Source organism: Haliotis asinina, chromosome 9 (genome assembly GCF_037392515.1).
Source record: "Haliotis asinina isolate JCU_RB_2024 chromosome 9, JCU_Hal_asi_v2, whole genome shotgun sequence".
NCBI classification, from domain to species: domain Eukaryota; kingdom Metazoa; phylum Mollusca; class Gastropoda; order Lepetellida; family Haliotidae; genus Haliotis; species Haliotis asinina.
Genome location: NC_090288.1, coordinates 13,818,844 through 14,107,201, shown reverse-complemented (window position 1 = coordinate 14,107,201; position 288,358 = coordinate 13,818,844). Strand labels below are relative to the sequence as shown.

Below are 288,358 nucleotides of genomic sequence, written 5' to 3'. Positions count from 1 at the left end.
TATTGCTTTTCCATCCAATCTAGTTTTTTTTTGTGGTGAATCATTACTAATGGCAACTGCTCTAACTAGAGAAATCAATTAATATTTGTGCAATTAAAGAAAAGTGCAAACTATTTAAAAGATCTTTTTCAGATTAGAAGGTAATTGATTGAGTAAAGATTGGGCGTTCATATGGCACCACTGAGGGTTGTTTGAAAGCTGAGTGTGGATATTCAAGAAGCATACAATTAAAACAGGATGTTCAAGAAGACTAAGTTTACTTACATTCAAGTAGATATTATTTATTCCAGTTTAAAGAAATACTCCAGTGCTATCACGAATCAGGACACATATAATGGACTTCACACATTGACCACTGTGGGGAATCGAACTTTCGGCTTGAAGCGTGTGAACACTTTCACCACGGAGCTACCACGTGTTCAAGTAGAACTACAAAGGTGTTGTAATGGTAGAGTTTGGGGTGTCCATGTGGCATTATTGGCATGTTATTGATCATAAAACACTGCACAGGTGTTCATGTGGATCTACATAGGTGTTTATTTAACAACTGGAACGTCCATGAAGAACGAAATCAGTATCCGGGTGTTCATGAAGCACTTTCTGGGTGTTTCTGCAGATATCCGGGTATTTTCTGAGTTAATTATACCTTATTTACGAAAATATACCTGACCATGCTAACGAACCAAAATATATGCATAGGAAGGTAATAATTTGTGCTTTGGTTTGTCGGGAGTACCTAATTGTATAAACAATAACATATAAAATTGAAAAACATTCAACAGATCTAGACTCGCATGAAAACAATGCTTTTTTCAGGTGTCCCCTGAGGTGATATTGCTTTATATGTAATATTGCCAAAAAGGGTTTGAGGAATATTCAATCACTCCATTTTGTAATTTACAATCCATGCTTCGGTTTTGTCTCTGTTCAAAATAATGTCGTTAAGAGGTTAGAGCACGGTGGTTCGATCCTCTGGCATCTCATACTAAAACATTGAACAGATAGTACTTGTTGCTAATCAGCCTTTCGCTCGACATAAGGCAAAACAAGGACTGGCCGGAGTGGATTCAGTTGTATGTGTCCTTCTGGACGATCCATGTTTATGGCGATCCATCATGCGGCAAGCACCACAATTCCGGTGTAAGTAATGTCATCCGCCCAACACACCTGCATGCACATCCCTTCCACTTCATTTTCACCCACATTCCGTCTTACTTACAACCTGACGTGTTGTTGAATTTTGCCTTCTGAGGATATATTAAATCTTGCCACCTCACGGGGTATGTAGACAGACTAGGCATACTATGTCTTGGTCTCATGTGTTTAAAGACAGATGGGGACATATTATGCTTCACTTACTCACGAGGTACAGAGATTGGACATACCGTATGTCGACATCTCATGTCTGACAGACAGATGAAGATCTGTTCTACCTTGTCACCTCACGAGGTGAAACCAAATGAAGGCATATTGTATTCACGCTGCACAGAATGCGGATAAAACCTGGTGGTTCGACCTTCTGGCATCTCACACTAAAATACTGAAAAGATGGTATATTTTGCTACTCAGCCTTTCGCTCGACATAAGGGGAAAACAAGGATTGGTCGGATTGGACCCAGTTGTAAAGTGATGTTTGCAGTGAAACTATAAAGTTAACCAAATACAATGAAGTTAAGATTGCCAATACAAACAAAAAATTGACTTGAAACAATGATCGTTTATTAAACAGCTTTTATCCTCAGTTGAAAAAATTATGAGGATTCACTATCTTAATTTCACATTATGCCATTTATATATTTGTTCAAAGTGAAACTCATCGGTACATTTTCCCTGCAAACAGACTATAGTGGCGATCTGTTGTCGTACGGCAAGCTCAAGAATACCAGCGTAAGACAGGACTAATATCATGTGACCAACACATTTCCATGCACATCACTTCCGATGGGTTCAAAGGTCGTTTCCACCCACATTCCGTGTCACCTGCAAAATGAGCCGTTGCTGAATTTTACTTTCTCTCTCATGTGTTACTTTAAAGACAGATGGGAACATATTATTTCGCTTCCTATAGGGGTACAGAGATAGGACTTGATACGTTGTTCACTGGTCCCTTCTGGCTCAGGGAACATAAACAAACATACCTCAACCTATGGCCACCGAGGGACAAGGGAACAACGTATATATCTTTCCAAAACTCTCAATGTTAATTTTGAACTGTTTGAAGCATGGGTATCGGATCACAAACTTCAGCTAACCTGTGTGAATCAAACGATTCGAATCTTGCGTCGTGCTGTTTTTTCCCAGAGGTACAGTCTTGGTAAAGTCCCCCGATGTAATTCCCCTTCTTGATATTCACACGGACATTTGAACGTTTTGTCAAAATTTATTCGTAGCCATCGCTAGATTTTGTGGTGGACATAAGAAAAACAGACGTAGAGTTATCTCCCTTCCATCGATTTCCATTCGCAACACATCAGTAATTTCTGTGCACCATGTGTCATTTAATGTTATTCGAGATAAAAAAAAGTAACTACCACGAAGAACCGAATGAGTTGCTATTGACAGCGGGGTGTATGGCAATAACCTCACTTGTACACGGGATGTATTGAAAATAATGGAAGAGAGCTCAATCAATCAGACAACGACATTTATGTGTGAGGTGAGATAAACTGTATTTCGACATCTCATGAGTTACAGACACATGAAGATCTGCTCTACCTTGGCACCTCAAGGGATGAAAACAAACGAAGGCATATTGTACATTGTACTCACGTTATACAGACAGATCAAGACATATTATATCTTATCAACTCAAGGACATACCGAGAACGTTAAACAAGGAAACGGGCCTCGTCTACATGATCTAGACAGCAGTTCAGGCAGAGCTTGAAGACGTCCCTTTGAAGTATTTTGTCCGTCTCCTTTTCATGACATACACTTGACTGGTTTCCGGAGACGTTCGGTGCTTTCTTTAAGTTGCATAACTGTCACAACATGAGTGTCAACGTGTCTATCTGTCTGTCTGTCTGTCGATCTATCTATCTATCTATATATATATCTATCTATCTGTCTATCTATGTATCTATTCCTCGTCTCTTCCTCCTCTCTACATTTACACTGACTCTGTCGTCCCCCACCAACCCACCCAAACACCCACCCCCAACTGCTTCACTCTCTCCCTCCCATCATCATCTCGATCTCTTTCTCTCCCTCCATGTCTCTCTCTCACACACCACTCATCACGCACATCCGAGCTGGTTTAAATGATACTTTTCAGTCGTTCAAATGCACTACTTTCCCCTTACACACGCGCTTCATCTATATTTAAGTCGAACACGTCAGATATGCCGAGATGTATCTGAACACATCGACATCAAAAGAAGTCTTTGTCTAACAAACCCCAAACACTTTACCAATCATTTCATGCCTTTTATTGATGAAGAGAGTTTACATGAATGTCAGTCTCCCTTTGATGTAAAACATGCGTTTTTGTAGATCTTGCCACTGTATCAGACGTTGTCTTATGGCATACAGAAAGTATTTGTGCAGGTCAAATTTAGACGGTATATTCTTTGAAGTCATGAAATAGAGGCGCACAGACCGATCACTTTACGAGGCAGCATTTTAAAGATAAATTATTCCAGAAATTACTTTGAACTGTTTGTCCTTTTGTGAATAAAATTTCGATAGTTGAGAAACTGTGCTGTCTTCGAAGTAGAGACAGAAGAAATGTCTCCAGTCTACACACTGTAAGTCATTAAACACAGTATTTTAAAACCAGAGTAAGTGAGTGAGTATGGTTTTATTCTGATTTTAGCAATATTCCAGCAATATCACGGCGGGGACACCAGAAATGGACTTCACTCATTGTACCCATATTTTCGGTATGACGAGGAAACGCCTTAACCACTAGGCTACTCCGAAGCCCCTTACCAACCAGAGACATTACGACAATGAGCATGACCTGTCGGTGTAGCCTGACCTCTACACCATTTATCCTTCTTGATCACTACTAATATGTGATGACCAGATTCTTTGGGGGAGTGAGTCAGAAGACAGTGGTGCTTCGTGTGCTTAGTGTACGCACATGTCCATATTCAGCTATAAATAAGACACCCATCACACACACACATACAGAGAGAGAGAGAGAGAGAGAGAGAGAGAGAGGGAGGGAGAGAGAGAGAGAACCCCAGGAAAATACGAAAGAGCCTATACGAAACAAATATCAATACAATAAAATACAAACCGAACAAAACAGCAACAAAGCAAATAGAAAAGTCGAAAAAACTACCCAACAAACAACCACGAATAAGATAAAATAAATAAAATAAAACATCATCAAAACAAAATTAATAAAACAAACGAAGAAAACAACAAACAACCAAAAATGGAATAAAACGAAGAAAAGAACCCAGAATATAATGGTACAATACAAGAAAAATAGGGTACTGCTTGTTTTGGGAATGTACTTCCAACGTCACGGAGGGGTCATCAAACAAGGTTCAACCACTTCAACAGCATCACCCCCATCACTATTCCCTACGTCGTCACATCCCCACATCACCGATACATCCTGTAACCTATGTTCTCATGTCATCGTTCACGTGACAACGCGATATGTCCATATTACGGTAAGATTCTCATGATGACAAGCTGAGATGTACATAACACATAAACCGTCAATCACTCTTATCATTTGTTATGGTTAATAAATTACCGTGACAAACAATGTAAGAAATCCCCTGTGAACCAGCAAAACAGAACAAAGACAAGTCTGAAACATTCAAATTCTGTATTATTATGCAAGGAGAGCAAGGTATACAAAGTCACAAGTCAATTTCACAATGCTGATTACAAATTCAATACAAGTGAGACAAAATCTAAGGCAGTGGGTGACAAAATATAATACAGTAAACTCACCAAAGTCTTAGTGCGAGAGGTAATCAACTATGCAGAATATAAACACAGCAATCGGTCTGACAGTGGTTAATGTAGGTCAGGTGTTGATGATTCCTGACAATGATGTAACTCCAATGAATGTGTGTCCCCTCCGCAACACGGCAACCAGCCTTTTTATATACATACTCAGTCATTTCCCGAAAGTTCGGGCACATCGTCAACACTATCCAATGGCCTCGAATAAGTGTCCCGGAAGTGAACACATAGAAATCTAAGAGCAGATACATTCCGGAAAAGCAGAATCATAAAAGTGCTGACCATCTATTAAACGAAATGTCACCCATCAAAAGTACTATTCAAAACACTAAATGTTGTGACCAAATAATAATTATTACTTATTTAATAACAGAATATACAGAAAATACACAGCCGTAACAAATTTCACCATACACACTTTCTTAATCTATTTCCAAGTCATTAATCCCCACCATTATTTCAATACAAACTTGTGAGTGAGTTTAGGTTTACGCAATATCACAATAGCAATATTACGGCAGTGGACACCAGAAATGGTCTTCACACATTGTCTCCATGTGGGGAATCCAATCTGGGTCTTCGGTCTGACGAGTGAACGCTTTAAGCATGCGCTCGCCTGGCACTGACCTAATCAGACACACATAGTTACTGTTCTGGTTTGAGGAATTGGGAATGTCAACTGAAAAATAAAAGCAAGGGTTTTCAAAACATCAGGGAGCCGATATTATATATTTTCGTCATGTGTGCGTGCGCCATGTGGCCTATGAGCATAGGGAATGGGGTGTGAGTGTGCGTGCGTGCGTGTGCGTATGTGTTTGTATGTATGCAGGAGGGGCTGTACTAGTGACGGACGCTGGGACGTTTGTTCAAGTTTAGAGAGGGCTTCTTTTGTATGCACATGATCGATCTATTATTTAGGAGTATAACCTATTTGCATGTTTTAGCGTTTTTTCAGCAAAAGGTCAAAATTATGTTTAAAAAAAATGTCTGTAAAGTCACTGTCGTTGTGGTAGCTTAGTTAGACTTAGTTAGTTTAGCCTACACCGAAATACACTCACTCATTTGAAGCCAGTCAGTGATTAAAGGCATTTGAATTTGATGGTCAGAGCCCACGAGGGTCGTTCAGTCCAATTGTCCGGTTTGACGGCGGAAGCATGTCCTTGATTCGATTCTAGTGTGTAAAGTACTGCCAAGATTTCCTTCGAATATAACTGACACAAGACTTTCTCTAAACCAATAGCCTATATTCCACATTAATCCTCTACCAGGAACTTCAAAGAGCAAAGGAAGACTCTCTGTCTGGCGCGGGGAGATTGCCCACCGTTCACTTCCGGGACATCGAGGCCAGTGGTTTAAAACCAGCGATAAACTGTCACGTGGATCTATTTACAGTCTCTTATTTACAGAGATGCCCTTGGTACTTCCGTATTTGGATCCAAAATTCGGGAAACGTTCGAAAATGACTCTCCGGAATTCTTTTAGTTGACACAAGGTAAGTGGAGGGCAGTCCAACAATACAGAAAAAGGAAGTAGATATAAGCACTCTAAAAAGTGGTGGATCATGAAAGCATCATGTTGAAACCAAGGTTTAGAACACAAATAGGCCACAAAGCACCTATGCACGAACGTTAATATCTGTAAAGCATGCATCAAAAACAGTTTTATGTCTATTGTAGCAATACATGGCGAGGGACACAGGAAATGGACTTCAATCTCATGTTGGGAATCGACCTCGGTTCTTCAGAGTGACTGGCGGACGTTTTAACCATTCCGCCACCAAAACACATTGAATGTTGTTGTAGCGCCACGCATGTGCGTAGAGTGACATTCAGGATTTTGACACTTTCAAGGATGTCGATTCATCTTCAATCGTTAGAAACCCATAGTAGATTTACAGTAAGCCTTGGTAGAACTGGAGTAAGTCTTGTAGACTTATAGTAACCCATACATGGTTTATATAGCATGGCATAATTTTAGTAACTCGACACGATATAAAACTATACACCGGTACAAGTAGGACAGCATCACTAGCAGACAAACTATCGAACGTCCCTACTCAACCTGACAGTAGCTGAATTCGGAGGAGTAACTGAGAATGGGTTTTCGCCGCTTTCAGCTATATTCCAACGACCATTATTTCTGTCAATCGATGTGGTTTACTTGATTTCATACATTAAAAATCATTGTATAATTTATGAACTAGCGAGTCATGTCGTATCCAGGTATCTTGGCTATTCCATGTTTCAAAGTCAATAAGTGAGTTCAATTTCACATCGCATTCAGCAATATTCAAGCTATATGGCAGCCCTCTGTAAGTACTCGAGGCTGAATCAGACAATCCAGTGATTAACAGCATGAGCATCAATCTATGCAAGTGGGATGCGAAGACATGTGTCAACAAAGTAACCACTGTAGCCTGACCACCGATATCGTGTGTCGCCTCTTATTGAAGATCAATTGTAACCCGGATCTTCACGGGTTTGACAGTCTGCGATTAGTTGACTATGACAAAACCGGATATACAGACGATAGATCCCTCTCACGTTTGGCCAAACAGTACAGGGTTGATTAATCTGAGATCATGATCTTCGAATTGGAGCTCAAACGGCGAATGAAATTGCTCCCAACTTTCATCCGGGTGCTTGACGAATTCAGAAGCAGGCGGCCTCGAATTGTGTACAAGCAGATCATCTATGCCATTCTCTCCATGGTCACCACTTAACAAATCGTTATCAGTGTATTCGTCGGTGGTCACGTGTCATGTCTTGGTACGAGTCCGGTTCAATCTGCACTTCCCTCACAGGCCTGGTAGTGACTGGCGACATCAACATGACCCTTCCTCCTAACGTCAACCTGAGCTCTGGAACAGACCTGTTGATTGATAGTGTGGGTTGGCGTCACCAGGACTGAGAGAACACCACTCTTTGTTGAGCAAACACGGGTAACTGGTGTAAAGAGAAACGGAGAAAGTTCACATCTTGAGTAGGAATGTCACACACTCATCACATCTACAACTGTCACACATCAGTCACGTCTACAGTTGCTACACACCCAACACGTCTACAGTTGCTACACACCCGTCACGTCTACAGTTGATACACGTCCGTCACGTCTACAGTTGATACACACCCATAACTCTACAATTGTCACTCGTTGGGGAGCCTGTTTGGCACACATGTCCACTCTTGGCACATACTAGCCACACGTTTATCACATATGCGACAGAATAATTTCCGTGATACCTTCGATCATTTGACCTTCAACTATCCTCAATAACAATAACCTATCAACTGTTTATCATTGTAACTCTGTATCAGGGTTTTCTATTTTATGAGGTCAAACCTCGTGAAAAGGAGTATACGGACGTTCTCACTACAAACCTTGGTTTTAAATCATATCTGGAAAACTAAACCACCACAGTCAATTATTTGCAATGTAGCCTAAAGAGTGTATTCAGAATGTTATTTGAGTTATTCAAACATTTAACAGCTGTCAGAAACAAACAATTATTCCGTCTGTTAAACATTCCCCCTAAATCAACTGTTTAAAAAAATGATGATGCTTACAGTGCACTTTGGATATAGTGCCATTTGCCAATATGGTTTTTAGAACAAAAAGTCATTTCCCCCTCGTTATAATGCCAATTACAGTGTCGCCATGTAGAATAAATATCTTAATTGGTTAATTGACATGACTCAATTTCATTGTATTTTGACGTACATTCAGTTAATGGCTCCCAAGGAATTGTTTATTTGTTATCATATTCAGCAATATTCCATCAATATGACGTCAGTCTAAAATGTAATTTGTCGGTGTTATCTTGTCACAGTGGTACATAATCCACCACCCTGTAAGTTGTTGGGTAGGGTCGTCGGGGATGTGGTTGGGGGATTCTAATGGGATTCTCATCACACAGAAAAACTGAGAATTCAGAAAGGGCTTACAAAGAAAGGTGCACATTTACATCAGTCTTTTACAATAAAGTCTTGTCTTTTCAGAGGAGCAAATGAAAAAAGTATATCATGAATAGTAATCGATAATTATTAAATGTAACCTTATTAAATACGTTTTATCCACCGACGGATCGTGACGTCACTGTATCATAGCATTATAGTTTCAGGTGACTGTAATAAACAATAACAGTATTTAAAACCTCGAGATAATCGTGTTCCTTCCAATAGGGCGACAATGCCTTCCGACATTTCTGTTCCAACTAATCGTTGTTGCTAAATAGGGAATGTCCTTATTCTTTGCTGGTTATAAACTGAATGTATCTTTGAACATGCGGTTTTTTCTGGCACTGTTCGATTAATTTTTTAACTAATTATTCCATTCTAAGCGCAAATTAAACACGAGTACTTTCAACCATCTATTAATATTTTCAAAATGGTATTAACAAGTTTTCTAGGGATTGTTTCCTTCTGAAAACATTATTGTTTGGGCATCTTCCATTGAAACAACGATGGTGATTAATTGACAATGATGACTGATGCCTGCTGACGGATGATTTTCGATGATGACGGTGATGATGATGATGTTGACGCCGACGATGTTGTTGCACAAATATATAAAATATTCTGATGAATGCAATGATTGATGACAATAGTCGAATATGATGACAGACGGGCGACAATTATCCCACTTACAATAACCTAATTAAGACAACTTCCCTTTTCAAGAACCAAATCCCGCTCACGACAAATAAACCCAAACGCATCTCCAAAGAAAACCCTGCTCGCCTCTGATCACACCTTACAATACCAGAACAGACGTCAATTGTCGACAAAGTTCATTTTCTCCACCACGCTAATCCTCTTTGGCAGATGTTATTAAGATACAACGAGTGCTGATAACTCACGTAAAAATGAAAATAATACACATTTTCGATGGAACTGAAAGACGTATTTTTCCACCTAGCCATCAAAGAGCGCCGGAACAATAAAAACATCATCTTCCGTAGAATCTCGTCGGACATTTGGCGAGTCACGGAAAGATTTAAACAGAAATACGATCATTACAAAGCTGATATAATCTCCGTACGTGCAATACAACTACGTTAAGAGGTCTTCCTTTCATTCGCTTGTATTGAAAAATGTAGTAATCACCAAATTGCTCACGAGATGCTGAAGAGGTATCACGCAAGCTTGTCCGAATCATTGATCATCTGGTGATGTACTTGAGAAATATCGGACCTGGCTATAGCAGTGTATAGTTTCCCATCTCGATCGTTATGCTAAGGTGAGGCGCAATTCATTTGGGCCATCTGATTTTTATTGCTTTTCCATAAAATCTAGTTTTTTGTGGTGAATCATTACTAATGGCAACTGCTCTAACTAGAGAAATCAATTAATATTTGTGCAATTAAAGAAAAGTGCAAACTATTTAAAATACATTTTTTTCAGATTAGAAGGTAATTGATTGAGCAAAGATTGGGCGTTCATATGGCACCACTGAGGGTTGTTTGAAAGCAGAGTGTGGATATCCACAAAACATAAAATTAAAACAGGGTGTTCAAGAAAACTAAGTTTACTTACACTCAAGAAGATATTATTGATTCCAGTTTAAAGAAATACTCCAGCACTATCACGGATCAGGACACATATAATGGACTTCACACATTGACCAATGTGGGGAATCGAACCTTCGGATTGAAGCGTGTGAACGCTTTCATCACGGAGCGCTACCACGTGTTCAAGTGGAACTACAAAGGTGTTGTAGTGGAAGAGTTTGGGGTGTCCATGTGGCATTATTGGCAAGTTATTGTTAATAAAACACTGCACAGGTGTTCAAGTTGAACTACATAGGTGTTTATTTAACAACTGGAGCGTCCATGAAGAACGAAATCAGTATTCGGGTCTTCATGAAGCACTATCTGGGTGTTTCTGCAGCTATCCGGGTATTTTCTGAGTTAATTATACCTTATTTATGAAAATATACCTGACCGTGTTAACGAACCAAACGATAATAATTTGTGCATTTGATTTGTCAGGAGTGCATAGTACCTAATTGTATTTTAAAAAAAGCATAAAAATAGAAAAACATTCAACAGACACGCATGAAAACAATGCTTTTTTCAGGTGTCCTCTGAGGTGATATTGCTTTATATGTGATATTGCCAAAAAGGGTTTGAGGAATATTTAGTCATTCCATTTTGTAATTTTGACGTTGCCGTAATACTGTCAAAAAGGGTTCGACCAATATTCACTCACTGCATTTTGTAATTTACAACCCATGCTTCCGTTTTCTCTCCGCTCAAAAGCGGTTAGAGCACACTGGTTCGATCCTCTGGCATCTCATACTAAAACATTGAACAGATAGTACTTGTTGCTACTATGCCTTTCGCTCGACATAAGGCAAAACAAGGACTGGCCGGAGTGGACTCAGTTGTATGTGTCCTTCTGGGCGATCCATCTTAATGGCGATCGATCATGCGGCAAGCACCACAATACCGGTGTAAGTAATACCATCTGTCCAACACAGCTGCATGCACATCACTTCCACTTCATTTTCACCCACATTCCGTCTTACTTACAACCTGACGTGTTGTTGAATTTTGCCTTCTGAGGATATATTAGGACCTATGTCTTGGTCTCATGTGTAGACAGATGGGGACATATTATGCTTCACTTCCTCACGAGGTACAGAGATTGGACATACCGTATTTCGACACCTCATGTCTGACAGACAGATGAAGATCTGTTCTACCTTGTCACCTCACGAGGTGAAACCAAATGAAAACATATTGTATTCACGCTGCACAGAGTGCGGATAAAGCCTGGTGGTTCGACCTTCTGGCATCTCATACTATAATACTGAAAAGATGGTATATTTTGCTACTCACCCTTTCTCTCGACATAAGGGGAAAACAAGGATTGGTCGGATTGGACCCAGTTGTAAAGTGATGTTTGCAGTGAAACTATAAAGTAAACCAAATACATTGAAGTTAAGATTGCAAATACAAACAAAAAATTGACTTGAAACAATGATCGTTTATTAAACAGCTTTTATCCTCAGTTGAAAAAATTATGAGGATTCACTATCTTAATTTCACTTTATGCCATTTATATATTTGTTCAAAGTGAAACTCATCGGTACATTTTCCCTGCAAACAGACTATAGTGGCGATCTGTCGTCGTACGGCAAGCTCAAGAATACCAGCGTAAGACAGAACTAATATCATGTGACCAACACATTTCCATGGACATCACTTCCGATGGGTTCAAAGGTCGTTTCCACCCACATTCCGTGTCACCTGCAACATGAGCCGTTGCTGAATTTTACCTTCTGTCTCATGTGTTACTTTAAAGACAGATGGGAACATATTATATTCTTAGTAAAGTCCCCCGATGTAATTCCCCTTCTTGATATTCATTCGCAAAACATCATTTTGTCCGTCTCCTTTTCATGACATACACTGGTCAACCTCTCCACTCAGAACGCCCTTTGCTCCATGTGAAATTGTTGCGGGCTATTCAATTAGACTTATCAGGGAGATTATTTTTAAACAGCGACTCCGGGAAGGGATTGTTTCCGTTCTTGACTGCAGCTGGTTTCCGGAGACGTTCGGTGCTTTCTTTAAGTTGCGTAACTGTCACAACATGAGTGTCAACGGATTGATGCGTGTGATGAGAGCGAACGGGCGATTGAGTGAGTGAGTTTGAGCAATGGCATCCATATAAGTCTATATCTGTTGTTTTTCCTCATCACATATACCCTCATTGTTTACATTGTTTACATTATTGGATCTGTCTCTGTGTGTGTATCTGTCTCTCTCTCTCGCTCTCTCATCTTTCATCGTTCCCTTCACCGTCTATCATTTTCACTGTTTCTTTCTCTTGGTTTTTCTCTCTTTCCTTCTTTGTTACTCTCGCCCCGTCTTCTCCCATTTCTCTCCCTTCTCTACTTCATCCCTTCTCTACTTCAACCCTTCTCTACTTCATCCCGTTTCTCAGTTTTCCTGTAAAATCCCACACCCTCCATGTCTTCCTCTTTCTCACCACCTTCTATATCTGCCTGTCTGTCAATCTCTCTCCTCCTCTCTGTCCCCTCTCTCTCACCCTCACCCTCCCTCTCTCTCCCTCTCTCCCTCTTTGCCTCTCGCTTCGTTTCCCCTTTCCCTCTTCTCCTCCCCTTCTCTGTGTCAACTTGTTTGTTTCTCTATTGATCTCTCTCTTACTTTCTTCCTCGTCTCCTCCTCTTTCTACATTCCCAATCTCACTGTTTTACGTTGTTTTTGTCCCCTCTTTCTCTCTGATACTGTTGATCCCCCACCCACCCATCCAAACACCCACCCCAACTGTTTCACTCTCTCTCTTCCATCCTCATCTCTATCTCTTTCTCTCCCTCCCTGTCTCTCTCTCACACACCACTCGACACGCACATCCGAGCTGGTTTAAATCATGCTGTTCAGTCGTTCAAATGCACGTTATTTCCCCTTACGCACGCGCTTCATCTATATTTACTAACGTAATACGAAAGAGCCCATACCAAACAAATAAAAATAAAATAAAATAAAAACCAAAGAAAACATCAACGCAAAAAGAAAAGTCGCAAAAAATACCCAGCAAACAACCACAAATAAGATAAGATAATTGTCTTTATGTCAACAATGAATGGAAAAAGCTACCAGCTGTGTCAATAACACGTGGACACGGGGTTCGTGGTGAGTTGAGTGGCTATTGTCTTTGATCCAGTTGTGTCAACATTATGTCAGTAAGGCACAAGAACAATGACAATGAACAAAGTCAATTCATAATAAGGTTCACATGTGTCAACACCATTGGCGTGGCATAGTTGTGAGGTGGGCATCATCGTTCTCATGCTGGCTCACGGATGATAGGGTATGTTTCTAAGTGAAAACTCATTTGTCCACATGTTTAACAATGGTGGGTGGGGTAAGGATATCGTGTTGCGAACACAATGAAGGACTTGCGACAGCGTTGGCAACTGATATAACAGATGTTATATTCAATCCATCTGTATTAACAAAGATGTGGGGCATCGACATGTGTTCCACCACTATGTAAGGTTTGTAAAGACATGCATTTGCCACACAGCCTACAACAGACACCTACCATCCACTCGTGGGAAGTCTCAATTTCTGAGCTAAAAAAAATGACACAGCCAGGACTGAAATGTCAAGTTTCTGAAGTGTCCATTCCTGGGAAGAAGTTTAAACATCTAGTTATAACTTTCACAAGAGAAGAACTGCTGAAGAAAGTGGACAAGGATGGGATACTCATCCCAGAAGACACCAATCGCTGCGAAGTCAGTGAATTGCCGCTGAGTATGTTAATGAGAATTGTTTCCCATCAGGAGGTGGAAATTAAGGACAACACGTTGTGGAAGGTGGTTCTCTTCGAAGCTGTGAAGAAGGATGATGCCCGATGCTTCGAAATCCTTCTGAATGACCAATACACAGATGCTCGGGACATATCCACTCATTTAATCTTCAGAGGACAGGCCAAATCGCAGAATAATAGAACATTCAACAAAATCCAGTTTTTCAACTGCACTGAAGATGGCACTAATGAGGAAGAAGAGGAAGGGGAAGGCGAGGAAGCGAGTACCCAATCCCAGGATGCAAACCAAGCAGTGAACCAGACATCATCGTAGGTGAGTGATATTTAATGCTATGAAAGGAACATATATTTTTCGTTTATAGACAGCCGAGAATATTATTAAAATGTCTAACCAATATGCTATTATGCTCAGAATAAATCAAAATCCACACGAGAGACCTGGCTCCGACTGTCTTAGAGGAGATACGATAAATAAATCATTTAAAAAGTGGACTCTGAACAACCCGACATCTGAATTATCTGACAATGTTTAATTTCCGAAACATTTTTAAACAGAGGGCAAGACATTGGATTATCCAACATTCTGTACAAACCTACTTTTTTCATTCGGCCCCATAACTGTCAGATTGTGTACCCAAAGCTAAAGTGTTAACTGAAACATATTTTGTGAGGCACATGTGGAAGAGCAGAATGTAGAGAACCTTGTAATATATCCCTTGTAGTGAAGTGAATAAGCACCCGATACCAGATAACTAAATTAGCTGTATACAACTACATACATGTGTATGTGGGTATCATCTGTAAGTTTGGATGAGTAAACAATTTTGTCTGATAAATGTCTTCTATTTGATCTTACGAACGAAGAACACTCTCTTTCATAATAACATTAAGGTTTTCCTGAGGTTTGCTTTCTACTTGAATAATCTACAGATCTTGATCTTGGATTATCATTATTATTTTTGGTTGATCTTATTAAATCTATTGATAATACTTCCTTGTCAAAGTTATGATTTCTTTGATGAAATGTTTGACAATATGGAAAACCAATGCACAACAGCTAGGTATATTCTATACTATATTGTGAAAAATATTTCGTTTCAGGTGTTGTGCAAGACAAGATCTCGACTCAGAAGCACCAATCAGCTGATACAGAAAAAAACAACTTTCATCAACATTCGCACCTATTATCAAGCTGTTACAAATAGAACATTATTACAAATGGAACATTATTACAATTATTGGTATTATTAATCTTTGCTCCTGTATTAACTATAATATTCTATTAAATATTCATTGCTACTCCAATACCTCATCTAACGATATGTATGCTTATCCCATGAGAACCAGTAGAGAATCACAAAGTGCGAATATCTGGATTGTCTAAACCCAAGAAAAATACTGTTTTAAGTGCTATTGAATGGAACCATCTCTCAGGTCAACACATTATGACAAGATGAACTTCATATGAACTCTGTGCTTCAACCACCATGTAATGCAAATGCAACGTGTATTACAAATGAAACAGTATTACTATTATTGTTATTATTAATCTATGTATCTACATTAACCAAGTGATTCTATTAAATATTCATTGCTACTCAGTCTTTGACTTTTTCTCATCAAACTATAATGCTCTTATCCCATATGTACCAGCACGGAATCACAAAGTGCTGATATTTGTGCCTTCACCCAAGGAAAAAAAGTGTTTCAAGTGCTGGTGAATGAATCAATCTCCTACGTCATCACACTTGTTTTGTCATGCTTCAACCACCCCACACACGTGTATTATTAAAAAAAATGAAACATTATCATTACCCATTAAATGACGCATTGGTGCTGTATATATTTCTGATATATTGCTGCTTCATAAACATATTGCCTAATGTGAATATTTTTGAGGAGTGAATATCAGTCGGAAATAAACAAAAAACAAAAAAAAAACCACATGCGATCGGCTGAGCAACGAGAAACGCAGAAATTATACATAATGCCCTAAAACAATCGACACAACATGTAGCGACCAAATGTCACACATGGGAGTTTATGGGAAGGCTGGGAAATGAGGACCTAAGCTCGTGTTATACGTGATAGGAAATCATTTAACACCTCAACATGAAACTATTACAGAATACACATAAGGTAACATCTTGCAACCTACCTTTACACATGTTCATACTCCCTCCGGAAATTAGTAATCACAAACAGTGTCTTCGCAGCTAAACACTTTTCACAAAGCATTTTTATGTCCTGCACAGAAAGAAGAAGAATGTCCTGGTTGACTGGTTTGAAACGGACAGAGTTCCATTAACCCTATCCAATGAAACAGTGTGTCGTCCACTGTTCTTTGCAGTGGACAACAATATGCTAAATCCTTGTGCGTCCGTTGATAGATTTTCAGTTCATCGAGATTAATTTATCAAAACGTCCGTCAAAGAAGAAGATTCAATTGTAATTCGCCTTGAAGTAAAATTTCAAAATTTCCTGTATTATCAGTGTACGTAATCTCTGCTACATTTGCCATTCTCCCTCGGCAACACTGCTTGAATTGAGAAATAAAACTTTGGGAAAGTACAATGTCCTTGTAGTGAATAACATATAGGACTAATGCAAATACATTTAAAACAGAAATACAGTGTTTGTTGCTTTCAGGACATGACCCCTCTCAAATGCCGTGCCAAACGCATACACACAGAGAAGGGACCTTGTTTTTGCTGCTTTCAGCTCGTTGACCCATTTCCGACCTCCAATCCAGGCTGCAAATGTCTCACATGTGGTGTTCAGGTTTTAGAAAGAAATATACTCTTCATATTTAAAAATGGTAACATCTATTCCATGTTTTCCATTGTGTGTGTGTGTGTGTCTGTCTGTCTGTATGTGTGTGTCTGTGTGTGTGCGTGTCTGTGTGTGTGTTTGTGTGTGTGTGTGTGTGTGTGTTTGTGTGTGTGTGTTTGTGTGTGTGTGTTTGTGTGTGTGTGTGTGTGTGTGTGTGTGTGTGTGTGTGTGTGTGTGTGTGTGTGTGTGTGTGTGTGCGCGCGTGTGTGTAGTGTAGCTGATGAGCCTTACTGGCCTGACTGTGCGAGGGTCACTCGAACCCTCTCTGCTGCATTTTACCATTTTTATCTGTAAAACAGAATAATAATAACAACAAAAACACAACATTAAGACCACGTCTCTATTTTTTAAAATAATAAAAGCAAATTCTAAAAAGGCTATGTGAAATGCTTGATTTGGATTGGTGAATCAGTAAATGAAATAATTGTAAACATATCATCAATTTCGATTGAAAATGCTTCTGTTAAATTATTATCTTCATGAATCTGAATTTCGAAATTTCCAGCTGGATGAAATGAGAAGTTTTGCTTTTCCAAAACAATGCACACGCGTACGCAAGAAATGATGCAGTCCAAGAAGTGAAATAAAACCTTGGGAGTGAAGCCTTTATGTAACACAAAACGTTTCTTAAAGTGAATAACATGTGTGAATACAGTGGGTGCAATGCAGCTGGACAGAAAGTCTTTGTTTTCCTGCTTTCAGTTTGCTGACCCCTTTTACACCTTCAACCAGTGTGCAAGTGTGTCTCTTGTGGTGTTCAGATAATGGAATAATATACTAATACGTACTTTACAATGAGCATGACCTGTCGGTGTAGCCTGACCTCTACACCATTTATCCTTCATGATCACTAGTAATGTGTGATGACCAGATTCCTAGGGGGAGTGAGTCAGAAGACGGTGGTGCTTCGCGTGGTTAGTGTACGCACATGTCGATGTTCAGCTATAAATAAGACAGCCACCATCTCATACACCCATCACAGGTAAATACGAAAGAGCCCATACCAAACAAATATAAATGAAATAAAATAAAAACCGAGCAAAACAACAACAAACCAGTAAGAAAAGTTGCAAAAAGTACCCAACAAACAACCACAAATAAGATAAGATAAAATAAATAAAATAAAAAAAACATCATCAAAACAAAAATAATAAAACAAACGAAGAAAACAACAAACAACCACAAATGGAATAAAATAAAGAAGAAACGAACCCAAAATATAATGGTACAATGCAAGAAAAATAGGGTACTGTTTGTTTTGGGAATGTACTTCACATGCAACTTCACAGCGGGGTCATCAGCATCACCTACGTCGTCACATCCCCACATCACCGATGCATCCTGTAACGTATGTTCTCATGTGACAGTTCACGTGACAACAAGGTGTGTCCATATTACGGTAAGGTTCTCGTTATGACAAGCTGAGATGTACATAATACATAAACCATCAATCACACTTATCATTTCACCATACACACTTTCATAATGTATTTCCAGTCATTAATCCCCACCGTTATTTAATACAAACATGTGAGTGAGTTTAGTTTTACGCCGCTGTTAGCAATATTCCAGCAATATCACAGCAGGGGACACCAGAAATGGTCATCACACATTGTGTCCATGAGGGGAATCCAAACTGAATCTTCGGCCTAACGAGTGAACGCTTGAACCACTAGGCTACCCCAACGCCCCACAAACGCGTTAGAAAGGGCACATAAGAAGGCAGCATGGAATATTAAGGTTTCAAACGCAGAAAGAGTCTTAAACCGTTTACATGTATAACACACCGAGTTAGGAAAATTAAATGGAGAGAGAGAAAAACACGAAAAAGCCAGAATCAAACGAATAGAAGCAAAATAAAACAAAACCGAGAGAGAGAAAGAGTCTTAAACCATTTATAACAAACTGAGATAACATAAATGGATGTCACAAATTGACCCCTATAATGAATATAGGTCACATATTGAACACTTATGAGAAATCGTACCTTTTTCCTCAGCATATCTAGCCACTGATGAAACCGTTCGACTGGCACTGACCTAATCAGAAATGCATGGTTACCGTTCTTGTTTGCGGATGTGGGTTTGTTAACTGAAAAATAGAAGCTGGGTGTTCAAAGAGTCAGGGAGCCGATATTGTATATTTTCGTCAAATGTGCATGTGCGTGTGCCGGTGGCCTGTGGGCATGGGGAATGAGGTGTGAGTGTTCGTATGTACGTGTGCGTTTACTTGTGCGTGTGCGCGTGTGTTCGTGTGCGTATGTGTTTGTGTGAGTGCGGGAGGGGATGTTTCTTCAAGTGTAGACAGGGCTTCATTTATGTGTACATCCAACGATTTAGTATTTACTAGTAGAAAGATTTTGCACATTTTCAATATTAACGGGTTTTTTTCAGCAAAATTCCAGACTTATATTTTAAAAAATCCCTGTAAAGTCAGGGTCGTTGCGTTAGTCCAGTGGTTCATGATCAAGCGTTCGCTCGTCACACTGAAGATCCGGGATCGATTTCCATTTCTGGTGTCCCATCCCTCTCCTGGTTCGACGGCGGCAGCATGTCCTTGATTCAATTCCAGTGTGCAAAGTACTGCCAAGATTTACTTCGTAACATAACTGACACAAGACTTTCTCTAAACCAAGAGCCTATATTCCACTTTAATCCTCTACCAGGAACTTCAAAGAGCAAAAGAAGACTCTCTGTCTGGCGCGGGGAGATTGCGCACCGGGGCCAGTGGTTTAAAACCAGTGATAAACTGTCACGTGGATCTATTTACAGTCTCTTATTTACAGAGATGCCCTTGGTACTTCCGTATTTGGATCCAAAATTCGGGAAACGTTCGAAAATGATTCTCCGGAATTCTTTTAGTTGGCACAAGATAATTGTGAGGACAGTAAAAGAAGATAAAAGAGAAATAAGGAGAGGATTCCAACAATGCAGAAAGAGGAAATAAATATAAGCACTCTAAAAAAGTGGGGGATCATGAAAGTATCATGTTGAAACCAAGGTTTAGAATACGTATAGGCGACAATGAGCCTATGGACGAACGTTTATATCTGTCAAACAGGATTCAAAAACACACCGAGTGAGTGATGTTTATGTCACTTGAAGCAGCATTCCAGCAATATCACGGCGAAGGAAACAAGAAATGGACTTCACTCTCATGTTGGGAATCGACCTCGGTTCTTCAGCGTGACGGGAGGACGTTTTAACCATTCCGCACTGAATGTTGTTGTAGCGCCACGCATGTGCGTAGAGTGACATTCAGGATTTTGACACTTTCATGGATGTCGGTTAATCAGCTGGGATACGAAGACATGTGTCAACCAAGTTGGCGAGCCTGACCACCCGATCCCGTTAGTTGCCTCTTACTGAAAATCAGTTTCAACCCGGATCTTCACGGGTTTCAGGATCAGGCGACTTCGAATTGTGTACACGCAGATCATCTGTGTGCTTCCCTCCATGGTCACCACTTACAGATCGTTATCGGTGTATTCGTCGCTGGTCACGTGTCACGTCTTGGTACGATTCCGGTTCATTCTGCACTTCCCTCATAGGCCTGGTAGTGACTGGCGATATCAAAATGACTGTCATGCTAACGTCAACCTGAGTTCTGAAACATATCTGTAGAGTGATAGTGTTTGTTGGCGTCATCAGGACTGAGAGAACACCACTCTGTGTTTAGCAAACACGGGTCGGTGGTGTAAAGAGAAACGGACAAAGTTCAAATCTTGAGGAGGAATTGAGGGACGGACTCACTTTTGTAATGTACCATAAACAATGTGTTCAGAATGCCAAATATTTATTCTGTCTGTATAAACATCTGCCACAAAACAAGTGTTTATAAAAAATAATGATGCGTTCAGTGCACCTTGGTTATAAAGCCTCGTTGGTTACTGTTCTAACCGGGATTGAAACATCAGGCCCATTGATTCCTCTCTGGAATATTCAAGTCGGTTTAGGTAAGCAATTTTCTAGATTTTAGAGTAAATGTAAATAATCGAAAGTTGTCTGGACACAATGACACATAATCCACCATCCTGTAAGTTGATGGATGAGGGGTGGCGGGATGTGGGTGGGGGATTCTAACGCGACTCTGATCATTCAGAGAAACTGGGAATTCCCAGGCTTGCAGAGAAAGGTGGAAATTTACAGCTATCTTCTACAATAAAGTCTAGCTTTTTAAGAGAACCAAATGCAAACAGTATATTAGGAACATCATTATAAATTTAGCCTTATTACTTATTCACCGACTGATCGTGACGTCACTGTATCATAGTATTATAGTTTCAAGTGTAATAAACAATAACAGTGTTTAAAACCTCGAGATGATGGTGTTCCTTCAAATATGGCGACAGCTAATCGTTGTCTATGAAATGAATGTATTTTTGACCACCCAGATTTTTCTTTCTGGCACTGGTCGATTTCCTTTTACTAATCATTCCATTCTAAGCGCATGTTAAACACGAGTACTTTCAAACATCCATTACAGTTTTCAAAACGGTATTAACAGTATCAACGAGTTTTTCTGCGTGGTATTTACTCCTGAAAACATTATTGTTTGGGCATCTTCCACTGAAACAACGATGGTGATTGATTGACAATGATGATTGATGCCTGCTGACGGATGATGATGATGATAATATATAATATATTATCATGAAAGCAGAGATTGACGAATAGAATATGATTACAGACGGGCGACAATTATCCCACTTACAATATAACTTAGTCAAGACACCTAATTGTTTTCCCTTTTCAAGAACCAAATCCCGCTCACGACAAATAAACCCAAACGCATCTCCAAAGAAAACCCTGCTCGCCTCTGATCACACCTTACAATACCAGAACAGACGTCAATTGTCGACAAAGTTCATTTTCTCGATCACGCTAATCCTCTTTGGCAGATGTTATTAAGATACAACGAGTGCTGATAAATCACGCAAAATGAAAATAATACACATTTTCGATGGAACTGAAAGAAGCCGTAATTTTCCACCTAGCCATCAAAGAGCGCTGGAACAATAAAAACATCATCTTCCGTAGAATCTCGTCGGACATTTGGCGAGTCACGGAAAGATTTAAACAGAAATACGATCATTACAAAGCTGATATAATCTCCGTACGTGCAATACAACTATGTTATGAGGTCTTCCTTTTATTGAAAATGTAGTAATCACCAAATTGCTCACGAGATGCTGAAGAGGTATCACGCAAGCTTGTCCGAATCATTGATCATCTGGTGATGTACTTGAGAAATATCGGACCTGGCTATAGCAGTGTATAGTTTCTCATGTCGATCGTTATGCTAAGGTGAGGCGCAATTCATCTGGGCCATCTGATTTTTGTTTCCATAAAATCTAGTTTTTTTCTGGTTAATCATTACTAATGGCAACTGCTCCAACTAGAGAAATCAATTAATATTTGTGCAATATTTTCTTTTAAAGCGGAGTTGGGATGTCTATGAAGCATAAAAAAGGACAAAGTTTAGTTATATTTTCAAAAATAATTTAGCCAAATTTCTGGCAATATTCCATCACTATCACGGCTGGTTACATATTACACGGACTTTGCACATTGACCCATGTGGGGAATCGAACCTTCGGCATGACGAGCGAAAGCTTTCACCACGAGGCTACCCCGTGTTCAAGTGGAACTACAAAGGTGTTATTATAGTAGAGGTGGGGTGACCATGTATCATGTAGAACTAACTTGGCGTTCATGAAACACTGCACAGGTGTTCAAGTGGAACTACAAAGGTGTTAAAATGGTAGATTTGGGGTGTCCATGTGTCATGTGGAGTTAACTTGGTGTTCATGAAACACTACACAGGTGTTCAAGTGGAACTGCAAAGGGGTTAAAATTGTAGAGTTGGGATGTGCATGTGTTGTGTGGAACTAACTTGGTGTTCATAGAATCCTATTTACGAAAATATACCTAACTGTGCAAACAAACCAAACGATTTGCATAGAAAGATGGCCATATGTACATTGGATTTGTCGAGTGAGCATAGTACATAAGCAATAACATATAAAATAGAACAGCATTCATAAGAGGATTACCAGGGCAATTGTCAACACTACAATTCCTGCACACATCCTTTGCTGTTTCCCTACTCGAGTTTCCGATGCCAACACATTTTCTTTCAGTCAAAATCAAGAATCTGTTTCCAAGTTTCCCAATAATGATGAGAATTTGCTATGTTCCCAGAATTTTCATTAACTTAGCATCTCCGCTGGTTTCGTGTGAAAAGCTGTGTTTTGTCACTGCTGTTAATCATTATCCAGGGTACCATTCTACAAAGTGATCTCAACGCTATGGCAAATGTTACGACCATATTGTAATTATGACATACGATCATCTTCGCGTTTTAAACAGTGACATGTAAACGTATACGTTTTTGGGATGTACTATTACTGTGTGTTATTAGCAACAACCAAACAAAACCGGATTGCACTTTTAGTCACCCTATGTTGTAATAACCACCATCCCGTTTGGGTCATGCAGGGCTGTGTTTTGTCGCCGCTGTTAATCATTATCCAGGGTACCATTCTACAAAGTGATCTCAACGCTATCGCAAATGTGACGACCGTATTTTAATTTTGACTTACGATCGTGTCCTCGTTAAGGTTGTTTTAAACAGTAACATTTACACGTGTGTGTACTATTGCTGAGTGTTGTTAACAACAAACAAACAAAAGCGGACGGCGCTGTTAGTCATCCTGTATTGTGATAACCGCCATGACAAGAAGAATACGTAGGACTGTGAAGAAACAAAACAAACCTCATATCCATCTGAAGTGGACAATTAAGATATATAATTGCTATAGAAAATATGAACATTGTCATCGCCATTGATAATAATGTCTTTCAAGGAATTAAAAGAACAACGCATAACAAGAAGAGGTCTGAAAGATTTTGCTTACTGCATCGTTTAAGGCAGCAAAAGCAAACATTACTGTGGTTAGAATCAACCAGTATTGCACTCACAGCTGAAAGAATTAATTACCAATCAGCAATAATGTATAATGTTATCAAACTCATGCATGTGATTTATAACTAGGATGAACAATTTTACTTATGGACTAGTTTAATTCGATGCTGAGTATCTATACAATTACAAAAAAAGTAGGAGATATTCCATCTAGGCGACCATGCCACAAGACAATGCCTGTGCATATGAGAAAAAGGAATATAATAATAATAACAATTCACTACTATAGCGCCTAGCATCCATCTGACTAGTTAGTTGCTCACTGGACGCTGTAATCAGAATCTGATTGTCATTACCCCGGATAACCCAAGCTGCTGATATATATCCATACAGATGAAACATTTCCAAAGGAATGGAATAAATTGTCACACTTACCCTTAAGTTCTATTCATCATCGGTTTCTGCCATGTTTTCATCATTTGCATTTTATCAGTCTTATCTTGTAAATCCAATATCCCCTACCGTTTTTTTTCATGGTTTGTAAACCAAAAGTCACTGTGTTCTGTAATCTGATTGGTTGGAAAACATGATCAAATGATATTTGATTCCCGAAATTGCAAGACTATTCTCTGCGCATTGACACATAGAAACATCGCAAACAATTGTTTTGTTGTGTCATCAACAATGGTGACGTCATTCAAATCATATTGTGACGTAAAGTTAAAATGGCAAATGAGCAGCTCTAGATGCTACCATGAGAACCAGCTGAAACGGTCAACTGATGACACTTCACTGCTGTACCTGTACTCGATGAAAACGAGTGCAGACAGTAGAACCCTTTGCTTTACACGATGTTTATCTCCTAAATACACGCATTATGTTGCAACAACACAAGGACTTTTTTAAACTATTATGTCAATGTTTCAATGTGCTGGTGTCTGCTTGTTATTCTTGAATGACAGAGGCATGCACGTTGAGTTTAAAAGTTTTATTGAGACCCTCCACAGCGGTTGGCGGATACCCTCAAAATGACGCATGAAAAGCACATGCACCATCACTTCCGTTAAAAAATAAAGGGAGTTAATTATGTTTTTGTGTTTTACATACCGCTAAAACAATAAATGTAAAAGCTAATAATGCGTACATACAATCCTTACAAAGGACTATAACTGCAGTTCACTCAACAAAATGAGTACTTGAAACGGAAAGGGCGAGACACTTTAACATTGCCGTGGTAGAAACCCATTAAGGTGGTTTTGTAAGCTCTCAAGAATACATTTCCAGCACACAGCACTTGGATGCGTCACTGATAAACAACGTTCTAAAAAGAGCGATTAAGCCTTATTTTACTCATTTTTGCACATTTGGCACATATTGTTTAGCTGCCCTTTTTGGCTGACAAGTGTCCCCAAAACAGTTCTTTATTTTTAACTTTAAAAAACCACAGAAAAAAGAGAATCAGTATTTGTTTGTGTGCTGGAATATTAGCTATAGTTCTTAGATGAAAAACAAGTTAACCTCAAATGACATTCCTACTCCACGCACGCAAGTTTATGTGCTTTTTAAATTTACGGTTTGACATTTCTATTAAATCAGAAGAAGGTTTCGATTTCAGTGGAGCAAACAAATCTGTGTTTAATTTCTACCCAGTGGAAGACAGCTATTCGCTTGCAGTCAATAGGGAGACTGCGAACGACAGCGCATGTATGGAGGTGGCACGGACTGCACGTGCACAATATCTCACGCCTGTGTAATTCAATGCTCAGCAGAAATGAACTCTTCCAATCCACATAGAAAGCATTCAGTGAGTGTTGACTTTGCTAATAAATTTCTGTCTGGATTTTTGTCAACCATGTTATTGCCTTCCTGTCGGTGTTCTTGTCGACCTTGTTATTGCCTTTTTGTCGGTGTTCTTGTCGACCTTGTTATTGCCTTTTTGTCGGTGTTCTTTTCGACCTTGTTATTAGCATTCTATCGGTGTTCTTGTCGACTTTGTTATTGCCTTTCTGTTGGTGTTCTTATCGACCTTGTTATTAGCATTCTATCGGTATTCTTGTCATTGCCTTTCTGTCGGTGTTCCTGTCGACTTTGCTAATTGCATTCTGTCGGTGTTCGTGCCGGCCCTGTTATTGCCTTTCCCTCGGTGTTCTTGCCTACCTTGTTATTGCCTTTCTCTCTGCGTTCTTGTCGACCTTGTTAAAGGTATTCTATCGGTGTTCTTTTCGACCTTGCTACTTCCACTCTGCAAGTGATCTTGTCAGCTTTGTTGTTGCCTTTCTATCTATGTTCTGTTGTGGGAATCCAACGACGTCAAGATTGAACATGTAAGCATGCCCTACAGCGTTGTTGTGTAGTTGCACAAAATATATTTTACAGACGCTTCGTCGTATGTCTACTCGCATTCTTCCTGATGAAGGTCCCAGAGCGGAGTCAAATTTGTTTAGTTGTTGTTTAACACAACACGCACCAATATTCCAGCTATATGGCAGTTGTCCAAAAGTAGTATAGGGAATGGGGGTTCTGGCTCACTTTCAAGAAATGTCTCTACAAAGCCTTATTTAGTAAATAAGGCTTTGGTTGGACCATTAGATCTTGCTACTATTACCCCTACTACAAAAAAGTTGGCGGTAATTACTGTGCCTTGGTAGGAGGTAATACTGTGCCGTACGGTACGATCAATAATTCTTCTCTTACAAAACCCCTACCCGGCCCATCCCTCAAGTAGTACAAGTTAGGTTCGTCGGCTTTCATATCCACTTTATCTATGTTGTAAGTTTTGACTGACCATATAGGATCGGTGGCTCGCTTACGGCTATCGCCCCCTATGTTATGTTTATATCGATGAAACAGTTTAACGTGAACCGCCTATGATCTCTTTGGTGTTCGTAATAAAGGCTTGTTGGGCTTTTTGTATCCCCTGTTCTATGTACTTTTTTTTCTCATCCTCGCTGATAGCAGACTTACGAGACTTGGACCGAATATCTTGTTTCATTCCGTTATATTTTGTGAGTTCAGATAGGATTGAACGAAACTCCTCTTCTGAGATCTTACTGTCAGAGAGTGCCGTGGAAATTCGCTCACTCACTGTGTTCAGTTTTGCTTCGGCCAGAACCCTGATCTCGTCGTGTTTCAATGCCTTACGATTAAGTCTGCGTGATACTAACTTAAGAGCCAACCCTACCAACCCTGTCACCCCAGCCGTTATTTCAATACCTAGCACTATAGGTGCAGCCACGATGGTGGTTAACAACCCAACGCCTGCCGCCCCTAGTCCCATGCTGGTTGCCATAAGGGTAGTGTCAGCCCCGTCCACGATATTGAAAGCTCTATTGTACTTTTTACATAGTGCTTTCCGCGTGTCACGGTCTTGTTCTAGTTGGCGTTTCACATCACATAACTGCCTCAAGCGGAACCCATCTACGGTTTCCAGTGTCTTCGCTACTTCCTCTACGACTGGGTACAGACCCATCCTATAATATATATTTTGAAAGATTTTTTAATTGGGTTTCAATTAAAAGTCTATCAATGAATTTGAAGTCTACAAGTTCTAGACTACTAGTCAGGGTAATAGGTGAGAGGTTAATAAAATTTCCTGTTGTAATAGAAACCCCACGGAGGCTTATTAAGTGGTTTATAGGACCCGTGGTACCCCATTGTATAACAATACGACAATATCGACCTAGGTGTTCTTCATACCAGTGAATTGACACCCCGGGTAAAATTTGGTGTACTCTTGAGGTGTTTTCATACCCTAAATAGGAAAAGAAGACTTCTATGATGAGGGTGGAAGGGGAAGATATTCTATCAAGATCACTGCTAAATATTAATTTATTGTCTGGACGAGCACTTAACCCCTTTTTCCCGTAGCCCAAAGATTCTGTGTGTGTTAATGGAATCTCTGGAATGAAATCCCCAGGCCAGATACCGTTGTTCCTAATCTTAGAGATCAATACATCTTCGCTTAATGTGATATAAGGTGAGGTGGGTATTAAGTTGATCAGCCATTTAGGTTTTTTAAAATCTGGTAACGGCACCCGTCTGTACACGTTGTCTTTGAAGTGTAGGATGTAGAATTCATCTTCCTCACCAGGCTGATCGAAGCCCTCCGTATCTCCAAGGTCGTTAAGTGTAGTGTTGGGATGATGACTGGTCATTATTATACTATTACGATATAATTTCCAACTGGTTTTCTGATAATAATTCAGGGGTTAACTTCATACCCATGAAGTGTATGTTGTCAGGCAGGAAGATATTGATTAGTGATATCTTATTTTCCACGATCACGTTGACCCCTTGCAGACTGGTCTTGGAGTCGACACCCACCCGCACGTAAACGTTGCAAACTTGAAACTGGTGTCGTTTCACCCACCCGAGTTTGATCCCCTTCACGATCTCGACATCATTCACCGATGGTTCCCCTAGGTAGACTTTGATGAACAGTGTTGAGTTTGCCGGCAGACTCTCTAGTATCTTGACCACGCCTTCGAATTCAGACACCAACTGCAATTTCACGTTTTGTATGGTTGGTTTACTCGATAGCATGTGGGCTGCTATAGTGTTGACTGGGCTGACGACTATGCTACGTCTCTGAGTTGGGACGTAAGCCACGAGCAGGGTTCCATTGTTCACGACTTTGTTTAGGTGGTTGTCTTTGTTATCAGTGAACACGTAGGGAGAGACGAGTCTAATATTGAGAAACCAGTTATTATCGGGTAACAACACCCACTTGTCATCTTCGGTGAAGACGAGCATATATGGTTTGTTTTTGACGACGGTAGTGCTCTCAACATCGTCTAAGTCGAACAGTTTACCTCCGAACGATGGGTATATTACCCAATTATTATCACCGGTGTTGACAATGGAGTACTTAGTGTTTACTGTTGCTCTTGTGGTATCTATCATATCACTTAGGGTTCCACCGGAGGGGATTTCAACGCGTTTGTAAATGTTGTTTTTCAGTTGCAAGGCATACGATTTACCATCTACTCCGGGAGCGTCGAAACCGCGTGTGTCTCCTAGGTCGGAGATCCCGATATTGACGCATTTTTTCACTCCGGGCCCTTGTGCGCTGGTCATGTTACATGAAGCGTTAAGCTGAGGTATCCTATATTTACAGGATTATGATTTATATCTAACACCGATATTGTCAGCTCAGGTATGTTGCCCTGGGTTAATTTCTTATACTGCCGTGGTGAAAACGACTCGGTTCTTCTGTCGTTGTATTTCTCAGTTTTCACCGGCACTGCTCTCAGTATAGTGGAAGGGTGACCTCCTTGAATGTTGTACGTTGTGCTCACCTGATCGAGATGAATGTACAGCTCTCGGTACGGTACTAGGTCGGGTAACTTCGTGCCTGTGACGGTTGTTGTTGGTTTTATCTCGTCAGGAGACATACCGAGCATCCTTGCTAATGGTCGGCCGAGCCTCAAAGGGTTTATTCCATTGTTGATTAACACCACTGTACCGTTTGAGTCGTTCATCTTGAGTTCGGCTCCCAGGGGTTTGAAGACCTCGTCGTTTAGAGAGCACACGCTGTAGTAGCCGTCAGTTATCTGGCTGCGAGTTCCACTGACGAACAGCTTATTGTTGCTGATATTAATGTTAGTCCATTGCGGTAGGTAGGTGATATCGCAGAGTGCGACTTCGAGTTGACCTGACGTGTTATCGATCGCGTGCGTCAGCTGAACGGCCTCACCGCTCGTTATTCCTGGAAGTGTTATGTACATATTACATATATATTTATTTATATAATAGTTTTAAAATGTATTCCCCTGGTGTGTTTTACCCTAAACTGGATGTAGATTTCTCCCCCATGAAGATCGTGGTTGCTCCTGAGTTGTATTTCAATGCCCAGCTTTTAGATGTGTTCGATAAGTATAAGCTTATGGTGACTAACATTGAGGCAGTCCACGCGTGGTTCAACAACCCTATGCAGTTCTGGCAGAATCAATTCAACTTTGCTGTGTGGTGCGCTACAACGGGGTGTGGTGTGGCATTGGCCGACTCTCAGCGTGGACCGCTGAGTCAGTCTGTGTTCAAGTTCCACGTGTACTACCAGGTCAGACGTATCCTTAAAGAGATCAGTGCCCCCCTCCCACAGGACAAAGCGTGGGACGCAACAAACAACCCATACGATAGACGGGCCTACGAACGTATTTGTAATGAATTCGAAATAAACCCGAAGACGGATTGGCGTTTGCCGGGGCCGAACCACGGGTTGGGTATTCCTTCTGATGGCGTGCGATCAGTGAAAGAACTCAGTGATCTTGTACTGAAACAAGGTAAACTACGCCCGGACTTTGCTTTGTCGAGTAATGAATGGAGGGATGATCGTATGAACTTTAAAGGTGGTGTTGCTTTCACAGTCCAGAAAGTGGAGCAGTCAACCGCAGACGGGTGGAAAATGTTCATGCTGGACACATCGAAAGGATTCACTCGTGCTGGTACAATACGCTTGAACGACTCGATTCGAACGTACGTGTGGTCGCTGTTGGGTGCGCAGTCGCAAACGCGTTCCAACATCATCGGTAAGGGAACTGCTTACGACGCTCAGAAACAGTTCGTTGCCAACGTTGAGGATGCTATTAATTCTCCAGTTGATCTCCCGCGGGCCATCGAACGCTACCAAAACGTGTTAGAATACGCCAGATCGAAAGTCAACTACGTGTTCGGCGTGGGGCTGTACATGTCTCCGAGTGATATGCAACTGAGAATAAAAAAAGTGGTGGGTTATAACAACGAAATAGTCATAGCCACGAAGGATCAAAAGTTGGGTATCAACCCCGATATTAACACCCCACATATCCCACACACCCAACCACGTGAAAAGGGTATAGTGGCGCCACCCCCGGAGCCTAAAGTTCATGTGCCCCCCACACACCCCCATATGCATGTGGGGGTACAGCAGCATATTGATAATAAAACGGCCCTAGTGGTTGGTGGGGTAACTTTGGGACTTATTTGGTTAAAGATTTCTTAGCCGCTACGTACACCAGACCCGCCACGGCGACGATGGCTGCCCACAGGTTTTGACTGAGCCACATGGCAGTTTTAGACAGAGCGCTCAACAACCACGAGACGATGCTACCCAGGATGCCGGGAAGGGCTTCGGCGGCTTTACCAGCCAGTTTAGCTAGGCCTTCCCCGAGTTTTTTAATCCAGTCTTTAACACCCCCACCGCCAGGGGGTGTGGGGGTAACTCCCCCACCGGCAGGCCCCACAGGGGTTCCCCCCGTCAGTGACACCACCAGGGTTGATATGATGAAACCCAATGCAGTCAGAATGCTGGCGATGGTGATCCCTTGCTCCCGGAACAATATCCGAATCCTGTCTGCTAACGTGGTGTCTCGGTAGAGGACTTGATTGATGGTTTCCCGTATACGGTTGACCTGGGATCGAAGCTTTTCTTTGAAGGAGGATGCTGTCTCCAACCAGGTCTGCCTTTCCTCTTCCAAATTACGTATTTGTTTCTCGATGTGGGCTTTCAGAGCCTCGTTATCAGTTTCACCGAGTTTTTTCTTTTCATAGGCGATGTTGTTGTCTAACTCACTTATTTTGGCCGTGCTTTTCGCGAGATGTCCGCGAATGGTTTGCATCGTCAGATCCAACCCCCGCAGTTCCCGAACGGTAAATTCGAGCCCCGGGAAGGGTTTGTTCTCGTAGTCGGCCAACACCTTTTTAATATCATAAGTCATGTTTTGATCTGATATGGCGTCCCTGATACTTTCCAGACCTTGAACTAACTTCGGAGGATACTGCTTAGGTCGCGCGCCACCGTAATCTGTGAAGCCTAGTTCATCTTGGACCAACTGACTTCCATGTTTACCGGCCAATGTTGATAAAGCAAGCGGTTCTCTAGTGCGTTTATTCATGAGATCGATCTCCGGGCGAGACTTCAAACGCAGCGTGCCATTGCTGAGGGTAAAATCGGAATAGTTCCTTCCCAACGGTTTGAGTTTGGATTTATTTTCAACTGCGTTGTAATAATCGTCGACGGCGCCCTTAAGGAGCTCGTCACTTTGCGAGAATGAGGTCTCCTGGTCATCATCGAATGCCTGGGCACTATCGTCCCACATATCATCCATAGGTATGTCTTCATCCATTAGTATTAAAAATATATTTCTTTTATATAACAATGTACGGCAGAAAATTAGATCCTTTCAGAAAATTGAGAGAGCCATTAGGCGCCAGAGCCGTGCGACAGTCGGTGACCATCACCAACAATCCCAGCAAGATAGACCAGAATCAAACTCTGCTGGTTAGATTTCCAAACCTTGGTGAGAATGACCTCATTGTACCAGGCACTGTTCGACTGGCGTTCAATATCACGTTGACCTCCGACAACGACAAACGCGAGCTAGTGCGGAACGTGGGTCGAGCTATCATCAAGAAAACGACCGTCAAGATCAGCGGTAACGAGGTGCTGAGCATCGACGACAGCGACGTGTTTCACTGCTACAAGGATCTCTGGAAAAGCGATGGAGAACGAGTCAATGATGTGTACCAGGGTATCAGCAAATCAACACGGGCGCGCATAGGGTATGTCTTCACGCAAGACCAACAAGACAAGCTATCGGCCGGTGAAAAGGCCATCGCTCTAGCATACGGGAATCGATTCTGCGTGCCGCTCGACTTCGAGTTGCTCACGGGACACGCGCCGTTTTACCAGGCCGCGCTGGGTGATAGGCTCGAATACGAGCTCACGTTTAACGACTATAGCAAAGTAGTGCGTACGCCGAACGGTGATGAGGCCAGTTATGCCATAGACAACATCTCTCTGGAGTTCGACATGGTCACTAGCCCGGAGCTGGCCAGGCAGGTTCGAAGTCAGTACTCTGGGAAGATGGCTATCCTATACGATCGCGTACTGAGACATAGATCAGTCGTGCGAGATAAGAGCGACACTGTGTGGAATATCAACCTGAACGTGCCGGCGAGATCGATGAAAGGTATCCTGGTCGTCCCCGTGGAGGATTACGAGCCATTCCAGAGGGACAGCGAGAAGTTTTTCAACCCCGAGATTGAAAAGGTGGAAGTGACCATCGAGGGCGTGCCCAACCAGCTGTTCAGTCATGGTATGAGACCACACCAGCAGTGGGATGAGATAAAAAAGCTACCAGTGGGGGATTACATAATAAAGGACCTGGACCTAAGCTCCGTGCAGATCAGTGAATACCTGACCACCAAGTACGCCCTATGGTTGGACATGCGATCCACGGATGATGATAAACTGCACGGTAGCGGGCGCCGTATAGATAACGGCAGCGAAGGGATAACCATCCAGATTACTAAGAAGGCTCAAACCGCTGGTAAGTTGAAATTATATCTGTACGTTATTATGGACGCGCAACTTAATATAGACAATGGGAGATTCGTGCAAGCCATCTACTAGTGGGGGAGACCCCCACACCCCCCAGGGGTACCCACAACTACCCACTGACCCACACTGCGCTATCATATGCGGGCAGACTGGCTGTGGGAAGACCGTTTTCGTGTTGGATATGTTGGAGGGTTACTACAAGGATGTGTTCGATAACATCGTTATCATGTGCCCTACTCTGGGCATGAATAAAACGTACGCGCGACCTTGGGTAATGACGGACCCTGACGTACACAAAATCGACCCTGGAAGACGCCTGCAGGACTGGTTGAAAGCTCTTCACGAGAAATTTAAAGGGGAACCGACGCTGTTTATACTGGACGACTGCAGCGCTAATCGCGAGATAACAAAAAAGAGAGACATGCTATCGTACCTGGCCTTCTCCGGCCGGCATGCAAATCACAGCGTCTGGGTGCTAACGCAGAAGTTCAACTCGGTGTTGAAAGACCTCAGGGAGCAGACGCGATGGGTGGCCTTATTTCACTGCAAGGATAGGGATTCGTTTGAGGAGTGTTTGAGAGAGAACGATGTGATGAGTAAATTAGAACGGGAACGGGTGAAGAAACAGCTCGCTGAAACTAAACACGCTAAGCTCGTTCTAAAGACCGACCAACCAGTAGCATATATAGTATGCTAAGCAAAGCTAAGCAAAGCTAAGCAAAGCTAAGCAAAGCTAAGCAAAGCTAAGCATATAGCTATGATATTTGAAGTATTTGTCGTGTGCAACTTAACTTTCATTTCTCTGTGTTTTGTCTGCATCGGGTATTATATAGTTAAAACTAAATCTTACTTGTTATATTATAAGATGGAGTGTGAGGAATTGCTCGAACAATTGTCGTTGGAGGGTTCCCCCACTGGGGGTGTGGGGGATTCCCCCAAGCGAGAGAAACTGGTGGCGTTGGCTGTTGGCGGCAAAGCCAAACATTACTTTGGAGACTACACTCCGGATAAAATTCATAAAATGTCAGCCGAAGAAATCGATAAGCTGTACGCTAGATACGAGTCCCGGCTCGGAGCAGAAATGACAAAGACAATAGGATCGGCTATGACCCAGATATACACCGGTATTGTGTCACATTTCCTTCCCATTCCACCAGAGCGCCGACTTTACCTGTGGGAGGACCTAGATAAAGACCCTTTTATCGAACACGCCGTGAGCTCTATCAGCTGCGGGCTGTACCACAAATATGGTATGTTGTTGGCTCCAGTGACGGCGGCGATTATCACGGCAAAACATTGTCAATTTGAGAGAAAGAATAATAATAATAGTATAGATGGATGCTGCACAGGAAACCCCAGTGAGTCCCGAGGTGACGGAACCAGTGAGTCCCGAGGTGACGGTGGAGACCACTTCAACAGTAACCAGACAGAAGAATCCTAAGAGAGTAGCTGCCGGTAAAAAACGGTGGTGTAACCAACATAAAGTGACCAACCCAACCCGACTGTTGTTGGCTGTAGGTGTAACTGCTGCCTTGGCTATCTCGTGGTTATATACACGTGAGGGAAACCCTCACCGTGAGGTGGTACCTGAGGTGGTAACCCCCACTGTTGGGGGTGTGGGGGGTACCCCCACCGTCGACCCGCATATCATGTTATAATTTTAATATTTTATATCATATACATAATGTCTGAGGGGAAAACGTTCGTCAACGACGCATACCACGCCACAGTGGTCGCTAGTCTAGCCGTAGGGTACGCTCGGTTGACTAAAATGGTGCTTAAACAACCAACTATCAAGCTAGATTTCAACCTGCAGGATATGGGTATGCTCATAATGAACCTTGGTATGGCGATGGCCACAAAAGACATCCTAGTAAAACAAGGAATAATACCTGATAATATAATGAAATAAATATAGGGATGGCCACGATAGCTATGATGGTCGGTGGGGCGTTAGTGAATGCCCTGGCATTTTCCGGGAGTAATTTCCTCTTCTCGAAACTACGAGATGATCACGCGGCTGAAATACAGGAAGAAAGGAAGCGACACGATCTCGCTACTGAGAAATTACAAAGAGCACAGGACGAGTACGTTAAAAAACGCCTCCAGAGGATCGATTTTATTAACGAACAACTCAAGCGTGAAAACCATGCCATTAAAACATTCTACGATGTCGATGAAGCAATGAAAGAATACTATCTACTAACTGGTAAACAATTGGAACCGCTCAATAAACCCACACTCGCTCAGTACTACACACCATCCAAGGGACAAATGAATCGTGAACTGGGCTTCATAGTGTTGGGTATAGCAGCTACTGCGTTGGTTGCTAAGCAATTAAACTAAAATACCTATATAAGTAAACATGAGACCCGCTCCATACCGATGCGAATATATACTTATGGGGAAGACCGAGGCCTGTGGTAGGAAATGTAGGAATCAGGGGTTCTGTTGTTTCCATATGGGAAGTCCTAACTACACGTGTTCTGTGTGTGGTATCGGGGTTAAAGGGCACTACTGTTTATGTAAAGCTCACGGAGCGAACGTAGTCAGACATCAACTCATATACGAGAATAAAAAAGGCTACATAAAAGAACGTAGGCGACTGCTCAAGATAGCCACTTAAGAGTTACCTCCCCTTACTGTGAACCAATTAGAGATTATACACACCTACGTATAGCTATGTCCGCGGAAAGTGTGATCGCATCTCTAGTTAAAAACATATTCAAATATGAACTGGCTTTATGGGGAAGCTTCAGATTTAAGATAATATTGGACGTGGTATGGATTAAAGAGGGTTTTAAGTATACTCACCCCTTCGAATGGGAGCGGGATATCGCGACTCAATACCATATAGAACGTTTTTCAAGTCTAAGTGAATACTATAACCAAGGCGAGTGCTGGATTGAAACAGCCACACTATATATTTTACCAGGTACGTGGGACGATTTGACAGAATTACTAGAATTGGACCCGGCTGCCCGAGTTTGGCCTCTTCTGGATTGAAATATTTTTTAATAAGGTTACTGTGAACCAATTAGACATTAGTTCTCTTAGGTGTAAACACGATGTCTACTGTAAGCGAGCTCAAGAGGGTCGCAAAACAGAGAGGTGTTATCGGGTATTCTAGAATGCGGAAGTCAGCATTGTTGAGATTACTAGGTTTAGAAGCCCCTCCTACGGTAAAACAATTAAAAGCTCAAGCGAAACAGCTTGGGCACACGGGTTATTCAAACCTGGGGAGAGCCGGGTTAACCGCATTGTTATCACATGCCCCCGTAGCAAAACCTCCCACTGTAAAACAACTGAAAGCCGAGGCACACGATTTGGGTTTAGGCGGGTATTCCCGTATGAGAAAACCACAGCTTGTAGAATTATTACGACAGAATAGAGCTATTGACCTACAGTTCGTGCGCACTGAGCGCGCTGTAGGTAACTATTTGAGAGGTTGGCGCATGCACGTTGATAGAAACATAGGCATTACAGATATCAAGCCTCTGATAGCTGATAAGGTCAACCAGGAACTAAATAACCTAGGAAGTATCAAGTTTCAGATCACAGTGAAAATGTCGCTCGATAAGCAGGTTGGGAGTACCACTGAGTATGTTCAGCCTTACTTCCGAGGTCAACAAGAGGTCGTCACACATGCAGAGACCATTGACGCATCAATCGATACAAGTTTTCAGCAGATACGAGAATACCTAGAACGCTACACACACTTGGGGTCCGGGTGGGCTGTAGATAAAATCGATAATGTCTATCTAGACATAGCTAACTACGTGCCGTTCAGAGGCGGGTCATACCTAGCCTTGCCTCCCTACTATAGGAACAAACATGCCATAGTAAACGTTAAGAATAGAGGAAACGATTGCCTTAGGTTAGCTATCAGGTCAGCCTTATTTCCAGCTGGCAAGAATTCAGATAGGCTTTCTAGCTATCCCCAAGATGATGGGCTTAATTGGGATGGTATAGATGAACCCACCCCAATATCCCAGATCACTAAAGTAGAAAAACAGAACAATCTGGCTATAAATGTCTTTGGGCACGAAGGCAACACAACAATAGTACACAGGGTCAGCCCGGTGAAGGATCGTCAAGTTATCAATATATTCATGATCCAGCGAGGTGAAAAGTATCACTACACATGGATAAAACATCTCAGCCGGTTGTTGCACGACCAATCGGCACACAGAGAAAAGACCCACTTCTGTGAACGATGCCTACACGGTTTCAGTCGAGCTGATTTATTAGAATCCCACCGGGATGATTGTCAAGGTGTGGGGCAGACGGCCATACGAGTCGACATGCCTAAGGAAGGTGAAAATATCCTAAAATTCAGTAACCACAAGAACCAAATGTCTGTACCTTATATTATATACGCCGACTTCGAAGCCTTAGTTGTGGGTGGGGATTCCCCCACACCCCCTAGTGGGGGTAGCTTCACCCACAAGACACAAGAGCATAAAGCCTGTTCGTTTGGATACATTGTCGTCCGTTGTGACGGGGAAACGAAAGCTCCGGTAGTGTATAGGGGGCCTGACGCGGCTGAAAGGTTTCTAAAGTGTTTGCAGGAGGAAGAAAAAATTATTAGGAATGCATTGTATAGAATCGCTCCCATGCGTATGACCCGAGCCGACAGGCTAGCTCACGCTAGTAGCACTAAATGTCACGTGTGTGAATCACCACTTAACGGTGATTCGGTGAGAGATCACTGTCACATAACTGGTAAGTATAGAGGCGCCGCTCACAACGCGTGCAACCTCAAGCTTAAAATCAACCCTAAGACAATAAACATCCCCGTTGTCTTTCACAACTTGAGAGGGTACGACTCACACTTGATCATGCAGGCCATCGCGAAAATCGATGGTAATATAACGTGCATCCCCAACAACATGGAGAGATACATCTCCTTCAGCTTAAACGGACTTAGGTTCATTGACTCGTTTCAGTTCCTCCTGTCGTCACTCGACAGTCTGGTCAAGGCCAACAATACCTTCCCTATCACCGATCGATACACAGACGCCGAGACTAGACCCCTGCTTATGAGGAAGGGTGTGTACCCCTATGAGTACATAGATAGTTGGGCCAAGTTCACCGAGACCAGACTACCCCCTATTGACTGCTTTTATAGCAAGCTGAATGAGGCGTCCGTCTCACGAGATGATTACTCGCACGCGACTAACGTATGGAATAAACTGGGTTGTAAGAACCTGGGTGATTATCACGACCTGTACTTGAGGACAGATGTACTGCTGTTAGCCGACGTGTTTGAAACGTTTCGGCGGACCTGTTTAAAGCAGTATAAACTCGACCCCGCATGGTATTACACCAGCCCAGGTCTGTCGTGGGACGCCTTGCTTAAAAAGACCGGAGTTAATTTGGAATTGCTTACAGATTACGACATGCACCTATTCATTGAGAAAGGCCTACGAGGTGGGATTTCCATGGCATCCAAACGATACGCGAAAGCAAATAATCAATACGTGAAAGGTTACGATCCTAACAAACCAACCAATCACATTCTCTACCTCGACGCAAACAACCTGTACGGCTGGGCCATGAGTCAGTATCTACCTACAGGGGGATTCGAATGGGTACCCCACGTTGATGTTATGGGGGTTGCACCAGATTCGAACAAAGGTTATATCCTCGAGGTTGACCTAGAGTATCCCAAGGAATTACACACATCGCACAACAGCTACCCCCTGGCCCCCGAACGTATGAGGGTTAACCCAGACTGGATGTCTGAGTACCAACATAACTTGTCAGGTGGGCGTGTGACAGACGTTGAAAAACTCGTGCCTAACTTAATGAATAAGACCAAGTACATCGTTCACTATCGCAACCTACAGCTGTACCTGTCGTTGGGTATGAGGCTGACCAAAATACACAGGGTGCTCATGTTCGACCAGAGTCCATGGATGGAGCCCTACATCAGAATGAACACAGACCTACGAAAAAAAGCCACCAGTGATTTTGAGAAAAATCTCTACAAGCTCATGAACAACTCGGTGTTTGGTAAGACTATGGAAAACCTGAGGAAACGCGTAACCGTGAAGCTGGTTAGATCTAGTGAGGAAGACAAGCTCAGGAAATTGATAGCCAGTCCGGCATTCAACCGTAATAAAATATTTACAGACAACCTGGTTGCCATACACATGAAGAAAAGCCACATAAAATTCAACCGGCCTGTTTACGTGGGGATGAGCATCCTCGATTTATCCAAACACCTGATGTACGACTTTTACTACAACGAGCTCAAGAAACAGTACGGCGACAGGTGTGAAGTGCTGTACACTGACACGGATTCCCTACTAATGGAGATTCGAACCGAGGACGTGTACGAGGACATGAAAAAACACCTCGATTTATACGACACCAGCGACTACCCTAAGACCCATGCCCTACACAGCACGGTAAATAAAAAGGTCCTAGGTAAGATGAAGGACGAGTGTGCTGGCACGCCCATAGCCGAGTACATAGGTTTGAGACCTAAGATGTACTCCATACTGAAAGCCGACAATAGTGAGATCCGGAAGGCTAAGGGGGTTAAGAAGTATGTGGTGAAACAACACATCAAACACGCCAGATTCAAGGAAGCCCTGTTCAAGACCCGTACCTTTAGACATAAAATGAACACACTTAGAAGTGATGGACATAAGATATACGGACTGACTATAAACAAGACGTCCCTGTCGCCTATGGACACGAAACGTTGGATAGCTATTGATGGTATAAACACATACGCGTATGGACATGAAAAAATTTGAGGCTATTTACTACAGCCCGCGTGGGTACTGGAAAGGAGCTAGCGCAGTAGATAAGCTAGCTAAACTAGCGCGAGTACCCCCGGAGGAAGCCAAAGCGTGGCTTGAAAAACAAGCCCTGTGGCAGATCTATTTGCCGGCACCACGCTACGTGCCTAGAAGGAGGTTCGGTATTAACATACCTAATAGCGTTCACCAGGCAGACCTACTGTTCCTACCCCACGACAAGAGGTACAAGTATGCCTTAACCGTAGTGGACGTAGCCAGTCGTTACAAGGAAGCCGAACCCTTGACCACGAAAGATTCGGCCCAGGTAGCCAGAGGATTCGAACGCATATACAAACGCAGTCCGCTGACGTGGCCAACAGAGCTGCAAGTTGACCCCGGACGGGAGTTCATGGGTGCCGTGTCACAACTGCTAGCCAAACACGATACAAAGGTCAGGCGTGGCACGGCCGGAGCCCATCGCAGCCAAGCCATAGTTGAGAGATTTAATAGGACTTTGGCTGAGCGCTTGTTCGGCTATCAGTATGCTAGGGAGATGGCCACCCCTGGAAAACGATCGACTGAATGGGTCACGAGGTTACCCAAGGTGGTGTCGGCAATCAACCATGAAGTCACCCGTCTCACCGGTAAGAAACCGGCAGACGCTATCAAACTAAAATCAATAGTTGCAGAGTCGGCCGCTCCATTGCGTGGGAAGGAGAAACAGATACCAGATAGGGCCTTAGTGAGGTATCTATACCAGCCGGGGGAACACGAGGGCGATAGCCGTAAGCGAGCCACCGATCCTATATGGTCAGTCAAAACTTACAACATAGATAAAGTGGATATGAAAGCCGACGAACCTAACTTGTACTACTTGAGGGATGGGCCGGGTAGGGGTTTTGTAAGAGAAGAATTATTGATCGTACCGTACGGCACAGTATTACCTCCTACCAAGGCACAGTAATTACCGCCAACTTTTTTGTAGTAGGGGTAATAGTAGCAAGATCTAATGGTCCAACCAAAGCCTTATTTACTAAATAAGGCTTTGTAGAGACATTTCTTGAAAGTGAGCCAGAACCCCCATTCCCTATACTACTCCAAAACATCAAGTGATCAACGGCATGAGCATCGATCTATGCAAATGGAATACAATGACATGTGTCAACCAAGGCAACAAGCCTGACTACCCGATTCTGTCAGCAAATCTGCCACTTTGCATGGCCCCAGGCTTGACATTGACGCTGTTATCATGTTACCCTCTGGGCACACGACAATACTGACAAACTTTACGCCTAACTTCAAATCAAACAAATAGGTCTCAATACATCATTTTCATTTACTTTTCTTCGAAAGTAATTAAATGTTGGCTTCGTCTCCCTGAAACCCCAAACCAGGTTCCACCTTGGATCGAATCGGAATATAGCCTGAACTACATAAGGCATTTATGTGTTATTTGAACAATAAGCTACAAAGACTATCATTTTTCATGGTAGCTTTAACACCATTTCTTTATCTGCAAGCCACAGCCATACTGTTTCTTTTCCCTCCTTCAGTACATTTTTCCTTTAAGCAAACCATATCCTGTGATTATGAATGCACAATGCCATTTACAAAGTGAGTGAGTGAGTTTTACGCTGCACTCAGCAATATTACAGCTATATGTCGGCTGAATGTAATTAATCGAGTCTGGACCAGACAATCTAGTGATGAACATCATAAGCATTAATCTAAGCAAATGGGTTACGATGACATGTGTCAACCAAGTGAGCGAGTCTGACCACCCGATCCCATTAGTCGCTTCTTACGACAGGCATGAGTTACTGAAAATAAAATCTTGAGTCTTCATGTGTCATTTACAAAGTGGTAAAATATTTTTTTACGGTTGATTATACTTTCTCAGCGAAGTTCAAATTCTAGTACTTTTATTATTCGGATTCGAATACCAAATCGGACGCAACGTCATAAAACTACTAGAATCCGGAGAAAATGTTATCCCAGATATAACATAGGTTGTAAACCCACGTGAGTGAGTGAGCGAGTATGGCTTTACGCGGCGGGAGCTTTTATATCCATGTGTAACTTTACTGAGAAAGTGTTATCGCAAATATAACATACCACATATTATATCCACTGATTATTTGTTATAGAAAAAATACTCCGAACATTTTATTTTTAGAACTATTTTCGAGAATGTTGTATTAACACAACAACATTCAGTGGAAGCCCTCTTGTCCTGCTTTGAACATATTCACATGAGCCAAACCACAGCCTCGGGTCGCCCCACCCACTGCGACTTATTGATGGGGAGACAGACAGTCCTTCAGTCAATGGCGCCCCTTGAAGCACTTCATCACAAGTTATCTGGGAAGGAGGTTACTCCACCACATGTTTCAGTGAGTTAAGTGCTTAAGCTGTTGTAATAGCCTCTTGAAATTGTTTCACAGGGTAGTGAGCTGCACGTGCATTACATGCAAAATGTCATTTTCGAAAAGCTGAGGAAATCGTGATAAACATCTGAGTAAACAAGCAAATCAGCGAAACAACAATACACATGAACGAATGCACAAGTACTCAGAGAGAGAGAGAGAGAAAGAGAAAGAGAGGAGAGAGAGAGAGAGAGACTGTGTCTGAGTATTCCATAAGAACAACTTCAATTCTTCAGTTTGCTTTTATTGTTTCCATGAATCTTTGAAATCTAATTAAATTCTTGTTTTTGTTGTTTGTCCACGCTTTGTAAACAGTAAAGTCGTGGGCTCTTCCGAGCACAAAACATCCTCAAAACCCAACAGTTACATAAATAAGGCTAAACCCTCGGGGAATTCCTCCTCTAGTTCCTCCATCGGTTCCTCTGGTCCCACTACTGGTTCCTCTTCTGGTTATTCTGGTTCTGTAGCTACCCCACAACCATGGGGCAGCATGAGTATCTATCTACGGAATTGGGATACGAGAGAGAGAGAGAAAGAGAGAGTATCAGAGAGAAAGAGTGGAAAAGAGAAAGCGAAACAGCGTGAACCGAAGGTAGACAGGAGGAAGAGACGAGGAGAGAGAGAAAGAGAAAGACAAAGGTCAAATTGAGAAGGGAGAAGAGGGAGAGAGAGAAGGGGAAGACGAAGCAACAATAATAGAGAGGTAGATAGATGGTAGGTGGAGAAAGACAATGAGAGGGAAGGGGGGAGGCGACGGGGGACATACAGAAAGTGTGTGTGTGTGTGTGAGAGAGAGAGACGGATAAATAGAGAGAGAAAGAGATAAACAGGGTGAAACAGAGAAGGGGAGAGAGAAAGACGACTGAGTGAGAGTATCAGAGAAAGGAAGAGTGAATAACACGCGAAATATACAGTGAAATGATTGAGAATGATGAGAGCGATTAAGAATGAGAGAGTCGAAAGGAGAGAGGCAGATCCTGGAATATTATACCAGGAAGGTGTGATCGGTGAGGATAAAGAAAGAGATATAGTTATGTGGATGCTACTGCTCAAACCGGGTTTGTCCAGTGTGTGCCCATCTCGCAATCGTTAAACGTTCACTTATATCATTTTCAACATCTGCAGTTTCGTCAGCCTCGTAACTGAAGAAGCATTATGTATTCAGTGATGACTCACGATTGTAGATTTTACGTCCGCTTTTGTTAATCCAACCTTTTAAGTATGACATGTTTTAATGCCAGAAAGTGGCCCTATGTTTGAGGACAGCCACCAAATAATTCACCTCTCTGTAAGAACGATTTGATGAAATACCACTTTTGGTGAAACCCAAGAGTACAGGTTTAATGGCGTGAAACCGAGAAACAGTCAGTAGAAATAAGCGCAGCATCAGTTGATTCTTGCTTACCCGAGTAGTAGTAGAAACATTCTTTTGTCACGCTAAACTTCAGTTTGATGTCCTAATATCGATCTCTCAAAGTCCCTGAACCACATTATTTTTCCTGCTTTTCGAGAAATGTATATAGTTAAAATTCTATGGAATGTCCTGTACTGAAACCATCTCAGTTTGGTTTCTTGTGTTGGTTTAAATGATTTTTCATCAATTACACTTCCAGTCAAGATGACATTGAAAATCCTCTTGCCACTTTAACTGTGCTCTTGGTGTCCTGTTTGAAGAACAAAGGATACAATAATAGGTTTTTGTGCCTTTATTAAGTGAACGTAACCGCCTAATAACTGGTGTATTTCCTGCACATTGTCCAATGTTTTCTTTCACAATTGATAAGCCAGCAAAATATTTTCTTATAGAGCTAATGACACCATAGTATTCTAAAAAGATACATTCATTTGATAGCTTCCATTAAAATTAACCAGAGACAGATAACTGCCATTTTCATCAAGAAGATCACAGATTTGAGAGCTACCTCTTTGAGACCACCCTTCATTAAAATAATTTTCTTGTCACTAATAATATTGCTGTAATGAAATATTTTATCAGACAAATTCTCTTCAGAATTATCAGGTTTAATAATGCTTGAAAAATCTGGTTAACAGAAGGTTGTGATCACATCCATCATCTGAAACTCACTATGGAAGAGGTAATTTTTGGTTGTAAGAAAAATGTTTTCATTGACTCTGTTTTTTACGTGTTCATATTATTGGGAAAGCATTACTTGTATAAATACAAGCTCAATTCTGCTGTACCAAATATTGCTCAGTTCAGAAGTGAGTTGAAATTGAGATATACTATTGAAAATGTAGCTTCTTTAACAAAAGCTGTAAAGCCGAATTTTATTCTAAATGGCTTTTACATCATAGCTTATTTACAGCTATGTAAAAATGTAAGTTACAAAGAAAGAATATTTTTTTATGTCAAGGCCTCTTTGCAACGTTAAAGCCTTAAATGAAGCAAGTCTAGATTTCGTCAGGTTCTCTGGTCTCCCTGGGGTTCCTTTTCAATATGTTTGTCCGTTGTGTATTGTCGATATAGCACAGCAGTACCCCCTCCCACCTTCCCCACCCCTAGATTGGTGTAAAATCATGACAAAATCTGAAAGGAATAATAACTGTTTAACAAACAGCATTAATGTGTTCAGGTACAGAGCGTAAGTGATAATTCAAGTTTCAGGTTAATTGTTGTGACAATTGAACACACTGTGAAAACATGGTTCGAATTTACACATACATCTTAAGATTAAATGTAAACATGCTTAGGAAAGTGTTTGAATCCGAAGGAGAATACAATCTAACAACGTATATTGTGCAAACAAGTGACAAAATAGTTGGTATGATTATATCTCGTAGTTACCAGATATGGTTTCAGTCGAGCCGAAAAACGGGATCGGGTGGTCAGACTCTCCGAAATGGTTGACACATGTCATCGGTTTCCAATTGCGCAAATCGATGCTCATGCTGTTGAACACTGGATTCTGTCGTCCAGACTCGATTATTTACAAACCACCGACATACAGCTGTAATATTGCTGAGAGCGGCGTAAAACTAGACTAACTCACTAACTGAGTCAAATTCAGTGTTCTCGTTCTCTTATGCTATTGTTTTATAAAAATTATCATCAGTCCTGTTTTAATATTTAGTATTGTTTTCCTTTGTTTTATTTTCCTTTTGTTGCCATATCGTGCCATTTAAGTGATATATGATTAGAGTCCATATATAATCAAAGTATTGAGAAACTACTCGAAATTTCAAGCTTTAGAAAAAAAAACTTAAAGGTCACATGCAATGTAAAATACAACTTTGCAGATTCTGATACCTTTCGGTATGCACTACCGATACTATATAGTTGGAAAAAAACTCGGTGAAAGAAAAGCCCGCAAAATCGGAGTTCAAACGATTCACTAAATTTCCCCCAGCGCTGGGGGAAAAAGTGGTTTCAGCAGCTGTGCTGCGCTGCGCCCATAACGCCTCCGCAGTGAATAGGTTCACAGAGCTTGAAACAATATGCCTGCCCGGAGTATGAGTTCGTGAGCAATAGTCTAGTCTTGGTTGTGTGCACAAACAAGTAAATAATCTACTCGTTACATAAAAATGAACTTGTTGATTGTGGTAAGCAGCCCCTGTCACAGAGAAAGTTCAATGTCTCGTTTATTGACACCTATATGTCTGCCTGCCTCTCTGCTAACGACAATATGCAATACACAGCTTCAATCATTGACCACACGCTATTTGAACTTAACAACTATTAGGCTATATGCCATGAACAAAAGAAACTTATTTATGACTTGTGCACCCGAGTCCTGTCTCTGCCACATTATATAATTGGACAGGTGTGATACTTGTACACATGACAGGCTTTATGTCTGTGGACTGCAAACAAACTACGTGTACATTCATTTTCTCGGAACACTGGATCTGACGGAAACTCTTGTCAGTTTCAAGTCCTGCTTTGTTCTTGGACGAATGACAGTTTCCAGCCGCGGAGTAGTTCATTATCTCTACAGAGATGATTTTTATTGAATCGAACGCAATTTCAGAGAACACGTATCTACAAAACTCAACATCTCTATATACATTCTTTATGGATAACAACTTCATCTAGTGTATATGATTGTGTTTGACAACAGTATATGAATCCATACTGAAACGACGCATCAAGTACAATAAAAGAAGTTGTTATCCATATAGAATGTTACTGTCTTGTGACTCGCCATACTTCTAAAATGCTCATCAAACACATAAGTTTTCTGTACACACAATGAGCCCTCAGCGTATCAGCAAATGGACCGGCCAATCGGAAGCCGTCGTTACAGTTGAGTGCACCTCCACCCGCTATGACTGGGTTCGGTTTCCCGAAGGCTTGTTTCTTGTAAACCCAAGTACAAAATATCGTACTTTTGAATCGCCATTGTATTCTTATAATTTTGTTGGGTTTTTTTTGGTTTTTTTACAAGCAGCAATGTATATTATATGTCGTGAATAATTGATAGTTGTGTTTTAATTATGTTTGATTTTTTTTGTATGTGGCCTTTAAAGAAAAGAGAAAATACTCGAACTACGTGGAAAATGATGGAAATTTCAAGTTTGAACGGAAACTAATCGAAGAAACATATCAAAGCAACGAGCAAGTAATCGAAGTATATGAGAAAATAATTTAAATAGCAAGAAAAAACTGAATCAACGAGAAATTTCGCTGAAAAAGATTTGTTATGACAATATAAGGCTACAGTTAAATATTTCCTATCTACCCGTTCGGTGAGTGAGTGAGTGAGTGCTTTGAAGTTAACTGAACCACGTGGGCAACAACAATCGCCATCTACAGGACGCGTGCAAACCACATTGAACATGATGCGTTTGTACGCCGTTTATCTTGATCCGGGAATTTTCCACGCTTGTCAATCAGAAAGTTCGGCTTCCCAAATCTACAAATTCTCTCGCGAATGAAACAGGATTTATTTTACAATTGTTTTTTGTTGATTAAACTTTATCGTTGTAATGCGGAATGTTAAGTAAGCACATGTCCTGTTGGGTGTTTTGCTGTGAAACGATAAACTGTTAACATTTAGCGACTCAAAGGAAGCATTGTGTTTCGAGGTTGCCAACATTCGAAACATGGAAATGTGTGATTTACGTCAAGCTGCCACATCCTGTCATCGACATAGCAGAAATATTTTTGCGTCTGTTGTGTTCTGATAACAGATAACAGTCCGGGAGTTTGCTTCACAGAGCGAAACTATGAGTTCCGTTCTCTATGCGATGTTCACTTCTATTGCCTCTTTACATCTGTTTGTCTCGTAGGTGGCACATGGTCTATTCTGGGGCCACGTTTGTCCATATGTAGAGATTATCCTGTCCATATTGCGCAGTCATACCTAGCTTGGTCTCAAGACAACGCCTTCCCATCCCTCGGGGTCTCACCTGTTCATTCAACAAGGGTAACATCTGTGTCAGGGTTACAACTGACCATCTAACAAGGGTTACAGCCTTTATCTAGGGTCACATCGGTCCATCTTTCAGGATCAGACCTGTCCATCTCTTAGGGTCACACTTCTCCATCTCTTATGACAACACCTGTCCACCTAACAAAGGTTACAGCTTTCATCTAAGAAGGGTAAGATCTGTCTGTCGTTCAAGGCCAAACCTGCCTACCTCCCAGACTCATATTTGTCCATTTCTCAAAGTGGTACCTGTCCATCTCTTATTTAGGGCATAGATATACATCTACCAGGGTCCCACCTGTCCTTCTGTCATGCTCACACCTGTCCACCTATTGCAATGACACCGTCCATCAACTAGCTCACGTCTACCCATCTCTCATGGTCACACCTGTTCATCTCTCGGGGTGACACCTGTACATCTTTTAGAGTCACTCTTGTCCATCTCTCATGGTCACAACTGTCCATCTCTAAGGGTGACACCTGTTCATGTCTCGGGGTCACACCTGTCCATCTTTCAGAGTCAAAGTGGCACTTCTCAGTTTCTTGGGTCACATCTGTCCATCACTCAGTATCACATCTGTCCTTCTGTCATGCCCACAACTGTCCTTCTGACATACGCACACCTGGCCATCTACAGGGGCTACTCCGTCCATCTTGTGGGTCACGTCCGTCCATCTATCAGTCATACATGCTCTTCTCTCAGGGTCATACCTGTACACCCCTGGAGTCACATCTGACCATATGTCAGGGCCACAACTGTCTATCTCCATGGGTCACACCTATCCATCTCCTAGGGCCACACCTGTCCATCTCTCATAGTCACACCTGTCTATCTAACAAGAATCACACCTGTCCATTATTTGGAGTTACACCTGCCCATCACACTTTTTCCATTTTTGATGATCAGCGGCCATTTATCAGGGTCACATCTGTCCATCTCAATACCACACCTGTCCATCTACCAAAGGTCACACTTGTCCATCATTTGAATATCTGCCAATTTCTCAGATCTGATCCTTTTCGTCTTTCTGAATCGGCTGCCACACTGGAAGACAGATTCACACATAAACACATTAGGTCTTCATCCACCTATTGATGTACAGTAATTATATACCTCATCCTCCGATGACGGTGATGATGCAGAAGGTAATAGGACCCGTCTCCGCTATTCAGTCTGTTCGCATATCTAAATGAGTTTGGCCGATAGGTAAAATCATAGGAGGATCAAGGAATTTTGAAAGGGACTGGTGGGGTGTTTTGTGTCGAATTCCCTGAACTCACCCACCCGCATCCCTACCCCCACCCCCCACCCCCCACCCCCCACCCCCCACCCCTTACCATCCTTGGATACACGAATCGGTGTATCAGTATTTGATGGAAAGGTACGAGAAATGAAGTAACCGGTATGGTACAAACAATGTGATATCAAGTTAACAATAAACAAGTCTCTCCTCAAGATAAGAAGTTCAACCCTTTGACCACAACAAACTTTTCAGAGTCTTTTCGCACGTATCGTTAAACAGAGCATACCCTCCCAAGTTCACCTCCCTCCCTGACTCAGGTAACACAGATAGCAACCCCTGGAGTGTGTCAGAGCTCCCATAGGCCCCGGGGGTCAAGTGGCACAGATAAGAGGGAGGGGCATCCAACGGCAGGGTCAAGCGGAGCTGATAAGAGTCCCCGAGGTACATAATTCGGCGTGGGGTAGGTCTAAAATATCTAGATACAATGCCTGGGCTGGTCACTCGCGGGAGGCCGGAGAGGAGGTTGAGGGGGGTAATGAATATAGCACGTTAAAAACTCGGGCTAAGCATTTAATTGGGTCACTGCTTCTTCTGAGATGTTTTGTTTGTTTGTTTGTTTGTTTGTTTTACACAGCCGGGGAAGAGTAACCCATAGGGGATAACTGTTATCAAACATATATGTAGGATTGAGTTCCAGGTCCACGATTGTCTGTGGTCACTTTATGACCAACTTGTTCAGAGATTATAATTTATAGATAAGTTGGTCGTGATCGGCCTAGCTCACCACCGTCTTTGTGGTTCTTTCTGGTTTAAGAGACAAATAAATCTTAGATTTTATCTAGTTTTAAGATCATTATCATTATCATCTGCATTTTGATAATATATAGGAATGACGGATATTTGCGGAGCTTCACACTAGCTTTGAGGTGGAATCAACAGGACGCACTGCGTCTCAAATGCCCGTTGTGCTATTATGCTAATATATATATTTTTAGGGGAAACAGTTTACTGTATGTGAATCCAACGTGCAAAACAGCAACGTTTCGAAACGACGATTTGGGAGATTATGGCGTTTAAAAGACAAGTGAGTAATCTCTATCTCACATATGACAAACTGGATAGTGGGATAGCCTAGTGGAAAAAGCGTTTGCTCGTCACACCGAACACCCGGGTTCGATTCCCCATATGGGTACAATGTGTGAAGACCATTTCTGGTATCCCCCCGTCATGTTGCTGGAATGTTGCTGAAAGCGGAGTAAAGTCATACTCACTCACAAATGTGGCGAACTCGACCAGGGGAAACAAATGTAAGGGTTGGTGTATATCAGTTTTAAAACAAGTCATCAAATAATTGATTTTAAATGTGTTAAACATATAATATATAAATGCGACATTTTTAAATGTGCATGTACAAAGATTACAAAGCATGATTAAGAGAGAGAGGCGTCGAATTCGCAGATTTCAACATGCACAGAATCCCCTCCACCTGATTCTCAACGTTCATCGAGATTTAAGTAAAGGTAAAATTATCACAACATGTTCAAATGAAATTAACTACTTTGTGATGTTATTATACGGTTCCTAAAACACGCATTAGTTTATTGTGGCGTTGCGTGCTTCGTTAACAACGTATCGAGCCGTAATGCATTAGTGCACAAATCATGGCGAGACTCAAGCACCATCGTCGTCAGATGAAACATCGATTATAATGAACGCATAGGTGTTACGAACACAGGTAGTACTTTCAAATTGCTACAGCTTTTGATAAACATGAGGTACTGAGTGAGTGATTGAGTGCGTGAGGATGGATATAAGCTGCCTATACCAAATCTCCATCAATATCACGGTGGGGTCACCAGAGTGAGTGAGTGAGTTAGTTTTACGCCGCAATTAGCAATATTCCAGTGATATCACGGCGGGGGACACCAGAAATGGGCTTCACTTATTGTTGTAGTCTTGCGGGGAATCGAACCTAGGTCCTCAACGTGACGACGAACTGTTTAACCACTAGGCTAATGGGTACGATGCGTGAAGCCCATTTCTGGTGACCTACTCCATGATATTACTTGAATATTTCGAAAAAAGCAGCGTAAAACTAAAACTCACTCAATCATGGGCAATTTTGAAAATTACAGCATTTTCACCAAAAAACAGTTGTACTGGCATTAGTTCAGTCAGTCACGGAGTCAAGAGTCCGGATCATCAGAAAAATAAACCCAGGGAGTTCAGACTTATCTACATGTATTATATCGCGAAACGACGGTTAACTGTGAACTGTGTCGCGAAACGACATACTGTGCAACTTGATAGACAGTCCCGACTGTTAACACCATGGTATGTCCGTTGCTCCTGACACGAGGAGAAGCGCGCTGTGACCTTGGGTTTATTTTTTTATATTTTTTTCCCCAATACACACAACTTTGAAAAGAAAACAAAAATGTTTGGATACAAATATGGTGTTGGCTGTTGCTGTCACAGAAACAAACGAGACGGCGACCAGTCTGCCCTGAAACTTATCGCTCATGCTACTGTTGGCTTTAAGCTTAGCTATTATTTTGAACGAGAGTTTAACGTGACCCAACACTAGTGACATAATACTGCTGATTTACCTTTTTGTATGTGAAATAATGAAAGATAAACCCGTCCATTAGACGCCTTCCATCAGACTCACCGACGTTGACATCTTTCGAACACGTGAATGAGTGGGTGGATGGGTGTGTGTTTGAGTGAGTTAGAGAGTGAGTGTGTGAGTGAGTTGCCTTTCAGCAGGGAAATATTTTGTAATGGGTACAGGATTAGAACCCATGATTAGAGGATCCTGTCACAAAAAGGGACACAATTTACTGTTTAGATGATATTCACATGCAGTTAACTTTTTATGTTGGTTACATTAAATAAACACCTGTTTTCTGTTACTTATGTTTTAAAGGTATCAATCAAAAAACCTATCGTAATCACTGCGAAATCAAATTAGTGTGGGTATTAGCGTAATTGCAAACCACTAATTGTGTCCACTGACACACACAAAATTATAAATGAGCAAGGCAAAAGATATTAGTACATATACCACTGAAAAGGGGATATTCCATTTGAAAGAATACCTCTAGCCAATGCCAGTGCATATGAGAAAAAGTAATATATCTCCATACAGGTGAAACATTTCAAAGGGATGGAATGAACTGTCATATTTCTCTCAATTTAATTTCATTATCTGTTTCCTCCTTGGTTTCAATACTTGCATTTTATATGTATCAAACTTGTACATCCAAGACCCCCTACCTTTTTAACTGTATATTAATATTCTCTATTTCTCTCTCAGAGGCTCAGTTTTTAATCTGTACAATACTAGCATACGGGCACATACTTCCTTACCGACATTTGCAGAAAACTGTTATTAATCACCAACATATCCCAGCATAAAGGCGATGGGGACAATAAATACCATAAAATGAGGCCTAAGGTCGACTTATCTTGGAGTGCAGCCAAACCAACATATTCTCACTTAACATAAGTACATGCTGGTATTTCTAGGTGAGTGAGGCGGACCCACCAGTAATCGGTCGGAACGCGAAGTTTCCGTAATAAGGAGGTCCTGGTTAACGAGAGTCTTCTGCAGTCATAACGCAATGAAATCTAAAGTTATCAGGTTGGCGGAGGAGTGACGTCAGAGCCTTGTAAGAGGGCGGATATTCAAAATTACAAGCTTCCTGTTCTTCGTAAACCTGTGTCGATCTGAGGGCGGGAGTTTCAGGCCCAAACGTTGCTAATTGCCGGACATGCTCGGCTAGAAGCTTCTACACCGCGCACGTGACGAGAGGAGGAACTACAGTCTCGTAAACATGTGTCTTCTCCGACGAAACTGTTAGCTTGAGCAAATCAAGCGCTTTGAATCCAGTTGGAGGCTCTCCAGTATTGTGATGAAGTGGCAGGATTGAATCCACAACTTTGAAATATGTGAGCATTGTTTTGAAATACCTGCTGGCGTGGTATCATAAATAACCCCATATTGAAGTTAACTCATGAGGATGTTTGGAATTCCTTGCCCACCTTGCTGCCGCCTGTTGGAATGACATGAGGCGACCAGGACCGCCTACAGTTCAGATAGCCTTCAGACGCGTCATATTGTTTTATGAGCACTAATTGTGCACGCCTGATGTAGATGACCCTCCCCCTCTTCCTCCACCCCTCCCACTGCTTCCTACACCCTCCCGGCAATCTCTGGACGAAGCAGAGGAATTTGGGCAGCTCCGGTAACACGACACTGTGCACCGTCGCCCTTTCGCTGTTGAGGATGACGACAATCTAGCAGATAACACGCCCGCTTAATGATCCTTTGTGTTCCTTGTGAGTGTCTTCTTGGGAACACCTTCGGGACGGACTGAGGCTGTTAAACATCCACTCAAACTTTTGCAATTCAAAATTATTTCGTTGGAACAGTTACCGGGTGGATCGTTGACGTTTCCCACCTGGATTCACGTCCCGAGCATCGTGTCCTTTGGAATTATTTGCGTCGTCTGCATGTGTCGTCTGCGAGACGCTATGAGGTCAACTGGTGTTCTGCTTATCGTTCTACAGATTGGTAAGTGTTAGGTTGCAAGAATTTCAATTGCTCTGAATACGTAAGACCGGTGTCAGGCTACAGTTATATATATACTGTGTATCACTTTACTTATATAACTCACGGTGCACAGTAATATACAGTTACGTCCGCAGCCATTAATACTTTCCTTTTCTTAACGGTTTCCGCTGAGCGGCTTAACGGGATTGGTGTCCAGCAACAGCTTCCCTCGTGTAGTGGAAACCGCGTGCTTGTCTTGTTGAATCTCGTTATAGGGTCTTCTCTCTGTTTGATTCTTACAGCAAATGTGTAGAAAAATTGATTCATATTAAACAGATAATTGCGTCAAATATTCGAAACCCTCGGTACGCTGCTTCGAAGATCGATTTCTGGTTTGCGTCAGTGTTTTGTGTTTTGCCTGTGATGTTCGTTTCATAGAGGCCTTTGAGTATGGACAACAGCTAAAGCAGCTTGATCACAATTCAAAAGGGTTGAAAATTATATAGGCATTGGTATATTCATGCGTCCGTCAATGGTAATGACACGATTTATGTTTGTTTGTTGTTTTACACCACACACAGCAATATTCCATAAAATAATCGCGACTGGAACAGACAATCCAATGATCAACACCTGGCGAATCGATCTACAGGGATACGATGACAAGTGTCAACCAAGTCAGCCAGCCTGACCTCCCAATCCAGTTAGTCGCTTCTTAAGACAAGCATGGGTTACTGAAGACCAGTTTTAACCTGGACTCCGTTACACAGAGCTGTTGTAGCGCTGCGACTGTCGTGTCTCCTATATTGTAACATAGATTTACGACAGTTGTAGCTCTACGATAGCTTTGTGAAAAGGGGCTCTGTATCTTAATGGCATAATGTCAGACTTTCTCATCTTTTTTTCTGTCAGTTTCACCAGGGACCATATACTATTATATGGTCTCTGGTTTCACCTGTTCGGTTGGAACACGTCTCAATCTGTAAAACAACATAATGTGTAAGACAGCGACATGGAGTGTGATACTGAATAGGAAACAGAGGCCTCCAGACAAATATCCCTGTTATTGCGATGACCAGCGTAGTGAACATATACCAGTATGAAACGTTGGGGATATTTCATCTTGTGAGCACACCACTAGCCAATGCCAATGCACATGAAAAAAGTAAGATATCTCCATACAGATAAAACATTTCCAAAGGAATGGTATAAATTGTCACATTTCCCCTTAATTTCTCTTCATCCTCTGTTTCCTCTTTCATCATTTGCATTTTATCAGTCTTGTAAATCCAATATCTCCTACATATTTTAACTGGTATATTTTACTGGTTATTCTCCTCTATGATTGATTTTATTCGGGTAATTCGAGTAACAAAAATCATGAAAATTTGTCAGTCGTCTCAATTCACCTTTTTAATGATGTTCGAATTCCTCGCTTTTATCTTAGAGTAGCCTATTTTCTATACTAACGTTTGGTCCCAGGAAATCTACAGAAATGGCTGGGCGGTGGATAGGAAAATATTGCGCTTTAGTGACTGAGAGACAGACTACCCCTTTTCCTGATTTTGTCATTGCATTGAAAATTGCATAATAATTTGCGGAGTGTGTTATTTCGGTGGGCGTTTTTGTGAAATGGCATCTACTGTGCAACCACGCGGTTCGTTAATTTCTAGACTTCATCATTTTCCTGTGGATATCCGTGAAATGGTCTTCAGTAAATGCTTGTTGCAAGAGGCAGCTCAAGGAACTGGGTGGCCAGAGCACTAGCTTGGTGCATGTTAATGCTGCTTTAATGAACATGTGAACATTCGGGTTTGGTTTGGTCTTCACCAGCCCATACTTTGTCATGAGAGGCTACTAACGTGATCGGGTGATCAGACACGCTGACTTGGTTGACACATGTCATCGGTTCCCAATTGCGCAGATCAATGCCCATGCTGTTGATCATTGAATTGCCTAGTCCAGACTCGATTATTTACATACCGCCGCCATTTTGTTGGAATATAAGGGGTCAGGCAAGGTTGACGCATGCCGCCATCCTTTTCCTTTTGAGTAAAGTGATCCTCATGAAATCAGTCACCTGATTATCTGGTCCAGATTCGAGTTTTTGCAAACCGCCGTCATTTAGCTGGAATACTACGGCATTAAGCAACAAACAAATATTGTTTACCCATAATGATGATCTACTCATACACAGGCAAGAATTATTCAAGGTGTTGGGCTGTTGTAGGGGTTTCATTTAAACTGATAAAGTATATTTCCCAGGGAAAGAAACATTTTCAACATGTTCCTCCACTCCTATGGAACTCTTTGCAACTCCACATTAAACTTTCTGAAACAAATTATTCTTCCAAGAAAAATCTTAAGACTCTTTTGTTCGGTAAAGCTTCCCATTGACTCGTTTTCCATTGAGTCTTCCATGTTTTTACAAATTAACAATAGTATGCAGTAGAGAGGGTTTGGGTGATCCTGGCAGTCAGGAGGGTAATACTCATCATCAGCTCAGAGTCCTTGCCCTCTCTCCACGCAACCCAGACAGCGAATGGGACTGCTCTCCTTTGTACAGATTAAAATGAAAATGCAGCAGAGAGGGTTCGGGTGCTCCTGGCACAGTCAGGCCTGTAAGGCTCATCATCAACTCAGGGACCATGCCCCTTCTACACGCAGCCTAGACAGTGACTGTGACTTCTCCCAGGAAACGCTGTCTAGACGAACCACCAAGAACTTTCCGCAGACACTGAACCTAAAGTGTCAGAAGGGATGTGCTCCCGGCTGAGAACCCGGGCACTCTCCTGATCTGCGCCAAGAGATTAGGAGGTACCAAACCAAGGGCACGGAGAACAATGGGGAGTCTGACAACAGTGTACTTGGGATGCAAGCGAGACATTTCAAAGGCAAGGTCGACATACTTAGAATGCTTTTCATGAATCTTGCCAATCACATTCCTGACAAGAGAGAGAGAAAATTCAATGATATAAATGAAATAATTGGCTTTATCCCAAAAAGGACAAGATCGGGTTTGTCGACTGGAATATTTCCGAGGCTGCAAATTTAAATTACCAATTACCAATTTAATTTAAATTTTCCATGACGCCCTGGCCATGTTCAGGGTCGTACCATGGGTGGACCTAAGAGCCAAAGCCACTAGTATGGTGAAGACAGTAGTAGAAGCCGAGATCCATGCCATCATGCCTTTTAAAATATGCTGCTTGTGCCAAGGGAGGGCATCCACCAACAAGATGGACAATCTGGTGGTGTGACTTTATTACACTGTATTTCATGTTAATATTTTCTTTAAAAATCAAATTTAGGTGATTGCGAGTGGAGCGCGGATGTTCCCTAGCAAAGAAAATCACGAGGTACCAAAGTTCTCAGTTTCACATTTGAGACCAGCCGACTTCGTCCAGGAGGTTGGATTGCTGTTCTGTTCCACACACTGCACGTACACACGATGCACTGACTTCTCAGAAAGCCTCTCCACAAATGACCGACTCTGAACAGACTTGGTGAATAACTGCACCTGGTTTATTATTATAATTACTAGTATTATTATATTTTCAGTCTCTGCATGAAGAAACCGTACTTTTTTCACTACACGTTTTTTTCACAATATCGCATATAGACAGGGAATAATTTCAGTTTTCCTGAAAACAGTATGCTTCCCAGTATTATTGGGAACAATTTACTTTTAAAAGGTCTCCACCCCATGAAATAAAACATCGTTCCTTGTGACGTTTAGTTTAAATATAGAAGTATAATCACGAGCATTTTCCAGCAGGAGTACATATTTGTATTAGTAGATTTGGGCGGGAAAGCATTGCAGACTTCATACGGATATATCAAGGAGTTCTGTTTGAAGCAGATCGGAGCATATCCTGATCTTGTGACCAACGTGATGTCCAAACGAAATATATTTGTAAACAGATCCGCCATCTGTTGACAATTTATGAGTCGCAGTACTGTCCTCAGATGCCGCTTTTTAAAAGAGTTTTCTTACCATTTAACCATTGCTTTCAGCATTAATTATTTGTTAGGTTAAATAGAAATACATGTAAAGTATCTTTGATATACCGTAACTTATGAATTCTTAAAATATTAATTCTTAGGAGTACGTGTTGACTTTTTATCCCCCGGGAATGTTATGCGGTTAATATAGTCGACGCCTCGTCCGTCCGTCCGTCCGTCCATAATCATTTTGTTTCCAGAGCATAACTCAGAATCCGTTCCATATTTTAATACTAAACTAACATAATAATCTCAACCTATAGTTGTGCCTTTTGCTATTTACACAGTTTTTATTTTTTTCCATGAAACATGTCGGTGTTAGTCTAATGGTGGGGCAGGCTTCGTTTCCGGAGCAGAATTCCAAAACCGTTCGATATTTTTCTGCAAAACTTAGTAGATATATCAATCAGAACTTAAAGTGGTGCCTTTTGCTATTTACAAGTTTTTGTGATTTACTATTTTCTCGGTTTCCATGGAAACGTTTCGGGCATAGTCTCAAAAGTGAGAGGTGTTTCGTTTCCGGTGCACATCTCAAAAACTTTGTAATATCTGTCAGTAAATGTTGGTAGATGTGTGTGGCAGACCCCAAAATGGTGCCTTTTGCTATGTACAGGTTTTTGTGATTTATCATTTTCTCTGTTTCCATCGAAATGTTTCGGACTTAGTCTCAAAATGGAGGGATGGGCTTCGTTTCCGGAACAGAACTCGAAAACCGTTCTTTATTTTTCTTCAAAACTTGGTAGATATGTGTAGCAGACCTCAAAGTGGTGCCTTTTGGTATTTACAGGGTTTTTGTGATTATTTATTTTGACGGTTTCAGTGGAAATGTTTCGGACCTAGTCTCAAATTTGATAGTCAAAATGGAGGGATGGGCTTCATTTCCGGAGCAGGACTGAAAACGCGTTCAATATTTTTCTGCAAAACTTGTTACATACATTAGTCATAACCTAAAGTGGCGCCTTTTAGTGCTTACAGGCTTTTGTGATACATTAATTACTCGGTTTGAATAGAAACGTTTCGGACTGTTTCTCAAAATGGAGGGAGGGGCTTCGTTTCCGGAACAGAACTCAAATTCCGTTCGTTATTTTTCTGCAAAAACTTGGTAGATATACCAATCAGAAGCTAAAATGGTGCCTTTTGCAAATTACAGGTTTTTGTGATTTCTTAGTTTCTCGGTTTCTATGGAAACGATTTTGACTTTGTCTCAAGAGTGAGAGGTGTGTTTCGTTTCCGTAGCACATCTCAAAAAATTCCTAATATCTAATATTTACATTCCTATAAACTTGGTAGATATATGTGTCAGACCCACAAAGTGGTGCCTTTTGCTATTTACAGATTTTTATGATTTATAATTTTCGGGGTTTCCATGGAAACGTTTCGGACTTTCAAAATGGAGGGATGGGCTTCGTTTCCGGAGCATAACTCAAAAACTTTTAAATATCCTTCTGCAAAACTTGGTAGATATGTAGGGGAGACCCTATAGTGGTGCCCTTAGCTATTTACAGAGTTTTGTGATTTTTCCCAGTTTCAATGGAAACGATTCTGACTCTGTCTCAAAACTGAGGGATGGGTTTTGTTTCCGGAGCACAACTCGAAAACTATTCAATATCTTACAGCAAAAGCAGACCACAAGGTGGTGCCATTTGCTATAATGTTTTGACATTTTTATAGTCTCAAAATGGAGGGATGGGCTTCGTTTCCAGAGTACAACTCGAAAACCATTTGATATCTTTCAACAGATCTTGGCAGATATATGAGACGGATCTTGAAGTGGTGTCTTTTGCTGTTTACAGATATATGGCATTTATATTTTTCGTGACTTCCATGGAAACGATTCAAACGTAATCTAAGAAAATATCAAGTAACTGTCAGATGATTTGTCCTTTCAAATATGTGGGGGCCGGGGGGTGGGGGGTGGGGGTATGTCATCTTCTGATGACTTGTTAAAAACACCATACCACACTCGAAGAATAAAATCATTACACACAGTTCTCATACGATATCTTGTAAGTCCATTATTATAGCAAAGGAGTCAAGGCGAGAATATCCGCCTGCAGTAGAAGTGTTGTTGCATTGCTATTCTAATCTTAGTCTCAATACAAGCCGTCTCCCCGCGTCGTCTCCGTTTTCAAAGCCTAACGATGATATTGTTGCTCAAATTAGAGCTAGCGGTCGACGTGGGAAGGGAAATAGGAGGTCTACAGTATGCAAGCTCGATCTGGGCGTGACCCGGAAGTGCGGCTTGTATGGCAGCAATAGATAGACTACGGAGGCGTGACGTCGAAATGCGTGTTTGCACGTGCAGTCCGTGCAAATTGTAATATTTAATTGTATATTATTAACTGGAAGATCCTTGGTATTCCGCAGTCATGGAAAGAAAGTATCGATGCACATGCAGTTTTACGCCGCTTTCAGCAAAATTCCAGCAATATCACGGCGGTGGACAGCAGACATCAGCTTCGCATACTGTTCCCAGGGGGAAAACTGAACTCGGGTCTTCGGCGTGACGAGCGAACACTTCAGCCATTTGGCTACCCCAACGCTCCGAATCGTCTTGAATAAACGTAGCGAACCAGCAACTGACAGAGCGATTCTACATCAGTCAGGGTGACCACCACTCGTTTCATTTATAATATTTATACAAATTCATGTGAATTAGAAAATATAAGTAATATCATGTTCTGACAGTGCTGTAGGCGTTGTTGATCACACTGTAAAAGAGGAAATTATGATCAACATGATAAGAATAAGGACCAAAGTCACAGACCACCTTCGACTTGACAGATGTTCGAGACATCCGGAATTACAAATTGAGCTTAGTGCCAGAACCTACTGTCTTCTTATATGATTCTTCAAAATAAAGGGTATTGATGTATCCATTTGAAAATCAAATAGTTATATTTTTATTTACTCACTGCGAAATTCCAGAAATTGTTCACAACCGCAGTCGGAAGATCCCGAAAACGCAATCATTTGATTTTCGCAAAACCGTTGTTCGAGTATAGTCAGCTACTTTTATAAAGAACACGTATATATCGAACCGACGGATATGATGAACTGGGGTCTTTTATCGATTCCGACCGTGTGCTGTATGCTTTAGTCGAAGTGAGTGTAGCGGACTAAGGCTGTAAGGAAGTACAGTAAGTGATCCATTTGAATTCGTTTAAACAGTTGTTTAATGTATTAGGAAAATAAACCCCCGAGTTCTGACATTAATGGGGCGGTGGGATAGCCTAGTTGTTAAAGCGTTCGCTCGTCAAGCTGAATACTCGGGTTCGATTCCCGACCTGATTACATGTGAAGACTATTCCTCGCCGTAATATTGATGGGATATTGCTAAAGCGACATAAGACCACACTTGACAGTACTGACATATTTCCAGTCATGGTTGTGGATCTGTGATTCATTAGTGCCCCAGATCACGTGGCTCTGATGTCATAACCGATGATGCCATATTTGACAGCTTGCTAGGGATGGTATTGTTTAAACGTCAACAGAGGTGGAATCGGGGAAAAACAAACATGTTCAGGTTGACCTCCTTTGACCTCTGACTCCACGTGTGGGAACCTCCTGTCTGTCAGAGTTGTTTCCAAACAATCCATTATAGTGGGAGCGGCTCTGTTTACTGTCGAGATAAGTGCACTCCAATTAACAAATTAAAGTGTATTGAAGTTCATAGTTTCAAGTGCCTTGGTATCAAAATAAATTGACCGTATTGGGAAATATGAAAGTATAACACGGACTCTACGAACTTTTTCTCTGCGACTTGTAGTCAAATGACGTATCACAAACTTCTGCCATAGGGAACTATGGTCAGTGAGCGTTTGAGTTCGTTGTATAATCCCCGGGAAGTTGAGATTGATAATACCATGTGCCGTAGTTTTATAACAAACTTCTGCCATAGCGAACTATGGTCAGTGAGCGCTTGAGTTCGTTGTATAATCCCCGGGAAGTTGAGATTGATAATACCATGTGCCGTAGTTTTATAACAAACTTCTGCCATCGCGAACTATGGTCAGTGAGCGTTTGAGTTCGTTGTATAATCCCCGGGAAGTTGAGATTGATAATACCATGTGCCGTAGTTTTATAACAAACTTCTGCCATCGCGAACTATGGTCAGTGAGCGTTTGAGTTCGTTGTATAATCCCCGGGAAGTTGAGATTGATAATACCATGTGCCGTAGTTTTATAACAAACTTCTGCCATCGCGAACTATGGTCAGTGAGCGTTTGAGTTCGTTGTATAATCCCCGGGATAATACCATGTGCCGTTTAAGTTTGACATCCAATGATCGAGGGAAAATCGAAGTGCCTGTCAGCAGTTGAGCTGAATATTGGCGCTATACAATTGTTAGGATAACAATAATCATAGTGTATTGTTTGTATTCAACGCTATATTTATGCAGTGCAATATTTATATTAGTGAGTAAGTAATATTTTACGCGGGGGACACTAGAAATAGGCTGAGGGGAATCAAACCCGGGTCTTCGGTTTGACAAGCGAACACTTTAATCACTAGGCTACAGAACTGCCCTGATACTTATATTGGTTAACATGACGCTTGCTTATCCACCTTGGGATCAGGCGATATGTTTCAGTAGGAATAGGTGAGTTTTACGCCTCATCGGATTTGGTTCAAGCCAGATAGCCACAAGAATTGGCTTACATGTATACAGTTTTGAAGTCAAGTTGTTGGTTTTTTAAAGGATATTTCTTATAAACATTTTCATATATACATTTTATTAATAATTTGTTACTGGTGGCTAATGGCTCTTGTTTAATACTTGTAAGTAGCATCGTTAATGTTAAAACGTCAACAAATTTGTGTATGCATGCAAACCAATTCATGTGGCTATCTGGCTTGACACAAGTGCGATGAGGCGTTACATTTTAATCCTAAATCATAACAAGGATGCACATGACGAAATTAAACAAAACATTGAAAGTTAAGGCGTCCACTGTTCTTGCTGAACTACAGCTTCCTTGTGATGACACTACATGAGCTTGAAACTACGCAATTGTTGATCTGCCAAACAGGGCGTTAATTCACACCACTGAAACTGTTGAGGAAATCAATGGTAACAGTAAACTTCCTCGGCAACACATCTGCGAAGATCCAGTCAGAACTGACCTTCACCAACCCATGCTTGTCGTAAGATGCGGCTAACGGGATCGGGTAGTCAGACTTGCTGACTTGGTTCACACACCGTGACCTTATTGTGTACATTCGGTGCCATCTTGTTGATCACTGGATTGTCTGGTCCAGAGTCGATTATTTACAGACCGGTGCCATATGTGTGCGGCGTTAAACAACTTGGACTGGCTAAAATGATCGATAATCTGAAATATCGAGATGAGAAAAATATTAATGATTACTGGTATGAAAAAGTTTTTAAATCGTACACACATTATGTTCAGGACGCCGTTGTGTTAGTAACTCATGCATATGCATGTCGCCACAAGCCACTGACGTGAAATATGTTAATTTCTTTCAATATCTTTTGGCATTTTCGCTTAAAGTTAGCTCTACTATATTTAGTTTTATATCGACATCCATCACAACGAACAAATAGCTTCAGTGCCGTCGTTACTGCCATATTTTACAGTCGCTTCATATTTGTTTCAGTGCATGGGGAACTTTTGGACACGACAACATTAAGCCCCTTTGACTCAACACAGTCAGGTCAGTCCATCATTGTGAGATGTATCTATATATACATGTACAGCCCATTAAAAGTTCAGACAAACCTAAAGCACTCGCTATATATTATGCAGGTATATATTGTTACATCGAAGATGAATTTCTCCACTAACTTGGGGGAACCAATTGCAAACTTCAGGCAGATGAATTGCACGAGGATCATGCATCGAATTGAAAAGCATGGGCAAATGTGACACATGTGAGCAGCTGCGTTCATCGTTTATTAAATTAATGACAATATATACATACAGATATTACAAAATGTATAAAATTAGAGATTTCTGTCACAGCTAAGGGACATAACTCTACATATCAAATAGCGATGCCTCACTCCACTGCCCTTCTTATTTGTGAACTGTCTATGTTGGTAGATCCCTGCTCATCCAGCCATGAGATTGCCTCAGCTGACAGAGTCGTCAGCAGCGACCTCACCACCGGCAGATGCGACGACAACCTCAACACCGGCTGGTATAAGTTCACCGTCAACAACGTGGCCGCCACGTTGCCCACTGTCTGCATCAGGGTGAGAAGATTTGCCCTTTATTTTTCATAACAGTTTCTGTTTTAAGAATCCATATATTCGTGCAAAACAGTCGGAATTTATCTTTTGATGGGTTTGTCTTATGATCCGTTCTACAGAGCGATGTAACACCTAAGCTTTAACATGCTCTTACGAGTGAGTGAGTGACTGAGTATGGTTTTACGCCGCTCTAAGCAATATTCCATCAAGATCGCAGCTATGAACACCAGAAATATACTTCACACATTGTAGCCATGTGGAGAATCGAACCCGGGTCTTTAACCGCTTTCACCACTACCCTGATGGACCACCCTACTATTAAGATTGTTGTTGCTCTTTCAATCGCTTTATGGAGCGTGACCTTTTGTTTGTGCTCTCGCTCAGCCATATCTCGCTTAAACATACATATGGAGAAAACAACAGGTAGTTTACTTGTCAAATCCTCAGACTTGGTTAAAGTTGGATTTTTTGAAGTTTCCTGTAGTAAGATCACCTTCTGCGCTATACCCGACATCGGAAGTGAAATTATTATTTGACAAAATTTGACATAAATGACTGTTTCAGCCTGGCGCCTGTGGAGGTGATGTGTCCTTGAGGATTGACCTTGGTGACCAGTCCCTCCCTGGTGTTGGGGAGGAAGTACAGGCGTGGTCCTGCGGGGCCTACGACGTCCTCGGCAAGTTCGACTGCTGCGTTCTCCGACAACCAGCGAGAATACGAAACTGTAGCAGCTTTTTGGCGTACCAGCTTCAGAAGCCAGATCGCTGTGACGTGGCCTACTGCGTTGAACGTAAGACAATAAGGTCACCGCTTCACAGCTACAATACTTGAAAACATGCACCCGTTAGAATTGGTCTTCAGCAACCGATGCTTGTCGTTAGGGACGACCTACGGAATGGGGTAGTCAGGCTCTTGACTGTTGATACTCGTCAGGACATCCCATTTGTGTAGATCGAACTTCATGCTGTTGATCACTTCATTGTCTGGTCCAGATCCAATTATTTACAGACCCCCTCCATTTAGCTGTTATATTGCTGATCCCGGCGTTGAACAACAAATAAACTTTAAAAGCATTACCTTGATGTCGAGTGATGACAAGTCCACAGTATATCTTAAAATCATCCATTTTCTATGGAAAACTCGAAAGCTCGGTATCTCTCGTGTGTTGAAGCTCTTTAATTCTTGTTTTGAAATTCCAAACCTCGAAAGGCGGGAAAGAAGCTCTCGTGTTGCATATTTTCTATTTCTGTTTTTCACAAAAGTTAAACAACTCCCCCATGCTCCTCCCATCGCTGCGAGTTCTAACACACGACACAATGTTTTTTTAAGTAACATACTGTTAATAGCGAAGGTGAAGGTCATCGATGTTGATCGTTTCAGATCCTGAAGAGAAAATTCCCTCGAATGTTCTCGTGAAGTATGGAGAAGACGTCTCCCCTCAAAGCACCACGTCATCGTCGTCGACGATGACTACTCAAGATTTCCATAACCGTGAGTCCCATGCTTCCCTTCTACAAGACGTGGTTTTAGTGCCTGTTACTTGTAATCAAACCATTCGAAATATCGAAATCCACGAGTTGGATATAGAAACATTGTTAACATGCTTGTAGAATCCTGAGCAATACACCAACTTCTTCTCTCGAGGATTCCAACCAGAAGCCTCACACATGGTACTGTCGAAATATACAGGATATTCGAATATTATGTTAAAAGAAAAAGTATTTTTAAAAACCGACCAACTATTTGACATGGTGGGGAGGAGAATAGGCAATACACTCCACACCCATCCAGTCCATCCCTGCAAAAAAGAAAATGAAAATAAACAAATAAAAATTAATAAAAGCCAAATCTTTAAATGATTTAATGAATAGGTAAAAAAAATAAATGAAATCAAAATAATACCATATATGTATATGAACATATAATTAAATTCACCCTACTTCAAATTCACCCCGATTCCTTTCCTCGCCTTCCCTACCAGAATATTTAATAGTTCGTCCCTAACGTTTATAAACATGTTTCATCTATTTTCTATTCTTTCCTGTTTCTCTTTTTCCTGTTCCTATATCCTTGACTGGTTAATGGCATATGTATTGTATAACTATATCTGTTCTGTAGCAATAGCCACAGAAGTCACGAACTTTGCTGTTATAGTTGTTCCTGCTATAAACTTCACTGTTTTCCCTGGGTTGTGCACCCCTGGAGTAGAATAGACAATTCACACATTACACGTCTTGGGAAAAGATTTTGCTCTGTTTGTTTTTTTGTGTTTTTTCTGTGTTTTTGTCCGCCGCAACGCGGAACAGATGGACTATGTATTCAGCAGTGTCCATCCACTCGATGTCTTCAGAGTCGGTTACAGACTACACACTGGGGGATTACGCAGACACTAGTTGATTTGGGTGGCCTTCACCTTATCTCTAAGGTCACCACGACTCTTTGACCACTTTTCAAACTCTTGTTAACGCGACATCTCATGGACTGTTTTATCTAATGTGTTCAAATTTGGTGACAGCAAACATTCGGGGATTATGCAGAGACGAGTAGATGTAGGCGACCTTGGCCTTATTTTCAAGGTCGCCACGACACTTTGACCGCTTTTCAAACTCTTCTTAACCTGACATCTCATGCACTTCTGTACCCAAGGTCTTCAAATTTGGTGAAAACCTACACTTGGGGATTACACAGACATCAGATGATTTGGGTGACCTTGACCTCAGTTTCAAGGTGAAAACGACACTAACCTTGACCACTTTCAAACTAATGTTGATGGTGATTTTGCAGACACCAGAAATTTTAGGCATCTTGTGTGTGGCCAAAATGTAAAAAGTAGTCAACTAGTATTATAATTTAAATCTTTTTATTTTTTTTATCCTGGAGTGTTGTTGGAAGGTGTTTTTTTCATTATTGTTTGGTGAAACGCCGCGCTCAGTAACACACATTAGTTACATTACACATAATGTAGTGACTGACATCAAGAGTCAGTACACAAATGACCTACACAAATGAGAGCCAAATCAACCCAGTAAAGTTTGTTGCCTTGTAGGTAAACATGGGTTGCTAAAGGACATTTTTTAACCCGTATCGTCACGGGTGAAAAGACGACGTAATAGATCGGAGCGTCAGGTTGGGCAACGTAGTTTATTGCGTCCTCGGCGGAGTATCTTTGCTCATAATATCAATCACTGGTTCATATTCGATCGTTAACAGACTGCCGTCAAATAGTTAAAATGCCTTGGAGTGGAGCGTGAAACAACAGACTAGCAGGCAGGCAACACAACGTTATCAACGTTGAAATATTAGAACACGATGTCAAGAATTACCGATCCCTATTTCAAGTAATTATTGCAGGAACTACGGTACGATAGGTGACACTTGCGATAGGTGTTAAATGTGATTCCGATGATCCGACTGAGGGAATTCCATAGAGTATGGAAAATCGAGGATGTGTTTAATGTGACTTGAGCTCACTCGTTCTAAACGCTGACGGGTTTGACTAATGCCAGGCGTTCTTGGGGTGTGTTTTTATGCAGTGAAGTTCTATTTACAGGCAAATGGTGCAATGAAGGCATGGTCTGGTGCACGAGGGGGGCGCCAAGGTGTATGTCCTACGAGGAATGTTTGGGTGAGGGTGACGTCATCCAAATACTAGTCTACTGCTTCGTCAAAAATTGGTTTTTGGTCTGCTGGGACGTTTTAGATGAGAAAACGCTCGTAAACGAAGACACAAAGTAGTACTCATACATATTAGTGGGTTATTTTTAATGAATAAGGACATTTAGAAAAGAATAAACGGAACATAGAAAAAAAACCTTTGGAATATCACAAAGCGTTTGCTCTGGCATCGATCCTATGAATGAACTTTTAGACATAACAGATGTTTCAAACGGGTATTTATACAATCCGGGTTGACAAACAATATGGCGTCAGGCATCGCGCTTCATTCTTTCGAAACAATTCTTTGATGGCTGCGGTTTCTCTCGCAGATTTTCTCTTGCAGATGGTATAAATAGAAACATAAACAAATATGGCCCTACTGTATATAGTTAAAGCTACTGTTCTGTTCGTACTTCAAAAACAAGAATTTTATGAGTGAAACGAAGTATGCGTGCGTGTTTGGCATCAACTGTTTCTCCGATAAAACTAGACACGGAGAGCTCTGCCGTGGTAAAGAATTAAATGGTTTCCTCGGAATAACCCTTACCATTTTGGTACATTCGTAATATCCTCTGTTTATAATCGTGTCACAGTTAGTCTTGTACCCCTCTTAACTCGATGTGGGACCGACCACTTCGAGGTAAGTAAAGCCTCATTTCCTTCTAGTGCACAAATTCCTCTCAGCCTAAGAAAACTTAGTGTATTTCGTTACACTCCACCGGTGAGTGTAACAAAATCTAGTAGAAGGTCGCGTCAGGTAACCTTTGAGCGACCAATGACCGTCCAATCAAACGCGAGATAGTTAAATAGAAATAATTTAACCAGTCAGACAACGGCTACTATTTAGGGATCAGAGGGACTTTCAAAATATTCACGTCACTGACACAGATCTCTCGACAAACAAAAATCCGCATATAACACGGTTATTTGACCTGCAGTATATAAGCTTTGGGGTTTCTGTTGACATGGTTACTATTAGCTAATATTTCCGCAAGATAGCATCCTTGAATATTGTCAAAAACAATATTTTCAACGACTGTTTACTCACCGTTGTCGTGGTTGCACGAACGCCGTGTGTAAATAGCATTCGGAATCGTTGGGGTACGAACCTTTTCGAGATAAAAAGTTCAAAAGGTATGTGCGAATGTGCACTTTCGCGATTTGGTAAGCTGGTTACCTGACGCGACATCCCATAAGGTTTTAAGTGTGTGTAACGAAAAGTACTGATGAAAAGTTTACTAAGACTGGAGTCCCTCTCTATTTGAGTATGCAATACTGTAAGTAAATCATGAATCTGTCCGTCTGCATCTCCATACGAGGGGAGGTCAAAGAGTTCCTAGAACTCACTACCTCAAGCTGTAAAACAGCAATCTCCCTTCCAGCATGTTACCTTACTAGAGGCATTGCTGTTTCACAATTTTAGGCAGAGAGGTCCGTGAACGTTTGGACCTCCCCTCGCACAGTCTCCGAATGTTATTGTTCTGACACTACAGTGGCACCTTGTTAAACCGGACCCTCTGACACTGATTCGGGGAATCTGAGATGGGTGCAAGGATGGGTGCAACTCTGAAGCCCCTTTTCAGGCACTCGTAGGTCGACTTTGTTCACTTCGTAATTGGGACAAGTTGAACAGGTCATCATTCCTGTTCACTTCGTAATTGGGACAAGTTGAACAGGTCATCATTCCTATCTCTATCTCCCTTTGGAACGCGTATCTTCATCAGTGAATGTGAGAAAGTACAGGCTTGATATTTGACCCTTTGCCCGAGGTAGGGTAGCCTCATGGTTAAAGCGATCGTTCGTCATGCCAAAGACCCAGGTTCGATTCTCTACATGGGTACAAGGTGTGAAGCCCATTGCTGGAATATTGCTAAAAGAAGTAAAACTAAACCGAAATACGATCGTCCCGAAATGATGGATGTTGCTGATACGGCGCAGAACAATACTCATTCATCCACAGCATGCTTATTGTCTTTGGATGGGCTTATATAAGTCTGATGTATAATCCTTGTATTGTTGGGATAATTTTTATTACTGACGGCATCAACGTTGTTAGGAGACCGAGATAATCACGGACTGTCTATATGTTTTCTGCACGGCATGGCCGAAACCACGCTTCGTAACTTTCTCAGTCCTGCGACCCACGAAGGTCCCAGTTAGAATGTATACCTTCAGTAACTCCATGCTTGTGGTAAGAGGCGACTAACGGGATCATGTGATCATGCTCGCTGACACATGTCATCGGTTCCCAATCGCGCAGATCGAAGCTTATGATGTTGATCACTTGATTGTCCGGTCCAGACTCGAATATTGTGGCGTAGCGTGTGGCGTAAATCTAAACTCTCACTCCTCAATCCCGCTGAATCTGACACAGATCGTCTGTTTTATAGAGGTGTCACTGTGGAGAGATGACCTTAGTCTGTACCTATATGTATTGTTGCTAAATTACTGAAGCATATGTTCTATCCTTTCTCATTGTATACTCATCCTCCTGTCTTGTACACTTACAAATATATTGCAATATTAACAGTATATTTCTCATATTAACGCCACCTATATTCTGTTAATAGCCATACCACACACGACCATCAGCACCAGCGACATAACGACGACGACAAGCCAGGGTAATTAGCTTCATATTCATTATACGTCAACCATCTTTTGTGAGATCCAGTCGCCAAGGCGACGTAATTCGCCGTGCAGATTTGCGTCCCTTGAGCGTGCGATGATCCTATGTTTACGGTTTGAATCTCGGGTTAGCATTATTGGTTTGTCATCACTGTACTCGTGTATTTAACCAGTGATGTAAACGTTCTTGATTACCTCTAAGTTTCTATTAGAGCCACGCAATGGTAAACGATTTATCTTCATTCCGGCTATATTTTTTTATTTTGTTTGTTTGTTTGTTTGTTTGTTTTTGTTTGTTTGTTTGTTTGTTCGTTCGTTCGTTTCTTTTCAATTCTTTTATCTGTATTACAGAGACAACAACACCAGCTGCAACAACAGAAACCACATCATCCAGTGACGTCACAAGTAGGTCTTCGTAAACGTGTTTTAAGAAATACTGAACAGCAAAAGAAACTCAAGTGTCGAAAAAAATGAAATCTCATAAAATAAGCGTTCGTGTTTATGTCCTCTATTTAAAAACTTGACAAGAGCGGTTGCGTTTCGTTTGCTGGTCAGTATATGTCCTCACAACCCACGTGCAAGTAATGATCACTCACCACACAAACGAGGACATGCTTAACATCAACTCTGGATATAGGTGAATTATATACACTGAAACCTTAATACGGACCCGATTGCCAAGAAACCTCTTTATCAGGATGAATGAATGTTTAAATGTTTATGACGGGTTTTAAGCTTTCACCACTTGTCTTTCCTAAGGATGTTTTTAACCCGAAGGAATTAACGTAATCGCCTTGACATAACCGGATTAACGGGGTTTCATTGCGCAGAAAATACATGCATTGTAAATTACGAATACTTTCAATTTGTCACGCTGATTGGCAATAAAATAAGAAATAGGTAAAGTTATATATGTGGTAAATAATGTATATTCTCATAATCATAATAATCATCATCATCATATCCAAAGTTCACTTGACTGTTTACTGACACCGCATTGTTTCACAAACACTGCCTTTGGTTTCGAGTCCTAAATTTATTCCGATTCGGATCATTGGTTTTACGCCATCAAAACCGTTTTCGTGCATAACCATGAAGGTAATATTTATTCACCAATTGGGAAATGTCCTCATTTTACGAGCGTGACAGTCACAATTATTAATTTTTATTCGACGTGGTACCAAACCTACCCATTCACTCACTCACTCACTCAATCAATCAATCAATCACTCAATCACCTCACTCAATCACCTCACTGTAATTTTTGAACACAGTTGGTTATAAACAATATGGCTGGTCCGGCCTCAGGCTGCGACCGTAAAGCGTTCACCTCGATGGGGGTCTACTATGCAAATTTAAACACTCTTTATTGCAGCTGGAAAAGCAACAATCGGCAGCGACGTCACAACAAGCCCCCATATAGGTATTTATTGTGTATTTTGTGAAATAATTTTTGTGTTACCACTAAGAAAATACGTAATACATGTACACAGAACGTCATCATTGGTTGTAGTCTTTACCAATACTCTAGCAAATTTGCACATTTGATGAATACCAATTCACTTCGAGATTTGGCTTGGGTGTATGCAATATCTTTACTGACTGGAATTCTTTAGGTTTGTGGTCAAGAATAAAAACATATGTCCAGTGAGCTTAGACATATAGTGTTTAATCTGTTATCTAAAACAATATTGCATTTCATCCGAAAGACACTGATCTGTATCTTTAGTCAGTTTGCGCGTACATAAGTATACTATATGGTGCTATAAGTATACTAAATGTAGATGAAAGCAAAGTTTGCTGGAATCTTTAACACCCGACTTATCTTTTTGCAGAAGATAAAACAACTTCTGACAATGGCGCTACGACATCCCCAAATATAGGTATATATGTATTATCACTATACAATAATTTCTTGCGAGTAACCCACAACTATTCGTGGAGCAAGTTCTTAATTTACCTTAATATACCTTGATATTTTCACCACCATTCCTTCGTGCCAACCTCCTTTTGGTACATCGGATGGCACATCCGGGTATTTTTAGTATTAGTATGCCAAACTGCAGTACGCTGGATGTCATTAAATGAAACGTTGAAATAGTACTAGTCTTTATGTCCTGTAAAGAGTGACAAGTAAAATAATGGCTTAACCTTAATATATTTGCATTATGTTCATGTGAAAATCCAAGTCAAGTATACTTGAACCAGCTGTGTACAACAATATGATTTACGGGTTCGTAAATGATCCCCTAAAATAACTAGATGGGATGCCGGATGCCCACAGTTGGGTTGAAATGTCAATGAACCAACACAGCCGTTGAGGTTCGACAAAGAAATCATTCGTCACCACTCGCATTCATTCGGCATTTCCTGGAATGATACAAGTGGTTACGTGTACGAACGAAGGGTTGGTGTATTGACCGTTACACTCAAGGAAGTTATAACCCATTTCCGGCGTCAAACATTTTAACCCTTACTTTAGTACCGATAACTCATCGCAAAGAGGTAAAAAATGAGTAAAGCGGATGTAAAATCCACCAAATAGTCCCCGCTTCTCCGCCGCCGGTACTGTTCCGTCTCTAGCCAATACCACATCGGCAGGAATTAGACTTGTGGAAGTCAAAAATGCAATAATTATAGTTAATTAATTACATGTTAATTTCTTTTTAAAATGATAAATAACAACAACACATTGTCCTTCTAACAGATTGACGTCGCTTATTTCAACTTGAATCTTGTAAGGATAGAATTACTACACATCCATGAGTCCAGCATGACTTAAACGCGGTTTTAGCATGCCAATATTTCAGCAATGTCACGAAAGGGACACAAGGAATGGGCTTCACGCCTTGTACCCATGTGGAGAATCGAACCTGGGTATTCAGCGTGAAGAGCGAACGCTTTAACTTTTAGGTTACTCCAGCGCCCCTACAGCTTTGGAGCAAGACTTACTTACTAACATACAAGTATACTGGTACTTATATGTACCAAAAATCGAATAAACGTCTTTGAATTGTACTGATTTTGAGAACGGTTCGATTTGGGTTCGAAAATCCGTATGTTCACTGTAAAGTGTAGGTATAATTTTTCAGGCTAACTTATAAATTCCTATCGCGTCGGCAGTATTTTAGTTTGTGAGACGAACAAGAGAACCTGTCAATACATCTATGGTTATAACAAAGTTACCAAAACAACCGGATGTGAATGATTCGAAGCCGGAAGTGGATTATATTAGAAAAGAAACACTGCATTCACCATTCTTTGTTTGGTATAAATAAAGCTTCACTTTCCCGTTCATTGTGGCATCAAATACATTATATCGAAAATCGAATACCGATAACCCCACCATCAAAGAAATTCGTTTTCTGCTATTTCTTCAGCCGAGGAAACAACGCTAGGAAGTGAGATCACAACAACTCCAAGCACAGGTATATTCAAATTGATATTTTTCCAAAATGTGCATAATTATTTATTGTTAAATATTAAAACGAAAGACATTTTATCAAAGTAATAGATCTACCTCGTTCAAATCTACCTTGACAGTGGGTTTTACTGGCCTTGGTTCTTGTGCATAAACAGATGTTCTTAACCCCAAATAATTTTATTTTCAGCTGAGAAAACAACATTTGATAGTGATGGCACAACAACACCACATATAGGTATAAAATATAACCCTTTAGAGAAAACTAATTATACCATTTCAAGTACTATTATCCAGACCGCTGATTAGCAGGTTTGAGCAGAAAGAGGAGATAGATATCTCTTAGAGGAAATAGAACGATGAATTTGAAATATATTTTCGTAACCTCACAACTCAGAAAGTCATTTACGGACCTTTATTTCTTCAAGGTTTTTTACTATACTGAGACTCTTAACCCCCAAGTAACCTATTTCAGCTGAGAAAACAACACTTGATAGTGATGGCACATCCCCGCCACATAAAGGTATGAAATGTACACTTTTCGAGAAAACTAATTATACCATATCAAGTACTATTATCCAGACCGCTGATTAGCAGGTTTGAGCAGAAAGAGGAGATAGATATCTCTTAGAGGAAATAGAACGATGAATTTGAAATATATTTTCGTAACCTCACAACTCAGAAAGTCATTTACGGACCTTTATTTCTTCAAGGTTTTTTACTATACTGAGACTCTTAACCCCCAAGTAACCTATTTCAGCTGAGAAAACAACACTTGATAGTGATGGCACATCCCCGCCACATAAAGGTATGAAATGTACACTTTTCGAGAAAACTAATTATACCATATCAAGTACTATTATCCGGATCACTGATGAACGAGTTTAAGCAGAAAGTGGAGATCTATATCTCTTAGATGAAATAGAACGATGAATTTCAAATATATTTCAACTCACAACTCAGAAAGACATTTACGGGCCTTTAATGATCCAAGATTCTAAATATACTGAGGTTCGTAACCCCAAAATAACCTATTTCTTTCAGCTGAGAAAACAACACTTGATAGTGATGGCACATCCCCGCCACATAAAGGTATAAAATGTACACTTTTCGAGAAAACTAATTATACCATTTTAAGTACAATTATCCAGATCCCTGATTAACAGGTTTAAGCAGAAAAGGGATTTAAATGAAGGATTAGCATCAAGTATAACTCAGAACTCAAAAAGAGTTTCAACACTTGCGTTCTTTTTTGTTTATATAGTGCTATACGTAAATCGTGTAATCGGTGTAATCGCTTAAAGACACTCGTCAATGCGTTGTAACGAAGCCACCTGTGTAACGATCTCCTTGCAGAGACAACGGTGCCTACAAGTGACCTTGCTTCAACCAGTCCAGGGACAGGTAACGGTTCTTGAGGTCGCATCCTCGAGAGCCAAGTGTATTATTTCCCATTCTGTTGGGATAAATACCATGGATGTAATGGCTATCACAAATTCGTTTTTAGCATTACGCGAAAGACACGTACCTAGAAATTTCATCCCAGTCATATTACTCGTGAGCGAGAGTAATCGTGTGAAAAACTCGAGACAAGTCTAAGTAAACTTAAACTCATTATTATTGGTATGCCCGTAACAATCGCTAAAGTATCCCTCGATGATGCATTAAAATACCGCCAAGTACTGCTGATAATGAATTATGCTGTTTTACTGATAAAATGTGAACATCTCCTTCCAGCAGGAGCAACGAATGGCTCTGGAATAACGGATACAGGTATTGCACTCATTGACCATCGGGTGTTTGGACCATCGGGATTCATGCATGGTTTGGTCACAGCACACCACGCACGCCACTGCATAAACACGAGCACATAGTGTCATGTGCACAGCTCTATATGACGGTTATATAGTAAAATTTAATTTTCAAATAATTTTCCAATTTGTGTTTGCTGAAGGAATTATTTGATAATTATTTGATAATTATTTGATAATTATTTGATAATTCGATGCTCTCTTATAGTCTTATAGTACCTTAGTACGTGTGTGTGGGAGAGAGGGAGAGAGAGAGAGAGAGAGAGAGTGTGTGTGTGTGTGTGTGTGTGTGTGATAATGTAGGCGTCATGTTTTGCAGTAACGTGACTCAGAGAGTAATTTAAGTCAACATGACAACATTTAAGACCATCAAAATACAATCACTATGTAAAATGAATGTGAAAAGGGACATAACTCTCCAGGATCGTGTAATTAAACGGATTAAGCCGTGTGTACATTTTAAACTACATTTTGAAATAAAATAAATAATCAAATACGTCATATAGTTACAGAAGCCGAGGAAACAACGACGTTGCAAACGACCGCGTTACGTTATCTTTTCCGGTTTACAGTCACGCCTTCCTCAAATGATGACTCGGTCAGTACAGAAGTGTCGACAAGTAGAGGTCACCCTTCTACGGTGTCATTGACGACAACTGGTGACTACTCTACGACCGGCAGCACTGGCACAATGCCAGGTCATCCCGATGGCGTCCCCGGGACAGATGCCATAAGCACTGAAGGAACCAGTACTGCCAAGACAACTGAAGCTGCTTTCGTTCAGACTACGGGTTCCTATTCGCCATCCTCTTCCATAACTACAGCTGTAGATGCAGGTGGTCACGTGGAAAGATCTACCAATAAGGACACGACTTCAAGCATCAGCACCACATCAGCTACTTCTTCACCTACGACCATGACGTCAACATCTGCGTCATCGTCACCCACAACGTCAGAAACCTTGCCCCCAGTTCATTCGACAGAAGATTCTTCCTCAAGATCTCCCGGGTCAACCACCGTATCCATTGACGTCACCACCGAAGCCGGATCTACCAAATCAACCAGCTCATCCCCTCGTGGGTCAGTGGATGGGCGGATTGTACTAGCGTATCCAACTGATGTAAGTAACATCGTCTTATATTTGGTCTTCCCTCACTGGGACAAAGTACTTAGAAAAAGGACACGTGAAGAGCTATGGATTGTCATACAAGGCGACTGACGTATAAGTATCAGGTAGTCATCCTCGCTGACTGGGTTGATACATGTCATCATATACGAGTTGTGCATATTGGTGCTCATGCTTTTGATCACTGGATTGTGAGGTCCAAACTCGATCACGTAAGGACCGCGGCCATATTATTGGAACATAGTTAAGTGTGGCGTTAAACAACAAACAAGCTTAGAACACGTCCAAGACACAATGCCCCTGTGGTAAGAGAGCACCTTAGGCCAGGATGCGACCAGGGCCAGACGTTTGGGTATGATTTCAGATGTTTCAAGAAACATTTTCATAGCAAAATTTGCATTAACTCACACACCTTTTTTTAGAGAGATCTCACCGGAACAGATATATAGACATTGTAGTCAGATGGTGAAATTTCACGTCATTTTGTGTAACAACAATCAATATACGTTAACATATACACATTACAGAAAAATACGCAACAACCAGTTTCTACAATGCTAGACATAGCTACACATCATTTCCTCTCAACAGAGATTGTTTAGGGTCTAGATATATCATTAACATATAAATCATCGAGAAAAACGATGTTGATTACCCGATGATCAAGATCCTCGTTGGGCGTCTTGGTCAAAATAGTTATAAATAACTGTGTGCTGTTTAACGCCGCTCTCGGCAATATTTCAGCTATATGGCGGCGATCTGTAAATAATAGAGTCTGGCACAGACAAACCAGTGATCAACATCATAAGGATAGAAATACACGATTGGGATGCGATGAGGTGTGTCAACCAAGTCACGAGCCTAATCACCTGATCCCGTTAGTCACAAGCATGGGTTACTGAAGGCCAGTTCTAACACGGATCTTCACGTGTGACATAAGAGCAATTTTGTTTAGAAATATCAGCTTGAATATTAAATATATCAAATAGGAAATTAAGGTTACTGCAATAGACATGTGAAGTCATAAAAATGGCAGACGTTGAATATATCTGAATGTATATTTACTCAACTTTGTTCCAGACATTCATTAATTATACCGCAAGTGTCAAGACATGCATGTCAAATCTCCTGAACATCTATGACGAGAAGGGACGTTCTTTCACACACACCTTCACCACCGACGATGTCAACGTCATGACTGTGGACACATCCTCGACAACAACGACCATAGTAATGAAAGTTGTGTACGATAAATCAGCGGGGAGAGGTGAGCATAGATTCTGAGATTTAAATATTCAATTGGCAAGGTAAAATTATGAGGATTCACTATCTTAAATTCTTCGGCACGTTTTCAATGCAAATATACTATAATTCCAATCATTTGACCTTCGGTCAGCATAAAAATATATATTACGACCAAAATATTGTCAGGGTGTATTGTTTCATGAACAACATTGATGCATTTTAAGACATAGCTGTCTACCAGAATCCTGTTTTTTTCTTTTGCCTCACTTTCTGGATCCGGAGCTGCATGTGCCATTTCTTACATTTTGGGAGAGGTTGGGAGGACGTTATTAGGGATTATTGCTTAGATTTGGTCCCAAGCAGTCATTTTGGTGCTTTACGGTGTTGCAGTTGTAATGGACGCTGAGCACCTGATCCACATGATGAAATATCTTCAGGAAAAGAATAAACTGAACAGTCAAGACTGCAGACGTAATGTAAGTTTACAGAATACGCCATTTCGCCTGTCTTTTATCTGTCTATCTATTGCGTACAATAGCCCACGGTTAAAACTCAGTGGACTACTAATTCTATTTCGATATAGCCATAGTTCGGTGTATACATTTCGACTAATACAGGCAAGTGACCGTTCGTTATGTCCGCCAGTTCCTTATTAGCTTGTTCGGAATACGCGGTGGGTAGCCTGGTGGTTAAAGCGTTCGCTCGTCACGCCGAAGTCCCAGGTTCGATTCCACTTATGGGAACAATGTGTGGCCCCCATTTCTGGTGTTCCCAGGCGTGACGTTGATAGAATATTTCTAAAGTGGCGTAAACTTACTCTCACTCACTTACTCTTTATACACATAATGCATTGTTATTTCATTTGCTGAGTATTACCTGATGACCGTTTTTGCAGTTGGGGGCGATACAGGACTTCTACAGATACGGAGAACAGCCCACAGAGCCACCTATGAAGTCTGGGAGCGGCTACTCCCTATTCTATGATAAGCTACCACTATTCATCGCCATCATTGTCATGGTAACGGTGTGCTTCCTCATCCTGATCTTCGGCATCGTTTACCTCCGCTGTTTCCACCACCAGAGGACATGGGACAGGACAAAGGACGTGGTGAGCTGTCTGTCTGTCTGTCTGTCCGTCCGTACACCTGACCCCCACCTCCTTGTCTCTCTAGGAAACCCGTGAGGTCCGGGTTAGAATATTCGCCTTCAGTAATCATGCATGTCGTAAGAGGCGACTAACGGGATCGGGTGGTCAGGCTCAATGACTTGGTTGACACATGTCATCGTATACCAACTGTGTAGATCGATGCTCATGATGTTGGTCGCTTGATTGTCTGGTCCAGACTCGGTTAATTACAGACTATCGACATACAGCTAATATGTTGCCGAGTGCAGCGTTAAACAACAAATAAAACAAAACACATATTGATTGAAGTATTTTAAACCATGTCTAACTGTAGAGTTATCTCCCCTAGGAGCGGGCCAAGTTGAAGGAGGCCAAAGAGCACAAGGGCCTGGAGAACCCAGTACCTGACTCCGAGATGATGAAAGACGAAGCGGTCGTTAGAGAGACTTCACTCACCGTCAACGGCTCCCATCCCCAGCATCCCACCCCCCTCGACGATGACAAGGGTTGGGTGATACCCATAGATCAAGCTCCAGAATCTCAGGGCCAGGTGGCACTAAAGTCAGAAGATACACAGTTATAGGAAATCGTTCCCGGGCCATAATGCCAATTTTCAGGACGAGAAAAAAGTTTATTTTCAATAGTCGTATCAAAATAACATGTTCTGCTCATATAAGATACTTTTGCGGAGACCTGAGTCAGACAGTCAGGGTCGACATTTCTAAAATTCTCCGAACGAATGAGAAGAACATTCAGCATCTCATCAGCTGAGATCATAATTTCCGAATCGAAATAGAAACGAAACGAAACCGGATCGTTTTAGAAAGACATCTGATTGGCTAACATCTGACCCATATATCCTTCTTTAGATTGGTCGATCAAAGTTCGTGTAAAGATGTCAGGCCATATGCTACAGAAGGATCGGAGTAAATGAAAATATTTTAATGAGATTATTGTCAATACTTGTTCACACATGTAGGTCAACACATTCCTCGTAGGATCAAAGAAAACAATATGTACATGTGTGTATCATGGAAGATTAAACCTTTCAGCTTCGAACTTGCTTAATAATAGTTGCCTCATTTATTCTACCTTCGACAGATAGACTGAAAGGTGTCATTTTTGGTTCCTAAATTTGGGACAATGAGAAATGACGTCGTTAGTCGCTTTGTATAAATTGTCGTGTCAGACTGAATCCTTTGAAGTGCACATTGTTTAAGCCAAACGTGTGAATTTTATAGGGTATTTTTTTCAGGTTATACCACTATCAATACTGTTTAAGTATCAAACAGAGGATAGTATTCTTGATTGTTTATGCTACCCTCCGATAATGTATTGAAATTTGTTCAAGTTCATTTTTCATGAAATCATTCGCAGACATGATGAATGAATATCTCTCCCAGATGACATTACCAAATAAACAACAACAAGGGTATTTGGAAATAGATAGTATTGATAATTTCCCGTTTTGTTAAAATATCATGTCGGTTGTTGAAGATGTATATTTTATAAATCATACATTCAGCGTTATTTCGTTATGTGGTGTGTGCCATTTTCCATATAAAAAGAATTATTTTTTTTAAATTATTAAACACGGGATAGTGTCGTCGGGATACGATAAACGTGATAAATATGCAAATGAGATCACTTTCAGGAACTTCCTCTAAGCTTCATACATCGATGCAATGCCTTCCGCTGAATGATAAGAAAGATATGACACCTAATGGAAGACCGCTTCTTCATTATATAATGATGTGACGTTACGGTATAGGGTCTTATACGGTTTTCAAGCAAGAGTGAAGTATTACAGCACAGAACAGATTTATATGCATCTAATTAAGATTAATTGAGAGAGCATGAGGGTATATATCAAAGGGGTTAACAACAACAGTGGACATTGTTAATAACTCCGAAACAACAGGAGAGACTCAGATGTACATGATGTTATTATTAAATATTATTAAAAATGTAATATGTACAAAGACGCGTGATATGTTTTGTTTTACTTTAAATGATTCTCACCAAACGGGAGTACACTCTTCTAATAAACACAACGGTGTAATATCATTAGGGATTCAAAATCTGACTTCAACATAATATTTATATTTTACAGATATCATGGGCAATAAATGCCGATCATCGCAGCATCATGTATATATTCACAATTCGTTTCATTTTAAATTATCATATATTAAATGCCTAGCGATGTTTGAAAGAATATGGACTGTTTTATAAATATATATATACATATATATAAACTTGATGGTATGCATGCTACAAATATAGATATCTTTGGTCATGGTGACTTTCAACATCATGTCATTTTAGTAAGCACTATATCATTAGTTAAAAATATAGCTATTTGTAACAGATTAGAGTTTATTTGGTTTGAAAATGTCACTCACTTGCTATCACATCTTCTGTAAATAAAGTAGTTTATTCCCTGGACCTCTTTTCTTAATGTATTTAGTTGTTTTGACGCCTCTCTAAGAAATATATCTGCAAGATGGCGACTGTTAGTGATCGATTCCAGTCGACGACAGTCCAGTGACTGACATCATGAGCATTGATGTACACAACGGGGACACGATGACATACGGTGTCCTCATTTGCATTGTACAGCATAGATGACTGAACAGTAGCAGTATTCCAGCAACATCAAGGCTGGGGGACACCGGAAATGGGCTTCACACATTGTACCCTAAGGGGAATCGAACCCGGGTCTTCCGCGTGACGAGCGAACGTTTTAACTATTTGGCTACCTCACCGCCCAATGACCATTCTGATAGTGGCAATGTTGCATGAATTGTTAAGGTGGGAAAATGGTTTCATACCCTATTTGTTGGTCTGTTGTTTAACACCGCAATCAGCTATATTCCAGTTATATGGCGGCGGTTTTCAAATATTCGAATCTGGACCAGTCAGTACAGTGACTGAGGGCGTCACACACCTCCTCTGACGTTTACCACGATAGACATGGGGCGTGTGCATCGGTTTGGGTTGTCTTAGTGCATTCCACCCAGATGTGATGTAACTGATTTAGTGCCGAAAACTGCGTTTACCTATTTCACACCTCAAAGATATCACTATCAATTACCCATGTTATTTGAATTATCAACTTAAAAAATAAATTTAATTAGATGTGCATACCTTATGTTTCGCTTGTTGTTTCTGAACTACGTCCCTTTTCGTGACAGGATACTCTAATCGTGGGTGTTTATCTTGTACTCATCACAAACATTTACTTGGTTACTACGCATAACCGACACCTAGCATCAGTTGTGTGTTATTTGGTCCTACTATTGATCTTTGTCGTCGAACTACTTCAACTGTATGTCCACCTATTGGAACACTTTAATGTACTGGAGCGGCGTTAATGTAAGCTTCTTGGTGTGTTCGCCTATCCAGATTTCAGAACATTTTGAAACAAAAATATGTTTAAACCAAAAGTTGTAAGCGTCAGCATTTCCCCTTTTGAAAACTCACTCACTCACTCACTCACTCACTCACTCACTCACTCACTCACTCACTCACTCACTCACTCACTCACTCACTCACTCACTCACTCACTCACTCACTCACTCAGTGGTGGGGCAGATCTGCTGAGTCCTTCCTGGGCTGTTGGCTTGTCAGTCAGGTTCAAAGTCCAATATGGTTAGTCTAGACATTTTCCATTACGTGATGGCTTCTATTCAGCGCTACTTAACCTAACATACAACCAAGAAATCAAAAATAATTAAACACAATTGTCACTTATTCATGACATATAATATACATTGCCGCTTGTAAAAAAATAAATAAACACATTTTTAGCGTACAATCGAGATTCAAAAGTGCAATATTTTGTACTTGGGCGTACTTCCCTCGAAACGAAGTCCTTGGGAGACCGAACCCAGTCATAGCGGGTGGTGAACTACTGCATGGCTGGAACCTGTCATCCGTCCAAGTACAAAGCAGGACCCGAAACTGACAAGAGTTTGCACCAGTTTCCGTCAGATCCAGTCATCCGAGGAAATTGGATGTAGTTTGTTTGCAACCCACAGACATAAAAGCATGCCCTGTGTACAAGTATCACACCTGCCTAATTACATAATGTGGCAGAGACAGGACACGAGTGCACAAGTCATAAATCAATTTATTTTGTTTATGGCGTATAGCCTGATAGGTGTAAGTTCAAACAGCATGTGGTCAATGTTTGAAGCTGTGTATTGCATACTGTTCTTAGCAGAGAGGCAGGCAGACATAGAGGTGTCAATAAACCAGACATTGAGCTTTCTCAGTGACAGTGGTTGCTTACCACAATCAACAACTATTTATGTAGATTATTTACTTGTTTGTGTACACAACCAAGATTAGACTACTGCTCACGACCTCATACTCTCGGCATGTATACTGTTTCAAGCTCTATTCCTATTCACCTATTCACTGCGCGTGCGTTATGGGCGCAGCGCAGCTGCTGTTGAAACCACGTTTTCCCACAACGCTGTGAGAATTTTAGTGAATCGTTTGAACTCCGATTTCGCGGGTCTTTTTTTAATCGCGTTTTTTTTTCAACTCTATAGGTTGAATTGGCATTTTTGATGATTTGTTTCGGTAAGTGCATAGCGAAAGGTACCAGAATCTGCAAAGTTGTGTTATACGTTGCATGTGATCTTTAAGTGTTCGGTTGTCAAGTGCTGGCTTCCATTTATTCAATGTTCTGTTTAGGGATTCAGACAAATCAAATGTTCGCTGCCTCATGCCATGATCCATCTGATGACGGATTAAAATTACACTCTGAATCATCATGTTCCGCATAATTAAGACCTTGACATCCATACAACCAGGGAGCCTATATGGTTGTAGAGTATCCCTGATACAACTCGCTCCACGGTAACACACTGGGGGCAGTATTTACCTGGAAGCACCAACCAATCCCGGTTATATTACCTGTATTCCCTCCCTTTCTATCGCAGTCATTTAAAGCAAGAATTTATAGATGTCAAGTTCTACTACAAGAGGCCATGGACATCCGGAGATCCCATCCAGCTATCTACCATGGCCACGGAAGCTCCTGAGATTTATTAATTTGATTACCTGTGCTGGCTTCCATGTCACCAATGCTTATCACCTTCAGGATGATTCATGACTGGATTAATTACTGGCTTCAATTTATCATTGCCATTATCAATCAGCTATATTAGCCACCGGCTTCCCTTGTTAAGAACCCTTTGTTGTTATCTCGTTGATGCCTGGATTAATCCGTGGCGTTTATCTGTCTATTGTCATCACCAATCAGTGCTCATTACCTTCTGATTTCCCTTGTCAAGTACTTACCATTGTCAAATCCCCACTATTATATTCCTTAAATATCCACCACTGTTACTTCCTTTTTAAATCATCACCATTGTTACTTCCCTTTAAAATCATCACCATTGTTACTTCGCTTTAAAATCATCACCATTCTTACTTCCCTTAAATCCCCACATTGTTACTTCCCTTGCTAAATCCCCACCATTGTTACTTCCCTTTAAAATCATCACCATTGTTACTTCCCTTTAAAATCATCACCATCGTTACTTCCCTTGCTAAATCCCCACCATTGTTACTTACCTTTCATATTCCCACCACTGTTACTTCCTTTTTAAATCATCAACATCGTTACTTACCTTTAAAATCATCACCATTGTTACTTCCCTTTAAAATCATCACCATCGTTACTCCCCTTTAAAATCATCACCATTGTTACTTCCCTTTAAAATCATCACCATCGTTACTTCACTTGCTAAATCCCCACCAATGTTACTTACCTTTAAAATCATCACCATCGTTACTTCCCTTTCAAATCATCACCATTGTTACTTCCCTTTAAAATCATCACCATCGTTACTTCACTTGCTAAATCCCCACCAATGTTACTTACCTTTAAAATCATCACCATCGTTACTTCCCTTTAAAATCATCACCATTGTTACTTCCCTTAAATACCCACCATCGTTACTTCCCTCTTTAATCCCCACCATTGTTACTTACCTTTCATATTCCCACCACTGTTACTTCCTTTTTAAATCATCACCATCGTTACTTCCCTTTAAAATCATCACCATCGTTACTTCCCTTGCTAAATCCCCACCATTGTTACTTCCCTCTTTAATCCCCACCATTGTTACTTACCTTTCATATTCCCACCACTGTTACTTCCTTTTTAAATCATCAACATCGTTACTTACCTTTAAAATCATCACCATTGTTACTTCCCTTTAAAATCATCACCATCGTTACTCCCCTTTAAAATCATCACCATTGTTACTTCCCTTTAAAATCATCACCATCGTTACTTCACTTGCTAAATCCCCACCAATGTTACTTACCTTTAAAATCATCACCATCGTTACTTCCCTTTAAAATCATCACCATTGTTACTTCCCTTAAATCCCCACCATCGTTACTTCCCTTCGAAATCATCACCATTGTTACTTCCCTTTAAAATCATCACCATCATTACTTCCCTTACTAAATCCAAACCATCGTTACTTCCCTTTAAAATCATCACCATCGTGACTTCCCTTGCTAAATCCCCACCATTGTTACTTCCCTCTTTAATCCCCACCATTGTTACTTACCTTTCATATTCCCACCACTGTTACTTCCTTTTTAAATCATCACCATCGTTACTTCCCTTTAAAATCATCACCATCGTTACTTCCCTTCGAAATCATCACCATTGTTACTTCCCTTTAAAATCATCACCATCATTACTTCCCTTACTAAATCCAAACCATCGTTACTTCCCTTTAAAATCATCACCATCGTGACTTCCCTTGCTAAATCCCCACCATTGTTACTTCCCTCTTTAATCCCCACCATTGTTACTTACCTTTCATATTCCCACCACTGTTACTTCCTTTTTAAATCATCACCATCGTTACTTCCCTTTAAAATCATCACCATCGTTACTTCCCTTTCAAATCATCACCATTGTTACTTCCCTTTAAAATCATCACCATCGTTACTTCACTTGCTAAATCCCCACCACTGTTACTTCCCTTTAAAATCATCACCATCGTTACTTCCCTTTAAAATCATCACCAATGTTACTTCCCTTAAATCCCCACATTGTTACTCCCCTTGCTAAATCCCCACCATTGTTACTTCCCTTTAAAATCATCACCATCGTTACTTCCCTTTAAAATCATCACCATTGTTACTTCCCTTAAATCCCCACATTGTTACTTCCCTTGCTAAATCCCCACCATTGTTACTTTGCTTTAAAATTCTACCATTGTTACTTCCCTTTAAAATTCCCACCATTAATACTCTTGTCAAACCCTCACCATTGTTAAATCCCTACAATTGTTTAATCCCCACCATAGTTACTTCCCTTCTTAAACCCTCACCATTGTTAAATCCCCACCACTGCTAGATTCTAGTTCCCTTATAAATCCCAACCATTGTTATTTCGATTGTTAAATCGAAATAACATGTGGTTACTTCTCTTGTTAAATCCTCACTGTTGTCACTTCTCTTGTTAAATCCTCAGTTGTTAAATCCCCTGCAATGTTACTTTCCTCGTTAAAACTCCACCATTGTTATCTTACGATATTTGTTCACTGCCATCACCAGTCAACTGTCTTCCCTTGTTATCTTCATACTTGTTTCACATGTTCTTTTATATCTATCTACTTTCCTATTGTTTTCCGTCCCCTAACAGAGCAGGAACGTACTCAAAAATGTCCTGCTCCTCAAAATAAAGATGCTGACATCCATACTTTCTCACCTTTATGAGCATCACTTTCCAATGCTTTACTTCTTACTTTTAAATGCTGTCCAAAGACTGAAAGGTGGCATTCATTCACAACTTCCCCTCATGTGAGTGGTTAGCTAGTGAGTGAGTTGGGTTTTATGCAACTATCACCAACATTCCAGCAACATCACAGCAGGGGACACAAGAAATGGACTCTACACATTGTACCCAGGCCTTCGGCATAATGTGTGAATGCTTTAACCACTAGGATACCAAACCTATTGTAAGTGGCCAAACCATGGCAAAACTCAACTATGAGAAACATTACCGACGAAAACAACCATCAGATACTCCTTGTTTATTTACAAGAATATGAAATACACTTCAGGGACAAATGATGTCACAATGTACAACATGACTAGATTTTGTTTCCACTGCAGATGTTCCATGTTTATCACTGAGGTAAACCCCAGTACACGTTCATAATGCCTAAAATCCAAGAATAAAAACATAACCAGAAAATTGGACCCATGATCTAGGACACCTAAGGGAGTTAACTCTGCATTTCAAATTGTCCTAAGATGATGGAGTTGGCAAACTTGTGTCATATGTAAAGACTGACAGATACATAATGTCATAAAACAAATATCAAAAGTCAATAAAATCACCAAACACAAGCAAAGGAAGTGAATTTATCAGAATTCCTTCATTCAAGTTCCACATAATAGCAACCAATGTTCACACTTTGAACATGTATGCTAAAAGTATTCACTTAAAAATATTTTAATGTTTCATTTCATAAAATAAAAGATTAAAAAAAGTAAAACAATTACGGGTTCCATCCCAATTTAAACTTTACTTGATTTTATATAATTTCTGAAATAAACAGATTTGGGTGATATAAGGTAACACTTCTCAAAACGTGGTCTGTTGGCATGTAAATCCACATAAAAGGTCACACAAAGACCTACTCCAACGTATATACAAATACACTTTGATAAAACACACAAGTTTTCATTAGGGTAAAAAAAAAATTTGCCTTGGTTGTGGTGTTGTGTTAAAAGAACAGACAATTCTATTTTGTACTCATGTCCACATTCATCTAAATGACACACGCTCACATACAGAGAAACATACAAAGATATCCTGAGCATTTATGCAACTTCAGGTTTGAGGAAATGAAGCCTGTTGGTATTCAATAATGGGGGAGTTCTATGGATACAGAACTTCTTTATTACTAATGTGAGCAATGTTATTCAAATTGTGTTGACGCTAACAGATTATCTCACACGTGTTATCAGCTACATAAAAACTTCGCTCACTTTAATAAATAACAAGTTGTATATCCATAGAACACTCCCTGTTGTTCATCACACCATCTTCCATGGGCCACTCAAAGAAGATACTTGCACTCGGTGAAACCTTGGCCAATAACCTTGTTGCACTAGACAAAAACATGTTGCACCTACTGATGAACATAAAATTTACATCTAATGCTCCAGTTTTGGTGTTATGATTTAGAACATCATCACAGAATTTCTCTGGGTCTGATAGCCCAGGTACTCATCCTTCCATTTTTCAGGTGAAGTCTGAGTTCTTGGAACTGAAAAATATTAATTTGAACAGGGTGCAAGCTGGTAAAAACTGGATGTTGTACAATGTCGCATCATGCTTCAGTTGTGGCAAGTATCATCAACATAAACTCTTTTGAAAGTTGTTTAGAAGTGATACACACCACAAGAAGAATACTTGCACCTAGTGCAATCTTAGGTAATAACATTGTTGCACTTGACAAACACTGGTACGAGTCATGACTCTCTTTGAAACACAAAGAGATATCCTTAGACTTGCATGTTGTGATATGATGCTTTGAGGGCAGTGTTATAACTGTATTACAGAAAACCGCATGAAATAATGAACTGACAAATTTTGCACCAGATAAAAACAGGTTTGACTCATGACTCTCCTTGGAAGATACAGAGATATCCTTGGACTGTTACTAGTACTTACACTAGCATGTGGTGATGTGATACGTTGAGGAGCAGTGTCATGACCCGTATTGCATACTTTCACAAACATCAAGCATCCATTTAAACATACTGAATGTTAACATACACATGTGCCTGTGCCAACTCACAATACATATCCACCTCGATTTCTTGAAACAAACTTAAGTGTGAGTTTTGACTTAAATCAACACATTTACTCAAATTTGTGAACATGCAGGAAAATGCATTTCATGGAATAAACTGAAATCAATATTTAACTCAAACGTAGCAGACAATTTAAGTTTGGTAGATAGGTTGCTTGAGTTATTTTGGCTTTTTGATTTAAGAAATGCAGTTGATTAGAAATTCAGCTGTTCGAAATTGTCAATCTCATTTTGAAATTTGAATAAAAACTTCAGTTTGTTTTGAGAAATCAGGGCGATACACACATGTGTTCAGACAAATGCTCAAGTAAACACACATACATATATCCTCTGAAATTCACACATGGAACTAATACTATTATATTGAATGATTTCTCTTGTCTTAAATTGAGTAAGCTAGGGTTTATGCTGCTTTTTTGCAATATCCCAGCAATGTCATGGTAAGGGACATGAGAAATAGGCTTGATGCTGTGTCCCATGTAGGGATTTGAACCCCTGTCTTTGGCACAAGGAGTGAACACTTTAACCACTAAGCTGTACCTCCTAAAAAGACTATGATTGGTTGGTTTATGGCCTAACACCACACACAGCAATGTTTCAGCTACATGGCAGCGGTCTGTAAATAACATTCTGGACCAGACAATCCAGTGATCAACAGCATGAGCATCGATCTACATAGTTAGTATACAATGACATATGTCAACCAATTCAGCGAGCCTGACCACATGATCCCGCTAGTCAGCTGTAACTACAAACATGGGTTATTGAAGATCACTTCTAACCCGGATCTTCGAGGGTTCCAGTATAGTTGATGAGGAGAGGAAGGGAGGAACTGTAGGGGTGACTGTTAATGAGATTGTAACATGTATCATCCATACCCTCAGTAACGACGACACAATTGCTCTGATCACCACCGGATTATAGTTGTTAATACCTAGTGTCAAGCCACAAGGATTATATTACAAAAGAGGATGATCTCAACACTCTAGAGGTTACCATAGCAACCCTGATGCCACCAAATGATATTTAGTTTTATCACTGCCATAACCAAAGGCTATCATCAGTGACCATATAACAGTTTTAACAATGTTTTGCATTGGCAGTTGGCGCTTGTACACATTTCAAGTTGTGTTATTTTGAGAAAATAGCAAAATATCTGAATTTAGAAAAATATATAATCTTTTGACAACATATATTTTGGCAAGCTATGCACTCTTATAAAAAATAAACAAAAAATCCCCAAAACACCAAACAATTTTGTTTTGGTATCTAGCAATGCTGAGACTTACTGGAAGGTTTCAATTATCTGTCTTCTCTTTTCGACATTTTACATAAAATTTAATGAACAACCTTGTAAAAAGTAAAAGTGTCATGGAGATTGCTCTTAGCACCTTCAACAGGTGAAACCTAGCTGGTTTTGTCGTTAACCTGGGACATAAGTGATGGGTGAGTTGCCTTGCGGTTTCACTCTGACAGGCAGTTCAACACAGGGTCTCTGAGCATGTTTAGCCTTCACTAACTCCTCCGCAATGTTGATGTCCATGTTTCCTGTCGTGTCATACAGATCCACGTGTAGACAGCCACTCCACGATCTGGAAGCAAAGGCAAAAGTAGAGCATGATAGTTTTGTGAGTGAGTATGGTTTTATGCCACTTTCCATCAATATGACAAGAAATAGGCTTCACACATTGTAATCTGGAAGGTATCTTTATTGTGCGTTACTGACAAAATTCAGGAATAGTACAAAGACTTACTTCATCCTGATCAGAGCTACCAATGTTTTCCCATCAACCAGCTCACGGAAAAAGGTCCTGTAATGTCAAAAAACACTTGATAACTGTCTGAAGCTATTACCGTATATACACCCATATAATGCAAGTTTTTCGTGCCTAGAATGAGGGGGTCAGGAAGTGGGGTCGCATTATAATTGGGGTATAAGATCTTATGTATTTCCCAGCTGTTTTGCTTTCAGTTTCCAATGACGATGTCAACCGGTGTTTGATAGCCATCCCAGCACTTCACAAGAAAATTTCATATTTAGTCCGAAATAACTGTTAATATTTGAAATAAAGACCATTTGTATCTTGTTTCCTTGTTTTTAATGCATATTCTCTGTAAATAAAGTTGAAATGACCATCGATCCACATATTTACAAGCCAGCTGACACGGTAAACAGACATGAGAATGAGAAACCACTAGTGTTGAGGGGGTTTTGTTGAAAAACGCAGGCTAGAAAATACAAATGTACCCAAGCTTAGCAATGTACAACACTGAAGAAAGGATGAGAGAGTTCTGCAATCGCTGAAGAAGGCTTCCAGGGTTCTGAACTCCTGAAGATTTCTGAAAATTGTGAATTACCAAGTATTTGGCTTGCTCAGAGTTAAATATGGGACACAGCAGTTTTCCAGCTATATGGCAATCTGACCAGACAATCCAGTGATCTCCATAATGGTCTTCAAGCTACACAATTGGAATACAATGATATGTGCTAACCAAGAAAGCCAGTCTGACAAGCCTGATCTCAATAATCATCTCTTGTGGCAAACATGGATTACTGAAAACCAATTCTTCTGGGGATCTCCATGGGTGATTATGAAATAGTCAAAATAGTTAATATCAAGCATTGCTTGCTTAAGCAGTTAGGTACATTTGTGCTGTCAGGTATTGCTAAGAGTGCATTCAGAATGCATTCAGAAAGGCAGCAGGGACACACGTCTGTTATAAATAATAGTACACCAACACATAAAGGGTCACCCTTGAAGATCCTGATAAGAATTTATCTTCAGTTGCCCATGTTGTCGTAAGAGGTGACAAACAGAATGAGACTGCCAGGCTCGTTTGGTTGACACGTCACCATATCAAACTGCGTAGATTGATGCTCATGATGTTGATCACCAGATTATCTAATCTGGACTAAATTATTTACAGACTTTTGCCATATAGCTACAATCTTGCTGAGTGAGGCATAAAACTAAACCCACTGACAAGCAGGGTCAGGAAGTGAGTGAATTTAGTTTTATGCCGGTTTTAGAAATATTCCAGCATATCATAATGGGCTTTACACATTGTACCAATGTGGGGAATCAAACCCAGGTCTTCGGCTTGACCATTGAATGTTCTAACAACAAGGCTACCCACTGTCCCCACAGAATCAGTGAAATGTTACAACGTGGTCCCGACTCACCTGGACTCCTCCGTCCACTGACCCTCCTGCCCCGCTGGGTCCGTGTCCATCAGGAAACACTCAATAGCCTGGGGGGTGAGGTGGAGGAACTGGTCTTCTAAGGTCTGGATGTCACGTTCACTCAACCACTCTGTGTGGCCGAAGTCAACGAAGAACACCTTCACAAATAACATCAAAGTTTCAAATATTGATACCAAATACCTGATCCTCATACATGAGGTGTTTGTGTGTTGTGGTGGGGATGAAAGGGGCAGTGGTGGGTCAAAGTAACATTCAAGATTATTCATGTGCATGTGCTTGTAGTGGTCGAGACAAACTGAGGTTGTACACTAAAATACAAACGGAGAGGCAGATCCACAAGGGGAGGGGTGCGCACCTCCACCCCTTCTTCCAATAATGGCACTTCCCCTCAGTCTTTGGACATGTTGATAGGTGTGCAGGCCAGCTTCTCCAAAATCCTGAATCTGCCCCTACACTGAGATACCATGCAGCAGTTTGACATGGATAACCCACTCAAACACTGAGTACCAAACTCTAAGCCAAATAATTCTTGTTTATCAACTCCCACCCCCATCCCGCCATTCCCACGGTGAGTACCAGGCGAGATAAACCCTGTAAGCAAATGTTCAGGCACAGTTAAACCCATTCTCTTCCCTCAGAGGTTACTTGTCATATTTCCTGTTCTAATATGCCTTAATGTCCTGGTTCTCATAAAATCCCCTTGTGGACAAGAAATCAGATCCAACTTGAATAATACAAGCAAATATGGGGTCACAAATATCCCTCCTTTGTCTGGGACTTGTGACACACTTGACAATTAAAATGGCTAGTTTGTCCGTTGTCAACAAAGGCAATGGAGACGACTGATCCACCATTAAAAGACTGGGTTCGGACTAGACAAAAATGTTTGCGCATTGCACCCTAGAAGAGGTTATAGTTTTCCTGAAGCTAAATCACTCCTGAAACATCACTGATTGCACGACTAAATCTGATTGTAACCAATCACGAATCCTGAACACTTGCACCATGAAAGGGCCTTATTAGAACACAGGTTTGTGAGTGAGTGAGTGAGTGAGTGAGTGAGTGAGTGAGTGAGTGAATGAGTGAGTTAATATTTAACGTCACATCGGCAATATTGCAGCCATATCGTGACGAGAACATACGTGAAATATATATGCATATTATGAAGAACCTGTCGATGAAGGACAGTATAACCACTAGATTATCACAGTTAGTATTTAAAACTAGCGTGGAAACTTAAAAAATAATAGTATCACTATTTGGACTGTACAATATAAAAACAGGTCATAGATCGCCACTGTAGATGGCAACTGTATGCAAAATTAGACACAATTTAAAATGACACGTATTCTACGACTAAAAACGTGGAAGATTAAATCTGACTTCAACTGTTTTGGGACTTACGTACCCTCTCAGGAGGACAATAATTTTACGGTACTTCAACCCCCTTCGAGGATACAGTAACTAACAATCTTAGTTGCCAATTCAACTTCCAATCATAAAATATTTATCTATTTAAAAGTCATGTAACAGGTCTAATTCTTTTAAAAACACAATGATTAAATTACTAAAAAGATCCTTCATAGTTCTTGATTTAAAAAAGTTATCCCTTGTGATGGAATATTCAACACAGTCAAGCAAAACATGCTTGACTGTGATTCTTTCATCACAAGGGATACAAAACGAAAGATCTTCACCTTTAAGCAAATATTCATGAGTATATTGTGTGGGGTCAATACAACATCGTCGCATGATGACCTTTTCAAATCTGGACTGACAACCCAAGTAGGTGTAACCAATGTAGGGTTTTATTTCATGTAATTTGTTGATACCTACTTGAGTGTCTCACCTCTTCTGCATCAGATCACAGATGTAAGACCTAATGATAGCTTTATAATCAGTGTATGCGTTTGCTTCTGCAGTAAAAAATAAAGCTGTTGTCTGGAATTCTAGAAGATATTGTTCTGGATCCAATGACAGTGGCACAAGCTACTGCACCACTGTCCTTGGATCCATCTGTAAATAAGGGTTTGTAATTGCTATATTTTCTTTTTAATTGATCATATTCTTGTTCATATTGTAATTCATTAGTTTCGGATTCTTTAAATGAAGTTAATGTTAGGTCGACTTGTGGTCTAACCAACTGCCAAGGAGGAGAAGAAAGAAGACAGGAAGGAGCTATGTTTTCCAGCGCAATGTCAGCCGAAGAAAGAAAGGGTTTAATTCTGTGCCCTAGAGGTGGAACAAGAGAAGACTTCTTGTCGTACAAATCCTCATAAAGTGGACTGAACACACATTTATAGGCAGGGTTAGATTCATTAGAGTATAATTTAGCAATATATTGTAAGGACAATTTTATACGGCGTTGTGTAAGAGATGGTTCATCAGCCTCAACGTATAGACTGTCAACAAGTGAGGTTCTGAAGGACCCAAGACAAAGTCTTAGACCTTGGTGATGGACAGAATCTAATAGTTTCAGGTTGCTTTTGCAGGCTCCACCATAGACGATGCAACCATAGTCAAGTTTTGAGCGGCCAAGTGATCTGTATAAGTGGAGGAGGGCAGCTTAATCCCCTCCCCACTTTGAATTAGAAACGACTTTTAATAAATCCGGTGCCTTCAGGCATTTATTTTTAGGGACTTGATATGGGGGAGAAAAGTTAAATGTGAGTCGAAAATTAGACTCAAGAACTTTGCCTCCTTAACAACTTTGATGGGACACAGGTTTGTAGAAAGATATGACAAGTAAATTGTGTGGGAAGAAAATGAGAACCACACATTGTCAAAGCTGAAACAAAGTTTGTACCGGAGTAAAACAAGGCTTCACACAACTGAAAAATGCTGACTAAGGAAGAACTGTGTATGGAGTCTTATTGATACACTATTGATACATCATACCGTCTCTCCTGGATTCTGCGGTTGCAGGAACAATCACGGAACTTACCTTTCCATGCAGAAAAACGTCTGGTCTGAGGTAAACGCATTTTCCTGCAGAATCCATGCAGAATCCATGCAGAATTTGCCACTTTTCTGTCACGTATTTTAAAATTTGTTTATTTTAAACACTGAGTGAAAACTGACTGACAGCCGAAATAAAAAGTACGGTTAATGTCAAAAGTAGGATCGGTTACACATAAAACGAACTGACAAATTGACTGTGACAACATTTTCAAAATAATCATGCTTAAAGATACTTTATTATTAAAGCATGTTTTAGGCATCTTTCAAATAATATTAGATGAATTTGACACTGTAATTACATTCTCAAAATCAATCATTTTTACATTATTATTTCATATTTCATTTAAATATAAAATTGTTATTTGCATGAAACTGGAAGTTGTTCGTCTGCATCAAAGTTACGAATGAGAGGAGGGAAATAACTTTCAGTAAATGTTTATTTCTCAAACACAGAAAAAGGTGTGGATGCTTTGTCATCAAACTTACTCAAGATGTGATGTGTACTGTCAAATTAACTTATATAAACTTATTATAAACTTATATCTGTGTTTGAGAATGAAACTCTTAGCTCTGTATAATGTTTTTGTTTTTGTTTCTAAATGTTTTAACTGCAGAATGTTTTGAAGAATATTGAAAAATAGGGTGCAGAATTGTGTGTTAACAAAATTGCTGCAAAATCCAGGGGGGACTGAACACAGTTCAGCAAAATGGCATTGTGAGTGTTCACTCTAATCACAAATTCAATATTCCCTCCTTGATAAATGTGTTTATGAGCATGCTGGTTTGAACCTACATGGGCAGGTAATTAATCATCACAGCATCAGCTGTTACTGTACTTTCGCTGTGTACATTGGAAGTGTTTCATGCAGCCTTTAATGACATGCCTGTATGATCAACGATGCTATGGTGCATAGAGAACACCAGGTTTATCTGAGTTCTTTACTGGACTCTGTCAGGTGACCTGTGGCGACAACACACACCTGGAAGTCCAGATAAACACAACACTGTAGATCACCTTTATAAGGATTTGACAGATTTCAGCAAAAAAGTAGCTTTTCATAACTGGTGTCATTAATCCTGAAACTATCATTTTTGCAAAATACTCTTTGGACTACAAACTAAAATTCAAATATTTATTAACCAAATATATACTGGTCACTTGGTGGTCAAACAGGTGAGTAACAGATGCATAACCTTCATTAACTGAGGCATACAATTATGACAAACTCAGAGACCGTTAATTTTATTTTGCTAGAACCAATGTTTGTTATTAGCATTCTGACAGCCATTTTTATACAATTATGAAATGATGACATGTGTCAACCAAGCTAACTCCAACTCTAATAGTAAACTCTTATGACAAGCAAGGGTTGCTGAAGACCAGGAAAATTTCAAACACCTCTCTAAATATACATAATGCATTTTTCTTAACAACACGATCAACCGTCAGGGAAACTACCGCATGATCTATTCATAAAAACATTATGTATTTAGACTGCAATATTGAACTAAAAGTTTGAATGAAGTAATGCAACACTGGATTAAATCGACTCTTGTGCCTTCAAGCTGCTGAAAATTATTTCAAGCGAACACAATAAAGTTATGTCCCTTGGAGTGGTTTTTATGAAAATTCAAAGCATAATTTGTGACGGAAACCGAAGACAACGCAGCATGCAACAGTTTTTTATGTACGGAGCAATCGTTTACATTCCATATATGGCAAGTGTTACCTGCTTGGGAAACGTTCTTCACAAAGTTTCAAATAATGGATTTTATTCATGTTGTAAGGGGTAATAAGCCTTTTATATATGCATCAACAGGTAGTCAAAGTGAGTGCATGTACCCTAAAACATACATGTATTTAACATAGGCCAAAATATTGTTGAAAATGTGTGACATTGTGCCTTTAACAGGTGTTTGTTGTGAATGTAGGGTACTCCCATCGAATATGCAAGGACATTCTGAACATGTCAAGGGACGTGTGCATAAATGATCAAGGATTATTTATTTTACATTCTCCTTGAGATCATCACCACAGTGCATAACGTGTTAACATTGACAAATTATGCCAAATCATCACAGGGCCACAAACCTCCACTTTTTCATCTTCCGGCGAAGTATCAGTGACCTTTGCTCTGTACCAGCCAACCACATCTCCATTGTTGAACTTGGCTGCAATCGCTTGGCCCGGTGCCAACAGCGTGATGTCTCGGTCACTGAATGATTTGTTCCTGTAGTTAGCACTGTGTGACAAGAAAAGATGATTTATGATGCAAACATGTACCTTCAAACAGTCATTAATGGATAATTCAAACATGACAGGGGCAGTGGGGCAGCCTTGAAACTGCCTACACTGGAACAAGGAAATGAATGATACTGATATATACCGTATTCAGAGAAATTTTCAAGGTATTAAAATTTTGGGGTTTGAGACCACCAGAGTTTTCTAAGTGACTTAAATTTCGAGGTTTGGGAATCAAAAATGTATAAATATATAAATATTTGAGATAATTTTAATTCTGTTGTTTGTTCATTCAGGCTGTTCAGGGTCACCAAACATTAAGATTAGTTGTAGACAGCCATTACAGAGTCAAAAGTGTACATGTTAGGAAGTCATTGGTTGCTAGCAGTTGAAATACTCATGGATGGAAAATCTAACCAAAATTCAGAAAAATTCATGGATACAATATTTTCGAGGTTGTGAAAAAAGTTAAAAAATAGATACCTAGAAAATTTGACAATATACAGCATACATATTTGGTGAGAAGGATCAGCAACTCACAAGACTTTTTTCTTGACAGCACGAAGTCGTGTTTCCATAGAAACAGCAAAAAACAACAAGAAGACAGTCATCAGTATCCCCCGCAATGTCATAATACTCCTTCTGAGTATGTCTACTAGTTATGATTATGTCAAATGTTGAGGTGAGTTTAGGTCAAACTTCAAGTTTTAAAGTTCTGCTCCGTAAAACAGCACATCCACCAAATTCAGTCAAATTCGAACACGTTGCCAAAGAAACACAAAAAGTATTTTAATCAGAAATCCAAATCTATAAAAAGGCACAAGGACACCATCAGATCTATCTTTGTGCCAAGTTTGGTGAAGAAATAGTGAACAGTTTTGAAGTTCTGGTCCTGAAAAGAGCGCACCAACCAGATTCAGTCAAAGTTGAACTTGTTGCCATAGATGGAACGCAAAAGATATTATATTCACAAAACTACAATGCCAAAAGGCACCAGTACACCATCAGATCTATCCATCTGCCAAGTTTGGCGAAGAAATAGGGAACAATTTTGAAGCTCTGGTCCAGAAGAGATGAATGTGCACTGATGGACAGAGCATATTAAAATACCCTCTGCAAAAGGAATAAAAAAAACCTTCAAATAGCAAATAACTTGTGTGTGAAGTTTGAACCCTGCATGTAAAGTGATAAAGTGATATGCTCTGGGATGTAAGAAAGTTTCAGGACGTAAGAAAGTTTAAGGACTATACTTCATAAGCAGGGTTATGAAAATATGATTCATAATGCACAAAACTATCCTAATGTATTGCATATTACTGTTGATAAGCCAAATTTTGTGGTCCAGAACAAGCCACCTCTATAAGTGTATCAACTTATCTACAACTTACGCTTTCGTCAAAACACTTTTTTTTTTGATGTCTTTTCGCTGCATTTAGAAATTGTTATGTATGACCGAGATATTTGACGGATTCATTATCTATAATCTATTCTTTTCCATACAACGTTTCAGGTTCACACAGATCCCCTCATCAGTTAAAGAAGATTAATCCATAAAATATCTTAGTTATTTAGAAAATGACATTGTATCATTCCCGTGAATAAATAAAAGAAAACGACTTTGTAAGTGAAGACATGAAATTTGCAAACGAACATCAGACAATTTAAGCTTTATTTTGCTGGGTATTGTCTATATGCAGGGATTTAAGATTACTGAGTGTACCTGTTTCATATACAGGGCCAGGAATAGTTGTGTACACTTTTCCCAATGATTTACCTGTGATTTAGATAAAACAATATAACGAGATGAATTCTGATGCACTGATCAGAAACAAATAGTGTCTGGAACCAGTTTTGACCAAGAGCAATAATGTACACTGTCTTATTTCCTCGCCTTTAAATTTTCGCGAGTGATGGTCACTAAACCTTTTCGCGCCTTCTTATTTTCGCGAGGTGATGTTGTTACAGGGGTGTCTCTGAATGTTTTTACACGACACGCAGGTGCATGACCATTGAGCTGTTATAAAATAAACAGATTTGCGAAGTGATCTAACAACAAATTAATGTAATTGATTTCAGAATTAATCCTTTTTAATTAGGTGTTACAGCAATGAAAATAGAACGTGACTGAGCCGTGTCAATCCAGATTAGCCCAGCGGTGACACGTGATTGACCAATGACACCTGTATTGTTTTTGTGTTGTTGACTTACCTGAATAGAGTGTATGATATACCTATATTATCGCGTGTTTTTATTCTCGCGTAGTGAAGTCTGACATGAAGTTCGCGAAAATTAAACGGTCACAAAAATTTGGCTGTTTACAGTATATATTCTAGCATTGTGTCGTTTTGATTGAAGGTTTTCCATATAAATTTAACATATTTAAAAAAATAACTTTGGTTATCCAACAGCATTTGTGTACTGCCAGATGGTTTTTATGCATGGAACAATCTGACATGTCTTTGATTTGGCTTTGCATGATTTCACTATTTCCACTGCAAAACCAGTTTGGTGACGTGCTCATCCAGCTACAACAAAATAAGATTTCTATCCAAAAAAAACAACTGCATACATAACTATTTTCTGTCAACTACACTTCATTTTGATTCACAAGTAAATGCTCTGTAACTGTAATTGCCGAATAATGTTGACCAGTTGGCAGTGTGTGAATTAGTTTGTGCTCCCTATGCCTGAAGCTTACTAGCCCACAATATGAATGTAGGAACTAAGCAAAAGATAACAAAAATTTAAAATACCACCACTTATCAGACCATAACCTTGCATTATTTTTACTAGCCACGAGCTTGAGGGCGAGTGGCTATTTCACCTTCACTAGTGACAATAGTGATAGTTGCTGTGACAAGGAAAACTGTTAGTTTCCAGGATGGACTTACTTCATGCTTCTGATGAGATCCTCCAAGGTTTCCTCATAGTCTACATCATCAACTGTCACAAGAAGGATATAGCAGATATAGAAAGTCATATTTGAATACATTTACAATGCAAAACACAGAATGTGGTTAAACTGACTACAAAAGATGTGTGATCTACGGATGCTTTACGCCGTAGAGATGAATTTACATACATGAAGCTTAAGGTGGGTTTGAGGTGAAATGGGGTTTAATGTTGTATTTAAGAACATTTCCCACATAAGACTCGGAGTCGACCAGTCCTTCTTGTATCCATTAATGTAAGTACCATATTTCAACACATTGACTGCACCATGAGTATACTCGTAGTATCAGTTCTGACAGAATTTGCCTCTATGAGTTATCTCTTAACGATATCAGTGGCATTTTAAAACAAGATTTACACACTGGAAAATAGGCACAAGAAACAAACATCTTCTGGTGCTAACAACGAACACTAGGGGAACATTTGTTTGCTTGTGCCTTTTCACTACTGAAGCAGATGGGTATCAAACATGCGATCTGCGGGCGGAGGCTCTAACTACTACACCACAGAGGCGGCTACATGAACCTTCAGGTTTCAAACCCTACACACAGCACTATTAAGACATAGATATATGACCCACAGTGGGTACATGAATACTGGTTTGTAAGCATTCAAAGGCAGTGCAAGGAACCATATGCATATCATGCACTTAAAAACTTTAATAAATATACCATTCATAACAATCACGTTTCCACGTGCTACAAGTCACGTGACCTATTGATACACGTGCAATTGATCTCATGGTAGCAGAGTAAAGTGTCATCTGAGAAAGACATGGTTTCATGGTTAATTATTCGTTAATTTGAAATGCCATGACTGTCAAACATTCAGCGTGAACGTGCATTGGCATGTTGAATACAGGAATGTTTGTCACTGATGTTGAGAGGGTTATGGGATGCAGTCGACAGACCATCCATAATCTAGGGACACGTGTCCATCAAACTGGCCCCACAGCTGACCGCCCTTGTCCTGGTCGACCATGTGTGATGTCACATGCAGAAGACCGACAGATTGTCTAACATCATTAATTGGTTTGTCACTGCCACATCCACTGGGAATGTATTGTTTAGAAGTTGAGTGACTGCCCAAAACCATTCAAAATTGCCTGTGGTCTGCTCGTCTTCATGCACATATCGTGGACCAATTCTAACCCGTTTCCATCGATGCCAACATCTTCTCTGGCCACGATGGCAGATGAGATGGACCCAGCGAGACTGGAATAGGATTGTCTTTAATGATGAATCAAGGTTCACATTAACCTTTGCTGATGGAAGGGTTAGAGTTTGGAGAAGACGAGGAGAACGCAATGCCCAGTAGTGCGTACAGGAAGTGGATTGATTTGGGGGTGGTAGTGTTATGGTTTGGGGTGCTATCAACGGTCATGCTCGATCCCAACTCATTGTCATACAGAGATCAGGTGCTCATTCCAGAGCTTTTGCCATTCATGGCAGCTCATGGCCCAGGTCTGACTTTCCAACAGGATAACGCCAGATATCATTCGGCCAATTTAACAACAAATTTCCTCAGGAACGCTGGCATCAAAAGGAGTGCCCTTCAAGATCTCCTGACCTCAACCCCATAGAGCATTTGAGGGATGTGTTAGGCAGGCGGGTCCGTCAAGTAAGGAACCCTCCACAGAACTTGCAGGAGCTTGGTGCCATGTTGGTACAAACATGGCAGTGCATTCCCCAAGCTGTGTTCAGACGCATCAACCAATCATTGAGGAGACGGTGTATCGCAGTTGTGAACGCCCATGGAGGACACACCCGATATTGACATGATTTCATTAAGTTGTGACTCACAGTTTTAGATCATGGATATTGTAGTCGCATTTCCGGTGGAACCGATTCCATGACAAACATGATCTGTATGCTACAGCATTTTAATTTAATAACAAGAGAATTGAATACAATCGTTATTTCAAACCCATTTTCCAAAATGTTCAAATTATTGACTCTAAAGTCTAAAAAAAGTCTAAAGTTTTTATTTTTGTTGAGTTTATTTGAAACCTTTTATCTCAACTGAATATGGATGTGGAATATGCACATTCTAAAAGGTTCTTTCTGGGTTTACTTTTCTGCCGCTTTTAGCAATATTCAAGCAAATATCATGGCAGATAACACCAGAAAATGCGCTCCACATATTGTTTATTTTGCATACTTTGCCTACCTCCTTTCTGATGGTCTTTGAGCTGTTCAATGGGTTTGCCACCAAAAGGAAGGGTGAGATAGAAGTGTCGTGGACTGAGGATGCTGGTGATCTCCACAGCAACCATGCATCCCTCGTCTGGCAGCAGCTCCGTCTGGTCCTCCTCCAGGGCAACAACAGCCTCCTGGTCCTGAGTGATGCCTGGAGCATAGAGAGGGTAGACTGTCTGGGTCAAGAAGTGTCGAAATGTTACCAAAGAAGTTAGTAAGGGAGTGATCCAAGGACACAATGATTCAAGGAATAAGTCTCAGGGACAGTGGTTTAAGGTGAAAATCATTCAAGGAGTGTATCAAGGAGAATGTTCTTCAAGGAGTCAAAGAGACAGTTATCTAAGGACAGTCAAGGTGGCTGATCAGAGAAGAGTGTAAAACGGGCCCTCAAAGAGTGAGTGAGTATGACTTTGTGGTGCTTTTAGCAATGTGCAAACAATCACGATTTAAGGAGATGAGGTCGAAGTTTATTATAGCGTTCAAGATTCTTTCAGTTAGCATGGAGCATGCCTACCTGTACTATTCTCAACAAATCCACTTTCAAAGTGACAGCCAACTAAAATATCGTGCCTCAGTATAACACTGATACCCACTCAACAGACACAATACAGAAACCTCGGCCAGTCTATCCTTGCTTTATTACCTGCCGAGCACATGGCTGGCAGTGTAGGAAATAACCCATGACCCAATGTCCCAGTCCAGAGTTTTTATTTTGTTTTTCTGTCAGGCAAGCAAATTTGTATACGACACTGTTCCAGAGGTTCAAACTTTTTTTCAAAAGCGGCTTGCCACAGGGCAAGTGACTTCAAGAAAGTAACTTGTCCTGACTATTTTGCCCATTGACACAATGTTTGATGTTAATGTTTACTGGACTCTTTATCAAAGAGTGATAAATTTAAAAGAACGATAGCTTTAAATTACTACTATTGCGAAATGTAATAGGTACATAATGAGCAGATGTGAAATGAAATCCAAGATTATTTGCAGTTTGAAACCATTAGTGGAAAATATCTTGTAGTCCATGGACAAGTAAGATATCATTATCTGATTGCCCAAAATTAAAACTGACTTGTCCCGGGCGTCGGGCGATGGGATTTTCGAACCCTTAAGTTGACTTATATATTTATATTAATTCGTACGGAAATTACAAAATATACCAACTGGTACAAGGTTCATCACATTTGGTTAAAAATAGGAAGGAAAATCTCACATCATGGATATAAAAGTTGACGAAAAAGATCTGTATTAACTGAAGACCAGACTGAGGATACATGAGAGAGGAATTACTAATCGTGCCACCAAACAGCAACTTGTTACATCTGCCACGAGTTGACTGTACAACTCACATCTACAATTAGTTTACATGTTTGTTTGTTGTTTACAGATGCACTCAGCGATACTCCAGCAATATTGCAGCAGTTTGTAGATAATCAAGTTAGGACCAGATAATCTAGTGATTGAAATCATGTGCATCAGTATATGCTAGGATATGATGACAATGTGTCAACCGAATTAACCACCCAAGATGCCATTTGTGCCCAGCATGGGTTGCTGAAGACACATTCTAATGTGGATCTTCACAGGTTGCTGAAGACACATTCTAATGTGGATCTTCACAGGTTGCTGAAGACACATTCTAATGTGGATCTTCACAGGTTGCTGAAGACACATTCTAATGTGGATCTTCACAGGTTGCTGAAGACACATTCTAATGTGGATCTCATTCTAATGTGGATCTTTACAGGTTGCTGAAGACACATTCTAATGTGGATCTTCACAGGTTGCTGAAGACACATTCTAATGTGGATCTTCACAGGTTGCTGAAGACACATTCTAATGTGGATCTTCACAGGTTGCTGAAGACACATTCTAATGTGGATCTTTACAGGTTGCTGAAGACACATTCTACCGTGGATCTTCATGGGTTCACCTCTACAAGACCATGAAATAAGGTATGTTTAAATTATATCCCCAGATATTGTGAAATTGTTCATTCGACATGAGCCATTTCACTGCCACAGTGTAGATATTGGGTTAAGTATATCTGCTAGATATGGACAAATCCCAGGAATATCATTGATTCTTGAACAGAAGAACCATTAGCAGAGAGCATTAGATGTAATCCATCGACTGACACACTTTTCAGACAGGTTAAATCTAACCAGTGTCCAATATTGGTTGCATCCATATCCGGGCATAGACTTGAATTTAGATTTTTCAGTGGGACTATCTGGTTACAAAATGCCAGAAAGAGGGTGAAATCAAGCTTAAACTGGCAAATAATTTGTCACAGATATTTCTATCAATGCATTTATGTCATCTTCCTGTCACTCAAGCCATTCCAGCTGTATAGTATATATTGCCTTTTACCAGTGGGATATTTGCTGTCAATCTTATAAAAATCAGACAGTATATCTCTCTATGTGATGATCTGGATCAGAACTTCAGCAACTTATTATATGTTTGTCATAAGACATGACTAATGGTATTGGGTTGTCAAGCTCACTGACTTGGTTGACACACGTCACCATATCCCAGTTGTGCAGAATGATGTTCATGATGTTGACCACTGGATTGTCTGGTCCAGACAGCTGCCATATAGCTGAAATATTGGTCTACATTCTGCATACACCTAGCAAGTGAGTGAGTGAGTTACAACATACTCATGACTTCTTACTGGCAGATGAAGATTAGATAAAACTATTAAAGAGTGTGTTTTAAGTTTTGAATGAAAATTATAGGAGGGTGATCATTAGCTAAAACTGTAGGAGGGTGATCACTAGCTAAAATTATAGGAGGGTGATCGTTAGCTAAAATTATAGGAAGGTGATCATTATCTGAAACTATTGGAGGGTGATCTTTAGCTAAAACTATTGGAGAGTGCACTTTCCTTGACAATTACTGGTGGGCTTCACGAACATGTGTATTCCGTCAAAATCATATAAATAACCAAAGTCAGGAACCAGCACACAAGTGACTAATAACATTAATGACTAAACTGCCTTTTTGTGAGAGACCACTGGCGTATGATCTTTCTGAGTGAAACTGTATGACTGAGTGAGTTCGGTCTTACTCCGGTTTTAGCAATATTCCTGGTTCAGCCATATCATGGCATGGGGCATTAAGAGAGTTTCACACAATGTAGGGAAACCTTCGGTGTGATGAGCGAACACTTCTGCAAGTGGTCTTACCTACCACCCCTAAACTGTAATAACATTCAAGCAATGTTTGGCCCTGTTTCTGAGATGGTTCACCCTTAAAAGAACTCACCCAAAGTGAATAAGAATTCTGAAAATTTGAATAATAGTCTTCAACGTCAATATACACTTTTTCATTAAGCTACATGTGTCCTCACATTTACAGCCATATAAGTACCAATTCTGAAACAAAATAATTTACCCAGAACAAAAAGCCTATTTAAAAAATAAGATGTGATGCTATGGTAAAATACTTGGGAAGACCAATCCTTATTTAGAGAAGGTTCAATTAGTAATTGATTTAGTGATATCATGATCACATGTATTGAAAATTAAAGGAATGTTGTTAAAGATATGATGGTACTACTTTTCAAGGCTAAAATACTATTCCCATCCTGCTTATGCAACACTATTAAACTATGGTTTCACGTGTCAGTAAATAGGAATTATGTTACCATATAACAGTCATTTCTGATTTTCACTTTTCAAAAGAAAGTAACTTGCTTGAGAAAAGCACAATGCCTGTTTTCCAAAGGTGCATACATCCTGTTTAAAGTAAAAGATAATTTCAACGATGGTTTTGTTTTTAAACCGAAAAGTACTTAACCTAATAATGATAATTGTTATTTTTCTGAAAGATTTTCTATCAGACAGCCTGTAGTGGCAAAAGATACTAGATGGCGCATAACTTTTTCTTCTAGTTCCACAAAACATTGTTGTATATCTCCTCATCTTGCCCAGAGGAACATCTTTCATAGTTACAACAAACAAATTCATAAAATCTCATCATAAGACGACAAAAGGCGAAGTTCCACCTCAGTAGGTCAAGCACTGGATGTCAAAATGGTCAACACGATAAACGTGACAGGACTGATTTAAAAATATATTGTTAATGAACGGGTGGCAATCACAAGTGTCAGTCATCTCAGATGAAATAGACAATCAATAAAAGATGACAATAAATCAAACAGATCATGTGTCAAACAGATAATGAGGTAAATTCATTGACTGCTGTAGGATGTAGTCGTCTGCCTCAACACAGATCAAGTCAATAGTCTGAATGTGCGTTTCTTTGTTTTGCTCACCAAGATGAGTTGCTACCGGGATATTTCTGAATGGGCATTCAGTAAACATATTTCCAATGTATGCAAAACAGTCAAGATATCGGTATAATGAGCATCAATCTACACGACTGAGATACAATGACACACATCAACCAAATCAGTGAGTCTGACCACTCAGTCCTTTAGATGCCTCTTAACACAGGTATGGGTTGCTGAAGATGAATTCTAACCCTGGTCTTCGCGATGTGCTAAGCAACTGCTACAACATTAAAGTGTTTCAATCATAAAAAAATACATCGGTAAAGTATGTTATACCTTGCAGTTATATTCCAGCAATATCACTGCACGCGACACTAGAAATGGGATACAAAGTTGTATCCATAATGGACTCAAACCCATGTGCTTGGTGTGACTGGCAAGAACTTTAACCACAAGGCTATCCATTATCCTGTCGACTACATAGTGACAGAATATGTAGTTACCTCCCTTGTAGCAACATTCCAGCAATATCATGGCAGGGGACACCAGAAATAGCTTCACACATTGTACCATGTGATAAACTGAACATTGGTCTCTGGCGTGACAATACACGTTGTTTTAACCCAACTGCCCTGTCTACTAAGATCACCCTCTCACCTGAAGTATGTTCAATATGTTTGTATGGACAATGTATTCCACGCCAACATTTGCCAGGAGTGTTGAAGTACCTGCAGATCCTCTTTTCATCCTTGGCCTCTGAAAACATATACAATCATCATCAGTGCACAAGTTCATAACTGTATGTTGTCAGGGAAAACGGTAAGTAAAATTATAAACAACACAAGAAAATTAACAACAGCAATCAAAGGTGGCAGACATAAAGATTTGACGTGACATGTGTCAATGAAGCAACTAAATAGTTGTAGTCTTATATTACATTCCATACTTGCCTATATTAATAAACAATCAACTTTCAGGACTTTCTAAAAAAGTGTGCACTATACATAAAGAAATATCAGAACTTAATAGTTTGAACTATACATTCAAGGTATGATTATACTGACAGACACAACAAGCAGGCTGATGGTACATAAAGCTTAGAGGTACTGAGTGTGTTTTAAAGGTATCAAGTGTGCTTAAAGGTACTAAGTGTGTTTACAGGTACTGAGAGTGTTGTTGGTACTGAGTGTGTTTAAAGACATTGTCTGAGGTAAGATACTGCTGTAAGACAAGGTTTTCTTGGTTAACAGAAACAGTCAAGAAGTCATAATCAAGCTGTGAAATGATGACGAAAAACTGTAAACTCCTGCCATCTGCTGCAGTTCATATAAAAGTCTGTTCCAACATAACACAGGAACTATACACACAGACACTATTGGACTTTCATTGACAGAGTACACACAAAGCGTCATAAATTATTCACAAGCCTACATGTTAGTAATCTTGTCTTCTCCAGTGTATAGTCATCCTCAATGATTGGCTGTTACCATGGTTACATCATAAACATTTGTTAGTATCACAATCCCAGCGTGACCACCAGACCATACACCTGTAATAACAATGTTGAATGATGTTGACTGGATGACTACAGAAAGCCTCCCAGACACAATCTAACATCACCTCCACGTTATGTATTGAGTAGAACATGACATGCACCACTTTGTAGCTCCGAGGTATGCTTACTGCAGCGTCACATCAGAATGATTTGTACGATTCTGTTTGTACGTGGGACTGACAATGTGACGTCCCAGAGAGATGGTATTGACTAACGGCAATGTATAATTAAGCTCTGTCATCTCAACCTGATGGAACCTTTGCAGGATGCTGCGTACTTCATATCTGATCATAATTGCATGTTTAATAAAGAGGTCAAATAAAATCAAGAAAATCTCAATGCATGTGGAGTTGGGCTCAACTGAAGTGTTTTTGCTGTGGTTAACTTAACAGCATATTTGATTTTGTCACGGCAGTGCTTGTCCAGACATTTGACTTGTTGAAGGTGCGGGCTAGAACAGGCCTTCAGCAACACATGCTTGCCACAAAATGCAACTCTGCTTGTCATAAGACGCGACTAACTGGATCGAGTGGTCTGGCTCACTGGGTCTGACACATGTTCATGGTTCCAAATAGCGCAAACTGATGATGATTGGGTGGTCAGACTTGCTGACTTCGTTGACACATGACATGGGTTGCCAATTTCGCAGATCGATGTTCATGCTGTTGATCACAGGATTGTATGGTTCAGACTCCATTATTTGCAGACTGCCGCCATATAGCTGGAATATTGCCGAGTGCGGGGGAAAACTAAAGTCACTCACTCACTCCAGACATGATTTTCATGACTTCATGTACTATAGTTTTTTTGCATTATATTTGAAAAACAAATTTCTCATGTTAAGATATATGGGAGCTAGACTTTAACTATGCAAGGCATTATGGTGCACCAGTACCTGGTCTCAGAGACCTTAAACTGAATTACCTATACAATATTTGTGTTGGAAACAAGTGCTTCGAGCACCTCTGCGATTGTAAACTTAAACAACTATTGCCTTTCAATAACTCACAAGGGAATTTGGTTTTGACTTATGATTTTTTTCCCCTCCTGCCTTTAGGTCTTTTGAGGACAATAATCCGTAAAACAAGAAATAAAATTGGTCTGGCCTTATATTATTTTTTGAGCATTGGGATAAACTAGTACTTAATCCAAGTTACGATAATTTCAATTATAATTATTATAAATTTTGAGGCAAACAGTCTCCGAAAATATAACACTTATGCAATGAACATGATTGCTCTGTGCTTTGAAAATTGTCGCATGTGGCATTGTTCAAACTGGCCTTAATCACAAGTTGTATTATAGGATAGCAGTAGAGGATTCCAAGGGACATAACTCTGTGGGGTTCGCTTAAAATAGTGTTCGGTCGGTAGAGGGCAGAAGAGTTGGTCCAGTGCAACCCTTCATTAATTCACACAAACGTTTCAATTTAATATTGTAATCTTGGATAATTTTTTTAAGGATTGACTGTGTGTTTCTTTCGTTGCATTGAGGTATGAACTAGAAACCAATGTGCAAACTGTATGAATCCGCTATGAAACTAGAAACCAATGTGCAAACTGTATGAATCCGCTATGAAACTAGAAACCAATGTGCAAACTGTATGAATACAGTTTGCACATTGGTTTCTAGTTTCATACCTCAATGCAACGAAAGAAACACACAGTCAATTCTTAATTCAACAACAAATACTATAGGCTTTCAACTATATTTCTTTGAACATAATCAAATTCATCAAAACAGGAATCTTTGTTACCTCCGATTAACAATTTCAGTGTAAGAATTCGGTAATGGCGTGACATGACTCAGGTGACTCATTTACATAAAATGACACGCCTACCAAATCATTAGCCAATCAGCATAGAGCACCCCCAAACAGCTGTCAATCAACCAAGCTAACATGCGGTGGCGAATCAGAACGGAACAACACGTGACGCTTCCCGGTAACAGCAAAGTTTCAAGTTCAAACATTTGAATTATTACCAGCGAACTGAAAGACTCAGTTTTGAAAAGTGAGAATTGGAAATAAAGCCCGATGACATGAAGTTAGTGGAACTGAGATAGTTAGTGGCAGCAGTATTTGTGCAAGTGGAAAGAGGCTGTGATCTGACTGGGATTGCGATGCCGTGAACGGATGTTCCATCATGCGCATGCTCTTGTCGAGGCGTTACAACGTTATTAACGTTCACGAATAATTTTGAGTTGTTTGTTTATGTTAACCACAATGTATCACTTCAATGTTTATCTAAAGTTCATTAGGGTGCCTGAGTGAAAGGGAATTCCCTCGCCGTGTGAATGTATTCCCCGACCTTCCTCAGGTCCGAAAGTTTGGTAGGCGTGGCTTAGCTTTTTAGATTCACTGGGAAATGAATCAAAAGAAATGTTCCCAGCTAACCAATCAGATTGTCAGAAGTTTAATGAACACAATAAAAATATAATTATTCAGGAATAAATTATATGGTACCATTGCTGAGAGGGTTAGTATTAATAAGAGAAATACAAAACTGATTTTTAGAGTAGTGTAATCAATTCACCTGATACACATAACAGGAAAATTCTGATTTCATGCAACAAATTCAAGCCAATAAAGCCTCTGCCATGTATATGAGGATTAAACTACTACCTACATTGAGTGCAGGGTGAAAGTACATAGTTGCTTGGCAACAGTACACGGATCTACACCAAAACAACACATCAAAACGAAAAATGAAGATGTCATCCAAACAGTATCTTGCCTATGAAATATTATGAAGAGATAAAACTTGTTATCAAGACCACGGCTTACATTCCTGGACAGCCTGTGTGCAAACTGAAAGAAGGTTCATCTGATTCAAATACATCAGGCAGAAACTGATTTTGCTTTCTTGATGAAAATCAATGTCTGGAGAAATGAGCATGGAGTAGTACAGACACTGGTGTATTTGAAAAGTACAGCATAATTATTATCATTATGTTTTACAGATTAAGACTGATATGCAACAGACAGGGTTCGGGTAGTCCTGGCACTGTCAGGCTGGTAAAGCTCATCATCAGCTCAGGGCCCTCGCCCACTCTACACAAAGCCCAGACAGCGAATGGGACTTCTCCCAGAAAACAAGGTCTAGTCGAACCCACCAAGAACTTTCTGGAGAATATGAAGGCTCCCCTACACTACAGCTTTCTGGATTTCCTAGAATGTCAGAAGGGATGTGCACCTGGTAGAGAACCTGCGCCAGGAGTTCAGGAGGTACCAAACCAAGGGCACTGAGAACAATGGGGAGCCTGATGACAGTGTACTTGGGATGCAAGGGAGACATTTCAAAGGCGAGGTCCGCATATTTATTTTGCTTTTCGTGAATCCTGCAATCACATTGCTGTCAAAAGGGACAGAAAATTCAATGATATAAATAATTTCATTGGTGTTATCAAAAAGGACAAGATCAGGTTTGTTGGCTGGAATTCGTCTCAGGCTGTATATTGGCCTATTCCAGAGAAGTTTGAAAGCATCATTTTCCAGGACACCCTGGACATGTTCAGGGTCGTACCATGGATGGAGCTCGGTGCCAAAGCCACAGGCATGGCAGAGACGATAGTAAAAGCAGCGAGCCATGCAATGATGTCTTTTAAAATATGCTGTTTGTGCCAAGGAAGGGCATCCACTGACAAGGTGTGGGACAATGTCTCTAAATTCATTGTACAGCTGACATTTCAAGTTAACATTTTGATTAAGAATCACATTCTGGCAATTGCGAGAGGGAAGTGACTCGTCCTGAGCAGCAAAAAGGAAGCCCTCAGTTTCAGTTTCACTTCATCAAGGCCAAGGAGTCGGTTGGATTGCTGTTCTGTTCCACACACTGCATGTACACATGATACAATAGCTTCTCAGACAGCTTTTCCACAAAGAACACTGGGCAGACTTGGTAAAGGACTTCACCTGGTATACTCCCATCACTGTACTGATCAACTTCAAATTTCAGACTGTGTCCAACAACCTTGGCACTCTTAAAATAGCTGTGGAATTCCTTGCTTTCATCATGAGTCTTCACATGCATCACCAGAGGATCATCTGATAAATAAATATGTCCAAAAGTACACAATAAAATTCTATCTTGAAGAGCTTCCTCATTAATCACTTAATAACTTCACCTGGTTTACTCCCTTTGCTGTACCATCCAGCAGTACATCGCCTTCAACAAAATCAACCTCAAATTTCAGATTGTGTCCAACAACCTTGGCAGGCTTAAAATAGCTGTGGAATTCCTTGCTTTCATCATGAGTTTTGAGATGCATCACCAGGGGATCATCAGATAAATATGTGCAAAAGTACACAATAAAATTCTATCATGAAGAGCCTCAACATTAATCAAACCCCGATCTCCTGAATTGATTGGCATATATAAACGATTAAAAGAGGAAGAAGGGCGGTGGGCTCTGTTATCAGACATGATCCTTCTGGTAAAGACTCTGGATGTCTTGTTTTGTCCAATCAATTACCACTCCAAAGGAATAGGAAAGGACTAGTACCGCAAAAGTATTGGTGGCTTTGACTTTGTTTCAAGCACTTGTAGTCTGTTTGGCTCAAAAGCGGACCCATGAATTGCAGTCTAGCTTGAAAACAAATAAACATAACATACTCAATGAAATGCTGATCATAATCAGAACATCATACCACCTCTGTGAGGTTTTTGCAAAATATTTTTCCTTAAAATAAAAAAAGTTCATTATAATATTGACATGTTTATTAGTCTCAGAGTTAGATTGCAATTCACCGGTCCACTTTGGAGCCAAATGGACTATGGATCTGAGCTCAAAATTTTATCCTCGGCCAAAAGTGAATCTGGGCATTCTGGAGCTTGTCTCAAACTTCCATTACAAGATAGGTGTAGGCCTGATATTCCACAAGATGCTCAATAACTCCTTCCCCTTGTAACTTGACCAACCCATCATTAGTTACCTTGCCACATTTCAGATGAAGAGTATTACATTTGTCGAGTCCTAAAGTCATGCCAATATCATCAGAAAAGCACTCAACAAGGAGAACTTGCGCTTTCAAATTGGTATTGTACTGATATCCTGCTCACCTACACAAAAGCCATTGTTTTTCCCTCGATCACTGGATGTCAGTCTCAATGGCACATGATACTAGTATTATCAGTCTCAACATCCTTGGCAGCATAAAACTCTTGCAGCCACAGTAATAACACATAATTATTGATTCTTTGCAATTATTGTTTTGGGAGTTGTGAGTGATAAGGATGACACAAGTTCTTTGTGTTTGGTGATAAGACAAGCTGTATGGTATAGAAAGCAAGTGTCAGTAGCATGTCATGTTGATTGAAAACTGTGTAAATGGCCTGTGACATGTGGAATATACAGGTGATTGATGTGAAATGAATCTGAATAGCAAATGAAGTTAAAAAAGTATGGATTATACTTATATCAATTTCTGATTGCATGTATTTCATGATTTTTTTGTTAATTAAGTAATATTCAATCAAATCCAATTCAGCAACTTTAGAAATGACACTATAGCAAGATTTTGTGTTTTCTACAATGCACTACAACACGGCGGGTTCAATGGCAATGTTAACACTCTGATGACTTCCATCAAAGAAATAAGACTTTGCATAAAACAGATCTTTTAGGTCAAATTGACCCTGAAACATTAGGTTGCTTTATTTAAATTTGAATTTTATCTTTTTATGGACTAATCAATTGTACGCAGGCACATCCTGAAATAACTGCACAGTTGCATTAACCTCAAGTCATTTTCTAGAAAAACATCAGATTAAATCAGGTGCCAGTTACGAACATATGTACGTACATTTCAACTGTACTAAAATATCCTGTTCAGAGCTTTATTTCTAGTTGGCAGAATCAGGAACACATCTCAAAACATCTGTTGGGTGTAATTCTACAAATATTACAAATCAATATCTATAACAAATCTGTATAATTATAATGGTGAGTTTTTCTTCATCCCAGCTAACATTAACGACCTCATAGTCTTCATTAGTTTCCAAACAATGCAGTAACCAAACCACAATTGATTATTGTTGCATTAAGCACAAGCAATGGCCTGCTTAACACCTAGAGGTCTTAAGATATATTTTGGTCACAGGAACCTTATCAAGAAAAACATTGATTCCTTGACAAAATCATCTTTCATGTTGCTCAGTAATATCATCTACAATCCATTATTTCTTATTCCTTAATGGAGTCATCACCGAATGTCAGTAATTAGATTTTATGGAATATTTCAAACATAATGCATTCCTAACAACTAGTTTTCTTGGTCATTAATGTAATGGACCACTGAATAAAGGATGGGCTTCAGATCAAACATAATACATGTATGGAGACTTCAAAATAAGAGCTGCTCCACTTGCTTGAGACAACTTAATTGTGTCAGTGTTAAGTGAAAGTCCTGTAATGTAGTACTCACTGAAAAGTAGTACCTGAGGGCTGTTATTCTGAATTAGACCTCAATGCTGAACGTTTGCAATAAACTGGAAATTAGTAATACTCAGAGTTTTACACAATATGCAAATATACATCCAGTCTAGTTGAAATTAAGTAATGTTGGGTTCAGAGAGTCCTTGGATGGGTGGCCGTATTTGACTCCTGAGAGTTTCTAGGACTTCAATCCTGCTCCATAACACAGCACATGTGATACATATGGCCTTATCTTAGGCAAGTTTGTTTGATCAATATTGCTTCTGTTCACCCAGCAGAAAATGAGTATCCGGTGGCATAAGTCATGTGACTATGACCCTCTAGTTCACACAGCTTCGATTATCCAGGCTAATGATAAGAAGATAATGTGCGCTTTGAGCATCCTTTGAGTGCTTTGAGCAGGATCATGAATCCTGGAGAGTCATGTTATAAATGTTCTTAAGTATTAATTACACATATACATTTGAAGCCCATTTACACAGACTCCGTATTTCCAAAAATCCCACTTTCTGGCCAAGGTAATGAAATGAAATTTGTTTTCTTTAAATGTACTCATATACAAAGATACTGCACTTCCGGATCCAGACAATGACTTTTCACTTCACTGAATTCCCCATTACTTCCACTGAGAGCTGACCCCATTAGCTGAAGTCTTACTTAACGACAGGAATGCGTTACTGGACAACTGAACATTGTGTTCAGTGCTATCTTTCAGTAGTTGTTTGATGTGTCTCTGTTAATTACTTGTCAACACATACTCAGTGCGTGTGATTTGGCAGTGAGAAAATGCAGTTAAGAGTCTTGCTAGGGATGAACATATCTAATAGACATATAGTGCATAGTGATGATTCTGTGGTCAAGACTTGAGCATGGCTAGTCAACCTGCAAAACACAAATGTCACTGTTTGAGTGAGTGAGTGTGCGAGTTAAGTTTTATGCCACATTCAGCAATATTCCAGCTAAATGGCGGCGGTCTGTAAATAAATAGAATCTGATAAGACAATCCAGTGATTAACAGCAACAGCATAAATCTGAGCAATTTGGAACCAACAACATGTGTCAAACCAAGTGAGCCAGACCACTCGATCCCGTTAGTCACCTCTTACAACAAGCATAGTTGCCTCTTGTGGCAAGCATGGGTTGCTGAAGGCCTGTTCTACTCCTAATCTTCACAGGTCACAATATCTTCCCATAAGACTGACTCCCCAAATGACAGACTGCTTAAAACAACACATTTTACGGTTGGATGCATAAGGCTTAATTAAGCTGTACCCTTAATAATAATGGTATGTGCCCAGATAAAAAATCATGACATCAGGCATTAACTTTAGGTTTATTAGTGTAATGAATTAGGAGATAAACATCATGTGTTGTCCAATTTCTGGGTGTTATTGAGTATTTGAAGCCTGGGAATACATTTGAAGACGACGGTGTTAGCCGGAGGTTTCAAATGACGAGGCAGTTTCCTGTAATTTCCGAAACCTGCCAGGGATATCAGGCGTGAATAGCCCTAATTAGTCTCACAGCCAGCCAGGACAGCATGGGTCAGCTAATTATAGTCTCATGGGACCCAGGTCAAATCACTGTGGTAAGATTTCTAAAAACGGTAAAAGGACAAAATTAAAGAAAGTAATCCTTCAATCAGTTTGGGCCAATTCAGTAAGTATGTTGACTGTGCTGACAGATTTCTTTACTGCTTAAAGGCACATATACATACACTGTAAATTTATTTCCAGTGGTAATTCTAGTGCTAAGTGCAGTTTACATGTTAATGTGTCCCAATCCCATTACTGATTGTTGTTGTTGTTTATCATCTGTTTATTATTATGTGTGAACTAAATACGTAAATCTGAAAGAATAAATTTTCTTTGTGCAACTCCCAAACGTGTTTCTTGGAAAATTCAAACTCGCTATCCGGCATTTTTCAGATGTACCCAAAACGTGTAAACTGGGCTCAGATTACTAATTTTATCATAAGTTTCAAAACTCAATGTTTGACACAACAATGTTCAACACAATGGCATCTTACTACAGATTTAAAAGTGCACATCCCCGAATTGATCAATGTGCACCTTGTGACCCCACAGCTCTATGTTCTTGACGACATGTACATCTCCAAGTCACCAGCACGAGGTGTTCATAATGAGTGCTATACATCACTCAATAATGCCTGTAGTCAATCAATTCCACATATGGATCCCGATGAAGAACAACAGCTGTTTTGCGTCTCCATGCTTTTAACTAATTGTTTATTGTGTTGCAAAAAACAGATACAGGGGATCAAAACAACATGACAGTAAACATTAAAAGATTCATCAATATTCATAATATATAGCCACAAAGGCTGTTACGGCCTGAACATTTCAGCTAAACGTTTACCTGTCTGTTATGTTGTATGGTGACAAACGAGGCAAATTTCAGGTGTGGCATATCTGTTTTTAAGGTAGAACGCAATGAACAGAAATTGATTGTGGATGGATATGGCAAAAGCTGTTAATGTTGAATAGAAACGAGCTGCTTTTCATGGTTTTAAAAATGAAACAATTATGTATGGAAACAAAATTTCTTTACATCTTCTTCATCTTTTGGGACTTGTGAAGATCTGAGTCAAGCCACACTGACATTTAAAGTATCCTATCATCATACTTCTGGGTGGAAAGACAGAACTACATTCAGTTGTATTTAAAGTATCTTATCATCGTACGTCTGGGTGGACAGACAGAACTACATTCCGTTGTATTTAAGGTATCTTATCATCGTACTTCTGGGTGGACAGACTGAACTAGATACAGCTGTATGTAGGCCATCTTATCATCATACTTCTGGGTGGACAGACAGAACTATATTCCGTTGTATTTAAAGTATCTTATTGTACTTCAGGGTGGACAGACTGAACTACATTTAGTTGTATATAAGGTATCTTATCATCGTACGTCTGGGTGGACAGACAGAACTACATTCCGTTGTATTTAAAGTATCTTATCATCGTACGTCTGGGTGGACAGACTGAACTATATTCAGTTGTATATAAGGTATCTTATCATCGTACGTCAGGGTGGACAGACTGAACTATATTCAGTTGTATATAAGGTATCTTATCATCGTACGTCTGGGTGGACAGACTGAACTACATTCCGTTGTATTTAAAGTATCTTATCATCGTACGTCTGGGTGGACAGACTGAACTATATTCCGTTGTATTTAAAGTATCTTATCATCGTACGTCTGGGTGGACAGACAGAACTATATTCCGTTGTATTTAAAGTATCTTATCATCGTACGTCTGGGTGGACAGACAGAACTACATTCCGTTGTATTTAAAGTATCTTATTGTACTTCAGGGTGGACAGACTGAACTACATTCAGTTGTATATAAGGTATCTTATCATTGTACTTCAGGGTGGACAGACTGAACTACATTCAGTTGTATATAAGGTATCTTATCATCGTACTTCTGGGTGGACAGACTGAACTACATTCAGTTGTATTTAAAGTATCTTATTGTACTTCAGGGTGGACAGACTGAACTACATTCAGTTGTATTTAAGGTATCTTATCATCGTACTTCTGGGTGGACAGACTGAACTATATTCAGTTGTATTTAAAGTATCTTATCATCGTACTTCTGGGTGGACAGACTGAACTAGATACAGCTGTATGTAGGCCATCTTATCATCGTACTTCTGGGTGGACAGACTGAACTAGATACAGTTGTATTTAAGGTATCTTATCATCATACTTCTGGGTGGACAGACTGAACTAGATACAGCTGTATGTAGGCCATCTTATCATCGTACTTCTGGGTGGACAGACTGAACTACATTCAGTTGTATTTAAAGTATCTTATCATCGTACTTCTGGGTGGACAGACTGAACTAGATACAGCTGTATGTAGGCCATCTTATCATCGTACTTCTGGGTGGACAGACTGAACTACATTCAGTTGTATTTAAAGTATCTTATCATCGTACTTCTGGGTGGACAGACTGAACTAGATACAGCTGTATGTAGGCCATCTTATCATCGTACTTCTGGGTGGACAGACAGAACTACATTCAGTTGTATTTAAAGTATCTTATCATCGTACTTCTGGGTGGACAGACTGAACTACATTCAGTTGTATTTAAAGTATCTTATCATCGTACTTCTGGGTGGACAGACTGAACTAGATACAGCTGTATGTAGGCCATCTTATCATCGTACTTCTGGGTGGACAGACTGAACTACATTCAGTTGTATTTAAAGTATCTTATCATCGTACTTCTGGGTGGACAGACTGAACTACATTCAGTTGTATTTAAAGTATCTTATCATCGTACTTCTGGGTGGACAGACTGAACTAGATACAGCTGTATGTAGGCCATCTTATCATCGTACTTCTGGGTGGACAGACTGAACTACATTCAGTTGTATTTAAGGTATCTTATCATCGTACTTCTGGGTGGACAGACAGAACTACATTCAGTTGTATTTAAAGTATCTTATCATCGTACTTCTGGGTGGACAGACAGAACTACATTCCGTTGTATTTAAAGTATCTTATCATCGTACTTCTGGGTGGACAGACTGAACTAGATACAGCTGTATGTAGGCCATCTTATCATCGTACTTCTGGGTGGACAGACTGAACTACATTCAGTTGTATTTAAAGTATCTTATCATCGTACTTCTGGGTGGACAGACAGAACTACATTCCGTTGTATTTAAAGTATCTTATCATCGTACTTCTGGGTGGACAGACTGAACTAGATACAGCTGTATGTAGGCCATCTTATCATCGTACTTCTGGGTGGACAGACTGAACTAGATACAGCTGTATGTAGGCCATCTTATCATCGTACTTCTGGGTGGACAGACAGAACTACATTCAGTTGTATTTAAAGTATCTTATCATCGTACTTCTGGGTGGACAGACAGAACTACATTCCGTTGTATATAAAGTATCTTATCATCGTACTTCTGGGTGGACAGACTGAACTAGATACAGCTGTATGTAGGCCATCTTATCATCGTACTTCTGGGTGGACAGACTGAACTACATTCAGTTGTATTTAAAGTATCTTATCATCGTACTTCTGGGTGGACAGACTGAACTACATTCAGTTGTATTTAAAGTATCTTATCATCGTACTTCTGGGTGGACAGACTGAACTAGATACAGCTGTATGTAGGCCATCTTATCATCGTACTTCTGGGTGGACAGACTGAACTACATTCAGTTGTATTTAAGGTATCTTATCATCGTACTTCTGGGTGGACAGACTGAACTAGATACAGCTGTATGTAGGCCATCTTATCATCGTACTTCTGGGTGGACAGACTGAACTATATTCAGTTGTATTTAAGGTATCTTATCATCGTACTTCTGGGTGGACAGACTGAACTAGATACAGCTGTATGTAGGCCATCTTATCATCGTACTTCTGGGTGGACAGACTGAACTATATTCAGTTGTATTTAAAGTATCTTATCATCATACTTCTGGATGGACAGACTGAACTAGATACAGCTGTATGTAGGCCATCTTATCATCATACTTCTGGGTGGACAGACTGAACTATATTCAGTTGTATTTAAAGTATCTTATCATCGTACTTCTGGGTGGACAGACTGAACTAGATACAGCTGTATGTAGGCCATCTTATCATCGTACTTCTGGGTGGACAGACAGAACTATATTCCGTTGTATTTAAGGTATCTTATCATCGTACTTCTGGATGGACAGACTGAACTAGATACAGCTGTATGTAGGCCATCTTATCATCATACTTCTGGGTGGACAGACTGAACTATATTCCGTTGTATTTAAAGTATCTTATCATTGTACTTCTGGATGGACAGACTGAACTATATTCAGTTGTATATAAGGTATCTTATCATCGTACTTCTGGGTGGACAGACTGACCTACACACAGCTGTATGAGTTATTACCAGGGTCCTGGGCAGGCAGACTGACCTATATTTAATTTAGAGTGCCAGATCTCAAATCTTTTCGAGTCAGGTATTTAACTTCTAGGCCTTCAAATGTCTTCTGGTCAAGAGAGAGCTATTTGGCTTCTCAGTCCCTAGAAATAAATTGAGTTAACTATTTTCTTATTCCACATGATTGAGTTCCTCAAACTGACCTGAAATCAATTTCACCACATTCAGTCTCACTCTCATTGCTCAGGATGTGTCCCTTGGAGATGCCGGATTGTAACACGTCCCCACCAATGTTGTTCACAGGAGACTTAATCATCAGGCTTGGCTCAGTGGATTTCCTCACCACTTTTCATGTTATTTTGATTTGTTTGCATTTATTTCTTAACACCTGGTGTTTGACATCTCATTAACCAATATTCCAGATATACAAAGGAGGACAGCAAGAAATCAAGTCAATACAGACAATCCAGTGATTGACAACATGAGCATTGATCTATGCAATTGGGATATCATGGATGACACGCATCTACCAGGTCAGCGAGCCTGTTTCTAAATAAAACAAAACACAACAGAGAACCATGTAATATATCTGCAATAACAACCTGAATAGGATGCTAACCCAAGCTTGTAACAGGTGACTTAACAGGATCGCGTGGTCAGGCTCACTGACTTGGTTGACATGTCATATGTTCCAATTTGCTCTGATCAATGCTCATGCTGTTGACCACTGGATTACTAACAGACCACTGACATAGAGCTGAAATATTACACCGTGAAACTAAACTCACTCACCCCAACACTAGTTTCTTATCATTCAAAGCCGCAAACTTTCAGATGGTTTTATGACAGGCATGTAATGGACATTTCCAAGTTCAACTTTTCAGTCACAAAAGTGATGTCTGATGTATCTCCCAGTTTATTGTACAATGTATCGTTGTGCTTAGGTACTTCTCAGACATGTAGTTCCAGGCTGGAAATGATCTTCATTAACACATTAACTCCTAGACATCATAGCTGCTATAGTAACCCTCCGGGGGGTTGTGATCATACTCTTTTGTAATATGATCTTTGTGGCTTGTGGTATTAATAACTGTGAGTGAGTGAGTGAGTGAGTGAGTGAGTGAGTGAGTGAATGAGTTAAATTTTACGCCACACACAGCAATAATTCAGCTTTATGGCAGCGGTCTGTAAATAATCGAGTCTGCACCAGACAATCCAGTGATCAACAACATGACCATTGATCTGCGCAATTGGGAACCGATGACATGTCAACTAAGAGAGTAAGTCTGACTACCCAATCCCGTTTGTCACCCTTTACGACAAGCACAGTCGCCTTTTATTGCAAGCATGGGTTGCTGAAGGCTATTCTACCCCAAGACCTTCACGGGTCTATGAACAACTGTAATCACGAGGTGGTCAGAGCTAGTGTGTCACTGTAACTGAAGGTAACACACCTTAAGATCTCATTAACAGTCACCCTTCCTTCCTTTCAACATTGCTACCTGTACCATATGCTTGTGAGGGTCCGTGTTAGAATTGGTTTTCTGCAGCCCATGCTTGGCATTAGAGGCGACTAAAGGGATCAGGTGGGCAAACTTGCTGGTTTGGTTGACACATGTCATCATATCCCAGCTGTGTACATTGATGCTCATGCTGTTGATCACTGGATTATCTGATGCAGATTTTGATTATTTACAGACTACCCTTGTGAGTGTGGTGTAAAACTAAACTTACTTAGTTCTTGCGCCTGTTTGCCAACATGTGAAACGTCTTTTAAAATACCACTTAAATAGCTGTTAGATACTCCTCACGGCAGTCAACATGTCATCAATATCACCTGTGATGGTAAAATATTCTTTGTGAATGTGTCAATGAGTTATGTTATGCAAAAGGTTTGGGGGTGTATATAGCAAAGTGGAAGAATAGTACTAAAAGGTTCTGCTCCAGAAAGGAGCACAACCACCAAATTCAGTTGAAGCCAAAACTGTTGCCATGGAAACACACACAAAGTATAATAATAAAAAAATAAAAGGGCACTACCATCAATTTCAGTCTGTCAAACTTGTTACCATGGAAATGCAAAAAAATATAATCATTCCTCTTAGGTAACACAAGTTCATTGAAAACGTGAACGTCAACTATTTTTTCATTCTGTGTGTTTTATACTCATAATTTAAATTAGTACACAGAACCATCATTTGCTAAATCATTTATTCAGTTCATTCAGTGCAATTTTATTATATACAGAATGATAAAAAACATTCAGATAAACAATTTTATCAAATTATGCAAACTTATTTTAAGAAAACTGCCTGGAAAAAACTTAATTAATCTCCTTTGATTTGTCATAATCGCTGTATCAATGACATTATATGATGGGCATCATGAACATATCATCCATATATGTACATGATTTGTCTTGATAGCAAACAGTCTCTCACAAATCAATACTGATGTGATTTGTCAAATGTAAAGGACAAATGTCTGGTTCACTATGACCTATAACCCAGTCATTTCAAATGTGATGCTGTCAGAGGCTTGAAAATTGGATCATACCAGGTCAAAGGTCAAAGGTCAAGTCAAGGTCAAGGACAAATGAACTGTTTTGCCATGATTCATCTCACTTGGGATGACAAACTTATTGTCAGGTATCCTGTACAAAGTCAGGGGTCATTTCAAGGTCAAGGACAAAAAGGTCCGATTCACCATGACCTACAACCTGGTGATCTCACTGGTAATGACTTCAACTTCTTGAGAGCTATTAACAGTACTATACAGCGTCATCTGGGAGGAGATGACTTCAATATCATCGCTCACCATGCTACGTGTGGTAGACTGCGTCAGTTCTGCGTTAGACTGGGCAGCTTCCTGCTCCTGACTTTCACCATCATGGTTACTGTTCTGTCCATTGGAAATCACACTCACAGCTTTCCGACTCCTTTGACGTGAATTCTGAACAATCCTTGAAAAACTGCGCGAAAACCTTGTCATGACTTCATGGATCTGTGCGGTTCTGTATCCATGGACAATGCCACTGATGAAAGATTTTGTCAGGAATATTGGAATGAAATATACAATGTTCCTCTCAGCAACCATCCTGCCCCTGAAGTAACACACATCACAGTAAACAGCCAGGTAGGCAAAGAATGGCAAATAACACAACACCCACAAAACCATGTCAATAACCGCAGTTATCACCAAGGTGTGGTATTTCTGAAACTTCGTGCTATTTGGCGACAGGAAGCTACGATGTGACTGAATCAGTGTGATCCTCTTCTTCATGTACACAGTGATGATGATGTTCGACACAAATATAACTATCAGTATCAAGGAGAAGAACAGAAGATAATGCCAAGGATGAAAGATGAAGAATCGCAACACATGGATCTTACCATTGGTCTCACACCATCCCATCTGTGGAAGAAACCCAATAACAAAGGACAAGTTCCACAGCATCACCATCACTGTGATCACATTCTTCTTGTCCATCGGATGTCCACAATTCAACGGTTCCGCCAGCTTCATACAGCTGTCGATGTTCAGTGACAAAAGAGACAATCCTGAAGCAAAGGATGCTGTGAAAAACAAGCTCTCAGCCAGGAAGAAGTTTACAAGAAGTTTGTCCAGGCACATATACATCACAATTTTGAAGAGTCCGTAAATGCCGATCAAGGAATCGCTGACACACAAGCTTCGGATGAACACAAGGGTTGGACTTTTGCCTCCGCTTGTGAACTTGGATGCAATGAGAACAACGAGATTGCACACTGTTGTCAGTATGGCACCAGTCAGGATCAAACTCAGTTCAACATTGGGGATATGTGGAAAAGGTTCTGTTGTATTTTGATCTGATTCTACTGCAGAGTGGACAGTGTTTAGATTGGGAAGCAGTATAATGCTAGAACCAGTTGAAGTCTGCAGGCTTTCTGGAGTTGTAACCTTAGCAGTTGAATTAATGACTGGTTCTACAATAAGGTCAGTTGGTGTTTTCCCGGAGTAACAGGTGGTGTCGATTCCACATGGCATGTCTCGGAGCAAGGCACAAATGGATAAGCCCAGTATCACGATGCTGGATAAAGGTTGTATCACGGTTTTATGGACAGAACAGAAGTGGCAACGGAATTCATGGACATATCACTAGTATCGTCTCATGCATTATTAATCATTTCAGACAAAAATATGAACATAGTTTATATATTCAGTATATAATCTTTCTCACAAGATAAGTTGTCGTAATTTTCTAGCAATTTGTCAGTATCTTTATACACATCAACTTCAACTAATGAAAACAGCTTCAAATACCAAAACAAATATCAAGGGAAAGAAATCTATAAAACTGACCTATTTTTACAATATCTGATCGATATCCGTATCTTTCGGAGAAACTGTTCAATAATTGCATGTACATATCACTGACACATACAGCTTAAATATGATCAACAAAGGCCAGTATAAAAAATTGTACAAAAATACTCAAAATGCCTATCACAAATACACATCAATTTCCAGAAAATAGGTTTTTACTGCACGCTGTTAACATCATTTCTCACACTGACAACAGGCAGTCCATCAGTGCCATAGGAAGGATCTCACTGACAGACATCAGACAGGCATTAAACTACTTATCCAGATTACATCAAATGATCCTATCATTGATTCCCTCAGTCGTTACCACAAGGCAATACTGACGTCCATCACATAACATAAGCTATTGAGACGACAGCACATAAGTCCTTGAATATGTTTAGCATCGAATGGGGTTTTCCAAATGTCTGTTCTGGATGATTGCTCAGTGAATATTTTTCCCAAGGTAAAATCTCATGGCAAGGTGCAATGGTTTGACCAAAGGTGATTCATCTGGAATTTCAGTCATCATGCTCTTGGTTGCATGTCAAGGTATTTACTGAACATGGCCTCAGACAAATCGGATTTACTTTAACCCCAAATGGAAGCAAGTGTTGTCAACAATCTACGTATTTACTGACAGAATGATTCTAACTGATACATCAGAAGGGTGATTATAACAGCAGATAGCTACACAATCAAATACACAAATATTTTACAGAAAAATAAAAACTTTAAAGACCAAGTCACTGTTACCTGAATAAACACCTTATATGTCAAAAATATAAATATTTCTTTGCATTCGATTCATCAAGTTGTCAAGACAAATTCCTATTTTATCTTGTAAATGAATATCACAAATCATCATTATAGATCTGCTATAAAGTGGAGGGCGCATTATATGGTCTTTCTTGACCTTGGAGGTGTAGCTCATGACAGGGATATCTTTTCAATTCCTGCAAATAATATTGGAAATCAATGGAAATACCAGGCACAGTCAAGTCTGAATTTTCTCAAAAACACAAAAAATGAAATGGAACTCTTCACAGTGAAGTCTGAGATTTATGGAATTCACCACATCCAGTAAACCAGGACTCTTCACAATAAAGTCTGAGGTTTCTGCACTGCACTTTGAACAAAGAATTCCAACACTTCACAGTGAAGTCTGAGGCTTCTGCACTGCACCTTGACCAAAAGATTGCAGACCTTGCAGTGAAGTCTGAAATTTATGGAAAACACCACATCCAATGAAACGGAACTCTTCACAGTCAAAACTGAGGTTTGGGGGAAGGGCCACATCCACAGAAACAAACTCTTCACACTGAAGTCTGAGGTTTCTGCACCGAACCTTGACCAAAGTATTGTAACTCTTCACAGTGAAATCTGACGTCAACACAACAAACGATAAAGCCTACAGTATAAACTGACTGTTACATTGTACACAGCACCAAGTGGTTTTTCCAGTAGAAATCTGGCCTGAGGACACTAAGGGTATCTAGCTGTACAGCAGCTTGTGACCAGGCATATCTGTATCTCACAACAGGGAAGTCATGTTTCCAGGATAGCCTCACAAGTACATTTTCATTTCATGCAAAAAGCCAAATTTCTCTGATCCTACTCTATGGAGTCGGTGTATCAAAACTAAAGAGTCATATCAATTCCATCTAACAACCAGGTACTTCTTGTTACAACTCTGTTGTATTACGACAAATACAATATTTCTACTGTAAACACTTCACTAACTACTCAACAAACTCAGAATTATCTTTTGTCCATGCTATCACACCAGTTGATAGCCAGTTGTAAATTATTTGCTGAATCTGCAAGCTATCACACATAGTCTTCATCCATATAATCTGTAGTTCATTTCTGTCAGTCATCACTGTCACTTGACAGTTTAAATTCAATAAATTCAGTCATCTCTACAAGCTATGCAAACAAGCCAGTTAATCTTCATTTCCACAAACTACAAGCCTTTGCTTGTCATCTTTGGCAGACATTCATGTTTCCCCCACACTGCCTACGTAAAATATTTACCTTGTAAACTTAAAAATGATATTGTTTGTGAATCCGAATAACTGAAACTCTAAAATGAATGATCATGAATCGCTGAATTCCCTGTATTTCACAAATTCAGCACTGTGTTTTAACAAATCATCTGTTCACACTTCAATCCTCAATCATATTTTGAGCACAAGGAGGGTTCCTGAACAAAGTCTTTGCTGATTAGATCATCAGCAGTGTATTGTCATATAATTAAAGTGTTTCTGAAGCTGACCATCATCTTCTCCATCATTTGCTAAATCATGCTGAACAGAAATCTGTAACCAAAGTGTATACACTAACATACACAAGACTTGATGGATCTTGATCCTTAAGAGATATCTTGAGTGTTGGTCAATCCATGCTGCGACACTCACTGTATGAGGTTGCGTACCGCCAGAATAAAGTCTCCTGAACATCACAAACACAGCTGAACTTGGCCAGACAATCTCCAACTTTGACAAGTGTCAACAGTTTGTCCACTGAAACTCTGAGACTGTTTCATCAATAAGCACTTCGAGAACAGGATCTACACACTGGCACTTACATAAGTTCGATCCACTTGAAACAATATATATAGACCACTCCAGTGACTATCACTCTCTGTTGCAGCAGAAGTTCTTGACAGACTGATGTTTAAAACACTTGATATCTGTTAATTTCACCCCATTGTAAAACTGCTCTAGTCTGACACATTCACTGACCTAGCATGTGCTCATCGTAATACCACCTGGTCACTGGCATTAATGACAATGCACTGCCTTCCGACAATCACACTCTGTACCTGTGTCACTTGGCCCAGGACCAATCAATATGTGGCAGGATCTGCCAATCGACTGCCAGACAGTAATGTCTGGAGTTCTGGACAGAAAGGTGTAATTAGAAAATGTCATGGCAGATTATCAGAGTTGGTTTCATTAAAAGCTTCATGATCACACCCGCTTGTCACATTAGTAAATTCTTTCATCACTAAATGCCAACGTGCTGAGAGAATGGTCCAATAAACTGACCATTCAGTAGGTGATAGAAAGATAGTTGTAGGGGTCAGGTGGTATCAGATTCACTAACGAGATATTTCACAGATTATGATTCATATCTGTTGTGGATAATCAAGGTATTAGGGATGTTGGATTTCAAATTAATACAGGCTATCAGAATAACACACCTTGTGAAACTCATATTTATTTGCTGTACATTATCATATCAGAATAACATATTAATATTGATGAGTGAAAGAGTAGGTTTAACCTTATGCTACTTACAGCAATATTCCTGCAATATTACAGTGGAGGACACCAGTAATGGGCTTCATACATTGCACACAGAGGGAATCAAGCCCCTGTCTTCAGCATGATGATGATGATGATGGTGATGATGATGATGATGATGATGATGATGATGATGATGATGATGATGATGATCAACTTGAAGTCGGTTTCCCTGACCCAAGGCAACAAGGCTATATGGCCTCAAGGGACTGTTTTTTCAGATACTTGAACATGAGTACATTTTTTACAGAGATTCATTCACTTGTGTGGACAGATACTAAAGATAAAGACATTTTATCCAAGATTATTCTTCCTCAGGAACTTATTAAAATGTCTTTTTTGCTCATATCTTGCAAAACTTCTGTACTTTATAATCTCAGCAGTAAAAATTTTTGCGCAAAAAATATTCCCCAAAAAGTGTGAATATCATCATATTATAGATTATCAGGTCTTTACTCTAAAAAGAACACCCAGTGAGCTGTGTAATCAACCTGATGATGATGACAGTTACATTTCCAAACTTTTCACATCAATAGAGACCCGTAAGGCACGGGGTAGAACAGGCCTTGGACAACCCATGCTTGCTGTAAAAGGCAACTCAGCTTGTCAAAAGAGGCGACTAACGGGATCAGGTGGTTGGGTTTACTGACATGAGTTGGCACATGTAATCAGTTCCCTGAACCGTGCAGATACATGTGCATGCTCTTTATCACTGGATTGTCTGGTCCAGACTCGATCATATACAGACAGCCACCAAATAGCTGGAATATTGCTGAGTGCAGGGTAAAACTAAACTCACTCACTCACTCACTCAGTCATATTTCAGCTATATGGCAGTGCCTGTAAATATGTGGGTGTGTCTTTAGTTTTACGTCGCGACGATCAGCAATACTCCACCTACATGGTGGTGGACTGTATGCATGTATGCATGCACATGCATCCGTGCACGCACTTGTGTGGGTGTGAGTGTTTATGTGTGAGTGAGTGAAGGAGACGGATGAAGAGTGCATGAAACTGGATGAGTGTGTGCACACAGTGAAATGATTAGGACTGGGTGAAATGATTAGGACTGAGTGAAATGATTACAACTGGGTAAGTGGGTGAACTTAATGATGATTGCATGAGTGCACTGGAAACCATTTGTAGCAATTTGGTAAATGATCTAAGTAACTAACAATGGTTAGTTTCCGAAATGTTTCTGAAATAGTACCTCTATAGCAAATTAACAAGTTGTCATCACTAACATACATGACAGCACAACTAATAGGAGTGATAAAACCTCATCCAAAAGCATCTAAGCGATGTAACAAATATGTCAAAACCAGTACATCAAAACGAAAGCAGCAGACATGACGTGATCAAAAGCAACATCAAACAGGAACTCGCCATCAAAGTAAGCCCCATGAGTCAAATCTCAAACTTCCTCTTTTGTCTTGGCGTTTCATTGAGCTTCACATGCTTTGTGTGACCAAGGTGCATATTCTTCCACTGACAATATTTTGTGGACAGTAAATGCTGTTTTATCGCCACAAAGCTTTTGTCAATCAGGAAAGAGTTATAACTGTTTTGTCAGCCCCTTTTCAATTAGTAATTTATTGATTACTAACATGACTTTCATGGCTGATGTTTTATTTCCTCCGGATGAACAAGTAAGGGCAAGGAGGGGGGTCATGCTTTACAGGAAATGAGTATTTTCACTTGAAATAAGCCTAAAGGGAGTGACTGAATTTATGTGAGTGAGTAGGGTTTTATGCCTCTTTTAGCAATATTGCTGCAACATCTTGGCAGGGGACACCAGTACTGGCCTTCACACATTGTACCCACACGGGCAATCAAACCTGGGTCTTCAGCATGACATTCCTATGCTTTAAAACTGGGCTACCCAATCTCCCCTTATCAGTGATTAGTAAGACTGAATTAAGTGTCTTGGTCGTGCTGCTCTGTAAATGTAAAGGAAAAATCTAAGCTTGCTTGGAATTGATTGAAATCTCACAACTGATGTTGGTTCAATACCAACAAGCAATCATTGAAAAAATTTGGTTAGTGACATTTTTTAGATTTTCCTCTTCAAGTTTTTATTGCAGGTAAATATGAAGAAAAGAATATTTGATTCTCTGATGTTTTTGTTGATTTAGAAACTACACAAATTGCATTTGTAAAATTTCACATCCAGTGTAAAACTATGGAACTTGATACCTTAAAGTAATGACAAATATATCATGAACATAAACTTCCTCAAGTCTTCAAGATATATTTGGTTACGATGTGTGAAGCCCATTTATGTTCCCTGCCATTATGTTACTTGAATATTGCTAAATGCAGTGTAAAATCAAACTAACTCATTCACACAAGAAATATTTAGTCATGACTGTTCAGTAAGTGAAGTGAGTTTCCTGCAAAATCAAACTCTCCCCTTCCAACATCCTAGATATGTTCCAGCATCAAGTATTTCAAACTCTGCTACAGTGGTTCCACAATCGTTTATGTTCAATTATGAGAAAATGTCATCAATTGCTTGGTCATTTGGCCACTGTGACCGGTCTTTGAATATTTCATTAAGACTGTAACTAAATACCAATCTAAATACCACTTGTATCTATCTATATAAACCTAAAGTGTGCTCCTCACTATATAGTTGGTTGTTTTCCCAGAATAACTGCATTTGAGCTTTTTGTTTTGGAGGGACAAGTTTAACTTTTCGCTAGAAAGACCTCATCCCAGGCTTTACTTTTCGTTAGTAAGACTGCTTCCCAGGTTTTACTTTTCCTAAATTTATATGAACACTAACATTCAAATGATACATGAGTATTTGAAATTAACTGAAAAATATCATTCACGATGAAATTCACAATACAAATGTTTCCTAAAGCGGGATTGAAACTGCAAATCTCTACCACGAAGGTGGCGGGGTTATATTATCTACTTATAGTTACTGTCATTAAATTGATATTTTCCTCCCCCTCCAGTTTTACACTGTCTACAAAAAACCTCGGTGGCACATTTTCTCCTATAGATATCACTTGGTAATGGTAAAGCAGAAATGTACAGCAGCTTACATCAGGTGGTCGGTAAATAATCAAGTCTGGACCAGACAATCCAGGGATCAACAGCATCAGCATCAATCTACGCAAATGGGATATGATGACACGTGTCAACCAAGTCAGTGAGCCTGACTGCCTCATCCCCTTAGTCGCCTCTTACCACAAGCATGGTTAACTGAAGACTAATTCTAATCCGCATTTTCATGGGTTCAGCTTGGTACTAACGCACCTTTGAACAGTTGATTAAACTGTGCAAAATACCACCAATACCTCTTTATATCACTCAGTGATTGTAAAGTGGAAAAGTATGCAAGTTTAGAACCGCATGGAGCAAACAAAACTTGGTGCGAATATAGTATAAAATATCATATGTACCTTTCTACACCCTTTATTAATTGTGAAGTATGCTAACTTACCATTGCTGGGCGCTAGCACAGTATGGTGAGTCTATTAGAGGGAAACAAAGGATTTTAACATCCATTGATAATTTCGCCAATGTGTATTGTTGTAAGCCATCACAGGTGCTAGTCCATAAATTGGTCTCATCACATTCTGATGCTGATGGAATGGGTGACCAGCAGTAGCGGTCTGATTAATTGAAATAATCAGAGATTGGTTGCAATGAGTGAACAACCAAGCAATCGATCAGGTTTATTCATATTGAAACACAAACAATTTAGAACACTTGTTTGCATTAACAATATTTTTCACAATGGTCGTTTTGCCTGTTGCATAAACACTACAAGCGCATTCCAAGTAATTACTGAATTTACAATGGAAGCTGTGTCGTCCAATCCAGCAAGTTGTCTACACCGGCATGAAATCTCAGTCCCATCCGTGGCTTGCACATTTATCATCAGCTCTACAATCCAGCACATTGCCTAAACTGGATTATTTCTTCTGTCCCAATGAGTGTCAGTTTAGACAGCTTCCACTGTATCTTTAAGACTCTGAGAAATCTATGTTAACACACTAGTCACCATTAAAGATGTGCAATTTGCAAAAAAAACCCACAAAAACCATGAAAAAGTTACATTTTTTCTTGCTTTATTTTTTGTGCATTAACAACAATAACCACATCAAGTTAGTTGCTGAAGACTAATTCTGATCTAAGGGGTTCAAAAATCCCATTACCTAATGCCCGGGACAAGTCAATTTTCATTTCGGGCAATCAAATAATGGTATCTCACTTGTCCATGGACTATTAGATAATTTACACTTATGGTTTCAGACTGCAAATAATCTTGGATTTCATTTCATATCTGCTCATAACAAAGCTATTGAAGTTCACAATAATAATAAAGTAGAGCTAGTACAGAGTGAAATTATCACTCTTCGATGAATAGTCCAGTAAACATTAACATCAGGCACTGTGTCATAAAATCAAGGCAAGTGGAAAATTAGTCAGGACAAGTTACTTTCTTGAAGTCACTTGCCCTGTCGTAAGTGGCTTTACAAAATATTTTTGAACCCCTGGATCTGAATCTTAAAGGAATTCAAGATGTGAAGGGTCAATAAACGACCCTCTGAAAGCTCAGTGCAGATGGCCAGAGGTCTGTTGTACGATCCTCTTTCTCAAAGATGTGAACTTGAATACAACATAACAACTTTTTGAAATGATATGCTTCAAAATAACAAACAACAAATATTGTTGATACAGGATATTCATTGTTATATGAGTGATTCTCAGATGCGTATCAGGTTCACGTATCAGGATTCAAACTTCAATATAACCATCAAATTTTATCAATATGTTTTGAAGTAAAAAACAATCTTTTTCTCTTGTACACAAGAAAAATGTCTTTCCTGTAACAGTTCCATAAAAGTATGAAATAATCAATGATCTCTCATCTTGTGAAAGTGGAACTCCCTATCATGCTCATTAACAACTTCTGGTTGAGAGTGATAAACATGTCGTGTTAAGTTCAAGGCAAAACCTTTAAGGAAAATCAAGTAGAAAAGGTAAACATTTGCAAGTATTTTGTAAGGGTGTCTTTTAAGCAACATCAATTAACAAAAGAAACAAACAATTTTCCAAAAATATGTGTTTCTCTTTACATTTGGAACCATAATTACAACACAAGGATGTTGTCTGAAATGGGAAAGGGAATAGTCATTATTTTCTTTCTGAATTTACTTTTACAATTAACAAATAACAGTCTTTTCTGTAACAACTATTTTGTTATTGAAAAGACCATCAGTGTTACTTCAAAGAAAAATATCTTGATTAGTCACATATTCTTTTATTTTAATGTCAATGTCATTAACAGCTTAATTGTAATAAAGATCTAAGGTGTATATAAGAAGAAACTGAAACATGCTTTACACTTTCTCTTCTGAATGCAGTTATACTTATTTTTGTAAAAGGTTGTTATAGGAGATACAAATTATGCAACTGCAAAGACCATTCAATACAAATTTGAAAATACCCAATATATCTAGAAGGTCTTTGTTCATCTAGATTTGCTATGTCCTTACATTAGGACCATTAAGTTTATATTTGAAGTAACAATTGATATTTTCCTTAACAATTTGAATGGTTCACACCTTTCAAAAATACCTGTTATTTAAAGGACTTACGTTGTTACTGCAAAGACAGTTTAATATAAATGATCGTTCATTTTTGTTTTTCGTTCCTGATTTATTCAGATGCGCATTAAGATATGAGACAAAATTACCTTATGCTTAACACAGAAGTCTGTTCTTGAAACTTTGAGTGCTTATATCCATTTTAAAGACTGTTATTTGAAAGACAGTGTGTGACGGATCATACTAATTATGACACTGTAATAATCAGTCTGCAAAAACCATCAAAGCATTGAACATCCAGTTTCCTAAATAAAGTTAATTGGTGATAATCTAAAACAAAAAATCAGTGAAACATTCATTTCTGTATGTTTTCAGAACTGGCAAAATGGGTATGACAAATACAGAGATTAATTTTGTTGAATTATTTGTTACTTTAACAGTTTGAGGCAGATGATCAAAACTTGGATTCTTTTGTTAGTTGTCAGCCTGTTTGACAGTATGTGGATGGTGATCCAAACTTTGATACATTTCTTACTTGTAAACCTGTTTGACAGTTTCCTAAATTCATGACAAATACTGTCAAACTTGTCATTAATTTTTTTTTCTGAGTTCCTAAAAGCAACAAACTTCAAGATGGTAACTGCTACTCTAATTGTTGTTTATTTAAAGCATGAAGTCTATAGTTTTTTAATTCTTCTTTGTCTTCCATTAACTTTTCTGAAATGTCTTTTCAGTAACACTGACATGCCTTTAGGCTGACAAATAGGCAAAGTTCTAAAATATAGACTGTATATTTTGGTCTACAAGTATGGTAAAAACAATACTTTTAGAAAGTGATTTATATGAACCTAGCTTATCATCAATGCCACTGATGTATTCTTGCCCTAACTAAATATACAATCAAATTGTCTTCTCTGTAACAAACATGTCATTATTAGTCACCTTATTTGAAGATAAGGATATAACATGTAACACTTACTATACTTCTGAGGGTAGCACGCAAAGAACACTTTCTTTCATTACAAATAGATCAAAGATTTTTGTTACAATTAAATAGTTTTTCAAATTTATTTCACATGTTTTCTTTCCAATAACGTAGAGTTCCTTTGGCATACCGATACTGTCTTTCATATAACAGGACTTGAAAGTAAATGTTTTATGATCTAAAGAGTAAGACATTGTCAGAAATCAATCAGAAATATGAAAATATTCTCTTCAAATCACCTTCAGTGCAATATTTATTTTAAGAGAGACAGTTGAGGGGATATCAAGAACATTGAAAAGTACCAGCAGATTTCACTTTTCCATCTGACACAGCATAGATCAGGTTTATTTCATAAACACGCAATCATAGAACTGAATTTTTTAGTGTGTCTCACAAAATAACAGGTAAGGTAGAATTGACAATGCAATATCTTTAGGTATCAATGTATTTTTACTATTGTTACAGGAAAGACATTGTGGCTTTGACCTAATTAGTTTAATTAGTCTCCATGACAATACTGAACATAATCAAGCCTCAAATATTATTGATATGTGAACCTTAACAATGTAGTTTGCCATTTATGAAAATAGTGATTGATTATTCTGTATTTGAATTATGTGGTCTTTTGTGCACCAAATAGATGCAACTTTTGAGAATGACTCACATACCATATTGACATTTAATAGACTATTCCCACATTGAGATATTTTGTAATTCATTGTTTTCATTAGGATACAAAGAGACTGTGCCTATAGACAGCTGTGTAAGTCCATTTGTTATAAACCTATTGGCAATAGCTAGGTCAGTCATGCACTGGAGATGGTTAAATAATGTGTTCATAGCTAACCAAACTGCCACAATGTAAATTCAACCCAAGTTAATTGGCAATCTAACTGAGGGAAAGGGAATTCCATTGTCTCCTCCAATACAAGTTATTAGCAATGTTCTGTTTATGGGTACATTTAGTATCAGGTGAACTGATGTTTTAGAGAAAATAGATGGATCTGCAGCAGACTAAAAGTAAATTTCAGAAAATGGAAACAAACAGTTTCATCGTTCTTTATCAGTAAAATGAGTAGGTTGAGTTGCATTGTAGTGACACTACTTGGGTCAGTTTCATGTGGGAAGATCATGAGCATAATCCTCATCAAATAACAAACAAGGAACATGTGTGATGTCATCCTCTTCTGTTTCCACAACAAACAATACAGATTTAGTAGTTACTGTGAAACATAAACACAATTCATAAATCCACATATCACAAATGTAACTAATCATTTTCACAAGTTGGACAATGTAATTTAAGCAATGGCATCAATATGATGACACTACATTGTTAACGTTTGCAACTGATTTCCCACAAATTAAACCTTGAACAGGGTCTATTTATCAATATCACTATTATTCTTGACATGAATTCAAAATGTAATTACTCGTTTCTTATCAGCATATTATCAGTGACGTGTAAACAACAGGGGTTACATTTAGAAACACTGTAAGACAAGTAGTGATGGTGGGAATAATAAACGGCCTCCCATGGATGCCAATGAAAGGTTCTGGAAACAGTTGTGGTCTGTACCCAGCAACTGTAACCTGAAGGCACCATGGGTCAGTGATTATGACCATGCAACGCATGAGAAAGTAACTAGGTCATTTGTCTGTTACATCTCACAAGATTGCCTGAAAAATGTTATTAAAAGTCCAAATCTAATACAGGGCCTGATGGCATTTGAAACCGGTATTGGAAACTCTTCCCCTGTGTCCAAACACCTTTACACCACTGTTTTAACTCTCTTGTGGACACAGGTGATGTTCCTCCATGGTTCTGCAAAGGTCGCACAACACTCCTTCCCAAAAAAGGAGACTCGATTGATCCCCAAAACTTCCATCCTATCACATGTCTAAATACTCAATACAAGTTATTCATATGGTGTTTGACAAACCACATGTCATCTTACTGCTCTTCCAATGAGATAATTTACAGAGAGCAGAAGGGGGTGAGAAAGGTATGTTAGGGGTGCAAGGATCAACTTCTTGTACAGAAAATGATTTTGGAAGAGGCTAAAACGTATCACCGCAAGCTCTCCATGAGCTGGATTGACAACATAAAAGCATATGACTCTGTCCCTCACAAATGGATTCTGAAGTCTCTTCAGTGTACTGACCTCCCTGAGCAACTACTTGATTTACTCAAGTTTTCAATGAGTTGCTGGTCGACTCAACTGGAGATTTACTCGTAAGGGCAGGTATAGACATCAGAATGTATTCCAATCAGAAGTGGATTTTTTTTGGGACACTCCTTCAGTCCTTTGCTTTTTTGTCTGTCCTTAAATCCTTTGAGTTTTCTGCTCAAAAGGAAGGAGGGCTACTACCATCACAGATCGCCAATATCTCTTACTTCTCTCCTCTATATGGATGACATCGAGCTCCTTGCCAAAGGAGATACCAATTTGAAAGAACAGGTTCTCCTTGTCAAATACTTTTCTAATGATATTGGCACGACATTTGGCCTCAACAAATGCAATACTCTTCATTTGAAATGTGGCAAGGTAAACAATGATGGATCGGTTAAGTTACAAGGAGTTATAGAAGTTATAGAAGGAGTTATTGAGCATCTTGTGGAAGATAGGCCTACACCTATTTTTGAATGCAAGTTCAAGACAAGCTCCAGAATGCCAAGATTCAAGATAAACTTCATGCCAAGTAAAAATCTTGGTGAAAGATAATCTGGAGCTCAGAGCTAAATGCTCGAAACAAGGTCAAAGCCATCAATACAGTTGCTGTGCCAGTCCTCTCCTACTCCTTTGGAGTAGTTGATTGGACAAAACAAGACATCCAGAGTCTTGACTGCCTGACCAGAAGGATCATGTCTGATACCAGAGCACACCACCCTTGTTCCTCACTTAACCTTTAATATATGCCAATCAATTCTGGAGATCGGGGTTTGATTAATGTTGAGGCTCTTCACGATAGAATTTTATTGTGTACTTTTGCACATATTTATCTGATGATCCCCCTGGTGATGCATCTCAAAACTCATGATGAAAGCAAGGAATTCCACAGCTATTTTAAGCCTGCCAAGGTTGTTGGACACAAATTTGAGGTTGATTTTGTTGAAGGCGATGTACTGCTGGATGGTACAGCGAAGGGAGTAAACCAGGTGAAGTTGCTCCCCAAGTCTGCTCAGAGAAGGTCCTTTGAGGAGTAGCTGTCTGAGAAGCCACTGCATCATGTGTACATGCAGTATGTGGAATAGAACAGCAATCCAACTCCTTTGCCTGAATGATGTCGGCTGGTCTCAGATGTGAAACTGACTGCTTTCTTTTTGCTGCTCAGAACCAGTCACTTCCTACTCGCAATCACCAGAATGTGATTCTAAAAGTACCAACAATATGAAATGTCGTCTTTGCAATGAATACAGAGACTGTCCAACACCATGTTAGTGGATGCCCTTCCTTGGCACAAACAGCATATCTTAAAAGACATGATGGCATGATTCGTTGCTTTTACTATCGTCTTCACCACGCCTGTGGCTTTGGCCCTGAGGTCATCCATGGTATGACCCTGAACACATCCATTGCTTCATGGAAAATGACAGTTTTAAACTTCTATGGAATAGGCCAATATACAGCCTCAGAAAAATTCCTGTCAACAAACCTGATCTTGTCCTTTTAAATAAAGCCAATTAATTTATTTATGTTATTGATTTATCTCTTTTGACAGCGATGTCATTGGCAAAACTCAGGAAATGCTAGATAAATATGCGGACCTCGCCTTTGAAATGTCTCACTCCCAAGTACACTGTCGTCAGCTTCCCCATTGTTCTTGGTGCCCTTGGTTTGGTACCTCCTGAACTCTTGGCGCAGATCAGGAGAGTCCCAAATTTTCCATCGGGAACATAGCCCTTCTGACAATCTAGGTAGTGCAGAAGGCTGCAGTGTTTGGAAGCAATCTTCTCCAGAAAGTTCTTGGTGGGTTTGACTAGGCAGTGTTTACTGGGAAAAGTCCCATTCACTGTCTGGGCTTTGTGTAGAGGGGGCGAGGGCCCTGAGCTGATGATGAGCCTTACTGGCCTGCCTGTGCCAAAATCACCTGAGCCTCTCTGCTGCAATTCTATCTCTATCTGCAAAATGTAATTTTCAGAATAAAATTGATATTTTATACTTATCCTGACTCATGCTTATTGCTTATCCCCTCTTCCCTGGTGAAGGTAGTGGAATACCTGAAATCCCTTTAAGTTTCCTTCTAAAAAGAAGTGGACGTAAATTACACTCACCCATGTGTAGCCTGCCATATTCCCACACAACTGATCATGTGACCGACAATGCTCTTTACTCTCTCCTTGTATATCACCCAACAGTCAGGGTAAGTATAAAATATCAATTTTATTCAGAAAATTACATATTTTTCCTTATCCCGACTCATGCTTATTCCTTACAGAATCCGATGGAAACAGAGGTGGGTCAGGCCACACTGGATTCTGCTGGTTGTCAAAATTACATCCATTAATCCCCTGCGAAATTATGGTCCTGCTCTTCTAATATTCATTGTAGACCGGGGTATCACATCTGGTTGAACATGTTTTCAGACGAAGGTTTTGTTGACTGGAATGTGTGACATCGAAAGTAACTAGCATCCTGCTAGTTTCTGATGCAACTAATTGTCAAGATATTGTAATCAAGACTAGTTGCCATCCTTATTCATGTACAAGTATCTTAATTACAAGTACAGGGTCCTTATCACTCATGTTAGTCTGTTTAAGATGCGTGCATGGACTTTCCACCATTATACACCGCAGGGTGTCTGGCTTCCACAAGTCACGTGATAAAACGGGTGAGTGAACCCAATGTCTTCGGTGAACTGTTAGTTGCTGAACAACGACAAGTGGCCCAAACTGATGATTGCCAGAGACGTGTTTGGCTTCCAAAAGCAGCCCTCCATTATAGTTGATAACGAGCAATTCCCATGTAGCGCCAGTGTAGAGGCCAAGGCTCTAACTTCGTGTGGGTTGAAAGCTCGAGGAGTATCCTGCTGCTTTAAAAGCCCTTAATATAACAGCTCTAATCCACACCGCGATAGTGTTGTGGGATACTTCCGTAGGTGTCTCAGTGGATATAGGGATAAACAGACGTTTGAAACATTGCTTTCTAGACTTAGTACATGTGATGTATATCTTCAGTGCTCTGACTGGACATAACGATAAATCTTGAGTATCCTGCAGTCCTAAGATTGAAGATAATGCCGGTATGTGAAATTTGCCTATCCGGTTGACCTGGCAATTGATTCTTCACAATAAAATCCCATCATACGCCCAGATGGGCTATCTGTTGATGATTTGCATCAAAACTTGTGCGGTTAAAGTCTAGAGAATGAATTTCTGACATACGTGCAGCTGTAGCCAAGGCAAGTAAAAACAGCGTCTTTTGAGTTAGCAGTTCAACTGAGGTCTGATCTAGCGGCTCATACGCATCACTTGTGAGATGTTGAAGTACGATGTTTAGATCCCATGCTGGAGCTCCAAATCTTCCAACTTGAAACAGCATAGTAAGACAACTCAGGTACTTTAGTCTGCTTGGTTCCTGTTTCAATGACTAAACTGAGAGGTGCCAAATATGTAGATAATGTAGAACCTTTCAGACCTCTGGAATGTCATGGGTGACATAGATATTCTGCTCTCTGCAGATGTTGCCTTCATAGCCGTGAAGCCTTTCTTCTTGGCGTATGTCTCAAACCGCTTCCATTTGTCATCATAAAGGGCGCGAGTGGATTTCCATAAGGCTAAAGTAACTGCTTTCGCTGCTCTCGCCGAATATCCTCTGAGTTTTAAACAGATTTTAATATGTTCCACACGTGAAGTCGGAGGACAGGTGGGTTGTCGGTTGCCTGTTTCGTGTGGGAGTGAATGAGAAGATTTTTCCAATCTGGTAGTTGTAGCACTGGTTATCCTACTCTTCTATGAGTGTTGGGAACCAATGTCTCATTGGCCAATAAGGTGCGACCAAAATCAGTTGTAGCTTCTTGGTTTGTTTTATTTTCTCGATGACTTTTGCTAGCAGCACTGGAGGGCAAATGTGTTTAGTCCTTCCAAAGGGATGCTGAAAGCGTCTGTTGCCCAGGCTAACGGACCCGTTACTGGTGATACACACGTTGTTGTCTGTTTGTTGAACATTGTTGCAAATTAGTCTATTTGTGATGATCTGAATGTCTGGCTGATTAGTTGAAACGCCTCCCGATGCAGCATCCACTCTGTTGGTGATGGATGAAGAGGACGAGATAAGGCATCTGCCATAATGTTGCAGGCTCCTGGTATGTGACATGCTTTTATTTGGATATTCACACTATCAACTAGATCGAAGAGTTGAAATGTCAGGTGTGGAAGAGATGGCGATCTCATTGACCCCTGTTTGTTTATGTAAAAGGCCACTGTTGAGTTGTCTGTGTGTATCATCAGTAACTTGTCTTTCAACATTGTCGACCAGTGATGGATCGAATGAATGACGTTTTCATTTCCAACTGGTTGATGTGAAGGGCTTGCTCTCCTCTGGTCCACATCCCTGCTGCTACTTCTTTATCTAAATGGGCTCCCCATCCCTGTAGTGATGCATCTATGTAGACATGGTTGTTGAATACCGGCTCTAGATTCAAGAACTGTTGTAACGGACGCAGCTGTAGTCTTCCTCTTCTGGTCATATCTTGTGCTGACGTGAGGAGACCCAGTAGACACTGCCATTGTCGAAGTGTCAACATAGAGAGTAGAGCTTGCTTTATCATGTCTTGAATCTTGACCCACCGGACCTCTGGGACGACAATCTGATTCAATGTTGTGATGAAACAAATCCCGAGGAACTTGAGATCTCATTCAGGTTCTAATTTCGACCTCATATGGTTTACTAACCACTCCAGTTGTGTTAGTAGCCTTATGGTGAAGTCCGAGTTGACTTTTCCGTTGATGCGCTTGTATGCCGTCGTCCAGATAAAAAGCACTGCATAACCCCCTCTGGTGTAGATAGTTGACTATGGGCTTGGGTACCCGAGTAAACAGCCACGTGGCCGAGGATATTCCAAATGGTAGGACCTTCCACTGGTAGTGTTGACCGTTGAAAAGTTAGCGCAGATATTTCCTGGACTCTCAATGTATCGGGATGCGCAGGTACGCCATATTTTAAGTCGAAGCTGGCAAGATAATCTTCTGGACGAATAAGGAGTCTTGGTTGAGGCAGATGTACCATCTTGAAATGCTCTGGTTTCTGAAGGGAGTTCTTGTTGAATTCCTCCATGTTGTATATGAGTCGAAATTTCTCTCTGCATCGGGGTAGATCTAGATGATGCCGACCGATGACTGCATTGGTTGATATCTACATCACTGGGTAGAATCAACAGTGGCTCATTGAAGATAAGTCGTTCATGTAGAGGGACGATTTCTTCTCCAAACCATTCCTTCATTGAAGAATGATGACTCTACGATGATTTTGAGGAAGATGATTTCGTCTTTGATGACTTAGACAGGGTTGGGACAGCCCTGCTTCTGAGGAAGATCTCTTCTGAGGTACAGGGGATGACCTCAGACCTCCGGACCCCAGACATAGCCCCGGAGAAACGTTAGACATTTCAATGGAATGAATCTCAGCAGACGTAGTTAAACAATTACCCAAAACTAAATCACTTGTTTAAGACATAACTAAAGCATGCCGACATTGCTTGTCCCTTGCACGTCTGTAAACAGATCGTGTATAGAGAGTAAATTCTGAATCAGACTATTCTATGCAAAATTTACGATTATTAGAAGAACATATGGGTTTGCATGTCGGGCAAATTAAATGAGTATCAACTGCCGACAGCCGCAATCTACATAGTAGACACGATTTCATCAACTGAAACTAAGTCTCAATTGAAGAAATATGCGCTTGATAAAAACATAATAACGACAATTTGATAAAATATAATGCATATACAAATCCAAATTTAGTTTAAAGACCACAATAAAGAAAGAACTTATCGCCGTATCGGGACCCTCAGGTACCTTCAGCCGCCCAGGTCGGGTGATATACAAGGAGAGAGTAAAGAGCATGGTCGGTCACATGACCAATTGTGCGGGAATATGGGAGGCTATACATGGGTGAGTGTATTTTACGTCCGCTTCTTTTTAAAAGGGAACTTCATGGGATTTCAGGTATTCCACAACCTTCACCAGGGAAGAGGAGATAAGCAATAAGCACAAGTCAGGATAAGGAAAAATACATAATAATAATCAGAAGATGGACATTTGTAGAGCACAGTAGTAACTCCACACCTGAAGGGCATGCTCTTTGCACAACAGTAAATATGTACATTATATACATGACAAGGTGTTATAAGATCAGTTGTGGTTGAACTGCATATGATGGTTTCACCTACAGATAGTTTCAAAATGATTGACACTGGATTACAAAGAACACTGTACTATGTGAATGCACTCATCTCTGAGCCAATCAAGAACTACAGATTTACCAAGCGGCAAAACATATTTCTGAATTGAGAACGCATTCAGATATAATGTATAATGAAAGAGTTTGAGCAATGGCCAAATGTAACCTGAATGCAAAAACTGTTTGATTTTAGATGATGACTACATAACCTCATAGTGAGAAAGTGACTGATTTAAGATTTAAGGGGATTTAAGGGGATTTAAGATTGCTGTGACCAGTATTTCAGCAACATCACCTCGTGTCAGCTTAATGCTGGGAAATTCCCCACAAAAAGCAGTCCAAAGAATTTTACCATAATTCATGATACCACTTGGGCAGACGGGAGTTTTGGAAAAGCAAAGATCATGATCCTAGGTAAATCTAGGAATTGAACCTGAGATGAAATGATCTTGTCATTCAAGAGGCTTAACTCTGAACCTAAAATCCCTGAACCACTGTGCTTCTTGAAGAGTTAGGTTCCTATAGCTAATTATTTTATGGTTGTTTAACTAGTCATAATCTTTCAAATGACATATTGATTTACATGTGGGATAATGTGCTGAATTTAAATATGGTGGTCATTTTGAGACTCGCATTCAAATTTCTTTCAGATAACAGCAAATTAATTTCCAAAGGATTGAAATGTACACTGTAATTGTGTGACAATTTCATGTGACATTATAAACAACTTTGAGGCAACAGACAGTGATACCAATCATATTATTGCAAAAGGAATACCCAAACCATTGAGTTTTCTTGAAGTAATAACTTAGTTCCTACATATTCCATTAGTGTGTCTAATTTTGGATAACAGGAATTATTTACTTTTGCTAATTCAACTTTGACACAACAACGTTTGTACATACTACTACAGCTGTGTCTCCAAACGTGTCAACTGAGTTATGTCCCTTGGACATACCTGTGGCCTGGAAACGTGTCCACTATTAATCCATGGCCACTTGTCCACTATTGTTGATTCTTTGCCTTGGCCCTGCAGCTGTGATGGCTATTACTGATGGGGCAACTGTATTAGGGGCACGTCTCGGACAGCATCGTAGGAGGGTTTTTGTAGTCTCCCATAATGGTCTGTACAGCACCAGAAGGTAGAACGGACGGCTGATGGAGTACATTCTGGATACAACACGTACAGCAGATACAAGGTAGGTGTGTCCACTTAAAGTTAGGTTTACACGAAAAATGCTTGAGAGGTTCATAGCTATGAATATGAGTGCATTACTGATAGATAAGATAAATATGAACTTTGTCAGTTTCAGTTTCTCCTGGGTAGAGTGACTCCTTGATCCTTGCGAATGCTTGAGCACCTTGTGGAGAAACCACACATTTCCAACTAAAAACCCAACCCCGTACATCAGATGTATGACCATCAGCCAGAGTGATGGCAAGTCAAGACATTCGTCATTCTCATAGCCACCAAACAATGGACTAAGCCCTAGCGTCAAGCTGACAACCCAGGAGATGATGATGAAAATGTATCCTCTCTTCACAGTTATTATCTGGTTGTACATCATATTCTTGCAAATGGCCACATACAAATTAAAACTGATCCCTAGCAATAAGAACAGCGACAAGGTCATCCAGGTCTGTTTCAGCATCCAAACATAATGTTCCGCTACTGGCAATGGCAGGATCGACTGGTAGTTACCATCATTGATGCATGCTAACATCACTAATATTAAGGAAATGATGTGCTCAAAAAAGTGCACTACTTCGTTGTTGAGGAGGAGCATCCCCGAGAATCCCTTGAGTGTTGGTGTTTGTTTGATGACCACAAGTAGGAAGATATTACCAGCTTCGGACACTGTGATGAGAAGGCTGCCAAGAATACAATTACCTTCAACACGACGATCCAAGAGTGCTTCACAAACATCTGTTGTATCATTCCCCATTTTCAGCATCATCCACCTCTTTTCTCAAGCTGGTTCCTGACAGGATCTAAAGTTCAAACTTGGAAATGGAGATGTCCGTTCTTGATATAGAAACACCACCCTTCTAGACAAGTCTAATCACGTGTAGTGTATACAATATTGTAGACTACAGAAGGCAAAAGCAGTATCTGCTTAAGTCGGAGTCAGTCCACAGTCCAGAGCTGATCTGACTCAAAGTTTCTGATATTGGAAATATCCTGTTACTGGTAATAATAGACTCTTGACGCATCCAACACTTTAGCACCCTCTGGCGGCTTCTACAGCATGTCCAGTGAACATCTGTGAAATGTTTACCATAATAGTAGAGACAGCACCAGTGATTGTTCCTGAAAAGGAGTCGTCCCTGTCATAACACAATCAAGGAACAGCTTATTAGTGCCAAAATAATTGGTTCCTGGTGGAGTTCATTAAAGACATGTTAACCAATATCTGTCTATTCTTGAAGGTTCAAGCAGATAAAGTCTACAACAAGGAACTATAGTGTCATGTCACTGACAAAACAGAAGATAATGATGAAAATCCGCTCTTTACAGTTATTATCCAGCTGTACATCATATTCTTGCAAATGGAAGCATACAGAGTAAAACTGATTCCTAGCAATAGGAACAGTGACAAGGTCATCCATGTCTGTGGACAACACCTGAACATAATGTTAAAAAAAAGCGGCAAAGGCAAGATCGACTGCTTGTTCCAACTGATGCATGAACAGCCTGTTAGTACCAAAATAATTGGGCCCCTGTTGAGTTCATTAAAAATATGTAAACCGATGCCTGTCCATTCCCAGAGGTACATGTAGTTAAAGTTTTGAACATGAGTGGAACTATAGTGTCATGTCACTCATTTCAAACATACATATTGCCTTTGTATTTGTTGTTAATTATCCGGTATCTTCACTAGTCACACGAGACGTGAGGTAGCCCTTTGGTTAAAGCGTCAAACCAGAGGTCCGAAGTCCAGGAATCATTTACAACAAAAGCACTATTAGGCCAGACCGATTGTATTTCTTGTTTTCCAGATATTTGTCCTCTGAAAACCTAAGGCATTCAGAAAAAAAAAATCCAAATCAAAGTAATAGTCCTCTGAAATACTCAAAGTATTTTACTTTTGGCAATTTATGAAGGGAAAAAGTATTTTATTGTGAGTTTACCTTCTTAGCCAATAAAAACACTAGGATTTCATATTTTGATCAGGGAAAATTAATTTTTGCTTTTTTTCTTATTCTTGAAAAAACAAAGCAGGCGGATCCATAAAACAAGAAATAAAATTGGTCTGGGTTCATATACATTCATATTCAGACTACCGATCAGAGATATGTCATATTTATCAATCGGAACTTGGATTGACTAAACTGAATAAACAAACAAATAAATAATAAAGAAAGGAAGGTTCTTCTTGTTCTTATTGAATGTTTTCCATGGACAGGTGTAATTATATGTTGTAGGATATGTTTACCAAAACAAATGTTTACTCACAGCTCTGGTCTATTTACACCTTTCATACAATTGCTAGAATATTCCAATGGGGAGGTGGGGTAGCCCAGTGGATAAAACGTTCACTAGTCACACGGAAGACCCAGGTTCGATTCCTCATATGTGAACAGCATGTGAAGCTAATGCTATTATAGACACTCAAGTTAACTTTGCAAGGTTTAACAGGTTCTCTTTGCATACAGTCGTCAAATGACAATATTTTGACGCCCAGAGCATATAAGAACAAGTACGATTTTGCAAGAAACAATCTAACAAAGATATATTTTGCTTCACAAATGGACATGTTCTGGAAAATCAAACTCACAATCAATAAATACTTCAAACGTTTTCTTCAAATGACAATAGCTCAAAGTCCCGAGAATAAATATGTGAGTATAGTTCTATCTTGTTTCTTGAAACATTCAAAGATATACTCAAGAAAACAAACAATGAAACACCTGAAATTACAAGTGTTTCTTTATTCTTTTCCAGGTTTTTCACACGATATGTATTACACTGTGGGTGCAATTTTGGAAATAAAGGAACACTTGCACTTTCATGTGTTCCCTTATTTGTTTCCATCAGGATATATTTGCTTTTCAAATGAATCTGCTCTTGAAAACCAAAACTAAGCATCCATAATCAATATTGTCAGCATTTTCTTCAAATAAATCAATAAGACATTAAATGCCTATTTTACTCTTGTGTCTAATCACTAAACTATACATTGTCCCCAAAATATGGTTTTACTTTGGCTTTAGGAACAAAACAGTTGATATTTATTCATCCAATCTCCCCATCTCTCACGAACTCTACCATCCGAATGCAACCATGGACAAATGTGCAACTCTTACTCTCCTCCACAAACATCCAATTAGGAAACATGTTTGTCCATTACAACTCAACAAACAACTATACAAAGAGTCTTAACCAACTCTCTTGTTCATAATGAACATTCACAACTGTTATTGCTTAAACTGTGTCCTGCCCAAAGCCAGTCACATGCACTCACACGTAAGAATGGTTAAATTACCCTATTAATATTGATCATGCTTCTATAATATTCCGATGCTTGCATAACGATGTGTTTGCGTGCTACAAAGTATTTAGTTTCCCTGTATTACTACAGAGGATCACTGACTGATCAATATGCTGGGATTGCTTTCAGCAGCGATAGGATTGGTAAGACAGAATGGTCAAACATCTCTCATTTACATAGTCCTTGTCAACATGGTATGACAAACAAGTTAATTACGGTCTGTGTTCTGACCAACAATGACCAGCCCTTGGTTCAAGGTTCCTGAAAAACAACAGTTTGGTCTTGTATTCACTTACTTACCTATCCATCTACATATCTTACTGAAAACAACTTAAAACTTATATACTCAATGACCTATTCAGTCTTGAAATCAACCACCTACTCATTCTTGATCGCCCTCACTCACTCGCCCAAACTAATCAACAATCATTGGTTTGACATTGAATGTATGCTGTTAGAATTACAGATTAGACCATTTAACTTCATCTTGAATTATTTAGCCACACCCTGTTCTTGACTGAGTGAGATGAGTTTTATGCTGTACTCATCATTATTCCAGCTATTTGACAGCATGAACCTGTTCCTGAGCAGATGACAAATTACTTGCTTAATCAGCATTCTATAAGTTGGTGGCTCAAAAATGAAATGTAAAACTTTATGGATTACAACTTTACTACGTTAAGCAACATTTAGATGTAGATGTAAATTCTTACATCGTTATCAACTTTTGTCAACTAAAGTCACGTAACAATAAACATGAAGCTGTAATCCATAAAGTTGTATGTTTCATAGGTGACAGATTGTATTTCTTGGTGCACAGTCCATCACAATCTAACCTTAAACTAGGCCTGCTATATCCTGATTTATTACACAAACAATGGACCACGGCCTAGATTAGTTAAATTCTCTTAGAGCTAAAACAGTCATAGGTTGACTTATAACTATGGTAGCACTAAATGAACTTCAAAAGGTTTGGCTCTGGCCTTTAGTTTGATGGCCAAGCATCATCTGAACTGTGGGCAATTCTTTTCATTGAAGTTCCTAATCTAAGATCAGATCAGTTTTCTTGACTGTAGCCAAAGGTCATCTCAAAATGTGACCAGATGTACAAAATTGTCAGACAAGACAATTCATCAAGTTTCTGAACAAATTCAGTCTTCTTGACCAGTTGCCAAGGGCTGTCATAAATTGAAACCAGATGTTTTGGTACATAAATCCATGACCAGCCAATTCATCGTAATAGTTCCTGAACCGACATCATATTATAGTTCTGATCAACCGGGACCTGTCATAACTTTATAGGTTACAACAAGCTTACGAATGTTGTAGTGCTACAAACACTTTGTGGATCATGCCCCGATCCTTTAGACTTATAGCCCCAAGCTATCATACAATGAGGCAGGATGCTTTGATAAAATAACCCCAAGATCAGCCAATTTGTGAAGGTTCCCAAACCAACATTACATCTGACTTCTTTGACTTGTAGCAAAAGATCATCTCAAAATAATACCTGCTGTTTTGGAACAGAAATCCAAGGCCAGCTTGGGGCCCTGTTGCACAAAGCAATGTTTGGGTATTTTAGTCCCTGTTAGTATTATTTGAGTTACACCACCACCAGGGCCAAATTCTTCATGCAAGTGTCTCCAGGGCTGGTCTGTGACATCTAAAGATTAGGGCCTAAATTTTCGAAGCCCTCTTTGTTAGTTTTAAGTTAATGTTAATACATGGCTCTTATGCATGGATTGGTCTCTCACATCCTTCAGTCAATTTACTACCTTAGTAACCGAGTCAGGAGTCGAAGAACCACGTAGATATGTAAGGGCTGAATGCATTTGCTGTTAACTATGTATACTTGATTTCTTTTTAGTTTCACAAGAGTTAGCAAACATGACAAGTGACTGTTCCATACTTCCAGGATACAAATCTGATCATTCGGCAATTACTATGTCCTTTTCCAGTCAACTTCATAAGGAACGGGGTGGTGGATACTGGAAATTAAATACATCATTACTATATAATCAAGATTATGTAAATATGGTCGAGGACATGCTTTTTGAAACAATATTAGAATACTGTAACAGCACTGAGGATGAACTAGGTCATACTGAGGACTCAAAATTACAACTTGAAATAAGTGACACATTGTTTTAGAAACATTTTTGATGAAAGTGAGGGAGAAAACAATATCATTCTCTTCCTACCTAAAAAATATCAAAACTGAAAAATGAGAAATTTAGAAAAAACAATCTCTGCAATGGAAGAAGAAATCAGGGAAAATTTCCAAACAGTGTGTGAAACTAAACTTGCTGAACTATCCAAATGTAAATCAGAATTTGAAAAATTAAAAGAAGCTGAAATAAGAGGTATTCAAATAAGAAACAGAATTCAGTGGTACGAGGAAGGAGAAAAAACAACCAATTATTTCTGTCATCTCGGAAACAGAAATTATACCTGTAAGCTTATGAATAGTGTCATTAATGATAAAGGAGAAGTAATATCAGATGAAAAGGCTATTTTATATGAGCAGAGAAAATTTTATGAAAATTTATACGCATCAGGTGGTACAATAGCAAGTAAATATACTGAACATCATTGAAAACGCACCACCCCTAAAATTGTGGATTTCTAAGAGCAGAAGTGAGCAATCTATGTAATTTTTACATATTTGTGTAGACCAATGTTTGATAAAGAAAAGAAGCAAAAAACAATCAAGCAAAACAGTGAAGATTTAATGCAGCTGACAATGAAATAAAGATGGGGTCAAAATGGAAAGTCAGTAGCGTGTATGACCCCCGTTAGCAGCAACACAAGCTGTGCAACGTCTCCTCATTGAACGGATAAGTCTCTGAATAAAGTCCTGAGGCACTGCATTCCACTCTGGCTGCAAGGCATTGTCGAGTTCCCCAAGGTTGTTGATCTGCGGACGACGTGCGAGGCGTTGGCCGATGTAATCCCACAAGTGTTCGATGGGTGACAAATCTGGTGACAATGCAGGCCAATGAAGTAGAGGAATGTTGTTGTTAGCCAGATACTGTATCGAAACACGTGCAGTGTGGGCTCGTGCATTGTCATGTTGAAATGTGTGCAGATCTTGATGCTGGTGAAAGAAGGGAACGACGTTGTTCTGAAGAATGTTGTCACGGTAGTAAACGGCATTCACTCTGCCACGACAAACAATCAGAGCGGTTCTGTGGTGATAACTTATCCCTCCCCACACCATAATGCTGCCTCCACCCCACCGATCGGTTTGCACAACACAATCCTGATGATAACGTTCACCCCGTCGACGCCATACCCGTAGACGCCCGTCAGCATTACGCAAGTGAAAACGCGACTCGTCGGAGAACACCACACCATGCCAACGTCGTAACAACCACACACGATGCTGTTCAGCCCATTGTCGGCGTTCACGGCGATGCCTGTCAGTCAGGATGGGTCCAACGTAAGGGTGTCGACAACGTAAGCCTGCCGCACGGAGACGGCGTCGGACGGTGGAAGCGCTGATCAAACCACGTCGCCGTACAATGTCCCGATCTTGACGAGGGGTGGTAACACGTGCCTGACCTGGGCGTTGCCGGTCCCTGCTGGTTCCTGTTTGTTGGTATCTGTTAGCAAGCCTCAGAATGGTCGAATGATGACACCCAAATCGTCGTGCAATGTTTCTGCTTGAAGCGCCGACCTGCAACATACCCAAGGCCTGTTCTCGTTCCTCTGGTGACAATCTTGGCATGGCGAAAAAACTTTACTTACGAAAGTACTGCGAAAATGAGAACGGTTTTGTGCCGAAGGTCATTTATACCCCTGAACAGCATGCTTTCTGCATGCAATTTGTGACCTTCGTGTGTGATGTGCATGAATTTTGTTGTTTTCATGTGATGTGTTCGATGATGTGTTCGAACGATCCGTTTTTTACTGTAAAGCGTTATTTACGATCTAGTGTGTTATTATCAAAATTCCCACCATTAATTTTCCATTTCCAAAAGATTCTATTGCCTTATTTCAAAATTTACAGGTGGTGCGTTTTCAATGATGTTCAGTATATATTGAGATATTCAATGATATCATTACACCAAAACTAACAACTGTTGAAGCTGAAACTCTTGAGGGTGACATTACAATAGATGAAATAACACAAGCTGTTAAATCAATGAAAAATAACAAAAGCCCAGGAATAGGTGGTTTCCCAATAGAATTCTTTAATTTTTTCTGGAAAGATCTCCATTTTTGGGTTTGTAGATATATATCAGAAACATTCAGGCAAAATATGTTAAGTCCAACAATCAAAAGAGGCATCATCACATGCATTCCAAAAGCTAACAAAAATAGACAGTTGTTAAAAAACTGGCACCCAATTTCCCTACTAAGGTCTGTGTATAAAATACTCAGTACATGTATAGCCAATAGAATTAAAAAAACTTTGAATACACTAATTCATGAAACTCAGACAGGGTTTATCCCTGGAAGATGTATTAGTGAGAACATTAGACTGTTATATGATATTATGTTTGAAGCAATTTTTTTAGGGTTAAAAGGCACTGTTGTTACTTGTTGACTTTGAAAAAGCTTTTGACACTGTCTCTAAGGAATTTATAATTCTAACAATAGGAAACTTTGGCTTTGGACCCAATATGGAAAAATGGATCAAAATATTAATCAATAATCCTACATCTTGTGTTATACAAAATGGTCATTTATCTCAGTTTTTTCACAATGAAAGGGGCTGTAGACAAGGCGACCCGGTCTCTCGATACATATTCCTTTTAGTGGCAGAAATTTTAGGAATAATGATCCGTAACAACAGCGCAATAAAAGGAATGACGTTGAATAATACTGAACATAAAATTGGGCAATATGCAGATGATACTGAATTATTTCTTGATGGATGTGAAGAATGCTTAAGCATAGCAATTGACACCCTAAATAATTTCTACAAAATGTCTAGTTTAAGAATAAATGTAGAGAAGACTAAAAGCAATATGGATAGGCTCAATGGCAGGTAGTAACATGATGTTATGTCAGGATCTTAAGCTTGATTGGCACAGTGGGGATTTTGATGTACTAGGAATAAAGCTTAATCCTAACTTGAATAACCTTTGGGTAATTAATACAAGAAAAAGATTAGAAATCATTAATAGAACTCTAGGGAATTAGAGGAAAAGACATTTGACATTAATAGGGAAAATAACAGTTGTTAAAACTTTAGTACTGTCATCATTGGTGCATATATTCACTTCACTCCCAAATCCTCCAAAGGAATTCATTGATAAATTTAACAATATATTTTATAAATTCATCTGGAATGATAAGCGCGATAAGATAAAGCGAACAATACTTATTAGAAAATATGAAGGAGGGAGACTCAGAATGGTTAATGTAGAGGTATTCATAAACCCATTAAAACTGTCATTATTAAATAAATATCTCCAAAATAAATACACTAGCCCAGCACCTTTCCATTCAAGGATATATTTCCTCTTGGAGCCAACATTGAAAATTATGTGAAAATAATGAATCCCTATTGGAAAGATGTGTTGGCAGCATGGGGAATATTTTATAGAACACATAAAACCGATCTTACAGACATTAATCAAATCTTATCTGAACCCCTTTGGTTCAACCATCAATTCCAAACTAGTAATTTTATTATAAGACATTGGTATTTTAAGGGTATTCACTCTATAAGAGACTTGTGTAATGATCAAGGTATTTTGTCATGTAATGAACTTAAGAAAACTTACAAAATCAAAGGCACAGTTCTTGATTACTACCAGGTTCTTGCAAATGTACCAAGAAAATGGAAAGATACTATTAGAAATAATCTATTAATTGTTCATAACCACTATCTCAGCACATCACTGATATGTTTACTTTCAGCACCAAAGAGGTCAAGATATTTCTATTACAAGCTTTTAAGTACTGAAAATTTCCCTTCTACATGCGAAAAATGGCAACAACTCTTTGACACTAATCCCATGGGAACACATTTTAAAGATTATAGAAGATGTACTAAATTGATTGACTTTCAATTTAAATTTATTCATAATATTATATACACAAAAAAAGAATTACTGAAAATGAAATTAGTTGATGATGAACTTTGCTCTTTTTGTAACTTAGTGTCTGAAAATTTGATACATATTTATTGGGAATGTGAATGTGTGAAAACATTCTGGCTGAAACTGAAAGAATATATTGACAATAAAACAACAGAAAAATTTACCCTGACAAAATATACAGTCTTAATTGGTGGAAATAATACTGACGTCATGAACCATATACTTCTTGCTGGTAAAAAATACATTCATCTATCAAGTATTAAAAACACCAAGTTATCACTGGACGCAATTCTAAAAATACTGGGTGATATTTTCAAAACTGAAAAGTTTATTGCTACTAAGAATAATAAAATGTTACAATTTGACAGAAAATGGTCACCACTGCTGCCACATATCCAGTATGTATAATTTTTATCCATATGAACTTTTGTCTTATTGTGTACTTGTGCTGTTGCATCATTTATTTGTGTATCTATGTAAGGGCTGAATGCATTTGTTGTTAACTAGGTATATTTTGTTGATTCAACTATTGTTGATTCAACTGTTTTAGATATGTAAGGGCTGAATGCATTTGTTGTTAACTAGGTATATTTTGTTGATTCAACTATTGTTGATTCAACTATTTAGACATGTAAGGGCTGAATGCATTTGTTGTTAACTAGGTATATTTTGTTGATTCAACTATTGTTGATTCAACTGTTTTAGATATGTAAGGGCTGAATGCATTTGTTGTTAACTAGGTATATTTTGTTGATTCAACTATTGTTGATTCAACTATTTAGACATGTAAGGGCTGAATGCATTTGTTGTTAACTAGGTATATTTTGTTGATTCAACTATTGTTGATTCAACTGTTTTAGATATGTAAGGGCTGAATGCATTTGTTGTTAACTAGGTATATTTTGTTGATTCAACTATTGTTGATTCAACTGTTTTAGATATGTAAGGGCTGAATGCATTTGTTGTTAACTAGGTATATTTTGTTGATTCAACTATTGTTGATTCAACTGTTTTAGATATGTAAGGGCTGAATGCATTTGTTGTTAACTAGGTATATTTTGTTGATTCAACTATTGTTGATTCAACTGTTTTAGATATTTTAGATGTAGAAGGCGATGTGGTGGCGTGTGGTCCTGTGTATAGTGCTCAGATCACAAAATCAGTTGAAGTTAAGCACCGTTGAGCTCGGACAGTCCTTGGATGGGTGGCCGTGTTTGGCAGTTTGACTCCTGAGAGTTTATAGGACGTCGGTCCTGCCCCACAACGAAGCACATGTGAAACATGTGGTCTCACCCTAGGCAAGTGATTTTGTTCAAGAATTGCCTCTGTTCACCCAGCAGAAAATGGGTATCCAGTGAGATAAAGTTATGTGACTATTAATAGGCAGCTTGGGTTATCTGGGGTAATAATGATGATGTTCAGTGTATGCGCTTAGAGCATGTCCCTTAGTGATGTGGATGAGGCGCCATATAAGTACTCTTATTATTATTATTATTATTATTATTAGGTACATTAACTGCTACCACATTTGATTAACATGAGTCAAAATGTTTATCAGGACTAAGTATATTTTGATCTGTAAAACGAATAAGGCTGCACACACAGTTATTTACTCTGTAAGAGGGAACCAAGAACAATATGAAGTTTGTGGGGTTTATTTAGGTGTGGAGTGGATAAAGTTTCATGTCACCTTTAGTGGTGAGTGAGTGAGTTCAGTTTTACACTGCACACAGCAATATTCCAGCCTTATGTCAGTGGTCTGAAAATAATCGAGCCTGGACCAGGCAATCCAGTGATAAATAGCATGAGCATTGTTCTGCGCAGTTGGGAACTGATGACGTGTCAACCAAGTCAGCGATCCTGACCACCTGATCCCATTAGTCACTTATGACAAGCAGCCATGTTTTACTGCAATCACCTTTAGTAATATTCCAGAGCTAATACTGCCAAGCTTCCAAGCATAGAAATATAAAGTCAATACTTATTATATTATAACTAAATGTGCTGCTGAAATGTCAAATTGTGTTGACGTTTTACAAATTTTGGTCCTCTTGCCATTCACACATAATCACACTGTGTGATTGATATGAGTATTTAGCTTGAAAATAAAAGTTTAAATAAAAGATTGAATAAATAAATAAATAAATAAATAAATAAATAAATAAATAAATAAATAAATAAATAAATAAATAAATAAATAAATAAATAAATAAATAAATAAATATTCCAGCCTACATCTTCAGCACGATGAGAAAATACCACATAAACCACATTTCTACAACACCAACTCATGTCAGCAAGGAGATAGGGGATGAAAATAAAATAATTCTAACAAATCAAATCTACTGATCTCCAGTTCTTAAAAATCTCATCCCCTTGAGATTTGAACTGAAACACCTAAATCTAAACTGAGAAAAACACAGTCTTAACCGCAAGTGTTTATTTGTCTGAAATAACAGACAGATAATCAAAGTTACTTTTTGCCAGTATAAAAGATTAAGATCAAAGCTTACACTTGTTATTGAACAGTTGAAAATGCCCCCTTTTGCTACTTTTATCTCCTAAAATTATATAAACTCAGCATATTTGAAATCAAAGGACACTCGCTTGATATGTTAATAGTCTCATCTGCTATGCTCTTTGTTCTCAACAGAATCAACATCAAATCTAAATCAAAGTAATTGCAATCAAACAATTTAAAAAGTTTGACTTTCTTTCAGTACTATAAACTATTCTTTGTAGTTGATTAATTTTCCATGGGAGTGAAAGCTTTAAAAGTTCAAAGTTTTAATGAACTATACTGTTGCTGACTACATGTAAATATACAAAAGATCCTTCCACAGGCAGATACGTAGAACATGGTTCTGTATTGTTTTTTGTCTTATTTAGGAACTGAATAAATTTCATTTACAAATTTCACATCTAGTGTACAATGGTGCAATTTGTTACTTTAAAGTGATGACTAACATATCATGAACATTTACTTTATATAGACTTCAAAAAATATTCAGTCAGTAATATTCAGTGAGTGAAGTGATATTTCAAGATTTAAACATTTTTTCAGGCAATAATCACTCCCAAGATATTGTATTTTTTCAATTAATTGGAACATTATAGTGCCCCGTTTAAATAGGCTGTTCAGTCTGTTTAAGTTGACTTGAAAGACAATTTACTTCATTGCAAAATATTTTTTATCAAAAAGATCGGACAATTTACTTCATTACAATCTGCAGATATTGAAACAAGGCTCCCATGATTTGGCTTAAAATTCAAGGCCATTTGTGAGTGTCAGCTCAAAACTTCCAGAATCGTTGACAGTGTATACGCAGGGCTTGATTTATTGCTTTGGTACTTGCTTTGGTGCAACCCAATACAGTAGAATACTTTTATAACGAACACGGATAAAAACGAACTGACGGATATAGCGAACTGTTTTTAAAGTCCCGAATAAACCACTATATGTTATCATATAAAAAAGTCATATAATGTGCTAGTAGTTAATTCTCCATAACGAACCTACCGGCTATAGTGAACTGATTTGTAATCCTCCACGAGTCCCATGTAACACTAATTAACAGTGTGAATAACAAACTGAGCGAACTCAATCAGTATCATTGCCAGTTACCGATGCTCACTATGAAATCATCGGCAGTCCCAGTTAACACTAATTAATGGTGTGAATAGTCAATTGAGCAAACTCAATCGACATTGTGAAGGCCGTTTCCGATCAGCGCGACGGAATACCCCGAGTTGATTCGGAATGTGATGATGACGACACACACAGTGATGAAACAGACCAGGCCCCACCTTCATTCCCATGCTTTACGACCTCCGGCAATCTGATTGGCTAACACTTCTGTGTACAATACACACTCCAGTTTTTTTTACCCACGTGAAGTTGTAGTTTGCATCATTAACCAATCAGATTGCGGGAGGCCATAAAGCCCATCGCTGACAACCTAGCTTTGTATACTTCGGTGAGTGACGAGTGTGTAATTGTCCGGTTTTCAATCACATCGCCGTGATTTCGTGATGCACCCTTGCAGGTTATATAGTAAGGGGGTTGGACAGTAAACCGACACTTAGTTTATCGATTTTCGGACCCGCGGTGGGCGCCTGTGTATTATTACAGACTTTGCAGTGAAAAGAACGTAATATAAATGAATGAATGTATAAATAAACTGAGTAGGAATGTGTCATACTGTATAGTGTGTTTTATTGTTCTTTCAATGGATTTTCGTGAATAGCGAACTACGGATATAATGCACTAATTTCAGTGGTCCCTTGTTGTTCGTTATAGAAATATTTTACTGTATTACGAAGGGCAAGCTAGTTATTAGTCAAACTTGAACCTGGTGAAAGTTAATGTTCGAGATATAAATCAACAATAAATCTAACTAGCAATGTCACTAAGGTGACATAATTCCCTGCAGCAATTTATCAAATTAAACTTAAATAGTAATGAAAATGAAGGTAGTAGTTTAAGGTGAAGCCCAATATGAAGCTTGGTGATGAATAAGAAAATCAAGGGACCAGTTTTTGAGATTACATGTTGACAAGCTTAACATGCAGGTGAACTGGCTGAAATCATCAAAGTGTCTCCGTGACCTTGAACATTAAGTGTCATGTCGAATGTGAAGAAAATCCTTTGAATGGCTCTGGAGATATCTCGCTGACAAGATTAACATGCAGCTTAACATGCTGAAATCTTGTAGTGTCGGCATGACTTTGAAAATTAAGTGAAGGTCACCCAAATCGACTGGGCCCTGCACCTTCCCTACAATAAACTTGGTGTTGAATGAAGAAAACTCCGGAATGGTTCTTGAGATAAATCGCTAACAAGGGTAAAAGGTTAAAGTCCCCTTGTGACCTTGAAATGAATGTAAAGGTCACTATTCCTGACTGAGACCTGTGTTTTGCTATGATGAACCTTGGTACCAAATATGAAAAGAATCTAGTGGATTCTAGATATTGCAATTCGTACATTCTGACGAATGGACGGAGCCTAATACTACATCCTCCACATCATGCTATACGCGCTGCGGGGGATAAAAAAGAAAGAGTATGTCAGCTTATTTTTCTACTAGAGTTTGAACAGCTATGGCACCGAAACATTGATTTTTAGAGACACATCTCGGCTATGACAGCTCTTGTACACAGGGATCAGCAGCATCTCTGTGCTGCTGCAGTTTCATGAGTACTACACACTGCAACTGAAATTTGGCTGGTGCAACTAAATTTTTATCTTAAGTTGCACCTGGTGTAAGTACGTAACATCTCTTAAATCGAGCATGGTAGAGAATTGAGATGGTGGCTCCAGACTGATATTATGTAGGATTAAGTGGCAAGCAACAGGTTGGTCAGCATGCAACATGAGAACAGCCATGATCAATATTAATTATGACTGACTGGCATATCAGTGTAGAGAGCAAAGAAGGAAAATAACTGAAGTCGAGGCCTGAGGTACTTCTAGAAGTACAACATTAACTTACATTAAAGCAGCCATGTTTAATGAGAATACCAAATGACCTTGACCTATGGTAGCTATACCCCAACACTTGTAGAGATACATCAAAATGATGCTTAATTCTTGAAGGGGTAGCAAAACATCAAAACCATTAGGGTACCCGTCCACTTCATTAAAAATATCCGTTTGTACACACAACAGTCCCTGGTATTGGATAGAACACTATAGAGTGATGGCATGTAAGTTATGAATTAATTGATATATGTTAGAGATGGTCCTCTGTTGCTGAATATGGAATAAGTGTCACAGTGCTCCTGTGCTGAGATAGGAAATGTAACACATAAATGTCACCAGAGACCATGGATTGTCACTGCACCATCGCAAACAACATTAACGAATCATACATCATACACGTACACTGATCACTGTTTACTGAGCATTGCATCATGTGTGGCACTTCCTGGAGAGTACGATCGTGATGAGGACTGTTGCAGTGGATGCTCCACGTCAAACATATCAGTCCTGGCGAACAGGATGGGTTGGATGGTGAATCAGAGGATGGAGTGGACAATGATAGGAAGACGTGAGGTCATGGATAAGGTGGGCATGGACAGTAACAGGAGTGGGTGTGGACAATACTAGGGGTGGGTGTGGACAATACTAGGGGTGGGTGTGGACAATACTAGGGGTGGGTGTGGACATGTATTGGGGTGGGTGTACACAATAATAGGGGTGGGTGTGGACAGTAATTGGGGTGGGTGTGGACAGAAATAGGGCAGGGTGTGGAATGGATTGGGGTGGGTATGGATGGCGACATAGGTGGGTGTTGCCAGTGATTTGAATTGAGTGAGTTTGGTTTTATGCTGCTTTTAACAATATTCCATCAACATCACTGTGATGCACTAGAAATTTGCTTCATGCATTGTGACCACGTAGGAAATCAAACACTGGTCTTCAGCACGACAAGCAAACACTATAACCACTGTGCTACCCCACTGCTGCTCCACTGATATGGGTGTGTGTGGATAGTGATAGGGCAGGTGGGGACGGTTACGGGTGTGAGTAGGCCCTGATTTGGGTAGAGGTGGACACAACAGCAGCTGAAGACAGGGTGGATGTATATGGGGTGGATCAAGATGGTGTAGTCGTGGGTGCACATGAGATAGGTGTACACGGACTGGATGTAGAGTGGGTGGATCTATAAGGAGTGGTTAAAGGGTGACTGGGTTTAGTCAAGTCAGGTTTAGATTTCTAAATACAATGGGGGCATACACCGGGTAGGTAGTGGATGTAGACAGGGTGGGTAGAGGAATGGTATGAGGCTAAGTAAAAGAGTTTGCGTGGGTATCAAGTCACTTAAGTTGCACTTACTGTATCCAACAACGGCAACACCTGCATCATCCACATCAACGTTGTAGCTGTTACGTAGAGACATAAAGTCCTCCACACGTGGGTCCTCTCTCCATTCCTCATCCACAGGGTCTCCAGCAGGTTCAAACTCCAGTGGGTCTGAGATAGGAAAAAAACACCATGTCTAACACAGGAAACAAACACCACGTCTGAGATAGGAAACAAACACCATGTCTGAGATAGGAAACAAACACTATGTCTGAGATACGAAACAAACACCATGTCTAACATAGGACCCATGTCTGAGATAGGAGACAAACACCCTGTCTAACATAGGAAACACCATGTCTTACATGGGAAACAAACACCATGTCTGAGGTAGGAAACAAACAATGAGTCTGAGATAGGAAACAAAGACCATGTCTGAGATAAGAAGCACACCACATCTGAGATTTTCTTAGGAAACAAACACTATGTCTGAGATAGGAAACAACACCTTGTCTGAGATACGAAACAAACACTACGTCTGAGATAGGAACCAAACACCACATCTGAATTTGAAAACAAAGGCCTATTCTGAGAAAGGAAACAAACACCATGTCATCCACAGGGTCTCCAGCAGGTTCAAACTCCAGTGGGTCTGAGATAGGAAAAAAACACCATGTCTAACACAGGAAACAAACACCACGTCTGAGATAGGAAACAAACACCATGTCTGAGATAGGAAACAAACACTATGTCTGAGATACGAAACAAACACCATGTCTAACATAGGACCCATGTCTGAGATAGGAGACAAACACCCTGTCTAACATAGGAAACACCATGTCTTACATGGGAAACAAACACCATGTCTGAGGTAGGAAACAAACAATGAGTCTGAGATAGGAAACAAAGACCATGTCTGAGATAAGAAACACACCACATCTGAGATTTTCTTAGGAAACAAACACTATGTCTGAGATAGGAAACAAACACCAAGTTTGAGATGGGAAACAAACATCATGTCTGAGACAGGAACCAAACACCACATCTGAATTTGAAAACAAAGGCCTATTCTGAGAAAGGAAACAAACACCATGTCTGTGATACGAAAAAAACTCCATGTTTGAGATATGAAGAAATCTCAAGAAGGTTATTGTCAGTAAACAGTAACCTGGCAGGTCTAGGTTGGGTTACAGAGCTCAAAGCAGGTTTAAGTTTGGATACAGAGCTCAAAGCAGCTCTAACTTTGGATACAGCACTCAAAACGGGTCTAAGTTCAGAAATAAAATTCAAGTGGGGCAAGACTAAAGCATAGAAGTTACTACTCATGAAACAATCTTAAGCACAAAGATAAAAACCTAGACTGAAGTTGATTACGACACAATAGCAATATTCCAGCTATATGGCAGTGGTCTGTAAATAATCGAGTCTGGATCACCAGACAGTGATCAACAGCATGAACATGGATCAACGCAATCGTAAACCCATGACAACGTGTCAACCAGGTGAGCGAGGCTGACCAAACGATCTCGTTAGCCACCTCTTACGACAAGCATTGGTTGCCGAAGTACACACAATACCCGATTTTTCACGGGTCTCCAAAATGGAAGCTGCAGTGATGAGAGATTGATCATTTACCATGTGGAGCTTGTGTGACGATCAGTGAAGCATGGCCCAAACTCATCAGCTCCAGGTTGATACATATCTCATCCTTCGAGCTGTCCATCAGGAACACCTGTAGGGGTGACGACTGCACCTCGCACACACTGCAACAACATCCACAGATAAATACTCAGCAGGTGAACTAACACCAGATATAGACAATATGCATCAACATTACAATACTGTACCCAACAACTGATGCTGCACACAGCAATATTTCAGCTACATGGCGGTGGTCTGTAAATAGTCAAGTCTTGACCAGCCAATCTAGTGATCAACAGCATGAGCATTAATTTACGCAACTGGGATAAGATGACATGTATCAACCAAGTCAGCAAGCCTGACCACCCGATTCTGCAAGTTGCCTCTTACGACAAGCAAGGGTTACTGAAAATCAATTTTAACACAGACCTTCATGGGTGCTTAACACTATTAAATGAAAACACAAGAACATTTTAAGGTGCACTTCGGTGGATTATTGTATGTTAATGCATGTGGGGACAGAGTACACTGCAGTAAAGCTGTATTAGAGATTTAGTAAAGGTGAAGTGTAAACTGTACATTGTATTTATACATGATCATAAAGGTGAAGTGTAAACTGTACATTGTATTTATACATGATCGTAAAGGTGTCATGTTCAAATTACTTCAAACGCAATGTATATGACACTAATGAGATAAGTGTATACATGATAAAACAAGACAGGACACAGTAACAATCGAGGGCTCAAGGGAAGTAAATATAAACTAGTACGAAAACATTTCCATCTAGTAACATTTAATCAAATATTTTGTGATATTCGAGTCAGAATATTTTGTGCTATCAATATGTCATGGTTGTTTCAGGGTTTAATTTATCAACAATAATGCCACCTGTGTCGGCTCTTCATGTTATGAAGCAGTCATGGGTTCAGATGCAAATGAGTCAAACTGATTTATCGTAATGAAACACAGACATAACACAATGGATCATCAAGCATAGATAAGTGAGGCCTGCACTGTATTACCATGGACAGTGGGCTAGCCAGATAGAAGTCACCAGCCCGTTGACTCCTGTATCTGACTGAACATTTCACAAAGACTTTGAAGTTGTTATTTGTGGCAGGTGACACTTGTTTGCTGTTTCTAAATCTTATGTTTATTATTAATGTTAATAATTTCAATGACAATGATAAGAAATGACAAATCTGAAAAGTGTGTTTAATTTTATTCTATGGGTCCTGTGAATTTTCAGTGGGTCATAGAGACCCCTGAAACATACAGGACCCAATGTTCTGCTCCTTTGAAACACTATTCATGAACACTGCAATGCTGAAGCCCATTTCTGGTGTCCCCTTGCATGACATGGCTGCTATAATGCTAAAAGCGGGATTGAAACCATACTCACTCGCTCACTTACTCACACTTTCCGCACAATGCATATTGCCATATTCAATCTGAGCTGTAATACAATGTAACAAATTTTGTGATTATGTCTGTTAAAATCTACAGAGTCTTCCATTCTCAACTATTTCTCTTTTAATTTATTAATGGAACAGCACACACATACTATTAAACATTTAAAAAAAATTAATAAGAATCACCCAGAATCCCGTCCGGTATGGAGGACGCAGTTATCAGAACCATAAAATATTTTTTAGGGTTTTAGGATATTGGAAAATAAGATCTCTATTCATAAATAGTGTCACAGTCAAACACATTACCAGCCAAGACAACACAATACATATAAAAAATAGTTAATTGTATCGCTTGCACAAAAAGCACCCAGCAAGGATGACTGACAGAATCAGTGATTTTAATTTTACACCGCTTATAGCAATATTCCAGCAATATCGCGATGAAGGGCACCAGAAATGGGCTTCACACTGTGCCCGTGCTGGGAATGGAACCCGGGTTTTCAGTATGATGAGCAAATGCTTTAAGCTAGGCTACCCCACCACCCCCAACCCAACTGGGATGGTCAGTAAATGAAACAGACAAGTCCATTCGTCAGTTAGTCCAAGTAGATTTAACCAACAGAGTCTACTCCTGAATATAAAACACATGGCCTGCAGACAGTTGACATGGAAACAGAAAGCGTTCAGCACCTTCAGAATATATTAGAAACAGCAATTTCTTCACCTGTTCGATTCCGGCATTCGCCCTTCAGTCACAACCAAAGACAACCGCTCATCCCCTGCAAGCCTATGGAAGTCTTGAAGACTCTCCTCTGTCCAGTTGCTGTCCACTGGTTGCACATGCGCAAGTGAACACCAGATTGTTAGTGGCGGTAATGTGCAAAACTCCTCCGGCAATGGGAACACTTTTTTCTTCGGCAACCACTCCTCGTCACCAAAATCAACATAGAAAACATTGATCTTGTCTATTCTGTCATCATCAGGTACAGCATCAGAATCGCCTACCTCTGTTACCTCAAGGATCATAGCCCTGTAAAACATGTTGTCAAGTGAGAACTGTGCACAACATAAGCTTTTACAATGAGGTGAAAAGCTACGTTGCAGTTTGTGCAAGTCCTTTCGGGTCATTCGTTCAAAGTGGAGATTCAGATCTTTCATCAGCCTGTCCAGTGTCTTCCCCACATCTTCAGTCATCTTGTGGACGAAGAAGTCATTCGGGGAGTTGATATGGGCCATAATGACGTCATATTCTTCAGTCTGACCACCAGATAAATCTACAGATAAGGGATTCAGACTCAGGTCAGTCACGCCGGACGAAGTTGTCTCCCCTTCCAGACAGCTTGATGTCTGTGACTTAGTTGGAGATTCGGTTTCAGATTTGTCATTGGTTTGATCACAAGACAACAGGTTTGAAGGTGAAGATTTATCCTCATTTGGTTTCGAATGATTTTTCTTGGAATATTTCTTCGAGTCTGATTTGGAAGGAGCCAACAATTCAGTCCTAGGAGACTGCGGCACTGATTTACCTTTAAATCTGCTTCCTTTACTGCCTGCATTGTCAGCACTGTCTTGAACAGTACCTTCTACAGACTCATCAGAACAATGTGTACTAAGTCTTGTAGCACCACCAAAGCTGGGATTGTCTACTGAATCAAGATTCAGAACAGTAGTGCTCTCTACAATTACATCAGGCTCCTTCTTTTCTGGTATCTTTGCTCCCTGTTCCTTCTCAATTGGTTTCCGTGGTGATGATTGTTTCGACCCTGGAACAGGAAGGTCACCAAACAGGTTCTGTAATTTAGCGATCTGTTCTGACACAGGGATAGGTCTGGCTAGGTTCTGCCTCACCAGCAGAGCCGCCAGGTTCAGTTGGCTAAGAAGCACAGAGCCATCTTTGTCTGTCTGTGGGATTGTGAGCTGTAACTCAACCAGGTGTGGGAAGGACAGAGACTGGTAGGGACTGACAAATGTCGCCTTGCAATTCAGCTGTTGACCATTCACAAACTGACGAAAGCCGTTCACTTCATCTTCTGTCCAGACACCAAGCTTGTTGACTGGGCACAGCTGAAACAATATATGTTATAGGTACTAACTTTTACGTTCTAAAAGTTTAAAAAAATAAAACATTTTGGACAGACAAGACCTATCATCATGAGCACAATAGTGAATGCTGTGATTAAGTCCTAAAATACTACGACTGAAAATGGTGACTCCCTAAGATGGCAGAAATCAACTTTCTCATGTGTATATGCAGATTTCAAAGTTAGCAAACAGTCAGAAGCTTCAGTCAAGAAACTTTGTTTGGTCAAGTAAGCCCAGAAAAAATATGCACATGAAAAGAATACAGCATGTGAAAAATTGTATAATTGTAGGGTAGAAGATCCAAATTTTGCCACACACTACATATCAATACTTACTGAATACATATTCACTTACAGTGTGGTGAAGCTAACACACTTCAAGAGATCCAAACCAACTTATTATTTCTGTCTGGCTAAAAGTCTGTTCTTATCGGACACTTGTCAGTGATTCAGAGCGGTCCTTGCAATGAAATATGGGAGTCCCTATCAATGTCAGTTATAATTAACCTGCAACTAGATGGCATGCTATTTACTTGGTATAATAATTTACAGCCATATAGCATTTTGCGTCCATGATGAGTCATGAGGACTCAAAACATAATTGTGAAGCTACATTTGTTTCCAGTGAAGTGTGGCTTACCCCTGAGAGGGAGCAGAAGATGGCTTGTGATGGCAAGGTGGCGAGACTGGCTGGCAGCTGCAGCAGCGAGGATGGCTTAACACACTCGTAGTTGCCGTAGTCCACGTAGATTACATTACAGTCCATGTTGGCCTGATTGACTGCAATACAAAGAGGTAAGGTGATGTGAGCTGAGGTGACATTGTGTGAGGTGAGATGACATTGTGCCAGCAGGGGTGTAAGGTGAAGTTGTATAAGGTCAGAATGTGTGAGGTGAGGTTGTGTTAGGTGAAGTTGTGTGAGGTGAGAATGTGTAAGGTGAGGTTGTGTGAGGTGAGACTGTCTGAGGTGAGTGTGTTTGAGGTTAGACTGTGTAAGGTGAGACTGTGTGAAGTGAGGTTGTGTGAGCTAAGGTTTTGTAAGGTAAAGATGTCTGAGGTGAGTTTGTATGAGCTGAGGTTTTGTAAGGTGAGGTTGTGTAATGTCAGGTTGTCTGAGGTGAGGTTGTGTGAGCTAAGGTTTTGAAAGGTGAGGTGTAAGGTGAGGTTGTCTGAGGTAAGGCTGTGTGAGGTGAGGCTGTATTTACCATGTTGAAATTGTTGTTCAGTTAAAGTTGGTAGTCATGTTTAGTTTATTAGTGAGCCTTGTTCACACCTTGCTTGTTGCACTTACAATGAATTTCAATACTTTTTGTATTAATATATGAATATATAAAGTGGTCTCTCGGTGTATAAATCTATAAACGTATAAGTCAGAGTTATCTACCTTCACATGACACACATGTGAGTGCAACAGTTTCTTTCCTACCCAGGTTTAGCCTGATGATACAGCAACAGGCTCAGCTCAGTGGGCTGAATCATGAATGATTACGATCAAATGGATAACCAGCTTATCTGATATCTTCATCCAGTGTGGACTAAGCAGGGTTAAATAACAATGAATAGAAAGCAATCAACATCGATCTTAAGATTACATGGATGTACTGATCAACAAGTGGTGATGTCTTCCACTGGTGCCACAATAAATATTTGTTGTGAAATGTTGCACTCAGCAATATTCCAGCTATATGGCTGCAGTCTGTAAACAACCTAGCCTACAGTACATAATCCAGTGATCAACAGCATGAGCATCGATCTAATGGGATACAATGAAATGTGTCAACCAAACCAATGAGTATAACTCCATTCCGTTTATCACTTCTTACGTGACTGCAGAAGGCCAATTCTAACCCCGAGCTTAGATTTTCGAAGCTCTCTTAGGGCTGATATAGTCGTAAGTTAGTGTTAACGTGTGGCACGTACCACGATCTTAGCGCTAAGAAAGCTTCGAAAACCAAGGCCCAGATCTTCATGGGTATGTTGTATAAAATATTTAGACATGATAATAAATGCACCATGTGTATATATGTCTCCATATGCATTGTATGATAAAAGTTCAACTATAAATATTAACCAGAAAGTGTTTTTGCTCATAAAAATAGATGCCTCCCCATTCCCAATTCAACCTCAAACAATTTCAAAATCTCTAAGTATGAAAAATACAAATTATTGACAGCAAGTTACTATGTTTGTTAAGTCTTCATTTAATGTTTTTATATTCAACTGAACTTAATTGCTCATGAACAAATCAACAACTCCAGAGTTACATTTTACACATTCATAATTCTACATGATTCTGTTTAGAAATGTATGAATGAATCTGTTGTCTTTCAGTCAATCATTAAGGTGTTAAAAGTATGTCAATTTTGTGATATTTATTGCCCACTATTAAATATATATCAAATATATTGTTTCCAAGGGGTGACAAGAACTTACAACCATTAGTTATCAAACATAACACCAATTCAGACTGATCTGCCATTTGATATTGATATTTCGCAGAGCCAATGAAGAATGATGTAGGCTATCAACATCTGTACATGACTAACCTTCCTAGCCAGTGAATTTTCAAACTTTATTCATGCATAGGTAAACACAGCTTCAAATCTCCCTCTCACACTGTCTTCAAATCTCCCTCTCACACTGTACTACACACATACAAAAAATAATATGAACTCAGTCATCCAAAGCATGGACAAATCTTGCCATGCATTATGAGCTGGATGTGAGCCATATTGCATGAACAAATCCACTGTTATTGACTGTAAGTCATGTTTCAACAATGCAGAACAATTGGATAAACCAAGAAATAAGGTGTACCTCTGACTTCTATGACTTTGGCCCTGTAGTAGCACTTGTCTGTGAACTGACTCAGGCATAACATGCCTGTCTGAGGATCACTGAGAGTTGCCTCCCCTGGCTGTAGTTGGGAAATGTACTGGCTGAAAGGATCGAAATAGTAAGTCCATTTATTATGATTCCAGTCACCAATGACACACTAAATTACTGTCTACCTTTTTAGACTACCTTCATAGTCTTTTTAACAATGTGCTCTCTGATTTCATTCTCAGGGGCCTTGGGAGCTAAAAACACAAAGAGCTGGAAATGTTACCCGAGGTTTGAGTGTCTTCGGCCACAGAAAGAAAATGTAGTGGTTCCTAATAACATCAGTTGTTAAATTAGGGGAGGGAGTGATGACAGAAAGGTACTTTAGCTAGATGTCAAATAAGGCTATCTTACTTGTTAAAAAAAAACAGGCCTCTGTTCAACTAGCAGAAAATGTAGTGGTTTCTAATAACACCAGTTATCAAATTAGGGGAGGGAGTGATGACAGAAAGGTACTTCAGCTTGATGTCAAATAAGGCTGTTTTATTTGTTAAAATAAACAGGCCTCTGTTCAACTAACAGAAAATGGCTACCGAGTGGGGTAAGTCATGTTACTATAAAGTTCTAGCGCCTCACAGTCAACTTGGGTAAAACATTGTGACGTAGTGTTGAACAGCTTCCAGTTACCAGGCAACACAGAAATCCATTATCATAATTATCATTACAAGACAGAAGTATGTAAACTGCAAATAACAAAACTATTATGGAAAAAACAAAATCCCCATACTGCTGCAAGAAGTGAAGGAAATTATCAATGAGATGAATAGTAAGGTTACGCAAGTTTAACTGCAATCTGGGAATTGACAAACAAGTTGACATAGGCTAAAAAAACATTATGGTATGGTTTGAAGCATTTTATGAGGTTGGATTTCAAATACTAATATAGCCTTAGTCTTTCGTACAAACAAAGAAACTAACATATCCCCAATACATACACAATTCTTAAAGTTATAACTTCTTCCTAAAAATGACAAGATTCTCAAAGCTCCTTTCCATTATACATTAACGACAAATTAATCAAGGGTTTGAAATTAACTTTTTTTTATGAAGTAGCAAGTACTTGTTACCTGGTTTAAAAATAGGTAGCAAAGTCTTTTACCTGGTTGCAGCAATTTTTCATTCTCCGTAAAATATATTATAACATCAGTTCATAAAGTGATGAGTACCTCTGCAAACTGGTGTTAATCAAGTTATGCAAAAGTAACAGCTTTACTTGTGCTAGCAGATGACAATTATCGCCCTTACACTTCAGAAAATGATGAAGCTGTAATGTTATTCTTCTGCACATGTGCACTGAGCTGACTGGTTCTCTGTCAGAATTATGCGATTAATGTGACGCGTAGGTGACCATTAATTTCAAACCCAATACTCGAAACGATCATAAAATAATCTAATTTAAGAGACAGGAAGTTCCGGTCCGTTCAAAAATAATAACTGCACTGTAGTAACTAGTTATATCGATAGTTACAATGTGTTAGTCCGGCGGTACATAATGTTATAAAACAACTTAGACCTGAAAAGGTAAATAATCTTGTCTTGTAATGTCTATTTGCATATTTGATTATTTGATGTCTTCACTGACAAAGTCGTTTTCCCTTGTATTTATCACACGAAGCAATATGATGCCATTTCCTTACCACCAGAAAAAAAACTTAACGAAAGAGTAACCTGTAGATATGCCAAACCCCATCTACAGACTGATGGTTCTAGTCCTCAATACTCAACTTATCCTCTGTCGTGTATGGCCATTAAGTTTGAACAACACTGAATGTCAGACTATCCTTGTGTTTCATTGGAGATGAGTTTACATGAACTATGTGCAGCTTTCATTGGGCAATACATAATGATTATCATTTCCCTTTGTGATGATGGGTTACATCAAAAGTTGCAACTTCACGTTGAAAAATACCAAATAATGCAGCACGTGGAACTGGAGAAGAAAATATTTTATTTTATTAGAGTCCTTTCCCTTTTCATTGAGTTTCCTGTTGATCTTGATGAAAATGGAGACAAGTCACTGGACGTTAGCTCTAGAGGTTGATGTGCACGTACATGGAGATAAGTCACTGCACGTTAGCACTGGAGGTTGATGCGCACATACATGGAGACATGTTTTTACTGTTCTTTGGGAACATAACACAGAATGTTTCTACTATATCTTGGGCAAAGGCAGACTGAAGCAAATAGTATGAGTCAGGATAAGGCAAACTAAAGAAGTGTACAATGCTAATTCCATGAACTTCCAATTCAATCTCAAACAGAAATGGTGCACACCATCATGAAATCAGTGACATCTCACAACAATGCATACAAGCCCTGTCATATCAGAAAACAACACTGAGGCTTAATGTTTTATAGTTTTATGAAGATAAATGAAAAAAAAGTCACACCACTTCAATTGTATGCATTATAGACTGTATTGACCGAGGGGATTCTTACTTGATATCAATCCTGAGCTTTTCAAGTGCACAGCCATATTGCTGGACATAAAATGACCACGGTGTTGCTATCTCACTGACGATGACGGGGATGACAGGCCCGACAGTCAATGTACAGTGTGAGATGGTTGGGCCAAGTCCGTAGTCAAATGATGCTCCCCCAACAACTGATCTATACGGTGTGTTTGGTGTGTAGACACTTGTTGGACCTTTGTCAGATTCTTCCTCAGGAACATCTGCAGCTGGGAAAAGCACTGGTAAATTTAATTTACAAAACAAAAAAAATAAAAAAAATAATCAAATGTTTAAATTATCATAGGATATTATTATAACATATTTATATAGCGCACATATCCATGCAATTGGTGCTTGCTCAAAGCACTGATATTTGTTTCCCTTGATTATTGGATGTCAATCTCAACGTCATATCATATTATCAATCTAAACTCCCACAAGGTGCTCTTTGCTTATTTTAGCTCGATCCTGACACCTCAACCTCACTGGGTCACTGGCCTGGCGCTTAGCCCACCGTGCTCCTACAATATGAGTGTCAGAACAATGAATCAGTTATCATGTTTCTGTACTGTCAAATGTATGGAGATCACAGAAACAGTGACATGCTTTTACTTACAACATATTCTGTCAGTGGCATTTTAGAAGCAGGGGAATGGAAACTAGACAAAATTTATGGATAACAGTTTCTGTATTTGGCTAGTGCAACATTTCAACATTCCTGCTTGAGAACAGCACTAGAAACATTGCACTGAACAAACAAAGTTATCAGTTTGTCTAGCTTACAACTTTGTCAAACTCCAGGTTTCAACAAATTACAACAAAGTTACTGAAAAAGACAAACCAAGACATGTCAAACTAAAGCTAAAAGAAAATTATTTCCATGCAAAGGCAGACTGTCAGTCAGTTGGGAAACAATATGTTTGTGGGTTTTGATTCCTGGCTTCCTTCTTAGGACTTGTTACATCCAACTACAGGGTCTGTAAGTCTTGAGAGGCACTACTTCCGGTACTAAGCTGGTTCCCTTTGCATCTGCCATCTTGGCAAATCCGATACAGGGCCCAACTTACGTCCGGTACCAGACTCCTGGTGACAAGTGTCCATTCAATAACAAGTTCTGATTCAAAAATTGCACTACCGCCAAACATGACTCTACAAGACTGAACCGAGTCTACAACCATGCTTGGTTACACTGACGAGCATACCATTCTGAGAACTTCACATAGTAACACCTCCAAACAGATACTACCAATATATTTCTGCCTACCTTCAGCTTTGGGGAATGTTCCTTTACCTCCAGCCTGGTCTAAAGGTGTCATATCAGAAACATAACCCATTTGAGAATCTCCATCACAAGACACATCCATTGTACCATCACTACATCCAGCCTGTTGTGTACTGTAACTGACAGGGTTGTCTCCCCTGTTTGCAAAGGCAGCAGAGTTACCTCCCTTCTTCCCCTGTTCATCACTGGTTACGCCATCAGTTTCAATGTCTAATTCCTCCAGGACACAGGGCTTGGTGGACTGGAATGAAGTGGACGAGTTGGATGGACATTCATTTTCAAGGACCCTTTCAGCTGACCTTCTTGGTTCTATGTCATTATCACTTTCTACATCCTTGGAAGGGTTGGAGGTGGAATGACTATCTCGATCATGTCCTTCTGTTTCACACGATGAGATGGTTTGGGGCTTGATGATCTCTTCCTCGGAAGTTGTCTCATTGTTTGAGGTGCTCTCTGAATAGAAAACAATGTGGTATCAGTGACATTACCATGCACAATACTGCAACATATTCCCTGTCATTTCCCGTGGCTAGTAAACATCCAGCTGGGCCAGTAAATCTCCACACTCACTGGCCTGACTGGTCAAAGAATTTTCATGAGGTCATTTTGCAAATACACCACTCTCTCCAATTTGTTAAGTTATAATACACTTTTAAATGATGCAAGATTGTGGCCTGATAAAAATATTCAATGTATTAGTGCACCTTGAAACCTTTGTCTTCATTCGGATTTTGGGATAGTGAATTATTTTATAGGATGGTAACTTTCACACATAGCTAGCCCAGTTGGCTAGCAAAATTCAGAAACTATTTCACACACTAACATGGAACACCAGAAATAGGTTCACGTGTTGTGCCCATATGGGGCATTGAACCTGGGTCTTCAGTGTGATGGACGGAGACTTCAACCACTTGGCTACTGCCCCTTCTATTATATGACAAACAACAAGAAGTTGTCTTAATGTCTGTGGTGGATAAATTCACTTTTGGTTTATGGAAACGACATAATCATAAAAGCTATTATTCACTGCTCTTACTATTCTTTGTTAACCTCTAACATGACAGAAACTAACTGAAATGTGTTCATGATGCATTTATAACAAAAGAAAAAACACAGTCGAAAGAAATACTGTTAACAGGAAAATTTTCGTGACCATTTAATTTTCACGTCAGACTTCATGACTCGAGAATAAAAACATGAATAATATAGATATATCAGTCACTTTATTCAGATCAGTCAACAACATGAGAACAATACATGTCACTGCTAAATCACATGTCACCGCTGTTCTAATCTGGATTAACATGGCTCAATCACACGTCACTTACTGATACTCTGACACCCAATTAATGGCTCTGAATCAAGCTAATCCAACCTGGATCTTCTGGAGTATGTGCGTGCATGCACCTCTCTTCATCCTCAGATGCGAGTGCAGGTCTAGATGAATGCTCCCACTGATTCGGAGTCGACATCTTTGACAATTGCAGTCGTCTTTCCTCTTCCAATCTTTGTTCCATGAGGTTCATCATCTGCGTTGTGAATTGTTGCATGAAGGCGCCTGTGTCGAAAGCCTGTGGTGCGTGCACTGACGACTGTGTTGAAGAGTTGTCTACGATGCCAATTGTTGCAGTCGACATATGCGATGTCTGTTGTAGATGAGATGAGTTCTGAGGCGTTGATGATGCCTTCGGTGTCGATCTAGTTGCCGATGTCCGATGGCTGGTTTCTTCACTCCGTATCATTAACGGCGTCTCGTGAAATATTGACGTTCTTCTAAGGGGACTATCTCAACCCCAAATGATTTCTTCATCAAAGAGGAATGATTCTACAATGATCTTACAGATGAAGACTTCAACTTCTTAGTTTTCTTAGCCTGTCTCAACAGATGGTCTCCTCTAAGTCTTGGGAGGGGACTCACCCAACCCTGGACACAACCTCGGAGATACGGCTGGCATCTCGCTGGAATGAATCTCAGTATCAATAATTAAACGGTTACCCGACTTTATTTCACTAGATTTAGACATGGCTAATGTGAGCCAACGTTGCTTATCTCTAGCAAGTCTGTGCCAGCTTTATCTGTTAAATATAATAAGAATTCTGCCTGAGACAATTTAATGAAAATATACAACGAGTATGAGCAGAACAAAGAGGTTTACAAGCTGGGCAAAGTATGTGCGGGTCAACTGCCGACGGGCGTAATCTGCACTGAAAACACGATTTCATCCACTAAGACTAAGTATTGGTATAACTTGTATAATAATAACAAATATATACAAGCCAAAAACCGCATACAGCACAAATTTAGTTAGAAAAACCGACAGAATTAAAGACTTCTCGCCGTGTATGGACGATAGGGAGAGAGTGAAGTATCATGGCGGTCAGCTGACCATGTGGAGGGCAAGGGAGATGATACATGGGTGAGTGTGAATTTTACGTCAACATCTTTTAGAAGGGAACTTCAAGGGATTTCAGGTGTTCCACTACCTTCGCCATGAACAGGAGAGAAGCAATTAAGCATGAGTCAGGATATGGAAAAATATTACGTTTTCTTCAAGTGTGCCTCATGGGCACTGTCATGATAATTCAAGTGTGCCATTTCAATTTCAGGTGTGCCATAAATTCCTGGTCTGTTAAACTGAACTTCAAAACATTACATGACTTGAAGTGAATGTAGAAGTTGTAATTAAATTGTTACATTCACTTATAAATCATGAATAACAAAACAATGCTAGGTATGTATTTTTGTTTATTTACTGACCTCATAACTTTCAAAAGACATTATGTGTAGCTGTCTGTCTGACCTGTACACTTTATCATTGATCATTGTTCATAATTTCACTTTAAACATGAAAGATAATAATGGTTAAAACATACTTTAATGCACTTTCGCAAATAAATCAAGTGTGCCATGTAAGAATTCAACTGTGCCACTTCAATCTTAGTTGTGTCATCGGTTCAATGGCACTAATAATTTCAATCCCTGAAAACCTTCTGCACATGTGCAAAATAAAATTATTTTGAGTGTCAGTCTATTATGTATTTCGGCACAACAAAGACCACCCAGTTCCCTGTTTGTACTGTAATTAACACTTGGCTATCCTGTTGATTGGCTAACTGGCTGAACATTTATTAACCACTGGATTACCATCGACATTAAGCTCAGTGATGTTTCCTGTTTCAAACAATTTTGATATAATTCCTTGGCTTCCTCAAACAGATCTTGCACTTAAGCATCGAACTGGCAGGCAGGCAGTTTCAGACATTTTGAAAAAGCACCAAGAGTATGAAAATAAATTAAAAAAATAAATATCAATTCAAAAACAACATGAGTGAATGAAAATATTAAATTTGACGAAAGTAACATACTGACACATGACTGGTTATTGACTGCCTGCAATAAAAACATGTCCATTTCTGGCCTTATTTTGAAAGATAAAACTATCCAGTTTGCACAGAAACCTCTGTTGTACAGACAAGGAAGATCATTCTCAGGTAGAAAAGGAAAAAGTTCTATAAAACAGCATGCTCCCTGTACCAGCATTTCTTGCCGGTCCAGTGAATGCCGATTTAGAGGGCATCCACTGTACTTCTATAAGCAATGTTAATCATTACTGGGTCCCTCCTCCATCAAAATACGCCCTGTATGTCTGTCAGCCTGTGTAACTCACCTATCATGTCCTCTGCCGTGGCTGTGAGGAGCGTGCAGGTGTTGAGGCATCGATCCAAGTCCTGCATCACGTCTACGTAACGCTCCATGAACAGGTGCGGGTCACATATCGACAACAGGTTCTCTGCGGAAGACTCTGCCTGGAACCAAGTCACAGGACACAGATGTTTAGACGTACAAATTTGGAAAAAGGTGATTGGAGCAAGAGGAGCCTTGTGGTTAGCACGGCTCAAAAAAATTCATCAACATGAGGACTATGTAAGCCTTCTTTTTTTCAATATAAGAGTACTGGGAAAAGCTAGAGCACTGAATGGAATTTAACAGCAAGTAACTAATCTCGTGTTTCATTTCATATATGCACCACAACATTGCTACTCTTGGGTAAACAGTTCAATAAACAATAAAGCAATACCTTTTCAGATAAATACGTTCGTAAATGATTCTAAGACCATACACCATTGCCATGGTGGGTATCTGATATGTTTTCTGATTTTTTCCTACCACATCGTGCATATTGTTTATCCAAACATATGCCAATACAGCCCTTATCTGGAGCCCTGAGTTAGAGAATATGTTTCACCTAGGTTTGACTCCCCGATTAGTACAATGTGAGAAGCCAATTTCTGGTACCCCGGCTGCAATAACACCCGTTGTCCGTCATCCCCTTCAGGATGATGGGATTGGTTAAAGTGTTTGTGCAGCATGCATGAGTTCAGTTAGTGAAACAGCACAATATTGCCACAATATTTTTTAAACAGCATAAAACCCAACTCACTCACTCATCCACCCTTTGAACCATCAGTACAAGACCTGTGAACTACTGGTGACAGGATGTCACTGAGACTGTGTTGCAAAGTTTACAGAAATACAGTTCTGAGAGGATCTCTTTTACCAACTACCTGCTCCACTAACCTGCGAAACATACTGTGCAATAGAAGACTGAAGGATATCCTGCTGTTCCCTGAGTGCCGCCATCTTCTCCCCAACCTTCCTCTGCAGCAGCAGCAAGTGCTTCTGCTTCACCTTTGACCCCATGTTCACTGGAAAGACATCAGAAAACAAACACAGTTGAATGTGATTGCCATTCTGAAACAGTACTTTTATCATTTAAGTTGTACAGTGTGCTCAGGACTATTAAATGAGTGAGTTTAATTTTATGCCGCACTCAGCAATATCACAACTATATGAAGGCGCTCTAGCAAAGCACTCTCATCTTATTAACATTCAAAAAGTCTGTGTATAAACTTAATTATCTCATTTGTAAATAAACATTGAAAATGCTGATGGAATTTGACAAAATACTTTAAAGTGGTTTTGTTTTGATATTAAGGTGTTTTGTGGTGGTGCTACAATTAAACATTTCATTATTATGATACATATGGTATCGCCACCCTCATATTGGAATTTGTATCATATCACAGCTTCAGTGCACAATACTTTGCCAATACATTGTTATGATTACAATTTTAATATCGATTTTAATATTTTAGTATCATATCGCTGATAAAGACAGCATAGGCTAAAATTATATAAATTTTATGGTTTTTGTAGACTAATGCAAATGTGAAGATGCAGGTTAGTGTAGTTTAATGTTCATGTTGTTGAACACTGGATTGCCTGGTCCAGTTATTTACAGCTGGAATTGCTGGAATATTGCAAAGCATTAAACAACAACAAAACAATTTGCAAACACTTAGTTTCTGAAATGTATCTCTGTAACAAAGAGCTCCATTGAAACTGAAAAGGAGCTCAAGTGAGATGGGAGATTCAGAAACTAAAGTAATCTAGACATAATCTAGATTTAAGTCATTTGCATCATAGGCCACACTGGGTTGAATTGAAAATAATATGCTTCAGAGACTATGAAATTGGAACCCCTATCTTGCAGCTGTAACCTGTGTGACTATTCTATCAAAAGTGTACACATATTGCTCTGATGAACATCTTTTCAATGGTTATATTTTCCATGCATGAAAGGATTGTGGCGATTGTACATTGTTCATACTAAATGGCACATTTGCATAACTTGTCAGATGTTGTGCAAGCAATGGGTCATAGTTGGTTCTGAACATTTCTGTATTTGCATGGGTTTTCACCAAAATAAACACACATGGACAAAGCAGTGAAAACACGCGTATCTGGAACAAGACGTGTCATTAAAGAATAATAACGCATTTGTGCACCTTATTTATCTAGTTGCAAAATATGACATTTCTTTGACAATCCTTGTTGACGGGTAACATTTGTGATTTCGCGCCAGAGTGCTTTTGAAACATGTGCATTTGGCGTTTGTTGACATCTAACATAGCGGTCTGCAAGCTCCTCGCAGCGATAATGAAACTGATGAGCATTCGTGACAACTCGTGACGGAAAACGGAAAGATGCGAGTGGTGACGAATAAAGCTGGGCACCGTCTTGTATACCTCATAAGCTGGTTCCCGGGTCCCTAACGTTCGCCAGAGCTTCTATATTGCGATATATTGCGATATGCGAGGCGGGGCCCAGGTTAATATATCTCAATGCAAGTCGGCGCACGCAAAGAGAACCAAGGAACCAGTTTTACGGGAACGCAAGTGCAGGACCTAGCTGGGCCCCGTCTCTTGTATACCAACATAAGTCATTGAACTGGGCCCGTCTCGCAATATCTGAAAATATCACTTTCCGGGGTAAGGAAAAACAATTCCTCTGCGTGAGTGAGTGAGATAAGGTTTACGCCGCACTCAGAAATATTCCATATTTATTTGCCTGTATTCTAAAGGTATTGCTCTTGTAACTTGAACGTCCAGTTGCCATCTTATGCATTCATTTTTAGCACAAATTTATCTCTCTTCATATTTTCAGTTACTTCATATTTTGTTCTTATTCATTTATAGTTTTCTCAAGCTCTGTGATGCAAAACGAATTCCTTTAAAAGCAAAAACAAGATTGTCTGTCTGTCTCTCTGAAAACATTGAAAACTAGAGAAAAGAGCTGCATGTTTTAGTTTCTGCTTGAAACGCTGTTTCAACTACCATTTCTCTGAAACTAAAATAGAATTGTCTTTTACAGCAATTATGTTCTGCGTCTGTATTTGAATGAAAGGGATTTATTCGAAGAAGAAAACAAGATCATTTACCTTATATTAATATTTCAGGAGTACACGATCAGTGAAACAATGGACAGTAATTATAGTCACCTCTAATGTTATAGCTCATATCTAATGGCCTGAAACTTTATGAGGACTGATCAAAGCCTTCAGAGTGATTCTAGAACTTCAAGCCAGTGGCATTTCATGTATTACCCAGTAAGAAGCGCCAATACCGTTTATAGTCGTTCTTATGTACGATTGTGGGAACGGCATAAAATAACATAAAATAAAAAAAAGTGGCATAAAATAAAATGATAAATCATAAAAAGAATGTCTATATAACCTATGACAACAAATTATAGTTCATGTAGTTGAGGACAACTGCACGTCGGAGATTTACACAAGCTCGACCAGAAGCCCGCTATGTGGGAAGTCACCAACAACTGACGACAAAGGAAGCTTCATGAGGCCATAGACAGTAACTAACCATGATCAAGGAATCTATTTACCATGCGTGCGCACCCTATGTTCTTCACCTATTACTTACAAAACCTCACCAGCCAAGTGGCATTTTTCCTCAATGATTTGACCTCTTCCTTATGGTGTAACGGTATCATTGGCGCCCTCGTGTATGTGTATTATAAGCCATCACCTCTATTAGCCTGTTGTTTTAGTATGCCACCGGCATGACTCCCTACCATTCACTCGGTGAACGGGCGCGCCCTCACACTCATAGTCCCTCCATCTGGACCGTCAATTGATATCATCTTGCTTTTCTTATGACAAATAACATGTATTTTGCAGCAATTGAGTACTTCAAACAAAATCTACTTCCATAGCTATTGAAGATATGCAGAGAAACAAAAAATAACGTTTAGTTTGACGGACATGGCGTGGAAAGAATCCCGTTGTTAGCTGGGTGGTTGTGAGAGGCACGATAGTTTTTAAAAAGCTATACGGACCATACAGGCTCCCAGCTTTGGCGCAAGTAGACGGGGCGCAAAGGGAATCGGGAACCAGCTGAGATCAAACTGGTTCCCGGAGCATGATGCGCAACACACCCTGATGGAACAGATTGGCTTTGATCGATTTTGAGTTGATTCTATAAGATCTTATCTGGTTTTCCACGTTGTCGACTACCGTCGTAAATCCGCCGTGTACTGAGTGAAAGGTAGGGTGTGAGAGATTTGTTGTCACGTTGTAAAGTCACACTAATGCCAATGAAAACATTCTCACGTACCTTGTTACACTTACTGCATGGTTGTATTGGATTCAAAGTTTTCTCCTCCTTCGCCCACTAACTACAATTACTCGTCTGTCCGTCCGTGCGTCCGAAAATGGTAATGAGGGTTTGCTTAGTTCCTGGGTCCGCCTTTGTAATTGACCAATGAAACAGGAGTGCAACACCCCATTTCTCAATAGTGCTCCCCTTCCACCCGTCCCCCATCACTCCACCCCCACCACAAAAAAGCTGTATCCGGCCCAGCTTGATTGTTCACTAACTGTTGCAAGAAATATTTCATAACTTTAGTAGAAGTCATTTTAGTTTGATATTTTTGCAAATATCTTGGAAACCATCTTCAGCTATTTATTCATAATTTTCTTTCATCTTTCCATTGATTAGTTATTAAGTGCAGGTCGATGGGAATCTCAGTAATCATGACTCACTCAACAACTGTACATAGTGCAAAGTCTGGTTATATACTGGTCTAGAGCTGCATGAGATATGAAAATCATACAAAATGTGTATAATTATCATACCTCAAAAAGCTGTCAAGATCAAGTTTGGCCTGTAGCATCACTAACTGCTAGACTTGATGACTTCGTTGAAACATATATCATTGTATTTCAGTTAGATAAATCAATGCACATGCTGTTTGTCACTGGATTTTCTTGTCCAGAATTGATTATATACAGACTGTAGCCATATAGCTGTTATATTGCTGAATGCAGCGTTAAACAATAAACCAAATGATGCCTCACACCCACCACACCTCACACTCTACAACAGTTAATAAAATAATGAATTATCCTTTTAGCACCTACAGCAATTACAGATTTAGAGTAATCTTGCAAGTTCCAATAGATGCTCTATTATAAATAAATTAAATGTTTTTCAAATTCACTCCAAATGGTTTTTTTTCAGATAAGCTTCTTGGACGACAGTCCCTTATGGTGACCTGAATCAGTTTGGCGACATACAAGCTGTCTTTGAATGATGAAAGATGACAGGAAGTGCGTAATGAAGAAGAAATGGAGATGGTTCTTCTTGAGTATTTTACTGATAATTCTTGTGTGTGTGTGGTTTTACCCATCATGCCGTGGTCTCAACACAACAACCTTCATCACAGCTGACGGAGTGTACTCCGTGTGGCCGCAGTTCACCGCAGACACAGTATTCACGCAGGTAAACAGTTGTGACCATCCTTGTTAATCTCCAGACTATACATTCCGATAAATTTCCACTAGTACCCTCGATGCAACTACAGCTTTGTATGTTTAATAATATTATTAGTAGTTATATTACCATCCGTTACTGACTTGAACAGACCAATCACAAGGCTTTCATCATAACTCACTTCCGCTTCTTATATCAAACTGATTAAACTTGACAATGCAATTGTTGCAGAGGTATCTTGAAAGAGGAAGAAGGAGTTCTTGTATGATATACATTTTTGAGGTATCAGACCTGTAAATTTGTCTGTATGATTTATTTCCTAAATCTGTGTCGCACGGCCAGCAAATCTTTGCAGCTGCAACTGCCACGTTTGTTCACACTAGCAAGCTCGGTTGTAGTGACCTATCAGATTGGCTACTGGGAGAAATTGGAGCCAGTAAGGGGAGATAACAAAATGTTGTAAATGCATGCCGGGTACAAAAGTGTTGTTCTGATTACAGCTTTTCAAAATTTAGGGTAGGTAGGTAAGAATTTTTTTCAAAAAAATATTTTAGAAGTAAAGTGCAAACTAACGGCACATTTTCAATGTTGTAAACAGGCTTGCGCCCACACGTTGACTTTTTCTATCAGAATGACCAATGTCCATCATGCAGGTAAAATACCCTTTTATCTGAACACTATTTTTATTTACATTGCTTGAAAAAAAATAGAGTCAGCACCAGAATTCAAGGGTCGGTCAGGGAATTGGAACCACAATATTAATTTTTTTACCCTGGATATTATCAAGGATAGATTATGAGTGCATGTGTTTTCTTTGACACCGCATTAAGCAGTATTCTGTTTGTATCATGTCAACTTGATCCAGGAGAAAAACCTGAAGGGATGCTGTCCTCAGACGTCTGTCACTCTTGTGAAATACTTGAACACAGATATTGTACCATTCTCTTTCCACAGAGGTTATTTGTCATACCTTCCTGCAAACCTCTGTTTTAATACAACCCTTTCATGGTGCGAGTGTTCAGGGTTTTGTGATTGGTTGCAATCAGAGTCAGTTGTGTAGAGATGCCAACCTCTACAGTTTTATCGTAGTCGCTATGAATTTAAACTTCAAACTACGCCAATACAATTCCACCAGAAATCCTATGAAATTTGAATAAAATTAATTAAAATTCAGATACATAGACAAAAACAAATATTTTCAACAATGAAATACATTTTCAGACTTCATGTACCTTCCATTCATCAAATTTAATGACATATTTTGAACTGCAATGATGTGCAAGTAACAAACGTAATTTTAGTGAAGCTCATTTCAATACCTTTGTTATTTAACATATTTAGTTTCAGTGGAAATAATTTAACCACATGACCATAATATCATTATTTTTTTCTCAGAATGCATCATGTTTTTGTTTATTTAGTTGGATACTAATTTTTGGTCAAATTACTAATTTTGAACGTTGAAACTACTATTAGCAACATTTTGGGCTTAGCATCCCCGCAGTCAGCGACGTTGTTTCAGAAGCGATCATTGGCAATGCCTCGGTAATTTCCATATGCTTCAGGAAAACTACAACCTCTTCTAGGTTGTGATTCACAAACGTTTCTTCCAGATAGAGCTCAGTTTTGTCATGACAGGACAATTGGCATCTTCATCTCCCTTGTTGACAACGAACAAGCTATCCATTAAATGTCTCGTGTATCACATCAACACAAGTTCCCGACAGAGGGATATTTGTGGCCCCACATTTGCTTGTATTAGTCAAGCTGGATTAAGGTCAATGTAGCGCATGTTCTGATTGGATAGAAAGAAGGAAGATAAATATGCTCTGATTGGATAGAAAGAAGGAAGATAAATATGTTCTGATTGGTTAGTAAGAAGGAAGATAAATATGTTCTGATTGATAGAAAGAAGGAAGATAAATATGTTCTGATTGGATAGAAAGAAGGAAGATAAATATGTTCTGATTGGATAGAAAGAAGGAAGATAAGTATGTTCTGATTGGATAGAAAGAAGGAAGATAAATCATATTATTATTTTTTGTGGATATGGGATGTTATGAGAACTTGGACATACGGCCGTAAGAGAACAGAGCTACATAGGAAGATATGACAAACAATCTCTGTGAGAAGAGACTTATATAGCACCAACAAAACCTGAACCAGGAATTGGAACCCTCCTTATGTGGATTCCGGGGAAACTTGAACATGGGTATGGTTCTGACAAACATGGAATCCAGATTGAATCAGGTTTCGAATCTTTGCTCATAGGTCAAAGGCTCGTCCATATTAGGGTTACAGGTTTCAAACTAAGAAAGTAAGATTCTTTATGGATAACAACTTCTTTCCTTATACTGTTCTCAAGCAAGAGTGACGTCACATCATATGTAATAAAGAAGGTGTTATCCATAATGAATCTTACTTTCCTCTGCTATGAACTAGGTCGTGTAACAGGGCATGGAGTCACATGTGATGTCCTCTTCCTTGATTATGCAATACATCAATCTGTATCCATCAGCAAACCTGCAGATATGGTGACTTTTTATTACTCTTAATCAGTGCTATTTGGTGTTTTATTCCTGGTACCAGTGCTGTGTTCAAAGTTTTTGTAAGTATGTTTTTTATTTCAGAAATATTTTGATGAACGCTGCTTCCGTTCGACAGATATGTCAATAGGCACATTGGATTCCTTTGTGAAGGAATGGGGAATGTCTTCAAAGGCTGAATGCAGGTACGGTTGTTGCATATTACTTGCAACCTGTGTCTTGGATTTTTTAAATAATTTACACAGTTCACAGATTGATCCTGATGCTGTTGATCACTGGATTGTCTGATCTAAACTCAATCTTTTTTGCTCAGTGTGACATTCACAACAACAACCAACCAATCAATCAACCAGTCTTTGTTAACCCATGAGCTTAAATACCAGTATGAACAGGCCAATTGTAGTGGTTTGATGTACCAAGAGATTTAATGTATTTAAATATCTCATTCTCTCTCAGGGATCTGTACCAACGCTTTACAGCTATGTTCTCTGTGTCCAAGAGACCAGCACCACTTATCTTGCCCAAACCATTCCAAGCCAAAGTGAAGAACTGGCTTGGTGGTAGTGAAGAGTTATTCCAGCAGGTTTATAAGCAGGTAAGAGTCGTAGCACTCACATTAACATTTATACCTACATTGCCAAATGAATATGAGAGCTGAAACTGGCAGTATTTCTCATTAGTCGAGTTCCATTGATTGTAAATATTTGAAAATTGATTGAAAGGAGGATTAGAAATAAGTATCGGTTGTGAATCATATTTTGTCGAGTAAAAACGCAAACCACACCAAAGCCCACAAGTTTGTCTAGTCCAGTGTTTGTCTAGTCCAGTGTTTCCCAGGACACAGAAAACATGCATATCTGATTCCCTGGTCACGATGACTTCTAACTTTTCATGTCTAGGGCAAGCACTGATTAACGTTGACTCTCAAACACATGCCCATGACTCCCTCTCCTGACACTAGGGAGTCATAATGACTGCCAAATTTTTATGCCTTGGGGAAACACTGCTAGTCCATATCTGGTTATTTATAAGTGGCAATTGGGTAGCTGATATGTTTCTGACTTGTAAACCAACACAAAATGATAAATGTTTTCTTTCCCAGGAAGTGACTCATGTTTTCAACCGAATTACCCGGGAGTACACCATCTTCAACCCTCTGAGGGACAAACGGCCCATTAAGACTCCCGATGAGCCAGAGAGACATTAGTAATGTGTTTTATGTCAGCTATTGTCAATTGTCCAAAAATCATTTCTAATGAGAAGAGTTTTTGTCTAATGTCATCCGTAACAGAATGTATGGTATTGTTGTTGGGTAACAAAGAAAAAAATCATGTGTTAAAATATGTTTGGGGGAATAGAAAACTTTGAAAATATTGAAGAATGTTTAGGACATTACTGAAATTAATGAATGGATGTTATATTTGTCTTGCAGGCATAGTTAAAATTTCTCGTATTATTTTTTTTTCACCAAACTGGTCAATGGATGTGAAGTAAATTTCAGATCTGATGTATGTAATTCATGCAAGTTCAAGTCTCTTTCAGTCATCGATTTGTTTTTATCTTTATTAGGGTTCACTGACAAACAGCTTAACCTTTAATGACCTTTATCTTTTGAGGGGCAGTAAGATAGCCAAGTGGTTAAGGTGTTCGCTTGTCACACTGAAGACCCAGGTTCTATTCCCCACATGGGTACAATTTTTGGCCCCCCTTTTTTGGTCCCCCTTGGCATGATATTGCTGAAATGTATTGCTAAAAGCAATGTAAAAATAAAACTCACTCACTATTTTCTCTACTAATTATAGAAGTAAATATGCATTTTTTCAGGCTTTCGCTCGCTTTTAAGTCCATACAAATTGGATCAGGCAACTTTTGAGTAAATCAAGTAGAATTTTCTAGTAGCCAGGGCCTAGATTTTTAAAGCAAATGCAGTGTAAATGCTATACATTGACATTAACTTATGACTATCTTAGCGCTAAGAGAGCTTCGAAAATCTAGACCCAGTCCTGTGACCTGGAGGTGGAGGGGGTGGTCATGTTTTGATAAATCCAAACCACATGCTGGCCCAAGGGTAGTAAATCCATGTTAAGTCCAAACCACTTGCTGACCCAAGGGTAGTAAATCCATGTTAAATCTAAACCACTTGCTGACCCAAGGGTAGTAAATCCATGTTAAATCCAAACCACTTGCTGGCCCAAGGGTAATAAATCCATGTTAAATCTAAACCACTTGCTGACCCAAGGGTAGTAAATCCATGTTAAATCTAAACCACTTGCTGACCCAAGGGTAATAAATCCATGTTAAATCTAAACCACTTGCTGACCCAAGGGTAATAAATCCATGTTAAATCTAAACCACTTGCTGACCCAAGGGTAATAAATCCATGTTAAATCTAAACCACTTGCTGACCCAAGGGTAGTAAATCCATGTTAAATCTAAACCACTTGCTGACCCAAGGGTAGTAAATCCATGTTAAATCCAAACCACTTGCTGACCCAAGGGTAGTAAATCCATGTTAAATCTAAACCACTTGCTGACCCAAGGGTAGTAAATCCATGTTAAATCTAAACCACATGCTGGCCCAAGGGTAAAAATCTATGTTAAGTCCAAACCACTTGCTGACCCAAGGGTAGTAAATCCATGTTAAATCTAAACCACTTGCTGGCCCAAGGGTAGTAAATCCATGTTAAATCTAAACCACATGCTGGCCCAAGGGTAATAAATCCATGTTAAATCTAAACCACATGCTGACCCAAGGGTAGTAAATCCATGTTAAATCTAAACCACATGCTGACCCAAGGGTAATAAATCCATGTTAAATCTAAACCACTTGCTGACCCAAGGGTAGTAAATCCATGTTAAATCTAAACCACTTGCTGACCCAAGGGTAGTAAATCCATGTTAAATCTAAACCACATGCTGGCCCAAGGGTAATAAATCTATGTTAAGTCCAAACCACTTGCTGACCCAAGGGTAGTAAATCCATGTTAAATCTAAACCACATGCTGGCCCAAGGGTAGTAAATCCATGTTAAATCCAAACCACTTGCTGACCCAAGGGTAGTAAATCCATGTTAAATCTAAACCACATGCTGGCCCAAGGGTAATAAATCTATGTTAAGTCCAAACCACATGCTGACCCAAGGGTAGTAAATCCATGTTAAATCCAAACCACATGCTGGCCCAAGGGTAGTAAATCTATGTTAAGTCCAAACCACATGCTGGCCCAAGGGTAATAAATCCATGTTAAGTCCAAACCACATGCTGGCCCAAGGGTAGTAAATCCATGTTAAATCCACGTCACATGCTGGCCCAAGGGTAGTACATCCATGTTACATCCACGTCACATGCTGGCCCAAGGGTAGTACATCCATGTTACATCCACGTCACATGCTGGCCCAAGGGTAGTACATCCATGTTAAATCCAAACCACATGCTGGCTCAAGGGTAGTAAATCCATGTTAAATCCACGTCACATGCTGGCCCAAGGGTAGTAAATCCATGTTAAATCCAAACCACATGCTGGCCCAAGGGTAGTAAATCCATGTTAAATCCAAACCACATGCTGGCCCAAGGGTAGTAAATCCATGTTAAGTCCAAACCACATGCTGGCCCAAGGGTAGTAAATCCATGTTAAATCTAAACCACATGCTGGCCCAAGGGTAGTAAATCCATGTTAAATCCAAACCACATGCTGGCCCAAGGGTAGTAAATCCATGTTAAGTCCAAACCACATGCTGACCCAAGGGTAATAAATGCATGTTAAATCCAAACCACATGCTGGCCCAAGGGTAGTACATCCATGTTAAGTCCAAACCACATGCTGGCCAAAGGGTAGTAAATCCATGTTACCAAAACTACTGAAGCCATGTCCCACAAAGCAGGGACAGAAAAATGACATGTAAGGCTGTGTTAAAGTATCAGAGTTAAGAGCATGTTAGCTTATGATCGCTTTCTAATAAAAGGGTTTATTTCACCAGCCTATGTATAAAAGGGTCTCTAAGGCTTGCAAGGTACTATTTCTGGGATTAAACTGGCTGTGTTTGTGCATGCCAACTTGCCAACTATTCGAGAACCAGTTCTGGTTTCATATTGTGCAACCACCAAATATTTCTTTGCTATACCTGATCAGTTGTACAACCATGCTTGGCTGTTGACAGCTATTATAGTTGGCTAAATTGGGGATGGTTATATTGGAAATTTATCATTTCTGCAACGAATGTCGTTTTCTTTTTGTCACCTGAGAACAATGAGACCTCCCGAAAATATATGAAACTTTGCTTGTCAGTGGTAGTGCTAAGGTCTCGCTTGTGTCAGTCATTCCCATGAATATCATATGACCTTGAAAAAGTATCTATGATTTTAGGGGATTGAGGGTGGGTGGGGTCGTTTTGTTTTGAGATTATGGAGTGTGTCACTGTTGGCAGTTTTGTACACATACACTAGGAGGCATTACCAAATTGTGTGCATTGTACGCTCAAAAATTATTGGAAGGGAGAGAGGATTTGATTTTGTATATGACATGGGGGTGACATATTTTTGTACATGAATTTGAGGGGATGGTCATTCACATCATTGGTCATGCTTCTGCATAAAAATCATCATCACCTGTCCAGCAGCCAATCTGAATGGTCGCTTATTGCTTCATATATCACCAGACAATCTCTACTTAAAAACAGATATGATACCATCAATACATCCAATATCTAGGGAAATCCAAACAAAGCCAAACCCAAATCAATCCCAGTTCAATTACATTTTGTTTCAGTGTCGAAAGACTGACTGTGAACAGTAAGGAATCCTGCGATTTCTGCAATTATAAAAAGTAAGTACTTTTGCATCACGACACACATCAAAAGCCTGATGAATCTACCATTTGATGCATATTCCATGTAAATTTCTGTACCTTGACCTGCCTTATCTCCCAACTATTACGAATGTGGTGGTGTGAGGAAGCATGCATATGTTTAGGTGCCTGACTCTGAGGGTGTGTGTTTGAATCCCAGATGAGAATCTACCCAACAAAAGTACTGGGTCACTACAAAATAGCATTTGTTACAAATGGTTACAGTGTGGTTTGGTGGGCTGGTTGTTTGGGCTTGTTTGCTGTGTGCAAGGTTGCCATAAAAATATCCTTTGGCTAATCCAACTGTCATGTGTGGTCCAAACACTGTCTTGTATGGTCCAAGCACTGTCTAGTATGATCCAAGCACTGCCCTCTATGGTCCAAGCACTGTCTTGTATGGTCCAAGCACTGTCTAGTATGATCCAAGCACTGTCTTGTATGATCCAAGCACTGCCCTGTATGGTCCAAGCACTGTCTAGTATGACCCAAGCACTGTCTTGTATGGTCCAAGCATTGTCTAGTATGGTCCAAGCACTGTCTAGTATGGTCCAAGCACTGTCTTGTATGGTCCAAGCACTCTCTTGTATGATCCAAGCACTGTCTAGTATGACCCAAGCACTGTCTTGTATGGTCCAAGCACTGTCTAGAATGGTCCAAGCACTGTCTAGTATGATCCAAGCACTACCCTGTATGGTCCAAGCACTGCCTAGTAAGACCCAAGCACTGTCTAGTATGACCCAAGCACTGTCTTGTATGACCCAAGCACTGTCTTGTATGATCCAAGCACTGTCTAGTATGATCCAGGCACTGTCTTGTATGATCCAAGCACTGCCCTGTATGGTCCAAGCACTGTCTAGTATGACCCAAGCACTGTCTAGAATGGTCCAAGCACTGTCTTGTATGACCCAAGCACTGTCTTGTATGATCCAAGCACTGTCTAGTATGATCCAGGCACTGTCTTGTATGATCCAAGCACTGCCCTGTATGGTCCAAGCACTGTCTAGTATGACCCAAGCACTGTCTAGAATGGTCCAAGCACTGTCTTGTATGATCCAAGCACTACCCTGTATGGTCCAAGCACTGTCTAGTATGACCCAAGCACTGTCTAGTATGACCCAAGCACTGTCTAGTGTGACCCAAGCACTGTCTTGTGTGATCCAAGCTCAGCAATGTATGGTCCTATTTCTGGGATATATGATCCAAGTACTGTGTTAAGCATGGAACCCAGATTCCAGTGACGATCTGTAACTCAAGTAACAATGCTGCGATGTTCCCAGTTTCACGGCAGAGCATGTGACACACCGCCTCGAGTCTTCCATGTCTTACACAGCATCAAACACGTTCAAGATGGAGAAGTGGCACGCCCTGTTCATGTTCAAAAAGCATCACCCACTCAACTGGAACAAGGCCGAGTTCATGGATCTCATGAGACTCTCGCAAGAGTGGTGGGTAATTGACTTATACAACAGTTGTGTCCAGGCCTTCACTCTGAATCGACCTGTGAAGATCTGGATCAGAATTGATCTAACCCTTTATATACGTTGATATACTTTTAAGACAAACAGCTTATGACATCTGTTTTTAATACTTTAATCAGTAAATGGTGTGTAAGAAGAAGGTCACAGAACTTGTGATTGTCAAATACGGTTTATCTAACAACTGATCAGAAACTGGCTAGAATTAGTCTTCAGTAATGCAAGCTAGAGGTGACTAATTGGATCGGATGGTCAGCTTGGTGATTTGGTTGACACATGTCATGGTATCCTATTTGTGTATCTCAATGATAAGGCTGTTCATCACAGGAATGTGTGATTCAGGCTCAATTATTTACAGAAGTCTGCCAAATAGATGAAATATTGCAGAGTGTGACGTTAAACAACCAAACAACCAACACTGTCTGAGAATATCTGATGGTCTATGCCTAATGATGTTTGTCCAGGTTCAAGGTTGCCCACCAGCGAGACCCCATTGCTCAGTACCCCCAGATGGTGTGGGACCTCCTCCCCCACTCTGGTGCCAGCCAGATACACCCCCATGTACACGGATTCCTCAGCCCACACAGGTATCATGGTCAGTATTGCTTATTATCTTACCTCACACATGAATGTTGCTTTCCGATTGGCTGAGCACTATTCTATTTTCAGAATACAGTCTATGTATTATTTTCAATGTACACCGCTGGGAATTCTCTTCTGGTGCCTCATGGTAGTACTTCTTTGCCTTGAATGACATTGAATCACGCTTCAAGCACGGAAATTACCGATGTTTTTTGCGATTGAACATCAATGGAAGGGAGATAACTCTAAATCTGTTTACCTTGTGTCGTCTGCAAAATGGTGATTTGCCTCGCATTCAACAGAAGTGCTTCAAGCAGTTCGAAATTGAAACTCAGGTGTTCGGTGAGTTAAATGCGTTGTTCACTAGTCCCTTGGGGTCCCTCGAAGGTACATGAGCCCATGGCCCCCTCATGACTAGCGAACAACTTATAATGTCACACTTGTGTCGATAGGTTTTATTTGTTTCTTCAATGACTGATTTAGTACTTTCGTACTTGCATTGGTGCAATGCAAAAGTGCAACCTGGTTATTAGTCAAACTTGCACCAGGTGCAAGTCAATGTTTGAGGAATAAATCAACAATAAATCTAAGATTATAAGCATAAGTATGTCAGCTCATCATTCTTCTAAACTTTGAGTAGCTGTGACTCTGAAACATTGCCATTTATAGGCACATCTTGGCTATGACAGCTCTTGTAAACAGGGATCAGAGACTGTGTTGCTACAGTTTCATGGGTACTACATATCGAAATTATGCTTATGTGCCTCAAACCTCTGATGTTTTAATACAGGGGCACTGCAACTGAAATTTGGCTGGTGCAACTAGGTTTTCATGGTAGGTTGTACCTGTGTAAGTAGGTTAACATCTCTGAAATTGATTCCTGTTCTTTGTTCAAACACTGGAACCCAATTCAGAACAGACCAGTGAAGATACAGTCTTCAGCAACCCATGTCGTGAGAGGCAACTTTAGAGATCGTGTGGTCAGGCTTGCTGACTTGGTTGACATATATGATCATATTCCAGTTCTGTAGATCGATGGTAATGCTGTTGATCACTGGATTGCTTGGTCCAGTCTTTTTTACAGACTGCTACCATATAGCTGGAATATTACTGAGTGCGGTGGAAAACTAAACTCACTCACTCACTCACTCACTCACTCACTCACTCACTCACTCACTCACTCACTCACTCACACTTCTTTCATCAAGCATCGCAGCTGAACACCAATTCTAACCTAGATCTTCATTGGTCCTTGTGTGTGCAGGTGTGGTAGAAGCTTGGAGGGAAGGAGCAGAGGAGTACTACCGCAGGTTCAACCACAACTATTTCACAGACCTCGTCTCTGTCTACAGTGCCATGGGTCTGTCAGTCAGACATAAGGAAGCAGTGGCCATTGCCAATATAGTGAGTATAGCATGCACAAGTCCATTTTATCTTCCACAAACATGTTATCTACAGTGTTTGCCCTGACGCAAAAAAATGTGTATTTGACACACAAATTATCTCAAATACGAACTGAATATAGAAGCTTGCAGCATTGCTGACGCAACTCTACTGGACCCTGAGTTCTGATAATGTAAGCTTGTAATTTGTTGTTGTTTAAAACTACTTTATTTATTGTTTGCCAGTTAACTGCTCAGGGCTGATTCAGTACCTGACCTGCTTTACCTTGTTTTTCATTTTATTTATTTTTACAATCACAGTTGACATCTTGATGAAACCAAAACATGTCCATGACTCCCTCTCATGATACCAGGGAGTCATGATGATACTTAAATTTTCATGTCAAGGGCTGTATCTGATGACTTGGGGCTGAGGAACAGCTTTGTACAATGTGTGAATCCCATTTCTGATGTTCCCTGCTTCAATATTGCTAGAATATTGCTAAAAGCAACATGAAAGCATACTTGCATACTTGCAATTAATGAGAAGGACGTGCAATGATTTATGGGTGAAGCTGATTTCAAGTGCATCACAATGACCATTGCTCTTATTAGAGATCAGTCCTCACATCGAGTACAGTACTCTCAATTCCAGTATACAACATTTCATATCATATGTCCTTGTCATGTCTAACCATGTCTGGAAATGAAGTACTAGAGACAGAATAATGAACACGATCTTATATAGTGCCAGCGCTAGGCCAATGCCTAAAAGCGAGTGTGGGTTCTAACTGTGATTACTAAGACAGTATTTGATGTATTACTGTAAGTAACAGTGTTACTGTACACGTCTTTTAAACCAATTCTAAGAAACCAGTCAGATGTTGCTAAATTCCAGGAAAAGCTAATGAGTGAAACTAAAACTGATTCTGCAATTCAGAATTATTCACTGAACTAGAAGTGTGCTCTGTTATGTGTAAAATTGTTTTGAACTGAAAGTGTATCAGTTTCTTAATGTTTCTGATCAGTAAAAATACAGAATGTGTTTTAATTACAGATTAATAGAAAACCTGTTTTCTGCATTAACTGTGAAGTAATTTCGATTTATCCACAAAGTTACATCTCTCCCATTTTGCTACAGCTATGTTCATTGGTCATTCAGAATTGCCAAAATACAAGAGACTAAGTATCATTGGCTGAGTGTTCATTTTGAATAAACCAAGTTTTTGCTATGGAGAAACATTCACCTGAGAGACAAATTCAGTCCATTTGCAAGCACTGAAAAGATTGCAGGCACTAGTGACTCTAGCCAATAACATTTTATGATGCACACTTCCTATTTAGATCATCTTCTTAGAATTATTTTTTGTCTTTCATTGAAGTGTCTAGCCAAGACTAATGCTTATATGTATAGTAACAAACAAACCCATATAAATTGAAAATTAGACCCAAGGAGAACACAGATTCAGGGCCTGAAGAAATCTAGCCTTGCTTATCATTGCTTAAACTTGGCAGTAGTGAAAATAATCTGGTTCAGGGACTGTGGGACTATATCCAGCCCAACGTAAAGAGGTCACACCTTTGTGTAGATTTGATCCGTGTTTCATTCCTGGTTTGTTACAGGTGCCAAAGAAGGACCATGAAGTGGTCATCTTGAGCCCCACACCTGGGGAAAGCTTCTTCGAGCTTATCTACTATACACTTCGAGGTTAGTTGGCAAATACTCACCAGGGAAGATTGTGTGGATTCGTAATAACTATGGATTCATTGGAGGTTTTCAGCAACTCATTCTTATTTTAAGAGGTGACTCAAGTGGTCAGGCTCACTAGCTTGGTTTGACGTAAAATGATGCTCTTGAGTATTATTTATTATTATAGGATATTTATGTTGCGCACATATCCACGCAACTAGTACACACTCAAGGCGCTGGCATTTTTCCCTTAATCACAAGGATAACCCTGTATTGTCTTTCTCAGTTCCCTTGGCATCATACAACTCTTGCAGCCACTAGGCATGCCAACTTATTGTGACTCTCCCATCCTTACGAGGTACCCAGTCACACCTGGGAGGACTTGTTCACTTTGTCACAGTACTCTGTCCAAGTTTACTGCATGTTCCTATGCTCACAACTTGGTGTTTGCACATATTCCTTTGGCCACCATCTGGTCCTGGTCATCAGCTTGTCATATACCAACAGATTCGTGGGTTCTTTTAAGTGCACAGAGTTGTGTACTGTACAAAGAGGTTGTGACAAGACTGAAAGTGTGTGCACAAAAAGTTGACTCCAAGGTTTTGTGGCTCAATCTCAGTACATCCAAGCTTGCTGGATCTCTAGCCTGGCACATGAGACAACTTGCCCCAAGTGATGTTGATCACAGGATTGTCTGATCCAAACTCAATTGTTTACAGACTGTTGCCATTTTGCTGTAATATTGCTGAGTGTGATGTGAAACAACATACAAAACCTTACATGGATTATGCCTCTGTGACAGTGTCCTTTATGTTGCAGCCTTCATCGATGATATTGACAAGCTTTGCTTCAGTGTTGGGATTGGTCTTCCGCCTTTGGTAAGTAGCTCTCAACCGAGATATAACCCAAAGGAATTGATCGTGATGTGGCATCGGTTGATACATGTTTTTGGTTTGTTGAAAGGATGAATCCAGAGAGCAGTGAAGATCGGTTTTCATGATTATGTTCGCTTAGTGTACACATGCTCCTAATGGATATGCCATGGGACTCACTCATGTACATGTATGGACGGGTCTGGTATGAATGTATTGTATTTGTATGAGCCTGGGAACATGGTTTACCGTTTACCGAGTGTCCAAATATAGACAAATAAATGAAACAATGTAGGTTAGAATGTCTTTAGATCAAAATTGTTTTGAGGGTCATTGGTCACAGAAGATTTTCATATCATGTCATGTCATGGTATCCCAATTATGTGGATGGATGCTCATGACAACTATCACTAGATTGTCTGGTTCAGACTTTATTTATACAGACCGCCACCATGTAGCTGGTAAACTCATAATCAAATACAAACGATTTGGAACTACCTAAACAAACAGTTGAACTGGATGTCGGCACTATCCAAATATTAGCTCAACAATAACACTGTTTTTTTTTTGTGATTCTTAAAAGGCATTTAGAAATTGGCGTAGTAATACAGGACAAATTTTTATGGATAGTGAAAATAAACTCAAGAAGTTGCTATCCATAAAAATTTGTCCTGTATTACGTTTTTTTTGTCATGTTACCAAATGATTGTCATTGATTCCAGGATTCTCATGCAGGCGTGATCCCAGCGCATGCTCGTATCGTGACTCGAGGGGCTGTGGCAGAAATCAGGACAGACATGAGCTCCCTTGAGCTGTTCGCTGTGAGTGGATGGATTGTCTTTTTGGGGAGCCCAGGGACTGGTTATGTATAGATTGTATAGATCAGGGGAGGTCACCAAAAGTCTCACCATCTCTAGAGAAAAATGGGAGTGAGTGAGTATGGTTTTATGCCACTTTTAGCAATATTCCAGCAACATCATGGCAGGGACACCAGTGATGGGCTTCACACTCTCATAACCATGTGGGGAATAGAACCAGGGTCTTTGGCATGACGATTGAATGCTTTAACCACCACTCTAACTACCCCACCACCCACTGGAAGAAAGAAGCAGCAAAAGTGGAATATAAATTAAAACATGAAAAATCATGAAAAATCCTGCAGAACTTCGATTGCATCATCTGAAACTGCTAAGATTTACAGGATGGCCATGACTTTTCTCTCATGTTACTGAGAACCATCACTGTGGTAGAGTGGGTGACGATGCAGACGGATGATGTTGGCGGAGGTTTTTACAATATTTAACATTTTCTTTTCTTTTTTCAGGGTACAAACGTTAATATTGATCCGTATAAGGTGATCAAACTTGTCCGTTCCTCCATCAAGCGTCGCCATTCTTGATGATGCAAAGGTGCATAACAGAGGTACGCGAGTGACAGTCCATCAAGGGATATATGCAGAGTCACCATCAGGGATGGTGCTAACAGTGCATATTGGGGTAAATGTGGTTTGACTGTCAGTGATGGGGCTAGCAGTGCATCATGGGATAAATGTGGTTTCACTGTCAGTGATGGGGCTAGCAATGCATCATGGGATAAATGTGGTTTGTCTGTCAGTGATGGGGCTACCAATGCATCATGGGATAAATGTGGTTTCACTGTCAGTGATGAGGCTACCAATGCATCATGGGATAAATGTGGTTTGACTGTCAGTGATGAGGCTAGCAATGCATCATGGGATAAATGTGGTTTCACTGTCAGTGATGGGGCTAGCAATGCATCATGGGATAAATGTGGTTTGACTGTCAGTGATGAGGCTAGCAATGCATCATGGGATAAATGTGGTTTCTCTGTCAGTGATGGGGCTAGCAATGCATCATGGGATAAATGTGGTTTGACTGTCAGTGATGAGGCTACCAATGCATCATGGGATAAATGTGGTTTCACTGTCAGTGATGGGGCTAGCAATGCATCATGGGATAAATGTGGTTTGACTGTCAGTGATGAGGCTAGGAATGCATCATGGGATAAATGTGGTTTCTCTGTCAGTGATGGGGCTAGCAATGCATCATGGGATAAATGTGGTTTGACTGTCAGTGATGAGGCTAGCAATGCATCATGGGATAAATGTGGTTTCTCTGTCAGTGATGGGGCTACCAGTGCATCATGGGATAAATGTGGTTTCACTGTCAGTGATGGGGCTAGCAATGCATCATGGGATATACATTGAGTCAGTATCGGGGATTGTGCTGACAGTGCATCATGGGATATACGTGGTGTCAGTATGTGGGATAGTACAGTCTGTACGTGAGAAATCGAAGATCTTTTTGTTGAGAGTTATGCCCAAGCAGAACAGTTTCTTGGCAGCCATGGAACAAATGATATATTCAAATGATTGAGTGAGTTTAGTTACGCCCCACTCAGCAATATTCCAGCAATATGGTGGCGATCTGTAAATATACGAGCTTTGGCCAGACGTCAACAGTATCAATCTGTGCAATTGGGAAGTAATCACATGTCAACCAAGTCAGCGAGCCCACTAGCTGCATCTTGAGACAAGCATAGGTTACTGAAGGCCAATATTCTAACCCAGACCTTCATGGGCTACGTTATTATTTAAATGAAAGTCCTAGGTTTTTTGTAATGCAGGTCTACATGTGTGCCAATGTGTGAAGTGTGTGTGTGAAGATGATGATGTTTTAGTATGATTAGTGTTGAACAAGTGAACATAGACGACACAATGCATGGAGCAGATATGTCCCAGCCTTATGATCTACCACAACTCTCTTGTACATTCCAACCAATCATCTTTCATGACACAGCACATATTTTCTCGATTTTCATTGTGCCATGTGTTGGGACATAAGTCCTTCTGCTGAAGGCATGACAATTCACTGAGCAGATTTGCTTTTACACCTGAACCATGTTAATGGTTCCAGTCTGGATTTGCCTGTTTCTAGGTTCATCAGCCACAGAACCTATGGCTGGCTGAATAGAAAACTAATCAGAAATATCATCAATCAGAATTGTCTTTAATGATTATCAATATGAAAATTATATGATAATATCGGAAATGAATCATTTTGATGAAATGGAAAATACAGAAATTTGTTATTTAATGGACTGCTCCCAAAGAACTTTCAGGAAATATGGAAAGCTTTCAGGAAATAAGGAAAGCTTTCAGGAAATATGGAAAGCTTTCAGGAAATAAGGAAAGCTTTCAGGAAATATGGAAAGCTTTCAGGAAATATGGAAAGCTTTCAGGAAATATGGAAAGCTTTTAGGAAATATGGAAAACTTTCAGGAAATATGGAAAGCTTTCAGGAAATATGGAAAGCTTTTAGGAAATATGGAAAACTTTCAGGAAATATGGAAAGCTTTCAGGAAATATGGAAAGCTTTCAGGAAATATGGAAAGCTTTCAGGAAATATGGAAAGCTTTTAGGAAATATGGAAAGCTTTCAGGAAATAAGGAAAGCTTTCAGGAAATATGGAAAGCTTTCAGGAAATATGGAAAGCTTTCAGGAAATATGGAAAGCTTTCAGGAAATATGGAAAGCTTTCAGGAAATATGGAAAGCTTTCAGGAAAGCTTTTCTTTGGTAATGTAAGTTTGGTTTTCCTGTCAAATACGGACTGGAACAGCAGGTCTAAATCAAACACACTTTGACCAAAAATGTTTACAAATTCTCATTTCTTTTTCTTAAAAATCAAGCATAGTTAGGAAGTAAAACATGATAAACACATATAACAAGTTTTGATTATAGTATGTAATAACCAGTTTATTTGTATTGATAGTAAAAATACATTTTAACACATTTTAATTTCTCCTAGTCGGCAGAAGACCTAATACCACTACCAACAATACTGTTATCCTTTCACTTATATAGGACAGTGCTTGGAATATTTTGAGGAGGTATTTTAGTCATTTGATATAAATGTTGTGTAATTAAACTAGTTTATTCAACAAACGTGACGTCATAAAGTCAAACTTTCTGCTTCCACCTCAATCTTTTAAATTAACACTATAAATCCATTCAAGCAGTATTTGACCATTTGTCAGCCAAATAAAAAATACACTTTTTGTGGATAATTAAAATTCAATATTGCTGTGCTGTAGATAAGTATTATTTTTCATTTGAATATTTTTAATTGTTGATTTTCATCTATAAAGTAGCTGTGACAGAGTTATCTCCCTTTTTTTTGTTTCCATCAGGCACTGACAGCTTGATTTGTCTTCATGGGTCACACTGTTTTCTCATCCTGTGTGCAATAAATAGATCAAAAACCTTGTGGATGTTGAATGTGGAAAATATTCTCACTCAATATTTTAAATGGAAAATGATTCAAAGGATATAAGATATATAAAAATAAAGTAATCAAAACCTATAAAATATGTAGAGAAAATTATATGAGTGTCTGTGTTATGTTTACGACACGAGTGCCTAAATGTTGGTATTTCCCGAGGGAGAGCTAGGGTCAAACCAATATTTAGGCGTATTAAGGCGTGTCGTAAACATAGTATCTTATGGGCATGAATATATTATTCGGTATTTAACCAAACCAAGCTACATTCAAACATGGGCTAGCTACCTGCCATCGCCGCATGTAGAACGCAATGTCACGGAAGAACCGTGACGTCATGGCATTGTTCATTATGTCACGTTACCATGACAGTGATATTTTGCCCTAGGGTTTAGTGTGAAAAATCTGAACCCAGTTATGTTCGCCCTCATAGGTAATAAATCCGAATATTTTCCAGATTCAACACAGACTCGTTTAATAATCTCAATATATCTTTGGGAGAGTATTATGTTGAAGACAATGTCGTTTTGTTTTCATCTATATAGTAGTGTTATTAGTGTTAATATTTGTTAGTTCACATGTTAACCTGGAATATAAGGAGAATTTGTTTGATTTCATGCCTGTGTATTTTCTGTTTAACAGTCATTTTGTGGAGACAGACAAAAAGACGAAATATATTTTTGTTGGTCAACATTTCATGTTTTTAATTGTGTTATGTTGTTTGAGGGAAGCAGCATCTGTAATACTGTGTTTAGAATTTCATCCTCCAGGATTATATTTATTAATACCGTTACTTCTCCATTACTGAACTTTTGGCCATGATAGACTGTCCTATTTAGGAGGCAATAAGTGTTGGTTACGATGTAAGTTATCACCTACCTTTTCAAAAACAAAACATCTTTTCCTGGCCAAACAGTCCAGTTAAAATCAGTTCTTTTGCTCAACTTTTATGTCATCTTTTTGAAGATCAAATGAGCTTTGTAAGAATGTCACATGGAATCACATCCTTTACAGCGAGTCATTAGCATCAGACTTCTTGTTCAGATCAGCAAGGCATTTAGGCTGTTGCGGTTTAAGAAGGAAGTAAATAGGCCAGTTCCAAAATGTAAGTGAAAATAGCCATGCTGTTACATTGGTGTGGACATTTTATGTGTAGTTAAATCCATTTTAACACTGCTTTGGAATGAATTAATAGCGTATGTATGGGTTCTCATTGGCAAAGCGTTCCAACCAGCATCTCAGATTATTGTGTTGGAAGTGAAGTGAACCAGTCAGTTCCAAATGTAATTAATTGAGAAAACCCACGCCCCTATTCCGTGGACATATCGTATATTCCGTTTAATGTCCACACTTAAGGGACTAGATAGGCAATAACATGATTTGTAGGTTCTAAGGAAATGAAGTCAAAAGTCAAAAGAAGGCTCACATCTGATTGGCTCAAGATGCAGTGCATAAATATCAGGGTGTGAAGGTTCACTCATGGTTCACTTCATGCGTCCTCACTATAGTAATGTGAGAAACAGGAAAAACCTCATTTTTCACTTATATATCTACAATTTATGTAGTTGATATGCGAAAGTGTGAAATATCTGTTAAACTAGGTTCGGCCTAAATACAATTCCAGTGGTAGGGAGATAGGAAACATGAAAAAAAGAACTTAATTGTGGAGGTAGGCGGTTCGTCACAAAAGCGAAAACTTCATGAAAGAAAGACATGTGAGATGTTTATCAATAGATGAGTCATATTCAACACACATGAAAAAGCTCAAAACATCTTTGAGATGGCCCCTTATGCCTGTAGGGAGCGCATACATTTAATGCCAGGTGAATCGATGGGCCCGTCATCATAGCGGGCCGAGCGACCTAATTGCCTTGGATAGTCCGATCTGTTGTTTTCAGCAGCTAGTTGTATTTTGGCCCGATTTTACGAGTAAAGATACATTTCTGGATATCCTCTCACATACCCCACTGAACGCCCTGTTAGGCCAAAGTGACTTCTTTAGCCGTATCCCTTTTTGCAGATGTGTATTTTAGGGATACAGAGTAACACTTTTTTTTCTATTTCCGACAGTACCTTAAATCTAAGGCATCGTAGAAAGTGATCTGACTGGGAGTTAAGCAGGTGAGCCAGTCATACTCTTTGTGGTGCGTGGTTGATACCATTAAATGTTTAAGTTCTGAAGATCTTTCCCAGCATGACTGTTGCTTCCATATTCAGGAATTTGATGTATATGTCCATGACATATTTACAGTTCTTATTCTGTATCTGAAATATCTCATGTACATTTTCCAGCTGTTGTCATCGGGTTCTTATAGAGTGGTTATTTATTTTTTTAGCAAAGCATAATGCTCATTTTTGGAACCTGCCCTTTTCATGCTTGTTTCAAGGAGACGTTTGAAATACATGTAATCAATTAACACCTAAAGAACTGGTCACTTACTTTTAGGCATTGAGGAGAAACCTTGACAGCAGGGATGAGGTGTAGCCTAGTGGTCAAAGCGTTCACTGGTGAAGCTAAAAACCTGATCTCGATTCCGATTTCGAAAGCTGGTACAGTGTGTGAAGTCCATATCTGGTGTCCCACTCTTCAATCTTTTTAGAATATTGTTAGATGCTGCATAGAAATATACTCACTCACTGTCGTTGAAGTTTTATGTTTTCAAGGATGACATTATTCTCATGCCCTTGTCAGTTATAAGTGACCAGTTCCGAATGTACATATAAGATTGTTAAGTTGAATGTTGAAATAAAATAATCAAACTTCTTGTCTTGATCTTTGTGGTTGATGCACAAAGCAGTATTGCATAATTTTGAAAGTGACCTTGATCCACTTGCACAAAGCGATCGTGGCGCTACAATGATTGTAAGTCTACGATAAAGTATGGGAGTTACAATCACCTAAGAACCAAGACCGCTTTGTGCAAGTAGTTCCTGAATTGTCTGGTTCGGACTCAATTACCTTCAGACTGCCGTAGTTACGATAGCTGGAATAATGCCGAGTGCGTCATTGAACAACAACCAAATCAAAACCATCGGACCCGTGAAGGTCCCGGGGTAGAATAGGCCTTCCGCAACCCATGCTTGCCATAAAATGCGATTATGTTTGTCGTAAGAGGCGACTAACGGGATCGGGTGCTCAGGCTCGCTGACTTGGTTGACACATGTCATCGGTTCCCAATTGCGTAGATCGATGCTCATGTTGTTGATCACTGGATTGTCTGGTCCAGACTCGATTATTTACAGACCGCCGCCATATAGCTGGAATATTGCTGAGTGCGGCGTAAAACTAAACTCACTCCCTCACTCCCTCAAAACCATCGTTATCACCTCCAAAGACTCCGATTGAAATTTAAATTAATACAGTTTAGTTATCAAGTTTTTTCGACAACGTATACAGGTGTGCTTTCCGTAGGTGATTACCCCTGTCGACTGTGTAAAGTGTTTTGGCCATATGTACAGCAGTGCAAATGGTGTTTCGTGGACTGTCCCAGCGGTACATCCTCGGTGACGAATTGCGCATCTGAAGGACTTCACGAACTCTATTTTTCATTTTCCATCGAAGCAGGACATTCTTGACACGAAGAAACACATATTTGTCGTAAAAGAAGAAGTTGATTGTCTTACCAGTGATTCTGACAAAGCCAGTGTTCAGTGAGAAAAGCTGCCTCAGCTCGTAGTAATTGTCTTTACTTTCCAACAAAGCTATGCTCAATTCGTGATGACGACCCGGGCGGGTGGAAATGAGGTACAGCTTTTGCACGTACAGGCTTAGATGGTAATGGTTACTCTTCGCCATGCGTCTGCAAGAAATGATGTGAATACAGTTATGTTACCATTGACGACAGTTTGCGAAACTACATCCAGTTCAAGTGGAAACTGACAAAAATGGATTGATCACACTATTCCAGCTATATGACGGCGATGGGTAAATAATTTAGTCTAGACCAGTTAATCTAGGGAGCAGCAGCAGGAGCAGCACTCTACGTAATGACATGTGTCATCCAAGTCAGCGAGTCTGACCACCCGTTCAGTCGCTACTTACGACATGCCCGGGTTGCTGACGACGAATTCACAATCCAGATCATCTCGCAAAGATTGTACTTCTTTAACCCTACTGATCTTCAGCACATGCACTTTTAAAAACTGTTGTTAGTGAAATAACTGAGCTGTGGAAGGCACTGAAAGGTTGAATCAATTACGTTTACAACCAAGTCACTAAGACTGACCAACCCACCTGGTTGGTTGTTTCTTACTATTAGCATTGGTTCTTGGAGACCAATTCTAACCACGATCTTCACGTGTCATCTTCGGAGCTGCGCATTCTGTTGGTGTACCGGACCAGAAGGTAAGCCAAGAGGTCCGGTCCAACCTTTACTCAGATCGTTGACAACTCAATTACCCACTAAGAGTTAAACGTGTACGAATTTCCTTTAACAGTCATGACATGACTGAACTTTTAATCTGAGTGGCATTAACTTAACTGACATGCAAATATTATGTTCAAACTTCAAATGCACCGAGAAAAAGTATACTCACTTTACATCTTTTCCTTTGTTGAGATCGATGGTTTTCATTTTGAGGAGTTTAGTTTCTTTGATTGATACTAGCCATGTGTGACCATTGGTACCCGATGACACCATTATATACATGAAACTTACGTATCTCTTTGCTATTTTAGCCATGCCGTTTGTTAGTCCTAAAGGCTTTAAGTTGCTGACGTTTACAAACGGCCATGTGTAGCTGGTTTTAAGATTTGACATATCAAGTGCTATGAGGTTATTCAAACTGAGAAGGAACATGTAGTGTCTCATGTTCTGTTTTCCAGTTCTGGTCGTTCCACATCCGTAAAAGTTGTTGTGGGGCATTTGTATTGATCCAAGGTCATCCATATCCAGTTTTACTTCTTTCAATGGAAGAACTGAGGAAAAAACAAATTAAGAAATTGCTGCATCATTTTGTATACACCGGAAATACACACATTTTCAAACATAGTAAATCGTTCATAACCAATGAGACTGCTCCCAGTCTCCCAAGTCTAAGAAAACGAGCCATGTTATCGGTTTTAGATCAATTACTACCGCTATGTCCTTTTCCGATTGTTTGTTTTTTAACCCTGCGATCAGCTATGTGGTGGGGGTCGGTAAGAAATAGAGGCGGGGCCAGACGTCAGTGAAAATAATAATTATCACCCGAACCCTCTCTGCTGCATTTCCATTTTACTCTGTAAAACATAATAATATAATAACAATAACGGATATTTATAAGTGTGCATGTATCCGTGCATTGAATGCTCGCCCAAGGCACTACAAACAGGATAAATCTATGTTCAATGCACATAATGGCGTCAATAAGTAAAATGCTTAGTCAGCGGTTGCAGTTACAAAGAAAGAAAAGAAAAGAGCTAACTATGGAGAAGTAATGGTTGTTTAGATGGGACTTGAAAGAGTTTCGGCACAAATTACGCCAGCTGGCAGTGAAATGCAAAGGTCCTCTGACAGTAGGAGACAAGCCACTACTTCCTAGTCAATAGTTGGAGTTACAGAGGAAGAAAAGAACTATGAGAAAGCAAATCAGAAGTAATGGGTTTTCATAAGAGAGTTGTAAGAATTCATTGATTCGGCAGATTTGACGCCAGCTGGCAGAGAATTCCAAAGGTCATGGACCATAGGAGACAAGTCCGGCCTTACGGACTGTAAGTGAGCGCTGATTCTGGGATCTTAGACATCTTGCAGGGGTGTACAGTGTAAGAAGTTCAGATCGATACACTGGAGCCTGACTGTGGAGACATTTATACACATGGCACAGACTACTTTATTGGGAGTCAATGGAAAACGACAGATGGTGTGATGTGAGCTCGCTTAGATTTCAAACATACAATTCCACCATGACACCGGAAACTGAAACTCTCTGCAGCTGCCTTTGGCTATCTGCAATATAGTCTCATTGTCACTTGAGCTGCAAAATTCTAAATGTTTTCCATGTCTTTATGTCAGACACACAGCCGTCAGCAATCACAATGCCTGCCAGGAAAACATGGTCAACAGCATAAACACGGATATACGTAACTGAGATGCGATGACATTTGTCAGTCAAATCACCTCTTACGTCTTAACATCGATTGAGTTGATGACTATCTAATTTAATGAAATGAAATCATGGTCTTAACTGATGTAAGTAATCAGTATCCCTTATCACAGCATGCACTACAAACTATATCATTAATGAGTGGGTTTCAGTGATTCGTCAGTGCCTGTCTTTCATAATTTCGAGACCATTCTTTCTCATCTCTGTCCGTTAAATACCCGCTGCACTCACTACATGTTGCCTATGAACTTCACATTTGGCGTACCTCATAACTAAGGCATGATGTAAGCGCAGTTAAGCAATTCAAACTGACCTTCTTCCTGTGTCACGTATGACACGCATGCGTATCGAGACTTCCGGGTTGTCAAACACCGTTCTCCTCTTTTACACAACGAAGTTCCACATTTCCTGAAAGTCTGCAGAATAAAAATAATAAACAAAAAAATATATCTCACAAAATGAACACAAACCAGGACGTACGAAAATAGAATCAATCTTCGTCACTGGATATAAAGTTGGTTAGTTAGTTAAAAGCCACGCTCTGCAATAGTCCAGCTGTGTGGCGCCAGTCTGTAAATAATCTAGCTCGGTTTAGTGATCAAGAGCACGAACATCAGTCCACGCAACTGAGATATGTTGACATGTGTCAATTAAGTCAGCAAGCCTGACGACCGGATCACGTTAGTCGCCTCATAGTTGCTGAAGACCAGTTCTATCCCGGGTCTTTACGGGTACATTATTTATAAGGAGAGGTACTAAGAGGCACCTACATTTCCTTGCAGTCTCCAGAATGAAAAGAGTAAACCAGAAAATAATGGACAAAATGAACACAACTCAAGGAACAATATTTGGACCCTGCATCCCATTATAAGCAGATACTACAAGGTACGGTAACGTACACTAGCCAGCCGGTCGATACAAGAGATACCCGAATGGTGTCGATGTGAGGCAAAGTGTAAATGCCACAGGATTGTCTTCAGGAGAATAAAACACATCTTCAGACTGTAATGTCATATCAAATCCATAATTTTTATGTACCTTTAAATGCATTTGCGCTCTTGGACAAGAAAGTTACAATCCCCAAGTTTTGGTTTGATTTTATATTTTATACTGGTGTATGGGAAGTGTTTTTGTTAATTAAAATGTCACATTAATTAACTTTTCGTTAGTATGGGACACAAAAGTTTAAATCGCTGATCATGGATTTGAACTCGAATCTTGAACTTAGCCAATGTCATTTCACCCTTCACAAGAGAGTAGGCAGTTGAGTTAAAGTTACCTCCCATTATTTGTTGATTTCGTTTCGATGCAAAGACGGTAGATCAATCCAATGTTTTCGGAATGGTGCTGTAGAGTAGAAGGGGATTTCAGTCATTTCTAAAAGATTGTGTTGGGGCAGAACTTCTACTGGTTTTCTCCGGAATTGTATGACAGATATATAAGGGACAGTTGTTTGAAACGCTCGTCTGTTTGCTAATGTCCACATTTCCCGAGACCTACGACTCGTGTCTATTGAACTTTGATAGCTCTGAACAGCTGCCAGTTAGTACATTTGTCTGTAAAGGAAATATCAAGTCTTTTGTGAGTTAAGATGTTTTAGATTTGTGACCGAATGGTTTAGATTTGTGACTCAATTCTACTGTTATGGAAATATACAAAAGTCAATCATTGTAACCTCTATTTATTGTTTATTTCAATATATGTAAATGAATATTATTGACTTGCCTATGTTATGTTTGCTGGTTTATAGGTTACTCCCAAGACTTTTGTTACGGTATTTCTAAACCATTGTTTAAACCACTCAACAACGCCCAACACTACGGGACTACAAAACATGAACTCAACAATACCTACCTTTATCCAGATGGTCAGTTTGCATGACAAGCATACAACAAACAAATTGCGACGACATTTCAGGGCAACAACACTGGGATTAATGGCAGTGAGTGAGTTTAGGTTTACACCACTTCCTCCAATACTATCCCCAACAATATCTGCGGGCGCGCTGGACACCAGAAATGGGCTTCATACATTGTAGCGAATGACAGTTAAACAAACCACTTCATTTGTGTGAGGCAGAAAGAGGTTCCTGCGATAATTTCAAAACTGCAAGTCGGACCAATCGCGACTAAATCTCCACAGTTGATAACTGCAAGGTGTTCGTGAACTGTCCGCTTGTGCATGGGTATAGAGAAACCCGTCACTCTAGGTCATGTTCAGATGTTGAATTTCCCATTTTGTTCACCTGTATGACTTGCACTGCTATCAAACAACAAAACCATTTAATCATTTAATTTTTCAGATTCAGAGATTGTCAGATTGAATCATGCATTAAATCTTGACATATTTTACCTTTAGAAGCTCTTTCAGCTGGGAGGTGCGACAACAGTGTTTGCTGATTACTTAGAAAGGCGACGGGCTGTTACTACAGGTCTTACTTTAGCCTATTTATCATTCTCTTCCTACAGTGGTTACTTGTCATATCTTCCTGTTCTAATACGACCCTTTCATGGAGCGAGTGTTCAGGACTCGTGATTGGAGGCAATCAGATTTGGTAGTGCAATCAGCGACCTTGTTTGAAAAGTGATCGTTCGCAAGATCTCGGTAATTTCCGGATGCATCGTGAAAACTAGAACCTCTTCCCGAGGGCAATGCTCAAATGTTTCTTCTAGACAGAACTCAGTCATGTCATATTTGTTTCTCCACATTGTTTGCATTTGTCATGTTGAATCTAGGTCGATTAACACGTGTTCTGATTGGACAGAAAGAAAGTGAGATAAATCTGCTGCCATCTTTTTGCCGCTAGGGAATTTTATGAGAACCGCGAAATATGGCCGTATTAGAACAGAGGTTCGTAGGAAGACATGACAAGTAACCTCTGTGGGAAGAGAATGCCCGTTTATCTGTACTGCTTATGGTATTCCTACCATGACGTAATCACCAAAGGTTGTACTGGGGATCTTGTTACCGACAATGGATACAGAACGCATATGTGGATCAATACATATTAGTGATTTAAACCAGCAATCGGTGTTTGCCTATTGAGATTGCCTTTAAAGATATCAGTGGACATTTTGTGACGATGTCCTATTGGCCACAGTTAAGTTCACCATCCAGAATATTTCGCTAGACTATGTGGATTTCGTAATTTCACATCATCAAGTAATGAATCTGAAATTTCTCTCGTTTAAACGATCGTCTCATTTTTAAGTATCTGTAATGTGTTCTGTATCATAAACAGTAAATATACATGCATGAAACTCTTTTTTTTGTAGGAAAACCATGCAAGTTCTAAGATAGTCAACCCCTTCAATGTACTCAGTGTGTCGTTTCACTGTAGGGACATTGTTATCAAGCAAGTGATATAGCGTGACCATAAATTATTGAGAATATTAGGAACATGTTTAATTGTATTTCTAGTATAAACGACCTTGACCAGCTATCAAGCGCTTGGTTTCATTCAAGAGAGACAACTCCGTTAATATTCTGTTTTCGTTAGTTTGTGAAGAGTTACCCCTCTTCGTTTACTTGCTGGCAGACGACATTTTCAGTGATCCTCAGTATGGATGATTTAGAGAAGAGGAGGTTGATTTTAGAGTATTATAACAAGGACATCAGATCAGCTAAAGTGATTTCAAGTAGATCAGGCATCCCCCCCCCCCCCCCCCCCCCCCCCCCCTTTGTCCAATGTTCATCGTGTTTTTAAAGATATTGCAAATGGACATTGCACTGAGCACCAGTGTGGCGCAGGTAGGCCCAGAAAATTGACCGTCGGTGACAAGAGGCGGGCTGGTATTTTTGTTTCAGAAAATAAACGGAGGAGTTAAGAAAACGTAAGGCTGGATATGGCTGATAGAGGAACTGTGGCTGTCTGTATTGCGTCAATTAGAACTAAGCTGCATGAAGTGGGTTGGCAGAAAAGTCGAGGAATTGCATCACCGATCATGACACCTGAACGAAAGGAGAGAAGGTTGAACTGGTGCTTACAACATAGCAATTGGAACTATGATGATGTGATTTGCTCAGATGAAAGGTCTGTGTGGCTGTTTCCTAATACTTAAAAAATTTGTTTCAGCGCCCAAATTTCAGTCCGAAATATTTAACATGTGGGGTGGCATATCTGTGTTAGGGGAAACGCCCCTCTATGTATTTCAAGGGAATATGGACAATGAGCAGTACACAGATATTCTCAAAGGATATTTATCCATCTCCTCAGGTGTCCTATGGCAATTTTCGAGCTACACAGCAGGACAGCAAACATCGTTCAAAGCATTCACAGTTTCGGACCCAAAATATGGCATTATTAGATTTGCCAAGCTGTAGCCCTGACTGAAATCCAATAAAGATGTTTGGGGACTTATTAAGGAAAGTGTCAATAAAAAAAATCGGACAAATATTGCTAAAATGAATGAAGAGATGGTCCGATATTGGGACAGCATGGACCACGACTTTCTAACTTCTTTGATCAGTAGCTGCCCATGGTGACTTAACAAAATACTAACTGTTCACGTGTCTTTGAATCTGGAGTTATGTTCTGCTAATGTCCACATTTAATACGTGAGTAACGAGTAAAAAAAATAATGACAATCTTTAAATTCTCAATAATTTCTGTTCATACTATACGAAGAGTTGAAGCATGGAGAATACATACGAAGCTAAATGGAGAGTATGTACAGTTGACAAGGTTGATGTATAGTTGACTGCAGAGTAGATTGATGTACAGACTGGTTGGTTGTTTGAGGGTAAAATATGAAGGAGGAGTCTTTATTAGAGTCATTGTAGATCTCCGAGACTTGTCAATAACGAATTCTAGTTGTATCACGTATTGTAATATTTGGTCCCATTTCCTGCAGTGTTGCTTACCGACAGTACACATGCTTTCCAAAAATCTGAGGTGAAACTGACCTCCTTTACCTTTTTAGTGAAAAGAGTAGCTTATAACTTTGTGAATGGATTCCCTTGCGTTTTCATGTTTTCTTAGTTAATATGATTTCTAGCACAAACAGTTCCACCACATCCCCAAAAGTGTCTTTTTAGATTAAACCTACTTACAAATTTGTCCAAAACTTATGCATTGTCCCGAGGCATCAAAGAGATCATTCACATGCCAAATCCCCTTTTTGTTCCAATGTGAATACTATATTGGTTTTCTAGTCATTTGAATGCTTTTGTTATACCCAATAGTTTGTGAAATCAAATTGTCAGTATCTATATTGCAATACTCCTGCAGTCATACCATGCAGACAGTTTGTAGCGGTAGAGTTTATTCCGATCTAAATGGATATGAGCTCTTCTGGTGTGTTCACAGTATATTTTAGGAACCAAGTTTGGGTAGGCTATGTGTCCTTTTGATACTTTTCTGGGTAATCTTTTCACAGAAAATATTTGTGCTTTTAACACTAACTGTTCTTGGCATGTTTTGACTCTTTGACGTTACACATTTGTTGTGTTCATTTCTACTTGTCTGGTTTATGTCTCCATAAGAATGTGATACATTTACGTTGGGTTTGGAATAGAGGAGAATGTTTGATTTTATTTTATTGCAAAATTCCCTTTTAAAGGTGGACGATTTCGCACTGATGATATAGCAATAAGTGTATAACAGTTTATCTTTACAGTCCTGGTCAATTTTATCATTAACATCGACATTTCTTCCCCGAGCAGCTAGAATGGGCATTGATCCAAATTTCTGATATAGAGTCAGTTTTAAACGTTTTTTTATCCTATCCAAGTAAGTCTAGCTTTATCAATATTGATTTTCAGTCCAAAAAATGAACACATGTTATGAAACTGATCCCTGAGTTTTCATCTCTATAATTTCCTCGAGGTCCTCTTTTAAAAGTTCGGTATCAGCAATAACATCTGCTTTTACGGTTTGATCGACTGCTTGGCATAGTTGTATTTCTTTTTCTATGCAGGGAATCATTGAGAAAGTTTTCTTTTCCCTCTCTGGAATAATAATAATAATGATAATAGCAAGCGAAACAAAGTCAAGGCCACCGATACCTTTAATTTGCTGTGCCAGTCCTTTCCTGTTCCTTTGGAGTAGTTGACTGGACAAAACAGGACATCCAGGCTTGACAGTCTGACCAGAAGAATCATGTCTGATAACAGAGCCCACCACCCTCGTTCCCCCTTAATCATTTATATATACCAATCTTTATTTATTTATATCATTGAATTTTCTGTCCCATTTGACATCAACGTGCTTGGCAAGATTCAAGAAAAGCAATCTGTGTATGCCGACCTCGCTTTTGAAATGTCTCGCTTGCATCTCAAGTACACTGTCGTCAGGCTCCCCATTGTTCTTGGTCCCCTTAGTTTGGTACCTCCTGATCTCTTGGCGCAGATCAGGAGAGTGCCGGGTTCTCCACCGCGAGCATAGCCCTTCTGACAATCTGGGCTGCAGTGTTGGGAAGTCTGCATATCCTACGGAACGTTCTTGGCGGGTTCGACTAGGCAGTGTTTCTGGGCTGCGTGTAGAGGAGTCGAGGGCCCTGAGCTGATGATGAGCTTTACCAGCCTGACTATGCCATGATCACCCAAACCCTCTCTGCTGCATTCTATTCTAATCTGGAAAACACCTGGAGAAGTCCCATTCACTGCCTGGTCTGCGTTTAGAGGGGGTGAAGGCCCTGAGCCTTACCCGCTGACTGTGCCAGGATCACCCTAACCCTCTCTGCTGCATTTCTATCTTAAAAGTCACATGCAACGTAAAACATAACTTTGCAGATTCTGATACTTCGCGGTATGCACTTACAGAAACAAATCATCAAAAATGCCAATTCAACCTATATAGTTGGAAAAAAACCGCGATGAATAAAAAGCCCGCGAAATCACAGTTCACACGATTCACTAAATTTCCTCCAGCGCTGTGATCATTTCATATAATCACTGATCATCAAAAGAGAACTGTTACCTTTGGAGATATGGGGAATGTTTCAATGTTACAATTCTCGTATTCACAAATCCTTTCCTTCGTGGTAGATACGTTGAGGTGAAGGTCATAGATATGGTTATATCGCCGTATCGACCACTGACAGGACATACTGTGTGATATCAATATGTTATTAATTTTCTATCGTGGCTTGCTTTCGGAGTTACGGCCGAAAGATGCGGATTGGATATTTGCGTTTAACCCACTCGTATTTCAAATTTTCGTCTGTGCTTCCCTATACAGAGGATGGTCGTGCTGTTTCTGTGGTGGTAGAAATCAGCGCACCATCATCGTTGCGATGAATCATGATCTTGATTATAACATATCTTCATCAAAAGGCTAATTCATTTAATAACGCCGTTGCTTAATCATAACTAAATGATGCGTCGTCATCTGATAGAGGGAGTTGGTTGATCATTAATTACATTTGTGTAAGTTAGTGGAAGTCGCGGTTCCTGAGCAGGCTAGGCGGCTGACTTTGTGTGCTGACGAATAGGTGCCTGACTCTGAGGGTGCGAATCCCGGATGGGCTTAAACCTAAAAATACTAGAATTTGTACTTTACTAAGAAAGTGAAATCCGAAATATGACATATGTTTCATTTGCTGAGCCTATCGTAAAATTCACGGAATTACAACAATGCAAGCGTGTCACTGTAGCTGTTGAATCGGCACTTATGTCAAAATAGACATTGACATCGGTAGTGACAGCTAAAATGGACATGGAATTTAAATCATCCTTCATACAGGTGTCTTAATGTTGAAAGTTGAAACTATAGAGCCCTACAGATTCAGATAGTACTCTCTGTGAACCTGTGGGCCTCTATAGCTCTACTGTTGCAATTCCGATAAAGTCATACGGTGCATGAATGTTTGGACTGCATGTAGTATCACCTTGGGCAGCTGATCTAAACATGTACAGACAGCAACAGTAGTGAAGGCTAACCATGGCAAAATGGTTAAAGCATGTCTTCCGTTGAAAAGACCCAATCTATCATTTTAATCGCACTGTATTTTCTACTGCGAAGACGTCTTTAGGGTAACTTTAAATGAACTAACACAGGGTTTATGCGATACAGTCGGATGGTGAGTTTGGAAGGAAGGCAAATATATGAACGTCTGTTGATAAGGCCAACGTTTTAATTACAGTAATTTTCCCAATCAAAGTCAAATTACTCTTACGCCATGTTGAAAGCATTCTGTTGGTGTTGCCTAGTCTTTGTCTGGTGTTGATGACCCATAGATTTTGCAAAGAAGCGTTCCCAGTACGTCAAAGTTTCCTACATGGCAATTTAGATTAAGGCCACGGGTTTATTGGGTTCTTTTATTATTTTATCCAGTTACACTTAATTATAGTTGAAACCAACGAGTTTCATATCGAAACAATAATAACAGCTCATTTTTGCACGTTCTTGCAGTCCCAGACAATGCCTTGAAAGATTGGGCAATAGGTGCCGCATATTAAATATCCAATATTTAATAGGTATTGAGTGCAGGGATACTAGTATATCCCAAACTTCCTCCCTAGACCACGTAGCATCAACGATGAATTTTGACTTTGCAAGAAATGTGGGAACAGTTATCAAGAGTTTAGGCATCACATGCAAAGAGTCTTCAGCAACAAATATCTAATATTTGACATCTCATCTTCCTCGATTGGGGGTCCATGACTCTCTATGAACTTATACCAGGTTGAAGTATTGAGCATTTGCCCTTGGTCCTCTACCCAAGATTTCCTTACAACTACATTTGAAAACAGTTCTTACCGATTTATATTGAAAGTTGTCCTCATCAAAAGCCAAGCTACACCTCAAAGCAGAACTGTCGTAACTGAATCCCCGGCATTCGCCAGTGTCTAAACAGCGGTGTTCGCACTTCCTGATTCCCAGTTGATATTCTTCAGGTTTCAGTGATCGATCTCCAAACTGAACATCAGCAACACTGATGTACCAACACATGTTCCAAAGGAACAACTTCCACGGAACCAGAAAGAACATGTTTGCTTGTTCGTGTTTGAAATGAGAAGGGTCTGCAAATTAGGCATTTGCATAGAAACATTAAATAGCAGTATGTATATTGTGTGAAGGTCGGTGATTGGTTAAGATATTCGTATCATTGGCACACCCAGAAAAGATGATGAGACCTGTATTCGTGATCCCAATGGCTATAGATGAGCTAAACTGTCCATTCTATGGCAGAGGTGGGCGTGGATGGAGTTTTTCAGGAGACTGCCATGTAGCGTATTAGAGACATATCACACCCAGTTTCATCTCGGGCATCTACTGGACATACGTGTATCTGTAGGTCCCACTCATCAATAAACGTTTATTGAAGTTTCCTGTGTTTTTATACTAACCCCTGAGGATCCAGGTTAGAACTAGTCGTCAAAAGACATTACTTGTTCTGTGGAAAACCGACGGGTTCAATAGTAATGCTAGCCGGTTTGGTTCATACATGTCAACGTATCCCAGTTGCTGGATCGTTGCCTACCTCATGATGCTCATGATGTTAATCACTAGATTGCTTGAGCTATAGTTTATTACCTACAGATATAGCCTGAACATTACTAAAAGCTAGATTAAACAATCAATAAATGTAATATAACAAAGGGTAATTTGAAAAACCATAGCTGTTTATCTCAATTGAATACAACTTGGCAATTACATGAACTCACAATATCTATGTTTGTTTTTCTCTGAGCAACGTTCGCTGAGCAACGCACTGTCGGTTCATGTTTCTGAAATGACATGATATATTCGTCCTAATTCGCGTCTTCTTAACACCACATCTGTTCTCTTGGGTTTCGCCTGCCTGCTGAAAGACATGCCCTGAAATTCTTCTGGAAAAGGTAAAAGACTCCTCCGCGTATCCAGCCTTAGCTTCCTGACGTCGTATCGGTCTGCTTGTTTTGTTATGCTGTGCTGAGGTGCTATATATTGAAGGTGAATGTGTCGCCTCAGGCGGCTTAGTTATCTGAATTTCTGGAAGAATTATCTGAAGCACGACTAAAAAAGTTCTAAATACTCTTAGCGGAACTTTACGTCTTTTTTCACTTGGCTGTGTTGGTTAAAATTGAATATTTCAAGAAAACTAATCACGCAACATTGCCTTATCTCATGATCTTTCCATGGGAGAACAGAGAGTACATATTTATAACGGAGACAGTTCTATGGATAGACAGCTGCTTTACTATTAATGTACGCGACGTTTCGGTGTAGTTGCTAACACCTCTGTCAAGTGATGTAAATACTTCAGGGGAAATTATACACGAACCAGGTCTGTATAGTAAGTTGACTGTTACTCACATAAGTGACATGGTTGGATGATGTTTATACAATGGAAATAGCTGTTGCACAGGGAGAATAAATGTGTAGGGGTCGCAGTGTTGTGATAGACACAGGGATGAATTGGTGGTAGACAGTGGTGATAATATCCTTTGTCTCTGTTCCTGGCCCATGAAAGTATCTTGATATGGATTCCTCGTTCTTTCCTGATTTTGTACACAGAAGCTACCCTAAAGGATATTGTGTGGTCTGGCTGATGTTTGGTGTGGTCAGAAGTAGCGGATTTGAAGTCCTCCCAGATGAACTATTGGAAGTCAGTCAAGAGAAAGGAATTACTTACATTCTTCATAATTTCTTGAAGAAGACGTCCAATAATTTTTCTCCTGCTTTGAAATCAAGGAGCGTATTTAGAACTAGAAGACCATGTGCTGATGCTTCTTTTAGATTGATGGCGATGTCTTGGTAACTTGTTAAATCATCATGGTAGCATTCAGATGGTATATACTGTGACGAATTCTCTTATCTTCTCTTAGTCTATTGTTTTGCTCCTTTCATAGTTCTGCCAGTTTTATCTGTGACTATTCTTAGATCGTTTTCATATGTCATAGATGGGTGGGCATGAAATAGTTATTTTTTATCTTTCACCTTTGTTTTCTGACTGCCCTGCAATCATTCTTGAACCATAGGTGACCATAGGGAAGTATAGTATATTTAGGAATGGTGTTTATGGCAATGTTGCTGAAAAAACTGTTTTTCAGCCCTATTTGTTTGTTATGCTATAACATTTGGCTACTAAAGCATGACAATATTATCTTGATTACTGTAACATAATATCGTCAAGAGGAGAAAAGGAGGAACTTATCTGTATAGGAGTCGACCTTACGTACTCCGTCAAATTCGAGAGTATGCAAAGCCAATATGAGTTTTGAAAGATTTGGTGAAATTGGACAAAATAAGCTAAAATCTTGTGTAAATAATCAGTAACAGGAATTATCGTAGTTTGGCGTATTCATACACTGCAGCTGCCATTTCTGTAGCCACGGACAATTCCTGATCAATCCAGGAATGAAGACACCTCTTCCAAAACAATGAGCACATGTATACTTAATTGACATTTCCTCACTGCATTGAGGAATAGGATTGAGACACAATCACCTGTCCACGCAAAATATAGAACAAGCTGTTGTGTGGATAAGGATTACTTAAAATGTATTTATCAAATGTCTTGAACTCAGGAATATAGGACACAGAGACCCAGCTCCCAGACACTGGAGTGGCCATGTACAAATGGTTAGAATGTGTGATGTCCAAAACCAAATTTTGTATAGCAAACTAAAACATAATTGATTCAATCTGTCGATGCTTTCCTCAGAAGCTAGGTTATTTATCCCGAGACAAGTTTACATGAATTACAACTTTGGCGAGATCAAACCGTATGATCGGGGTTAGAATTAGTCGTCAGGTGCCCATAATTGTCGTAAGAGGCGACTAAATGGGATTGCCAGGGAGGTCATGCTTGCTGACATGGTTGACATATTTGATCGTATTGCTTGATCGGTTGCTTGATCGGTGCACATGTTATTGATTTTGTTTATTGAAGAGGAATGTGCGTGTGTTAGATATGTTGAACATGTCACTTTAAACCTGTCAAATTCTTAGCTATTACAGGTGTTGAGAACTCTTGTATCACAGGCATGTAAGATGCTGGAGACTGAGCGTTGACAGAGGACGAGGAATTTGTAAATTTGCTTTTGATGGGGCACCCGCAATGATGGGTGAAGTTGCAGCAAAATTTCAAAAATGACGTCCCTTACATTATTCCTATCTCATGTTTGGCACATAGACATGAACTTGAAAAGAACGACACTTAATGTGCTACATTAGACAAGCTGATGGAGGATATCTATAAGTTCTATCACTACTCACCTCTCATCTGCACAAATCTACAGGAGATCATTAGGAATGTCAACATATATGGGACAATGTGGGCAAAGCACTCGAACAATCCAAAGTAAGGCTGACACAAATCTTGAGACAAGACACACAGTAGTCAGTCTGAAGTCCCTTGATATAGTGTGCTGTTAATGCAATTTGTGCTTCTGTGTCCTATTGTTTTCAGGCCAGTGACAGTTTAATAGATCTCATTCCAGTGAGAATGCATGCAGCATGTGTCAGTCTTTCTGAAATAGACAGGATTTCATGAAGAGAGCAGTTGATTAGGATGAGTAAAACAGGAAGCTTGATAACAAGAAACGGAGACTTTCCAAGGAGACAATGATCAAGCCAGCTGTCAATGAATTTCGAAGTCTGACCAAAAACAAAGCAGGAGCTGTTTTCTCCAAGGTACCAGAATTTGAAGAAATATGATGGAGGGTTTTCACACTTTCTCTCCTCGTAATTAGCCGGAAGAGGACGGTTCTTTGGTCCAGTATGGTAGGGACCAGGCTGAGAAGAACGCCGACCACATCTCTGAACACCTCAGAGGAAGAGGCATCATACAGGAATATTGTTTGACAGAACGGCCTGATTTTCTGGTTGAAGCTTGTACCCTCAAGAAAAGAAATCAGAATCTGACTTACACTGACCTATGGTCAAGGATGATGAAACAACACACACGTTGCAAGAGGCACCAAAACATACTTGCCTTGGCTCAAACATCTCTTGCGATGACAACATCATCTGGAGAATGTGAGAGGGTTTTTTCAAGGATGGGGATATCAGTAGCATATCACATTTTGAGATATTAAAACTAGGTTTTAACTTAAGACTTAACTTAAAATAATATGACTATTTGGGACAATACAATATAGATCGCCAGCTACTAGAGGTAGATAACCTTACTAGGGACCTTGGGGACATACAGTAGTACCTTTGCTACCTGCATGGACCTTACGTGGGTTTATATCATCCCTTCAGCCGTTGGTGAGTATAATCAACGTAGCCAATCATTAATAGGACACTTATTCTGCAATAAAACTACATAGTATGAAAAATATTTTGAAAGAAATTAGATTGACACTCCCTCTCAGGGGGAGAATCATTTCATGCTACGCTGAGGGTATTTCCATCAACAGTCGACAGTTTTTTATTCATTCTAACAAATTGATATTCATTTACTAATTACAAAACAAATAAAATTAATGAGTATACTCTATTTCTTTAAAAATGCAGTGATTAAATGAGAACTTTAATAAGAAGGCCCTTTGTGCATAAAGCTTCGAAATATTGATCCCTTGTTATTAAAAATCAATAGTCAAGCACGACATGCTTGACCATGATTCTTCCATCATAGGGGATACAAAATGGAGGATCCTCACCTTTCAGTAAATACTCATGAATATACATGATGACTTCTTCGAATCTGGACTAACAAATCAAGTAGGTGTAAGCAATGGTTGTTGCAATTTCATAGAGCATATTGATACCTGCTGGAGTGTCCCACTTCTTCTGCATCAGATCACGGATGCATGATCTAATGATACCTATGTAATGAGTATGAAATGAGAAGTGGTGTCACGGAGTTGTCAAGTGCTACGTTGGCAGCAGAATCGGCCATTCTGTTCCCAGAAATTCCAACACGGCTTGGTAACCACAAGATGACAATGACGAATCGGCCAGCAGCAAGATCACTGTATAATTACATAATTTTTGACATGTTGTTAATGGCCTGAAAGAGAAAGATATCGGAAGATATTTGCTGTTTATATTTAGATTGATTCTTAATATATTCAAGAGCAGGTAAAATGTCTCTCTCGGCTGTAAATATGGAGTAGTCGTTTGGCAATCCAGAGGAAACTTTCCTGGATCCAGTCACAGCCACTCTGTCGCCATCTTGGAATCCATCTGTGACTATACATGTATAGGTTTTCTTAGTTCTTGTTTTTTTGTTTGTTTGCACGTAAGTTGGTTAGTTTCAGATTTCTTGACTTTTGTTAATGCGAGATCTGTCTGTGGTCTTACAAATTGTCAGGAAGGAGAAGAAACCAAGCAGGAAGGAGGTACATTTTAGCTCATTGTCAGCGTCAGAAATGAATACGTTTTATTCCTATTCCAAAGAGTGTTTAACACACAGTTCTAAGCAGGACTGGACTTTTGCAATACAATGTGTACATTATTTGGCATCGCGATGTTGTAAAGATGGTTCATCGACCTCAACATGAGAGATTCAGAAAGATCCAAGAAAAAATCTCTGAGTTTGATGGTGGCCTAAAACGTTTAGTTTGATTTTGCAGGCTCTACCATGGTCGACGGAGCCATAATCCTGTTTGAAACGTATAAGTGATCGGTACAGTTGGTGGAGGTGTTGTATTTCGTCCCCATTTTTATTAGAGACAATTTCCAGCAAATCAAGGGCCTTTAAACATTTGTTAAAAATATTTAATATGGGGGTCGAAAGGTCAAATGATCATCCAAAACTAAACCGAGGAATTTGGCTTCTTTTAACCAACTAGATGTGTTATCCAAATATAAATAAGGGTCTTTGTGAAGTTTTGCGACAAGAATTGCTACAAAAATATATATAAATTTGAATCCAGTTTCCCAACAGAATATACGTACCAATCTTCTTTAAACACACCTGCGATTGCCTTTCAACAGTATGCATATTTTCCCCACGACAAGGAACATTGAAATCACCCACGAAAAGTGATTCATCAACTGAATCAGTTAAGACAAATAGAAAATTGCCCTATTTTACACGGATCTTGAATATAGTGAGGAGACATGGTTGAACACATGCGGACTTGGAACTGCGTCATTTAAAATGTTGGATGTAAATTGAGGCGAACGGCTCCGTAATCCAAAGTCATGTAAAATGGTGCAACAGATTTTATTAAGGTCGGAAAATGGTCACACAGTGGACATAATGAACTGATCATTCAAATTCACTCAGTAAATCAGAATCAAAGATAAATCCAGACAAGAGTACTCGTAACTTCCACTTACTGCATGGAGATATGTATAATAACCATCATTAAATATACATAAATCGTTGTTTTAGAAGAACTCCAGAACTCTCTAACTTTTTTGTTATTTTCAGTGCTACCCCAAAGAGAATTATGGCCATTTAGATCTCCCCTGAAGACACAGGTGCTACACCAAAGGGGATTATGGCCATTTAAATCTCCCCCGAAGACATGGGGTTGGGGAAGTTGGTCATTGAGTGCCTGAAGATCAGTCTTTTGAAGACAGTACGATGGTAATTTGTATGAAGAACATAACATGAAGACAGTATTTAATGACACGCGAACTGCAACAGCCTTGATAGAGGTGTTGAGATGTGCAAGATCCTCCCTGCATATCTGATTTGTTCCATGGTAAAAACTTCCCGTTATGGGGAGAGAACATTCTCAAATGCAGCCTTTAAGCCTGGAAATATCTGCCCCAATACCTGAAATTATTGTCATTGTTTAAGACCCAACTGAAAACCTTCCTCTTCATACTTGTCTTCTCTTATCACCGTTCGTACATGTACGTTTAGAGCATGTGCTGGGTTCAGCATGTTCCAAGTGGACTATTGATTTTGCTGTCCTTACGTTGGGTCGATTCTGAAGCAGGTAAACCATAATGAACATCTGCCTTGGCAAGTAGTGTCCTGCTAAATGTATTGAGGTCTTGGGCTGGCCATTGAGATCATCTGACCTCAGTCCGATCGAACACATATGGAATTCTCTCGGAAAGAGTCTTCGTGCCTTAAGATATCAACCCCAGAATGTCCAAGAGCTAGTCGGTATCTTGTTACAGCAGAGGCTCAGGTTATCTAACAATGTATTCAAGGGTTTTAAGTCAATAAGTCAATAAGACGTTGCTGTTGGGAATGTTAGGTCGGAGCATACGCGGTACTGAACAAGCTCCAATGCAGATGACTTGTCCGTTTGAAATTTAAAGAAGCGAGCCCATCGTTCTACTGTTGGCTGATGAGGTTGCACTTCACGTAAATGCCCAGATGTGTTTCAGTCATTTCGTATATCCATAAACCGGATTTACCGACCAGCAACACCTGTCCTATATGGGCATGTTTAGGTCATAAAGTAACATACATGGTGTTTCTTTATTTCTTCAGTATATTTCCAATTCACAGGAAATTGTCACCTCTAGAGCCTGTGATTCAAATTTAAAACCATATCTTTTAATTGTCAAGAATTTTAAACTGTCTCAACAGAGGATACATTTCCATTTTCCATAGATGATTGTCTCTGTCTATAGTGTAGAGAGTTTCGCTCTGATGCACTGCAAGGCAAACAGTGTTTCGCGGACCATCCCAGCGATACATCCTCATTGAGTCATTGCGCAGTTCAATCATTCTACGATAAGTATGCTCTCTTGTCCATCGATGCAGGACATTCATGACAAGTACGAAGGCATATTTGTCATAAACGAAGAAGTTGATTGGGTTATCAGTGACCCTACCAAAGCCAGTGTTGACTGAGAAAAGCTGCTTCAGCTCATAGTAAGTGAATTTACTTTCCAGTAAAGCTATGCCCAGTTCGTGGTGGAGACCCGGGCGTGTGAAAATGATGTACAGCTTGTACACATACAAGTAAAGCTGGTAATGGTTACTCTTCGGCATAGATCTGCAAGAGAGAGTGTGAATAATTAATTTGCCATTGGCCGCAGTTTCAGACAATACTTCACATGCGATTCCGGTTGAAGTTTTGAAAGTTGTTGAAAGACAATTTTGAGTTGCGTTGATTCTTTAAAAGACATGCAACACTTTTTTCATATTCTGTAAACTAACAATAAATACTGTAATTCCGTCTTAGGAACAGCGCATTCCATTGGTATGTCAGAAACATCATTGGCAACTCCATTACCCACTAAGAGTTAAACGTGAATGAATTTCCTCCTGTTCTGACTGTAATGTTATTCTGAGTGGCGTTAATGTTTACAAATTATATGCAAAAAGTATGTTCATATTCTGTAAACTACAATATTTATGTTCAAATGTGCGGGGAAAGGTATACTCACATTACAGCTCTTCGTTTGTTAAGATCGATCTTTTTCATTTTGAAGAGTCTACTTTCCTTGATCGAAAGTAGCCACGTTTGATCATTGGTGTTGGGTGACCCCATTATGAAAATGAAAAGCTTGTCTCTCAGTGATGTCTTCATGTAGCCACACGTCAGGCCTGTGAGCTGGAACCTGTTGCCGTGTACAATCGACCATGAGTAATTCTTTTTAGGATTTTTCATGTTGATTGCTCTGAGATCATTAGAAGTGAGAACGAACATATAGTCTCTGGTCTTCGATTTATGACTTCTGGACGTGCCACATCCGTATATTTTGTAGTGGTTGGTTTGAAAGAATCCTAGGTGTTTCAGATGCAGATTTACTTCTTTGTCAGGAAGATGTCCGGTTGAAATACAATTTTAAAAAAAAGTGAGTGTATCATCATTGAAATTCATGCATACAAATATACGTTCGTACATTCATACACATACATACATGTAAATATTTTGAAACATAGTAAATTGTCTATAAACACTGAAACTGCTCCTGTGATCAACAGCATCAGCATCGTCTCTAATGACAAGTATGGGTGGCTGAAGTCCAGTTCTAACTGTTTATATTATCGCTGTGTCCTTTTACGATGTCCAATTGTACACATCATAACATGGTCGTTTTTCAGTGATGAAAATGACAAACAGCCAATATTTTGGGGTAGAAGACATTCACAGCTATTTACCGTACTGACCGTGTTGGTTTATATTGGTCGTCGGTCTTATTTGAAGTCCAAGGGACTATGCGTTTTGACATTGTGTGACGAAGTTGACAGTTGTTACAAAGATAGTTATCGCCGTTTCAGTGGATATATAAGTATCACGGAATGCACTACAAACTATAACATTACTGAGTTGAGTTTAGCTAATGAAGATGAGTACCATTTTTTATTCATTTGTACATTATATAGCACGCTACGAATTAAGTACCGCCCTTCTGTGTATCATCAAAATCCGAATATGTACAAATTTAGATCCCTTCTATCAACGAATAATGTAGTAGTTTTAATAAGCTTAAGTAAATTCCCATGGCATGCATATAAATTAAGAGAAAACACATGTACAACTTTAGATAATAGATACATATCACATTGACAGTATATGACTACCATAATATATATAATATACATTGTGTATACAGCTGTATACTCTGCATTGTATATGGGCCTGATGCCTTCGTACTAGAAATAAACACTTGAATTGACTTGACTTGAGTGATTCGTCAGTGCCTGATTTTTTAACATCATTTCTCATTTCTGTCCGTTAAATAGCTGCTACACTCACTAAGTATGTTCTCTAAGAGCTTCACATTTTGCTTACAGCATCATTCAACTATGATGTAAGCGCAGTTAAGCAATTCAAACTGACCTGCTTCCTGTGTCAAGTATGACACGCATGCGTAACGAGACTTCCGGGTTGTCAAACACCGCTCTCCTCTTTTACACAACGATGTTCCACATTTCCTTGCATTCTGCAGAGTGAAAAGGGTAAACCAGAAAGTATAGATACAAAAATGAACACAAAAAAGGACAAACGAGTATTAAAATATGTTTCCTTGTTGGTTCTTACTATATGGTTAGGTCGTTGTTTTACGCCACACTCAGCAGTATTCCAGCTATATGATGCTGGACCCAATATTCCTGTGATCAACATCATGAGCATAGATCTACGCAGTTGGGATACGATACATGCTTTTTTACGAAGTCCGGACAGCTACAACAGCTCTTCATACATGTGATTTTTATCTGTATTGCTCGTTCTATTGGTGACATAAAAATCATAGAGGATGGGTCTTCTATTTATTTTATCAATTTTTGAAGACGTTTGAAGCAGTTTCACTACAGGTCAAACAGTAGCTAGAAGTGTCAAGGTCACCAAAAGCACACATTCAAAGATTTGTAATAGACCTTTACTTGGTTTAGCATAACGCATAAATTATAAGGCTGTAAATATATTCCCTTGCGCTTTCATGTTTTCTAACTTGATATAATTTCTAGCACAGACAGTTCTATCTAATTCCATCAAATCCCAATAGTGTGTTTTCAGATTGAACTTACTTGCGAATTCGTTCAAAACTTAGGAATTGTCCTAGGTTATCAAGCAGGTGGTTTCGCATTACGAACCCCTTTTGTCTTCCAGTGTGAACATCATGTTGTTTTTCTATCATTTAGGATGTTTTTATTATACGAAATATTTTGTGAAATCAATTTTTCAACATATATTTGCCATTCTCCAAATTAGTCCTTGAATCCCACCATGCAGACAGTAGGTCATCGTAAAATCTATTCCGAAAGAAAACTGAGAACTTGACAGTGATATTCAAATATGTTTGAGGAACCGACTTTCAGTAGGTTACTCGAAAATGAAAAGAAGTGTCCTTTTGATACTATTGTATAGAATCGTCTTATAATAGAAAGTTTTGCGCTTTTAACACTTTTTTTTCAGGTGTAGCATGTTTTGGACCTCCGTCTTTGATATATCAGATTTGTTTGGTTCGTTTCTCCTTCACCCTATCTGGTTTATCTCTCTATAAGAATGTGAAACTTTTACGTTGGAATTCATCATGTATTGTGTCTACTGGGCTGGGAATAGACGAGAACGATCGATGGTTTTATTGCAGAATTCCTTCTAAAGGTGGACGACCTCATATATATAGTACACTGACCGCATAGTGTATAATAGTTTCTAAGGTTTTATGTATAGTTCAGGTCAATGATATCATTAAGACATAATTAATCTGTAAACGACAGCAAAAGAGCCTACCAAATAAAAAAAAAGACTTGACAACAACCAAACAAGTCCAGACATCCGCCATACGAAACAAAGATGGAAATGTCTGACGGAGGAGAAATAGACTGAAAAGAGATGGACTGAGTATTGCTCCGAATTGTACTCACATACGGGTAACCCGTCATGCTCAACGTGTCCCAGTCGCAGGACAAAGTCAAAAGTACAGTGGAATCTGTCAAAATCGGCTTCTGTCCAATCCGGCAAGTTGTCAAGACGGACATTACATCTCACCCCCCCATCCGTGACTTGTACAATTATCATAAGCTCTACAACCCGGCACATTGTTTAAAATGGAGTATTTCGTCAGTGATTTCCCTATGAGTGCCGGTTTAGACAGCTTCCGCTGTATCGTAATAAGAGAGGAAATTGTTATTGCAGTAAACTCTAGGCCTGGAAAGTCAGCTGGCATAGATAACGTTCCAGCAGAGCTGACTCAAGCAGGAAGAGACTCGGTGATAGTCATGCTCTGGATTATCTGCAACAATGTCTGGCAGACGTGCGAGTGGTCAACATCTTGGACTAGGTCAGTGATCATCACCCTCCTAAAAAAAAGGCAATTTACAGCTATGCCAAAATTATCGTACAATCAGCTTGATCATCCATGCAAGTAAAGTCATGCTCCAGGTCATCCACGACAGACTGAAGCCACTGGTAGAGAAGATGACTGACGAAGAACAAGGAGGTTTCAGGTCAGGGCAGAGCACAACAGAATAAAATTATTATTCAACCTCAGAATTCTGTTGGAAAAGTGCCTCCAACACCAACAAGAGTTATACCACGTGTTTGTGGATTTCATAAAAGGCATCCACAGAGTATGACATGCAGCAATGTGGGCAACTATGAACATGTATAGCATCAATGTGAACCTGATTAGAGTCTTCGCGAATCTCTATAACAAAACCATCAGCGCGGTCTTCACCAATAAACACATCGGGGAATAGTTTCGGACGACGGTTTGAGTTCGCCAAGGATGCCTGCTCTCACCCACTCTCTTCAATATCTTCCTGGAAAGGATCATTTGGAATTCATGAAGGAACAAGCAGCATAGGAGGCAGAGTGATCACAAACCTACGCTTTGCTGATGACATTGACGGCCTTGCAGGAGAAGTACAGGAACTTGTTAATCTGGTATATCAACTTGACAAGACGTCTGCAGTCTACGACATGGAAATAAATTTTGAAGAAACGAAAGTCATGACCAACAGCAGGAATAACATCACCGCGACATACATGTAAACAATCAGTTTGAGAACGTCCATAGCCTCAAGTATCCGGGAGCTTTAGTTCCAGGCCGGAAATAGATAGCCCAGACCACATCCACAATGACCAGGCTCAAAACTATGTGGAACAACGGGAACATCATCATCACATCAAAGGTTCGACTCATGCGCTCCCTGATCCTATCAATATTCTTGTATGCATGTGAATCCTTGACCTTAACTGCGGACCTTGTGTAAAGAATCAAAGTGGTGGAGAGGAGATGCTTTCAAATACTGTGGGCATCTCATACAGAAGCCATGTCACAAATGCCGAAGTGAAAAGACGAATTAGAAATGAAATTGGACCATATGACGCCTCTTGACATTGGTAAAAAAACGCAAACTTCGTTGGTGTGGACACTTTACCCGTTCAACAGACTTTGCCAAGACCTTCTTGCAGGGTACAGTCCAGGGAGGAAGAAGACGAGGAAGACAAAAGAAGAAATGAGAAGACAACATCAGAGAATGGACAGGCATGGAACTCAGACAGACGCACAGAAAACCTGACAACCGAGAGGAATGGAGAATGATTGTTGCAAAGCCATCAGAGGTGACCCGACGGACGCGGTCTAAGGTACTAGTATTCGTGATCGCGATACTGCCCTAAAAGTGGTAGTTTTTGCTCTGATTGCATAACCAAAAGGGTATAACAGTTTCTAAGTTTTTTTTCTCTACAGTTCAGGTTACTAGAGTCGACATTAGATTATATTCCGAGTAGCTCGAATGGACTTTGATCCCGATTTAATTTCAATTTCTGATACAGCATCATCCTTGAACGTTGTCGAATTGAGGTTGTCACCTTTGGTTATTACATACAGTGTTTATAAATATTTTATTCAGTTAACCTTGATTATAGGTCGAACCAACAATCGCAGTCCCTTCTAGAACATCTAAGGATAGCAACCCCAGACAACCCCTTGAAAATATGCAGTCGGTGGCCAATAGCCCAAATATCCAATATTTAATGGGTATCAAGTGTAGAGTTCCTAGTGTATTCCAGACTTCTTCCCCAGAACATGTTTCTTCAACAGGAACTTTGACCCTGCAAGACATACCCTACATGCGAACGGTTATCAAGTGTTTGGGCATCACATGCCTACACTAGGCCTATACCAGGTTGAAATTTGGAGTATTTGGCCTTGGTCTTCTTTCCCAAATTTTCTGTCAACAATGTTTGAAAATATTTCTTACCGATTTATATTGAAAGTGGTCCTCACCAAAAGCCAAGCTACACCTCAAAGCAGAACTGTCGTAACTGAATCCCCGGCATTCGCCAGTGTCTAAACAGCGCTCTTCGCACTGCTTGATTCCCTGTTGATATTCTTCAGGTTTCAGTGATCGATCCCCAGACTGAGCGTCAGCAACGTTAATGTACCAACGCAGTGTCCAAAGGAACAAGTTGCACAGAACCAAAAAGAACATGTTTGCTTGTCCTTGTTTCAAATAGAATGTTCTGGATGTTAGGCATTTGCTGAGGAACATTAGTCAGGAGTATATTGATTGTGTGACCTGGGTCAGTGATTGGTTGCGAACTTGGCGTATCCAGAAAGGATGATGAGACCGGCGTTGTGACCCCAGTGAAGAGCTGAACTATCCATACCATAGCAGAGGTGGGCGTGAACAGTGTTTTCAGGTGTCTGCCACGTAGCGTGTATGAGGCGTGTCACACCAAGATTCTTCTTGGGCATCTACTAGACAAACACGTCCACCTTTAGGTCTAATGATCATGATTTACCAATGACCGTTTATTGTAGTTTTGTATGTTTTACAAGTGAAACACTTGAGGATCCAGGATAGAAATAGTCTTCATAGTCCACCTCCACCTCCACCTCCACCTCCAACACGCACTGAAATAATTTAGTACTTTCTGAAAACAAGACAACACTTCTCCATGCGCCCAGTTTTAACCGTCTGACATCTTATCACTCTGCTTGTTCTGTTATGCTGTGCTGAGTTGCTATATATTGACAGTGAATGGGTCTCCTATGGTGGCATAATTATTTGAATAGCTGGAAGAATTATTTGACGACGACTACAAAAGTTCCAAACACTCTTTGCGGAACTAGACGTATTTGTTTCATTTGGTCGTGTTGGATGAAAATGACTACTTCAAGAAGACTCTCACCACGCAACACTGCTTTATCTTATCTCTTGATCTTTTCATGGGAGAACGGAGAATACATATTTATAACAGGGAAAGTTCTATGGATAGACAACTGATTTATTATTGATGTGGGCGATGTTACGGTGTATCTGCCAACACCTTTATCAAGCAAGTGGCGTAAATATACTACCGACAAGAAATGAGGGAACTAATGAAATGATAACGAATTTGAAACTGCTTTAAATATCCACTAAATCAATTTTAGGCGTCAAGTTCAATATCTGGTGTGTGCACCATGTTGGGCAACACATTCACGGCACCTTGATGGCATGCTGTTAATCAATTTCCGGATGGTTGCCCGTGGTATTGCCCGCCATTTATCTTGGAGAGCTGCACCAAGCTGGGCTAGGTTGGTGGGTCCTGGGTCCCTGGCGTACACCCTTCAATCAAGAACGTCCCAGAGATGTTCAATTGGGGACAGGTCTGGGAACTTAGAGGGCCAGTCCAATGTCTGGATACCTTCTTGTCGGAGATAAGCGGAGACAATTCGGGCCCGATGTGGTCTGGCATTATCATCTTGGAATACAAAATTTCGGCCGATAACTCTAGCCAATGGAGCCACAACAGGACGCAATATTTGGTCAACGTATCGCTGACCAGTCATGGTTCCGTTAATGATGACCAAATCTGATCGTCTGTCATGTGTAATCCCACCCCACACCATGACACTACCATCTCCATATCGATCATGGTCAAGAATTGCTGCTCTGGCATATCGTTCCCCGCTCCGACGCCAACAACGTTTTCTGCCATCTGTGAATCGTAGGCAAAACCATGACTCATCAGAGAACATGGGGTAACGCCAGTGGCGCATAGCCCGTCCCTGATGCTGCCTAGCCCAAGCCAATCTTTGGCGCTTATGGTGAGCTGATAGGGTGACACCCTTAAAAGGCCGTCTTGCTTTCAGACGAGCTTGATAGAGTCGGTTTTTAACGGTTGAGGTTGAAATGCGTCTTCCAGTGAGTGTGCGGATATTCTCTATTCCTGGCAGGGGCCGATTTAAACCTATCGCGTAGAGCAATTAACGTAATGAGACGATCCTGTCGTGGTGTCGTTGATTTTGGTCTACCACGCCCAGGTCTCGTTGCAACCCCACCCGTTTGACGGTACTTATCCCACCTTCGTGAAATTACACTTTTTGATTTACCCATCTGCCGGGCAACTTCACATAATGATGTCCCAAAACCCCCCACCCCCCACCCCTTTTTCATCCCCACAATTCTCCATTTTGTTGCTTCACCGAGATACTGCCTCGGAGGCATTTCTGTCAGTAAGTGTCAATCTCTATTACATTAGTGATTGCGACTTCTCCAGTACATTTACAGGAGTTAACTTCTGTATGCACGTGTAGCACGTGCTGGGCATGCATTATGCGAAATTCCATTGTCATTGGATGTTGCGTTTGGGAGATACGCCACGATAACGGACCCTGTCACAGTCAAAGTCATCTACATTCAATTTCTTGGTTCCCTTATTTTCTGTCAGTAGTATATTAAACGGAAAGCTTAGTATTACACATATACGAGTGAAGTTTTTACCGTCAGCTGATCGTTGTTTACATAAATGGCATGGTTGTACGGTGTTTACACAATGGGGATACGTGATGCACAAGCAGAGTAACATGAGGGATTAGAGGTGGAGGAGCCGTGATGTGATAGACACGAGAATATGAAGTAGTATGGTGACAGCACATTTCCGAGGTGACGTAACGTGACGCAACCTCGAAAATATGCTGCCAACAATGATGTCATACAGGTATGACATCAGAACGACAAGACTCGCCTACCCAATGATTGACGTCACAGGATGGTGTTAGAAACAAGGCTAGGAAATGTCATACAGTCCATGTAAAGCTCTCTACAATACTAGACCGTAAGACATATTCCTACGCACTCTTAATCACACGCCCACCCCGCCCGCGTTAAGCTCTCTAGACGGTAAGACGGTGATATTCTACATAAAGGTAATAAGTGAGGTACAGAACGGTAAAGCAGCAAGAGGAGCAGTGTCATATTCTTTACCTCGTATCGTAAAAAAACCCAACGCAAAAACCAGGGCAAATGAATAATAGTTTTTTGAAGGAGGTCTGTAAATGTCGTACTGTCAATGTAAAACTCTCTACAATACAAAGCAGCAAAACAAATGTTCCAAGACAGTCAAAAATAACACGCACTTCGGTGTATGTAAAACTCTCTACAATACAACACGGAAAGACGGTTATATTCTACCAAATACAAAGAAGACATAAGAGTCGGGCAATCTGTGTAAAGCTCTCTACAATACAAGACCGCGCGAGCACCGTATGCTTCATTTGTTTAAACCACCCCAAAATATGTACCCACGAGGTGAACAACGTCGACATATCAATATAAAACACAACAGAGGCTAGTAAACAACATTTAAACAAATTTTATTCGCAAATACGCATAGACACAACTATATTTCTACTCACAAAACAGTTCTCATGTCAGTACGGGGCAGGTAATTTTGAGAAATGCGCAAGAAGGGCTGAACCTGTTGTGTTCAATATCTATATCGTCTTCTGCAGACCATTTCTACAGTCTTAAACCACACCATGCACACACTACTTTGTCCGCAAGGCCTGAATAAAAGAACCCTCTCCGGGTTAGCTGACTTCTATTTTGAACCAGTTGTTCAGGCCAGTCCTGGAAAGAAGCCATCCTGGCGTAGCCGCTAATCATTGGCTCGTGGTAGTAGTTCTGGCTTAAATCCACCAACACTTTCCTTGCTTCCCCAATGTGTCTCCGAGAATACCCGCAGCTATCTTTCACTGTTTCTCCTCTTCTCTCCATGTCGTGAAACGGTAATTTAGAACCAGCTACCGCATTGTCGTCGGTGAAACGTGAGAGGCCATATTTCCCATCCACTGACAAACTGTCTTCGTTTCCAGAGTCCAGTGATGTTGATACTTCTGTCTTCTTACTGCAGGAAACTTTACATCTTTCTCCATTCCTCTGCTCATCATCTGTATCGGGAACGTAGCAGCTGGACATCGTTGTACGGACCACTCAAACTGTGCGACCTCACTCTCGAACAGTCGGCTTCTAACTGACTTCTGCGTGTCTGGGGCGCGTCATACTCTCGTCATCGTCAGCGGTTACGCACAGGGGTGGTGGGGGGCGTGACCTAAGGACGCCTCGTCCTGCCATTGGACGGAAAGGGGTGAAAGGGGTCCTGGACATAAGAAAAACTGCCCTACGAGTGTTTCGGTATGGGGACCGTCTATGGTTATTCCCCGCTTAAAATCACCAGGTACGCACCCCGTTTTACTCTCGCCTCGCCAAGGGCATGTCTCACACAGGTAATCAGATTCTGATCCCATACACTTGACAAAACTGAGTTGGAGAACGCGTAGATTAGGTATGTGTTTACCATTTTCGTTGCACATGGAATCGAAATCATAAAACGCGTACGTGGTGAAGTCATAGTCTACGCGGTCGTCCTCCTCGACGTCGACGACGGGTATGTGGCATCTGTGAGAAGGTCCGAAAAAGTTTTTACACCGAAAACATACCCTATCTTTGCCCTCTGTGACACACTCGCGACCAGCATTTCTATCGGTCTTGCATTTGGACACCAAAATTTCCTCCGACCACAAATACGGTTGGCGATATGAGCCGTGTGACAGTCCCTCGTGGGAAACCACACCTGACACTCTCGGCAAGGCTGACCAAACAGCTGTTGTTCGCTGACGTCACCATCACCACCGGATACCGTGTTATGACGCTGTTGTCGTCGAAAATCGTACAGACAGCTTTTACTCTGTGACTACGATGAGGACACGCCCAATTAACCTTCGAGGTCGAGGAGCAAGTAAGAGCACGCACTTGACCACGACAAGATCATTCTGTCTACAGCTCCCTGTGCAGTAAGACGTATTCCTCACTAGTTTCTTGCCACCGCAACCATCTACTAGAGAACCATGGCTTCAATCAAGATGTGCGATGCTGCTGCAGTTTTGTACTGCTGGAAATGTCCCCAGAAATTCGAGAACTGCCTGCAGGCTGTGTGCGGGAATAGGTGAGGGGAGACGGGACACAGGGGAAAATACCGTCCCATGCCCTGCACCGTATGTAACAAGAGAGGACATTACAGGAGGACATGACCTTCCTTGACATCTTCTATGTCGTCACCAGCACCACCACATCCCACTACGCCGACGGCTTCTCCTTACGGGAGCTGCTATAAATGCGGGGATTCCAGTCACTGGTCTCCAAACTGTCCATCGGTCAGTTGTTACAAGTGTGCACGGAGCGGTCATTATGCCCGCACCTGTACAAATCATATGACCACTGCATTCACGAAAAGGATGAAAACGCTGGATGGTCCTGATGAGGACAGCGCCTCCCCATTTACTGGAACATCGGCATACTCGCCGCTCTACATAGAAGATGATGATGATTTATTATATAATTATTTTATGTCGTATTGTATTTCATGTTTTAGAATGTGATATTATTTTGTATTTTATTCTGCGTAAAATGTTACATATGTTGTATTGTATTCTATGTTGCGTATGCTTGTATTAAAATGGTTTTTTTTATATCGTACACATATAGTTAGTGTTCATTCGCAAATTATTAGCATGCGGAATAGGCAAAAAGGATTGTCGCCAAGAGGACATTATTTAACATACACGCGCACGCACGCACTCACACATGACAACCATATTCCCTCTAGACTATCTGTGACGTCAAACGCTTATTTCTGTGCGATCACCACCACGTCACACCATCCTGTGACGTCAATCGTTGGGTAGGTGTATCGCGAGTCTTGTCGTTCTGACGTCATACCTGTATGACGTCATTGATGCCCTCTAGACTCTGTGACGTCATACGCTTATTTCTGTGCGATCACCACCACGTCACACCATCCTGTGACGTCAATCGTTGGGTAGGTGTATCGCGAGTCTTGTCGTTCTGACGTCATACCTGTATGACGTCATTGATGCCCTCTAGACTATCTGTGACGTCATACGCTTATTTCTGTGCGATCACCACCACGTCACACCATCCTGTGACGTCAATCGTTGGGTAGGTGTATCGCGAGTCTTGTCGTTCTGACGTCATACCTGTATGACGTCATTGATGCCCTCTAGACTATCTGTGACGTCATACGCTTATTTCTGTGGTATGACCACCACGTCACACCATCCTGTGACGTCAATCGTTGGGTAGGCGAGTCTTGTAGTTCTGACGTCATACCTGTATGACGTCATTGTTGGCAGCATATTTTCGAGGTTGCGTCACGTTACGTCACCTCGGAAATGTGCTGTCACCATACTACTTCATATTCTCGTGTCTATCACATCACGGCTCTTCCACCTCTAATCCCTCTACAGGTTACTCTGTCTGTGCATCACTTATCCTTCTTGTGTAAACACCGTACAACCATGCCATTTATGTAAACAACGATCAGCTGACGGTAAAAACTTCACTCGTTTGTGTGTAAGCTACTATTTATGATTGCTTGGTGATGAGTAGGTATAGGGAGCGAAGATGCTCTGTTTATGGTCAGTTTATGGGCGCTTGGAGGATCTTGATATCGATGGCTTTTAGTAGTTTTCTGAGTTTTCATGGCAATGTTACAGCAGAAACTCGACCTTTATTGATCCCTATTTGTTGTGATTTACCTGAAATATTGCCAACGTGACGTATGTATTGTTTCATGACGACTACGAGCTCTATGCTGCTGCACCGTTAATAAGTGTGCCTGTTAGTCCTTATTTATCACTGGTCCGAAAGCGAAATACCTCTGCTGTGCTTTGTTTTTTGACGGTGTCAAGAAAGAAACCAACACAGCCAAATCCAAAGAAGAGACACAGTTTCAGTTCCAGACACCGAGGACTAAAACATAATAAAATACTCTTGGTATCAAAATATCATTAAGAGGGGAAGTAGGTTTTTGTAGTAGTCCACCTTACGTGGTCCATGAAGACCGGCTCGAGTTTACAAAGCCAATATGAGTTTTGAAAGATTCAAGAGATGATTTTGTTCAAAATAAGCCAAATTCTTGTGTACATTATAAGTGACAGGAATTATCGTAGTTTGGCGTATTGATACGCTCCGTTTGCCATATCTATTGCCACAGACAACTACAGATCAGGGCGTTCGGGTAGCCTAGTGGTTAAAGCGTTCTACGAAGACCAGAGTTCGATTGCCCACATGGGTACAATAAATACAGCCCATTTCTCGTGTCCCTCGCCGCCATGTCGCTGTAATATTGATAAAAAAGCTGCGTAAAACGTTTCCCCTTTACTCCCGCATCTCCAAATCAAAATAGGAACAAAGTGAGTGAGGTTAGCTTTACGCAACACCCAGTAACATTCCAGCTATATGGCGACGGTCAGTAAACCCAGTGATCAACAGCATGAGCATCAATCTGCGCAATTGGGAACCGATGACATGTATTCAAATCCATTTACTGTCACACAAAGATTGACTTCAGCTGTAACAGGTCTTACCCCAGTTAGCTGCCTCTTACGGCAAGCAAAGACGCCTTTTATGGCAACGGTGAACAACGGCAGCTCTTCCAAAACAATGATCACATGTATATTTTATTGACATTTCCGAGTGTCAACGAGTTCGGATTTCTCCCAGAAGATGTACATATCCCTGTGTTGAGGAATAGGACCAGTAACAGAATCACCCGTCTATAAGAACAAACTGTTGTGTAGCGTCAGGACGAGGGTTACTTTATTTATGTAATGTCTTTGAACACAGGACCATATGGCACAGAGACCCAACACCTAGAGAATGGAGTGGTCATTTACAACTGGTTAGCATGCGCCGTGTCCACTTAGATGGACCTGACCTATGACTCTCTTTGTATCGTACGCTAAAAGAACCTTTCGGTGATTCGGTGAAAACTCAGTTATTTCCCCAACACCTAGTTTTTTTCATGATGCCTGTGTGCTTAAGATCAGTGTAGTAAATGCATTTCAACCTTTAGGAGATGAAACCGGATGATCGAGGTTAGATTTAAGTCTTCAGAAACCCATGCTTGTTGTAAGAGGCGACAAACTAGATCGGATGGTCAGACCCACTGTATTGGTTGAAATTTGGAATTATATAATATACACATGTACAAAAGTTGAGCGCCACCCATTATTTTTGTGATCTGCTACTTTGGATATATCATAACGAGAGCTATGCCTGTCATTGACGTCATTGGTTCGATTATGTTTGGCAACTAAACGGGTGATGACGCTGTGATGACGAAACATTTGCCTTGCATGACAAGCCAACATTTTGTCATGCTTATCAGCTGCCATCATGACTGATTTTCTAACTCTAAAGTGAAAGGAGAATCTCACAACAGACCGGTGAAACCACGTGTGTGAAAATCGATTTTCAAGATTCAGATGGTAGGGAAATGGAGTTGCACGTGCAGAACGTTTTCCTTGTCCTATCTTGACAATCTTAGGTTCAAGAATCTATGGAAGCCTAATTCAGTCATAAACATTTTTAGTTTGTATTTCTGACCTTCAGTGGTGAAATCAAGACACTATGAAAATAGTGGCGCTTAACTTTTGTGCACATGTATATATTTTTTGTCAATCAGTTTCCAGTACTTTTCCTCAGCTATCTATTGGAAATTTGGAAAATGTTGATTTCGTAAACACTGAGTTTGTATAAGGTTTCATGGTTATATTGAGTTTATGTTACTGTTTTAAGTAGATGTATAATATACAATGGCATACAATATAAAAAGGACAAGATTTGTTTTAAAATTTAGAAAACCCCATTCCACTACAGTAAGCTTTGACAAATGCGGACGTGTTGTTGAGCTCTAGAAAGTTAACATTTACTAATGTCATAACGTTATTCAGACTCTCATGAAAAATGACTGTTTGCATTAACTGAATTACTTATAAAATTTATTAATTTATTCTTATAGTTTGCCATAGCTCTAATGAGACAGGTCTTTTACCAATTGCTGAAAAGACCAATTGTTTACCATTTTGTCGTTCAACCAAATACTTTTGGGTACCATATTAATTTCAAAGTAAACTACTTGGAACACGTTGTTTATCGAATATCCTTTAGCAGGTTTTAATTCAAACAATTGTTTTGATATGTACTTGTTTATTTTGGAAAGGTTCCAACACCTAATCGGGAGAGTCTGGTAATGCTGACAACAGGGGATTTAACTTAGATGACATGAGTGATTTCTTCCGACAGGTGTCAAGTAGATCATGTAGACATTATTTTTTCACCTGTTCTTAGATTATCCATGAAATGCAATTCCATCATTTGGGTTGGATCAGAGTCAAATGCTACACCTAGAGGGTCAAAATCTTGCTGACTTCAATATAATTTTGTTTGGGGGCTTGGTTTCATTCTTGATCATTTCTTTGAGCCAAGCCATATTAAAATCTTCTTTGTTTTGGGTTTTTTTTACATATTGACTTTTACCCCAGAGAACCGAGCAAAGGGTTTCAAATAAATATCTTTCTGAACCATGTAGAACACAAGTAGTATCATCTGCAAACCGAGCAAGTAAATCTTCTGTACTCCCTACCATTCCTTCATTAGTGTTATAATTTCAGATGAGCGTAACAAGTATTTCAGCACATCGGAGGAAAATTTATTGCGATAGTGAATCGCCATGGCAACACCCTCTGGGTATGTCCATTTTTTTAATTTAAACTGATTTACTGTAAGACAGTATTGGCTTCTGTTGTAAAAGGTTTTAACTCAGTTTTGACGGAATTTTCTAAAACTGAAAGAGTTCATGGTGTGTTGTATAAAACCCCAATCTACTCTATGAAAGGTTTTTTCAAAATCATTCTATAAACACAAACCTGGTATTTCGTAGTTGTCCGAGCTTTCCTTAAAGTGATAAATTTGATGAGAAATTTCACCAAAGTTATAATTCTGAACATTCATCAATAAATGTCCATTGAACAGAGACGAAAGTTTTTTCAATGTCAAAGAGTATCAAAATGCCTACTATATTCATATGTTCAGTGCAGTCCATTTTATTGGATATTCGTGAGGTACAATCATCAGCATATAGCAATATCTCTAGATACATGTAGCCTTCATAAACCCTTTTTGATCTACGCTTTTAATACCTGTAAGAACATGTTTTAATCCGACAGGCGATTGCTGCTGATCCTATTTCATAAGATGTGTTCAAAAGTAAGAGAGATCGAAAGTTTTAATGTGTTCTCAGGATTTACCTCCCTTTGGTACAGAGGTCACGTAACCATGTTTTTGACTGGTAGAGAGTTCTCTGTTTAACTAGGCTTCATTTCGTGACTTGATTAAGAAACTATGGATATCTTTCCAGGAAAAAACCTTGAAGATTAAGCTGTAAATCCAGACGGGCCAGGGCTTTAATATTTTTTCATATTTTTAGGGTACTTAACACTTCTTTATATTGTAGTAAGAGGCGACTAACGGGATCGGGTGGTCAGGCTCGCTGACTTGGTTGACACATGTCATCGGTTCCCAATTGCGCAGATCGATGCTCATGTTGTTGATCACTGGATTGTCTGGTCCAGACTCGATTATTTACAGACCGCCGCCATATAGCTGGAATCTTGCTGAGTGCGGCGTAAAACTAAACTCACTCACTCTTTATATTGTAGGATACCCTCAATGAAAAGAGAACCCTCATTAGATGATTAGTAGAGATGTATAGATGATTCGTTTAACAAATCATGGAGGTTAATGTCTTTTGTATCTTTGCTTGTATGTAAGTCAACATAGTACTTCTCCACGTCCCTCATTATATATGTTATGTGTGTTAATGCTGCATATTCTTCCATAAGCTTTGTTATTGCTTTATTTACAAATTTTGCTTTTCCAAGGAAATGAACTATTTAGTAGTTTTTTCTCCTTTTTTTCTAGACTTTTGGATTTAGCCCTCATTATGAAGCCATAAGCTCTTATTTCATGTAATTTGCCCTTTTGCTCAGTGCTAATTATTGATCATGATACTCGTTTGTTTCGTTGAAATTAGTTTCTGGCATTTCGAGTTTTGTTCTTTTATTTTATTTATTTCTCTCTATTAAATCTATTTCCTTTCCTTCTTTTTTGAACGATGAGTATTTCATCGTGAAGAGTAGAATATGACGAAAGGATACCTCGCAGAAAAGTTTATCGCTAATTCTTCAATCTTTTTCCCCGACTGTATTTAATTTGCTACATTGATCAAATGTTTCATGAATTATTGTGTTGATTTCTTGAACATGCTCTGAGACGTACTTTAAATTGTTGTTGAAATTCCTAAAATTCTTTTCCCAGTTCCACGTTTGAAAATTCCGTTTCCAGAGTATTCATGGAATGGTCTGATGTGTAATCTGTGACTGTGCCCGTGAAAATAATTGATTCTTTTCTAGATTCCTTCTCATTAACTTCTAGATTCCTACTCACTATGTTACGAGAGTGTATTTTCTGTAAATTGTGTTACTGATTAGGTATTAATTATCATTGGGTCACAACGTTTAGTGTTTTAAATGATAATTATTATGAGTCACGTTCCGTATCATAAATGTTTAGTACTTTTCGTATTTTGGTAGCAGGCTTTAAGGAAGTGCTCTAGAGTTGCCTCCCCTGATTAGCTGTTTATTTCCGGGAGACTACTACTATTCTAGAGCCTTCCACGTTGATGGCGATGTCCGCATGTGCTCGAACTTTGAGGAAATGTTGACTGTATATATAAAGGCTATATGCCGTGTTGTCGACATTGATACGCACAGATTTACTGGAGTACATATCTGTCAGTCTCCATCATCGCTTGACCTACATAACTGCTGCCTGACCGCTCTCTGTGTTGCGTTCTGCACACCTGTTTCTCATTCTCACATCAAGACTTCGGTGAGTTGACATTATATTTGTGATTCATTACTTTAGAGTGGACTCAGTTGTATTGTACATGAAACCGCTCATGTGAATGTGTATATTTTTGCCTATATTTGCTCAATATAAAGTATCACTGAAAATATCAAAGTTGTCAGTGTTATATTTTGCTGGTTCTGAGGGGATTTCTCACACCTTTTGTCACGGCAAATTTTTAACCGTAACAACTAGTATGAATTAGTGAGTTAATACGCCATGTTCCACCGGCAATAGTTCAGCCATATTGCAATTGCAACAGGTTCAACATTCCTACAAAACAGACACGCACCAAATATCATCACATGTTGAATAATGGTGACCAATAGTTTCAGCTTTAGTAATTTGGAAAGAAAGATCACAAATTACAATGAAAGGATCACGAGTGATGTACACTGACAAGTACACAAGAACCACATTCCAGTCCATCTTGCTGAGTATTGACAGATCTTTCGGGATATGGGCTTCACACAATCTACTCATGTGGAGACTCGAACCTGAGTATACAGCGTGACGAGCGAACACGATATCCATTTGACAACCCCACCAAAGTAATGATGAATAGTAAGAGGAAATTGTGACTCACACTGCACACTACATTCAATTATCCTGTATCCCACTTTGCATTTCAAAAGGTGCTCAAAGCATTTGGGAGTCACTTTCTCAGTAGATTTCCTTCGTCGTCACATGACAACAGCTCTATATGCCTATCCACCAACACGCTAAAGTTCCTGGTGATATGCAAAAAGACAACATGTTAACAATCCTTGTAAATAAAACAGAGCCCATGCCACGTAATGAAAATCAATTTTGATAAAGTTTAGTCGTCAAGATCTTTAAGCTGTTTCAACAGCAGATATTCAATTGTATTTTCCGCAGGTGATTATCCCTGTCTACTATGTATATAGTCTAGCCCGGGTGAACTGAAAGGCAAACGGCGTTTCGTGGACTGTCCCAGCGATTCATCCTCATTGAGTCATTGCGAATCACAGTGATTCCTGTACCTATGTTTTCCCTTTTCCACCGAAGAAGAACATTCTTGACAAGAACAAACACATAGATGTTTAAACCGGTAGCTGATTAAACTACCGGTGACATTAACAAAGCCAGTGTTGATTGAGGAAAACTGCTTCAGTCCATTGATACTTCGGTGATGGGTTTCTAATTTAGCTATGCATCGTGAAATATACCAGAGCTTGTCCATGTACAGGTGGAGTTGGTTACGTTTTTACATAAATCTGCAAGAGATAATTTTACCATTGACAGCAGCGTTAGAAACTGCATCACATACGATTCCAGTTCAAGTAAAAGTTGACAAAAATTGAACGCTCTGAACTACATATCTCACTAACACGTGAACGTAATTTATTCCTGTCACCGCCTATGGATGGAAGTGTGGTGGATCTGTTGCCACTTCGTCTTAGTTCCATTGATTGCTGCTGAAAGCGCCACATTAAAAGGTATTCCAGCCACACAGCAGCGGTTTGTAATTAAGCGAGCCTGGACCAGACAATCCAGCTTTTAAAAAACAGGAACATAGAGATACACAGCTGGGATAGGACCACACGTGTAAACCATGTCAGCGAGCCTGACCACCTTTACCCCTTACGATAAGCATGGGTTGGTGAGGACCAGTTCTAACCATACTCTTCATAGGCCCATTTTAGGAACTGTACATTCCATTGGTGTGCCAAAAGCAATGGTCAAGAGTTCCAGACCAACATTTACTGAGATCTGTGGCAGGTCCATTACCTACTAAGAGTTAAACGTCTACGAATTGCCTCTCACAGTCCCCATATCACTGAAATATCATTCTGTGTTGCGTTAACTCTTGTTATGCAGGTATTGTGTTCACATTTAGTAAACTGAAACCAATTATGTTCAAAATTCAAATGTGCAGGAAACAAGTTTACTCACTTTACAGCTTCCTTGCTTGTAAAGTCGATGGCTTTTATGGTGAAGAGTTTTCTGTATTTCATAGATAGCAGACCCGTGTGTTCATTGTTTTTGGATGATGTAATCATGAAAATGAAGCTCTCGTTTCTAAAAGGCGATGTTTTCATTAAGCTACTCATTAGGCTTGAAACCTTGAACTTGTTGCTGGATTCAATCGGCCACGTGTAACACCTTTTAAGACTTTTCAGATCAATTGCTATGAGCTGTTTCAAACTGAAAAGGAACACATAGTCTCTAATCACCGGGCTTTAGACTCTGGTTACGTCACATGCGAAAAAGTTTAAGACTGTTTTAATTGATCCCAGGTCTTTCAGATCCCGTTTTACTTCATTGTCAGGAAGATGGTCTGTGGAAATAAGATTTTGTCACCTCGCCATTTTGTATATATCTGAAATACACATACTTTGATTAACAAGGACATTGCTCGCGTCTCAATCGACTTTTGAGAAGATTGGACTCATGTACCTTCGGCAAAAACAATACAAATATGCCACTTCTTTCCAAAACGTCATCTTTGTGCTATTGAAAACTTCAGTCGCTTCACTTCCCAAAATGTTCCCAGAAAAAATGAAAAGCAAACTGGAAGTGCAAGCTGAAAAATAACAATAAATAAAGAGATACCAAAATGAAAGAACAGTTTCTTCTTGTCGAGTCCTTTTCTAATGATACTGGCACTACATTTGGACTCGACAAATGTAATACTCTTCATTTGAAACGTGGCAAGGTAACTAATAATGGATCGGTCAGGTTACGAGGAGGAGGAGTTATTGAGCATCTTGTGGAAGATCAGGCCTAGACCTATCTTGTAATGGAAGTTTGAGACAAGCTCCAGAATGCCCAGATTCAAGATAAACTTCGGGCCGAGTATAAATCTCGTTTAAAGAAAATCTGGAGTTCAGAGCTAAATGCTTGAAACAAGGTCAAAGCCACCAATACTTTTGCTGTGCCAGTCCTCTCCTATTCCTTTGGAGTAGTTGATTGGACAAAACAAGACATCCAGAGCCTTGACCACCTGACCAGAAGGATCGTGTCTGATAACAGAGCACACCACCCTCGTTCCTCTCTTATTCGTTTATATATGCCAATCAATTCAGGAGGCCGGGGTTTGATTAATGTGGAGGCTCTTCATGATAGAATTTTATTATGCACTTTTGCACATATTTATTTATCGGATGATCCTCTGATGATGCATGTGAAAACTCATTATGAAAGCAAGGAGTTCCACGGCTATTTTAAGCGTGCCAAGGTTGTTGGACACAATCTGAAATCTGAAGTTGATTTTGTTGATGGCGATGTACTGCTGGAAGGTACAGCGATGGGAGTAACCCAGGTGAAGACCTTTACCAAGTCTGCTCAGAGTCGATCCTTTGCGGAGAAGCTGTCTGAGAAGTCATTGCATCGTATGTACATGCAGTGTGTGGAACTCCTTCGCCTGGATGGAGTCGGCTGGTCTCAAATGTGAAACTGAGGGCTTCTTTTTTGCTGCTCAGGACCAGTCACTTCCCACTCGCAATCGTCAAAATGTGATTCTTAATCAATGTGATTCTTAATGAATTTACAGAGACTGTCCAACACCTTGTCAGTGTATGTCCTGCCTTGGCACAAACAGCATATCTTAAAAGACACGATGGCATGGCTCGCTGCTTTTACCATCGTCTCCATCATGCCTGTGGCTTTGACCCCGAGGCCTATTCATGGTATGACCCTGAACATGTCAAGGGCGTCCTGGAAAATGATGCTTTTAAACTTCTCTGGAATAGGCCAATACACAGCCTGAGAAGAATTCCAGCCAACAAACGTGATCTTGTCCTTTTTGATAAAACTAATGAAATTATTTATATCATTGAATTTTCTGACTCTTTTGACAGCAATGTGAGTGGCAAGATTGAGGAAAGGCATGATAAATATGCGGACCTCGCATTTTAAATGTCTCGCCTGCATCCCAAGTACACTGTCGTCAGGCTCCCCATTGTTCCCAGTGCCCTTGGTTTGGTACCTCCTGATATATTGGCGCAGATGAGGAGAGTGCCCGGGTTCTCCACCGGGAGCACAGCCCTTCTGACAATCTGGATAATGCAGAAGGCTGCGGTGTTGGGGAGCCTTCAAATTCTCCGGAAAGTTCTTGGTGGGTTTGACTAGGCATTGTTTCCTGGGAGAAGTCCCATTCGCTGTCTGGGCTGCGTGTAGAGGAGGCGAGGGCCCTAAGCTGATGATGAACTTTACCAGCCTGACTGTGCCAGGATCACCTGAACCCTCTCTGCTTCATTCTATCTTAATCTGTAAAACATCATAATAACAACAACAACAAATTCAAAACGACCTACCGTGCATGCCTCTGAAAGGTTAAGGAAACAGTTGTGGTCTGTACCCAGCGACTGTAACCTTGAGGCGCCATGGTTTGTGATTACGATCATGCACTGCATGAGAAAATAACTAAGTCGTTTGTCTGTTATGTCTCACCAGATTGCCTTAAAATATCACAAGTCCAAATCTAATACGGTACCAGGGCCTAATGACCAGATACTGGAACCTGTTCCCCTGTTTTCCATACACCACTATATCACTGCTTCGGTTTCTCGTGGATACAGGTGATGTCAGTCAAATTCACGGTTTCCCGAATGTCGCAAAATACGCCTTCCCAAGAAAGGAGACTTGACTGATCCCCAAAACTTTCGCCCTGTCGTGTGTTTGGTGTTGAGGGTGCAAGGATCGCACTCTTGTGCATAAAATGAATGAATGGATTCTAAGGTCTCTTCATTTCATTGACCTCCCCCAGGTCCGTTCTCGCAAGAACAGATGAAGACTTCGGAATCTATGCCCATCAGAAAAGGAACATTGGAGTGGTACTCCTTTAGTTCTTTGTTGTTTTTTGTTTTTTGTTTTTTTGTTTGTCATTGAATCCTTTGAGCTTGCTGCTAAAACAAGAGGAGGGTTACTGTGCAGAGGAGGGTTACCGTGCAGTGCTGGAGCAGAGATTTATACTCAGAAATATTTTAATGGATCCTTGCTGGGAGCCAGTGGACATTTCTAAGAACAGGCCAGGAGTGAAGTGGGGTGAGGGTCACGTATTCTGCATCTTTTAAAGTTTGTCAATGAGCCAGAGTATCAGGTATCCAGCTAGACATTTAGCAGCTTCAATGGTGATCATGGGTCAAATGTTTCCATCACTCGGCGATTCAAGTAACAAACCAGGCATTGTTAATCTGAGCTTCCATGGAGAGCGTTGGATCCGGCAGGACACCAAAATCTTTGACAGTCTTTGCTGACTGGACTTCCATGTCTGAGACGTGGATGGTGTCTATGTCCACTTTTTTGAGCTGCTGCTTGGTTCTGAAAAATATCACTTCGGTTTTACAGTTATGTCACGTTTCAGTCTGAGGAAAACGTGCAGTATCGATCACTATAAAAAGGCAAATGTCGTGTTTAAGTTTTCATTCGTTTATGCCTGGAAAAGAGGAAACAATGCCACGGGTGCCAAAGGTCGACTGGAAGCTGGGGAGTCGCAGTCTGCAGTTGTCTAACATTTCAACGATCATCATATCTTGCTTTCTTTTCTGAAGACCAATTCCACCCGAGACGCCGGAGAAGCGACCTTCCAGGAGTTACCAAGATTTACCACACAGGCCAAGGTCCACACCATACAGGTGCTCACTTGCGTCATCGTCTTGCCACAGCCTCGGAGGCTCCACAACCCATCTCAGGGTTGAGACGAATTAACCAACCAAACTGTCAGCAATCGATTGTGTGAAGTCTGGATTAGACGGAGAAGGTCAGTTGTTGTCCCTGTTTAGAGAGAATTCCATCGGTGCATCGCGATATTCAGCGCATACAGATCTGATTTGGTGGTGGTAGTGGTGGTGATGGTGGATCAGGGGAACTGTAGAGCAGATCGGCACATCAACAAAATCCTGGCCCGTCATCTCTTCCGAGTATTGACCGACAGAAACAGCTATTCCATCATGACAACATAACTTCACATTTCGCATGCATCACGGTCTACTACCTTACCAATTCTAATGTAATTGCTGCTAATAGTGGCCATATAAGGTACTGACTTTGGCGCTATCTTGCGAAGTCAAGCAAACAGAAACACACAATAAAGGCTGCTGTTGTGTACGTCTATAGACGTATGAACTGTCATATTTTACATGGAAAAATGCTCTTAAACTATCGCAATAAACTTGTTTGCAAGTGTGTTTTGTAATCATTTGATGTTGACGATGTTGTTAGTTAGTTAGTTAGTTAGTTCTCATCTCTGTCCGTCAAACACTCGCTAGACTCACAATATCTTTTTTGCGTACAGCATCAGTTAACTATGAAGGAAATGCATTTCATCAAATCCAAACTGGCCGTCTGCCCGTGTCAAGTATAACACGCATGCGTAATGAGACTTCCGGGTTTTCAAACACCGCTCCCCTCTTTTACACCACGAAGTTCCGCATTTCCTTCCAGTCTCCAGAATGAAAAGTGTAAACCAGAACATTTCGATTACAAAATGAACATAAACCAAGACAAACGAGCATAGAAACAGTGTTTCCTCATTGCGACCGAATAGTAAGGCCAATACAAGGTACGGTGCCGTACATCGGACAGTTGATCAATACAAGAGGGAACCTACGATTGAGTAGAGTGACTGCATGTGTATATATACCCACAGGGCGTCAAATGTAATGTGAGATCAAATCCATAATCTTCATGTACCTTAAACCGCATCTGAGCACTTCATCGAGAACGTTGCTGCTTCCTGCATTTGTTTACTTTATAAATGCCACACCGGAAAATGTTCTCACGTTTAAATAATCGCGTTTGGAACCGACAAACCAAGGTGCAGCGTCTCACACTGTTGGGCTACGGCTCCATGAAATCAATGCCTTGTCTTATCCAAATTGTCAGTTTGCATGACTAGCATACAAGGCAACAGATTACAGCAAACAAATTGCGACATTTCAGGGCAACAACAATGGGAGTGAGTGAGTTTAGTTTTATGCCACTTTATCAATACATGTATTCCGACAATATCACGTACACATGTGAAGAATCACATCCGGCGTGGAGATCGAACGCTTAAAGCTCTTGACTTAGTGGTGTCAAGAACAATGAAACTATATTTATGGAAATGGATGTGGTAACAGAGCTTGCAACAACACTCCTTTTTGTATTCCATTTGTAGCTGCCCATTTTTTTATATGTAAATGCATCGCTCAATAATGTATTCCATACATTGAATGAATGAACGAATGACCTATATTTCTTCCTGTAAGATGGAGTGAGTGCGTTTTACGCAATATTTCAACTATAAGGCTCTGTAAATATTCGAGTCTGGGCAGGACAATTCAGTGATCAACAGCATGAGCATCGATCTGCGCAACTGGGAACCGCCAACTAAGTCAGCGAGCATGACCACTCAATCCCGTTAGTCGCCTCTTACAAACATAGTCACCTTATGGCAATCATGGGTTGCTGAAGGTCTATTCTACCGCGGACCTTCACGGGTCCCAATAAGATTTCAGGATATAATATTAAAAATATATGACCATAGCGTCTCACATTTTTTAACTTCACAGATACAGCGTTGAAGGCTGTGAGGTTCCAGGAGCTGATGCCTTTTGATGTAATGTCAATAAATACAGCAGACTCATTCGTGACCCAGACGGGTTGTAATCCTCGGTTCGTTATCGTCACAGTCCTCTAATTACATACAGATTTCAATAGCCATATTGTCATACAAACGTCCGCTGTATGCATTACGCGTCGAGACTAAACTGAAGCAGTTTAAGAGCTGGTGTTCCTCGATATTATCACACCCGGTGTCACAGAGCAGGCACATCCCATCTACCACGGGTAATACAAGTTTAGCTAGACTGTACGTACATAGGTCCGGATGAGATTGAATACAGTTCACATACTTCCCTCAGTCTATGGGGCAACAGCACCTTGAATGTTGTCAAAACAGGTCATTTCCGATATGAGAGCCATTTGCCAGTTCTACTGTTTTTTGTCTGCTGCAAAGGTATTGTAAGTCCACATGGTCCCTTGTGTGGCGGTCAGCCTTCGTTTGGTGGTGATCTATAGTCCGTTTTTCATATTGTACTGTTGTGTATAGTGGTATATTTTTATGACAGCATTAGACATTTCACTGTCCTTCTATGACAGGACATTCCATTCTAAATTTAATAATCTTAATATTGATATAAATACGTCTGTCCTCGTCGCGATGTGGCTGAAATATTGCCGAGGTGACGTTAAATATTAACTTGCTCACTCACCCATGTGCAGAAACAGCTATTATTGCAAAATAAATACAGGACGTCCTTGATTAAGTTGTCTGTGTATATTAACCTAGATCACACCAGATAAACTTAAGAAAGTCGACAGTCAGAGCGTCTGGACTTTTAATAGCAAGTCCAAAGGGATCTTAAAGAAGCAGTTGTAATTTGATCCCTTGGTTTTCATCTCTGTAATTTCCCCGAGTCTTTTTTAAAAGTTGCTCAAAGGGGGTTTAACACTTGTAAAATTATTGTCTTCCTGGGAAACTTTCAAAGTAACATTTGAGGTTACTTACTTTTAAACGTAGTATTTTTTTTTTTTGCAACTAGGGTTCACGCAAGTAGCAAAGGCACTTTAAATCCCCATGGCAACATGAGTATGGTGATCTACCTTGAGCTGTTGGCGACCTATAGCCTGTTTGTACATTAAATTGTCTTTTTCAATGAAATAGTTTTAGATCTACAGGCTTTGCGTGTTTTCGACACCATTTGTGATTCTCTGGTTACTACTTTTGACTCATTATATAACAATTATAATTAATTGTGGATGCCAAACATTTCTCGTCACTATATGGCTGAAATACAGCCGATTTGACGTTAAATTTTAACAATAATATTCACAGGGGTCTACATTTGAACGTTTTGTCAAAATATGTTTATTGGAATGCGATGCAATTTTTTCGTAGCCACCGCTGGATAGGGCGGACGACACAAGAAAAACAGATTTAGACTTATCTTCCCTCCATCGATTTGCATTCGTAAAAAATCGCTAATATTGCAATACACCTCCCTTATATACGGGGGTGCGTTTAAAATAACAGAAGAGCGTTCAGCCAATCACACAGCGACATTTATGTGTGAGGTAAGATAAATGCCAATATCACCTTCGTGGTGGCAATTGTACTGGCCGTATCGTCATCTATTTACTTAAACCTCACAGGACTAATCACGTACACCTATCATCTAACTACTTAACCCTGATCACTTAATATTTCTTAGAACTCAGTTCACGAATCCGTTGAAGTCAAGCTCGAACTGTTCTTGGATGGGTGACCAGGTTTGGCAGCTTGACGCCTTAGAGTTTCTTAGACGTCAGTCCTGCCCCATAACAAATTATATGTGATAGGCAAGATTAGTGGGTCTGTACACAATTGTCCGTGTTCACTTAGCAGAATATTGGTACCCGGATGGATAAAGTCATGTGTCTTTAACTTTCTAGCGCTTAACAGGCAGCTTTGGTTATCCCGAGTAATATTAATCTGATTCCCATTACGGCGTCCAGTGAGCAACTACTCGGATGGATACCAGGCACTGTATTGTATTAATGAATTGTTATTCAATAACCGCAGTTCATTCTTGCACGCATGAGGCCCAGACAACGCCCTGAATCACCTTGTAATCGGTGGCCCCCATCCCAAATATCCAATATTTGACAGACATCGAGCTCGAAGGTAGGGTTCCTAATGTATCTTAGAATTTTCCTCCCTGGTACAAATACTCCTCATCACTGAGGAATTAAGAATTAAGAAATCCCCTCCATGAGTTTGGGCAGTACATGTCCAAAATCTTCGGGGACACGTGTCTAGTATTTGACATCTCATCTTCCTCAAATGGGGGGACCTCGTTTACAACTCAACTAATACTAGACTGAAGCATTGGGTGTTTGACCTTGGTCTTCCACCCCAGATCTCCTGACAACAATATCCGAAATTATTTCTTACCGATTTATATTGAAAGTTGTCCCCGTCAAAAGCCAAGCTACACCTCATAGCAGAACTGTCGTAACTGAATCCCAGGCATTCGCCAGTGTCTAAACAGCGCTCTTCGCACTGCTTGATTCCGAGATGATATTCTTGAGGTGTCAAAGACTGGTCAATAGCCTGAGTATCAACAACATTGATGTACCAACACATGTTCCAAAGGAACGACACGCATAGAGCCAGAAGGAACATGTTTGCTCGTCCCTATATGAAACAGAACATTAATCAGGAATATGTTTATAGTGTGCAGGTCAGTGATTGGTTGAGAAATTCGGATGATTGGCATACCCTGAAAGGATGAGGAGACCCCAATGAATATAGATGAGCTGAACTATCCATACTATGGCAGAGGTGGGCGTGGACTGTCCTCGGGTGTCTGCCACGTAGCGTGTATGAGGCGTGTCACACCCAGATTCTTCTCAGGCATCTACTAGACAAACACGTCCACCTTTAGGTCTAATGATCATGATTTACCAATGAACGTTTATTGAAGTTTTGTATGTATTACAAAAGAAACGCTTGAGGATCCAGGTTAGAACTAGTTCTCAGATGTCCACGGTTTCCCTAAGAAAAATACTGACGGGCTTAGTAATCAGGCTAGCCGGTTTGGTTCATACATGTCATTGTATCCCAGTTACCTAGATCATAGCCTAGCTCATGATGCCAATCACTGAATTGTCTGAGCCATACTTCATCGCCTACAGATGTAGTTCGAATATTACTGAAAAAGGCGTTAAGCAATAAACAACGTGTAATACGTGAAACTTTAAACATTATAGCTGTTGTGTCTCAAATGGACATAGTCTTTGACAATTACTCAACATATTCATGTTTTATTGCTTTGTTCGAACAACGCATTCTTCATGGTTCCGGAACTGACATGAAATATTCGTCCTAATTCTTGTATTTAAACACAATATCGGTGCTCCTGGATTTACCTCCACATTAAAGCATGTCCCACCTGCAACACGCAATGACATACTTCCTGGAAACAAGGAAAAAGACACTTTTCCATGCACCCAGTTTCAACTGTCTGACATCTTATCAGTATGCTTGTTCTGTTATGCTGTGCTGAGTTGCTATATTTTGACGGTTAATGTTTCGCATATGGCGGCATAGTTTTCTGAATATCTGGAAGAATTATTTGAAGCACGACTAAAAGAATCTAAATACTCTTGGCGGAACTATACATTATTGTTTCACTTGGCTGAGTTGGTAAAAACTGACTATTTCAAGAAAATTCTGATAACGCAACATTGCCGTATCTCTTGATCTTTCCATGGTAGAAAAGAGAATATATATTTACAACGGGTAAAGTTCTATGGATAGACAACCTATTTCTACGATGCCTATTCTCGTAGCTGCTAACACCGTTATCAAGCAAGTGATGCTTATATTTACAAGAGACAAGTCTTTACAGGTAGCTGATTGTTGATCACATAAATTACATGGTTGGAAGATGTTTACACAATGAAGATAAGTGGTTCACAGGCAGAATATAATGTAAAGCTGTTAAAACGTACTTCCCTTGTAAGTCTCCTCTGGAGGAATTAAGACTATTAACATTGCTTGGTGATGAGATGGTTGTAGGTATGGGAATGTGAAATTCTTTGTCTCTGTAGGATGGTCTTGATATGGACGGTGCTAAAACACTATTACGAAACGTGGCCCATAATAACTATCCCTTCATCAATAACAATACAAATTACAGAAAATACACCCATAACAATGGGGCTTCTTATAGTTTCCTGATTTTGTCATAGCAATATTAGAGCAGGAATTGTTGATCGTCATTTATCCCGCTCTATTTGTACGGAGGCTGTTCACGTCTGAAATTAGGAAGCCTCCGGGGGCATGACTTATGACGTTGTTTTGCAGTGACGATCTATTCCTTTAAAACTATTCTATAGCTCCGACAACACCTCACACCTAAACGCATTCGACACGGGTGGTCAAAGATGGATAATCATAAAAATGCAAACAGTAGAAACTAAAAACAAAACTCAACGAGACGGGTGCTCCTTCCAGTGACGCCATGTTTTGATGTGTGAGTTTCGGGACGCGCCCGACAAATCACGGAACTGAGCCGAGAAACTTCCGAAGACTGCCGAGCCTGTTTCAAGTATTACCAACATTGTTTATGATAGGGGTGTTGTGTTTCTGTTATTACCGCTAAACTACCGATATCGCTGCAATTGTTTCGCGAGTGGGCTGCGTTTGTTTACATTTGAGATGAAATTCCTTCAAATTTGCCGTAATTCCTTCCACTACTTAGGGGGCCTGGATTTGTTACTGAAATCTGGTTTAATTCTATTGAATTTGAAGCAAACGTTTGAAGTACCAGTAAATGTTCTGAATTAATGAAATCTTACTTTTCACTTAAATGTAAAAGCAAACTGTAAATATGCTGAATGTAGAATATCAAATATAATCCTTCACTAAATGATTTCTACGATACTGAACTAAATATATACTAATGTAATTTCATAATAACCTATTCGGGAGATTCAGGAGCATCGTACAAATGAACCAAGTAGCAACCATTGTCAAATTAGTTACAAAGTTTGGACCTGAGAAATAATCACTATTGAAAATGGCAGAATAGTAATTGATAAGGCAGAATTTATTTCACCATTATGTATAGGATAATGTCCAAGTAACTCTCCATTCATTCATTATTCATAGAATGATGTCACAAGTATTGGTGTAATCTTGTAAAATACAATGAAATTGTGTATTTATAAATGTCCCATTTATTTCTTAATAAGGTGAGAAGACGACTGGAGATGAACCACTCAGAAAAGGGTTTTCCAAGACAGGAGAACTTCGATCGCTGTGTCCTCAGGCAAACGCCATAGCTCTACTGCTAGTCACAGACAAGATCAATTATAAAGCAGCTTTCTTTCAAAATGGTTAACTCTGTCACAATTTTGGATTCACCGGACAGGAAAAATATCAAGATCACGTCAAAAATTTTGCCTAATCAATTTGATGCTTCAGAAAACTTTGGATGGCTAATCGACTTGCTTCAAAAACATAAACAAGGGTCCTCACGATTTGTCATACTTTGTAGGACAATTGCTGATTGTTCAAAAGTGTAATTTGCTTTTGCTCAAATCCTTGGAAGGAAGACAGGTCTGTTTGACATGTTTCACACCAAGACGAAAGATGCTATCAAGCAAAACATTCGTTCTAAAATGACACAAGACAGTAATCTACGTGTTTTGATGTGCAGGAATGCAGCTTGAATGGGTGTGAACTTTCACAATGTGAATAATGTTGTTCAGCAAATGGGACGAGCAGGGCGTGATGGAACACCAGCTCATGAACTTGTTCTCTACAAAGCCCATAAAGGCCAGCTGAAAAGGTAGAGAGTGAACCTCTAAAAGTTGTCAAAGAAACATCTTGTCGACACAAACTGATTTGTCAGCCCTAATGCAGCAAGCAAGAGGTGATCGCGCCGAAGCATCGATGCTGCGATGTCTGTGTTCAGACTTGTGATTGTGGTCTTCCAGAATGTCCAGATAGCCACGTGATGGTTGACTGTGCATTTGACACACAAGAGGATGACTCAGACATTTTTCACAGAGAAGGGAATGATGATGAGAGAGAGTTACTTAGACATAGACTGAACTCTTACACGTTTTCAACATGCACAATAGTGGACCCACTTATTGTATTTGGAATCAATGAGGATGTCATCAGCGCAGTTGTGGACAAATCTGGACAACTGCTGACCATCGATGACATCATAAAGGAACTTCCTAAATGGTCCTACAACTGTGCAAAAGAAATCGGCAAAATACTACACGAGGTGTTTGATGATATAGACATTTCAAGTGAAAGTACAAGTTTTCGAGATGATTCTGTCTGACCACCCATTGGACTCAATCGTTAACTAGAATACTTGTTTTATTACTGTCTCTGTGTGAAAACCATCGTACATGACTGAGTGGATCAGGATCATACCGTTTAACTGGTTGAAGATATTACTTTACAACGTGTGTGAAGGAAGCGATGAACTGAATCCTTTTGCTAAAAACTCAATGTCATGAGTTTAACTGGTTGAAGATATTACTTTACAACGTGTGTGAAGGAAGCGATAAACTGAATCCTTCAGCTAAAAACTCAATGTGATGCAACTACTTTATCTGTTAATAATGTGAGTATTAACAAAGTGGGTAAAGTGAACATTTCAAGACTGTTTATTTTTCTTGTCATCAAAAGTTGTTTTGAGAAATATAAGTGAGTTTTCTGTTTCCAGTTTGGCCCGAGATCTTACAGGCATAATGATAAGTGTGTGAAAATGTCAAAGGATGAGGGATTGTGTACTTGTATTGTTACCCCGTCTCAAAGTGGAGGGCGGATATATTGTATTTTGTGATGTAATTGAGTTTTTCATGCCTATGTAACAATATCTCCAGAACAATTGACATCATATCCAGGGAGGATGGCAGTTCATGTATCAGGGAAACAAAACAGGAAAGAGTTTGTCATCATTCTTTTACTTCCACCATTTGTGTCATTGTTGAATGTAGATATGCACAATAATAAGTGTGTACAAAAGCAATTGTGATAGTACACTTCCAAAGAGGTGAATCACGCATGTCATTTCCAAGGAGAGTCTGTTTTTCTGGTCTGTTATCCATTTATGTATGCTCAAGACATTAACTCTGGCAAAGAGATCCTGAAAATTGGGAAATCCAGCATGTGACCTTCCTGGAATGTGTGCGAAAATGTCAGCCTTTTGTAGTTGCTGCACTATCAGAGGTATGTCAGCACATTTGGTCTGCTTGGATCTTGAACCTTTCTTCTTCCAGGCCCCTCCTCAAGTTCAACATTTGTGCAAATTTCACCCTGGATTTGTGTGGTTAGTGCTGCAGTTCTGACTGTCGCATAAGATGTGTTAGCTCCTTGTACACGTATCTTCTTCTTGACTTTCTTTACAAGAACTTCCACCAAATTGTCATTGGGAACATTGTTACCTATGCCCCCTTGAGTATTGGCTGTACAATTCCACTTGTATTCCTCAGCCAAACTTGGGCTTAACAGTGAGAAATAATATGTCATATACCGGAACAGCTATATCTTGTACTTTGTCCGATGTGCAACGTCTGACAACAGCATTTGAAACTTGGCATTCTCCATCAGTCTGTCTCCATCTCCCATCTTGTAGGCATCTTGTGAGTCACGCAGAAGAGCAACCTTCATAAAAGATGACCTGTATGAAGCAACATGATCAATTTTGGACTTACTACTCTGATCACTTCTGACAAAGAAAACATAGTCACGTTGCTTTTCCAGATGTTTCCGGAATGGTCCAAGGGTCTTGTACACTTTGCGGCAGTAACAACGAGTATTTCTTTGTTGCAGACTCAAACATCTCATTTAAATCCCTCTTTTCATCATCCAAAGCTTGAGCTTGAGCATGGATTTCACCAACATCTGTGGAAGTACAAATAAAAAAAAAACATTACATTAACTTTCAAAATCTTCCCTTTCACTTCAGCTAAATTCTTTCTCACCTGCACCAGTAATAATCCTGATAGTTCAATGAATCGGACACCATGCATCATGCAATACTATTAACACTCACTGAGGTTTAGGAACAAGGTTTGATGTGGAAAACATGTGTATAAGACTCGGTGTAAAGTGAATATATGTATGGAAAACAAACAGTGTGTTGCTTCTGATGCAATAAAATCACTAATCAAAGCCACACAATTCAATGCTGTAAGTAATAAATATAGCTAAATTGATTTCTGATTTCAAACTGATTTGAAAGCACTAATGGTAGTTAATTAGAATTATGGCATAGAGGCATATACAGGAAACAAAAAGAAATTATTGGTTGACAATCGATTACCTTTGTTACCTGTTTGACTCACCAATTCTTTTCTGAATACCCACAAAAATGGGGACAGTTAACCTGACACACAAATAAGAAAGTTGAGGGGGAACACTGTTAGAAACCAATATTTTGGTAAAACATCCTGTTCAGTAAGATAGAACAATGAGATGAATCATGGCAGAACCAACAATACATGCACTGGCTTGGTTTGAACAGAGATGTATGATGGTAGAGAAAACTTCCACAATGATGTGAGCTAAATATACCTAAATAACCTCTTGCTAAGAAATGTGTCTAACATAGACATCATGCATTATCTTCGACTATTAAAGTTTGTATTACTTACCTTCACCAACTTTGACAAATTCCGTCAGCTATTCGATGGATGAACTTGTATCGGTCCTCCTTGGACAGTGCATCGAACAATGTTTGCTGTCTCTGAGGTTCAGATCCAGTATGCTCCATGTTTAGCAATTGCATGGCAGCTCCAACAATAAATCCATCCAGACAGTCATCAACAAATGTCAAATGACTCCTGAAAAATAATAAATAACTTCATAACCAAGTCCAGTTTTATTAACTACTTCTTGAGCACTTCCTTGTAAATCTCCCAAACTAACTTATTTGGAATCTAACTGGAACATTGAATCCTTTGTAAAGCTAAAGAAACCTAAAAATCTAAAATGTTTGCAAGTAAACATATGCTAATATCTCAACAAAGCAACAAACACAAACCTGTACTTTCCAATTACTTCATCTGGACCATGAACAGCAACTCTACTCAGCACATTTCTCGGCTGCACTAGAGCTCCAATGTCACCAAGTGAAGATGTCTTGTAGAACTGCTCATAGATCAGCTGCACTAGAGTTCCAATGTCACCAAGTGAAGATGTCTTGTAGAACTGCTCATAGATCAGCTGCACTAGAGTTCCAATGTCACCAAGTGAAGATGTCTTGTAGAACTGCTCATAGATCAGCTGCACAAAATAGGAAACAATGAGGAATGAGTAACACATGTTCATTTACAAAATCTGTTTCAAGAAATGAATACACATTCAGAAAAAGTAATACCTGAGATAAAATATGTTACTCCCTCACTCCAGGATTTTTCCTATGATTTACTGGTGTGATTTGGATTGATTCCTGAATGTTCGACACGCAGGGACAGTTTGGTATTTATTTCTTCAGCAGGAAAAGGGTTAATCATGAACATGAGTTGTTAAAAACAAACAAGTGTTAGTGAACTCTTAATGGAGAGATATCGATCTCCTCACAAACAAATGTTCCTTTTTAAGGTGTTGACCTTTAACCTCTTACCAGCTAGATCAGAAATATTCTTTTCATTCATAATGGATGGTATCAGGTTTAGCTTCTTGTCTCAATTACTAATTACTTCTGTAATTAATGCACTCAGGAACAGTTTCGCATGAAATTATTTAGTATTTCAGATGGTAAAGTGTTAACTGTTTTGAACAATGAAAACAAAATGAAATGAAATGAAACATGCCTTGAAATATCTGTCAACTCATTTGTTATGTATACCAAAAGCAGATTCATCATCCTATGCAGCCCCTCTGGTCCATGAATTACGCCTGTAAGACACTCAAAATCTGAGACACCATTGAACATTGCTAACTGGGAAGTGTAAGCACGTTTATTTGTTAAGACATTTCCACCAAAGACAGTCCTTTGGATGACATTTGGATGATCATCATTAGAGTGAGGAACATACCTTTCATGGATGGGTTCCAATATGGATATCATATCATCTGTTTTGTATTCACTCTTGTCCAAGAGATCAAGAATGACATAATCTGTCACTTGTGAAGGGGCAAATAAATATTCAGGGAGACAACTGGCATACTTGCTAAAGCAATCAAGGTAGGATACAAGTACTTTCATGATATGAAAACAAAAATTCTGATCTAAGGCTTGGCATTCTCTCGGAATGAAGGTTCTGTTTTCAGTGCTTTTCATGATAGACTTTGGAGGAGCAATGTCAAGAGCTGGAAAAGTTACTTGTTTCCTGCTAGCAACAAGGAGAAACCAGTGCCAACTTTTGGTTCGTACTTCTTTTGTCAATTCTAGATGGCATCTTGATTATATCAACATTTTCCCCTAGTATGTCACACGATGAAGTTGTTTCTGGTACTTCACCATTTTTATGTTGAGACTTTGGATGGGTTTTTTCTAGATGAAACAAGTGTTGTCTTACACAAAATGTTGAAAGTTCAAATTTCATGAACTTACCTCATCAGTTGCACCCCCATGATCCAACACCTGTCCGATGATTTGTTGCACAGCTGACTGAAGATGGTTAAATGCATTCAAAACCATGGAAGCCAACCATCCTGCTCACACATCAGATTCCTTTCTGAAAATGTGCAGTATTTCGTCAAGCAAGGGAACTCGTACTACCATTTGTCTGCTTAACCATGTTAACTTAGCAAGTCTGTCTGGACTGATTTGGTGTAAAACACAAATGGCAGTCTTCTTGCACATCTGTACACATTCCTTCCTCAGTCTCTTTAGTACCTCAGTATTGACTTCATCAGAACAATGCTTGTAGACCTTTCTACACATTTTCCCTCTGTTTTCTCCTCTGGTAATACATATGATGACATCTTTCATATCTGTACTCTTAATGGACCTTCTTCTTACCCCTTCTCATGACGTCTGTCCTGTCACCTTTAATAGGGAATGTGAAAATGAAAATATTATATTGAAATAATTGATGTAACAAACTTTTGTATACAAATTCAACATATACTGTCATTAGTTTGTTCACAGACAATGGTGGTTACTGACTAAATTCCGATTTATAACTCTGTGAAATCAGTTTTACCCTTGATGCGAGGTGATAAATACTACAACAAAAGCACAAACTAACCTTGATATATTTTCAATATGACATTATTATGCTGTCTGGTCTAATTGACTGATGGGTTGTTGGTACCCAAAATTTTAGAATACAGGCGATTTTTCATTACTTTACTTTTTTTCAGTGAAAAGAGCTTTTCCTGATGACTTTTTCACTGAAGTCACTGAGTGTCTCCTATCTTTTATCTTCCAAGGTGTTGGAGAGGAGAGTAGTGGTCGAGGCCTCTTGGTCAGTTGGTGCCTTTAGATGGTGTGCTGAGGACTTGTGTACTGTCAAAAATACACAATTAGACTGTAATTCTTTTCTAAATAAACAAAACACGTGAAGAAAGGCAGTGTAAGTTTCAAAGGAGTGTCCTCCCTCTAGTTGTACATAAAATAGTGAATCGTAACATTATTTGTAGTCTGTCGTACAGACCCTGAAGTATATATCCAAGAAAGCCCACACAAGTATAGAAAATGTGGCAAGTCTAGATTTCCTTAGCTTCTGAAAATGAAGAAAGCCTCAGGGCTCCATTTCATTTTATTATTTTTTTTCACTATGAACGTTTTTTCAGTGAGATATGTTCATTTCAGAGACCAGCTGTTAGTCTACATTATTTGGTTCTTGAATGATTTTTAATTGCATAAACTGTGACTTTAAATATTAGTTCAAAAACATGTTACAAATATTAACCTTGACGTCTGAGGCTGGGCAATGGTGGCTGTCACAGACTGTCTCCCTTCCGTCTCCTTTTGAAAAGGGCATTGGGAAGGCATGCCTGCTATGGGGTACTGCACACTGTCAATAAATCATTTTTCCAGTCGTTATTGTAAAATGTTGTTCATGGCAACAACTATTTCCATGATCATGATGATGCTGAAACTGTGTTATATTCACTTCAGAAAGAGGTAATTTCAGTTTGTTATTAACAGAACAGGAGGTGATGTGATTTGATGTTTAGCTCTGCTAAGAACATTTTAAACTTAAACTACAACAAAAAATACATCCAGAAATTGCCAAATAAAAATGTGAAAATTAACTTTTAAGGAATTCTTGCCTCTAAAGGCGTTCTACAATAATGAATAATAATTACTCAAGCACATCATAAATTACAGTTTTCTACAAACAAGTCACCAAATGTCATCAAATCTATTGTTATCTAATGTTTGCATGTGATCAAAATGGCTATTAGAAATGAAAATTGATACACTTTAAACTCTTACACATTTTAATTTTAAATGTAATGGGTTACCACATTTGGTTTCAGAGAATATTATCATATAATGTGTGCTGATAATGACAAGCCTAGAGTTGCGATTCAAGTATTGAAATATTTCTGTATATTCAGGTTGATAAGAAATATAGTTTATCCTTCTGATATAATTAGCCAAGTAGACAGGCTAATAGACTTTGCTAGATTACCGTAATTAAATATATTTCTAAAAAATCGAAAGATAACTGTACCTTGCAAGGCTCTCGTCGGGAAGCGATAATTCAGGTCGGTGATGCGACGGTGATCCATCCCCCGATACATGTTTGAGACGTAGCTGAGCAAGTACTGAAAATCTCTCATCCTTCAGTTTCTGTATCTTGGTGGCAATATCATCTTCGATTTTGCACAGCTTGTTCAGTTTCACGTAACATGACAGACAGACAAAGTTACACCCGAGTCCCTGATTCTTGTTGATATTTCTCCCCAACACCTGCTCAAGCTGACTAATACAACCAAACGTGGGGCCACAAATATCCCTCCTCTGTCGGGGACTTGTGTTGGTGTGACACAGGAGGCATTTAATACGACCTTCTTCGTTTTCATTAAGGGCGATAGAGACGCCATATTGCCCCGCCATCATATTACTGAGTTCTGTCTAGAAGAAAAGCTTGCGCATCGCGCTCGGAAGTGGTTCTAGTATTCACGATGCGCTCGGAAATTACCGAGAGCTTGCGAATGATCACTTTTGAAACAACGTCGCTGATTGCACAACAAAATCTGAATGCCTCCAATCACGAGTCTTGAGCACTCGCACCATGAGAGGGACTTATTGGAAGAGAAGATATGACGGGAGTAACCTCTGTGGGAAGAGAATGGTCTGGTCCAGAGTGTGGCGTAAAACTAAACTCACTAACTCACTAACTCACTCACTAATGATGACTCCGTGATATAGTTCTCTGTGCTGCTGCACTGTTGATGATTGGTGGATTTGTTTCTAGTCCTTGATTCAAACAGTCATTCATCACTGGTTGTAGTGTTTTTCAGTTTTATTCACTTTTGGTCACTTCGCAGAACCTCCGGAACCTCAGTATGAGATATAAAATAAACATTTGAATGACCAGCACTCAAGTGGTGAAAAATATGAAAAGCAGAATACCTCTGCTTTGTTTTGTTTTTCGTAACCAACAGAGCCAAAATCCAAAGAAGAGCCACATTTTGTATAGTACTTAAACCTTGCAATGAAACTTCCTTGATGTTCTTTTTCACACACACGAGTACAGTTTATGCAGACGTTATGTTCCTACTCTCTATGGAGAGGTATTGGTCCAATTCCTTGCAGTTTTCAACAGACGTCATCAGAAGATAACAAACCCCGACTCTCACAAAGTCCAGCTTAATGAGAGAATTTCCATCTAAGCTCTCCCTAATAGACTTAACATAAGACTTGCTGCCATGGTAACAGACAAAACAAATTTTTACGAAAACAAGTACCACATGGCACCATCTGACAACCAGATATTGTGTGTGGTTCATGAACAAAAATAAATAATACCAAAATAACACCAAAATATTAATACGTTTTAGAGATATAATCCGGACAAACATACCCATATGAACAGAAGCAAAGTCCAAAATGTTTCCATGGAAGTCGACAGAGCTAAAATCTGTAAATAGGTAAAGGGCACTACCTTAGGTTATGTTCGATATATCTACATATTTTGTAGAAAGATATTGCACCTGTTTTTGAGTTAAGAAAATATGTAAATATGAATTATACGACAATCTAGTTGTTTGACATGCAACCAACCGGGTCCCATGCAGCGTTAGAAATAATTGCCGGCCCGGAGGCCCGGCGTCCGTTGTTATTGCATCGGGCTGGCAGTTTCAAATATTTGCAGGCCCCTGCAGCCTTTAGTAAATTATCTGTCTTTTTTGTTCAACTGGAATCTTGCCCATAATGTTTTCTGCGACAATTTTAACATTTGGGAATTATCCATGATCCACCCTGCTACGATGACTTACAGTACCAGCAACTGTTAGGATAACTTACAGTATCACCAACCGTTACGATAACTTACAGTATCAGCAACTGTTACGATAACTTACAGTTTCAGCAACTGTTACGATAACTTACAGTTTCAGCAACTGTTACGATAACTTACAGTACCAGCAACTGTTACGATAACTTACAGTTTCAGCAACAGTTACGATAACTTACAGTAACTTTCAGATATTTGCACGTAGGAATATCTATACCTGTCTTTAACAAATAAATATTCTCTCCACGCCATAGGCTTCTCTAAACAGCGTGAAGCTGTGTACACGATAGTCTCTTTTGTTGTTATTGATTTGATTTTAATTAAATGGGCCCGCAGATTTCATTTAGGGCCTTAGAGTTCAAGGCCTTCAGATCATGTTAGCCAACTGGCAAATTAAATTATTGCAAACATTGGTCCCGAGCCAGACAACTCTCTATCCATGTAATCGGGTTTTACAACAAGCAACGGTTTACGGGGACACCAGGCAAAACACTGGTGGTAGGTATTTATTGAATGAGAAAAATAAATCTTATAGAAAATGTAATGAGCAGTACTCCAGTTTCTGTAAACCTGTATCAAATTCCATAACTGTGGCTTAAACCTTACTTGGTCGGATTTACTTTCCACTGAATGGAAGTTGATATTACCATGAAAAATGCATTTAGGTCCCGCAACATTCTTGTGTTGTCGGTGGCTGGTTAGATGTTTAACGCCGCACTCAGCAATATTCCAGCAGTGTGGCGACATTCTGTAAATAATCGAGTCTGGACCAGACAATATAGTGAACATCAGCATGAGCACTGATCTGCGCATTTGGGAAGTCGACCGAGTGAGAGAGTCTTACCACCCGATCCCATTAGTCCCGATGGATCCAGATGGTGCTTAAATAATGTGCTTGTGTATGTCCACTGAACGCCGAAAGAAACTCTACCATCCTACATTTATGAATTACTGAAAAGTTATCAAAGATATATTAGAAGACATTAGTTTACAAGAAAGCTAAACAATACAGTTTTAAGAAAATCACGAAAAAATGGCAAATGCATTCATTTTAGGTGAAATTCGTCCTATTTCGATCATGCCGAAATAAACCAATAACAGTCATTTAGATGTCCAAAAGAAAGGTTGAAATAAAATTCTGCTTTGAGACAAAGATAAACCATTTACAGTCATCATTTTTCAACTATTAAAACAAGAAACGTCCGTTGTAGAGTGTGTCAAATTATAATGCCTATGATTTCAGTCTTTCAAAACATTTTCTGCTGATTTGCATTAGTGAAACAAATAAAACGTGTCAAAAGTAGTGAAAAGTGTGAAAAGTAGGAACATCTAAAATGATCAATGTTGACAGTTTTGTTTGCTAAGTAACATTTTTTCTCCATTTTCTGTTTACGCACAGCAGTATCATTTAAGCATTTGCATCCATTTCACGTATAGAACTATTCTACAGGGTATAAAGACTAGAATGCATGATATGATACACGAGTATAAAGAGTACGTAATGATTAACAGCTGAAGAGAGAGAGAGAGAGAGAGAGAGAGAGAGAGAGAGAGAGAGAGTTGCAGATGGGATCGACATGCAGTTCTGTTGCCAAGGACCTCAGATGCCACCGCATCAAGGTTAAAATACTCTTTCAGGACCCCGTTCCTCAAGGTGATCGTGGCGCTACGACAGTCGAAACTCCCAAACTTTAACATTGACTTACGACTATGGTAGTGCTACGATCGCCTTGAAGAATGGGGCCCAGCACTACAGACTGACTGGGTTCACCGTAGACTAACCACGAAGTGGACGTCCACTCAACACAACGAATACATGTAGCTGTAGATAGGTACCCCCGTCATTAAGGAAGAGGTGACGTTTGTTTTAGTGAACATATTCGCAAATTAGCCATGAATGCAGAGTTGACAATAAAAAGCAAATTTGTTCTATGTATTTTCCATTGTATCTCAACAAAGAGCTGGCTTTAGCCTTAAAACACGATTTATGAAAACTAATTCATTCTGATTGAAATTACATGTCGCATACGTAGACAGATTAACTTGTCTTAAACCAGGACAGTCACGATGTTCGAGGTACATACTGTGGAAATACGATTAATTGTTAATGCATGAAGTCAATTGGACTCGACCGCGGCCCGAGGTGGTGACATAAGGAATGGATCTCAGAGGATAAACGTTTCAAGGGAGGTAATCATTGTTGCACTAGTCTATCAAGAGTTGTATCCCTTGCACCGACATGGACGTGTGGACGGAAACAGAATCAAATCCATGCAATGTTTAGTCAGATAGATACAATGTTTGATAGATAACTGTCAAAGTTTCAAACCCACTTACTCAGGTCCACAAACAAAATAGAACAATGGACTGAGTGTAGTTTTATGCCGCCTAGGCAATGTTACGACATGACACATATTTTCATTGCAGTATAATCCCGATAAGCATCGTGTATTTCGCACTGGAGAAATATATGTATGTATATATATGTTCTGTTTGTGACGACGGCGTTGAACATCCGCAGAGAAAAATGGATGACATTTCAGGGTATATGGGATACAGACCACGACTTGGTCCTGAAGCCACGTAAAATTGCAAATACCCACCTCTGAAATGTGGTGGGGTATAGTTGAAGGTATGTTATCACGCCGCCTTTAGCAATACTCCAGCAATATCACGGCGGGGTACAGCAGAAATGGGATTGAAACATTGTACCAATGTGGGGAATCGAACCCGGGTCTTCGGCGTGACGAGCAGATGCTTTAACTATTAAGCACCCCAACGCCTCCTCAAAGGCATGAGTGAATGAATTTAGGTTTGCGCTCCTTTTAGCAATATTCCAGAATATCACGGCGGGGTACCCCAGAAATGGGATTCAAACATTGTACCAATGTGGGGAATCGAACCCGAGTCTTGGGCGTGACGAGCGAACGTTCCAACCATTAGACATGTTTGGAAACGCCAGAGTTGATGCAGGTCTTTCATGGTTACCACAAGTGTAAAGTTTGGTACTGACACACCTAGGGGTTTGGATCCTCTTTGAGGATTACAGGTTCTTTGCACGTCAAAGGGACGAAACTGCAAATCGAGCGGTAGTGCCTCAGTAGACTGGGCCACCCGTGTCCAAAACTTAAGGAGCGCGAGAGTGATTTTTGTTTGTTTGTTGTTTATCATTGCAATCACAATAGTCTCGTCTGTAAACAATCGAGCCTGGACCAGACTATCCAGTGATCAATATCATGAGCAACGATCTACGCAGTGTGGATACGATGACACGTGTTAACGAAATCAGTGAGTCTGACCATCCAATCGCGTTAGCAGCTGCTTACAAGCATGTGTTGTGAAGACCATTTCTAACTCGGATCTCAACGGGTATGCAAGAATGTCAAAGTAAATAAATAGCTAATCTGTCACAGCGTTTGGACCGGCCCAGGGGTGGATACAGCTTTGCTAAGAAAGAGGGTAGGGGGGTCGGAGTGGACACCGTTGCGAAAGGGGGTGCACACTTTATTTTCAATGGTCATTAATGAAACATTCAAGACAGAAATGGAGAGGGGGGAGTGCGCGCCCCTTCAACCCACCCCCCCCCACCCCCACCCCCCCCGTGACTCAAATCATGAAGTGCTTTCAGTCCAGTCAGGTCAACAGATTTTCCATGGTCGTCTTTCACAATAAGAATGGGATAATTTGGGCCTCTTCATCACCAAACTTGGATCAGTTAATTTAAACACAAAATGACGTACGTCCATCTCGCAGCACGGACGTCCTGCACCCTCTTATTTGCAAGGGTGGGGAATATCTAAGGGGTGGGGATTTGATAACATGCCACGCGTGCGTGACAGATGACACGTTTTCCCCGTGCAAACACAACGAGGTCCATGTTTTTCGCTCATTTGTTCAAGTGATTGGCTTTAGGCTTTGTCCACTTCTCTTTGTGTAACTGACCTAAGGTCAAGCATGGGTGATGTGAAAGTGGTCTATTTTCGTTCCAGTATCATTCAGTAGAATATTCAGTCTGCCAGGTATCTGGCTGAAAGATTCTATAAGAATCAGGTTCATTCTACAATGTCTCAACATGTTATATCAGTGAGTAGGGGTTTACGCCGCTCTTACCCACATCCCATCAATATCACGGCGGGGAATATCAGAAAAGGGACTCACACATTGTTCTCATGTTGGGAATCGAACCCGGGTCTATTCTACAATTCTACTATTCCTTTTATAAGAATCGACCCGTGAAGGTCCCGGGATAGAATAGGCCTACAGCAACCCATGCTTGCCACAAAAGGCGACTAACGGGATCGGGTGGTCAGGCTCGCTGACTTGCTTGACACATGTCATCGGTTCCCAATTGCGCAGATCGATGCTCATGTTGTTGATCACTGGGTTGTCAGGTCCAGACTCGATTATTTACAGACCGCCGCCACATAGCTGGAATATTGCTGAGTGTGGCGCAAAACTTAACTCACTCACTCACCCACTCACTCTACAAGAATCAGTTTCATTCTACAAAGTCACAAATGTTATATGAGTGAGTGAGTACTGTTATACTCCTCATTACCCATATTCCATCAATATCACGGTGAGGGATATCAGAAATGGGACTCATACATTGTAGGGAACCGAACCCGTGTCTTCAGCGTGACGAGCCGACGCTTTAACCCACTGCCCCCAAATACCATATACTACCCTTCAGAAATTTAGGTTTACGAGTATAAATGAAGTCACTTACTTCACTCAACTGTACTAAACAGATTTAGCAAAATATTTCATACTGTTTGAAAGTACTGTTCACACATGAACTGATGTATTGTAATACAAATTCGTAACGCTGAAAAGGTTATTGAGTTCAATAACTAATGAAACTCCGTGAAAACTGGCGAATTCGCATCAAAACCTGGCACCAAAAGTACAGCTGTTCAGATGCTCGATATTTGTACACTTTTTGTCGGCAGTTTGATGCAGGATCCTCGTGCAATTCATTTACATAAAGCTTGTAGTTGGTTCACCAATGTTACTAGAGAAACTGACCCGAGAAGGTCTGGGTTTGAATTGGTCTTCTGTAACCCATGCTTGTCGTAAGAGGCGAATAACGGCTTTGGGTGGTCACGTTTGCTGACACATGTCATCGCATGCTATCTGCGATAGATCGATGCTCGGGTACCATACCTTGAATAATTGTTAGCTGCCCGTGCGGTCAGGGGCGGTAGGGTAGCCAAGTGGTTAAAGCTTTCGCTCGTCACTCTGAAGACCAAGTTTCAAGTTTTGACGCAGATGTCTGCTCTTCCCCGCCGCGATATTGCTGGAATATTGCTTAATGCGGCGTAAAACTGAACTCGCTGACTAAAAGTGCGATTAACCGTTAACATTGCCATTTGGGGGATACAAAGTGATGAAAGGTATCCGAGATAAGGAGGAAGACGCATCAGTGGATAGTGCTTCGTCTCAGTGAATGCAGGGCATATGATCGTCTCCGCCAGCAATACTCCAGACACATCGTCTCATCCTTATGTAGTGGGGTTATCGTGAGAGCAGGTTGTTGTGCGTGCCACTTCCGGCATATCGTTTCCGGAGTAGGGGTGTATCAAGTAATATTACCCATATGATATCAGCATAGTTATTTTCAATATTTCTCACTGTGAGTTATTAAATTTTGCTTTATGCTGTTGTATACTTTTAATACATGTACTTTTATTAAACCTAGACACTCACTCGCCAGCCTTTATAACAGACACCGATAATAGTAGAGCTGAGACGGGTCCAAATTTTCTACTCGGATACCCCACAAACTATTTCCCTACCCTACCCGGATACCCGTCATATTACTAATTATTCCGGACATCAAATTTGCAAGAAATGGCAATGTATTCTTCAGCTCTAATATATAAGGCCAAATTTTCGAGTTTTTGAACATTTTAACCATGTATCATGTTCAAGGTAGGAACCAGATTGTCTAAATCGTCAAAGACAATACAGCCTTTTAATCATGAAAGAATAACATATTGCATTGTTAATCCAGTATTCGCATGATCATAATGGGTCCGGGTATTGAAACGGGTACCAGGAGTACAACTCATTACCCACCCGTGCCGGGTGTCCGTACCACCCCGCGATAATGGAGCTCCAACAAAGGTACAATTAAGAGTGAGTGAGTTTATTGCTTTTAGCAATATTCCAACAATATAACAGTGGGGAACACCAGCAATGGGCTTCACACGTCGTACCCATGTGGGAAATCGTACCCGGAACTTCGGCGTGACGAGCCAACGCTTTAACCACCAGGTGTTCTGGTGTTCTTACAGTGTTCGCTTGTTTCGCTGAACTTTCAGGTTATCCACATCGGTGAAGCCCATTTCTGGTGTCGTCCGATGTTTGCTGGAATATTCCTGTAAAGCGGTACAAAACCTCTCACTCACTCACTCACTCACTCACTCACTCACACGTAGATTGTGTAACCCTTTAAGGTACAGAACATCACACTAACGAACCTCTTTCTCCCATTGACAACCTGCCGTTGATAGATATAAATACACCATTGTCCTTTTGCGCACAGCAGTCGTAGCTTTCATAGTAAATCGTATAGTTTAATGTGGATTTATACGTCACAGTACATTGTGAATGTCGGTTTTGTATCTGACTGACAAGACTGAATGCCGAATACGTTTGAGAAGGAAATTACCAAACATTGATGAAAGCTTAAGATGTATCGACAAGCAAGGGAAATGACGCATCTCAGCTGGACTTCTGATATGTTCATATTCAAAGGCCGTTTGTGATGTTTTGTCAAAACCCAAAATACTTATAAGTATATAATCTAATTCAAATCAAAACTTAAAAATAACATACTACAAGTTTTTTCCTCGAGTTTCAGGTCCAGAGAAAACAAACCTGGTATGCTTTCTGTTGTCCCAAAGCTATATTAATGAGAAATTATGTGTACACATGTACGAAGAGTGATTTAAATATATATTGATTTCCCTATTGCCTATTTTTGCTAGGACTGAGATATGGAAAGGAAGATGTATTCCTGACACGGCAAACGGGGACGGTGTGTGAGGTTATATTTACACAATATGTCTCAATGTCCATTCTCACACAATCGAGAAATTCCAGAATACCAATAAACACACCATTTGGTCATTTCTGATGTCCCCCGCCGCGATATTGATGGAATATTGCTTAAAGCGGCGTAAAACCATACTCACTCACTCAGCGAGGATACAAACAGTCGAATCAATGCAGGTGTTTAAATGTCTGGTACTGGAAAACGAGTTACATGGACACAAGGGGTACTCAAGAATAGTTTACATAAAGACAAGGTGTACCGGACAACAATGTACACGAACACAAGGTGTACCGGACAACAATAGACACGAACACAAGGCGTACCGGATAACCAGCTACATGAACACAAGGTGTACCGGACAACAAATTACATGGGCACAACGTGTACCGGACAAGACATTACATGGGCACAACGTGTACCCGTGAACACGTTACATGAACACAAGGTGCGCCCAACAACACTTTACATAAACAAAAGCTGTTCCAAAAATTTACAGTAAAACAAGGTGTACACAACAATTTACATGAACACAAGCTATACCCAACTGTAATTAAAATGAGCACAAGTTCTACCCATCAATAATTTACACGCGTGAGTGAATGAATTCAGTTTTACGCCGCACACATATTCCAGCTATATGGCAGCTGTCTGTAAATAATCGAGTCTAGACCAGACAATCCAATGATCAACATTATTAGCATCAATTTATGCAACTGGGAAACGATGACATGTGTCAACCAAGTCAGCGAGCCTGACCAAGCGATCCCGTTAGTCGCCTTTTACGACTTACTCTTACGGACTGAATTACTGAGAGGCAATATTCTAATACGTTCTATATTCTAACACTTAGCTGTTCCCAACAACAACACAAAGTGCTCACGACATGACTACAAGGTTTATGTAAGGTCGCTTCGCATAAGTGCACTCTTTCAAGGGGGGCGGCAGTGGACCTTTAATGCAAGTCTGAAACTCAGATCAACGCATGTGTGTTTAAATGTAATGTTGATCCTAGTAGGGACATTATACATAACAGATATAGGCTTTAAACTGTGACTCACGCACAGCAGGGAAGCTCAGTATGGGGAACAAAACCACAGTGAGTCATTTGAAAGATTAACTTAAACAAACAATGGCCGTTTCTATGTTGGGTATGGAACACTTTGCTGTATCAGCATTTATGCACCTGTAAATTCCTATATGCCAAAATGTCTTCAAAACAGTTTCCTAAATAACGACATATTATTTTCCAGCTTTATTTGGTATTCCGACCCTGCTTAAATGCATTCTAGGTATTTTGCAGAATCAGCGGACATTTTGTTTGGCTTCATGACGCCTCAGTGAAAGCGCTTAAGGGATTCTGAGTGAGTTAAGTTTGAGGTTGCTTGAAACCTAAGTGACATGCACACTTGCTGTAGGAATAAAATGTGTTTGCTGACCACGAGGACGAGTATCGATTTGACAAATCTCTGAACACAACCATGCCTAACCCGGGATTCGAACCACATCACTGGATGAACTTGAACTTGGTAACTAAGCTGTCATAGTCGGCCTACACAGTAGACGGCATTTACCGGTGCGTTTACCAGTGGAGATTCGAGTTACAATGGGTCATCAGCAACCCATGCAAGAGGTGAATAACGGGATCGGGTGGTAAGGCTCGCTGACTTGGTTGGCAGGTCACCATATCCCTGCGTACACCGCGATGCTTATGCACTGGATTGTCTGGTCCATGCTCGATTATTTACAAACCACCATAATATAGTCTGGTTCATAATTATTGAGAATTTTTCTTCTTACTTTGAGCTATCCTAACACCTCAACTGATTCACTGATACTTAAAACTAAGTAATGGTATAAGGGAGATAACTCATCTTGGCCTACTGAGTATAGTACAATTAGAGTTACCTCCCCTGAATTTGTAGCAGACGTCATTTTCCTCAACACTGTCAACAATGTCTGCTGAAGATAAAAGAAGGTTGATTTTTGAGTTGTGTAATCAAGGAATTGATGATGTAAATACATTGGCAGAGAGAACAGGAACTCCTCTTTCTACTGTGTATAGGATTAGGAAGAATTTTAAAGAGGGAAAGGAATTTGGGCACCAGAAAGGAGCAGGGAGACCCAGAAAATTGGACTTCTCAGATCGCGTCCGGCTGGGAATTTTAGCGTCTAAAAAGCAAAGGGCAAGCATCTCCAACTTCAGGTATGAAATGATAGAAAGGGGATCAACAGTTGTATCAAAATCTACAGTTAGAAGAAATTTGATTGATTTTGGATGGGAGAAAAAGACTGGAATTCCTTCTCCTCTCATGAAACAAGAACATAAAGACAGGCGTGTTGAGTGGTGTTTGGCACATGAAAACTTTGACTGGGAAAATGTGATTTTTACTGATGAAAGCTCAATATGGGTATATCACAATAATGTGAAAATATGGACAAAGTCTGCGTCAGCACCGTTGTATCGACGGCCTAAATACAGCCCAAAGTTTCATGTATGGGGAGGGATAGCCTTATTAGGAACGACCCCGCTGTGTGTGTTTGAGGGAAATCTGACAAGTCAACGCTACACTAACATATTAGATAATTTTCTCCTTCCAAGTGCACGTGTTTTATGGAAATGACTTGATTTTGCAGCAAGATAATGATCCTAAACACACCGCAAAACATGCCAAGCAGTGGTTTCAGGAGAAAAATGTGACTGCATTACCATTTCCTGCATATAGTCCTGACTTAAATCCCATTGAGAACATTTAGGGGATGATGAAGGAATGTGTGAATCAAAAGGGGTTGACAAAAATTGAAGACATGAAGAGAGAAGTGGTCCGATACTGGGACAGCATAACTCACGAGACACTAACCTCTCTGATAGGAAGTATGCCTACCCGTCTTAGACAGTGCCGTGAAGCTCAACGAGACTTGATAAAATATTAAATTGTTACCTACACAACATGAAAAGGTCAGTTCACTTTCACAATACATTCAGGTTTATCTGATTTGTTCTCGTTTAATAATATGAAATGCTTTAGCTATTCTCAATAATTTTGAACCATACTGTATATATAGCTGAAATATTGCTGAGTGTGGCGTTAAACAGCACACGAACAAATAAAATAAATCATTCTCGAGTTCTTTAAGTTTTGAGCACGGGTGACATACAAAGAAACAAATAAATCACAGTTGCGTTAAACTCATCTCATTAAATCGCTAACCTTTTCTGTTGTGTGTGAGTGAGGGAACACCTTTAAAGTCAGTACTTACTAGCTTTGTCGCATGTTGTCATCTGATGTGCCAAATGTCTTAGTAAAGCCCAGTTTTCACTAAAATGAGTTATTGGAACATTATGTCGGGCTCGACATGTGTACAATCTATGAAGCGCATTTCTACTGTGCCACGTCGTGGGATATTAAGGGGATATCGGTAAAAGCGGCGTAAAACTGAACTCACTCACTCAAACATTATGTAATGCTTCACACAACAGAAAACAGCTTTAAATTCACAGTTTGATTTTATGACTTTAGCAGGATTGGATTTTTCTATGAACTCTCAGATTACACCAAGCAATGAGTAATTAGATTTATAGCTGAAAAAGTTTAACATGCGTAATCCTACAGCTTATATGGTCATGAAAAAATAAATCCGTTGACATCAACGTTTTACACAACATTGAGGGCGACTTTAAACATGGTTGGTGATATTTAAAACAATGTATTATCTCAAGAAAAATCCGCAGTTGCTGGTTTAGAAAGGTGTGCTATGCAAGGGTGGTGTCGGCCTCTGGTGACGAGAGTTCAGTGACACTGACCAGGTGCTGTTTCGTTGATACACCGCCATCATCCAGTAAGGTCAAGGTGACCTAGACAGCGCCATCTGGTGGCGAGATGACATAAATGGCGCCAATACTGAAACGTTCAACTGGGCCTAGAAATGGTAGAACAATTAAACCAGTGTGCTCTGCTTAAACGCGTAATGTTACATATCTGCGGACTGTTTAGTGGAGTAGAAAATACAAAAATATCTTTATATTTGATGTATATTTTCAAAACGCTTTCTGCCTTTAAATACTCTTTGATTTCAGTGAGTCATGTTAACATGATCTGCGAATATCAACCAACAGTTTCCTAATGACAAATTTTGAGGCTTGGCTAAATTTGAGTAGTAATAGCCATGATGAAATCATCCGGTCTGCCCACTGTCTGGTTTTAAGGAAATTGACAATCTGACATCCATGACGTTAAACTACGTGGAACAGAGTTCTTGAAAGATTACATTTACCCTTTGAAAAAGCCGTTTTTGGTCACACCTTTTCTCGTCATTACCACATAAGTGGACACATATTACAGAAACTGGTATTTCGACGATGTAAAATGAATTCATATAAACACATTTAAAATCTCCTTTAAAGCGAATTTAGACCAAAAGGTCTCTTAATTTGTATTTGCTTGCAAAGTTCAGTGTGACCTAAAACCGAGAGAGCGTCGTAGTACCAAATAACATCGCATGCGAGTGAGTGAATTCAGTTTTACACCGCGCTCAGCAATATACCAGATACATGGCGGCGGTCTGTACATAATCGAGTATGGACCAGACATACCAGTGATTAACAACATGAGCATCGATCTGCGAAATTGGGAACCGATGACATGTGTCAAGCAAGTCAGCGAGCCTGACCACCCGATCCCGTTAGTCGCCTCTCACGTCAAGCATAGTCGCTTTTTATGGCAAGCATGGGTTGGAAGGGTGGCATCAGCCCCACAAGCAGGAAAGCTATAGACTGATTGTGAAATTCGGTCCCTCTTCTACATATTCATTAACAAAAACATTTATTGTTGTTCCATTTATGATACGCATTCCGTTCACCAAGTGAATGACAGTGGTGTTCCAATATTATCCAACCACTTTACGGATCAGTACGAAAATGTCATTGTAAACATGCTAAGGCGTGAACCATCTGAAGATCCCTGGACCCGTGAAGATCTGGGTTAGGGTTTGTCTTCAATCCAACCTTGTCGTGAAAGGCGACTAATGGCTCGCTGATTTGGTTGACATGTCATCGCTTCCCAATCACGTAAATTAATGCTCATGCTGTTGATCACAGGTTTGTATGGTAAAGACTAGATTATTTACAGACAGAATAAGACCGTTAAGTACAAACAAAAGTTTGTCCAAGTTCTAACCAGCCACATGTACAAGCGCACACTCGCATAGTGAATGCGAAGAAGCAGGACATTTCCAGCAGAACTAAAAATTGTGAGGTGTATTTCTGTGAGTGATACATTTTATAATTTTATTGGCATCAAAGTGACAGTTCAAGAGTAAGGATTTATTATGTCCTTCTTGCTTCCAGGGATCAAATCACATTTCACCATGACGCATTCACGCAGCACTAAGGATTCATCTCGTCCAAGTTGGCATAAGGTGCGCCAGATTCAGGCAGTAATCTACAGCACTCACGAACACCCCCTAATGTTCATATTCTTGGCTTCTTAATAGGAAAACCATAGGCTGTCTGTTGATCAGGGATATTGTTTCTGTTTATACACCGTCACGTGTTCATGGTCAGTTTGGTTGCAGAGTGACGTCCAAATGTGGTTCTGCCAGGTGTTCTTGACGTCAAAGAAAAGTGATGGAGTAGCTTTAGTTTTACGCCGTATTTAGCCATATTCACGACAGGGGGCAACAGAAATGGGTTTCAGACGGGGAATCAAACACGTTCCTTCGGTGTGGCGGGCGAACGCTTTAACAACGAGGCTACCAAATGCAAGTGACAAGACGATGTCATACATCGACCAAATCATGATCAGTGAACCTGACCTCTCGATCAACTTAGTTTTGTAGAAGAATACTTCTAACTCGGATCTTCGCGCGGTTTTTTAAAATGAAACATTTGATGTTAGTGAGTATGATTTTACACCACTTCAAGCAATATTCCAGCAATATCACGGCGGGGGACACCAGAAATGGGTATCACACATTGTACCAAGGTGGGGAATTGAACCCGAGTCTTCGGCATGACGACCGTATGTTTTAACCACCAGGCTACCCGGCCTCCCTACATCAGAAAGAAAAAGTTTAAGTTAGAGCGCGTGTAAAGAACGAATATGAATGCACTAATGCATCTAAATCTCTGTGCCTTTATACAAGTTTACAAGTATATGACGAAACCCACCCCGAAATATTACAATATTTTGCCCTACCGTTAAATACTGATAAAAGAAATTGGTTCTGTTGAAGGATGCCAAATAAACCAACTGTTTGTCCTTTAGAATGATAACGAAATAATCATTTGTCGATAAAAAGCACGAGTATGTATAGAATGAAATGATACCATAACTATTGTTTAAATAGTACATAATCCGTTAAGGTCGAAAGTGGACAGTGTTTTGGTAGCCGAGTGATTAAAACTTCCGCTCGTCACGTCGAAGACCCAGGTTCGATTCCCGTGATGGGTACAGTGCGGGAAGCGAAGTTCTGGTGTCACCTCACCGTGCTGGATTATTGCTAGAAGCGGCGTAAAACCATACTCATTTAGTCACTCACTTACTCATTTACTGAAAAGACAGAAGTGAATGCTTAAGTGAGTGAATTGTCTCTTACGCCGCTTTTAGCAAAATTACAGCAATATCACCAGAAATGGCCTTCACACACTGACCCGTGAGGGGAATCGAACACGTGAGAAGCGAACGCTTCAACCACAAGGCTACCCCACCGTTTCCTCTTGCTTAACGTATGAGTGTGTTAATGTATGTAGTCGAACATAGTGAATAAGCTCAGTGTCTTTCTGTGTCTATTTGTATTATACAATGACATGCTGGGAAATCTTTCCTAATTCTCGCGCCAGTTTTACATCTGGTATATAGATACTTAGACAACTCCCATTCTGCATGTTGTAACGAGCACTAACTGAAATTCAAACTATGTTCAGATGTGTAAGAACTATGAAATATTGGCTGCAACTCGGCATTTTTAGACAAGTGGTGATGAAGTCGGAATGAAAGCAAAACTTGATCTCGACTTTTACGTTTCTTTGACAGAGCTTAGAACAAATAGTATTTTCGCTGTTCTTAACAGAAGATAATATTGCACGAGATCTCGAGAGAAGCTGCAGTGTCACGTGTTTAAATGGCGCCTACGCTGCACAAAGTCCAGCCATTTCCGCAGAGTGTGGTATCTGGTCCTGTATCTCTTCGAACACCGTGTAGTTCCCTTCGGTGCCAAACATTCTGATAAAAAGGGAATAAAACATCGTCCGTATCTGAACTGGCAGCACTGCCAGTTTTTCCCATTTGTTCTCATGGGAGTGCATCGTTGATAGCTAAATCCATTCAGCATATCCGCGTCTCCCGTTTAATGTCGTAATCTTTTCACCGGTTAATGAGAAAATCGGTCAATGTGTATAAATGCGCCAGTTGGGTTTGCTGGTACAAAAATGTGATAAATGCGTTAAAACAAACGAAAATTATGCTGCCTAAGCTCTTTTAGAGCCATAAAACAAGGCATGTTACTTCCATTCATATATATTCTAACCACAAAAACGTATAGCCACAAGCGTATTTTTTGTTTTTGAGAACGATGAAAAGATGCTAAAAAACGATCGTGTCCACACATTTTATATAATGATTTATTTGACTGATTTTGCACATACCGGGACACAGTTGCATCCTTTGGTTGCGGATAAAAAGTGGTTGTGGGTTCGCGTGAGTGAGTTTTGGTTTACTCCGATTTTAGCAATGTTCCAGCAATATCATGGCGGGGGACGCCAGAATGGGTTTCACACATTGCACTCATGGGACCCGGCTTTTTTGGCGTAACGAGCGACCGCTTTAACCACTCATGGCTGCCCCCATTGTAGGTTCGAACCATGGTTGCTGGTTCCATCAAAGTTATGAACGCCTGGACTCTCACTTCACAGACATGAAAATGACCCGCGAAAATCCGGGTAGAATTGGCCTTCAGCAGCCCATTCTTGTCGTAAGAGACGACTAACGGGATCGGGTGGTCAGACTCACAGACTTGGTTGACACATCTCATCGTATCCTAGCTGTGCAGATCGATGATGTTGATCACTGGGTTGTTTGGTCCAGACTCAATTATTTACAGAGCGCCCTCATATTCCTGGAATATTGCTGAGTGTGGAGTAAAACTAAACTCACTCACTCATACATTCAATTATGCCTGTAGACTTAACCACTGTGATACAGCAGGTTCAGATTTATAATCGGGACATATGTTTTGTTGCCCTAGTCGTCCTAATCCTCTATAACCTATAAATTAGAAAATATAATTACAGTTGAGCAAGTTTACAAACGAGAGCATATTAATGACGGCTGGACATACTCCCTGCGCATAAAGGGGATGAGTGTATGTATATTCTACCAGGGATCGAAAGGGGGCATATCATGACGGTTTTATCAATTATCAACGGAGACTTGTATGCGGATGGAGACACTGACATTTACCCCTTTATTGAACTCCATCACCATGGGACGGACACTGAGAGATCAGACTGCTGTAGTCGTACAATCGGTGAAATACGAAACGAGTAATATTGTAGATATATAAAACCGTTTATCAAAGACTGCTTTGTACACTCGAACTCATTCGTTTGCATTCTAAATACTGCAAAATGATTTTGAGAACACCCATTGCGTAATTTGCGCTTTAAAGAAATGCTCCGTGATTAATGCACAACCGAAATTCCGTGGTTGAAGGAGTAAATACGTTGATTTGTGTGACAACACTGCATGTAACTCTGCTTCAAATGCTAACAAACCTAGACCCGCAAGAAGTAAGGGTCGTGAAAGTTATCAACTTTTACCCTTCTGTTGAAACGAACTGTTGCAAGGTACACCCAGGAAGGCGGCATCCGTCTGTAACACCTAATTCTTCTCCAGAACAGTGTTACCTATATTTCCCTCCGGTTTAGAAAGACCGGTTTCAAGGCCACTACTCAGATTTTTTACCGTTGAACTGATAATACACCAAGCATATGCCCAACAAGTCGCCCTCAAATAACAGGAGATCTATCTACTTTTCATGCACATTTGACAGCTCAAGAAAAATTTGGACATGTGCCTGGCACGTGCAACAGGTGCTTAAGACGCCGTTTTGCGCCTTGCACGTGCTTGAGTCCGGCGCTGTTATGGTGGCAATCTCCTCCGAGGATCATCAACATTCTTGTGGCTGCAGTCGACATACGTAGCACAGGCTGTTAGGACTGACATGTGGGGTTTCTGTGTTGCGTTTTTTATTATAAATTCCCGCAAGCTTACACAGCAAGATTATAACCATCATCTTAAAGTACACAGATGCCATAAGGACGTGTACTGAGGGATTGTTTTTCGCCTGTAGGTGTCATAAACGATTTTTTGTGATTTCTGGTGATATTTCTTGAACTCTTGCGAAGTTTTAGCTTTAGGCGTGGTTGGCACGATCAGGTATCTCGTGAAAAAGTAATGTTTCCCTTGAGAGAGAAAGATATCTTAAAACATTCCTCGGATATGTAGCATAACGGCAGATATTTTCAGAACTCTTCCGAGAACGGTTCTTACGTTTGACAATTACCATCAGTCCTGAGTGGGTACATGCACTACTTTCAATTTTGTATTTTCAAAGAACGATATAATTAAACAATAATGTGTAACTTGGTTATCTGAAAGGATGTGCAGAATAAAGCATATATGTAACGGTATATGAATACGTGAGTACTTACGTTCCAACCTTAAGTACTTTACAATTTAACAGGCAAAAGGTCGATTGGTTGGTCGGTTAAAGTTGTCACTCGTCATATAAAAAGTCCAGGTTCTATTCCCAGTGTTGTACAATTCTTTGTGCAATTAGTCGTAGTTATCAGCAAATCTACTTCTGATTATGAGTATTTAAGGCTACAGTTTAACTAACAGTTACATCGTGGTGAGATTCGTGAAGATCGGAGCAGAATTACTCAGTCTGGTTTTCTGGTTTCTCGGTTCCCAGTTGCGTGGATCGATACTGAAGATTGTTGACCACTGGATTGTTTTGTGCAGACTCGATTATTCACAGACTGGTGCCATACAGCTGGAATATTGCGGCGTAAAACAAGAAACAAAAAGGCAAACAGATCATGTAGGATATTCCTGAAACATAAAAGTTCGGTCAATGACTATGATTTAATGAGAAATCAATATTGAGAACTACTGAGTAACAGCAGTGTGCAAATGAGCCAGAATGTCAAGATGATCAGAACCTGTACAATTTGCGAATATGGTTCTTGGGACCAAAGCACACATGCCTCAGGCCAGTGGAGGTGGAGTTTTGTCAACAGCGTAAACTCTTTCAAACACATGCATTCAACGGAGCAACCAATTGGGGCGCAGTCTTGACACTTGTATGCAGGGCCTGCACGTGGCCCACGCGCAGAGAAACACCTGTTACCACCAGCTCGTGCTTTGCATGCATGTTACAAGCATATCGTCATTACTTTGGGATGTTCAACTGACGCAATTAGCCCAAATTACTGTTCATAATCCGTGACAGGCAATGACGTTTTAACCTTAACAGTAGTGAATGTGATATGGCTATAGTCGCACATTCATTACACGTTTAGGCAGGGAAAATGGCCGCTTCTGAAAGCTATGGCTGCGAGGAGGGCGGTTTAACGACCCAATAAAAAGGTTGCAAAAACCTCGCATTAAGGAAATGTGTTTTTGTACAAGTAGAAAGTGTGTCTACACGTGTTTTCACTTGCTCTAGAGGATGCGGCGAAAATCTATGTGTCTGTATCGTTGCCGGTCCTGTTTATCTTATCGAGGGGGCGCGTGGCAAGATGCGATAGCATAGCCTTCGTAGCGGACGAGGAAATCAGTCAAGTGAAAATTCTCATGTTATGTCTGAACAAAGTAGAATGTGTTTTAAATTAAATTCGATGTAAATTGTGTTTTGGTAATCACACAGCTCATGTAGCTTTGCTGTATTATATTGAAGACATGTTTTGTTTTTTTTCGACTTCGGATTTTTTCTATCTGTATCACTGTCATGACAACAGCCTGTAAATGTTTGACAATCCGGCGATTTACTTTATGAACAACCGTCAACATCTGCCTCGGAATCCCAAGGAGGGTAGATAATAAGCAACGCATGCAAATTAGCTATTTTCTCTGTGTCATCAATATATTTTCGTCATTGATTTTATAATGTCGAACCCGTGAAGATCGGATTAGAATTGATCTTCAGTAACCCTCGCTTGTCGTTAGAGGCAATCGACTAGTCAGGCTCACTGACATGGTTGACATATGTCATCGTATCTCAGTTGCGTAGGTCGATGTTCATACCGTTGATCACTGGATTGTTTGGTTCAGACTCGATTATTACAGACCGCCGTCATATAGCTGGAATATTAGGGAGTGCGGCAAACTAAACTCAATCAATCAATCAATCAATCAATCAATCAATCACTATTACCCAGAGAATAACGAACAAAAAGTCAGTTCACCTCGACTACTGTAAAGATCCAGGTTGCATTGGTCTACAGCAACCCATTGTTGTCAAACAAGGAGACTAAGGGGATCAGAGTGCCGTTATAAAAAGTGATCGTAGAGCTAAGATGATCGTAACCCCCATACCGACAACAAGGACTTACGACTGGCGTAACGTGCCATGTTGAATGTACAGTGGAAGCTGTCTAAACCGGCACTCGCTGGGACTGAATAAATAATCCAGTTTAGATAATGTGCCAGATTGTAGGGTTGATGATAAATGTACAAGTCACAGATGGGACTGAGATTTTATGTTGACATCTTGCCGGATTTGACAGATGCCGGTTATGACAGCTTCGACTGTAACTCCCATACCATAGCTTGGATTTACAACTGGCATAGCGTTAATGTTGCTATAGGTGTATCGGCGCCCATGTGGTCAGGCTCACTGACTTTGCTGACACGTCATCGTATCCCAACGTCGTAAATCAATGTTCATGATGCCAATCACTGGATTATCTGTTCCAGGTTCGATGTCCCACAGTCGCCTATCATACAGTACTGTTATGTGCGCCATAAAACAACCAAAACGAAGGCGGTTGTCAAAATTAACATCGATTTCGGTTCTTTTACCTCTTTGCGAATGTTTCATCTATGATCTCATATAACCTTTCATCTGACGTAGGATGTCGGTGATTATTTGGAAAAAACAGCATCAGCAGCTGGTGGTTATTATATAGTAGTGTCACGTGCCAACAATGTCGGGTGGTAGTAATACAGGCTCAAAACTGTCTACTCAGCAGTTCTTGAGATTTTTAAAGGCCTGGAAGTAGTTATATTGTACTTTGAGAAATGGGAATAAATATCCGGGGATATTCTTAATAGGTCTATAACACAATAAATCTATAACACCACCTATGGCATAAAAAATATGGGATCATGATACTTAAAATAGTTTTAACTGGGATATTATCTGATGCAGAATGTCATATCTAAAGAGGGCGTTCACGGTGTGACCCAGTAAAGTAAAGAATGAAGTTCTTCCTTGAATTGATCAAGGACCTTGGTGGTGACACAGGAGAGTGCCTGTCTTGACTGCCTTGGTTTACGCGTGAAATTCTCGTGGTTTTCCTATGGGCGGATATCTAGGTTTCCGCCCACAGTTGTCAATTGTCGTTAGGGAAGCAGTTTCTCCTTGGTGGATATATCGGTCAAAATAATATTATGCATTATTAAATATGGGTGGAGATATTATCATACAGTTGTGGTGGACACTGGAATTCTGGACCAAATGCCAAAGATTAGTATCTTGGTTTTATCGAAATACTTAAGTATGTATAGAGTATCTCGGTGCTGTCGAAATGGATTGGTTGGTCTGTTGTTAAACGCCCCACTCAACAATATTCCAAGAAATAATCAAGTCTAGACCAGACAATCTAGTGATCAGCAGCATGAACATCGATCTACGTAACTGGCATGCGATGACATGTGTCAACCAAGTTACTGCCAACCAAGACTGCACCCGATCCTGTAAGTCGCATTTTTGGGTGCATGGCGTGCTGAAGATCAATTCTAACCCGGATCTTCACGGGTCCTGTCGAAATAGGAGATATTGGAAATAGTCTCAGAGGTCAGCAAATAATCCTTGTGTGTCACCGTCACCTTACGACATAATAATCTCATTGATGGATTATATCTTCCAGTGAGAAATTAAGCATACGTGGGTGAGTGAGTTGTGAGTTTTACGCGAGTTTATGTTATTATCCTAGCAGTATCACGGCTGAGGACACCAGAAATGGGCTTCACACACTGTACCCATGTTACGAGCGAGCACTTCAACCACTAGGATACCACACCGCCCCGGTTAAACGTAAGACCTCGCTGGTCGTACATGTGAAGTCAGCACTTTTCGAATTTCTGTTTATATCCCCACGGTATGGAAATATTGTCGATGTGACGTTAATTATTAACTCACTCGCTGTTTGCTTTTTTATTTGTTCGCCTACTGTGGTTTCTGATAACTGTATTTATGACTGTCCAGGGTTAGAATTGATCTTCAGTAACCCATGGCTGTCGTAAGGGGCGACTAACGGGACCAGAAGTCAGGCTCGCTGACTGGGTTCACACAAGCCATCGTATCCCATTTGCCTATATTGATGTTCATGCTGCTGATCACTGGATTGTCTGGTTCCGATTTGATTATTTACAGACCGCCGCCATATAGCTGAAGTATTACTGCGTGCGGCCTAAAACTAAACTCACTCACATATGACTGTAAGCGACTGTCATGATGAGCATCACCTGTCACCGGGGTTAGGGTACGATGACTTGACTCAACCACTCACCCCAAATCCTGTAAGTCGCCTCTTACAACAAGCACAGGTTGGTGAAGGGAAATTCTAACCCGGATCTTCAGGAGGTTCACAGCGAAGGTTCACAACTGTTGAAGGCTTGTGTCAAGTGTTCAGTTAATGAATACGGTGTGGAATATATCTGCAGTGCTTCGAATATTTCCCATGGAGGAATAAACAACGGATGACATCATGTCTTGACGTATGCTGTTCTCCAGTGAACCTGTTCTGTTCTCCCATGTCATGTTGACTGCGTGAGTAGTACAGAAACTATTTCCTCAACCACACCACCACACACCTTCGTATATACTGCACTTTAAAGAACCCCTTTCTCATCATACGACATCAAGAATGGTTTGCGGCAGTTTAACTGTGGGAGGGACTTCCTCTGATACAAATCGATACGCGCTCCTTAGTGTAGAAACTATTTCCCCAACGACACCATGACACATCTTCGTATATGCTGCGCTTTAAAATAACCCCTATCTCTGTATGCGACATCAAGAACGGTTTGTGGCAGTGTCCGTTTGTGGGGACTTCCGCTTTTACAAACCAACATGCGCTCCTCGATGAACATGGTTGACCTTGTACAAACAGTGCCTTATGGGACACGAGTGTTAAGGTGTGGTGTACATCAAAGGTGTGTGCATGCCTTGCTAATGGTAAATAGCAGTGGCTTTCCTGGTCAGAAGGTTCCAGTGGTGGTAGAGAGGTTTATTGACACTGGTTGGGAAGTAGTGATTCTGTGACAGGAGCGCTCCCTTGCATCCCATGAGAAACTAGATAATGCATTCAGTGTATTCGTGAAGTCACAGGCTTAGATTTAAGGTATGATTTCCCCTATAACTCCGCACTCCGAACGCCGAACAAACCCGTGGCGGTGGGGTAGCCCAGTGGATAAAGCTTTCGCTCGTCGAAGAACCGGGTTCGATTCTGCTCATGGGTACAATTTGTGAAGTCCATTTGTGGTGTCCCGTTATATTGTGGAAATATTGCTATATGCAGTGCAAAACTAAACTCACCCAAATATGCCCACAACCAAACGTTCCAATTCTTGCCACAACGAAACCCAACACCTCACACCTCAGCAACCCTCCTCACAACCATTCACCTCAGCACGGCAACCAAACCCTCAAACCCACCCCTACCTAAACTCAAATGCTCTAACATAGACATGTTCCTATTAGAACTCACCAACTCCACGATAACCTAGAATTTTCACTTCCAGACCAATCTGCTGTTCTCTGACCTTATTTTCAATCTTCCCTACATCAGCATATCACATGAGGGTGGTTCATGAAACAACGCCAAACTATTTTTCTTGCATGGCAGAAAGAGTTACACCAAATACCCGAATTTCCTCTGCCCTTCGCTTCAAGGACAGCATGGCAGTAGAAGACCTAAAAAATCGGTATACTATCAATGACATTCCTGTAGAAATGTTCGACCGCTGCAGAGAGAGCGTAACATAATTCCCGTAAGACTATTCGAGGTTTGAAAAAGCCTTCTTGAAGAAACGCCAATCGCATGTAATGAACCATCTCGAAAACCTTGTCCCCAAATGTCAAGGTGACCCATCTCAGGGATGCAACAAAGGTCGGAATATATGCGATATATCACGTTGATACGGTCTCTATGTGTTTTCTGTACCGTTATGACATACTGCTGTCAATTTCTTATACGTGACGCCTCGCAGTGGAAGAATGCATGGGATGTTTGCACGGAAACTATGGAATACTGAAAGAGACATCGTCACGTTTTGGTGTTGGGTTTCTAGTTTAACGTTGCACACGGCAATATTACAGCCTTATGACTATGGTAAGAAAATATTCGAATCTGGACCAGACAATCAGTGGTTGATATCATGAGCATCGGTATGGAATTGAGATACAAGCCTGACCACCTGATTGTGTTAGTCGCATCTACAAGGAAGGGGGTCTGACTAGTGCTGATAATGTCTGGTAAGGGCAACAAAGCAAACGTGATCCTTCTAGAATTTACCAGATGCAACATTTATGGAAAGAAAGTTGTCCATATTCTCCCTTGTCATGTAATGAAAATATATTAAACCAAACATCTGCAGGCGATATGTGAGTGAGTGAGTGAGAAGGGTTTGCGCTTCTGTAACTATGCGTTATAACAGGACGTATGAGTCTATTTTAGTCGGATAGCTTGAAGTGATGCAGGGTGACGATCTTATAAAAGAAAAGGTATTAAAATCACGACGAACTTTGGCTTGGAACTCCAATTAGCGGATCCTGAAACGGCTAAAGAACCGTCACGCAAATCAACAAAACGAACTGCCATGCCATAAACCCAGGGTTCTCCATTGCAATAAAGTGCACAAACGTTATTCACCGGTTTCCGTAAGGTCGAACGTATCCGTGAAGATCCGGGTTAAAATTGGTCTTCTGTAGCCCATACTTCAGTTTTGTTGACTTGGTTGTCATATGTTGCCGCATCCCAGCTGCGTCGATCGATGTTCATGCTGTGGATCACTGGAGCGTCTGGTCCAGAATCAATTATTTACAGACCGCCGCCGTATAGCTGGAATATTGCTGAGTTACACAACAGACCAAGCAATTAACCAGCCGACTAAGGTCGATCGGTATCTGACTGACGTAAATGAAGCTGGAATACTGTCAACTGCTGCATCCGCGCGCATTCCCTATTATTCACCCTTTCAGTTGTTCTCTGTTTCCCTAAAATTCTGATTTCACCGCTTGACCACTTAAACATGAGAGCTGTTTGTATATACTTAACGTTACCCACATGTGATGAGAAATCTGACGTGAAAGAATCATTAACCGGAGTTGCAAGAACATTTAATAAATCCAACGGTCTTTTCGGCCCCTTTGATATGGTGACTTTTTAGACATTCCGTCGGTTCTCGGAGATTTATGTGTCATGCCCCGTTTGTGAAAAAGAAGTAAAAACCGCATTTTTCTAAACACATACTCTACTAAAACCAGTCGGATAGTTGCCATTTCGTTATCAATTTATCACCTGTTTTCCGGTGTCAATAGTACCTATCAGTTCGGACAAGACTGATGACCTGGTGACCTAGATCCGTAATGCCCGTGCAGCGATGCGTGCGCAGTTTATCAAAACCCCATGTGGTGTATATCCGTCACGGGATATAACTCGTCCAAGCTGTATCAAGAAGGTAAATCTCTTGTAATGGTCAAGTATATAATGACACCTTTTGGGGCTCAACGGTCTGACACTTTCATCATTGGTCCGGAACGATCTTGTATCATCTGTCGATAGTGAAATCACTCGTAGCTTGCGGTAATGGTGATTTCCGAGGTGATCTTGACTATAATAATGATTAATGTTAACGTTCGGTACTGCTCACATTACAAACATTTATATTATGTTTGATCCCTGGTGTGATGATGTATCTGTTTTCTCAACAGAATGAGACTTATGCTGAGGCCCGGGTCCGCACCGCATTCAGAGCTAGCTGCAGTGCGACAGTCCGAATGGGTTCGATTCCCGACATAGGTATAATATGTGAGGCTCATGTGTGGTGTCCCCGCCACGATATTGCTAAAAACGGTGTCAAACTAAATTTACTCACTAAAGCAAAAGACGTAAAAGGGTGGTATTGTTGATACCCTTCCTGATCCTCGCTATTTGAAGGATTAAACCATGACTTCACGGCTCTGGGGTCATTAAACTGTGTCAAACTGAGGTATCCAGACCGGCAATGTCCAGACTGGTTCAAACAGACACTGCATGTACGCTTCTGCATGAATTGCAATTCAGTCGTGTATGATTCATTCAATAACCATTTTCACGCCTTTACTTATGGGAGATTTACACGACCAAATCTTGGATGAGATCTCGATGAAACTGTTGATCGTAAAGTTCCTCGAAACGCCCCTCGGGCATAGGTTTAGACATTTGTGTGAAACGATTGTCGCTGAACAGTGCGTCTAGACAGATAAGGTGTTGGGTTGGTTTGTTTTTACAGTCATACACACCTATGACTAACAATGACTGTCGGGGTGTGAGTTCCGCCGCAGAGGGCGTTAAAGCAACACTGAGCACTAGTCATAGGAAAACGATCGTTTGATGGGCAATTCCCCGTTTTACATACTCTCTGACACACTCTTGTAATTAAACGATCAATGTCTTTCCCGAAAGCAAGAAAATCATCGATATTGCGACTCTCTTATTGGGTCAGGTTGAGTGTTTGTTTCGTTAGTCATTTTGTTCAGAGGTAGCATGGTCAGATAATTCCAAATCCTCGTTAGAAAAGGTCTTCAATAACCTATGTTTGTTGTTGTGGGAGGTGACCAGCGAGATCGGGAGGTCAGGCTCACTGACTTGGTTGGCATGTTTCGTAGTATCCCAATTAGTGTCATAGGTCGATGCTTATGCTGCTGATCACCGGATTGTCTGGTCTAGACCGGCTCCACATTGCTGGAATATTGCTGAAACAACCACCCAGTCAACCATCCAACCATGTCAGTGCTCTTACGTGAATCCACTTTGAGCTGACTCGTAGCTAATTGATTTTCATTGTGGTGATTCGGAATCTCAAAATGTTAATGTTTTCACCGAAACACAAAAAGAAGAAAGCTGTCCATGTGATCACCTCTTATCTTTCCTCATCCGAATGGACACCTTTCCAAACGCTGCAGTTATATGACATCAAAATTTGTGATTGTTGCATAAAACAACATTCACTCACTGCTATTCATATTGATGCTCGTACTAAAGGATGTACTTCCTCTTTTAGTCTGGGTTTTGTACCGCCTGGCAAATACGTGTTCTTGTGGTGAAATAACCCTCAAGGTAAGCACTCGTAGGGCTCTTGTATATATGTCTATGGGTGCTACCAGTAAGGCAAATTTCTCTGTAAACTGTTAATAAGGTTTCTCAAGTGGAGTGGTCGGCTTTCTGAGGAAAGTTGCGACAAGCCCTCTTTCTGCGGAAGGTCTTTCAGTTGGGCTGTTCTGTAAAAACAACAGGCGGCCCTTTTGTGTTGAACCTCACAAAGAGCGGTTTTCTGTGGAACCCAACAGTAAGCCCTTTTCTGTGGAACCCCACCGTAAACTCCTTTTTGTAGACACAGAAAACCACTTTCTGTGGAAGGTCACAGTAAGCCTCGTCTATAAATACTCACACCATTTACCCTTTCTGTTGAACAGAAACCCTCTGTTTTAAGAGAAGGGGACTGAGGAAAGTCTGCTTTGGATATAGTAATCACCTTTGTGTTGGCAAAGAACAAGCTTTCTGTTTCCTGACTCACGAAATAAAACTCTTTTCGGTGGAAAGAGGCAGTAAATTTAAACCTGTACAAAGACTGGCCTCGGGTCCATAACTGAAATAAGCAACAGATGACAGTATGATATGTCCACATTAAGACGGGTTCCCCCGGCCCTTTGTTTAAATAGAAATAAAATACAACACGACTAACAAATATAAATCCAAATACCAAAGTAAACGATCCAGTCCTGACCTAACGGTCCCAGTGTCCGTGTTTCCCGTCACTGTGACGGTATGACGTGTAGATGGTTACAGACAGTATACCCCGAGTAGAAACAAACGTATGTTCCCAATGTGTGGCTACTGTGCTAAGAGGAAAAGGGGGAATGTCCTTAAAGTTAATTTTCTACCTCTTTCGTCCACGTTGGCTCTATATAAGTAATGTTGCACTTTTTTATCTTTGCGCACTGATACAATTCCAGGGTTTACCGAAATAGCTCAAGAACAGCCCAAACAGGCGGTTACTTTGGCTAAACCCTCCATCTGAATAGTGATTTAGCTATATAGTTAAAAATTTAAGTTGATTTAGTTACGGGATGGTCGTGGATACCTGCAAGTTTGACTCAATATTTACACACTCACTCATCTCCGAAAGACGAAACTAACGTAACGAAAGTTTTTTTTCAAAGGGGTAAACGCATTCTAAAAGTCACTTGACATGATTAAAATTGAACTTTCCGTGATTAAAATTGAACAAAAAGTTTGTAAAATCGCAATGAACACGTAAGACCGCCCTCCTATTTCCGTCAATTACGGAAACGCCCTAAAGTTAATGAGCAGAAGTGGGTATCACGTGACATGACGTCATTTGTACCTGTTGCCGGTGGCTTCC

The 288,358-nt window shown here is 40.0% G+C and overlaps 5 protein-coding genes and 2 pseudogenes across 12 annotated transcripts; 2 read left to right on the top strand and 5 right to left on the bottom strand.

Annotated features, from left to right (window-relative positions):
• Positions 1-52,935: 52,935 nt before the first annotated feature.
• Positions 52,936-81,371, top strand: LOC137295672 (uncharacterized). Of its 6 annotated transcripts, XM_067827142.1 has the most exons (22): positions 52,938-53,706; positions 63,315-63,371; positions 63,761-63,912; positions 64,474-64,699; positions 65,290-65,400; positions 67,460-67,534; positions 70,137-70,190; positions 70,546-70,599; positions 71,570-71,617; positions 72,030-72,077; positions 73,575-73,622; positions 73,806-73,853; positions 74,091-74,138; positions 74,376-74,423; positions 74,660-74,707; positions 74,972-75,019; positions 75,353-75,388; positions 75,999-76,546; positions 77,633-77,819; positions 78,188-78,273; positions 78,693-78,905; positions 79,273-81,371. In XM_067827142.1, the coding sequence occupies exons 1-22, from the start codon at positions 53,646-53,648 to the stop codon at positions 79,504-79,506; spliced, it is 2,478 nt and encodes an 825-aa protein (XP_067683243.1). In that variant the 5' UTR covers positions 52,938-53,645; the 3' UTR covers positions 79,507-81,371. The 6 variants fall into 6 exon arrangements, with proteins under 6 accessions (XP_067683246.1, XP_067683243.1, XP_067683245.1 ...); XM_067827144.1 differs by lacking the exon at positions 67,460-67,534; XM_067827143.1 differs by lacking the exon at positions 74,660-74,707.
• Positions 81,372-86,989: 5,618 nt separating this feature from the next.
• Positions 86,990-178,235, bottom strand: LOC137296690 (tudor domain-containing protein 1-like). Of its 2 annotated transcripts, none has more exons than XM_067828509.1 (17): positions 178,083-178,235; positions 176,812-176,939; positions 175,901-176,039; positions 172,215-172,685; positions 170,937-171,177; positions 168,432-168,553; positions 166,255-166,394; positions 164,258-165,597; positions 162,113-162,240; positions 160,511-160,648; positions 107,254-107,352; positions 102,328-102,507; positions 100,098-100,149; positions 97,057-97,207; positions 91,983-92,140; positions 90,553-90,609; positions 86,990-90,390 (listed from the first exon to the last, which is right to left on the bottom strand). In XM_067828509.1, exons 2-17 carry the CDS (start codon positions 176,932-176,934, stop codon positions 90,222-90,224), a joined length of 3,708 nt encoding a protein of 1,235 aa, XP_067684610.1. In that variant the 5' UTR covers positions 176,935-176,939; positions 178,083-178,235; the 3' UTR covers positions 86,990-90,221. The 2 variants fall into 2 exon arrangements, with proteins under 2 accessions (XP_067684610.1, XP_067684612.1); XM_067828511.1 differs by having other exon boundaries at positions 170,937-171,171.
• On the bottom strand, positions 122,706-124,622 carry LOC137296691 (sphingosine 1-phosphate receptor 2-like). Its single transcript, XM_067828512.1, has one exon. It carries the CDS (start codon positions 124,532-124,534, stop codon positions 123,221-123,223), a length of 1,314 nt encoding a protein of 437 aa, XP_067684613.1. The 5' UTR covers positions 124,535-124,622; the 3' UTR covers positions 122,706-123,220.
• A 1,810-nt stretch (positions 178,236-180,045) lies between the features above and the next one.
• On the top strand, positions 180,046-197,946 carry LOC137296034 (uncharacterized). Of its 2 annotated transcripts, XR_010957620.1 has the most exons (14): positions 180,046-180,137; positions 181,113-181,373; positions 183,995-184,095; positions 184,367-184,505; positions 185,013-185,116; positions 188,675-188,731; positions 190,030-190,197; positions 190,692-190,822; positions 192,074-192,213; positions 193,815-193,899; positions 194,701-194,759; positions 195,476-195,574; positions 196,078-196,303; positions 196,471-197,946. XR_010957620.1 is itself a non-coding variant. In XM_067827675.1 (13 exons), the coding sequence occupies exons 2-13, from the start codon at positions 181,182-181,184 to the stop codon at positions 196,150-196,152; spliced, it is 1,350 nt and encodes a 449-aa protein (XP_067683776.1). In that variant the 5' UTR covers positions 180,046-180,137; positions 181,113-181,181; the 3' UTR covers positions 196,153-196,372. The 2 variants fall into 2 exon arrangements, 1 of the variants encoding a protein (XP_067683776.1); XM_067827675.1 differs by lacking the exon at positions 196,471-197,946 and having other exon boundaries at positions 196,078-196,372.
• Positions 197,947-253,905: 55,959 nt separating this feature from the next.
• On the bottom strand, positions 253,906-259,983 carry LOC137296602 (uncharacterized). The gene is made up of 7 exons (XM_067828414.1): positions 259,595-259,983; positions 258,824-258,928; positions 258,389-258,417; positions 257,518-257,618; positions 256,003-256,244; positions 255,614-255,802; positions 253,906-254,861 (listed from the first exon to the last, which is right to left on the bottom strand). The coding sequence occupies exons 1-6, from the start codon at positions 259,981-259,983 to the stop codon at positions 255,616-255,618; spliced, it is 1,053 nt and encodes a 350-aa protein (XP_067684515.1). The 3' UTR covers positions 253,906-254,861; positions 255,614-255,615.
• On the bottom strand, positions 253,939-255,462 carry LOC137296603 (uncharacterized; annotated as a pseudogene).
• Positions 256,678-257,509, bottom strand: LOC137296407 (uncharacterized; annotated as a pseudogene).
• Positions 259,984-288,358: the final 28,375 nt, after the last annotated feature.

Coding starts and splice junctions, on each gene's coding strand:
- LOC137295672 (XM_067827142.1), top strand. CDS start 53,646: ATGTGTCGTCTGCGAGACGCTATGAGGTCAACTGGTGTTCTGCTTATC. Junction 74,708..74,971: donor CACATCCCCGCCACATAAAG/GTATAAAATGTA, acceptor ATCTCCTTGCAG/AGACAACGGTGCCTACAAGT. Junction 78,274..78,692: donor GTCAAGACTGCAGACGTAAT/GTAAGTTTACAG, acceptor CCGTTTTTGCAG/TTGGGGGCGATACAGGACTT.
- LOC137296691 (XM_067828512.1), bottom strand. CDS start 124,534: ATGCCATGTGGAATCGACACCACCTGTTACTCCGGGAAAACACCAACT.
- LOC137296690 (XM_067828509.1), bottom strand. CDS start 176,934: ATGGGGTCAAAGGTGAAGCAGAAGCACTTGCTGCTGCTGCAGAGGAAG. Junction 176,040..176,811: donor TTGCACAGTATGTTTCGCAG/GTTAGTGGAGCA, acceptor ACTTGGTTCCAG/GCAGAGTCTTCCGCAGAGAA. Junction 165,598..166,254: donor TCTTCTGCTCCCTCTCAGGG/GTAAGCCACACT, acceptor ATATTGTTTCAG/CTGTGCCCAGTCAACAAGCT.
- LOC137296034 (XM_067827675.1), top strand. CDS start 181,182: ATGATGAAAGATGACAGGAAGTGCGTAATGAAGAAGAAATGGAGATGG. Junction 185,117..188,674: donor GATGAGCCAGAGAGACATTA/GTAATGTGTTTT, acceptor ATTTTGTTTCAG/TGTCGAAAGACTGACTGTGA. Junction 190,198..190,691: donor ATGAGACTCTCGCAAGAGTG/GTGGGTAATTGA, acceptor ATGTTTGTCCAG/GTTCAAGGTTGCCCACCAGC.
- LOC137296602 (XM_067828414.1), bottom strand. CDS start 259,983: ATGATGGCGGGGCAATATGGCGTCTCTATCGCCCTTAATGAAAACGAA. Junction 258,418..258,823: donor GCCCAGCCTCAGACGTCAAG/GTTAATATTTGT, acceptor TATTTTTGACAG/TACACAAGTCCTCAGCACAC. Junction 256,245..257,517: donor ATGGGGGTGCAACTGATGAG/GTAAGTTCATGA, acceptor TATTTTGTGCAG/CTGATCTATGAGCAGTTCTA.